Source organism: Sceloporus occidentalis, unplaced genomic scaffold, assembly GCF_023333645.1.
Source record: "Sceloporus occidentalis isolate IW3139 unplaced genomic scaffold, rSceOcc1.0.p SCAF_412, whole genome shotgun sequence".
Classification (NCBI taxonomy): domain Eukaryota; kingdom Metazoa; phylum Chordata; class Lepidosauria; order Squamata; family Phrynosomatidae; genus Sceloporus; species Sceloporus occidentalis.
The window spans coordinates 63721-352078 of NW_028317392.1; the positions used below are offsets into that span (position 1 = coordinate 63721).

Sequence of the window (288358 nt, forward strand, 5' to 3'; positions counted from 1 at the left end):
ACAGTGCTTCATTTTACAGATGGACAGTCATACTGCGAAAACAACCCAGGAGTTGGAATATTCTACGATGGCCAAGTCAATAACCTGACCTCAAGCAATAGCATGCATTTCTCTTGCTGAAGACAAAACTTAAGGCAGAAAGACCCACAAACAAATAAAAACTAAAGACAGCTGCAGTAATGGCCTGGTAAAGCATCAAAAAGGAGAAAACTATCGTCATACTAAAATGACCCAACTAACACAACACTAAAAAAAATAAAAACATGTCGAATGATGTTTGGACAGCTTTACCACATATTGCTACACTGTACGCTGTGACCTGCATTCATGAATATAATTTCTCTATGTACAACATTCAGCATCACCTACCGTAGCTGTTATTACATGCTATGAATGTTTTTATCACACTGTGCCTATACTGGTTGTACAATTGTCTCATTATCTATTCTATGTGCAAATGTCGACATCAATAAACAGATTTACAAAAAAAAAAGAAGAGAAAACACAGCGTTTGGTGATATCCATTGTGTTCCAATTACATTTGCTCCTGTAATAAGGGGACTATGTATGGAAATAGTTGCAATTCCTAAATGTTTTATGCAATATTTTTGTTCAACCCCCAAATTAAAGCTGAAAGTCTGCACTTCAATTGCATCTCAGTTGTATGATTTTAAGTCCATTGTGGCGGCATACAGAGCCAAAATTATGAAAATTGTGTCAGTGTCCAAACATTTCGGGACCTAACTGCATATTCCTTCAACTTCAGCTATGCATGTTTTGCACCCTCATATGCAAATCTGTACAGGAATGTTTGGGAGGAACATTGTTTGTTTAATTCTGATAATCCATTTTTCAAATATATATTGGACAAATTATAGATGATTTACTTTTTGTGTGGAAAGGTGACTAATTTATAAAATTATTTATTATGTTAATCTCATGTTTACTTATGATACACACCCAGATATTATCTCTTCTTTTTAGATCTTGAGTTGATAGTTGTGGAATGCAAAATGACTACTAAAACATATCGTGAAAAGGTGGCAGGTAATACCATTTTGCATGCCAGCAGCTGTCATCCACACAATACTTTTAAAGGAATCCCTGTGGAACAGTTTATCTGGTTGAGGAGAAAATGTAGTGATACATTAAGTTTTGAAGAAGAAGCACATGACTTGGTGGAAATTGAGAGGTTATAAAAAAAAAAAAAAATAGTGATACGTGAAATTACTCATCGCTACTATTTTGTAACTCTCGTAATATCACCATTTTTGTTCTTTCACATATACACTTATAAACATGGTGCAACTGCAAAGTGGATGTGAATGGTTAAATAAAAAGTGTTAAAATGCTCCTAGTAAAATACTTTGGGGTGCTATTTTGCCCCAGCATACCACATTTTTAAAAAGTGTTGTAGTTTTGTTTAGAAACAGTGATGCCCGTCATTTAAAGACATAGCATAAACACAAAACACTGCTCTGGTCATTTAGAGCAAACATGGTAAAAAAATACAACAATCCTGGTCCTAAAGGGGTTAATTAAAATGAGGTGTACTGGATCTTTAATTTGGCCACTAGAAAACTCCTTGGTTTAAACTCAGAGTATGATGTATCTTTTTTTTTACATTTTTTATTTACCCAGATTAATATCAGATGTGTTTATCCCATTAGGATTTCTTTGTTTCTTTATATTTTTTATATTGTTTAATTTGATGTGTTTAGATGACTCTCCTTCAGATAAGTAGTTTCCTCTACCTTATGATCGGTCATGGGAAGCCTATTAGTGAATGCATCATGTGATTATATTTATTTTAATTGGTGGGTATATTTAACCATGTACCACAATGAGAAAGCTAGCTTTTGATAAAGCACCTTTCAGTGTAAAGTTCGTTAAGCAGGTTCCCTTTATTGTGGCTATAGTGGGTTATTTCCCTGTCTCCCTTCTATGCCCCTCGGTTTTCTCTTCCTTGATGGCGGCCATCTTGGGGAGGAACTTTTGTCTCACATGATCGCGCCGCCATTTTTGTTGGGCTGGCTTCGTGGCAGCCATCCTGCTAGGTTGCCTAACTGGCTTCACGTTAGTCTGGCGGCCATCTTGCTTAAGCTGATAACGGCCGGCCATCTTGTTTTTTCAATTCAATTCAATTTTTTAACTTTTTCAGTTACTTTGGAGCAGTTTATGCTCCTCTTCATCAATGGGTGATCCCCCTGTCTAATTGGGATCCTTTGCCCACTCAGCTAGGTGCCCGCTGCCACCTCTGGCTGTTGTCCTTTGTGGAGGAGCCCCATATACTGGCCCTTTGGCCTCTGTGTGGCCTGCAGGCCCTAGGATGAGCTCCAATCTGATTCCTGGCCCTCTGGTATTCTGCTGCCCCTGGGTGATCCTCTTCCTGGGACCTCTTTCACCAGCTCCTGCTTTATTATTTCTAAGTGTCAGGGTAGTCCCCTGCAGCCTAGGTCCTCCTCGGAGACCTGTTTTCTCAGGGTGCCCCTCTACTGAACCCTATAGTACTCAGTACTCGTGCCATAATACACAGTGAGCCCATGCATAGAGCATGATGTCCCAAGCAAGTGAGAACTTCCAGGATGTGTTCCTGGTCTGGCTGGAGACCAAGCTATAGGCAGTCTTTACTGAATAAAGTGTGAGCCAGCATTCCGTCTGGTACTCCTGAGCAGGTGTCCCCCCCCGCTCCTTCAAAGCCAACGAAGGTCCACTCAGATTCAGAATCTGACAGGTCAGAGGGTGAGCCCCCGCCAGCAAAACACCTGTGCCTCTGCAGGTAAAGGCAAAAGCCCCTGGCAAGCACCCTAAACCAGCTGCAGCCTTAGCGACCCCCAGGGGCCCCACCCATTCCTTGGTTGAGGAAGAGTTATCAGAGGGGCCTTTAATCATTTGGACGATGGACGGCATCTTTCTGTGGAGGAACCTACTGACGGCAAGCGATTGGTTTGCAAAACTAGACCTGAAAGATGCCAACCCATGGTCCCCATCCATCAAGACTGTTGCAGATTCCTCCAGTTTCACTGGCAAGGTCATGTCTGTCTATTCAAGCCCCTTTTCAAGTTCCCCATCGTGCTTCACAAAGCTCCTCAAGCCAATCATGGCTGTCTCCTGTTTGCCCAGCAGAAGGCCATTCTTCTGGACCAAACAGACGCTGTACCAACTGGGTTTCGTAGTTAAGTCCACCAAGTCAGAACTGACCCCTTGTCAGAAGATCTTCCTGGACTTTGAAATCGACTCTGTGGCATCTCTGCTGCTTCTTCCTACTTCCAAGATATCTGCCATTAAGAAACAGATACTGTCATTGCTCAGGCAGCAGGTCTGTCCCTTCCGGAAGCTCGCTCAGATAGTGGGCCTCCTCTCGTTCATCCAGGCTATTTTGTCAGGCCCGCTGCATTACCGTGCCCAGCAATGCCTCAAAGCTCAACACCTCAGGAGGGCTCCATCATACGATCAGCCAGTATGTCTGATGAAGGAAGCTTTTCAAGAGCTTCAATGGTGGCTTTGCTACATGAAAGCGTGAAACAGCCTGCATGATCTATCTGCCAAAGGAAGTCCTATTGGTCTACCAAGCAATTCTAGTCGGCAATTTCTAGGGCTTACGCAAGTTTGTCAGGGGAACCAGCAAGCAAGGATAAGTTGGTTTGTTGCTTGCTCAGAGGCGTTCAGTTGGCCAGATCCCGTTGTCATGATTCCCTTTGGGATGTTTCCATCATGTTGGATTTCCTTTGCACATGGCCAGACAATGACCAGCTGTCACCGAGGCAGCTCTTGGCTAAACTCACCCTGATTTTGTGCCTTTTCTTGTTTTGTCGGGTTTCCGACATCCAGGCTTTCGAACGAAATGTCCTTTTCGCCCGAAGGCATTACCTTTGCAGTGTGTATTAGCGTCAGTCTCGTACTCCTATCTTAAGGAGTTAGGAGCTGTCTGTAAGAAATAATTTTTATACTTTTTATTTTGTTCTGCACATTTTAGGCCTGAATGCAACTTGAGTGCTAGGAACGTATGGTATCAATTATGTGACATAGCTTAGAGGGTCTTCTGTTGAATGCAGGTGTATCATATGACTGCTCCAACAGGATTCCTTAACATATACCCAAACCAAATGTAAAAGGGTCTAAATAGGCATGATTATCTCCTCTTCATCTCATCAAGAATACTGAGCCTATAGTACCTTTTATCACCATTTGTTCCAGCATCGGTACTGTATGTATTGATAATTTGTTATCGAATAAACCTGCTTAATAAGACATAGAAGCTGTAGTCTTGGTTGCTGTTTGGTCACTGGAGAAGTTTAGATATTCAAGACAAAGAATATTCTAACAAATTGACGAGCCAGCGAGCCTTTACTGCACGTTTGTTTTTGACTTTTCCTCTTCCGACAAAGGGGGGATAGTGTGCAGTTGTCTGAAGAGATCAAAGAGATCCTCTGACTAAAAAAAAACCAAAAAAACCTAGCAGTGTGATCAGAAGAAAGTGTAATTTGACACTTCCAGACCATTACCAGACCACGTGGTGAGAAGGAAAGAGCATTCCAGAACCGTGTATCGTACTGAGAGCAGATTGAGCAAGCAACTGATCTATGGTAAGTATGGATTTTATTAATAGTTTGTCTTCTGCAAGTAAACTTGAATATACCTTTGTTCCTTATACGGCTAGTGATTCAACTTTGTGGCATGATTTATGGCGTCGGTGTGAAGATGTAAATAATAAGATAGACAAAAAGACATTTTCTGGGAATAAGGATAAACACAAGTTGAGAAATGTAATGAAAATGATAAAGATTTTCAATACATTACTTGCTGGTGGTGATGATCTGACTAATAATGTTAGTCAAAGTAACTCTCAAAGAGTAATGACATTGTTACAAATGAGATACACAATGTGTGTGCAATAGAAAAAGAATGTCTTAAATGTGAGTTATTAACAGAAGAGATTTCTGATTTTTCGGATTGTTTAGAAATTAAGAATTTGTTAATTACAAAGTTGCAGAAGGACTTGAAACATGTTTGTGTTACTACAAGGAAAGATAAGCAAAGACATAGCTTAATACCAAAAACTGTAGAGGATCAGGGGCGTAACTAGAAGCCTCAGGGCCCCGGTGCGAGAATCTGTTAAGGGCCCCCCCAACCCAATCTACCCCCCTCTCACACCATCTACCCCCCTTCTCACTATCTACATTTTTGTTTTTATTTCCTTTTATTTGCCAACCTGCCCCCCCCCAGTTATGCACATCAGCCCCAGGCTTGCCACTCTGCCCCCTGATATGCCTTTTAACCCCCTATATGCCCCTCTGCCTCCAGAAATGCCTTATACCCCTATACGCCACTCTGCCATATAGGGGGTTAAATGGCATATCATGAGACAGAGTGGCATATAGGGGGTATAAGGCATTTATAGAGACAGAGTGGTATATAGGGGGTTGTGACAGAATGACCTGTCATACAGGAGCCCAAGGTACTCAGAGATGGCTCCAGCCTGGCTGCCAAACAGGCAGGAACTCCATTGTGTAAAGTAATCCCATTAACAGGATGGCTACCAGGGGGATATTCAGTAGCTAAAGGGGATTAAAGGTTGGGTTGAATACATGTATCTGTTAATTTATGTTAATGAAGTTCTGTGGCTATATCAGTCTATGTTTTACAACAATAAACTGTTCATTCCTGCTGTACTCAATTCAAGGTAGTTGTGTCTACTTATTGGGTACACATAGCAGGGTTCCAAGGTGCGCATGCTGACTGGTGCTGGAAGTGATTCCGGGGACAACAGGAGGATACATGTGGGTGATCTCTGGGAGTTACTACAGCTCTCTTGGTGAACCCGTTACAGGGGTTAAAACGCATTTATAGAGGCAGAGTGGCATAAAGGGGGTTAAAAGGCATATCATGTGACACTCTGCCTCCTGAATGGGGACAGATGTGACACTGGGGAGCTGAATGGGGACAGGGGCTGATTGGGGACAGAGATTACATGGGGGCTGAATTGGGACAGCAATGACATGGGGGGGCTGAAAGGGGACAGAGGTGGCACTGGGGAGCTGAACAGTTTGTACAAAAAAATAAATTTGTTTACCGACCTTCTACTTCTTCCACTTTGGGGCTTTTTCATACTGTCCTCCGTCCTCTGGTAGCTGCAGACTGCCGTTCGCGACACGACATCCGGTGCTCCAGCATCTGAGTGCAAGGGGGCGGAGCTTTCACCCCTCACGCTGCTCTCAGTCTCATCATCACTAGGCGGCCATCAGATTGCTGGAAATGTAAATCTAAATGGCCGATGCGTGCTGATGCCGCCGGCCAGTGCTACTTTAATCCTTTTTTTAAATTTATTTAATATGCCGGATCGGCTTGCCATATTATAAATAAATAAAGTATTAAAGTAGCGTCGGCCGCAGCATCAGCACGCAGCGGCCGTTTAGATTAGATTTCCAACAATCTGATGGCCGCGTAGTGATGGGAGCAGCGTGAGGGGTGAAAGGTCTGTGCGAGGGGGCGGAGCTTTCACCACTCACGCTGCTCCCATCACAAGGCGGCCATCGCACACGGCCATTGAGTGCTGATGTGGCCGGCGCTACTTTAATACTTTCTTTTTTAAAATGTAATATGGCTTGCCATATTAAATAAATAAAAAAAAGAATTAAAGAATTAAAGCCCACCCCTGGCGCCGGAGGCGGCTTCCAATCCCGCTGTTTTCAACATTAGTTTGCCGGCCGCCGGGCCCGCGAATCTGCCGGCCCACTGGGAAATTTCCTAGTATCCCGGTGGGCCAGTCCAGTCCTGCTTGGGCCCCCCTGAGTGGCAGAACTCCAGGGTCCAGTCTCAGTCGTGACCCCTGCGACCCCGGTAGTTACGCCACTGTAGAGGATGAACCAGAGGTCAGTTACCACCGTATAAATCTAATTTGGATGCATTTGGTAATGCAGATGTATTTGAATCCAATACAAACAAACATAACTTGTCTGGTTACCAACATACATGAGCAGAAGACTGATAGCTCCAATAAGTTCTCCTATAGTGGAGAATGATGAAATAATTCATGGAACAGATAAGGATAGACTCCAGCAGATGATTAAGCTTACAACTGGAAATACCAATCCAACAATTGATATACTAGAAAATCTGAAACCTACAATTTCAGAGGATCCATTTCCTTTCTTGTTAAGATTTGAGCAGGCTTACAGATTAGTTTTTAACATTTCTGATGATGAATGTCCTGCCTTTATGATTCAAGTTTTTGTTAAAAAGTTTAACTACCTGGATCCTACTAGCATAGCAATTGCTTCGGGTATGCAAACACTTGAGGATGCTGCTGCATTTATTGATAAAATCAGGAGAGAATGCAGACATGAAGGGGTTAAAATGAATGTGTCTGTAGTTAACATGGTTAATAGCAAGGATATAGGTAGAAAGGAGAGATCACATTTCATTCACCCCCTTCTCCCTCTAAACAAAAGCAAATGCAGAATCCCAGGGGACACAGGTTTTGGATCCTGTAATGTGATATGTTGTATATGTTAAACTGCAACGACATCATGTCCATCATTTGCAGAAGTACAAGTTAGGGATATTTCCTTTCTTGCTTCTCAGGTTGTATCAAAACCTTAATTTAGTTCATGAGAACAGGGTTTTGCGTCATGACTAAAAAGGATTACTATGTATTGATCAAATATGTTTTTTCGTAATCAATTGAAGTATTATTTATTATTGTCCATATTCTTAAATTCACCTCATGATCCAGATTCATGTGTTATAATTTGCTATTTGGTTATTTGATAAAATGATGCAGTCTTTAATATTAACTAATCATTTTAAAGAATTTCTTAAGAATCATATTAGAACATTACATTATGTTTTATAGTGAGGTGCTACAATAATAAAGGTGTTATATCAGCTAAGATTTTGAAGCTGCATATCTGTTGTGTTTTTTAGGCTGTATGTAAGAGTCGAATGGACAATGCAAATCATTAAAAAGTCCAACACGGCAAGGACATCTGACATTCAAGAAGAGACAATCCTTTTTGTTTCTAGCAGTCAAGCAGTTCTGGTGGTGATAATACTAATGGTTGACTGTTTTAACCCCTTCGCGACCTTTGCCGGTTCAGGATCGTCATGACATGAAGGTCACTAAATGACCTTTGACGGTCCTGAACCGTCAAAAAGTAAAATAAGCTTAGAAAGTGATCAACGATCACTTTCTTCGCTTAAACGGCGTTACTGTAATGCCTCGATGTCGAGGCATTCAGTAACGCCGAGATCGGCATCGGGGGCCATGTCTGGCCCCTCCCCGAGGCGTCAACAGCCGCCATACATTGTATGGCGGCCGACACCCGTTTTAAAAGCGTTTAGGAGGCGATCAACGATCGCCTCCTAAACTTAAATGGTGTCGCTGGAATGCCTCGATCAGGAGGCATCCAGCGACACCAAACACTTACCTCTGGGTGGGCTGTGACCGCTCCGGAGAGCGGTCACAGCCGCAGCTGCCGGTGTTCTTCGCCATCAACAAGATGGCGGCCGCCCTGTAAAAGAAACAAACAAGTTTTTAAAGTTCGCTAGATGGTCTAGAGAACTCTGGCTCCACTTGCAGGTTGAATACAGGTACTGCATTCAACCATGCAAGTCAATGGAGCCCAGCTTTCTAATCACAATGTGATTAGTAAAATATTCAAAAAAAAAAAAAAATATGGAAAAAAAAAAATATGGAAAAAATTTAAAGTGCTAACATTTAAAAATAATTATGCAGTGATGTCACTAGATGAACCATCCAGCAAAATGTGTAAAAAATATATATAAAAAAAAAAAAGTATTAAAAAAATAAAATAAAAAAATAAAGTTTATTATTTTGAGCAAGTGCTAAAATTTCTCAAAAATCTCAACAAAGAGTTCAAAAAGCACTTCAAATACCCAAGGGGTGTCTAATATAAAAAAAAATGGCTGATGGGGTAAATTGGAGTGGCTGAGCTCAAAGATAGGGCATAGGTACAGACTTTCCAAAATGGACAAAAAAAGCGCACTTCCCAAATGTGGCATTTTAAATCTCAAACAACACGACAAATCCATGCATGTCGGGTATCACTGCACTCAGGAGATGTTCCTGAACACACATTGGGGTGTTGTTTGACAGTGGCATATACCAGGACCTGTATATCTATAACTAAAGTACAATTTGTGTGAAAAAAAATAAAAAAAAATTACTATTACAAAGTTTGACAAAGTGTAGTTGTATAATTGGTGCATGGAAAGGGTTAAAATAACAGCATTTGGAATACCCTGGGGTGTCTAGTTTTCAAAAATATATGGTTTGAATGGGTTAAATTGAGTTAACCGGCTTCAAAGATGTTCCAAAGAGGAGATGGAGGCAGACTGACCAGATTTGTTAAAAAAGATTTGGAAATCATAAAACGCTGCTTGTACTTATTGCCCTATAACTTACAAAAAACAGCAAAAAAACAAAAACATTGGGTATTTCTAAACTCAGGACAAGTAGTAGAATCTATTTAGCTAGTTTTTTTACTTGCTTTTTTAGGTGAGTAAAAGATTTTTCAAATAAAAGTCATAAAATGTGTTTTTTTTCAATTTTTCACCATGTTTTTTTTTTTTTTATAGTAAATAAGATGATACGATCAAAATAATGGTATCTGAAGAAAGCCCATCTTGTCCTGAAAAAACAATATATAACTTATGTGGGTACACTAAATGGGTGAGGAGAAAATTACAGCTGAACACAAGCACCACAAAAGTATTAAAACAGCCTCGGTCCCACAGGGTACAAAACGAAAAATGAGCCCGGTCCTTAAGGGGTTAAGGAAGATCTACAGAGCCAAAAAGATCTACAGATTTGACAACCAATTTATAGCCAAATTAACAATACTCAAGTGTTCCCAGACATTATTAGAAAGAAGAGAGAAATGGATCATTTTAATGGTCGTGTGTGTTTTGGTGTAATGAAAGGGTACTTATCAGTTTGTAACATTAGAATCAACTTTACTAGACAAAGTAATGTGAGGTTAAATGTTACGAAAGGGCCTAAACATTTATTTAGTTGGACTAAAGGGACCTACACACAAGATGATGATACATTTAGGTCTTGGGATCACGTTATAAATTAAGTAGCGTACTTGAGTGTAGTTATACATGGTGATGTGATAGTAAATTGGTCTGGAGATCTAGCACCAAATACTCCAGGCTTGACAGTAACTAAAGATGGAGAAACTAGAACAAAGGTATTATACACGGAACAAGTATGGTATACATTTCTGCAACCAGGAACAATACTACAAAATAACATATCAAATACACCTATAATATGGAAAATACAAGCATTTAGGGATTCAAAGTTTGTAAATGTGGAAATGGCAATAACCGTAACAGATTTGATTATTCCTAATATAGAAGTATTTCCTAATTCTATAGAGATCCTAGAAGGAAGGGATCAATTAGTGTTAACATGTAGTACGATGTTATCTCCTGAGTCTTTAATGACATGGACTAAGGGTGATGAGTTCCTGGGAAGTTTTTCCAATGCAAATCCGAGTATGATACATAGAGGTCTAGTAGGTAGAGTAGAATGGTCTGAGAAGAGAGTTACATATCATCTAGACCGGCCTACTCTCAATGACAATGGGAATTATCAGTGTTGTTTAAGATTGAAAAATTCTGAAAGGAAATGTTAGATGTAAATGTTACTGTCATCTCACCAACAATATCTGTGTGTGAAAACAAAATCTTTAAAGAATCAAGTCCATTTCAGGTAAACTATCTCCATTCCAAACCTCTCCTTTTAGATGGTAAATTTACAACAATAATTTGGAATTTTAATATATCAGAGTGGAAAATTTTATCTAGATTTCCAAAATGCAAAAATATTTATTAAATATGGAAAGAGGTGTTGATGAATGGTTTGGTAGAAATAATACAAATTTGAATAGGAAAAAGAGATGTAATACAAAATTTTTTAACAAGTGTAAATACAGTAGAAAGTGTACTTAATACTATGGATATTAACCCCTTAAGGACAATAGGGGTTATTACTCGTAGTATATTGTGGGACAATGGCTATTTTAACATTTTTCAGTGTTGCTGTTTAGCTGTGATTTTCTTCTCTCTCATTTCAGGCTCCCACACTTATTATATATTGTTTTTTTCAGGACAAACAGGGCTTTCTTTAGAGACCATTATTTTTATCATATCATCCAATTTACTATAAAAAATGATAAAATATGGGGATTTTTTGTTAAAAAATGACTTTTTCCTCACTTTTTTTGTAAAGTAATTTTTATTTTGTCAATAGAAAAGATGACTTCCAGAGAAACGCAAATACAGACAAAACACGACATTGTGAGTACAGTGTACATATCAGGACAACTCAGATAATCACATTGCAGGGGATGATGTAAATAGGCTGTACCACAATAATAGACCTGTGCAACGACGCCCAAGTGACGAGGGCCCATAAAGGCGCACATTGAGCGCTCATAATGCCAGCTCTGGTGAGTCTGGAGCAGGTGTAAGCATCGAAAATCATCTCCAGAAAGAAATACATAGAAAAGAAGAGAGATAAAGCCAGGAACCCAAAGAGAAGGACTGAAAAAAGGAGAGGGGGAGAGAAGAGAAGAAAGAAAAAAAAAAAAAAAGGGGGGAAGGAGACAGAACCTCAGAGCCTCAGCTAGCCGAACAACAGGCAGGAGCCATAGGTCAGATCCACAAAACTGTTGCAGGTGACATCCCAAATTTCTCCATCCACGGCCCCCAGGTGAGAAGAAAAACATGGGACTTGTCATGCAGGTAAGCCGTGATTTTCTCCATCTTCAGCATATGCCAAATTTTAGCTTCAACGACGTGCAGCTCAGGAGTGCCCGATTTCCACACTTGGGCAATAGCAAGACGGACCGCCGTGCAGACTTGAAATATAAGACGATGTGCCGGTTTAGACAGAGTATCCGAGGGATAGCATCTACAGAGAAGAGCCGACCAAGGCTCGGGTCGGAGGGGTTCCCCAAGTGCATTGCTCAGCAAACTGAAGAAATGGGCCCATATCGGCACAAGCTTGGGACAGGTCCACCAAATGTGTAGCGGGGTCCCTGCCTCGTCACAGCCACGAAAACAGAGGGTCGGGAACATACGGTGCAGGAGTGAAGGGGTAAGATGCCAGCGCGACAACACCTTAAAGCAGTTCTCCTGGGCAAGGGTGCAAGCGGTGACTTTCCAAATGTTCTCATAAATTTCCCACCAATCGGAGGAGTCGAGGGTTTGATCCAAGTCGGTCTCCCATTGGCTTTCAAAAGAGGGTGAGGACGGGTATTTCACCCCCAAGGTATGGTTGTATAGAAGAGAGATCGCCCCACTGATTTTATGGGAACGTACGCATACATGTTCATAAAAGGTAGGAACATAATCCGGGAAGCGCTTGAGAAACAAAAGGAGAAAATGAGAAATTTGGTGGTATTGAAAAGTTTCAGACGTAGGGATGTTGTGCAATGATGCTAGTTGCTGGAAGGAGTAGGGTCGATTGTTCAGGAGCAGATCTCCCACTGTAACTAGTCCCTTGTCAACCCACCACTGGAACGGACGAATCTGAAGACCTGCTGGGAAATCTTGGTTCTGGAACACCGGTGTCAATCTAGAAGCAGTGTCCATAAGCTTATATTTGCGACGAACCCGATACCAGAGAGAAAATGAATGTAGAAGGGTAGGGCTGTCGGAGAGCCTGCTTTTATCCAGGGTAGGGAGCCACATAAGCCATCGGAGATTCGCCCCAGAGGAGAGATCAGACTCCAGCTGAACCCAGCGCGCAGGTGAGGGGCGCACCGAGAGGGATAAAAGCATAGCCAACTGAGCCGCAACATAGTATTCATAAAGGAGGGGAGCGGATAGCCCTCCAGCCTTCTTCGACCTATAAAGGGTCGATCTAGCTAACCTACTCCTTCGGCCCTGCCAAACAAACCTCTCAATAGCCCCCTGAAGGCCCGCAATATCTTTCCGATGGATCGGCAAGGAGATGGAACGAAAAAGATATAACAACCTGGGCAACAAATTCATTTTCACTGCGTAAATTCTCCCCATAAGTGATAAAGCGTAGGCGGACCAAGTGGTGAGATTGCGCTTCAGAGTCTGGATTAGCGGCAGATAGTTGGCCGCATACATCTGCTGATGAGAGGGGGTGATATTAATGCCCAGAGACCGCAGGGAGAAGGGCCGCCATTTAAAATCAAAATTAAGGGAGAGGAGCTTCACCGTAGGGGAGGGAAGGCTAATATTTAAGGCTTCGCATTTGTCTGAATTGATTTTATATCCTTAAAACTTCCCGAACTGTCCTAGCAATTGATACAAATTAGGCAGGGACGTGAGTGGAGATGTCAAAGAGAGCAGAACGTCGTCTGCAAACAAGCTAAGTTTGTAGTCCCGGCCACCCACTGTAAGACCCTTAATATCCGGGTGCAGACGAATGGCCTGAGCTAATGGCTCAATGGCCAATGCAAATAGTAGCGGCGAGAGGGGACAACCCTGGCGGGTCCCTCCCTTAATTGCAATAGACCGGGAGCGGAACGTGCCAATATCCACCACGGCAGAAGGGAGCGTATACAAAGCCTGCGCACCTTGCAAAAAAGCCCCGGAAAAGCCAAAGGCCCGCATGGCAGACCACAAATACCCCCAGGCCACCCGGTCGAAGGCCATTTCTGCGTCCAGGGACAGAAGCATCATTGGTGACCCGATCCTCCAACACGAGTGGACCAGGTTCAGAGAGCGCCTAATATTATCCGGGGCCTCCCTCCCCGGAACAAAGCCCACCTGGTCAGGATGGACCAGAGCGGGCAGGACCCCGTTTAACCGGAGGGCGAGCACCTTGGCAAAAAGTTTCAAATCAATATTAATAAGGGAGATGGGTCTATAACTGGAACAAAGCGAAGGGTCCTTGCCCTCCTTGGGAATCATAACTATCTTGGCCCTCTACATGTCCACAGAAGGACATGCCTCCCCCTTGAGGAACGTGTTAAATAATGTGGCCAGATGCGGGAGAAGGCATGCAGCAAAAGATTTATAATATTTATCGGTGAAGCCGTCGGGACCCGGGGCCTTCGAATTCTTAAAACACTTAAGGGCAGCAGAGACCTCGTCCACCGTAATGAGGGCATTCAGGTTAGCTAGGGCCGAAGGAGCAAGCGAAGGCAACTTACACTCAGAGAGAAACTGTTGCAGGAAACCTCGGGGGAAGCTTTCTTGCCGTCGTATAAATGAGAGTAGTACTCCGCAAACCGATTCGCAATGGCTCCAGGGTCAGAGGTCAAGCAGCCCGATGTTGTCTTTATATGACGTATAGTCCGGGAGCGAATGAGGTTCTGTAGCCTCCTTGCCAACATAGTGTCCGATTTATTCGCTTTCTCAAAAAACCGTTGCTTAGTGCGGAGAAGCGCTTTGGTGGTGTCAGATGAAAGTAATAAATTAAGCTGGCCCCTGGTGGAAACTATCTCCCGAAGAAGACGAGAGTCACCGGAGCGTTTGTGATCCGCTTGAAGTCTGGATAAGGTGGCCCCAAGGTCCTCTATCTGAGAGAGATGGTGCTTCCGCTTGGCCGAGTTCAGAGCCAAGCACAATGTGCAGGTAGCAGCTAGAGGAGATGTACAGTCTCGCGGCACAGCAGCTATACCGCAATCACCGTCAACAAGGGGAGAGCAATGAGAATTGCCCAATGTAGAAAAAAAAATAAAAAAAAATGGAAAGTGTGCGTACATATGCAGGACACCATATGCATGAAGTGAAATGACAGCTAGCATGGAGCTAGCTAGTATGGAGCTAGCAGTGTGGAAATATGTGAATATGTATATATGTAGATATGCAGATATGGAGAGATACGTCCTGGAAAACAGTGGATGATACCCGCAGGTAGTACGGCAGCATGATATCCAGGACATGACATGCATATATACATACAGTTGAAGCACACCGAAGCGTTGTAAAAATAGCAGGTATGCGTCAGAATGCAAAACTGCAACCCTCGTACCAGTGAGGGGCAAACAAGCACATCACGACGACGGCGAGAAAAAATAAATAAAATTAAAAAAAAAACAAAAAAAAAAACAAAACAAAACAAAAAAACATGGAAAGTGCGCGTACATATGCAGGACACCATATGCATGAAGTGAAATGACAGCTAGTATGGAGCTAGCTAGTATGGAGCTAGCAGTGTGGGGATATGTGAACACGGATATATGTAGATATGCAGATATGGAGAGATACGTCCTGGCAAACATTGGATGATACCCGCAGTTAGTACGGCAGCATGATATCCAGGACATGACATGCATATATACATACAGTTGAAGCACACCGGAAAAAACAAAAAAAAACAAAACAAAAAAAACGCGTAGTCCGACAGAAGTCCCACGAAAACAATAACCGACCGGCGCAATAAAGAAGGCAAAATAAACTCATATAAACGCGAATCGAACACTTAGCTATCCTCCGCGATGAGAGCAGGGACGATAGGTTCCCCCAAACGCGCGTTGAGAGAGCCGCAAGGGTCAGCAGGATCTAAGCCATTCCCGAAGGCGCTTCAGGGCCATCAGCCGGACGAGGTGGCGAATGGTGTGACTCCAAAGCCCGTGGGGAGCGTCCCTCCGATCGAGGCGAAGCTGCCATCTCGGGAGGTGGCCTGTCCAGGCTAGCCGGCGGCCGAAGTCCCAGGCGGCGCAGGAACGGCCCAGCGTCGGCAAGCTCCTGTAGTTGTAGAAGTAGACTGCCTTTCTGGACCAGGAGCTTGAAAGGGAAGCCCCATCTATAGGGGACCCCACGCTCCCTCAGGAAATCTGTGAGCGGTTTCAGGGCCCGGCGCTTACGAAGTCTCGAAGGGGCAATGTCCGCATACCACACCGGGGCAACGCCATCCAGCTATGGTGAAACATTCCGTGTCGCGCGGAGAACGGCTTCTTTTGTCGTAAGATAGTGGCATTTGAGGACGATGTCCCTGGGAGGCTCGTCATGTCCAGGCTTGGGACGCAAAGCTCTGTGGATCCGCTCCAGGCGCAGCTCCTCGTCCGGCACATCTGGCAGGAGTTGCCGTAGGTAGCGGTGAATGTATGAACGAATGTCCGTCAGGGTCTCCGGAACCCCCCTCACCCGCAGGTTAGAGCGCCTAGAACGATTATCCATGTCTTCCACAGCGTCCTGGAGATCCGCGCACGTGGCCTCCAGGCGAGCAATGGCGTCATCCCGGTCCTGTTGAGCCGAGGTAAGGTGATCAACCGCCGCTTCAAGGTGGACGGTCCTGGAGGCTAGAGCAGTGAGATCTGCTGAAATAGCTCCTGCTTGACAGATAACATGCAGGCTTTGAGGTCCGCGATGTCGCTGCGTGTGCTCAGGCCGGCTGCATCCGCGCCCTCTAGGCCTTCACCCCGCCCATCTCAGAAGAGGCCCCCGGTTTTCCGCCCCTACGGGTGGACATCTCGGTGCAAGACGACAGGGCAGCAAAAAACGATCGGGTAAGGCTACTTTTAAGGGCTGTAGAAGCTATCGTTGCTGGGTGAGAGCAGGAGCTCAGTCAATGTGCGTCCATCTCCCTCGAGCACCAGGACACGCCCCACTTTTTCTCACTTTTTAAACAAAAAACTTTTACTCATCTGCAAAAACGAATGAAAAAACTTGCTAAATAGATTCTACTATTTGTCCTGAGTTTAGAAATATCGAATGTTTTTATGGTTTTTTTGCTTTTTTCTGCACGTTATGGGGCAATAAGTACAGGTAGTGTTTTGCTATTTCAAAACCTTTTTTTCCAAATCTGGTAATTCTTCCCCCCATGTGCTATTTCGGGTATCTTTGAAGCCGGCCAATGCAATTTACCCCATCAAGTCATATATTTTTAAAATGCTGGTATTTTAATCCTTTCCATGCACTAATTTTTCACACATGTAGTACTTCAGGTATAAATGTATCGCTCCTGGTATATGTCCATGTCAAACAACACCCCAATATGTGTTCAGTAACATCTCCTGAGCGCAGTGATACCCCCCATGCATGGGTTTGTAGGGTTATTTGGGAGGTAAAAGGCCACCTTTGTGAGGTGTGTATTTTTATGCCATTTAGACATCTGATCCTACTGCCCCCATGTCCCATATTTGGGACATCTTTGAACCCGGCCAATTCAATTTACCCCATCCACTCATGCATTTTTTATCACGAGACACCCTATGAGCATTTGTAATGCCAATATTTTAACTCTTTCCATGCTGGAATTTTTGTAAAGATAAAGAATTTTAGGACTTGCTTATTAAATTAAACGGCAACGTCATTTACAGGATGGCACTTGTGGTTGCTCCTCAGAGCAATCACAAGGCGATCGGGGTAGGTGTTGCCGACATGCCTCGATATCGAGGCATGTCAGCAACACTGTTTATGCTTAGGAAGCGATTCTGATCGCTTCCTAAGCTGTCTTTGATGATTGGTGCGGCGGCGGCCATTTTTCTTCAGGGGAGGGCTTTCCTCCCCGGATCCACGGTCAGCCTCACTTGTGAGGCTTCCGTAGATGCTGCAAAGCTGCCGATCGCGGCGATGCAGCTATTTAACGGCAGCCCGTACATGTACGGGCATTGTCGTTATCTCGTTGCACGGCAACCCTGTACATGGACGTGGATTGTCGTTAAGGGGTTAAGACACTAAAGTCTGATTTGGAAACTGCAGGGTTAATAAGAATTTTAGGACTTGCTTATTAAATTAAACGGCAACGTCATTTACAGGATGGCACTTGTGGTTGCTCCTCGGAGCAATCACAAGGCGATCGGGGTAGGTGTTGCTGACATGCCTCGATATCGAGGCATGTCAGCAACACTGTTTATGCTTAGGAAGCGATTCTGATCGCTTCCTAAGCTGTCTTTGATGATTGGTGCGGCGGCGGCCATTTTTCTTCAGGGGAGGGCTTTCCTCCCCGGATCCACGGTCAGCCTCACTTGTGAGGCTTCCGTAGATGCTGCAAAGCTGCCGATCGCGGCGATGCAGCTATTTAACGGCAGCCCGTACATGTACGGGCATTGTCGTTATCTCGTTGCACGGCAACCCCGTACATGTACGTGGATTGTCGTTAAGGGGTTAAGACACTAAAGTCTGATTTGGAAACTGCAGGTTTAATAAGAAGTAAAGAAACACATATTCAACAAGGTTTAAACAAAATCTTGGAGAATATGATAATAAAAACCGCTTCTGTGACAGGACCTGCAGTGCAACATCTCCAAGAAGCAACCATGGCTTTAATGACTACTGCTGATTTATCAGAAGTAGCCAGAGCTTGCTTGGAAATCCGAATTGAATATTCTACTGTTTTCAAAGTAATGGCACAATCATTCCAAGGTGGTATTACTCCTCTAGGAATCCTACGTAGTTTATTTGAAGAATTTACATTTGCTCGAAATCATAATGATTTATGGGTAAATACATGGTTAGGATGTAGTAATGATGTGTGTAAAGGTACATCTGTCATGCCACGGCATGAGTAACTGGAGCTTGGCACTGAATGGGTTAAGGGATTTGAGGCTAAGTCCAGTAACATTTGTTCACATCTTTCCTTTTGGAGCCAGAACCCAAAATAAAACTTGATTACCCCATGCTGTGTATTGTCACCTTGGACAGGAATGGATTCCTGTGGAAGAGTGAAGGGCCAGACATCCTGACTACATCTCCCTGGGGTGTGGAGACAGGGTATCAATAGACACAGGGTAAAATTATTAAATGTATAATGTCCAAAATATGATGGGTACATAACTTTTGGGCCCCATCGTACATTGCATCCTTATGCCTGCGATGTGCTGGTTTCAGGGAGACCAAACACGCCATGCAGGCATGACCATAACAAGTGTTATGCGAACGTGCCCTTGTGCCAACTGATACAGGTGTGGAGTTTGGTATGAAAATGATCACTAGGACTGGAGAATTATGATGATCCTGGTGTCATAATTATGCCAAGCTCGGCCGGCGTCATATTACATATTTTGTGATCCCAGACCAAAGTTGAGAAGATATAACCCCGCCTTCAGAAGGTCATAGTTCTGAACCCCCTACTCCCATCCCCTTGCTCAGGTAACAGGAAAAGGGCGGTCCTGGGGGGGGGGATAAAAAGGTGGGCAATTGGTAATGGAGAGAGAGCCTGTTTTTACCATCACAGAGACAACATCAAGGCTCCAAGGAAGTATGGTATGATACTCTGTTTTATCCCTTTTATTTTACACTGTTTTGTACTATTTAAGTCTATGTCTCTTTTTATATGCATTTTTGTATAACAGCACTGTGACCCATTTTATACTCAGATTAAACATTTTTAATCAGTTCTGTCTTTGTTCTCTAATCGAATTCAGCCTAGAGATAGCCTTTTGTATACATATAGATATGTCACATTACTAAGTGGTTAACTATATAGATATCAGCTTGGGGATTGTGTAGTTATCGCAGTCTGATTGTTTTTGGGTAACCTAAGACGCCTGTTTTTTAAAGTTCTTGGTGGTGGCAGCGTGTTTTACACTGGGAGTTTTGGGGTGACTGGTTGGGGTTGGTGGTGGTTGCTTGGTGCCCTGCGGGGAAAGTGACCAAACGCGCCGGAAGTCTGGTTGGCGTTTGACCCTTGTTACGCCCGTACTCCCACGTCACGGCTCGGCCGATAGCCCTGTCCGTGACAACATCTTTAATACCAATGGCAGGTAAAGAAGAAACATTATTCCCTATGAGAGTATTGGGAGTACATGTCAGTAGTACACAATTATTATTTTATAAATTAGAGTATCCTAATTTTGTTTTCTCCATAGATATGTCAGAACCTGAACAGTTGGTTTGCATGTTTACATTTTGTGTCAAAAATTGTTTGCCTCATCAAGCTGAAACTATATATCATTCATGTTTTCATAACCAGAGCTCATGTTCAGGTACAATTCAGAGTGTGAAAACATCTAATTATCTTGTTACGTCTATAGAGAAAGGTAGAGTTTGTGTACAGGTAATGTCTAATGGGGAATTGATTAAAGCGATGTTTCCTAAATGTACGTATACAGAAATATCAAAAGGTCTGCATTGTATTGATGGCGATCCAATAACAATCTATATATATGGAACTCAGATTAATGTTTCTCAAATTAATTCTCAAAAATTAAATGTTTTGCCATTACAGTTTAATTTATCACAAGTGAATTTCCATGGCAAAAGTGGGCAAATGAGATTAGGAAAGATGTAGGATTTTTTAATATCTTACAAAAACAATTAAAAGAAGCACAGATTGTATTTCAGCATGAGCAAGGTAAACTCAAAAACATAGAACATGAATGGTCAATAGTTTCAGGTACATCTTGGTGGAAAAACTTTGAAAAAGTCAACAGAAATTATGGCAAAATCATCTGTTGGCTCCGCTGTCACCAATGTTTTGTTTACACCCATTTATTATTGTCTTATTTGTATCTTTTATATGTATTATTTTTACAATATGTTTATTATGTAGAATAAGAAAATCGTATTTAGCTATTCAAGAAAAGGTAAAGCAGGGAGAGATCATATTAAGGGAAACTTTAAGACGTAGGATGCATCAGTCTTCCACATATCCTTTTTTATAATATTATCGTCTACATATCTTCCTTCACTCACTGAATGTGATACGAATGTGATACGAATGTTGTATGAATGGACAGCAAGCATTTATTTTTGGTACATAACCATAAACAGGGGGAAATGTAAGAAATAATTTTTATACTTTTTATTTTGTTCTGCACATTTTAGGCCTGAATGCAACTTGAGTGCTAGGAACATATGGTATCAATTATGTGACGTAGCTTCGAGGGTCTTCTGTGGAATGCCGGTGTATCATATGACTGCTCCAATAGGATTCCATAACATATACCCTAACCAAATGTAAAGGGCTATAAATATGCATGGTTACAAGGGCAAGGTATCTTTCCACGCTCACATCTTCATCTCATCAAGAATACTGAGCCTATAGTACCTTTTATCACCATTTGTTCCAGCATCGGTACTGTATGTATTGATAATTTGTTATCGAATAAACCTGCTTAATAAGACATAGAAGCTATGGTCTTGGTTGCTGTTTGGTCACTGGAGAAGTTTAGATATTCAAGACAAAGACAAACATTGAGGGATTCTTTGGGGCACATTCGGTCAGGGGTGCAGCCTGGCAGACATTTTGAGGGCGGCTAACTGGTCTTGTGTTTCCACGTTCCATACCTTTTTTTGCCCCTTATCTTCTGCAGCTTTGGCATTGGTGTCAGAGCATTAAAACTGCAAATATGAGCCTGCCTTAAAATTGGAAATTATTCTAGCCTTGGTGTCAGAATGAATGAATTTATTTTTTTTTGAATTTAAAAGGTTTTATTCGTCAGAGTCATGGTACAAATGGGGAGACACGTCACAAATGGCAAATAACAGCCGTCACGCAGGACGGAAATGTCATCACATGAGCAGCATAATGAATGGTAACAAAAAGAAAAAAGGAAAAAATAATGAAAAAGATGACCTCCCTCAGCAGATCTATGCATACGTCAGAGACGAGACTGACGACGGATTTTATATTTTTTCTAAACATATCCAGCAACAATAACGCAACTGATGCGTGAACACATGTAATACAATGTAGAATAAACATCGTGTGGTGTATGGAGATGCAGAAAACAAATGCTCACGAAAGCAAAAATAAAAGTAACAGTAACAAAAAAGAACTAGAACAGATCAGTGATATATCATGTGGTTGAAACCGCGGGGCAGCAAAAATGATGAATGTATGAGACGTCCTGCAGACAGGGAGTACAGTAGAGCTCCTGCACAGTGCGGAGCAGAGGACGATATATATGAGAACGGCAAAATATCAATATGTCAAGGTACTGCTCGGGTGTGGTCAAGATCAAATAGTCAACAATATTCAGAGAGAACCTGACTAGAGAGCCAGGGGGTCCAGATTTTTGTGTATAAGTGTGAGGTGCAGGACGAGTCGTGAGACATTTTCTCCAAAACCCTGTGTCTTTCAACAGTGGTAACTATTTCGGCGGGGGCAGGAGGGAGAGGCGCCTTCCATCGTTTAGCAATACAAAGTTTAGTGGCTATGAGAACGTGTATAAGAAGTTTACGTGTCGAGGGAGGGATAGGTTCGGGAAATAAATGGAGTAACGCAAACTCCGGGAGAAAATCAAAAGGGCAGTGAAAAATGTGGCGTAACAGGGTGAATATTTCCGTCCAAAGCGGCTTCAGGACTGGACAGCTCCACCATATATGAAGCATGGACCCCGAGTGTCCACAACCTCTCCAGCAAAGTTTGGATTGGGTAGGCCACATGTGTGAGAGACGGACCGGGGTGAGATACCAGCGGCAGCTGAGCTTCTTTTGAAGCTCCAGGTGGTTGGTGCAGTGGGTGACCCCCCGCATCGCCTCCTTCGCCTCCAGCCAGGCTTCCAATGGAAATTCCGTGCGCAGCTCCCTTTCCCAGGCAAGCATACGAGGCAATTTACGGGCAGAGAAAAAGCGAATACCAGATGGAGATGGCCCCTTGAAACCTGGGAGCTGAGTCACGTAGGGAGACCAATTGATGTAGAAACGGGGTAGAGTGGCACACGGGGGAAGGCAGAGAGCCCAGCGTATGACGGAGCTGGAGGTAACGGAAGAAGTCTTGCCGAGGGACGCCGTGTGTAGAAGTGAAGTGTGAGAAGGGGAGCAATACCCCGTCTGTGTATATGTCCCCTAACGTGGAACGACCAGGGCGGACCACCCAATGGGAGATTGTAAAATCAGGGATGAGCAGCTCTAGAATCCATAAAGGAGTGATACGTGTGAGGCGATGCAGAGTAGGAAAACGCTTGGCCACCTTGTCCCATGTGTCAATAGTGTGCCTAGTTGTCGGGGGCAGAGGCAGAAGGCGCGGGCGCTTAGAGCGGGGTAGCCACAATAGTTGGTCAATAGTGAGAGGAGAGATGACACTATTTTCCTGAACGGTCCAAATTGGAGGGCGGGTGGAGGAAAGAAAGGGAAGTGTCTGAGCAAGAATGCAAGCCTCATGGTAAGATTCTATGTGGGGGACGCCAAGACCACCTTGAAGGTAACGGGTATGATTCGCTACTCTGGACCTACTCCTGACATACGTGAAGGAAACAAAAAACTTCTGAATAGAGTGTAGGAGCCCCCTTGGGGGTTTAACCGGAACTGTCCGAAGCACATAAAGTAATTTCGGGAGGGCTGTCATTTTTAAGGCATTTACCCTGCCCAGCCAAGAGAGCTCATAGCCACGCCACCTAACAATGTCCCTCCTCACAGAGTCCCAAACCTTCACTAAATTAAGAGTGTTTAAGTCGTGAAGTGACTTGGGTAAGCGAATACCCAGATAGGAGAGGTGGGAGGACCTCCACTCGAACTTGTAAGCGGAGGAGAGATGAGCCTTGCTACCCGGGTCCAGATGGAGACACATCGCCTGCATCTTAGAAATGTTGATAGAGTGATAGGAGACTTTAGAGAAGTGGGAGAATTGAGAGAAAAGAGCGGGGAGGGATCGCTCCGGGGAGGTGACCGATGCCAGAATGTCATCCGCGAACAGTCCGAGCTTGCTAGTATCGCCATTAGGTAACGGAAATCCACAGATCCGGGGGTCCGAGTGTATGTTGGCCGCTAAGGGTTCGAGTGCGAGCGTATAAAGTAAGGGGGATAGGGGGCATCCCTGACGGGTACCATTCGTAATGGAAAACGGGGAGGAGAGGAAACCCATCATCGAGATGCAAGCGGTGGGAGCTGTGTAGAGTGCTAGGGCCGCTTGAATAAATGGAGGGGGAAAATTAAATTTGTGCAGAACACGCGACAGAAATTGCCAATGGAGTCTATCGAACGCCTTTTCGGCGTCGAAAGAAATAACAAGGCTGGGGCGTTTGTGTTTGGCTGCATCCCAAAGGGAATTCAGGAACTTGCGGGTATTGTCGGAAGGCTGGCGACCCAAAACAAAGCCGACCTGATCAGGGTGCAGAAGGGAGGGCAGTAGAGGGGCCAGTCTATTTGCTAGAATTTTCGCGTAAATCTTGAGGTCGGTGTTGAGGAGAGAAATGGAACGGAAATTAGGGCATACTGTGGGTGGCTTACCGGGTTTAGGCAAAGTAACTACATGTGCTCTAAGGTTCTCAGAAAGAATAGTGCCAGACGACATAAAGGAACGGAAAAGAGAAAGTAAATGAGGCCCTAAAGTAGGTAAGAAAGAGCGATAATACGCGGCAGTGAATCCATCTGGACCCGGGGCTGAACCCTTTTTAAGCTGGCACACAGCTCTTTCGATCTCCCTCAACTCAATAGGCGTGGCAAGAGGCTCAGAAATCTCAGGTGTGAGGATGGGTAAGTGTGTAGAATCTAAATAAGCATTAATGTCCGCTAGTGAGGGTTGAGAGAGGGTAGTGTCATGTTGTAGGTTCTATAATTTGGAGTAGTAGGTGGCGAAAGTCTCAACCATTTGAGAAGGGTTGCGAATCTCGCGACCCGTAGCGTCAAGGATGTGAGAAGGGCGGGATAAAGAAATAGTGTGCCTAAGTTTTCTAGCCAAAAGAGAGTCAGCTTTATTGCCTTTCGCATAAAACTTCTGTTTAAGCTTCATCAGCATTTATGCCGTGGAGCGGGCGTTAATCTCCGACAATTGGGATTTAATGTGTTTGATATTGCGCATTAGGGAATCAGTCGGGCGGCATTTGTGAAGAGTCTCAGAATCGTGAAGTTGCATGAGAAGGGAAGTTTTATCAGCAAGATATTTTTTCTTAAGGTGGGAGGCTAAACTGATCAGCCGGCCGCGCATGACTGCTTTATGAGCATTCCAGACCGTCTCCACAGAGGAGTCAGGGGAGGCGTTGTCAAGAAAGTAATTAGTGAGATGCGTCTGAATTTGTTCCTTATGCGCCGGATGTGACAGCAGGCTGTCATAAAGGCGCCAACTGCCCGAGATGGGATAAGAAAGCGCAAGGGTAAGTATAAGCGGGGCATGGTCAGACCAGGATATGGACCCTATGGAGCACGACTTGGCCGATTGGAGAGTAAATTTATCTAGAAAAATGTAATCTATACGGGAATACGATGAGTGTGGCACTCAATACGTGTAATCGCGTTCAGAGGGGTGTAGGACCCTCCAGGCGTCAAATAGTTGGTTGAAGTGTAATAAAGAGGACATAGCGGAGCCAAGCGCATGTGTGCGGGAGGTGTGTGTGGAGTGTCTGAAGGTGGAGCTGTCCAGTTGGGGATGAAGAGCCGCATTCAAGTCGCCACATAGGATGACCTGACCCTGTTTTAAAGCATCTAGTGTAGATAAAAACGAACTGAAGAATGTTCAGGTGTTAGGGGCATAAAAAGAGGCTATAGTGTATCGGACGGAATTAATGTCGCACACCAAGATGAGGTAGCGTCCCTGCGGGTCAGGGCATTTACGTATCAAGGAAAATGAGAAGGTGTTTGAGAAAAGGAGCGAGACTCCCGCCTTTTTAGAGGTGGCCATGGAATGGTATTGCCAGGGAAAGAGTTTGGAAAATAAATTAACCGTACTAGACTTTTTAAAGTGAGTTTCTTGGACACATACGATATTGGCTTTATGTAACTTGACTTCAGACCACAGGGAGTTCCTCTTCTTATGGAGAGTAAGATCAATTCAGCCATAGGTATAAAGTGTAAAAAAAAAAAAACAATTGTCGTGTGAAAGAAGACCCGCAGGGGAGACAATCCCTCAGAATGGAGCATGTGATAGCGACATATGGGTGACCACACCCGACCAGACAGAACGAAACGGTGTGGAGATGAAAGAATAGTCAAAGGAGAAGCATCACTGATTACAAACAAAAAGATAACATATGATAAACAATAAAATGTATAACCAGGGCAGCGAGCCCAAACATGATATGGAAAAGGTGTGCTAAAGAGGTAAATAGCACTAGGGGGGTGGAGAGGTGCAAGTGAGATAGGCACATCCAGCGGGAGGCCGCGTAGCCAAAAACTGTGTGACGCAACGTGGCCGTATGTAGGAACCCGAGGAAGATGTGCATGTATATATATATAAAAAAAGGAAAAAGTTGTGTATGCAAAAACGGTATATATATATATATATATATATATATATATATATATATATAAAAGAAAAAGGTGTAATGAAGTGTACAGTGCTGGTAAACAGCTTCCCAGAGGGGGAGATCAACTAGGGCCCACGGATGGGGCGATAAAGGTCACAGACTCGAGCAAGTCAGAGCCGGGACGTATAGATGGGAATTGCCCAAATGAATCCGGAGTAGCCGGGGGCAAGCGAGAAAATGGAAAGTATGTGTGTAGCGCGCGTGTATGAAAAACAAAAACAGTAAAACGTGTAGAAAAATCAGCTAAACATGAACACAAAACGAAAAAAAACCCAAAAAACCCTCACATAGGGGAAACATCGTGGTCGACCCGCTCAAGACCCTGGTGGCAGCGGGAGGCACAACATGGAGAAATCAAGAGGTTACCGTCCCGGAGAGTAGCGTAGGGCTTCAAGTTTTCGTGGACCAGTCCCTCTTCAACTGTTTCTGCGGGGAGATCTTTTCTTTCGCGGCATCAGGTGGCGGTGGAACAGGATCAGCAGCCGGGTCGATTCCTCATGTATGCAGAAGAGCCAAGCCGTCCTCCGGGGTGTGGATGGAAGACGCGGAGCCATCTCTAACAACGATGAGACGGATGGGGTAACCCCATCTGTAGGAGATTTGATGAGATCTCAAGAGGCTCGTCACTGGAGCGAAGGAGCGGCGACGCTGAAGGGTAAGTTGAGAGAGGTCTGTTAAAAGCATGATGTTCTGAAAGCGAGGAGGGAGATCAGGTTTACGTCTGGCCGCCTGCATTATCTTTTCCTTTACATCATAAAAATGCACCCTAGTCAGAACGTCCCTAGGGTATTTCAGGGATAGTGCTTTGGGCCTCGCGGCACGGTGCAGTCTGTCTAGGCGTATGTCAGCGTTATTACCTTCTCCCAGGAGATGTTTGAAGAGGTCCACTACAAAATCTTGCAAGGCCTCTTGGCCTATGTCCTCTGGAATGCCCCGTAGGCGTATGTTGTTCCTCCGGGAGCGGTCCTCCAGATCCATCACTTTCGTCTGGAGATGTGCTATCTCCGATTTAAGTGCTGTGTGGTCATCCGCAAGGGTGTTGTGAGTGTCGGCGAATTCCTCCATGCGCCTCTCCAGTTGATCTGTGCAGTCTCCCAGGCCATCCAGGTCGCGGCAGATGGAATTAGCGATGTCCTGGATGTCCTGACGGAGTTGTTCCCGCATCTCGCGTAGAAGCGACTTCATAGTGTGTGAGGTGAGTGCGTGTGTGTCTTGAACCAAATCGGCATGTTGGGGATCCGATGGTGAGGGAGGTCTGGAGCGAGAAGACAAGGTAGGGCCTGTAGTCCTCCTCTTGATCACGAGGTAGGCCCGACAAACGAGATGCATGCTTTTTCCGGATTTTCGGCTCAAAAAAGTTTGACATTTTCGTGGATTTTTTCGTGCGGTGACCCGACATGTACGTGGGACAACCAGGATGAAGTAACAAGGTGAAAATAGCCACCGATGGATGCAGATGGAATGCTGAAAAGCTGGCTAAACACGGAGCTCCCGCACGCACCTTGCATCCATTCAGTTCGCCATCCAGACCACGCCAGAATGAATGAAATTTTAATAAATTACTTTTTTTCTTGGGGTTTTTGTATGGGTTCAGTCTTTAGGAGGGCCTCTTGGGGCCTTCGGTCTATAACCTATGGTTATTTTATGTTTTCAGTCACGTTATGTATGTTATGTTTGCCTCCTCAGTGGAAGTACTGTTTGTTGTCAAGGAGGTCATCCGGATACATGTAGAATAGGTTTGAGGCATCATGCCAACTCTACTTGTATTTGTAAACATTTTTGGAGACAAGTGGAGTTTGAATGATACCTTTATTGGCTAACTGAGTAAATATAGATTGCAAGCTTTCAAGACCTCTCAGGTCCCTCCATCAGGCATGTTATAAAGGTATCATTCAAACTCCACTTGTCTCCTGTAATTCTACAGCTAACACGGTACCAACTCTCATCTTTTATAAACATTTTTGGATAACTTAGTCAACTTGGTCCTGAGTAACATCTGCAAAACACATTTCTGTTTGTTTCCAAGCGTAAAATGTGAGACTCCCTGAATTGTTTTATATAGCTCAATACCACGTCACTTTCCAATGTCCTTCCCAATTCGCTTTCCTATCATACCAGGAAGGTTACTTCAGAGTGCGTATCCGGGGTTAGTAAGCATGGCATAGGATGTTGAGATGTACCCAGGAAGGTAAAAAGTCTGAGCGCCTAATTCTATGAGTGCAGGAGATTAAATAAAAAAAAAAAAATGGGCATTGACCCTAATGATGCATATTGTAAAAACAAAGAAACACCATATGTCGGGGGTTGGCAAATTTGGTTTGTAGGAGCCAGTTTTGTTTTGCAATAACAATGATCAAATAACCCAGCACCATCTCCATTGTCTTTGAGAGATCTGTCTCGATTTGGGGGCTTTGTACTGAGATTATGCAGATAAATAGGAAAAATCAATATGGCAAAAACGCTAAATGGATGTTCATAATATTCATCGACACTACATATCCTTAACTGTAAAGAAACATCAGACCAATAGGTAGCTGAAGAGTCCCCAAAATAGTACATATATGGAAAGGCAGACTAAAACAGTGACCTACTAAGGGGCCTTAGCGGGATAAGTTTTCAGCATCAGAGGGATATTTAAAAAAAACAATGAAAGTCTATGTTAGGAGTACATCATACTTTTTGTTTATTTGTTTTAGGTCAAGATTCTAACTTTGCAGTTATGACTACCTTTTAATCATACACAAACTTTGTAATTCAATGACTCCAATGATAGCATTTTTGAACTGTGGAATATATGCAGGGCAAAATGTCATGATGTTATGTGCTGTGAAAGTCTTGCCTACAGAAACCAAGGAAGCTATCTTTCCCTAAATTTTCTTATGATCAAGATCAAGCACCTAGGGCCCCAAAAAGATAGACTTCAGATGTTTCAGAGCCACAAGACATTGTTACAAAATTGTTTATAAATATTAAGAAATAAATGTACATATTATAAATTATTCATATGTACAGTGACGTACTTCAGTTGAAGGGGTAGTCAGTCCTGGGTGCCACTCATCAGGTAGGTACCAAAATTGCCCTCTGGGCTGTTCCAAAATTGTTCATAAATGGCTGATTGGAGGAATTGCTCTGGGACTTCAGGTACCAAACACCCCTGGGATTGAAGGGGTTAATAATGCTGAAATACACACTGAAGCCATATTTTTTTTTCGGTATGGTTATTCTAAGTTTGGTTGACTTTCAGTATGCAAATTAGTATGTTTTGCTTCTAGGATTGCATACTGCTGCTAAGTTATTTTTATATACTGTAAAAATGTGGTGTCCTACGTTATAATAACTTACATAATACATACAGGACGTTTAGGAGAAAATATGCAGCAATCACCGGGACAATTCATTTGGTTTCTAAAACAATTGCTCCATCTTTTTCAACTTAGCCACTTTATTTGCTCTATTAAAAGATGTCCCACTGAAGAGAAGGCTGGCTACAGTGGTAAAAACTTCAAATCTAGTAAAGCAACAATGGGTCAAAACTGCAAAGCAAGACTTATTGTTTTAATTTTGTAAGAAAATATCCTCACATACTATGAAATGTTTAACAAAGGCTATCACGGTAGCCTTTCTAGCTTGAGTTGCGCTGAAGCTTTCCAAATATTAGTATTAAACACTACTATGATATTAAGTGCTTCATAGCTGTATTGCACTTCTTTGGTGGATTAAATAAAATCAAGGACAAAGTTTCGAATCACATTGAGTGCTGCAGTATCAAAACCACAGATATCTAGCATCCCTCTATCATCTGGATCAGCGATTGTAAATCCATTGGATGTCAATCCACAGACTATCAGTTTAGCGTGAATGCCAGTTTTCTAAGAAAGGAACAAAAACAGATATATAAGTTCAATGCTAGTCAACAGAAACTTTTAAAAGTTGGTCCAAATACAAACGGAAGCTATATCACTATAGCATAGAACATTATTTACCTCTCTGTATTGCCTCAAAGCTGTCGCTGGGTGAACATTCTCAATGTTGGTTTCACAATCAGTGAATACTATAAAGACATCCACCAAAGTGTTGGTATTCAGTGCCCAAATCATTGGAAGGGCACAATCGGTGCAACCCATTGGAATCTAAAAAAGAAAAAAAAAAGAAAAAAACATACATTTTAAGTACATTAAGAAATAATTGGACAGAATCTACCTTCCTAATCCCTTAGTGAGTGGATTGTGACTGTTTTTGAAATTTTGCACTCTTTGTGACAATGGCTGTTGTAACATTTCTGCTGTGTTTTTCTTTTTCATTTACTGTACCCACACAAGTTATATTTTCTTTTCAGGACAATATGGGCTTTCTTCAGATACAATTACTGCATTTGCTCGATTATAAGACCACCCCACAAAATTTGAATATAATTTAGGAAAAAAAGAAAAAGCCTGAATATAAGACTACCCTATAAGAAAACTGTTTTATTAGTAAATATTAATTCAAAGACTTGCCCCCTGTGCTCCAGACTCCCTGGTGTCTCTTGGGGGCAGCTAGCAGACATCTGCGCGATGCACCTAGACCTGCTGCCTGGCACTTCCGCCATGGCTTCTATGTAGGAGCGCCGAAAGGTCATGTCACGTTGGCACTCCGTCATAGATTCCCCGGAAGTGCAGAGCAACAGCAGAGGTTGTCTGTGTGCATCACGCAGACATTCATCTTCTGCCAGAGAGGAGGATCCAGGTTCCCTTCAGCGCTGCGGGGATCTGGATCTTAGTCTTATAGACCTCTATTTGAGGTTGGATGAACAGCAAACTTGTTTACTTTTTTCTTTAAGCAACGGCTTATATTCTGGCCACTCTTCTGTAAAAGGGACACTAGGGGGCGCTCGTGTACACCGGTTTGGGGAATCGAAAAAATAAAACAGAAAGAAATGATTGCGTGGTATTGTATACAAAGGTGGCGCTGTACGACTAAATAATACACTCACACTTTGCGTAAACTTTCAGGCATCATAAAACATCCAGTCCTCCAGGTAGATATATAATTGGAATATGCAAGGAAACAGAAGACACGTGGAAACCACAATGGTGTTGTACCAAGCAATAGTGTGACCCGCAAATATGGAGAGGCACTTACACTTACTACAGGGGTATCTCGCCCTTCCGATATGTATTCCTTGTATTCCTTCTCCGTGCTGTTGGATACTTTTCGTATTCCCCGGATGTGAGCTGGTGCTTTGGGATGGAATAGAGGTAAGACCACACTATATTCCAATCAAAAAAAAATTTATTTGTAGGCTATAAGCCAAAACGATAAAAAGGTATAACAAATATCCCCTCAGGGATGTTTAAAAGACCATAGATAAATAAAAAATCCGAATAAAAGAGCTCTATAAAATCCTTAAATCCTCTACGCGTTTCGTCAAATAGACTTCATCAGGAGTATTCATTGCTTGCTGTGTGTTTCTTTTTAAATGTTCCGGGCGTCATCCTAATCTGCTGGCGTCTGACGTCAGTCCGTGCGTCGTCATCGACGTGCCGTCTAGCCCTCTGACCCTCCGTGTATGCCATGGAGATGCGTGCCATAGAAAAAACATCGGTAAGTAAAAAAACTTTATTACTGCACGTTCATGCACATCAGAACATGCAGACATATCCTCTTATATTGTCCAGCAGTACCGGAGACCGGGGACACCCAGGGCCGCAACCAGGGCACACTGGGACCATCGGGCACCGCGGATAGCAATACCAGTGTCTCTTTGTATTATTTGAAGTGTATGGGATGGTACTGGATGCCGAGACTTAAAGCAAGGACAGGGGGGAGAGATTACATCCACGAAGGAAGGTATTACTCACATTTATGTTATCTCCGGTACATGAAGATTGTATTATTAAATGAATATTCTAAATTATATACTGAACAGTATATTTTTTCTTTTCCTTCCATAGGTACTTTATTGGGTTCAAAGATCTGCATATTTTGTATGGTACTAGAGACATAAAGGGATGAATATATAAAGGAATGTGGAAGAATATATATATAGTGCTGAATATATTCCGTATATCTAAGTGATAGGGTGTATGGTACTAAAGACATAAAAAAATATAAATATATGAAAAAATATGAAAACAAATAATGTGTATATATAATGCTGAATATGTTCCATCCCTATTGTCCTATGTATGTGTGAAAATTGAGAATAAATGTATACGTTACTTAATAAATGAAAATAATGATGTGATGTATGAATTTAGAAGAGAATCTAAGTGTATGTGTTATTGAATCAATGAATAAAAAAAAAATAAATAAATAAAAAAAAATGATGATGAAGGAAAAAATGATAAGAAATGAAAAATAGTAATGAAAAATAGTAAAAAATGAATAATGAATAAAGATGGGTGTAAAAAATTTGTCAGTAAACCCACGGACAGAAATGGGTATATAAATTATAATAGTTGCCACCACCCCCAGTGGCTCAATAACATCCCAAAGGGCCAACTTCTGAGGGTAAAAAGAAACACACCAATTCTAAAGAATCCTTCCTCAGATCCCGTCTGTTTGACTAACTACCGCCCTATCTCTCTGCTTCCTTTTATCTCTAAGCTGCTTGAACGGATTGTGTACAACCGCCTCATTAACTTCCTCTCCTCTAATTCCCTCCTTGACCCTCTACAGTCTGGTTTCAAACCCCTTCACTCTACTGAAACAGCTCTAACAAAAGTCTCCAATGACTTGCTCTCTGCCAAAGCAAAAGGTCACTTCTCTATTCTAATTCTACTGGATCTCTCTGCTGCTTTCGATACTGTTGATCACCACCTTCTTCTACACTCACTTACTTCTATAGGCATTCGAGATACAGCTCTCTCCTGGATCTCCTCATATCTGTCTAACCGTTCCTTCTCTGTCAACTTCTCTGGCAAGACATCATCACCCCTTCCACTTTCGGTTGGTGTCCCCCAAGGTTCAGTCCTTGGCCCTCTGCTGTTCTCTCTTTATACTTCCTCTCTTGGCACACTAATCAACTCATTTGGCCTCCAGTATCACCTATATGCAGATGATACCCAAATCTACCTGTCTTCTCCTGATCTCTCTCCATCTCTCCTGTCCCGTATTACCAATTGCTTGTCTGCTATTTCTTCATGGATGTCACAACACTACCTGAAACTTAATCTTTCTAAAACTGAACTCATTATCTTCCCTCCCTCCATCTCCACTCCACTACCTGAATTCTCTATCACCATTAACAACACGACTATCTCTCCTACTAACCAGGCCCGATGCCTTGGGGTCATCCTTGACTCAAACCTCTCCTTCATCCCTCACATTCAGTCCCTCGCCAAATCCTGCCGCTTGCACCTAAAAAACATCTCTCGTATCCGCCCATTCCTCACCCAAGAATCCACAAAAACACTCGTTCAATCCCTTATCATTTCCCGTCTTGACTACTGCAACACTCTTCTGGTTGGCACTCCACTGTCTCGACTCTCTCCTTTACAGTCTATCCTAAATGCCGCTGCTAGGCTCATCTTCCTTGCACGTCGCTCCTCTTCTGCTTCCCCCCTCTGTGAAACCCTCCACTGGCTCCCAATTACCTTTAGAATTAAATTTAAGATCCTGGTACTGACATATAAAGCCATCCATAATACTGCTCCTCCGTACATTTCTGACCTCATTAGCAAATACTCTCCTACTCGATCCCTACGTTCCTCCCATGGGCTAAGGCTCTCCTCCTCACTCATCACCTCTTCCTTTTCCCGTCTACAAGATTTCACTCGAGCTGCCCCATATCTCTGGAATCTACTCCCAAGGAACCTTCAGCATTGTCCCTCCCTCCCAACTTTCAAGAAACATCTAAAAACCCACTTCTTCAGAGAAGCATACCATCTTAGCTGCTAGAACTTCCTTGTCATCGATACAACCCCCACAATACCTCTCACCCTTTCTCTATGCCTTATGTTTGTCACCCCATTTCCCTCTAGATTGTAAGCTTGCGAGCAGGGCTCTCTCCACCAAATGTATCGGTTTGTCTTAGTCTGTCAATTCTTGTCTTGTCATATCCCTTGAATTTATGTATTGTATTAAGCGCTGCGTAAACTGTTGGCGCTATATAAATAAAGGATAATAATAATAATAATAATAATAACTGTACAAAGAGAGAGGATTTTGAACTAAAAGCTAAAGAGATTAAACAAAAATTTCTAGAGAAGAACTATCCGGAAGATAAGCTAGAGAGTAGCCTCCGTGAAGTAGAGGTAGTGGATAGACAAAAATTACTGGGGAACAAAAACAAGTCTTTCAATACATCAAAGGGGAGGGACTTCAGTTTCTCGTTCTTTACACAATACAATACCCAAGCCAACAAAATCAAGCAAATTATCAATAAACATTGGCACATACTAAAAAACGATTAAATTTTAGGCATGACAATACCAGATAGACCACAAATAATCTTTAAAAAGACAGGATCGTTAAAAACAGTATTGGCCCCAAGTGTCCTTCCAAAGCAAATAACGGTACAAAATTCCAATATGTTTATAGGTAGGAAACCAAATGGGTTTCATAAATGCGGCCATTGTAAAATGTGTATATCACTCCCCAGAAAAACAAATCAGTTTGTAGGTACATCTACTGGTCAAATATATACCATTAAACACTTTATAAATTGTGTGACTAAGAACATAGTGTATCTATTAGAATGTGGGTGCGGGCTACAATATGTAGGAAGAACGATAAGGCCGATGAAAGAACGAGTACTAGAACATCTCGGGAACATAAAAAATAAGGATATCAAACATAGTGTTCCCCGACACTGCAATATGTGCCCAAAATTCTCTTTAGATACCCTAAAGATCATAGGGATAGATTGGGTCCCCCCCAATTGGAGAGGGGGTAGTACGGTTGACAATCTATCAAGACGGGAAACCGAATGGATTTTTAAATTAAAAACTTTTAAGAAGGGAGGTTTGAATATGGAGCTAGATATACTGACATATATGTAATTGGCCTCTCACTATTTAATGGAAATAGAAGAAATAATAAGAACACCAATGACAAATTTTTTACACCCATCTTTATTCATTATTCATTTTTTACTATTTTTCATTACTATTTTTCATTTCTTATCATTTTTTCCATCATCATTTTTTTTTTTATTCATTGATTCAATAACACATACACTTAGATTCTCTTCTAAATTCATACATCACATCATTATTTTCATTTATTAAGTAACGTATACATTTATTCTCAATTTTCACACATACATAGGACAATAGGGATGGAACATATTCAGCATTATATATACACATTATTTGTTTTCATATTTTTTCATATATTTATATTTTTTTATGTCTTTAGTACCATACACCCTATCACTTAGATATACGGAATATATTCAGCACTATATATATATTCTTCCACATTCCTTTATATATTCATCCCTTTATGTCTCTAGTACCATACAAAATATGCAGATCTTTGAACCCAATAAAGTACCTATGGAAGGAAAAGAAAAAATATACTGTTCAGTATATAATTTAGAATATTCATTTAATAATACAATCTTCATGTACCGGAGATAACATAAATGTGAGTAATACCTTCCTTCGTGGATGTAATCTCTCCCCCCTGTCCTTGCTTTAAGTCTCGGCATCCAGTACCATCCCATACACTTCAAATAATACAAAGAGACACTGGTATTGCTATCCGCGGTGCCCGATGGTCCCAGTGTGCCCTGGTTGCGGCCCTGGGTGTCCCCGGTCTCCGGTACTGCTGGACAATATAAGAGGATATGTCTGCATGTTCTGATGTGCATGAACGTGCAGTAATAAAGTTTTTTTACTTACCGATGTTTTTTCTATGGCACGCATCTCCATGGCATACACGGAGGGTCAGAGGGCTAGACGGCACGTCGATGACGACGCACGGACTGACGTCAGACGCCAGCAGATTAGGATGACGCCCGGAACATTTAAAAAGAAACACACAGCAAGCAATGAATACTCCTGATGACGTCTATTTGACGAAACGCGTAGAGGATTTAAGGATTTTATAGAGCTCTTTTATTCGGATTTTTTATTTATCTATGGTCTTTTAAACATCCCTGAGGGGATATTTGTTATACCTTTTTATCGTTTTGGCTTATAGCCTACAAATAAATTTTTTTTTGATTGGAATATAGTGTGGTCTTACCTCTATTCCATCCCAAAGCACCAGCTCACATCCGGGGAATACGAAAAGTATCCAACAGCACGGAGAAGGAATACAAGGAATACATATCGGAAGGGCGAGATACCCCTGTAGTAAGTGTAAGTGCCTCTCCATATTTGCGGGTCACACTATTGCTTGGTACAACACCATTGTGGTTTCCACGTGTCTTCTGTTTCCTTGCATATTCCAATTATATATCTACCTGGAGGACTGGATGTTTTATGATGCCTGAAAGTTTACGCAAAGTGTGAGTGTATTATTTAGTCGTACAGCGCCACCTTTGTATACAATACCACGCAATCATTTCTTTCTGTTTTATTTTTTCGATTCCCCAAACCGGTGTACACGAGCGCCCCCTAGTGTCCCTTTTTCTGTTATAAAAACACTTGGAGATTGTTTTGTACGGGCTGCAGCTGGGTACCCGGAACCAGTGACAAGAAAGAAGGGAAGTATATTGGTCACTGTTTCTCTCCATATATACCTTTCTCAGACTGTCCTTCATCACTTTGTTTTTGCACACTCTTCTGTAAAGCCTAGCTCTGTGGCGTGTACGGCTTAAAGTAGTCCTATGGAGAGATACTCCAAACTCGGCTGCGGAGCTTTAGAGCTCCTTCAGAATTTGGAGAGCTCCTTGCTCTGTAGTGTTGCAGACTCTGGGGCCTTTCAGAACAGGTGTATATATACAGAGATCATGTGGCACTTATATTGCACACAGGTGGACTTTATTTAACCTCGTAAGGACAAAGCTGTTTTTTACCTTTTGTACCCTTTGGGACAGAGGCGGTTTTAACACTTTTGCGGTGCTTGTGTTTAGATTAGAATTTTCTCCTAACGCATTTAGCCACACAAGTCACATATGTTTTTTTCCATGACAAGCAGGGCTTTCTTCAGATACCATTTTTGATCATATTATCTAATTTCTTATAAAAAATACAAATATGATGGAAAAAATGAACCTTCCCCCACAATTTCTCACTTTTATTTGAAAAATCTTTTACTCATGCAAAAAAGCTAATGAAAAAAAACTGCTAAATAGATTCTACTATTTGTCCTGAGTTTAGAAATACCCAATGTTTTTATGTTTGTTTTGCTTTTTTCTGCAAGCTATTGGGCAATAAGTACAAATAGGGTTTTGCTATTTCATTTTTCCCCCCCAAAACTGGTCATTCTGCCCAGTGTGCTACTTCAGGTATCTTTGAAGCTGGCCAATGCAATTTACCCCATCAAACCATATATTTTTGAAAACTAGACATCCCAATATATTTCAAATGCTAATATTTGAACCCTTTCCATGCATGAGATTCTATCACCAGCCTTTGCCAAAGCTTGTGGTAGTTTGGGGGATAAAAGGCCACATTTCAGATGTGCGCAGCCCCGCCCCCCCCACTTTGGTCAGTCTGTGCCTATGCCCTATCTTTGAGCCCAGCCACTCCAATTTTCCCATTGATTTTTTTTTTTTTTAAATTAAACACCCCTTCTGTATTTGAAATGCTTTTACTTTAACTCTTTCCATGTCAAGATTTTTGGGAAGATACAAAGATTCCATATTTTTTTTTTGTATTTTTTAAATATTTTCCTAATCACATTGTGATTAGAAAGCTGGGCTCCATTGACTTGCATGGTTGAATGCAACATGAAATGTAAAAAAATGAATGATTCGTTGAATGAGCTAATTTGAACAACCGTGGATAGAACCCCAGAAACTACTCTACTCACAATGCTTGACTGGACCAGCTATAATAAAGAAGGTTTTTCTTTATTAATTCATACCATTTTAGCAGCCAAAATATCAATTGGAAGAAAATGGAAATCACCTTTATGCCCTTCAAAGCCCGCTGTTATAAATAAATTAACAGCCATAAAGCGTATGGCAGATGTTGACGCCCCCCTGATTCCGATCTCAGTGTTATTGAATGCCTCGACATCGTCAATGGACGTTAAGAGATTAATTTATTACGTGACTTCTGAAGATAATTGGTTACACCAGATATTATTTAGGGGCTTCCTACCAAAGGGGGGGGGGATGTATGCATGCACCACTTTTAAGTTTTTTATTTTTCTTCATTTCAGTTCAACAATTTGAACTATTTTGTGTGTGTCCATTACATGAAATCAAAGTAGAAATCCATTTTAAATCCAGGTTGTAATGCAACAAAATAGGAAAAATGCCAAGAGGGTGGATCATTTTGGCACTGTAAGTAGTATATTGCTATTTTATAAGGGCATAGCATATTTTTGTACTTTGGGAGCAAAAAAGGGTTTTATGTATATTTCAAGCAGGAGGGGCATATGCTGTTGAGCCTATATATTTTTTTAACATTATTTTTTATACTCTTGAAACTGGATGGATCTCATTATGCTGTGATGTGACATCACAGCATAATGAGATCCATTATGCTGTGATGTGACATCACAGCATAATGAGATCCATTATTATTATGCTGTGATATGACATCACATTAAGTCTGTTTTTACATTTTATAAATTTTTACTGATTCTTTCACAATTTTTTTTCCATTTTGATGCAGTCAGAGTTCATACTATTTTGTGTATATACTGCTGGGTAGTTTCATCATTTAGCACATAAACATTTAGCTGATAAACAAAATATTTTAATTTATTATAATATGCAAAGATGAATGTAAATTATCACATCTCTATCTGGTTAAAATGTTGGTTCTTACAGATTTTACAAATAATAAAGAAAAAAGAAAGAACTTCAACAAGGACAATAAAAACTGCTTTGTTTTGGGATGAGAGGTAGGGGTAGGATGGTTTCTTTTTCCATTTCTATCTTAAATTTGTATTGATTTATAACAGCGGGCTATGAAGGGCATAAAGGTGATTTCTATTTTCTTGCAATTGATATTTTGGCTGCTAAAACAGTAGGAATTAATAAAGTAAAACCCTTTTTATTATAGCTGGTCCAGTCAAGCATTGTGAGTAGAGTAGTTTCTGGGGTTCTATCCACGGGTGTTCGAATTAGCTCATCCAACCAGAGATGGTTTTCCATATTTTTTTAAATTTCATTGCAACCCTACCAAATGTGTAAATATGTACCTAATGTTTTAGTGCATCGACAACACGGTGAGGCGTTAGTCCCAACTAGAAAAATGTATCCTAAGTACCATCTGTTTATTAACTTGAACCGAGCTTCGTTCAGATTTAAACAATGGGCAACTTGGTTGGTTTTTTGGAGTGACCTACACCACTCATCGGTTGTTATTGTAGGGCCAAGCTCTTTTTCCAGATTTTCATAGCTAGAAAGTCTTATTCTTTGAAATGCGTATTGCATCTGTTGTGTAAATTTTCTTTTTTTAACAGGATTATTATTGAATATTTTGGAGAGCAAGTTTTTGGATCTTCTTCAAATTACCGTATTTGCTCGATTATAAGACGACCCCCAAAATCAAGACAACGCTATAGGAAAAAAGTTTTACTAGTACATATTAATTCATGTAAACAATTTTTTCATATTTAATAAAAGCTATGATTGAGAAAAAAAAAATTTTTGGTTTTTATTTCCTTTTGCCAACCTGCCCCCCAGTTATGGACATATGCCCCCCATATATGCCTTATACCCTCCTATATGCCACTCTGCCTCCAGAAATGCCTTATACCCCTTTATGCCACTCTGGCATATAGGGGGTTAAAATGCATATCATGGGGCAGAGTGGCATATAGGGGGTATAAGGCATTTCTGGAGGCAGAGTGGCATATAGGGGGTATAAGGCATTTCTGTAGGTAGAGTGGCATTAAGGGAGTTAAAAGGTATATTATGGGGCACCTACAGAAATGCCTTATGCCCCCCATTTAACACTCCCCCCCCGACATACCAGTGCTTCTGACTCCCTGGTGTCTAGTGGGGGCAGCGTGTGGACGTCTGTGCAATTCGCATAGGCAACTTCTGCTGCAGCTTCTATGACCCGGAAAGTCATGTGACGCCGGTCCTCTATCTTAGAAGCACCGGCGAAAGTACCGGTAGCAGACGGAGCTGTCTACACGCATCGCACAGACCTTCCCCGGCTGCCAGAGAGAATTCCTCGCAGCGCACTTCTGCCAGCGCTCAGTGATAAACGCCCGGGGAAAGTGCCGGCAGCAGCGGAGGTTACCAGACAGGATCCGGGTCCCCTGCAGCGCTGCGGGGGATCTGGATCATAGTCAGACCTCTACCATTTGCTCTGAAAAGACCTTATCTAAATACGATTTAATTCTTAAGTATGTAAATCTATTGTTATTGGGAAGATTAAATTCTTTTTTAAGCTCATCAAATTCCTTCAGGGTTTGCTGCTTTATTAATTGATTTATGGTTTTAATACCTGTTTGTTTACAATTAGCTACCCTTAAATCTTGGATGTTGATCTACATAAAAAAATCAGGATCTTGTTCTCTAATCCTATTTCTTTCTTAATTTGAGTCCAAGATCTGTGTTTGTTATAAGGCCATATTAGTTGGTCTGGGGAGATTGATCCCATGTATTGTTCCTCCAGTTTGTAGTAGTAGTTTTTGTTTTGCTTTATTTAATTATTGCATTGTTTTCTTGCGATGTGGATGACAATGTTGGCTTGATAAATAATTTTAATATCAGGGAAATGTATGCCACCGTTCTTGATTTTACATAATAGCATATCTTGACTTAACCCCATCATGACAATGACTGATTTAACATTTCTGCTGTGATCAAATGTTTAGCTGTAATTTTCTTCGTTCTCGTTTACTAAACCCACATAAGTTATGCATTGTTTTTTCAGGAAAAGAAGTGCTTTCTTTAGATTGCATTATTTTGGACATTTACTTTTAAAAAAAAAAGTATAAAGTATGGTGAAAAACTGAGAAAAAAAGGACTTTTCTGACTTTTACTTGAAAAATATTTTACTCATCTATATAAGCTAATGAAAAAACCTAGATTCTACTATTTGTCCTGAGTTTAGAATTACCCAATGTTTTTATGTTTTTTTGCTTACTTTATGGGGAAATAAGTACAAGTAGCGTTTTGCTATTTCGAAACCATTTTTTCCAAATCTGGTAATTCTTCCCCCATGTGCTGTTTTGGGTATCTTTAAAGCTGGCCAATGCAAGTTTTTTTCAGGACAAGAAGGGCTTTCTTCAGATATCATAGTTTTGATCATATTATCTAATTTCCCATAAATAAAAAACATTTTACTTTTACCCAAAAAATCTAATGAAAAACCTACTAATTAGATTCTACTATTTGTCCTGAGTTTAGAAATACCCAATGTTTTAACGTTTTTTTTGCTTTTTTCTGCACGCTATGGAGCAATAAGTACAAGTAGCGTTTTGCTATTTCAAAACCATTTTTTCCAAATCTGGTAATTCTTCCCCCCATGTGCCATTTCGGGTATCTTTGAAGATGGCCAATGCAAGTTACCCCATCAAACCATATTTTTTTGAAGACTAGACACCACAGGATATTTCAAATGCTAGAATTTTAACGCTTTTGAAGAACTTATTCTACCACCAGTCTTTGTCAAACTTTTTGGTAGTCTTTTTTTGCGGTTTTTTTCCCATACACATTTTATTCAAGGATAAGTTAAGAAGTCCTGGTATATATCACTGTCACTATGTGATTAGTAACATCTCCTGAGTACGGTGATACTACCCATGCATGGGTTTCCCTCGCTGTTGGAGGGCAAAAGGGCCACATTTGGGGCATGCACATTTTTCAATGTTGAACTTTGACATTTGGTGATCCACTGCCCATGCCCTATTTGGTACAGCCTAGCCAATTCAATGTGCCCAATAAAACCATATATTTTTGAAAACGAGACACCCCAAGGTATTTAAAATGCTGGTATTTTAACTCTTTCCATGCACTCATTCTACCACCAGCCTTTATGAAAGTTTACAATAGTATTTTTTGTGTGTATTTTTCCCCACACATGTTGTACTTTAGGTATACATTTATAGCTCCTTGTATATGTCACACAACAGTCACCGAAATGAAAATTCTGGAACAAAACGGAAAATTCAGCATACACTTGGCCAAAACTGATTTTTTTTTTTTAAAAACAAACAAAAAAAACCTTATTTTTAATAAAAGTGTGATTAACACACCAAAATTGGACAAACAATATTAATATATATATATATATATATATATATATATATATATATATATATATATATATATATATATATAATTGCTAACAGCAATCACACTCATATCGTGTCAAGGTAGCCAGTACATGCTGGAACCTGGGCATGATAGGAGTGTGATTATAGCCTCCCTATGCCATGCTATCACACATCCATGCTATCACACACACTCATTCATAAACATTCATCCATGCATACTTGCTCACCCTCCCCCACCCCTTACCTGAACTGCAGGTCTCACACTTGCAGACTTCTGCAGGGGCCCGCCTTCTTCCCTCTGCAACTTCTCTTGCCCTGCCCCTAGGGGAAGGAGGAACAGAGCAAAGCCATGCGACGTGCATTCAGGTGACTCTGCTGGGTTCTTGTTCTCCTGGCCAGTACAAGAGATGCTGCTTGCACACTGTGCGACCAATGCACAGGTAAGCAGCCGATAATGCCCTTTTCAGCAGATATATTTCGGCCACCGATATATTGGTGCATTCCTACACAACACCCCAATATGTGTTCAGACACATCTCACAAATACAGTGAAACCGGGGGCGTTGCTACGCACCAGCGGCAGATGGTTGTGTGTTGACGGAGCTCCTCACACACTATACCGCTAACTAAAGCATTTGAACCCCGAGAGAGAACATGGGCAATAAAAAGAAGGAGCCAGACCACAAGGGCACCCCAAAGGTGCCGCAGGGACTCAAATCGGCCGCTTTGACGACTTAATTCCGTGACCACACTTCAACGAGGGCCGAGGTTTCAGGATTCAATATGGCGCCGGCAGCATGCTCAGCTTCATCCCGTGTGAGCAGCCCGGTTTCAGATTGCTCACAGGCTACCCAAGAGCAAGACATACGCGAAATACCTTCTAAAGCTGACATGGAGACTATAATGTCCAAGCTTGAAACCACCTTTCACTCCAAGCTGTCTAAACTCACGGCAGACATTACACAGATAGAACGAGTAGCGGACTTGGAATCTGACAAGGACCAGGTGTATGTCCAGATGCAGACCATAAATCATCGAATGGATCATCTTACTGAACAGGTACATGCTCAATATAAACATTTAGAAGATCTAGACAATCGAAACAGGGGATACCCGGAAGCGGAGACTGAAGACCTTCCTAAACTCATTGCTGATTATTTCAATGCTATAATGGGACGTGACCCCTCTACACCGCTGCTGTTCGACAGGATTCATAGGGCTCTGCGCCCGAGACCTAGTGGCCAGTCATCACCCAGGGACATAATCTGCATTATTTTACAGACAAAGAGGCGATCCTTAGAGTCTCCCGTAATGCTGGCATCCAAGCACTCACAGGAGTTGATGCACGTATCTATCAGGATTTGTCCTGGATCACACTTCAAACGTGTAGACACCTTAAAGCCTTAACGGATGAGCTGAGGGAACGCAACCTTAAATATGGTTGGGGCTTTCCATTCTCACTCACGGTGCTCCACCACCAACGCACTTATGTGGTTACTAAGGCACAAGATGTTCCGGCTTTTACTGAAGCACTTGGCCTCCCAGATATACCTATAACGGATTGGACAGATCTCCCACAACGACCACCTTTCCAGCCGCAGCCCCAGAGACACCACTGGCAGACGACACAACGCAAGCGAAAATCGCCTCTTCACCTGCACGTCCCTCACAGACCAAGAACACTTGAAGATCGTAAGTTTCCACACCTGTGAGGACAAGGCTATGCACCATGCCAACTGGACGTCGGCTCTACCACCCGGCTGCATGTGTACAGTAATATGACTTTACGATATATCAGAGAGAGTCATCTATTCCACATTTAAGCTATAACGCGTTACTTTATAACATAGAATGACTCCTCTGGTCCTACGCACTAAGGGTTTCTATACCTATGCACTCATCAATCTCAGGTCCTTTTTAAATGTGTGATTTTTGAGGATGAGATGTTTACAGATACGCCTGTTAGATCACCCCCTCAGCAGTGTATGCACTCCACTACCTGCTGCTGCTTGGGATTATACGTTGATTCCGGCAGCCGCCACTGCGATTTCTTTGCATATAGTTTGTTTTCTTTTATGTTTTCTGTTTCGGTTCATATGCTTATCTCCTGTGACGCACCATGGTATGGTTTTTCACCGAGCGGTATTATATGCCACCATTACACAACTCCTTTCCACAAATGGCCAACTTTAAATCAATGTCTCTTAATGTGCGGGGACTCAACATCCTGAGAGGCGGACTATGGCCCTACAGGAAGCGCACCACCAAAAAGCGGACATTATATTTTTTCAAGTAACTCACTTCAAAGAAGGAAGTGCCCCATCACTTCGTTATCGTTACTACCCTGTAGGGTACTTTGCCAACTTTGCCGCAAGTAAGTCTCGTGGGGTGGCTATTTTGCTACGGGCGGCTCTCCCATTTACGATATATCTTTTTGAAGGGGAAAATCTGGGACACTTTATTCACATTTATTAATGTATACTTACCCAATCGCTCACAATGTTATGCACTGGCTAAAATACTTAGGATTTGCGATACCTTCGCATAGGGTCACTTAATATTTGGCGGTGATTGCAACTTTACATTAGACACACACTATACTGCCGCTCGGGCCTTGACATGCCAACCATCCTCCCTTACTATCTGAGCAACGGACCTCCTACATAAAGCACAGTTAACTGATTGTTGGCGCATCTTGCACCCGACGGATACCGACTACATCTTTTTCTCAGTCTCCCGACATACCTATTCACACATAGATATGTTATTCCTTTCACATTATGCTCTACCTATGCTGGCCAGGGCTGAGATTGGCAGTATCACATGGTCAGACCACACCCCTATATTCATTACTGTAAATATGTCCGCACTACCTCGGCCTCCGAGACATTGGAGACTTGACAACAAATTATTGAATGACGCTAATGTTGTAACTAAAGTATCTGAGGAATTAGGCTATTACTTCCACACTAACGAAAATGATGAAGTCACCCTCATGACCTGTTGGGAAGCCCATAAGGCCATTGTGCGCGGGCCTTTGATTCAACTTACCTTGCAATTCATGAAACATAGGACGAAGCAACTCAAAGAATTGGCTGAACGAGTTGCTGCACTTGAACGCGACCACAAACATTCTCACTCTATTGATCACTACAAATTACTGACGGATGCACACACTGACTTAAATATTGCTCTCTGACCGAGCTAAGCGCAACATGTTACTTACTAAACACACTTACTACTTACATGGCAACAAGAGTGGTAAACTATTGGCCAAGGCTCTTAAGGCGCAACGGCAATCATCATACATAGCGAAGATCAGGGCCCATGATGGCTCTCTTAAGCATTCTACGCCTGACATTGCTCGGGTCTTCTATAAGTATTATCAGAACCTCTATAATATATGGCCCTCCCCAACTCCGCCGCAACACATGCACGATATCAAATTATATTTAGAGAGACACATACACTCCACATACAAATCCACCCCACTGGGGAAGAGCGCAGGACTTGGCCCCACACTTCCTGTTGGCTTATAACTCCATACGCCTCCACCCCACTACACCACAATCTCTTACCGAGGCCGCAATTACGGTCATCCCCAAACCTGGCAGGGACCCACTACTATGCGAAAACTATCGGCCCATATCGCTGATTAATGTAGATCTAAAAATATTCACCAAGATCCTGGCCCTGCGCCTTCGGCCTCTTCTGGGGGACTGGTCCACCCTGATCAATCAGGTTTTGTTCCTGCTAGGGAAGCCAAAGATACCACCACTAAAATCATTAACCTCATCCATGCTTCCCACTCTTTGAAAGACCCGTCTCTGTTGATGGCTGTTGACGCTGAAAAGGCGTTCGACAGGGTGGGCTGGTCCTTCCTATTCGGAGTTATGGGGGCCATGGGCTTCGGGTCATGCTGGCAGACATGGATACAGGCACTCTACTCGATAGGATAGTGGTTAATGGAGAACGTTCTCAATCCTTTCCCATTAGAAATGGAACACGCCAGGGGTGCCCCCTTTCCCCTTTGCTTTGACACTCGAACCTATACTTCAAGCTATCCGCACCAATGATTCCATTATGGGATTTAAATTGCGACACTCCGAATATAAGACGTCTGCCTTTGCTGACGACCTTTTATTCTGAATATCTCGACCACTTCAATCTTTACCTCATCTCATGCAGGAACTCCATGATTATGCTCTCTCGGGTTTTAAGGTCAACCTGGAGAAAACAGAGCTTCTTAATTTGTCGGTGTCAGGGGGTGAGGTGTCCCAGATCCAATCCCTATACCCATTTGCCTGGGCCCACACTTCGGTGAAATACTTGGGTATCAAACTATCTGCCACTACACAATCCCTCTTTGATCTAAACTTTCCTCCCTTACTTTCTTCAATTAAGGCCGATGTCAAGAAATGGAACCTGCCACATTTTATTTTGATTGGCAGAATACATATCATCAAAATGAATATACGCCCACGTTTACTTTATCTACTGCAGACACTACCTATACATATTGCCCCTGCCTTCTTTGACGATGTTCGTACAGCCTTTATGAAATTCATATGGGCTCATAAATGCCCAAGGGTCCGTTATGATCTGTTGACCCGTCCTCTGTGAATGGGGTGTTTAAACCTACATGACTTGTGGTGTTACCATATGGCCAATATGCTTACTAGATTGTACCACTGGACTAGGTCTGATGTTTGTAAACAATGGCTAGATATAGAGGATTCCTTTTCCACAGTTCCCAGGCAGTCCCTCCCTTGGCAATCTGCCTCGCTGGCTACTCTGGGGTTAGCCGATCATCCCACTATTACACCAACACTGCTGCTGTGGAGAAAACACAAACTAGACATGAATTGGTCCACGGACACGTCCCCACTCACCCCAATCTCCCACAACCCCCTCTTTCCTCCCGGTATTAAGGGCCTGGGCCCCCTCTGAGATCCCCAGGCTGCCTATGTTTCCTTGAATATAGTAATGGACAATAAGGGCATGAAATCACTGCCCTCCCTGTTAGGAGACAGAGAGAGCTCAGGTAATATAGATTTTCTATATCGCCAGATTCACCACTTTGTCACACCTATGCTCCAATACGCTACCACTGGTCTCCGTTACACATCTTTTGAAAGGCTATGTACAAAACACAAAAGGGTCATTAGGCCATTTTCCACCTTCCATGCCTTGATACGTAAAGCCTTATATCACTCTCTCCCCTTTTATATGAGGGCTTGGGAACGGGACCTTAGCTGTGACATTCCTGCTCAGAAATGGTACAGGGCGGCATCTATGATGGCATCTTCCTCTCCTGACTCTAACATTCGCCTTCTGAACTTTAAGATACTCTGTAGATGGCACCTGACACCTGATACACTCCATAAAATGATCCCGGTACAGTCGGCTAAATGTTGGCGCTGTGGTTTCTCACCCGCTACTCCTGCCCACATATGGTGGTCATGTCTGAAAATTGAGACCTTCTGGTCTAATATAACACAGATGGTTAAAGTGATTGCCTCTATCGATGTACCTTACACTCCTGAAACCGTCCTGTTTCACCTTACACCACTACCATTCCGAAAATACAAATTTTCATTACTACCTCACCTCCTCAACGCAGCTAAGATACTTATCCCCAGACACTGGAGACATCCTGAGCCTCCTACTGTCAAGGAATGGATAGTGGAGGCTGAACGTCTCCGAAGTCTGGAGGAACTCACCTTCAGCTTGGGCAAAAAGTACCATTTATACCGCGAAATTTGGGCCCCTTGGATACATTACACTCACCTTCATGCATAGTTCATGTCACCCCCACTGAGACACACTTATAACCGTGTATACCAGCCAGCGATTGCTGTGGCATTTAGTTCTTTTTTGTTATCTTTTTTCTTACCGCTTTTTACTTTCTTGACAACCATACCTGTGGAGCTGTATGACTTCATAACTATGCACCACGTTATATTACAAGTGACATCACAGGACTATATATCCCTTTCCGGTTTATTAAGGTTCGGGAATCGTCCTATGGTTCCCTTCTGTTCCCCTCCCCCCCTTTTCCTTCTCCTAACACGCCCACCCCACTGCTGAAGATAAATTGACAAAAAAAAAAAGATGCTAGTGCTCACATACAGGGAATAGGAATGCAGTGATGAATATAGGGATGGGAATGTATATGTCTACACATGTTGTCATATATACAGATACATATAGTACATATATACAGGTATATATACAGTGCTAAACCCCCCCTCAAAATTCCCTACTCAGAACATTTATGACCCTCTGGAGGGACACATACTTTTACAACATCTCACCCTCCCTTATCAGATCTGGGTAGTAAGCCTCCCCCTCCCCTGCCACACAACATTGAATTCTATGTGTCGTTTTTGAAAATGACAGAAATGTTTTAGAAGAGCTCCCGAAAGCTTGTCATTCCAAAATTCTGTTAGTCCAATAAAAAAGGTATTATCACAAGATACTTATTCCATCTGTTATTTGATACTGACACCGCTGGACTAATACGGCTACAACCTCTACTCATAATATATATATATATATATATATATATATATATGTTATAGATTTTTTGTCCAGTTTTGGTGTGTTAACCACACTTTTATTAAAAGTAAGTAACACACCAAAATTCAATAACAGTAATGCATTTATTGTTTTTATTTGCGTTTATTTGCCAACCTGCTCCCAGTTATGCACATCTGCTCCCAGAAATACCTTATACCCTCATATATACCACTCTGCCTCCCTGATATGCCACTTTGCCACCATATATGCCTTATACCCCCTATATGCCACTCTGTGTCACTCCTTCTGTCCCGGAAAGGTGCGGACGGTCGTCATGGGTACGAGTCACTTCTCCGTTTCCGGACGAGTGCGGGCAGACGTCTGCTCACACCCGCTGGTCTCACCTACCTTATGTCCCTGGTGTGGGCGGTCAAATCCAAGTAAGACCTCTATTTGAGGTCTGATTAGAAGACGACCTCTAATATAAGACGATGGTTATTTTTCAGAGCATTTGTTAGCTCCTGTTAGCAATTACACAAGTGTGTGTGGCTTTTTTTTTTTTTTTTAAATAAAGGTGAGGGGATAATTTTCAGTTTCGGCCAAGTGAATGCTGAATTTTGGTCCAGGGTTTTCATTCCGGTGCATCCCTATTTTATAAACACCAAAAAAATTGTTACCTGCGCACTATCCCAAATGCCTATGCTTATTTAGACAAATGGAGGTTTTTAGTTTCACTCCATTGGCCATTAAAATGGAAGCTTGCCTGCTACGTCATGGCGAGTCCTACACTGAACAATTCACCTTGCTGCTTTGAGGTAAAGGTGAAAAATTCTAATGAGACAGAAAGGGGTATTCAATTTTGTATTTCACAGCCAGGTTACAATTGCTGCCGCCCATCCCATGTGGTCCCTATTAAGGTAAAGACAAATAAGTCGATGGGACATGATGGGATACACCCCAAGTTATTAAAAGAGCTTGGTGGTGTACTAGCAAAACCGATACCCAATTCATTTAACGACTCATTGGTAATGGGGGGTCGTCCCAGGGGATTGGAAATTAGTGAATGCTGTGCCCATTCACAAAAAAGGCAATAAGGAGGAGTCTGGCAACTACAGGCCAGTTAGTCTTACATCTGTAGTGGGGAAACTAATGGAAATAATGTTCCCCAATGTGAACATCTGAAGTCACATGGGTTTACCTCAGGAAGATCATGCCAAACGAATCTTATTGATATTTTTTGATTGGGTGACTAAAGTAATTGATCAAGTTGGTACAGTAGACATTGCATATCTGGATTTCAATAAGGCCTTTGACACTGTGCCACATAGAAGACTTATAAATAAACTGCAATCTCTGGGTTTAGATCCCAATGTCGTTGAATGGATTAAGGAGTGGCTGAGTGACAGACAACAGAGGTTGTAGTCAATGGCGTATATTCAGAACAAGATCTTGTTACCAGTGGGATACCTCAGGGATCTGTACTTGGACCCATTCTCTTTAATATTTTTATTAGCGATATTGCAGATGGTCTTGATGGAAAGGTATGTCTATTTGCTGAAGACACAAAAATTTCCAACAGGGTTGATGTTCCTGGAGGGAGAAGCCAAATGGCAAATGATTTAGGTAAACTGGAAAAATGGTCAGAGCTGTGGCAACTGGCATTTAATGTGGATAAATGGAAAGTAATGCATCTAGGGCATAAAAACCCAAGAACAGAGTATAGATTATTTGATACTGTCCTAACATCAATTTGCTAGGAAAGGGATGTAGGGTTAATTATTTCTGAATTAAAAAAGGTAGGTAAACAATGCAGTAGAGCAGCAGGTAATGCTAGCAGAATGCTTGGTTGTATAGAGAGCGGTATTAGCAGTAGAAAGAGGGAAGTGCTCCTGCCGTTGTACAGATCCCTGGTGAGACATCACTTGGAGTATTGTGTACAGTACTGGAGACCGTATCTCCAGAAGGATATAGATATGTTGGAGAAAGTTCAGAGAAGGACTACCAAAATGGTTCATGAATTACAGGATAAACTTTACCAGGACAGATTAAAGAATTTTAACATATATAGCCTGGAAGAAAGATGTGACGGGGGGATATGATAGAAACATTTAAATACTTAAAGGGAATTTTTTTAATTTCAAGCCTGTAATATCAGGATTATGGCTTATTTTAGCTGCTAGCAGCTAATATTCTAATATATAATATTCTAATATACAATATATATTTTTATATTTATTTATTTAATATATATTGTATTTATTATATATCTAATAATATATAATAATGGTTCAATAGCAGTGGCGTCTCCAGCTTTCATATTTAGGGGGGCACATGGGGGGGCCAGGGACCAAAGTAGGGGGGGCCAATTATAAAACTGTACATATACACTATATATATATATATATATATATATATATATATATATATACACACACACACACGTTAGACGTGCATTTTTAACTACATAATATGCACTTATCTCTTTGAAGTAAAGACCGTGATTGAAATATGATTTCAAAATAACAGCTAAAGTGACAGTTATTTTTCATTCTTTAATATTAGCCCCTGCTGACAATATATATAAATATTACACCCTGCTTCTGATATATATTAATATTAACCCCTGCTGTGGATATATATTAATATTAGCCCCTGCTGCGGATACATACTTATATTATACCCTGCTGCCAACATATATTAATATTAGCCCCTACTGCCGATATATATTATTAGTCCCTGCAGCCAATATATATAAATATTAGCCCCTGCAGACAGTATTTATTGATAATAGGCCCTGCAGCCAATATATATAAATATTAGACCATGCTGCCAATATGAATATAAATACTAGACCCTGCTGCCAATAAATATTAATATTACCTCCTGCTGCCAATATATATATATATATATATATATATATATATACACACACAATGTCCAAAATTAACAATTGCACACCAATCACCACCTTTTTAGCCCGGTGCCAAGTAGCTGCAACAGCAAATCATAAAACATCCAAAAATAGTTACCGGCACTCCAGGGACTTCTTTAAATAATCACTCCAGAAACTGCAGTTTTGCAATCAACGTTTCAGTCTTTTTATTAGACTTTCATCAGGACATCGATGAAAGTCTAATAAATAGACTGAAACGTTGATTGGAAAACTGCAGTTTCTGGAGTGATTATTTAAAGAAGTCCCTGGAGTGCCGGTAACTATTTTTGGATGTTTTATTTTTTTATATATATATATATATATATATATATATATATATATAAATAAATATTAGCCCCTGCTTCCGATATATATTAATATTAGCTCCTGCTGCTGATATATATTAATATTAGACCCTGCTGCCGGTATATATTATTAGTCCCGGCTTCTGATATATATTAATATTAGCCCCTGCAGCCAATATATATAAATATTAAACCTTGCTGTCAATATATAAATATTAGACCCTGCTGCCAATATATAAATAAATATTAGCCCCTGCTGCCAAAACATATATAGATATTTGCCCCTGCTGCCAATATATTTTATAGTGAAAAAATTGGACCCTACCCAAGCATTTCCTTGGGCCCTGCTCAACGCTCCCTTACATGCAATCACTCCCTCCGCTACCACACCGAAAAAAATATATTTGCCACACTGACTGCAGATCCTTAAAAAAACTTTTGAGAATCCAACAGCAAGAACTAATGACATCTGTTAAAATTGGTTCCCTTTAAGAAACTAAGGATGCCCATTATCTCCTATATATAATTTCTATTGAACAGTGGCGTCGCCAGAGGGGGCCATGGCCCCACCTACATTATGCTGTTCCCCCCAGTGTGCCCCCCCCCAATTGAAACGCTATACCATTGACCCGGCCCACCGACGGGAAACCGGGACATTTCCCGGTGTGCCGGCACACTAAGCTCCAATTGCAGCCGATGCGGCTGACAGTTTTAAAGCGGCTGTAAAACCGCCTCCGATGGCCGCTTAATGGCTTGCCAGCATGCCGATCACTGACTGAGGCTCTTCGTCCCGCCCCTTTGAAGGGGGCGGGCTCTTGCGGAACAGTTGCTTGTCACTGCAGCACGAGGGAGAAGAGCAGTCTGTGGTGTTATGGTGGAAGAACGAAGGCCAGCAAAAAAAAGTATTTTATTTTAAATAAATAGTGGAAGTGACAGAAGGAGGGACATTAACAAGGGGGGGCTGCCTTGGCAAAATTAAATAATACACAAAGATGGTGGCTGGGGACATAATTACACATCAGGGCGGTTAGAAGGATGTCACATATATCAATACACAAACGGGGGGGGGTTTAATACACATGGGTATGGGGGCCATTATATTAACCATTACAAGGGGTTGGTGCATCAATACACAAGGGAGGGGGGCTGGCTGGGGGCATCAAATAAATCAATACACAAGGGAGGGGGGCTGGCTGGGGGCATCAAATGTGGGGGTCCATGTGGCAGCAGAACCTGTCCTGGTGTATGTATTTGGGTGTCAGTGTGGCAGACCCTGTCCTGATATGTGTTTGGTCATCTGTTTCCTGGCACTTTACTTGCTGTAGGGTTAAATAGAACTTTGTAATTTTTATTTATCCAGATTTTGTGGTCATTTCAGAGGACAAAACTTTCTAGGCCCAGAAATCAGTGAGAGGAAAAGTAAAGGTATTGTGTTATTTACTGTTTCAATCTGAATATATTATTAAAAAGGAAACTTAGATGTTGGTTCAGACTTTGTGAAACTCAATTCTTGATTACAGTATACAGGACACTATTCCCCTTTGGTTTCACAGTCCTTCCCTGTTAAGGGAGAACAAGTGGTATTCAGCTTAGTTATATGCAACTGTATGCATTTTGTTATCTGTGATGAGGTGTTCATTTGGTGATGCAGTGCTAAGATGGTTGTGTTGCATTAATGGCTAAAAGTTTTGTTGAAGTTTCATATTTCGTTTTCAAGAATATTGTTAAGAATAATGCTATCACTGTTTTGTTGCGCTGAATAAAACTGGACTTTTTCATCTAAAAATGTTTGCAGTAGCAAATGTTTGATTCCATTATGTATAATCTTAATTTATTTGGGCCTTGTAACTTTTTTGATTTCTGGGATTTTAATAATGTGATAAAAAAGAATGATTTATAGTTGTTTGGATGTCAAATAGTGTGTAAAATTCTGTTGATTTGTATTGGCTAAGTTTCCATACATTATTTATGTATACTTGCAAATACAGGTTTGTTTTTTTGTCTAATTCAGTTGCATGTGCTGTTTCCATGTGTTGTTTATTTGATCTATACCTGAACTACAGGGTGTAAGTAAAAGCGGTATGGTTTAGTGAATGAGGGGACAAAGGGACTCTGGGGATGATTACAGGTGAGAGGACTTCTCAATGTCACGGTGCAGTCAGAAGGAAGGAAGACTGTAGTGACTCTCAGTCTTCCCCTGATCTGCAGTCAGTGTGGCAAATATATTTTTTTCACCGACAAAAAAAAAGGTACAAATGTTACTGGAGGATATCAAGGGGGAAACATTTTATAAGTTTATTTAAAATATTATATGGTAAGTATATATTAAACTGTATACTTATCTTAGTTGATGTTGCTGTTTGTTATCCTCCACCTTGCTCTTTTGTGTTATAGAAGGTTAGTGTTTCAAAGGCTCGGTTTTTTCCTTTTTGTTTTTTTTTTCCTTCTTCATTTGGCGATTTGCTGGTTTCTCCCCTCCTATGTGAGTCTTGTGTATGACACGTCCTTGCAGCGGTGCAGGATCTCTGGCTCAAATAAGCCACTTCTCTGGGGTCTTCTCCAAAGCGTTGGGTCAGGTTATTCACCACAGCGGGGGATTGCTTAGTCTTGAACCGGACATGAAAGCTCAGGTCGTCAGCGTCTATTCAGCACTTCTCCTCTGACGTTCACGCATTCACGTCAAAATTACGTTTTTGACGTGGGGGGGCGACTGATCAGAGAGATTAGTAAGCAGGACTCACTTCCTGATTTCAGTATCTGATCAGAGGCCTTGTGAAAGGCATGGTGCTTTTTAATATGGCCAATGTGATTGCTCTAGACAGTGGTCACAGGGAACCCTGTTATTTTTTTTTTGGTGTTGCCGAATGCCTTGATATTCTTTCCTAGTTGTTTACTAAGCTCTCTCCAGCAGCAGGGTGGCACCATATTTAAAAGGCATGCTGCGGGTCAATTGTCACAAAGGGGTTAAATAAAAGTTTTGGAAGCCATTTAAAAAAATTTAATGTACCCCATCAAACAATACATTTTTTAAACTAGACACACAATGGGTATGTCAAATGCTAGTATTTAACCCCTTGACGACAACTGACGGTCCAGGCACATCACGTAAAAACAGACAGTTAATTATAATTGACGTGCCAGGACCATCATGACTTTAAACGGGTGTAGAAAGTGATCTACGGGTGCGTTATTCACCTAAACGTTGTTGCTGTAATGCATCAATATCGAGGCATTCAGCAACACAGAGCATGTCTGGCTCCTACCGAGGGGCGGCAGACGCCCATTTTAAAAGAGTTTAGGAGGCGATCCACAGCGAGGCATTCAGCGACACCGAACACCCACCACATGACGCACTGTGACCCCTGCCGAAAACGGTCACAAACACTACTAGGAGAGATTTTGCCAGATAGCAGCACGTCCTTTAAAAGAATTTAAAGAGTTTCCAAGAGGGTCTCTCCAAGTACTGCATTCGATCATGCAAGTCAATGGAGCCCAGCTTTCTAATCACAATGTGATTTGTAAAATAAAATAAAACAATAACAAATATTAAATTTTTTTTTTTTTTTAAATGGTAAAATGTAAAAACAATTCTCCACTGATGTCTCCATCGGGGGAACCTTTCAGGGTTCCACCCTACCAGCCTGGACTATGTGATAATCATAACATTGTCACGTCTACCTGCAGCCACTAGTGGCCACCCTTCCGTCTCAGCAGCACCCCTTTCTAATTACTTGGGACAGCTGAGCCACGTTACCTGAGTTTAGCCCTGCCCTTTATATACCTGCTCTGCCCTTCAGTGTGGGTCTTTGCATTGTTTGGCTTGGGTCCCTGTTTAGTGTGCTTGTAGCTACAGATCCCTTGCTTTGCATTGCAGTGTGTTTGGGCCCTGATTGTGTTAAAACAGTCATGAGTAATGTATTGCTCTGGTGAAAGGAAAATGCCTGCAACCATCAAGTTTGCATCTGTTAGGGACGGGAGATTTAGAAATTCAATCAAGATTGAAGTTCCTGAGAGAGAGAAAAATGAGAAAGGAACAAAATATGTTGTAGAGGAGGTGCTAATGAAAACACCTGGACTGGATCTTCAAAACATCTACTGCCTGCAAGACCAAGTTAGAGGTACATGTAACATTACTGAACATCGGTGTGTGTCACAACATCTATAAGAATCTCACAGAAAAGAAAGATGACCCTCAATTGGATGGACTATGCTTTACATTGCTGTATGGCAGTGAGGAAATCCCTCTTACTGTCCATATGTATAACCCATATGTGTCTGATGAAGCTGTCATAGCTTGGTTATATCGATATTGTAACAAAGTATCTAACCCACATAAGGTACGGAATGAGATGGGCATTTGGAATGGTAAGAGGAGGTTCCTTGTGCAGTTAAAAGAGCACAAGAAAGGGGTCGGTGGAATAGTGCACCCCCCCAGAGTTTCTCCATCGGTAGCAACAGAGGATACTGGTTCTAACCTGGGATGCCATTCCTGTGCCACCTCCAAGTTATGCAACGGATGTGGTAAGCTAGACCATGTATATAAGGACTGTCCCAGCAAGTCCCTGAGGTCCTGGGCAGATATGGCTGCTGGATGGCCTGGCAAACTAGATGCAGGTCCAGGTAAGGCCTCCTCCACAGCTGACCTGAAGGAGCCTGTAATGGTGATGCCGCCACTGGATGATCCTGCCGTGTTGGTTGCAGTGGCATCAGTAATCTCAAGTGATCAGATGAAGGTGAGATCAAGTCTGGAACAAGCATTAACTACAGCTGTTGTAGAGGAGACCGTCCAATCCCTACTATCCATTAACCCTACGCATACGATTGCTCTGATGGAAGCAGATGTGGAGTATCCAGCTGGTCCTATGCCTGAGAGGGGGAGGTCTGACAGTGAATGCTGTTTGGCACCCATTCCAGGGGCTGAAGTGGAGGTCCTGGGAGACAACACGGAGGAGGAATCCAAAGTAGAGTTTTCCGGGAGCCCTGGAGATGACGCAGTCTAATCAACAAAGCGGAAGTAAGAGCAAAGAGACCTTCCGGATTCATCTGTCTGGAAGGTGGCTCGGAACATAGAGAGCTGTGCAGGTGTTGCTGGGATGGGACTTTCTCTGTCTGATCCTTCTTTCATCATGGATTACAGCAGCGTATCAGAAATTTAGGACTTTGAAGGTGAGAGAGACATTGATAAAATACACTAATGCTCTCACTGGATCTCACTGTTGCCTCACTTAATGTGAGGCATCTGAGGAGCTCTGTCAGAAGAGTTTGCATATTTACCGACTCTAAACGTGGACATAATTTTCTTACAGGAATGTGCAATAGATCATGGACTGTTTTATGGACATTTAAAGAAGGACTGGACCGGGTCAAATGATAATAAAGCCGCTGAGGTTGGGATCCTTTTTAAGAACAAATGTGGTTTTAAATTCTATGATTGAAATTTCTCCCGGGAGAGCAATTTTTAATTGATGTTGTTTTTAAAGGTTTTAATGTGCGTCTTATGAATGTATATGCTTCACCAGTTAAGAATTAAATAATAGAAATTTGACAGCGCATCACCTTCTTTGCCACAGGTTCTTCCCCTCTAACAGTTGGAGTGGAGGGGTGAGAACCAGAAGGTAGATAAAACTTCTCGCCAGGTTAGAAATGTTATCATTGATTTTAAATTGAAAGATGCGGGGAGGCATTTAAAACCCACTGACCCTGGATATACATGGTCTAATGGTCAGCTCCCGCATAGATTCTATGTTGTCCTCTACTGGTTTTAATCTCCAGGACATGTTTTTAGAAGAGAATATATTCTCAGACCAGAAGCTTTTAAAAACTAGCTTTTTAATTCATAATGAATCCAAAACTAGGAATGGTCTGTGGAAACTTAATGTATTATTACTAGAGGACGAACAAATGCGGAATAATTTTAAGGTCTCATATGGGCGATGGCGGCGCCAGAAAGACCCAAGTCTGAATTTTTTGGACTGGTGGGAAGAACTTTCTATTGCTGCTGGCAAGAAGAAGAAAAAAAAGAGAGCAAACAAGTTTTTAAAGATCTTAATGTACATTTGCAAACACTTCTTAAGTTGAAAGAGGCTGGTGTAAGCAATGCTGCTGAACTGATTTTTAATTTAAAGAAGGAGATTAAAAGTTTTAGATTTTAAAAGGTAGAGAAATTATTTTTAATGCCCGGGTAAAACACTTGAAGGTTCTATTTTAAACAAATATCTCAAGAGTGACCTGATTTTAGAAATGGAAGGCCAGTCCTCCATTGCGGGCATTTTAAACGTGTCACAAGAGTTTTACCAAAACCTTTTTAATGAGAAAGTCATAGATCGTTCCTTTTTAACAGATACTCTGGGGGCCATAACTAATGTTTTAAAATCTGATGATCAAGCGTGTTTAAGCAGAATGCTGTCGTTAACCAAATGCATGATGCAATTAAAAGCTTTTCTGTTGGTAAGTCCCCAGGAGCAGATGAGTTCCCTATTGAATTTTATACATGTTTTTGGGAACTTCTACAGGGCGATCTTTTTAATATTTTTATAGAAGTTTTTTTTTTTTTTTTTTTTTACATTAAAAAGTTTTTATTCATCGGATCCTAGGTACATTACAGGAAGAGTGTCATCATTGCACATAAAAAAATGTCGCGCAGGGTGGTACAATAGTATTACAAGCAGTGTAAAGAAACATGAGTCAGAGACACAGGAAATTGAGGCCGTAAAAGCGTGAGAATGCAGAGAAGAAATGGAAGGTCAAAATCAGCCCGTAGGTGAGACCCGGCCAGTGAAATCTGATCCGATGATGTCTTCCTTTTTAAGTACAGTGAGATCAAATGTCGCAAATCATATTCACAAATGTTGAAAAAACAAAACAAGTGGCAACAGGAGCCAAACAAAAAATAAAGGTACAGTATAGCGATGTATCAGGAAGTCGTGTCTGCGCGTTTATCGGTCTGCAAGGACCGAGAGAGGGCATGTGATCAACAAGGACGCAATAGAACCGTCGCAAGCCTAAGCCGTGGTCGCCATGGAAGGAGTACTGGTCGGGTGTGGTCGGGTCCAAACAAGAATCATGTAAAGGGAGGCATGGGTCATAGAATCAGCAGTAGTCAGAAAGGATCTGGCTAGTAAGCCAAGGGGTCCAAGTTTTCAAGTATGAGTGTGTGGTGCTTTTCAATAGTTGAGACAATGTCGGTGGAGGTGGGGGGGACAGTCTATTTCCATTGTCTGGCTGTGCACAATTTAGTGGCTAAGAGAATGTGTATGAGGAGTTTGCGAGTTGGGTGTGGAATGGAGTCAGGAAACATATGTAGCAGGGCCAATTCCGGAAGAAAGTCAAAGTGGCAGTAAAAAATGCGGTGCAGCAGAGCGAATATTTCCCTCCAGAGTTGCTTCAGCACTGGACAGCTCCACCATATGTGAAGCATGGAGCCTATTTGACCGCAACCCTCCAGCAAAGCTTGGATTGATTGTCCCGCATGTGTGAGAGACGGACCGGGGTGAGATACCAGCGGCAACTACGTTTTTTCTGGAGCTCTGTGTGATTGGTGCAGTGGGTGACCCCCCGCATTGCCTCCAGGGGGATCTCTGTGTGCAGTTCCCTCTCCCAGGCGAGCATATGAGGTAGTTTACAGGCAGAGAAGCGGGCGATTAAAAGGGAATACCATGTGGAAATGGCCTTTGGGAACCTGGGGGCTGATTCGCGCAGGGAAAATAGCTGGTGGAGGACCAGAGAAGAGTGACACACAGGAGAGGGCAGCAAGCCGAGCAGATGGCGGATTTGGAGATATTTAAAAAAGTCATGTCGTGGAATGTTGTGCGTGGAAGTAAGATGCGAGAAGGGGGACAGCACTCTGTTCACGTATAGGTCGCCTATCGTGCAAAAATCGGGGTGAACCCAGTGGGAGATCTGTAGATCCAGAATGAATAATTCCAGAGTCCGCAGGGGGGTGATTCGGTGAGTCGATGTAGGGAGGTGAAACACTTGGCTGCCCTGTCCCATGTGTCAATGGTGTGTCTAGTTGTTGGGGGCAGAGAAGGGAGTCGTGGGCGCTTGTTCCGATGTAGCCATAAGAGTTGGTCTATCGTGAATGGGGAAATAATTTTATTTTCCTGGGATGTCCAGGTTGGTGAGTGGATGTGTGAAAGGAATGGGAGTGTCTGCGATAGTATGCAAGCTTCGTGGTAGGATTCTGTATGAGGGACACCCAGACCGTCCTGTAGACGAGATATGAAGCGGGTTCGGTTTGCTATTCTGGATCTGCTTTTTACACGTGTGAAAGCGACAAAGAATTTTTGAATAGAGTGTAAGAGACCTTGGGGGGGTTTAACTGGAATTGTCCGAAGCACATATAGTAATTTAGGGAGAGCTGTCATTTTCAAGGCATTCACCCTACCCAGCCAAGACAGCTCAAAGCTACGCCACCTGATGATGTCACGTTTTACAGAGTCCCATATTTTCAGGATATTGAGGTTGTTGAGGTCATGTAAAGATTTAGGCAACTTAACGCCTAGGTATGAGAGGTAAGAGGACCTCCACTCGAATTTATAAGTGGAAGAGAGGTGGGTCTTGCGACCGGTGTCCAGATGGAGACACATTGCCTGCGTTTTGGAGACATTGATTGTGTGATAGGAGACCTTGGAGTAGAGGGACAATTGAGAAAAGAGGGAGGGAGCGTTCCGGGGAAGTGACGGAGGCCAGAATGTCATCAGCGAATAATCCGAGTTTGCTAGTACTACCGTTGGGCAAGGGGAATCCTGATATTAGGGAGTCTGAATGGATGTTGGCCGCGAGCGGTTCCAGCGCGAGTGTGTACAGCAAAGGGGATAAGGGGCAGCCCTGACGTGTGCCGTTGGTGATCGGTGAGGATAAGAAGCCCATCATCGATATGCAGGCCGTGGGAGATGTGTAGAGTGCCATGATTCCCTGTATGAATAATGGGGGAAAGTTGAATTTATGAAGAGTGTGTGTCAAAAAATGCCAGTGGAGCCTATCGAACCCTTTTCAGCGTCAAAGGAAATGAATAGACTGGGGCGTTTGTGTTTGGCTGCGTCCCAAAGGGAGTTTATAAATTTGCGGGTATTATCGGAGGGTTGGCGGCCCAAAACAAATCCCACCTGGTCTGGATGAAGAAGAGAAGGGAGTAGGGGGGCTAGCCTGTTTGCTAAAATCGTTGCGTAAATTTTGATGTCGGTGTTGAGGAGTGAGATGGGTCAAAAATTGGGGCATATAGTAGCCGGTTTACCAGGTTTTGGCAAGGTGACGACATGAGCCCTTATATTTTCGGGGGGAATGATGCCCGATGACATGAAGGAGCGGAAGAGTGTTAAAAGATGGGGACCTAAAATGGGTAAGAAGGCACGGTAGTATGCAGCTGTGAATCCATCTGGACCCGGGGCCGAGCCCCTCTTAAGTTGGCAAACAGCTCTCTCAATCTTGCGTAGTTCTATGGGTGAGGCAAGGGATTCAGAAAGATCAGGTGTAAGGGAGGGCAAGTGTGTGGAGTCGAGATAAGTGTGGATTTCCTCATGCGATGACTGGGAGATAGAGGCGTCGTGTTTAAGATTGTATAGTTTTGAGTAGTAGGCAGCAAAGGTCTCCACCATTTGGGAAGGATTTTGAATATCTTGGCCAGTGTGGTCTATGATGTGAGAGGGGCAGGATAATGAGAGAATATGTCTTAGTTTCTTAGCCAGGAGGGAGTCGGCTTTGTTGCCTTTCGCGTAGAATTTTTGTTTGAGCTTCAGCAGCATATAAGCCGCGGAGCAGGCATTAATTTCTGATAGTTGGAATTTGATGTGATTGATTTTACGTAGGAGAGAGTCAGTTGGGTGGCGTTTATGGAGGGTTTCACAGTCGTGAAGCTGAAGAAGTAGGGAGGTTTTTGTAATGTTAGATTGTTTTTTGAGATGGGAAGCTAGACTGATGAATCTTCCACGTATAACCGCCTTATGAGCGTTCCATAATATGTCCACAGGGGATTCAGGGGTGAGGTTGTCCTGGAAGTAGTGTGTGAGGTGCGTCTGTATTTGTTCTTTATGTGCTTGGTTGAGCAGCAGGCTGTCATTGAGGCGCCAGCTGCTTTTTCCAGATATGGGATGGGAAAGTTTAAGGGAAAGTAGTAGTGGGGCATGATCAGACTAAGATATCGAACCTATGGAGCACGACCTGGCTGATTGCAGGGTGAATCTGTCAAGGAGGATGTAGTCTATGCGGGAGTATGACATGTGAGGGGCTTAAAAGTACGTGTAGTCCCGTTCGGAGGGGTGTAGGACCCTCCAAGCATCGAATAATTGGTGAGAGTGTAGCAGAGAGGGCATGGCGGAGCCGAGTGTGTGGGTGCGGGAGGTCTGTCTGTGGGTGGAGCTGTCCAGTTGAGGTTGTAGGGCGGTATTCAAATCCCCGCATAGGATAACCTGACCTTGTTTTAGGGTATCTAATTTTGTCAAAAACGAGCTGAAAAATTGTGTTTGGGAGGTGTTGGGAGCATAGAAGGAGGCTATGGTATAACAAATTGAGTTAATGTCGCACACCGATATGAGGTAGCGTCCCTGCGGGTCGGGGCATTTACGTAACAAAGAAAATCACAGAATATTTGAAAAGAGGATCGAGACACCCGCCCGTTTAGTGGCAACCATGGAGTGATATTGCCATGTGAAGCGTTTGGAAAACAAAGTAATCTTGCTTGACTTTTTGAAATGCGTTTCTTGAACACAGATGATATTGGCCTTATGGGCCTTGGCCCATAGGGAGTGTCTCTTCTGGGGTGAGTTAAGACCCTTAGCGTTGATAGAAAGTATAATTAAGTCAGCCATAGGCAGGTGGTGTGGAGGATGGTAAGAAAGAAAGGACCCGCAGGGGACCTGAGTCCCAAACATGGAATATGGAGGAAAACCGTTCAGCTGACCACACCCGACCAGTCAAGACACGGCAACACAACATAAAACATTCCAGGACATTAAGATCGCATATTGAAATCATAAATAAAAGGTGTATAAAACAATAAAAATGCAAAACTAGGACGTAACCAAACATGGTGAAGGGAAAGTGTGCTAAAGCTGTAGATAGCACCAGGGGGTGGAAGGGTGTATTTGTTAGAGACTCGATTAGTAAGAGTCCGCACAGCCAGAAATGTACGAAGCCGTGTGTGGAGTGTGAGATGAGAGAGTGTGTGGTTGGCTGGCATATGAAGGGAAAAGTGTGTATTGATGTATGAGGTGCGGGTGAGCAATGCCCTGTAGTAGGGACCGGTAAGTATCCTGATGGTTGAGCGAGGAAGGTCATGGGCCTATGTGGGCCAGGCCCTGAGCGTGAGGGCACCTGGCGCGCAAAAGAGGAGAGTCAAAAACTGGGAGCGATCGAGTAGGTTGAAATTATGTGTATGATGTAAATAAAATAAACACGTAAAAGTCCAAACAGACAAAGAAACATAATTATGGGCGCAGTGGCTCTAAACCAAGGGTTCAACAGGGGGCCCAACATGTGTATAAAATGTCACATGTTACCGTCCTGGATAGCGTTGCTTCAGGTTTTCGTGGACCAGGTCTGTTTCAATTTTTTCTGTGGGGAGATCTTCTCCGCCGGGGCGTCTGGAGGTGGTGGAGAGGAGTCAATCCCCCATTTGTGTAGAAGAGCCATGCCGTCCTCTGGGGTGTGCAGAATCGTCGTGGTGCCATCTTTTACGACAATGAGGTGGATGGGGTAACCCCATCTGTAGGAGATCTGCCTGGATCGCAAGAGGCTCGTCACCGGGGCAAAGGAACGGCGTCGCTGGAGGGTAAGTTGTGAGAGGTCAGTGAGCAGCATGATATTCTGAAAACGGGAAGGTAGGTCTGGTTTGCGTCTGGCTGCTTGCATACTCCTGTCCTTGGTGTCATAAAAGTGTACCCTGGTTAAGACATCCCGAGGAAATTTCGGTGAGAGTGATCGGAATCGCTTCCTAAGCATAAACGGTGTTGCTGACATGCCTTGATATCGACGGATGTAGCAACACAACCCCCCTACTCCGATAGCCTTGTGATTGCTCCGAAGAGCAACCACAAGTGCCATCATGTAAATGACGTTGCGGCCATACACAAGATGGCGTCAACAATAGAAAACTGAGTTCACAGAGGGTCTATCTCGAGCTCAGGTACTGCATTCAACCATGAAAGGTCAATGGAGCCCAGCTCACTAATCCCAAAAAAAAATTAAACAATAAAAAAATATATATATATGGTAACATGTAAAAATTCCCCACTGTCACCAAAAAAATAAACAAAATATAATTTTTTTGTGAGCAAGTCCTACAGTTCTATATCTTCACAAAAATTCCCGCATGGAAAGAGTTCAAATATTGGCATTATAAATGCCCATAGGATGCCTAGTTTTAAAAAATGTATGATTTGATGGGGTAAATTGAATTGGCCGGCTTCAAAGATGCCCCAAATATGGGACGTGGGCACAGACTGACCAGATGTCTAAATGGCAAAAAAATACACACATCTCACAAAGGTGGCCTTTTACCTCCCAAATAACCCAACAAACCCATGCATGCGGGGTATCACTGTGCTCAGGAGATGTTGCAGAACACATATTGGGGTGTTGTTTGGCAGTGACATATACCAGGTGCGGTAAATTTATACCTGGAATACAACGTGTGTGAAAAAAATATAAACTTTTTTTACTACCATAAAGTTTGACAAAGGCTGATGGTAGAACTAGTGCATGGAAATGGTTAAAATACCAGCATTTGAAATACCTTGGGGTGTCTAGTTTTTAAAAATATATGGTTTGATGGGGTAAATTGCATTGGCCGGCTTCAAAGATACCCGAAATAGCACATGGGGCAGAATGACCAGCTCTGGGGGGAAAATGGTTTTGAAATAGCAAAATGCTACTGGTACTTATTGCCCCATAACATGCAGAAAAAAGCAAAAAACATAACATTGGGTATTTCTAAACTCAGGACAAATAGTAGAATCTATTTAGCAGGTTTTTTCATTGGTTTTTGCAGATAAGTAAAACGTTTTTTTTTTTGTTGTTTGTTTTTTTTTAACAAAAGATCATTTTATCTTTTTTTTTTTATAGTAAATTAGATGATATGATAAAAATGGTATCTAAAGAAAGCCCTGTTTGTCCTGAACAAAACAACATATAATATGTGTGGGAGCACAAAACAAGAGAGAAGAAAATCACAGCTAAACAGCAACACTGAAAAATGTTAAAAAAGCCATTGTACTACAAGTAAGAAACATTGTCATTAAGGGGTTAAATTATATCCTTTAACCTGGTTTAAATTATTTATTGTACTGTTGCATATAGTTAATAAAATCTGCAGCTAAAGCTCCGTGTACTTCATTCTGATCTCTTGTATCTGACCTTGGCTACGTTCACGATCCAGATTTATGTCCCAGACTTACCTACCTGTCCGGCCGTTTCCAAGCCCTGTGCCCTGCCATTCTAAGTTCCCCTGTCCTCGCTACAGTTATTGTACAGTACAGTTAACTCATTGACATGTTCAAGAAACCAGTTTGAGATGACGTGAGCTTTGTGACATTGTGCAGTATCTGCGGAAAGTATCCATCAGAAGACGTGTACAGTGTGGACACAAAGGGATGACATGGTCAGCAACAATACTCAGGTAGGCCGTCGCGTTTAAACAATGCTGAATTGGTACTAAGGGGCCCAAAGTGTGCCAAGAAAATGTCCCCTACACCATTGCACCACAACCACCAGCCTGAACTGTTGATACAAGGCAGGATGGATCCATGCTTTCATGTTGTTTACACCAAAATCTGACCCTGCCATCTGAATGTCGCAGCTGAAATCGAGACTCGCGAGACCAGGCAACGTTCTTCCAGTCTTACATTGTCAAATTTTGGTGAGCCTGTGTGGACTGTAGCCTCAGTTTCCTGCTCTTTGCTGACATAAGTGGCACACGGTGTGGTCTTCTGCTGCTGTAGCCCATCTGCTTCAAGGTTCGACGTGTTGTTCAGAGATGGTTTTCTGCATACCTTGGTTGTAACGAGTGGTTATTTGAGTTACTGTTGCCATTCTGTCATCTCGAACCAGTCTGTCCATTCTTCTCTGACCTCTGACATTAACAAGGCATTTTGTCCACACGACTGGCGCTCACTGGATATTTTCAAAATAACGACATCTAAAAAATGACGTCCTGAAAAAACATATAGCTTTTGTGGGTTCAGTTAATGGGAAAGAAGAAAATTACTGCTAAACACGAGCACCAAAAATGTTTAAAACAGCCATTGTCACGAAGGGTACAAAACAAAAAAATCATCCATTGTCCTTAAGGGGTTAAACTCTTTCCATTACATGATTTATGTACAGATATAGCACTCATTTTATCACTTGCTCGTAAATTATTATTTTTTTTATATATTTTTTGTTGGAACTGAATGGTTTCCCTGATGGTGACTAAGCACATTGTGATTACAAAGCTAGACTCCACTGACTTCCTTGGTTGAATGCAGTACCTGTATTCAACCTGCAGGGGGTCTCAGAGTTCCCAGAAGGGTGTGGAAAATTGTTTATTTTTTAATGGGCACTGCCATCTTGCTTGAGGCAAAATCTCTCGCAGTGGCGCTTGTGACTGCTGTCTGGAGTGTCACAGCGCATCTTGGGGTGGGTTTTTCGGTGTGGTTGAATACCTCACTATCGAGGCAATACAGCGACACGTTTAGGCTAAGGAGCAGTGGCGGCTCCAGCTTTCATATTGGGGGGGCACATGGGAAGACAGGGACCAAGGTAGGGGAGGCAATTATAAAATGCTACATATACACTATGTGTGTATATATATATATATATATATATATATATATATATATATATATATATATATATACACACACACACAATGTAAAAAAATAGAGTATTACAGAGTATGTGGCGATACCTTTTTTATTGGACTAACATAATATTAAAAAGACAAGCTTTCGAGAGTTATCCTCCCTTCATCAGGTCCGAAGCAATACTAATCAACATGATAGAGGTTACAACTTAAAACAAGTTATGATATAAAAGAAGGGTGCGGGGGGTTGAGTGGGGTGGATAATATTTGCTCTGACACTCAGGACCGAGACAAACACCTGGGCGCGCTGGCAGAGTCATTTCAGAAGAAGGGCTACAAGGAAAAAACTATCCAAAAAAATTTAATCTGCTGTAAGAACACCACGGGAAAGGCTTCTAGAATACAAAAAAAGGATAACACAAGCAGGATCCCTCTGGTAGTTACCTACAACCCAACTCTTGAGGAAATCCGCAAAATTATTAAAGACCTACAGCCGATACTCTCAGAAGACCCTATAGTGAAAAAAATATTCCCTCAGCCCCCAATACTGGCATTCAAGAAACCACCAAACCTGAGGAAAAGATTAGTGCGCAGCAAACTGGCCCCAGAACAGGAGCATACACAGAATGGCACTGTACCATGCAACAAATCCCGCTGCAAACTTTGCCAACATATATAAGACAGTAACACAGCCAGTCACAACAACAAAACATACATCAGATTCTTACTCATGTACATCGACAAACGTGGTGTACATGATACAATGTTCTGCATGTGACAAAGGGTGCTACATTGGAGAAACGGGGCTTAAGCTGAACCTTAGAATGAACCTGCACCGAAGCTCCCTCAAAAACCATGAGGAAGAAAAATATTGCACCCCGGTAGGACATCATTTCACACAGAACAATCACTCCATCCAAAACCTGAAAATTAAAGTACTCAAAGGAAATTTCAGAGACTCTCAGGAAAGAAAAACATTTGAGATGAAAATGATTACACATTTTAACACCATAAAAGAGGGACTTAATGTGGCTTCTGGTTTCCTTACACACTACCAGAACTTCATATGAACTTCATCTAAACATCCAATGTGTGTCTAATTGCTGTTATTATCTTTGATGTTTTACTGTGGTTATTGGTTTCCCTATGTTTATTTGTTCTGTCCCTTGGTTATCTCTCTACCTCTCTGCATTTCTCACCTCCAGACAGGCCCGGACTGGGACAAAAAATAGGCCCGGGGCATTTAAGCCTGAGCAGCCCATTTTTTATTTATTTATTGTTAAAGCCCACCCTTCATGTACCATCTTTGCATTTACTCACTCATTCACACAAATCATTAACACATTCATTAATGCAGTCTCACAAATCATTTAAGCAATGCATCCACACCTGAATTCATTAATTGTCATACGCATTCACACAATTCATCCACACATTTATTCATTCATTCTCATACGCATTCACACTACCCCCTCTCCCCATCTTATCTGCCCCTTATCATTATGTTCCTCATTTTCACTATGTACCCCCTCTCACTATCTATCCCCTCTCCCCATTTCTCACTATATAACCCCCCTCTGCCCCTTCTCACTGCACCCCCTCCCTCACCCTACTTACCTTGTTGCCGGAGCAAGCAGCAACTGCGACCGGGCCCGCGGAAGGGCCGGATTGACTTAGGGGCTGATGGAGCTGCAGCTCTAGGCCCCTACCTTAAAATAGGACCAGTCAGGACCGGACTGACTGGGCCTATGCCGCCTCTACGGCCGCATTAACGCAGGGCCCCTTAAGCCCGCCGCAACTGTGACCGGGTCCGCCACTCTAAGGGGCTGGCCTTAGGGGTCTGCGGCTGCACAGGGCTTAAAATAAAACATTGGGGGTTTTTTTTAACATCCTCCATGTTAAATAAAGTTAACAAAAACTTTATTTAACATGGAGGATGTTAAATAAAATAAAAAAAAACCCAACAAAAAACCCCCCGATGTTTTAATTTAAATCCTGTGCAGCCACACACCCGTAAGGCCAGCCCTGGTGGGGGCATCCCAGCTCCTTAGAGTGGCGGACCCGGTCGCAGTTGCGGCGGGCTTAAGGGGCAGGTGCCGTAGAGGTATTTTAAGGTAGGGGCCTGGAGCTGGAGCTCCATCAGCCCCTAAGTCAATCCAGCCCTGTCACTGCCCAGCCCACCGGGCAAATGCCTCCAGACCTACCCTTCTTTTATACCATCACTTGTTTTAAGTTGTAACCTCTATCATGTTAGTATTGCTTCAGACCTGATGAAGGGAGGATAACTCTCGAAAGCTTGTATTTTATGTTAGTACAATAAAAAAGGTATCACCGCATACTCTGCAATACTCTATTTTTTTACATCGTGTCTACTGGACTAATACGGCTTCACCCTTTTACACATACACATATATATATATATATATATATATATATATATATGCATTAGACATGCATTTTTAACTACATAATATGTACTTATCTCTTAGAAGTAAAGACTGATTGAAATATGATTTCAAAATAACAGCTGAATTTTTCATTCTTTAATATTAGACCCTGCTGCCAATATATATTAATATTAGCCCGTTGCCAATACAGTGGATATAAAAAGTCTACACACCCCTGTTAAAATGCCAGGTTCTTGTGATGTTAAAGAATGAGACAAAGATAAATTACCATATTGGCTCGAATATAGGCCGCACTTCCCCCCCCCCACTTTAAGTCTTTAACCCCTTAACGACCTTTGCCGGTTCAGGACCGTCATGGAAAAACGGTCGCTTAACGACCTTTGATGGTCCTGAACCGTCAAAAAATTAAATAATACAGTAACGCTTAAACGGCGTTACTGTAATGCCTCGATGTCGAGGCATTCAGCAAGGCCGAGATTGGCATCGGGGGCCATGTCTGGCCCCTCCCCGGGGCGTCAACAGCCGCCATACATTGTATGGCGGCGGACGCCCGTTTTAAAAGCGTTTAGGAGGCGATCAACGATCGCCTCCTAAACTTAAATGGTGTCGCTGGAATGCCTCAATCAGGAGGCATCCAGCGACACGAAACACTTACCTCTGGATGGGAAAAAAACCAATAAAGATGAAAGAGTTCGCTAGACGGTCTCCTGACCCTCTAGAGAACTCTGGCTCCACTTGCAGGTTGAATACAGGTACTGCACTCAACCATGCAAGTCAATGGAGCCCAGCTTTCTAATCACAATGTGATTAGTAAAATATTAAAAAAATAATAAAAAATAAAAAAAAAAAAATGGGAAAAAAAATGTGCTAACATTTAAAAATAATTATGCAGTGATGTCACTAGATGAACCATCCAGTACCAGCAAAATGTGTAAAAAAAATATAAAAAAAAGTATTAAAAAAATAAAATAAAATAAAAAAATTAAGTTTATTATTTTGAGCAAGTGCTAAGATTTCTCAAAAATATCAACAAAGAGTTAAAATAAAAGCACTTCAAATACCCAAGGGGTGTCTAATATAAAAAAAAATGGCTGATGGGGTAAATTGGAGTGGCCGAGCTCAAAGATAGGGCATAGGTACAGACTTTCCAAAATGGAGAAAAAAAGCGCACTTCCCAAATGTGGCATTTTAAATCTCAAACAACACGACAAACCCATGCATGTCGGGTATCACTGCACTCAGGAGATGTTCCTGAACACACATTGGGGTGTTGTTTGACAGTGACATATACCAGAACCTGTATATCTATAACTAAAGTACAATTTGTGTGAAAAAAATAAATAAAACAAATTACTATTACAAAGTTTGACAAAGTGTAGTTGTATAATTGGTGCATGGAAAGGGTTAAAATAACAGCAATTTAAATACCCTGGGGTGTCTAGTTTTCAAAAATATATGGTTTGACGGGGTTAAATTGAGTTAACCGGCTTCAAAGATATTCCAAAGAGGAGATGGAGGCAGAATGACCAAATGACTACCTGAATTACGCATGCCCCAAAAGTAGCCCTTTACCAGCCAAACAATCTGACAAACCCATGCATGTGGGGTATCGCTGTACTCAGGAGATGTTCCTGAACACACATTGGGGTGTTGTTTGACAGTGGCATATACCAGGACCTGTATATCTATAACTAAAGTACAATTTGTGTGAAAAAAAATAAAAAATAATTACTATTACAAAGTTTGACAAAGTGTAGTTGTAATTGGTGCATGGAAAGGGTTAAAATAACAGCATTTGGAATACCCTGGGGTGTCTAGTTTTCAAAAATATATGGTTTGAATGGGTTAAATTGAGTTAACCAGCTTCAAAGATGTTCCAAAGAGGAGATGGAGGCAGACTGACCAGATTTGTTAAAAAAGATTTGGAAATCATAAAACGCTGCTTGTACTTATTGCCCTATAACTTACAAAAAACAGCAAAAAAACATAAAAACATTGGGTATTTCTAAACTCAGGACAAGTAGTAGAATCTATTTAGCTATTTTTTTTACTTGCTTTTTTAGGTGAGTAAAAGATTTTTCAAATAAAAGTCATAAAATGTGTTTTTTTTTCAATTTTTCACCATGTTTTTTTTTATTTTTTTTATAGTAAATAAGATGATATCTGAAGAAAGCCCATCTTGTCCTGAAAAAAACAATATATAACTTATGTGGGTACACTAAATGGGTGAGGAGAAAATTACAGCTGAACACAAGCACCACAAAAGTATTAAAACAGCATTGGTCCCACAGGGTACAAAAAGAAAAAACGAGCCCGGTCCTTAAGGGGTTAAAGTGGGGGTGCGGCCTATATTCGGGGTCTAGCGCCCGACGCCCGGAACATGCAGTCCCGGGAGCCGGGCAGGCAGCGGGGTTAGGATACAGATCCCCCGCAGCGGTGCAGGGGACCTGTATCCTACTCTCTGATACGCTCAGCCTCCCCTGCCAGCACTTCCCATGGGGGGAGTGCCGGCACGGGAGATTGTCCAAGCGCATCGCGCAGACGTTCACCAGCAGCGGCGATGAGCGTGAACCACCTCCGCTGCCGGCACGTCTGCTCGATGTGCTTTAACAAGCTCCCTTGTTTTTTTAAAGCACATCGTGCAGACATGCCGGCAGCGGAGGTTGTTTCTGCTCGCATCGCCGCTGCCGGTGAACGTCTGCGTGAACAATCTTCCTTGCCGGTACTTCCCACGGCGGAAGTGCCGGCACTGGAAGTTGAAGTGTTATGTGTAGATGTCTCCCGCCGGCCCCGCAAGACCCCGTGGAGTCTGCACCAGTAAGTCTGGTGTGGGGGGGGGGACATCTTGGGGACAGAGTGGCAGCATATCTCGGGGGGGATAGAGTGGCAGCATATCTCGGGGGGGTACATCTTCGGGACAGAGTGGCAGTATATCTCGGGGGGGGGCAGAAACCTTTTTCATTAAAAAAGCACCTAACTTTTAGGGTGTGGCCTATATGCGGGTGCGGCCTATTTCCGAGCCAATACGTCAATACGCCAGTATGTCAGTACTTTTTCCACCTTTAATGTGACCTATAACGTGAACAATTCAATTGCAAAACAAACTGAAATCTTTGGGGGGGGGGGAACTCACGATAACCTGGTTCCATAAGTGTGCACACCCTTAAACTAATGCTTTGTTGAAGCACCTTTTGATTTTATTACAGCAATCATTCTTTTGGGTAGGAGCATGGCACATCTTGACATGGCAATATTTGCCCACTCTTCTTTGCAAAAGCACGATGACATCTCCTGTGCACAGCCCTCTTCATAACACCCCACAGATGTTCAATTGCATTCAGGTCTGGGCTCTGGCTGGGCCATTGCAAAATGTTACTCTTCTTCTGGTTCAAGACAAAGAATAATCTAATAGCACCAAACATAACTTTTGGAATTATGGCCAAAAAGTTCAACCTTGGTTTCATCAGATCATAACACATTTCCCCACGTGCTTTTGGGGGACTTGATGTTTGTTATTGCAAACTTCAGCCGGGCTTGGATGTTTTTCATTGTAAGAAAAGGCTTCCGTCTTGCCACCCTACCCCATAGCCCAATCGTATGAAGAATACAGGAGATTGTTGTCACATGTAGCACACAGCCAGTACTTGCCAGAAGTTTCTGCAGTTCTTTTAATGTTACAGTAGGCCTCTTGTAAGCCCCCCTGACCTTCTTTTCTTCTTGTCTTTTCAACAGTTTTCATCAGTTTCTTAGTAATGTCTCTGCTGTGCCATATATTCTCCACTTGATGGTGACTGTCTTCACTGTGTTCCATGGTATATCTAATGCTTTGGAAATTTGTACCCTTCTCCTGACTGATATCTTTCAACAATGAGATCCCTCTGATGCTTTGGAAGCTCTCTGCGGACAGTGGTGTCGCTACAGGGGGGGTAACCACATGTCCCCAATCCCGGGCAGCGTGAATAGAAATGCTCTATTTTTTTTTTGACGTGGAGGAAACAGAGGGGCAACCGCTTGGTGCCACTCAGTCTCCTCTACGAGGCCTCTACCTCCGTTGTGGTGCCGGCATTTCATGCTGAGCACTGGAATATGAAGTCATATTCCAGCGCTCAGCAGTGAAGCAGCGAGCACCGTAGCAAAGCAGGGTGACGGAGGCCTTGCACTCCCACCGCAGGACTTAAAAGGTAAGTGAACTACAAAGGGGGGGGGGGAGATGGTGGGTGGGGGGTAGATAGTGGGTAGGGGGAGAGGGGGTAAAAAGTGATAAGGGGAAGGAGAGGGGGTAGATAGGGAGAAGGGGGGTAGATAGAAAGAAAGAGGGTAGTAAGAATATTGAAATAAGTAAAGAGTGTGAATGAGTGAGTAAGAATTAATGTGTGGCTGAATTGTCTGAAGGAGGGAGAGAATTAATTAATTTGTCCGAATGTATTAATGAATATGTGTAAATGGTTTGTGTGAATGTGTCAGAGAATAAATGATTGTGTGAATGAATTATGTGAATGAAAGTGTGAATTAGTAAGTGACTGTGAAAGTGTTTGTGTGTATCAGGTGTATAATTGTGGAAAGGCAAAAATGGCACAAGCAGGGTGTTGGAGCCATGGGGACCAAGATGGCACAGGCAGGGTGTTTACGGGACAAAGATGGCACAGGCCGGGCTGTTTGGGGCCAAAGTTGACTGGTGCTGGGCTGTTTGGGGCAAGTCCTATGTATAATTTGGGTTGGGTTTGGGGTGTGCAGCCTGTGATCTATGCCTGTAATATAAGGATTTTATCTATACCTTTAATGCTGAGTTTTTATGTGAATTCCAATTGATCTATATCTGCAAAGCCGGGTTTTTGTGTTATTCTATAGATCCATATCTGCTATGCTATGTTTCCATACATTATTATTGTATACCTGCAAATACAGGATTTGTATGTCTGATTCTGTTTATTTGATCTATACCTACAGTGCGGTGTTCAAGTGAATTTCAGATCTATACATGCTAAAATGGGTTTGTGTGTTAATGTGTTGATCTATAGCTGATATCGGCATCAGGGTCTAATATTTATATATATAATCGGCGGCAGGGGCTAATGATATATATGGGCAGCAGGGTCTAATACTACCTGTTCAGCTGTTATTTTGAAATCATATTTCAATTTCAAGAGATAAACACTGTAATTGCAGAGTGATTTCAAGAGATAAATACTGTAGGCAGAGTGCTCTATGAAATGCCTTTTAACCCCCTTAATGCCACTCTGCCTCCAGAAATGCCTTTTAACCCTCTGTACACCACTCTGCCTCCTGAAATGCCTTATACTTCCCTATATGCCACTCTGCCCCATAATATGCCTTTTAACCCCTTAAATGCCAGAGTGGCATATAGGGGTATAAGGCAATTCTGGAGGCAGAGTGCCACATAGGGGGTTAAAAGGCATATCATGGGGCACAATGGTATATAGGGGGTATAAGGCATTTCTGGGGCAGAGTGGCAAGCCAGGGCAAAGATGTGCATAACTGGGGGGGGGGGCAGGTTGAAAAAAAAAGGAAATAAAAACAAAATATTTTTCTCAATCATAGCTTTTATTAAACAATTGTTCACAGTTTACATGAATTAACATTTACTGGTAAAACCTTTTTCCTATAGAGTCACCTTATATTCAGGCTTTTTCTTTTTTTCGTTAATATTCAGATTTTGGGGGGGGTCGTCTTATAATCAGGGTCGTCTTATAATCAAGCAAATACGGTACTATTTTCCTATAATGTGTCTCATTTACCCATTCTAATCCTTTTTCCATTTTTAACTGGAAAAGTATTTGATTTTTCAATTGATTCCATTGGAATAATTTATTATCTTTCCAGTGCCTAGCAATCAGAATTTTTGCTGCTGCCAGGGAATGTATTAATATAATTTTTTTTTATCTATAGTAATATTTATTGGAAGTATATGAAGGAGAGCTACTTCCGGTGTCTTATTAATCTTAATATCAGCAAGTTTTGTAAATATATCCCAAGCCATATCCCATATTTGAGTAACCACAGGACATGACCACCATATATGCATATAGTCTCCTTTTTCTATGTTACATCTCCAACACAAGTCTGATACCCATGAAAACATTGATCTTAACTTGACCGGAATCCAGTACCATTGGTTTGCAAGTTTAAAATAATTTTCTCTAATTGTTATCGATTGTATAATGTTATGAGTCACAGTTAATGCCTTTTGCCAATCATTTTTCATAATCTGAATCCCCAACTCATCAGACCATCTGATTAAAGTTTTTGAAAAATCTATTTCTGATTTTATTATTACACCCTGTATTTTTGTTAAGATTTTCTTTGTTTCTGTCCTGTTAAATATATTTCTGAGTTTTGATTGAATGTCTGTATCAACTTTATATAGTACATACGTTAGAAAGTTTTTTTATTCTCAAATAAGAAAATATCTTTGTAGACGGTAAATTAAATTGATGTAATAGTTGGTCATATGATTTTACAGTATTATCTATCAAGATGTCCTTAAGTTTTTCTATTCCATGGGTTCTCCATTTATTCAGGCAGATGTCATGCAGGTTGAGTTATATGATATCTAAACCCCCTGTGTCTAATATTTTATCTTTGAGCCTAAGTTTTTTCTTAATCTTCAACCATTCACTTATAGTATCTTTAATTATAATACTACTACCTGCATTAATCTTTGCCTGTATTTTGGATTGAAATTCCCACATACATATTGGTAATTTTTAAATTTTTCAATGAGATATTTTTCTATTTTATACCAGGGTTGGGTAACTAACTTCTAGTTGTAAATTATATATATGTGTTATCATACATGCCTAGTATGCGTGCCCTGGGGAAACTTAAGCCCCTTCTATTCATTTTTTGTGATAATAAATTGATTCCAACTCTCATCTTCTTACAATTATCTGGGCCTGTTAATTTCAGGCCGAGATAATTAAGCTCATGTAGTTACCCTTTAAATTTAAAATCATGTTGTATTTTTTGATTAATCTGCGTGGGAACATTCAGAAATAGAATTTCTGATTTTTCTATGTTTAATTTATAGTTTGAAATATCTGAATATGTATTTATAATTATCATTAATTCTCTAATTGACATTTCTGGGTCTTCAACAGTAAGGAGAACATCATCTGCGTATAGACATATTGTAAATTTCTCTTGGTCCACTATGGTACCTTTGATCTAATATCTATTGCCAAAATCTCCATGGTCACAATATATAGCAATGGGGAGAGTGGACAACCCTGTCGTGTACCATTTTTAATTTGGAACCACTGATTTAATATCCTTGAAACATTGAAAAATAAAATCTCAGTTAATGCGGTCGAACACTTTCTCTGAGTCTAGAGTTATTAAACATGTCGATCTTCAAAGTCTAGACCAGGGGTAGGCAACCTTTTGGTAGTGGTGTACCTTCAGGTCCCTTGGTGTGCCGGCAATAATATCAAAGAGGAGTGAATGGTTGAGAAAGTAAATATTTGAAAAAAAATTATATCCCTTAAACAAAAAGGAACATCATGAAAACTGCTTTTCTTTCTCAGAAAACCACTACACTGCAGAGTTGGAAATTTTGGGTGCATTTTTTGGGGCTTCAAGAGGGTAAAAAGGCACAAAGATCCTTTTTCCATTTTATTATTGTTATATTTATATAGTCACACAATAAGGAACACTGTAGGAACCATAGCCACTTCAACATAGTTAAGTGGTTATGTTGCTGGGAGTCGTGGGTGCCAGGATCCACTTCAATACTAAGTGCTCACCATTTAGCAGAGAAGCTTGGTCCCTGGCAGCCCGGCCTCCAATGATGATGTGTGGGAGACTGAGCTTCCACCTGTCGCCATATCAGTTCATTCCAGAGATTACGACAGTGATTGACTGAGAGCACTCAGTTGACACTCTTAGCCTCCCACTGCCTGCTACTCCTGTTTTGGTGTAACTTATGTAATGGTCATTCACACAATGTATCCACACATTAATTCATTCTCTCACTCATTCTGACTCTTTATTTCAATGTTTTTACTACCCTCCTTTCTTACTATCTATTCTGTCCCCCCATCTACCCCCTCCATTATCTACACCCTCTTCTCACTATCCATCCTCTCCTCCTTTGTAGTTCACTTACCTTACAGAAGTCCTGTGGGTGGAGCGTAAAGGCCTCTGTCTCGCTACTGTGTTGCAGTACGCGCTGCTTCACTGCTGAGTGCCGGAATATGATGTCATATTCCGGCACTCAGCATGAAATGCCGGCACCCCGACCAAGACATAGGCCTCACGGAGGACAGTGAGGCGCCAAGCTTGTTGCCCCTCTCCGTCAATCAGTGCTTCCTTGCGGCTGCAAAATAACAAAACATGGTGGGGCACAGCATGATGTACTGCCGAAACCACTCAAAAATCACCTCCTGAGCTCTGTTTAAATCAGGCATCCAACTCCATACAGTATAGGTGGACATTGATGCCCACGGCGAAAGGGCCTCCGTATTGCTGAATGTCTCAACATTGAAGCATTACAGCAACACTGTAGAGCAGTCAAGCATCACTGCCTCTTAGCCTCCCACTGCCCGCAACTCCTGTTTTGGTGTAAAGCCGCATAGTAATTTACAGAATTTAAGTCTAATACAGGACTCATACTTATGTACAGAGCAAATGAGCTGCTCAGAGATACCACTCACATTAAAGTACATCAAAGTGAGTGCATCAATTCACCACAGAGCCCCATAGCAATAAAACATTCATGTATGTACGGAGTGTATGAATGTATCACAGAGCTCAACAGTAATAAAATACAGTAATATGCAGTGTATGAACATATCACAGAGTTCCTCAGAGATAGAACTCACATTAAAGTACATCCAAGTGAGTGCATAATTTCATCACAGAGCTCTACAGCCATTAAACTCAGTATTGTGGTGCAGAGTGCATTACAGAGCTCTACTACTGTAAAAGTGACTGTGTGTGAAGTTATGTGGAATGGCTGTGTATTGTGTGGCTGATTGTGATGTGTGTTTGGGGGTGATAGCTGTTGTGTGTGGGTGGTTGACATAGTGAATTCTGTGTTTTTGCTGAGTGTGATGTGGGGGGGGGTCGGTTCAGTGTGTAGTCTACTGGTTACATCATATCTAATCTCTACTGGTCTCTCACAGATTTCAATCACTGCAGAAATGGCTCCAAGAGCTTGCAATCTAACTCAAGCTAGCATTTTTCAGTTGCTTTTCAAGCGGCTTTTGCAGTTGCATTTAGCTTGGACACACAAGCGAATCCTGAGCTGGGGCGAATCTCCTAAGTGACATCTCTAAGTGAGGAGTTACAAGCAAAGAAGGAGTTAAAAAGCAAAAAGGAGTTAAAAAGCAAGAAGGAGGGTAAAGTATAAATCCTTGTGATTGCATATAATATATTTATATATATTTTGCGCCTTACTGTCTGTTTTTGCCAGTTATTGGAGCTATCCCCATTGCCAAGATGTCCTCCATGTTTGACAATGCGGTCAGGTGTACATCTTGCTCAATGTATGCAATCCTTGAGCAGCGCTTCGAGGGTGCATATTGCTGTGCGAGATGTGTGCGGGTTGCTCATTTGGAAGCACAAATCCTGAGTCTAGAGGAGCAACTGGCAACACTGAGATCTATTGACAACTTGGAGAGGAGTCTGCTGCTCACTGAGCAAGCTCTCTCGCAGGTAGAGGTGGGGGAGGATAGTGGGATGGAGGTACAGGACAGTCAGGCAGCTAGCTGGGTTACAGTTAGAAGGCGGGGTAGGGGGAAAAGCGCCAGGGAGGCTAGTCCTGATCTAGCACACCCCAACAAGTTTGCCCGGTTGGCAGATGAGGGGGATGTTAGTTCAGAGTTAGCAGTACTGCAGCAAGTCACTGCCTCTGACCACCAGAGGGGTGTCTGCTCCAGTAAGGAGGGAAGGAGGAGCGCAGGGCAGGCCAGACAGGTGCTGGTAGTGGGGGACTCAATTATTAGGGGGACAGACAGGGCGATCTGTCACAAAGACCGGGATCGCCGAACAGTGTGTTGTCTGCCTGGCGCTCGAGTTCGGCACATCGCGGATCGGGTTGACAGATTACTGGGAGGGGCTGGAGAAGACCCAGCAGTCATGGTGCACATTGGCACCAATGACAAAGTGAGAGGGAGGCGGAGTGTCCTTAAAAATGATTTCAGGGACTTAGGTAGCAAGCTTAAGGCAAGGACCTCCAAGGTAGTATTTTCTGAAATATTACCTGTACCACGTGCCACACCAGAGAGGCAGCGGGAGATTAGGGAGCTAAACAAGTGGCTCAGAAGCTGGTGTAGGAAGGAGGGGTTTGGGTTCATGGAGAACTGGGCCGACTTCTCTGTCGGATACAGGCTCTACGGTAGGGACGGGCTGCACCTCAATGGGGAGGGTGCAGCTGTGCTTGGGGAGAAGATGGTCAGAAGGGTGGAGGAGTGTTTAAACTAGGGAAGGGGGGGAGGGAAACTACAATATAGAAGGGGAAGATAGTGTAGATAGAGAGCTGGGGCTTATAAATGTACCTGGGGGTGGAGCAGAGGGAGGGGTTAGAATAGTTAATAGGGATAGGCTTCATAGGGAAAAAAACCATACACCTCTAAATTGTATGCTTACTAATGCCAGTAGTCTGACCAATAAAACTGACGAACTGGAGTTAATAATGTCTGAAGAAAATTATGACATAGTGGGTATAACAGAGACATGGTTGGATGATAGCTATGACTGGGCGGTTAACATACAGGGGTATAGTCTATTCAGGAAGGATCGGAAAAAACGAAAAGGGGGAGGAGTTTGCCTTTATGTAAAGTCCAGCCTAAAGGCCACACTGCGGGAGAATATATGTGAGGGAAATGATAATGTGGAGTCATTATGGGTAGAAATATATGGAAAGAAAAATAATAAAATACTGATCGGGGTTTGCTATAAGCCACCAAATATAATGGAAGCAGCAGAAGATCAATTATTAAAGCAAATAAACAAGGCAGCTAATCACAATGAGGTGGTTATTATGGGGGACTTTAACTATCCCGACATAAACTGGGAAACCGAGACCTGTGAATCTCATAAAGGAAACCGGTTTCTGACTATAAGTAAGGATAATTATCTGTCCCAAATGGTACAGGACCCGACCAGAGGGGGCGCCCTACTGGACTTAATATTAACCAACAGACCTGACAGAGTAACTAATGTGCAGGTCAGGGGACATCTAGGAAATAGTGATCACAATATGATGCATTATAACTTGTCCTTCAATAAGGGAACTCTTAGAGGAGCCACAAGAACTATGCACTTTAGGAGGGCAAAGTTTGATCAACTAAGAGAAGCCCTTAACACTGTAAATTGGGAAAATGTCCTCAAAAACAAGAGTACAGACGCTCAATGGGAGATTTTTAAGAATATCTTAAATTCTCACTGTGAAAGGTACATACCATATGGGAATAAAAGAGTCAGGAACAAGAGAAAACCAATGTGGATAAATAAAAATGTAAAGGGGGCAATAAATGGCAAAAAAAAGGCATTTAAGCTACTAAAACAGGAAGGCAGTGAGGAAGCACTAAAAAGCTATCGGGAAAAAAATAAAATATGTAAAAATCAGATAAAAGCAGCAAAATTGGAGACAGAAAGACTCATTGCCAAAGAGAGTAAAACAAATCCCAAAATGTTCTTTAACTATATAAATAGTAAAAAGGTTAACAATGAAAGCGTTGGCCTCTTAAAAAGTAACGAGGGAGAAGTTATAGACGGGGATCAGGAAAAAGCTAATCTATTAAATATATTCTTCTCTGCTGTATTCACAGAGGAAAATGAAATGCCAGGTAATATACAGCAGGATGAGATAAATGCCCCAGTACATGTCGCCTGTCTAACGCAGGAAGAAGTGCAGTGCCGCCTAAAAAAAATCAAAATAGACAAATCACCAGGTTCAGATGGCATTCACCCCCGCGTTCTAAGGGAGTTAAGTAATGTAATAGACAGACCCCTATTTCTAATATTCAAGGACTCTATAGTGACAGGGTCTGTTCCCCAGGACTGGCGCATAGCAAATGTTGTGCCAATATTCAAAAAGGGGACAAAAAGTGACCCGGGGAATTATAGGCCTGTTAGTTTAACTTCTGTTGTGTGTAAACTGTTTGAGGGTTTCCTAAGAGATGCTATTTTGGAGTATCTCAATGAAAATAAGTGTATGACTCCATATCAGCATGGGTTTACAAGGGATCGGTCCTGTCAAACTAACCTGATCAGCTTTTATGAGGAGGTGAGCTCAAGACTGGATCGGGGTGAATCGCTGGATGTCGTATATCTTGATTTTTCCAAAGCATTTGATACGGTGCCACATAAAAGGCTCGTACATAAAATGAGAATGCTTGGGCTGGGGGAGAATGTGTGTATGTGGGTAAGTAACTGGCTCAGTGATAGGAAACAGAGGGTGGTTATTAATGGTACATACTCTGAGTGGGTGACTGTTGCTAGTGGGGTACCACAGGGGTCAGTTTTGGGTCCTATTCTTTTTAATATATTTATTAATGACCTTGTAGAGGGATTGCATAGTAAAGTATCAATCTTTGCAGACGATACTAAGCTCTGTAACGTGGTTAACACAATAGAGGACAGCGCACGATTACAAATGGATCTGCATAGGTTGGAGGCTTGGGCTGGGATGTGGCAGATGAGGTTCAACACAGATAAATGTAAGGTTATGCACATGGGGAAGAAAAATCCAGGCTGGGAATATGTATTAAATGGGAAAACACTGGGGACGACTGACATGGAAAAGGACTTAGGAGTTTTAGTTAACAGTAAATTTACCTGTAGCGACCAGTGTCAGGCAGCTGCTGCTAAGGCAAATAAAATCATGGGGTGCATCAAAAGGGGCATAGATGCCCACGACAAGGAAATAATTCTACCCCTGTACAAGTCACTAGTCAGACCACACATGGAATACTGTGTACAGTACTGGGCACCAGTGTACAAGAAAGATATAGTGGAGCTGGAGAGGGTTCAAAGACGGGCAACCAGAGTAATAAGGGGAATGGGAGGACTACAGTACCCAGAAAGATTATCAGAATTGGGGTTATTTAGTTTGGAAAAAAGACGGCTTAGGGGGGACTTAATAACTATGTATAAATATATAAGGGGACAGTACAGAGATCACTCCCAGGACCTATTTATACCCAGGACTGTATCTATAACAAGGGGACATCCTCTACGGCTGCAGGAAAGAAGGTTTCTACACCAGCACAGACGGGGGTTCTTTACAGTAAGAGCGGTGAGATTATGGAACTCTCTGCCAGAGGAAGTGGTGATGGTAAACTCAATAAAAGAGTTCAAAAGGAGCCTGGACGTGTTTCTTGAAAGCAATAATATTACAAGTTATGGATATTAGATTAATAGGGACAGAACGTTGATCCAGGGATTTATTCTGATTGCCATATTTGGAGTCGGGAAGGAATTTTCCCCCTGGTATGGGGCAATTGGCATCTGCTTCATAAGGGTTTTTTGCCTTCCTCTGGATCAACACAGTAGGGACACAATATGTATATAGGTTGAACTTGATGGACTTTGGTCTTTTTTCAACCTTATGAACTATGTTACTATGTTACTATTTGTTTATAATCTTTACTTAAATTATTTAGGAAATGCAAACTTGAATTATATTTCAAGCTCTTGGGGACAATCCCTATTAACAACACGACTATCTCTCCTACTAACCAGACCCGATGCCTTGGGGTCATCCTTGACTCAAACCTCTCCTTCATCCCTCACATTCAGTCCCTCGCCAGATCCTGCCGCTTGCACCTAAAAAACATCTCTCGTATCCGCCCATTCCTCACCCAAGAATCCACAAAAACCCTGGTTCATTCCCTTATCATTTCCCGTCTTGACTACTGCAACACTCTTCTGGTTGGCACTCCACTGTCTCGACTCTCTCCTCTACAGTCTATCCTTAATGCGGCTGCTAGGCTCATCTTCCTTGCACGTCGCTCCTCTTCTGCTTCCCCCCTCTGTGAAACCCTCCACTGGCTCCCAATTACCTTTAGAATTAAATTTAAGATCCTGGTACTGACATATAAGGCCATCCATAATACTGCTCCTCCGTACATTTCTGACCTCATTAGCAAATACTCTCCTACTCGATCCCTACGTTCCTCCCATGGGCTAAGGCTCTCCTCCTCACTCATCACCTCTTCCTTTTCCCGTCTACAAGATTTCACTCGAGCTGCCCCATATCTCTGGAATCTTCTCCCAAGGAACCTTCAGCATTCTCCCTCCCTCCCAACATTCAAGAAACATCTAAAAACCCACTTCTTCAGAGAAGCATACCATCTTAGCTGCTAGAACATCCTTGTCATCGATACAACCCCCACAATACTCACCCTTTCTCTATGCCTTATGTTTGTCACCCCATTTCCCTCTAGATTGTAAGCTTGCGAGCAGGGCTCTCTCCACCAAATGTATCGGTTTGTCTTAGTCTGTCAATTCTTGTCTTGTCATATCCCTTGAATTTATGTATTGTATTAAGCGCTGCGTAAACTGTTGGCACTATATAAATAAAGGATAATAATAATAATAATAATATGTCCTGATGAGCAGGTCTATGTGACTAGAATAGTGGCACTAGCTGCAGGTAAATAAATGTAAGTTATAATTTTGAATTAAAAGTAATGTAATGTAATTAAAGTAATGTACCTGACACAGAAGTAGTGGCACACAGAGGTAATCACCAATCTTGTGAGACAGCCAGCAGTGACCCCTTATTCACACTGCAGTTTCTGATTGGCTCACACAAAGAAGAAGCCTCACACAGATTTGCTCTGCCCCTCTGTGACCTCCAAATATTTCAGCCAGGCAGAGGAATGCGGCTGGCAGAGTGCGAGGGCTGGAGCAAGAGCACTCGGGAGCCGAAGTGAGAGCAGAGCTGCAGGCTGATAGGCAGAACTCCAGGTCGCATTTGCGATCTATGCAATGTTGGCTGAAAGCCATAGAGATTCTAACCTCGGCTTTCCATTTCAGGATGAGCAGTCGGCAGCCCCTCGTGCCGCTCATTGGCACCCCACGTGCCATGAGTGGCATGCGTGCCAAGGGCTGCTGACCCCTGCACTAGACCCTGTTGCCAATATATTTTATATTGCAAAAATTGGACCCTAGGCAGGCATTTCCTTGGGCCCCTGCTCCACGCTCCCTAGCATGCAACCACTCCCCCCGCTCCCGCACCAAATATTTTCCCACACTGACTGCAGATTAGGAGAAGACTGTGAGAGTCAGTACAGTCTTCCCTATTTCTGACCTTTCTGTGACATTGAGAGGTCCTCTCCCCCTAATCATCCCCAGAGTCCCTTTGTCCCCTCATTCACTAAACTATACCTCTCTTTTACTTACTCCCTGAAGCTCAGGTATAGATCAAATAAACACATGTAAACAGCACATGCATGTATAGATCAACTGAAAAAGACATAAGAACTCTGTATTTACAGGTATACAGAAATAATGTACGGAAACAGAGCATTGCAGGTATAGGTCAACAGAATAACACACAAACCCAGCATTGCAAGTATAGATCAACTGGAAATCCCATGTAAACTCAGCACTGAAGGTATAGCTAAAACAAGCAACACATGGAAACAGCACTGTGGGTATTGATCAACTGAATTAGACATTCAAACCCTGTATTTGCAGGTGTACATACATAATGTATGGAAACATAGCATAACAGATATAGATCAACATAATAATACACAAACCCAGCAGGTAAAGATCAATTGGAGAAGTAATAATCACCAAAAACGAACAAACTACCAATAATGGTAGAGGTATGTGCACTGTACATATATATATAAACACCAAAACCTATTGCAAGGAGAGCACGTAAGGAAAAAAGGTATATACAAAGTAAATCTTTAATAAACAATATGATTTAAATACATATAAAAAATATATATAATATAAAAGCATCTCGGCACCAAGACACATATAGGAAGGTACATATGAACAGAGGCACAAGACTACAGGAACTAGGATGGAAATACGTATGTATATGAAGGCACAAATAAGAAACACAAGGATGACCACAGCGATAAAGGGAAAAGGAACAAATTAAATAACATACAGCAATGGTACATCGGTGCTCAAAAGTAACTAACCAAACCTAGAAGCAAGGCTGAAAACAGCAAAAAGCCTGGTAATGAATGGTGCCAAGTCCAAACGTACCAACCCCAACATACGTTTCACTGCAATGAGCTTCGTCAGGGGGCTTATTTGTGCCTTCATATACATAGGTATTTCCATCCTAGTTCCTGTAGTCTGGTGCCTCTGTTCATATGTACCTTCCTATATGTGTCTTGGTGCCAAGCACAGCTCAGTGCTGAGTTTTAAACTTGCCGCTCGGAAGATGTCCCGCCCCCGGGCGTGACGTCAACCGAGTGTGCACTCTGCTGTATCCGTCTGGAGATGGGTAAAGTGGCTAGGGGACGCGCTCTTAGAAGCAGTTTGGCTGCAGCTGGATGAAGATGCAGGAGGAACAGCGCTTGATCCGGTACCCGCGTGTAGCGGGTACTCGGGTGAGTTACTCCATCGGGGTCCGGTACACAGATCCTGACACATGTCTGTTGTCTGTGGATGAGTGTTTAATAATGCTTCTACATACCCCTAAAACTTTAGTGGAAGGGTTTTCCCATCACCTTTACCCACCATAACTCATGTAATGGTCATTCACACAATGTATCCACACATTAATTCATTCTCTCACTCATTCTGACTCTTTATTTCAATGTTTTTACTACCCTCCTTTCTATCTATCCTGTCCCCCCATCTACCCCCTCCACTATCTACACCCTCTTCTCACTATCCATCCTCTCCTCCTTTGTAGTTCACTTACCTTACAGAAGTCCTGTGGTGGGAGCGTAAAGGCCTCTGTCTCGCTACTGTGTTGCAGTACGCGCTGCTTCACTGCTGAGTGCCGGAATATGATGTCATATTCCGGCACTCAGCATGAAATGCCGGCACCCCGACCAAGACATAGGCCTCACGGAGGACAGTGAGGCGCAAGCTTGGTGCCCCTCTCCGTCAATCAGTGCTTCCTTGCGGCTGCAAAACAACAAAACATGGTGGGGCACAGCATGATGTACTGCCGAAACCACTCAAAAATCACCTCCTGAGCTCGGTTTAAATCAGGCATCCAACTCCATACAGTATAGGTGGACATTGATGCCCGCGGGGAAAGGACCTCTGTATTGCTGAATGTCTCAACATTGAAGCATTACAGCAACACTGTAGAGCAGTCAAGCATCACTGCAAGAGATTTTGCCTCTCCAGAGCCATAATGTTTTTAATAAAAGAATTGAACAAAACAAAAATGGTTAAAAAAATTAAATAAAAATGTGGTAGCATTTAAAAATTACTATGCAGTGATGACACCATCAGGGGAACCAGAAAGTCCCAACAAAAAAAAATAAATAATAAAGTTTATTTTTATGAGCAAGTGCTAAAATAAACACCGTATCTTCCCAAAGATCCTGGCATGGAATAACTTAAAATACTATCATTTCAAATACCCCTGGGATGTATGGTTTGATGGTGAAAATTAAATAGCCCTGGTTCAAAGATGTCCCAATTAGGACATAGGCACCGAGTGACCAGATGTCAAAATGAAAAGAAAAAAATTCTTACCTCTCAAATGTGGCCTTTTATCCTCCAAACAACCTGACAAATCTATGCATGGCTGGTATTACTGAACTCAGGGAAATATGAACACATACAGGGGCGTGGTTTGGCTGTGACATATCAGGAGCTATAAATTCATACCTAAAGTACGACAACAAAACGACTGCCACAAACCACAAAGAATGGTGGTAGAATTAGGGCATGTAAAGTGTTAAAACACCACTATTTGAAATATCCTGGGGTGTTTAGTTTTTAAAAATATATGGTTTGATTGGGGTAAATTCTATCGGCTGGCATTAAATATGCCCTAAATAGGACATGGGGACAGGATTACCAGATTTGAAAAAAATGGTTTTGGATTAGCAAAAAAGCAAAAATCATTGGGGATTTCTAAACTCAGGACAAATCGTAGAATCAGGTTTTAGCAGGTTTTTTCATTGGCTTTTACAGAAAGTAACATTTTCAAATTAAAGTGAGCAAAAGTGCTTTTTTCAAAATGTTACCATATTTTACTATTTTTTCATAGACAATTACATGATAGAATCAAACAGAACAATTAATAATAATAATAATAATATACTCGAGTCTGCTAGGCCTTAGACACCTATGGCTACATACAGGTACAGTATTTTCAAGCTCATCCCCTTAATCTGCTAAACAAGCTTAATGCGATATCAGAAAGAAGAAGCAGCAAACTGTTCTTCACAGTGTGGGAAGAGAGATTTATAGACCTAAATTAAAATGTCAAAACTTGACATTCTTTAAAAAAAAAAAAAAAAAAAAAAAAAGAAGAGCAGCTTTTTAAATTTGCCTTAGCTGTTTCAGAAAATGTGCATTTCCCTTCTGTTACTTACATCACTCATTTTCTCTGATACTTCAGTTAAATTCATATCTGCAGTTACTTGACACAGAACTATTTCATCAGAAAAGGCAACCATGTGAGAGTTTTTCTCAGTGCGTGCAACAAGCTGCAGAATAAAAATAACAGAAAAGTAGACATTTTTATATTCTGTTATGTTTATCTCAAGTCATTATTGTGGCAATAAACTTGAAAAACAGGAGATGAGACAGTATGTGGTTTAAATATTAATATTTTAAAGGATTTAACAGATCCTTTTGATTGAAAAGGATGAAAAATGTGAACACACGATGTCATAATATAAAACTAGAGGGACGGAGGTTTAACTGTATTTTAAGGAAGTTTTACTTTACCGGGAGGGTAATGGAACCACCGTCCATCAGACGTGATAGAGGCTAATACACTGAATGAATTAAAACATTTGTGGGATTGGCATAAAGCTTTACTGAATCTAAGACAATACACCAAGGACTGATAAGGTTCTGAGTCTCCTACATAAGGAAAATGGGCAGAGTAGACAGGCCGAATGGTCCTTATCTGCTGTCAAATTCTATGTGTCTATGGATATTAGCCAGAGTAAGTTATATTTCTTTTTTAAGAAAAAAGATGGCATATTGCTAAAAACTCACACTTTACAGGTGTAAGTTTCTAACTGCATTTTCAAGGACAGGTTTGCTGTTAAATAAATGTAAAATGTGAGGCAAATTGTGCATCAGATAACATTCTGCGAAATTGAGTATTTCTAATATTTTTCACTTCAGAAATAAACCTGAACTCAGAGCTCATTTTCTAAAGCAAAATGTCACATGAGTTGAGGTTATCATTTAGCTCTGTAAAAGCTACGGTGGACAACTACATGTCTCAAGGGTGACAAACAGGCGACAATTTTTAAATCTGGAAGAACAAGTATGGATCTAGATGGATCTGCTTACTGTACAAGATATCATAATCATATGAAAATACATAAACTAAACGATTACTTCAAAATCATGCCTCATTTTGTTCCTAATGCTGGAAAAGGTAAGTCTGAATGAATATTATCTTTGTTTCAAAAGAGCTCTGATTGAGAAAAACGACCCTATACATTTACTTACGTTACATAAGCCATGCTTGGAACATATTTAAAACAAGAACATATCGGACAATAACAACTCACAAGCCACTAATTAATGAAAACAGTAGTAATCCAGTAACAATAGATTACATTTACTCACCATACACATTGCTGCAGCTACAGTACTGGCGTTGATGGTACTGCCCAAAACTAGCTGATCCATGGATGCACTGACATCTATAGCAAGAAGGAAACGTTTTCCTGTTGGTTCTACCATCTAAAGATAATAAAGATGTACAATTGTTTGACATTTACTATGAATTCATATGACTATAATGTCAATACAGGTGTAGTTTTTCTACTTTTATTCTGTTCTACACATTTTAGGCCTGAATGCAACTTGAGTGTTAAGAACATATTGTCACGAACGCACTCTACTCCAAGCGTGCGCGTGACTTGGTTCTGGTGGTAAAAGGGTTAAAATTCACTATCTGTCTGCCCTAGACCGGAAATAGTGATAAACATAAAAATATCCACCCTTAATACCACTCGCAATTAACTATAATGATATAACAAATATCAAAATAACGCTGCCACCACCAAGACAATTTAGAAATGGGGTGCCTTGGTACCCCAAGCGAATCAGACTAAAAACCCACAGAATATTTAACACAATAATTACGTGATTTAAAATTACTAATAAAATGGTCTAATCAGGTAACGTAAGTCTTTACCAGACAAAGGCAGAACTTAATAAAGGAATATTTATTCTGAACAAAAAAATCACAGTGCATACACAAAAAGATGATAAACACCAACAGATAAAAATAAAAAGGAGAAAATTACAGAAAACCTAACTACTCACTGAATGGTCAAGTAACAGTGTTTCTGTCCGTAGGGCTCCGGCAAGGAAATATGGCGACTTACTCAAAATTAGATCTTGGCCCCTAGTAAGCACACTGACCAATCTTTTCTCATTAACTTTATACTCTTTCCCAGTTCATCTTGAGTTTCCAAGCCGGCCCAGAGGTGGTATAAGCGTATGGAAGGTGTACCATAAGTGACCTCCCCCTTGTGTGGTGGAAACATATCAGTCCAAATAACTTATTTTCATTTTATCGTCCCTCCTGTGCTCGCCACAGCCATAATTCATGCACTTATGAATTTCATGTAAATTGTGAAGTCCATAGATATGTCACACTTGCTACTTATGACTAGACATCATAGACTTCACAATTCCTTCCAAACTGGTTAAGTGGCGCTGCCATGTTTGTACTCACCCTACGTGCGCTTTCCCCGTTCTAGGTATGCACACAAGGAGGTATGATAATGAATATATGAGTTATTATTGATATGTGTTGGATATGACCTGGATATGAAATGGTTTTCCTGACTGCTAGTGGTCACTTAGCATATCAAAAAATTCATTATATATGAGGGGATACAGGCATATGGTGAATGACTCGGCTAGCAGACTTAAAGGCACCGCCTCCCCGTGAAATTTCACACCTTGCAGAGGGCCTTGGTTGGAGTCCCAGCTTCAAAAGACCAATTTATCTAAAAAGACCTTTTGGCACCATATGCCTATACAATCGAATTAACCCCTCACATACTGAAATTGGCTGTGCCATCTCTACCGGGTAGCCAGTCCACGTACGTACTACACCGGTTGGTGTGACACCTCCCCCAAATAAGAGACGCAGTGGGAGGAGGCTCACATGCCTCTACCTTGCGTATTAGGTGGGATCCTCCCCTTGGCGTGACAGACCATCGGCGTTGCCATGTGTACTCCCCTTTTTGTGCTGTATTGTAAGCTCATATTGCTGGAGAACTAGACTCCATCTGAGAAGTGTCCCATTTGTCCCAGCCACCCTGTGTAACCAGTGTAGGGGGTTATGATCAGTAATCACAGTAAACTGGCGTCCATATAGGTATGGCTGTAGTTTTTGCAAGGCCCAAACGATAGCAAGACACTCCTTTTCTACGGTGGCATAGGCCACTTCCCTTGGCAGCAGCTTCCTACTGAGATATACCACAGGGTGCTCATCCCCCTTCTCATCCACCTGACTCAACACAGCTCCCAGCCCATAATTAGAGGCATCGGTCTGTACTAGGAACCGTCTGTGAAAATTAGGGGCCTGTAGTACAGGGGAGTCGGTAAGGACCTGTTTTAAGGCATTGAAGGCCCCTTCACACTCCGGGGTGCCTTCTTAGTGAGATCGGTTAGGGGTTTGGCCAGGGTACTATAATGTGGTACGAATTTCCTGTAATATCCTGCAGTACCCAGGAATGACATCACCTGCTTTTTAGTCTGTGGGACAGGCCAGGCCATTATAGCCTCTATTTTACTGGGCTCTGGGCGTAGGGTCCCTCCTCCTACTCTGTGCCCCAGGTACTGAACTTCTGCCATGCCCAGCTGGCACTTATCTGGTTTTATAGTGAGCCCAGCCACTGCTATGCGGTCTAGAACCTTTGTTAAATGAATCAAATGTTCCTCCCAAGTATCACTGAACACCGCAATATCATCCAGATATGCTACCGCATGCCCCTCCTGCCCCTCTAGCAGGTGATTAACGAGTCGCTGAAATGTGGCAGGGGCATTTTTCATCCCAAAGGGCATCACCTGGAACTCATATAACCCGAAAGGGGTGATAAAGGCAGACCTCTCTTTGGCTTCAGGGGTCAGCGGGATCTGCCAGTACCCGCGGCTGAGATCCATAATACTCAGGAATTTGGCCCCAGCTAGTTGGTCTAATAACGCATCAATGCGAGGCATAGGATAAGCATCAAATGCAGTTACCAGATTCAACCGCCGGTAGTCCACACAGAATCTTGTGGTCTTATCCTTCTTGGGGACTAATACTACTGGGGAGGCCCAGGGGCTGTGAGGCTTCCGAATTACACCCAGCTCCAGCATTTCCTCGATCTCCCTCCTAATGTCAGCCTTCACCTCCAAGGATACTCTGTAGGCAGCCTGTCTGAGGGGGTTGAGATCCCCAGTGTCAACATGATGTGTCACTAGGTGTCTCCTGCCAGGCTTCCCCGTGAAGACCTTATGGTAAGGTCTAAGTGCCTCATGTAGCTGACCTCTCTGAGTCTCTGTTAGGTGGGTATTAACCTTGGCTATCTCAATGCCCTCTAAATCCCTGGTTGAAGCCAACAAATCCACAAGGGGGTCAGGTTCTTGCTCATCCGCAGGCAAACTACATACAGTTAACACAGTAGGCTCCCGGTCATAATATGCTTTCATCATGTTTACGTGGTATACCTTTTTCCTTTTCCCCCTCTCATCCAAAGACACCACATAGTTTACATCATTGACCCGCTGTAGCACAGTAAACGGACCTTCCCATGCCGCCTGCAACTTGTTCTGCCTCGTGGGTATCAACACAAGCACCTTTTGCCCCACTTCATACACTCTTTCTTTGGCATTACGATCATACCAGTGCTTCTGCTTGGATTGGGCAACCCTCAGATTCTCACACACCTCCCCCATTAAGGTCTGCATTTTTCCCCTAAACCGCATTACGTAGTCCACAACAGACGTCGTTGGGGCCCCCAAGTCTCCTTCCCATCCCTCGCGAATCAGAGCTAGGGGACCGCGCACTCTACGTCCATAGAGGAGCTCAAATGGGGAAAAGTCTGTGGATTCCTGCGGCACCTCCCTATAAGCAAACAGGAGATGTGGAAGGTATCGCTCCCAATCCCTCCCCTGTGACTCTACAAATGTCCTCAGCATCTGTTTTAGGGTCCCATTAAACCTTTCACACAAGCCATTCGTCTGGGGGTGGTAGGGGCTGGTCATTAAATGCTCTACTTGCACCCTCTTACAGACAGACTGCATCAGATCAGAGGTGAACTGGGGGCCCTGATCGGTCAATATTTCTCTGGGAAATCCCACACGGGAGAATATGCCTAACAGAGCATCGGCCACCTTGTCAGCCCTGATAGACGACAGCGCTACAGCCTCTGGGTAGCGAGTGGCATAATCTACTACGGTTAGAATATACTGCTTGCCTGAACTACTGGGAATAGCAAGGGGTCCCACAATATCAACAGCTATCCTCTCAAACGGTTCCCCAACTATGGGAAGAGGAATTAAGGGAGCCTTACCCACCTCCCCAGGCTTTCCTACCCTCTGACACTCAGGGCAGGAGCGGCAGTAATTTGCCACATCCGTGCCCATACTAGGCCAATAAAAATGATGAGACAAGCGGGACATAGTCCGCAGCACACCCAGGTGCCCAGCCATGGGGATGGCATGAGCCACCTTCAGCAGCTGGTCCCTATACCTCTGGGGCCCCACCAGCTGTCTTTCTGTTTCCAAGGGCTCTTGCCCTTCTGCGGGAATAGTTTCCCTATATAACCTCCCTTTATCCCAGTACACCCGCTCCTTATCAAGGTCTGTGGGCGGCTGCATAGCACGGTCCCTCAGTTTCTCTAATGTGGGATCTGTCTGCTGGGCCTGCTGGAATTCCAGCGTCTGTCCCTCAGAGCCAATAATGGGCTACGATTCAGACTCCGGCTCCGGAGCTACTAGGGAGGAGTGTAAAGAGGGGTGAGGCGCCCCTGCGGACATCCCTTCTGGTTCCGCAGGCTGAGTCAGCTCCTCTCCTTTATTTTGGGCAGACTGTTGACGGGTTACCACGGCTACAGTTACTCCATCTGTCGCACTTCCACTCTTTGCCCACAAACATGCTGGATTCTGCCCACTCTCCCCATGAGGTTGCCCTGCTACATTGTTACACACTGCCCTTTCTATGGTAGGGCTCCTAGAAGATCTGGATAAATCACAAGTATCATCCTCCGGCATATATTTTGACAACAGCCTACCCAAATCAGTACCCAGTAACACATTAGTAGGAATGTTATCTGATACCCCCACATCCCTTACACCCTTCCCTGCTCCCCAATCCAAAAATACTCGTGCCATTGGCACCGCAGGACGTACTCCCCCAATTCCCCGCACTGTTAAGGTCTTGCCAGAAATAAAGTCCTGGGAGCTCACTAGCTCTGGACGCACAAGAGTCAACTCTGCCCCCGTGTCTCTGAGCCCCACAGTTACCTTGTTTCCCACAGTGACAGGTTGCAAATTCACATTGGAGATGTTCTCAGTGCTGGAGACGAACAATACCGAAGGTGGTGACCCCGAGGGGCGACTCCCTCCAGATGGGGGTGCAGGCTTCCTCTTATCAGGACACGTATTACTAAGGTGCCCCACTTTGTTACAAATGAAACATCTGCGGATATCCCCACGCGTAGAAGTGACATTAGCTCCCCCTCTCCCTGAGGTAGAAGCCGGCGCAGAAGTGGGTATTGTAGACTGGGTGGTGGGAAGCCGTGGTGTAGTGGTCTTCCAGCTGGATGCTCCCGTAGTAAAACCTCTGCTCCGGTCCGATTGTGCTCGGTTGGCGGTGTGGAAATCAGCCAGCTCACCCGCTTCCAATGCTGTTTTGGGCTCCCGGTCCAGCAGCCATTCTTGTACATTGGCTGGGCACAGCTGCAAAAACTGTTCCTTGATGATCAGATCTTCCAAGCTTTCTAAGGTTGTAATCTCCAGCCCTCTAATCCACTGCCGGAATGCCGTCGTCAGGTGTCCCACAACTGCAGTGTAGCTCTCGGTGGAACGCTTTTGCCGGAATTTCTTTCGGTACACCTCAGGGGTAAGGTTGTACCGTCTCTGCAGTGCAGCCTTAATTGCCTCATAGTCCTGGTCAGATTCTGCTGGTAGCTCTGCAAATGCTTCCAGTGCAGGACCTCTGAGACCAGGGGTGAGGTACTTTGCCCACTGGTCTTTTGGTAATTGGTACTGCCTGCAAACCTTTTCAAAACTGCGCAGAAAAACATCCACATCCCCATCTTTGTCCAAAGTGGGAAAATTCTCTGCACGTGGTTTGGGTGCAGAAGAGTCTCTTGAAACCACACTGATAGGTGAGGCACTTAACCTCTCCAACTCTGCCAGCTTTAGTTCATGCTCTCTTGCCGCCTGGCGCTCTGCAGCTTCTCTCTCTCTCTCGGCCAGGCGCTCTGCAGTCTCTCTCTCAGCCAGGCGCTCTGCAGCTTCCCTCTCTCTCTCGGCCTGGCGCTCTGCAGCTTCCCTCTCTTGATATTTAAGGATAAGCTGCAGTCTGAGGTTTGCATCTGTTGAGTCCACGTATTTGAAAACAGTTTGTAGATAAGAGTCCAAGGGATCTCCAGATCTTGGCACGTCACCGACATCAGCTGCAGGTATCTCCCGTGTGACCATGCCTCCCTCAGAAGTGTTTGCAGCATCACTTTGCGCTGCTTGTTGCATATCATAGTCCACAAGCGCTTGAATAAATTCATCCTTTAATTTTCCCCGGATGGGAATACATTGTTCACGGCAACGTTGCTCCAGAGCACTCTTGGATTGTGTTTGGTATTCCATTTATCACACCGGCCCAAACAAATGATAGCAAAAGAAAAGAAAACAAAGAGGGGGGGGGGACTGTTGAGGTGTAAATATACTAAATATGCACTGAGTTCAGCCTTTGGAAATTGAGAAACAATTTCTTTTTAGTGTCTGGATTAGCAAATCCAGCAACACTGAAATCTGGTACCGAAAAAGATGGAAAAAATATTTTTAACTATCCCACCGCTATGCCACCAATTTGTCACGAACGCACTCTACTCCAAGCGTGCGCGTGACTTGGTTCTGGTGGTAAAAGGGTTAAAATTCACTATCTGTCTGCCCTAGACCGGAAATAGTGATAAACATAAAAATATCCACCCTTAATACCACCCGCAATTAACTATAATGATATAACAAATATCAAAATAACGCTGCTACCACCAAGACAATTTAGAAATGGGGTGCCTTGGTACCCCAAGCGAATCAGACTAAAAACCCACAGAATATTTAACACAATAATTACGTGATTTAAAATTACTAATAAAATGGTCTAATCAGGTAACGTGAGTCTTTACCAGACAAAGGCAGAACTTAATAAAGGAATATTTATTCTGAACAAAAAAAAAATCACAGTGCATACACAAAAAGATGATAAACGGGGGGCGTGGCCAACTGTTGGAGAAGATGGCTGCTTGAGACCTGAGCTCCGTCGGTATTATTAGCACTGAATCGCTATCATTTGCACTTATGGTGCGTAACAGGCGACAGTCCTCCACCCCGTCGGGGACTGGGGAGGGTGCCATGTCCTCGGCGGCATCCCTTCGGGAGTATTTTCGCACCCCAGCGGTGGTGGCCTCGCAGGCCCCTGACGACCACGAGGCGCCTTCGTCCGTGGGTTCCCGCGATTCCGAGGATAGGCAGGAGGATATAGCTACGGGAGTGCCTGATGTACCTACCTGTTGCGCGGATGTTCGCCAGCTTTTTTCATCGGCTCCATGGCGTGAGTACTTTAGCAAGTTGCTGTCAGAACTGTAACAGACCGTGACCGACGCCGTGGCGAGCATTCGGGCCGACCTGGATGGGCTGGACCGTCGCCTTGCGCTCCGGGAGGCTGATTCTGCTCACCAGGCTCAGAGAACATCTGCCCTGGAGTCCTCTTCTGCCCACCATGCCTTTTATCTGGCCGAATATCGGAGGAGGTTGGAGGACCTCGACAACAGGGGCCGAAGCCACAATGCGCATTCGGGGTCTTCCAGAGGAGACTACCCATACACCTGAGGATGTTGGGGGTCTTGTGGCCCGCCTGTTTAACAGCCTCTTGGGGAGACCTCCCGAGGCTGTGGTCTCTGGATGGGGCTCACAGAGCTCTGAGACCTAGGGGTCCCTCGACAGCGCCACCGAGGGACATCATTTGTTGTGTTACCGACTTCCAGCTTAAAGAGCAGATTATGCAGCGTGCGCGGGAGGTGGGCTCCTGGACTTTCAATGGCTCTGCGGTCACCCTATTCCAGGATCTCTCCGATATCACGCTCCACGGCTGAGCTCAAGAGTCGTGGCATTCCGTACCATTGGGGTTACCCCTTCAGCCTTAATGTGCGCTCTGGAGGATCTACTTATTCGCTCCGCTTCCATCGCGAGTTGTCGGCGTTCCTCCGAGACCTCCACCTACCTGCACTTCGCATCCCGGATTGGAATATGCCTGCTGTCCCGGCGGAACGTGGTTCTGGCAGCGGAGAAGCGGGTTCTTCACGTCGAGGGGTGAGGATGCTTGGCCGTGCTCCCCGCACCGAGCGTCTGAGTGCTAGGGCTCCAGAGGCAACGGATCCTGAGGAGTGAGCACCCTGTGATGTGTCCCTGCTGTTCTGTCAGGTGGCGGCCGCCTCCGCGGCTCCGTTGGCATACCTCCTGGTTGCCTACTCCTGGAACATTTCTCCCCTTGCCATTGCCTTTGGACCTGGGCTCCTGCCTTGCCCCCCCCTTTTTTGGGCCCTGCTTCGTGACTTTGGTCGGGGCGTCCTGCTCCCTCCTGCCTCCCTTGTCGACGCTACCCTGCGTCAAGATGTCTGCACCCCCTGTTTATGTTTTGGGGGGGTTTTGTTTGTTTTCTTTTTCTCTACGGCTCGGTGTCGGGGGGGGGGTTGCTCAGGTTTACATTGCCTACATTATATTTGCTACTGTTGGGCTTTTCCACTTGTGGATACCCAGGGCCTTGTGAAGTTGTGTGGAGTGTCTATGGGCTGGTTATGGGCAATTATCGCTGGGGTGCGGGGGAGGAGGGTCTCGGCACTTTTGGGTGGGGGGCGGCTTGGGTTTTCTGTTCTTGTTTATTTTCCTTTGCGCTAACTTCTTAGTATTGGCCTTTGCCCACTGATGTGCTGCCTTTATGGGAGTGTAGCGTTCTGCGATTGCTCACTTTTCGGTCATTACGGGTTATGCATATACTTGTGTACTGGGGGAAACATAAACAATATTTTCTTTTACATCGACCTTCTCCTGTCGGCTGTTCCCCTTCGTTAGCGTCTATGTGGCGATTAACATTCCGCAACCATGCCGTGATTTCATCTCATTTCGTGCATTTGGTGACATGCCCCCTTGATCGCTGACTGTGCCTTCTTTTAGTTTTGGGGGTGGGGGGTGGGGCTGCTCTGGGGGGGGGGGATTTGCGTTGATACTGCGATGCGTTACCTTGTATACCGGGGACCGATGGTGGGTCTCCTGTTCTCTTTGGTTACTTTTGTAGTTTTTGTTTTGTTTTTTGCCGGATTCTTTTTTCGGTTGTCACTCTGCCTCTTACCGTAGGCGGCGTGCGGTGCTGGTGGAACGCTGTGGTCCTGCTGTTTCTGGGCCTTCCAGTGTACCCTCTTTGTTTTTGTCTTCCTCTCCTGGTGTCTGTTTCCCCCTCCACCCTCCCCCCCCCTTTTTTTGTTGCTGTGTTTCTCTCTTTTTCCTCTTCCTTTTCCCTTCTTCCTTTACCTGGGAGATCCTGACTCGCGCTTTGGGGGACGATTTACCTCCCATTGATTTCATCCTGCGCTATGATTTCTCGACCTGCTGATCTTGTTGTGCTCTTGATCAATGCCAAGGGGCTTAATGTCCCTGAGAAACGTTCAATTCTGCTTAGGGATTTAAAGCGTCAACGTGCTTCTATAGCGTTTATTCAGGAGACTCATTTTTGAGAGGGGGCTCATCCTCACCTGAGGTCACGCGATTACCCTGTTGCCTATTTCAGTAGCAATCCGCACTCTAAGTCGAAAGGGGTTGTTATTTTGTTTTCTAACCATGTCCCGCTTACTAATGTCACTCATTTAGCAGACCCGGAGGGTAGATTCCTCTTTGTGAAGGGTAAGCTTGCGGATGCCTGGTACACGTTTGCAAATGTCTATGTCCCTAATACTGGGCAGCACTTGTGGCTTTCTAAAACATTTCGAGCCTTGCGCCGATTTCAGGAAGGGCTGTTAATTTTCGGTGGGGATCTCAATGTAGCTCTGTCTCCTCGTTTGGATACGTCCGCGGGGGTGTCTCAGACCCCCTCTCATGTCTTAAAACGTATCAACTCTTTGCTCACGTCTGAGCAATTGGTGGATTGTTGGAGGGCCCTTCATCCTTCTGACAAAGATTTTAGTTTTTATTCTATTCCGCACAACAGGTATTCTCGCATTGACTGTCTGTTTATTACTCACTATAATCTCCCTCTCCTGCTTGCTGCTCGCTATGGAGCCATTACGTGGTCTGACCATGCTCCCCTGTCCTTGACACTTAAATCCCCCCTGTCTCGACCAACCCAGAGCTCTTGGAGGCTGAACGAGTCTCTGCTTAATGATGCCCTTGCCTCGGAGCTGCCGAGAGCTTACGCAACAATTTTTTGTCCAATGTGACTCCAGATCTGCCTCTTCCTACTATTTGGGAAGCACATAAATGTGTTGTCCGTGGTCAGCTTATTAGATTGGGGGCTGCTAAGAAGAGAGCCCATGCTCAAAAGCTTAGCGCATTATATCTGCAGATAGAGAGGTTGGAGAGGGTTCATAAGGACACGATGGTGGCTGCTGACTTTACGCGTTTACTTGCGCTTCGTACGGAACTCGCTGTTTTAAGGCCCTATTTTATGAACACGGGAACAAGCCGGGGAAATATTTAGCCCGCGCTTTACGCAAGAGGAGACAACTTTCCTATATACCTAGAATTCTTTCCGCTGGGGGTGTCTTGCGATACCTTCCGTCGTCTGCCCACTTCGGACTCTGCGCAGTTGGGGGTTCCGATTTCTCTGGACGAATTGTCTAGGGCGATTAAGCTTTCTAAATCTGGTAAGTGTCCAGGTCCAGACGGTCTCTCTCTGGCCTATTATAAAAAGTTTTTTGATATTTTGGGTCCCCAATTGGTCTCTGTGTTTAATTCTATTTTGAAGGGGGAATGCTTCCATCCCCATACTTTGGCGGCTACGATAGCTGTGATACCGAAGGAGGGGAGAGATGCTGATCTCTGCGGTATCTACAGGCCTATCTCCCTGTTGAACGTAGATATAAAGTTATTCTCCAAAATTTTGGCTTTGCGTTTGGGTCGATTTCTCCCGGCTCTGATTCATCCTGATCAGTTGGGCTTTGTGCCTGGTAGGGAATGCAGGGATGGGACTATCCGTGCATTGAATCTTATCCACTTAGCTGGGCGTTCAGGTCTATATTGCTTTCTACAGATGCCGAGAAGGCTTTTGACCGGCTTGACTGGACGTTTATGCTCGCTGTGCTTCGGGAGGTGGGTCTTGGTCCTCATATGATGGGCTGGGTGTCGGCTTTATACTCTAGGCCCTCTGCCAGGGTTCGCATTAATGGTGTTCTCTCCCCCTCGTTCCCTATCTCCAACGGCACTAGGCAGGGCTGTCCGCTCTCCCCGCTACTCTTTGTCCTTTCCCTTGAACCCTTTTTGGAGGCGGTGCGTACTAACCCGGATATTTCAGGGGTGATATGTGAAGGTTTACAGCACAAAACGGTGGCTTTTGCGGATGATATGCTATTTGCACTTACGACTCCCCACGTTTCGCTACCCGTGCTCCTCGAGGAATTTCGGCTTTATGGTTGTCTCTCTAATTTAAAAATTAATTTCGCAAAATCTGAGATATTAAATATTTCCTTGCCTAGGGCGGAGGTGGCCTCCTTGACCTCCTCCTTTCCCTTCCGTTGGTGCGCTCAAGCATTGTGTCATCTGGGGATCTGGTTGACTGCAGACTTATCTCTTTTGTATCGGTTTAATTTCCCCCCGCTGCTTGATGAGATTCGCAGGGACCTTCGCACATGGAGGTCCTTGGTTGTCTCTTGGGTTGGTAGGGTTAATGCCCTTAAAATGAACGTTCTTCCCCGCATGTTTCTTTTGCAGGCCTTACCTATAGTTCTGCCAAGGGCCTTTTTCTCGATGGTGCGTTCGATGTTCCTCTCCTTTATCTGGGCCAAGAAATCCCCTAGATTGGCCATGGCGTTATTGCAGAGACCTAAGGTGACGGGTGGTCGGGGGTTGCCTTGTCCCCGTACTTATTATTTTGCTTGTCATCTCTTGCGGTCTTTGGAGTGGACATATCGCCCTTCTCATAAGTTGTGGGTGCATTTGGAGGCGTTTGCTTGTTTGGTACAGATTCAGGTACTTACCTGGTTGGCTCCGTCGGTGGCCCGGAGGCAGGTGGAGGGTAATCCTTTTGTACTAGCCACCTTGCGGGTGCTACACTCTGTTTCTCGCAAGTGCCGGCTGCTGACTTACCCTTCGCCCAAGACTCCACTTCGCGATAATCCGGACATTCCCCCGGGTGTGTCTGGGGGTGCCTTCTTGGGGTCGCCATCGCATGATTCTCCCACGCTGAGTTCCTTTATGCAGGGTCATACGCTCCGGCCCATTTCTAGCCTTTTCCCTGAGGTTGCCCCTACCTCTCTTCAGGTTCTCCAGTACCTGCAGTTGCGAGATTATGTTGCTTCTATTCCACAGAAACATCATCTTATTAGAGACCTTACCCCCTTTGAGGCTTTGCACTCTAGGGATGCCTTGCCTCCCCACGGTGTTTCTTTGTTGTATCAGCTACTATTGTGCGTCGATGATGTTCCTCTACCAGCGTATGTGGGTAAATGGGAAACAGAGCTTGCTGTTTCGCTGACTGCGGCGCAGTGGGGTAAGATTTTTACTTTGACTCATGGCTGTTCCCTAAACTCTAGGTCGCAGGAGATGTCCTTCAAATTTTTGTCGCGTTGGTACCGCACGCCGGTCAGATTGCATGCTATGTTCCCAGAGAGCTCGTATATGTGTTGGCGGTGTGGACAGTCGGTGGGAACAGTGCTTCACATCTGGTGGGATTGTCCTCTGATTATCCCTTTTTGGAAAACCATCCATGGTATCCTTCCTCGTTTCACCGATTCCCCGCCTCCTTTCGCCCCTGTTAACTATTTGCTAAATCTTACCTCCCGACCCGTCTCTGTGTATCGGCGCTCGGTGGTTCGGCACCTGCTGAATGAAGCTAAAGCTCTGATTCCCCTTCATTGGGGTGGGTCGTCTCCGCCCTCTATACGGGAATGGGTGTTGCGGGTTGAACATGTTCGGGAAATGGAGGAGCTGGTGGCCAGGTCTGATAGTCTTAGCGAGCGGCATTGTCGTACCTGGTTCTACTGGTCCCAGTTCCTGGTGGATCCCTCTTCTCAACTTCTATTTGGCTGATGTTCTCTTTATTATTTGTTTTTTGTTCTCCCCTACACGCTGCAGGTGCCGAGTCGTCTATGCACCTTATTAGAGATACCCGGTACCTTCTCCCCGTGTTCAGCACTTTACGGTGCAAACCGTTTTAGTTCCGGCGCTCTGACGCTATGGCCAGAATAGGCTGAGGGGTGTGGGTATTGCTTATTGTTTCTGTCTATCAGAGTTGTTGTCTATTTTGTCATCCTTGTGTGCAACGCTGTCATAATTACTGTCATTGTTATATGCACATTCCTGCTGTGTCAGGATTTTGAGATTTCTTGCTAGTATCCCCCCCCCCTCCTGTTCACTCCTATTCCCCTCCTGTCTTGTATAGTCTTTATTTTGTTTATTAAAGTTTATTATTTTGTCTTGCAAAATAATAAACTTTGATTTACAAAAAAAAAAAAGTGCATACAAAAAAAGATGATAAACAGATTTACACCAACAGATAAAAATAAAAAGGAGAAAATTACAGAAAACCTAACTACTCACTGAATGGTCAAGTAACAGTGTTTGTCCGTAGGGCTCCGGCAAGGAAAGATGGCGACTTACTCAAAATTAGATCTTGGCCCCTAGTAAGCACACTGACCAATCTTTTCTCATTAACTTTATACTCTTTCCCAGTTCATCTCGAGTTTCCAAGCCGGCCCAGAGGTGGTATAAGCGGAGGGAAGGTGTACCATAAGTGACCTCCCCCTTGTGTGGTGGAAACATATCAGTCCAAATAACTTATTTTCATTTTATCGTCCCTCCTGTGCTCGCCACAGCCATAATTCATGCACTTATGAATTTCCTGTAAATTGTGAAGTCCATAGATATGTCACACTTGCTACTTATGACTAGACATCATAGGCTTCACAATTCCTTCCAAACTGGTTAAGTGGCGCCGCCATGTTTGTACTCACCCTACGTGCGCTTTCCCCGTTCTAGGTATGCACACAAGGAGGTATGATAATGAATATATGAGTTATTATTGATATGTGTTGGATATGACCTGGATATGAAACGGTTTTCCTTACTGCTAGTGGTCACTTAGCATATCAAAAAATCCATTATATATGAGGGGATACAGGCATATGGTGAATGACTCGGCTAGCAGACTTAAAGGCCTCCCCGTGAAATTTCACACCTTGCAGAGGGCCTTGGTTGGAGTCCCAGCTTCAAAAGACCAATTTATCTAAAAAGACCTTTTGGCGCCATATGCCTATACAATCGAATTAACCCCTCACATACTGAAATTGGCTGTGCCATCTCTACCGGGTAGCCAGTCCATGTACGTACTACACCGGTTGGTGTGACACATATGTTATCAATTATGTGACGTAGCTTAGAGGGTCTTCTGTGGAATGCCAGTGTATCCTATGACTGCTCCAATAGGATTCCTTAAATTCAAATATTGCCCATATATAGTAACAACGTATATCCTAACTGGGGGTAAAGGGGGATAATATGCATGGTTAGAAGGGCAAGGTCTTTTTTACCTTCATCTCACCGAGAATACTGAGCCTACAGTACCTGTTACCACTATTTTTTCCACCAACCAGTACTTTGTTATTCAATAAACCTGCTTAAGAAGACTTTGAAGCTGTGGTCTTGATTGCTGTTTGGTCACTGGAGAAGCTTAGATATTCAAGACAAAGAATAATCTAACAACAGGTGTATTTTAAAAATGCTTCGAACTTTTAACCACTATAACCTTCATAACAAAAAGTTTACTGCTAGTAAAATTGTTAGGTCTTTTTTCCTATACGTGCAATTTAGGATGCCAATCATAAACGGTCACAAGGATCCAAGATGATGTATAAACCAGCTAAAACAGTTATGAATTGAGGGTTGATGCTGACAGTAGTTGGGACCCATTAGTTCAAGTGGTCGCTCATGAATACGTTTTCAGCAACCGCCCAGCGCCCCCCAGTCTCCTCAGCGAGGCCTCTGTCTTCTCCATCTGGATATTTTCTTTTTCAGACCATTCTATGTAATCGCTGAGATGGTTGTGCAAGAAAATCCCAGTAGATCAGCAGTTTCTGAAAAACTCAGACCAGCCCGTCTGGCACTTTTTCATATTTAATAAAAGCTATGATTGAGAAAAATGTTTTTTGTTGTTTTTATTTCCTTTTATTTGCCACTATGCCACAGTTATGCACATCTACCCCCCAGATACGCCTTATACCCCCTCATATGCCACTCTTACCCCCCAAACTTACCCTAGACTTGTCCCCCATGCTTCAGAATCCCTGGTGTCTCCTCCGCTGCTGCTGGCCGGTACTTCCGCCTGGGCTTCTATGACTGAACACTGGAAGGTCATGTCACGCCGGTGCTCTGTTACAGAAGCCCCAGTGGAAGTGCCGGCAGCAGCGGATGTTTAAATAATGATATAATAATGATAATGAATAATGACGTCCTCTGGGGCTTCTATGACGGAGCACATAGAATCACATAACCTTCCGGTGCTCCACCATAGAAGCCCTGGTGGAAGTGCTGGCAGCAGTGGAGGTTGTCTACACACAACCTCTATTTGAGGTCTGATTATAAGACGACCTTGAACATAAGATGATGGGTATTTTTCAGGGCATTTGGGAGAAATATCGCAATCCATGCCAAGGCAAATATTTACCCATTTTCTGTTAAGAATATGCTTATCATTATTTTTCTACATGGGGATTATGGGTGGAATATCATGGTTGCACATGCCAGGTAACAAATTTATCTTGTTTCTGATTATGGGGGCGTGGCTTGCAACGACCCAAGATGGACATACAGTTAACCTTCTCCTCCACAAAGCCCCTGAAAAAGCAGTGAAAATAGCAATCTACACTACCTGAAAACGTACTTACCTGCCAGTAACATACACAGCATGACTGGTGGCACTCAAAAGTCAACTAAAAAGAAAACGGTACCAGACCTTTTTATTAATAAAACTACCAGCACTAGAGCTTCCCGCGCATTCTCCGATGGATAGCTCGGGCCCTACTACAGATATGGCGCTGATGGCCTGTACCAGACGTGATATTGACAATATCAAAGAGCTAGTCCTCTCAGCCAAACATGACCTGATGGATAACAAATATCCGTGGAAGGGACGTATACAGCGTTGAGGCCTAAGCCCACAGACAAGCCAAGGGACATAATAGTGAAGCTCAGAGAATACACAATAAAGGATGGCCGCGAGATCTCTAATGTCTAGAATTGACTAGGGCTGCAACAACGAATCGATAAATATCGATGACAACGATTTTCATTATCTATTAGTTGAATCGATTTTTATCGATTTATAAAAATAGAGATCGGATTATAACACTAGAATCCAGATCCCCCGCAAAGCTGCAGGAGACCTGGATCCTCTCTGCCACCCGGTGAGGGTCTGTGCAAAACGCGCAGACATCCTCCGCTTCTGCCCTCCCCTCCACTTCCGCTGGGTCTTCTATTACTGAACCCGGCATCACGTGACCTTCCGGTGCGGCTTCCATCATGGAAGCCCCAACGGAAGTGGAGGGGAGAAGCGGCTGTCTGCGCCTTACCGGCTGCCAGAGAGGATCCAGGTCCCCGCAGCGCTGCAGGGGATTTGGATTTTAGTGCGCGATGTGCACAACCTCCACTACTTCCCTTCACTGCCACCTGCCCCACCAGGGGTTAATATATCAACAGAAGAAAAACGGGACAAGTAAGCAGCACTGGGTAAGCTAAGCCTGGACTATTATCTTTATTTTTATGCTCTTTTGCCCCGTGTTTCTTCTGTTGATATGTTAACCCCTGGTGGGGCAGGTAGAATTTTGTCCTGGCGCCTAGGTGTTTGTCAGCCTGTGATCGCGGGGGGCGCTCCCACGGAGTGATTCTGTAGGCTGAAAACGCGGTTGCTGGAAAACCAGCAATCGCATTTTCAGCTGCCACAGGCAGCTTCAGGAAAGGGGGTTGAGTGTTGATTGGGTCCCCACACAAGTGTGGGGACCTGACACAACATCCCCCTGCTGCCTGATCGCTCCAGGAGAGCGAAAGTGCAGCTTTAACCCCTTCAATGCTGCGATCGTGGCATTTAGGGGTTAATTCCCGTTTTGTAAGGGGCTCTGCTGCTGGTGGTCTGCTTGGAAGCCCAGGCAGACCAGCAACAGCAAAAACGAGCCCCCACAAGCCCTTTGATGATTCCTGTAGGCATGGAAGCCTACAGCAGTCATCAGAGACTCCCCCCTGCAATGGCTGGTCTATAGACCAGCAATTGCGTCCCAGCTGCCAGGGGCAGCTTCAGGGACAGGGGGAGAGGGTTCTTCGGTCTCCACATGAGTGTGGAGACCAGCCCCAACACCCCCCTGCTGCCTGATCGCTCCATGTGCAGCGTTAACCCCTTCAATGCCACAATTGTGTATGACACATTCGTGGCATTGCAGGGGTTAACATTTGTCCCCACAAGCTTATGGGGACTTAATATCAGTCAATTCTGTGCTCCAATGGAACATCAGCACTGAAAGCGTAAAAAAAAAAAAACCAACAAAAACCAGCACTGACCTGAAAGTCCAGGGTGCTTCCAGGTCAAACGCTGTGAGTTTAGTAAGAGGGCTGATGATGATCAGATCACTCCTGACCAACTGTCAGTTTAAAAAAAAATCCTGGCTCCTAACTTTTTTAGCTGGCGCCTAGATTCACAACAAATTTGTCGAGCCCTGCACTATGGCATATCACGGGGGTATACGGCATACCTGGGGGGGACGGAGTGACATATCTGGGGGTATAAGGCATATAGGGTATATAAGGCATATGTGGGGAGGGTGGAGTGGCATGTCTGGGAGGCAGCATGGCATATTTGGGAGGTAGTGTGGCATATCTGGGAGGCAGTGTGGCAAGCCTGGGCTCAAATGGGGGGCAGGTTGGAAATAAAAACAAAAAATCAATTTTTATCAAAGTTTTTTTTATTCTGCCATTTGTTTTTAACATCCTACGTTACTTTATTAAATTATTTTAAATGAATGAAAAATAAAAAAAAATTTTCTCCGATTAATCGAAAAAATAAATCGGCCAACTAATCGATTATGAAAATAATCGTTAGTTGCAGCCCTACAGTGGAGTGCATAATTGTAAAAAACCATATGTAATTATTGGTATAGGCAATAGTCAAAGATATGTAACCACTGGTCATAAATAAATGACCATTAAGATATATTAATAGGCTTCAGGGTTTTACCTTAAGTATGGAATGAAGGATTTGCTGAACAGGCAGTCTATAGATAGGATAGTAACTTGTTAATGCATGGTATAATTGTAACTGTAAAAGGGCATTACAGTATGCTTACAGTGACCACCTAAAATAGGGTTTAGACTTGTAAAGACCTTAGTAAGCATGTTTGAACACCCAATTAGGTGAAGACCAATAGACTGAAATCATTATGCAAACCACATATAAGCAAGGCATTGGAGAGGCATGGGAGGAGAGGTTGAGGGGAGATGTACTTGCCATCCACGGACTCTTCACGTCCCGAACACTCCCTCCCTCCATCCTCAGGAATGCATAGGACAGATGCCATGAACTAAATTCCTCTCCAAGGTTTTGTAAGACTTATTTTGTATTATTTTTGTTATCTACTTTTTATATTCTTCTTCCATTTTTGTTTGTATTAAATGTTTTACATTTGTTTGCATCTAAGTGACTCTGCTTATTTTTGACACATACTCATTTTTATGTGTTGTTCCCTATACGACGTTTGTATTGGCCCTATATTTTTATTACAATAATAAAGCCCTTTTTATAAGGCTTCCTCTCAAGGCAGTGGCGACTGGATTAATTCTTGCTGACAGGGCCAGCAGTGGTTGAAGAAATCAGCAGGGACCTTGAAGTATTCTTCCAATTTAACAGTACACAGGACACCCACCCTCACCTGTTGTGGCAGACCCATAAAGCCTTTATTAGGGGCTCGTTTATTAGGTTAGCAGCCAGGCATAAGAAATTAAGGCAAGCAAGCATCACTTCACTCAACGACAAGCTAAACTGGAGGCACAACATAAGACGTCCTTGGATAAACACACCCTTCATGATATAATACAAGAGGGGAGCTCAATTTACTACTCAGCAGGGAGATGCTACACTCTCTCAATCTCACCATCTCTCAAATTCTTTGAAAAGTCCAACAAACCTGACACATTGTTGGCAAGGCAATTAAGAAAAAATCTAAGAGCATAACCAAAATCATAGATAATGACAAACGATCCTGGGTCAACCCGTTGACATAGCATAGCAATTCGCTACATACTATTAAAACCTATATGACGGAAAAAAGCACCTAATAATCAACAGGGTTTGAAACATGTCCAACACTTCCTTACTTCCTTGTGGATGCCAATTAGACTCACTAAACCAACCATTTCTTGAGGAAAAACTCCTAGCGGCGATCAAAACACAAAAAATTCCAAAGCCCCTGGTCCAGATGGCCTACCAGGGTGATGCTACAAAAAAATTAAACAGACATTAACTCCGCGATTGCTGGAAATTTTCAACCGATTTACAGAAGGAGAGCCCCCCCGGCTAAAATGTTGAGAGCCAAAATTATAGTCATGCATAAGGAGGGAAAAGACCTGACCCATATTCCTAATCAATGCGGACATTGTACTCTAAACTCCTGGCAATGCGTCTGGGTGATGTCGTCTCCTCCCTAATACATCTCTACCAAGTGGGATTCATACCCCAAAGAGAAGCGCCTGACAATGTCAGGCGAACAGTTAATTTAATTGAGAATTAGGGCTGCAACTAATGATTATTTTCATAATCGATTAGTTAGCCGATTAGTTTTTCGATTAATCGGATAAAAAAATATAAATTTTTCATTTAAAATAATTTAATAAAGTAACGTAGGATGTTAAAAACAAATGGCAGAAAAAAAAAACTGATAAAAATGGATTTCTTGTTTTTATTTCCCAACCTGCCCCCCAGTTGTCGACATTTGAGCCCAGGCTTGCCACACTGCCTCCGAGATATGCCACATACCCGCAGATATGCCACACTGCCCTCCCCACATATGCCTTATATACCCTATACCCCCTGATATGTCACTCCGTCCTCCCCAGGTATGCCGTATACCCCCCTTATATGCCAGAGTGCACTCATAGATTTGCAGACTCGTTCACAGACACGATACTTTTATAAACAAATACAGGGTTAATCTTCACTGCCCCCAAGATATTGATTCCCCTCAGTTTGTCCCCCCCCTTTACCTCTAACTGCACCTTAAGTTAAACTTATTAAATTAATTAAATTAACCTCAGCATTAAATTAATCCTGGAGAAGACCCCATTAACCCTAACTGCCCCTAAATTAACCCTGAAGACCCCATCAACCACAACTGCCCCTAAATTAACCCTAAATACCCCACCAACCACAACTGACCCTAAATTAACCCTAAACACCCCATCAACCACAACGGCCCCTAAATTAACCCTAAACACCCCATCAACCACAACTGCCCCTAAATTAACCCATTAACTATAACTGCCCCTAAATTAACCCTAAACACCCCATCAACTATAACTGCCCCTAAATTAACCCTAAACACAACTGCCCCTAAACTAACCCTAAACACCCCCCCATCAACCACAACTGCCCCTAAATTAACCCTAAACACCCCATTAACTATAACTGCCCCTAAATTAACTCCCAGTGTTTGCTCTGAAAAAACTCTCATTTTATAATCGATAAAAATCGATTCAACTAATCGATAATGAAATTCGTTGGCAACGATTTAAATTATCGATTATTAATTGAGATGGCCAAACTAACAGACCAGCATGCCATATTATTGGCCTTATAAGCTTGAAATGCATTGAAGTGTGAGTCGCAATGGATCCAAATTCGATATAGAACGAGGCAGGGATGCCTGCTATCCCCTCTTTTGTTCGCATTATGCGTTAAACCACTGGCCGCAGCCATCAGAGCACACCCGGATATTATGGGGATCAATGTAGGTGATCAGCAATATAAAGTGGGACTCTTTGCCGACAATATCCTGCTTAAGCTGACCAGAACCTTGATATCCCTCCCAAACCTATACCGCACGCTCCATGATTTCTCCCAGATCTCGGGCTATAAAATTAATACTCTAAGCATGAAGCCCTAAACGTAAACCTTCTAGAGCCACTTCGGGAAACCAGTGAAGCTAACTTTATCTTTATATGGAGGAAAGCGCATTTTAGATACTTAGGAATTAACATCACTAATGACCCTAGCACATTATATCGATCAAATTAGTTTCCACTATTGGCCACCCTTTGAAAAGAAATGAGGCAGTGGTCTCAATAGCCCATATCTTGGATTGAACAAATATATGCGATAAAGATGAATACGTTGTCAAGGATGCTCTACCTTTTTCGAGCCATACCCATCCCAATACGAAAGGAAGATACTGACACATTTCAAAATGCTGAAAGCAGCGTCTCACCCCAAAAGCACATTACCATGGGTAGATATTGAGTGCAGTCACATCTCCCATCATCAATTACAGCTGGTTCTCTGGACGAAACTCCCAGGACTACCTGGAGACACCATCCTAACAACCATGAAATCCTCTTACTCCCTCTGGGGGAGAGTGAAACGAAGCCTAAACCTCATGAGAGAGGTCGCCGTTGAAGATGTCCTATGTAGCCATGGGTACAGGTGATCGCTGTTTCCAAGATTGTGGGATAAGAGGTACCTACCTGCACGTTTGGTGGTCTTTTGGGTCTGTCTTTCCCATATGGACAGAATTCTTCAAAAAAAGATTTCTAGAGCTTTGGGGACAGTCATGAAACCCTCACCAGAAGTGGCATTACTATTGATGGGAGTCGAAAAAATAAAATTGTCTGCATCTAACAATAAAACGTATTCACATTATATGTGCAGCTGTTAAGCAGACCATAGCTAGAAGATGGAAGGGCACCCTCCCGCCATCTATGGAAGAGATTCAGTCCAACATTTGGAACCTCATTACTTTAGAGAAGATCACAGCTATACTACATGATGAAACCCATAAATTTGAAGCCATTTGGGACCCATGGGTCACAACATACGGTAATGTAGAGGAAGTTACCCCCTTGATACATCTTTGAGACAGATATATCTATTGAAGAGCACTCGTGTCTTCCCATTTCCCACTTTCTTCTTAGTACTTGTTTTTTTCTCTTACATTAACAGAAAAAAAAGATTAGCGTTTGCTGCATGGTACAATTTTGACTTGCTAGCAGATACTGTACACACGGGACTCTCTTGTTCTGTGAAGTTCTTGTTAAACAGTAATTTTGGTCAAGAGCTTGTTTGACAGTCACCTTTTGTACGCATGTATTATGCAATTCTGTATCTGTTCGTTATCTCTGAATGAACACGAATACCATATTTGCTCTATTATAAGACAGGGTGTGAGGGACTGGGTCCATACAGACGACTGTTATGACCCAGAGCACCCAAAGATGGTGTTCAGGAGATATTGCACAGTAGAGGAGTTGGACAGGGCCTGGTGCAGGGCACTGCATTCTCCCGGGTGTTGCGTATCTGAGGTTACGCGACCACAACCAGGGCCCTGACATAGCAGCGGTTCAAAAAAAACTTGGTGATATCCTGCAGGCACCCTGGAGCAGGCATGAGACATACCTCTACAGAGAAATGAGCAAGATGCTGCAGGCTGAGAGTAGAGAAGCCAAGCAGAGTAACAGCAGAAACATAGCGAGCAAGGGGGACAGAGCAAGGAACGGGGAGACCGAGCAAGAAACATAGCCAGACAAGACATACATGGTGCAGCACACAACAAAGGACAGGGAACAAGGCAAGGAACACAGGGGATGGAGTGAGGAGCTGAAATAGCCAGACAATTCTCCTTAAAGCCAGGATAGGAAATCTTAAACAGGGACATGGGGAGAGAAGAGAGGAAGCAAAATCCTCAGTTGATTAAGGGAAAAGAGGGCAAAGGCACATAAAAGACTGACAAACATAAATACAGGACTAGCCTAGGACTATAAGATAACAATTGGAGATTTAGTCACATCTTATGGCCATACTATGCTTAGCCCACCACTATACCAAAGTACTCCAATATTCGGTGGGTCCTAGCGCTAAACCCTACCTACTGAATCACTGAAACTAAACATTAAATCTAAACACAGAACAGAGATAAAACATACCTATAGACTGCAGAATGAGACAAACATAACAAACGGGTGGGGCACAACTTATAAAGGAAACAGAAGCTGAAGCTATTAGCAGGACCGAAATTCAAGAATCAGAAGTTAAGGACAGAGCATAAGGAAATCCAGGAATGAATTACAGCAAAGGGGAAATGTAGCAAGACACGGGAATTCTAGCGAAAAAGGAAAAACCAAGAGATATGCAGCTCCGCAGCCTGGATGGGGCCTGACACAAGGTTTTTTTCAGAGCAAATGCTTATATTCAAGGACATCTTATAATAAGACCTCAAATAGAGGTCTGACTATAAGCCTAGGATCCAGATCCGGTGCTCACTCATAGAAGCCCCGGCGGAAGTCCTGGGTAGGAGCTGAGGTTCTCTACGCGCATCATGCAGACGTCCACCAGCTGCCCAGGGAGTCTGGAGCATGGGGGACAAGTCTAGGGTAGCATCAGTAAGTCAGGGCGCATACAGGAAAATAGGGGGGGAATATGGCATATTAAGGAGGCAGGGTTGCATTGAGGAGGTATAGGGCATATCTGGGGGCAAAGTGGCATATGGGGGGTTTAAGGCATATCTGGGGGGCAGTGTAGCAAGCCATGGGGTGAGATGTGCATAACTGTGGGACAGTGCTCCTAATCTCATCTTGTTACCTGTATAAAAGACACCTGGGAGCCAGACATCTTGCTGATTGATAATACAGCAAATACTTATTTCACCGAGTAAAATGCAAATTAATTTATAACTTATTTGAAATGCGTTATTCTGGATTTTATTTTTTTTTATTACTTATTCTGTCTCTCACCATTCGAATAAACCTACCATTAAAATTATAGACTGATAACGTACAAAATCAGCAAGGGATTAAATGGTTGGCTGTTAAAAAAACTTTATTCATTAAAAAAAAAAAAAAAAAATAATAAAAATAATTATGTGAGCTAAGTGATGTCATTGTGACATCACTGGCATGTTCAGGAGGTCCCTAAGAGGACCTCTAACCATTTTTGTGTAAAAAAAAATAAATATAAAAAATAAATAAAATTAAAAAATATAAAAAAGATAAAAATCATAAAAAATTAAAAAGCCTTACATACCATTGCCCTAGCATAACATCTAGCCAGTATAACCCTCCTTCTCCCATTCACATCCCCCAAACCCGTTAAGCCATAGGTGCTGGGTAAGTATGGAAAATCTATATAAATTAGGTATTTCTGAAATCAGGACACCTGAATTGATAAACTTGGAGGGGATTTTCCATCACTTTACCTAATTTTGTGAGGATAATAAGAAATATTAGGTTTTTTTTCTAATTGTCGCTAGATTTTACTAAATTTCTCATTCTAAATTTTCAGCTAATCATCCAACTATGGTATCAAAAGAAAGCTATATCTCTCCTTGAAAAAAACAATATATAGTTTACATGGGTACACTATTCACAGGAAAGGAGAATAATCGCTAAACCGACATACCGCAAAAATTGCAAAATTGCTCTGGGACTTGAGGTACCAAAAACCCCTGGGATTGAAGGGGTTAAACCAAAACAAAGGTGGTCACTCTCTGGTTGTATATCCTGGCTGTTTGCCAGAGATATTCCCCTCAGCAAATGATGAGATATACTTCTGGGGGTAGACACAGAAGTCTTTACAAAGCCGGGGCCCATAGTTGGTAGGGACTGGCTGTCAGGCCTCTCCAGTGGCCCCAGTGATGGAGGGTTCCGTCACAGCGCTTTTAGGTAATACTGTATTTCCCTGAATATAGGCCACACATTTAATTCTCCCCACTTTAAGTCTTTAAAGTAGGGGTCCGGCCTATATTCGGGGTTTAGCGCAGGGATGTGCAATTCGTTTTGTCCGACGCCCGGTACATGCCCGCCATGCCGGGAGGGTGTTTTTTTCTCTTTTTTCATTTAGCCCTGCTACGGGCAAAAAGCAAGGTTAGGATCCAGATCCCCCGCAGCGCTGCAGGAGACCTGGATCCTACTCTCCGGCAGCCAGTGGACATCCGCACGATGCAAGTAGACAACCTCCGCTGACGGAACTTCCCCCGGGACTATCAGGTGCTCTACCATAGAAGCCCCGGCGGAAGCGGCGACAGCTGAGGTTCTCTAAGCGCGTTGTGCAGAAAATCAGCGACCGGCCCTGCTAGACACCAGGGAGTCTGGGGGTGCATTGATAAGTCAAGGGGGGTGGCATATCTAGGGAGCAGAGTGGCGTATCAGGGGGGCAGAGTGGCAAATCCGGGGGGGGCAGAGTGGCATATCAGGGGAGCAGAGGGGAATATCTATAAGTAAGGTGCATTATGAATTAAGAGGGGGACCTTAAAATGGCTATTGGTTTTCCAAGTTTCTGTTTATATATAACATATGCTGACTAACTGCATAATAGTTACCAAAAATGTTAAAATACATGTATTCCTGCGTATTAGGTAGAATACTGTTTTACCATTCCACTGTGTATTTTTAAAAATACATTTTTGTTTAACCCCTTGACTGCTAACGACGGCACCAGGCCGTCGCTAGCACTACCTTACCTTGATGGAGGTCTGTGGACCCCCATCACCACCTACCCCGGCGATCTGCCCCTCATATTGAAGGGCATCACTGGGACCACCCGATCCGGACGGTAATGACGCGATGACGTCACCGCGCAACTTTATTGAAAACTGACAATTGTCAGTTAAAGCGGTATGGGGGCATGCTGCTAAGCAGCTACAAACCCCCAACATATACCATTCCAAACGGTATAATGCTTGTGACAAAATAATAAAAAATATTAAGTAAAAAAAATAAAAATGTACAAAAAAAGTAAAAAAAAAAAAGAAATGATTTGGGGGTCTCTAAAGGCAGATAAATAAAGATCAAAATTGCCCAAATTAAATTATCTAAACATAAACTACCATCTCATCCCTGGAGCGCCTTGCATTTTTACTGCAAAACTTATTTTTGCTGTAAAAGTGATTTTTTTTTTCTCCCTTTACCATCATTTCTTTGTGATTGTAAGGGGAAAGAATGGTGTGTGCTTCTGTGAGTGAATGTATGGAAAGTATGGTGTGTGCTTCTGCGACTGAATGGAGATATGAAAGGCGTGTGAATGGTCAGTAATTAGGGTTGAAGCCTTGACGTGGCATTACTGCTCACGTAAGAAGTTAAATTATGGCACAAAAAGTACATATTTGCAAAAACTACACCCCTTGGCGCATCAAATGAGGGGCTGCATGTGTTTCTAGTACAAACCTGGAGTGCGCAAGACACAAATGAACATGTCGCTATGGTTAGAAAAAACATATTTTCTAGCCAAAGCAACATATTCCATCATTATTTGTGCACTCAACTTTTGTCCTAGAAATACATGTAACCCCTCATTTGACGCTCCAAGGGGTGTAGTTTCTTGAAATGTGTACTTTATGTACCCTAATTTAACTTCCCAGATGTCTAGACCACTTTAACTTGTGATACAAATACAACTAAGACCTAATTTGCTGCAGCTAGGGGTGTAGTTTCTAAAAAATATATAGTTTTGTTGGCATATTTTAACATCCCGGGCAGCTAGAGCTGTTTAATTGACGGCAGCCATGCATTACATTTAAAGATGTCTTTTGTGATAGTCTAATAAATGTAACTTTTAGCAATAAAATATTAGAAAAACACAGTCTACTGTTCTCAATTTCTGTTTATTTTAGACCGGTTACCTACTACAAATATTTAGCAACACAGCTTTTGATATTAGAGTTTAGAAAAATAACATTACGAACTAGTTTTTATTGAGTCGGAAGTGAAAAATGACACTTTTTTCCCATTTTTGGCTTTATTTTGCAAACCTTGTGAGACATACACATATAAAAATTGTATATTTGGAATCTGCTGGGTGTGCTGAAAAAAACAAAATATGGTTTGTATAGTTTATTCCCAAGAAATTTACTTCTAAACGCGTTTAAACGTGAGATGCACCAAAATGCCGAAAAACAGCTTAGCACCAGGGTGGGCAATGGCTAAGCAGCCAAGGGGTTAAAATAGTACCAAAGTTTTAGGGTGTAGCCTATAATCGGGTACGGCCTATATCTGAGCCAATACGGTATATAGTTTTATGGGGTTAAATTGAAATGTGGGAGCTCTACTGTGTCATAGGCCTAGTAATGTTTGATAATTGAAATGCATACGTTCCAATTTTGAGCCCACATCTGAGAAACATGACTTGCTCATATATGTAAGGTTATGCTGAATACAAGTCAAAAAGTATTTTACAATATCCACTCAGAAAAATAAAAAACATGGCGACATTGCAAAGTGGAAGTGACCTAATGAGACAGGGGACTAGCAAAGCGATCTGTAAAAACTGAAATGTGCATGTTCCAGGTTTGACCCAACATCTGAGCAACATACCATAACCATGCATGTGGAGTACTGCTGTACCCAGGGGTGTTGCTGAATACAAATCATAAGTTGTTTCAGTAACTGCATGCACCCATAAATACTGCATACAATGTGTTTGTTACAGATTGAAAAAACTAAATTTTACTGTAATGTTTGGAACACATTGGGTATTACAATGGTTAAATAAAAACTGTTAAAATGCACCTTGTGAACTACAGTTTTGCTTCTTCTAGCTGCTATTGGGGTCCAAATCCCAGCATGCCCTATTTTTTAAAAAAAAATCTAGTTTGGAAACAGCAATGGGCATCATTCATATTTAGCCTCTTAACTACCAAAGCAGATGAAAAGTGCAAGCATCCCAATATAGTTGATATTTGCTAGAAAACCCAACAGGATAAGCCTGGTTGTAGAACTAGCTCAGGACTGTTTGTAGCTATCATTTTACAGAAATGGTATGTGTATCTACTGCCAAACTTTATGCAAAAAAAATAATAAATCTTGAATTACCTTAAATGTTTTATAAAATGAGTTGTCAAGGGCTTCTACAACAGCTCTATCCGGAGTCCACTTGAGCTTTCCTCGAATTCCATGTCCTTTTTTGTAAGTTTCCAAAGCAACTAGGATATGCAATGGATGAATACGTGCCTGGGAGATAAAGAAAAAAAGGAAAATATACGTTAAAAAAATGTGTTAATTAGTGTAGGTGCGCTCTCAAATTACAGACAACTAATTGAATGCAGGAATACAAATGGGAAAATTGTATTAAACCATTAAGGGCATGCATAGATGACCCTAAACTTATGTCTTTTGAAGAGAAAAGAGCTTATGTGGTACAATTCTTCCTGATATAGGAAACGAGAGCACATACATAGTTTAAATATATTGCAGAATCCTCTATAACTCCTTAAGGACAGAGCTGAGTTTTTTTTTCCTTTCTACCTTGTGTAACAATGGCTGTTTTTACATTTCTGCAGTGCTCGTGATTACCTGTAACTTTCTTCTGTCTCATCAAGTGTACTCACACAAATTATATATTGTAAAAGGCCCCATTTGGGACATGCACAATTCAATTTTTCAACTCTGAATTTTGGCATGTGGTCTTTCTGCCTGCATGTCCTTTTTGGGACATATTTGAAGCCGCTCACCCCACTGTATTTCATATGCTAGTATTTTTTTTCCCATATTGTCATATACAAATATAAATAAATAACAAATATCAGACTCAGCTAACAAAAGTCATCTAATAAACAAATACAAAATATCCAAAAAACAAGGAGGGTTGTAGTTAGAGAACTTACATACATAATATATTATCTGCAAAAGTATCTCAAATGTTTTAGCCCAGTGAACCCAGATTTTATATTGTTTTTGATTAATACAATCTAGTAACCTATTTTTGAAGATTTCCAATTTTGGCAATTGAGATTTTAAAGGCCAGCAATGCTTACTCAGGCTAACTTAGGCAGACTCAAAAGTAATAGGGTCATAGCAGGTGCCCAGGTTTGATTTATTACTATTATATTGTTGATATTTGCCAATATATTTTCCCATGCTATTCTAATCAGAGGACAACCCCACCATATCTGTTTTACGTCTTCATTATTAGCCCCACATCACCAACATAAAAAGGGTTCTTGAGGGTACAATTTAAAGTTAATATGGGTTTAAATGCGACCTACTTAAAAGTTTGTAGTGGCCTTCCATTAGATTTAAGCAATGGAGGGAAAAATAAACCGTCTGAAGCGCCATATTCTATTCCCGGCGGTTAATATTCAACAAAGAAATCCTAGTATCGAAATAGTAGCAAGCCGTATAACTTCAACACAATTTGCCAGTAGTTTTAATTGTTTTCTGTTTGGCAAAAATTACATTCAATTTAGAGATAGAGAGTTTCTTCCAAAATAGACTGGAAAAAAATTCCTGACTCTGCCATAGTTAAACCGTTTCACTTGAGAGTAGATTAAATTCTATTTACAGAGTTTTGAAATATTTAAATTAAAATTAATTTAGTTGGAAATTCTCATGATCCCACTCTGTTGCCTCAATCTTAAATCTAGATTGTCTATAATGCACAACAGTATCAAACTGTGAATCTTTACCACCCTGTCTTCTATTAATTTCTGTAGTCCATAGAAGCTTTATGAAATTGTTTCGGGATTTTTTCAAACCAGCCTAAGATTCCCTGCAGTTGAGAGTGCATATTAATTACGCGCATCAGAAGCGCTGCATGTGAAAATAGGAAAATTTGTTTTTCCAGACATTATTTCTAAACGACTTATGTATTATTTCTAATCAGGGAGACAGAACTTTTCTCTAATAATCTCCATTTCTCTAATAAAAAATGTTGCCCCAAAAATTTTATTGGGGTGGGAAGTAATTAGAATATAGGTATAAATACTTATGAATTATAATTACTTTCTAGCCCAATAACATTTTTGGAGCAAATTATTTTATTTTGTTTTCCAGTGGAAGCCATATTTGCTATGGAGAAGAGTAATATTGTCCTTATTTGTATATAGTGGAAATGCAACTGTTTTCTCTACGTATAATTAGACATCCAACTCTATTCCTGAATCCGGGGCATCGGTTCATCAATAAAGGCTGTCAGGTCTCTGCGTATTGGCTGATCTTAAAGTCTGACCCCCCTTATCTTTAAAACCTTTTATCTTTGATTTTACAACATGACAGGAGGCTTCATATTTTGCTATCCCCTCTTTACTGACTTCCAACAGCAGCAAGCAAACAGTTAATAAAACAACAAATCAGGAACAAACAGTTAAAGTCTATAAATGCTCCTGCCTCCCAAACCACTTCCTCTTTCTTTGCTGCTTCTGACAGCTTTAGGTCAGAGTTTTAATTTCTGTGGATTATCTATTTGAGTTGCCACCTTAAACTGTGCCCCCCCCCCCCTTTCTTCCCTGATTTTGGCTTGCTGACACATTTTTTCTTTTATATTATGTTAGGTTTCAGTTTTGTTTGTCACCCTGTCCTGCTTTTACTTTTGTTTCGGCAGTCCTACCTTGCTTCCTGTAATCTTCTCTGTGGCTAGTTTGGTCTCTGTAGCATTATGGTTAAGGTGTTGTACATGGCGTCTTGAAGTTCTGGGTTACAATTCTCTGAAGCTTCTTCTTCACCTTTAGCTGGATCTGTTCTGTTTAAAACCTTCTTTCTCCTTCTAGGTGACGTTTTTTGAATAGTTTTCTGTTGCAACTTAGTGGTGCAGCGATTTTTTCTTTAACTTTTTTTTGTGACGGGAAAGCTCCTGTTCACGATCTTAGGTTAGGTTTGACTTTTTTCTCCTGTTCCAAATACGTTTTGGCCACTTTGCCGTTTGGTGCTCTAGCCCCAATACTAACCAATTCTGGTTACTGTGATCCTGATTTTCTATCAATGTGTTAGGTTAAGTTTTTTGTCTTTGCTACTCCCTGGATATTCCTCCGTATTGCTTTTCCTTCGGGATTAGTCGTATGTGCTGCTACCTTAGGGTGGCCGGCGTCAGACTCCATGTGAGGGGCATTTCCATTGCACTATAAATTACTAGGGCCTTTACATTTACACTAAACGTTATTGGGCCGCTGCATAGCTTCTTTCTCCTCTGGGTGGGTGTGTGGTTGGAGGAGGTATCCTTCTATAGCTACTGATATTTTTAGATTATTTCCCCCTCTGATTTTATGTATATTTCTCATTGATCAGGTATTTTCAATCTCTCAGCTGCAATGGAGAATTTCTCTAGGCAACCCCAGGACCTACAAGAGATAATTAATGCCACGGTAGCGACATCAGTAGAGAGGGCCTTGGCCAAATTGATCCCGCAGACCGACAGAGCGACTTGCTTAGGCGACCTCAGGCCAGTCAGGCTTTAGGGGTCACGGCGAGTCAGGTAAATCGGGTGACGAATGCCCCACACATCCAAAAGTACTGGAAGGGAAACAATGGCGCTACCTTCAAGCCTAAGAGCCTAAGAGAGCAAAGTGTAAAAACCTGTAGTCCCAGATAAGGCTACTCCAACCTTTGATAAAACTGTGGGCGTATTTATGGCCCGCTCTGGAAGAGATCCCCATAAGGGTACTGAAAATGGTTTAAAGGCGGCCCAGAACAAACTCCTAGATGTGTTTGGCCCTTTGTCCCGTATACTAATGTTGGCGGACTAGGCCTTGACTCAAGGTTTCCAATTGGATCCATCTGCTGTGAGAGAACGGGCCCTTCGTTCCGTCTGTTTAATGGGGAACGCGAACACGGCTTTATCTTCAGAGAGGCGCAAGGCGGCCCTGCTCAGGGTGGATCCGAAGCTTACAGACCTAGCTTCCAAGGATCTGGGTCCCCTGGCTGATGAGGCTTTGTTCAGAGAACACTCAACAAAGCTCAAGTGTTGTTTTGTCAACCCGCCACGAAGGGAGTTTTTGGCAGGCCTGGCCGACAGGGGTCGTGTCGCCAGCCGGTTTTGGCCCTCAGACACTCACCCCAGAATTTCTTCCATTTCTCCAAGTGCCTTTAGAGGTAGAGGAGCCCGTGGACGGGGTAGGTCAAGATACTCTACAGGTAGGCCCTTCTTATACTTATCGTTGCCTTCGTTTTACTGCCGTCATCTTGCTTTTTTCCCTCAGGCTTGGGCCAGCCTCACCGCAGATGCCTAGGTTCTGCAGACGGTCCAGGGTTACCGGATAGATTTTACTATGGTTCTGCTGCAGAAGTCAAGACCCCATCCGATGGTGGTGTCTTTCAATCAGCAGAGGCTTATCGACGCAGAAATTTTTCGTCAAGGGCGCTGTCCAGTGGGCACCGCGGGACGAGGGTTTCTTCAGCAACATCTTTCTGGTTCAAAAGAAGTCTGGGGAGTTCCAGCCGGTCATCGATCTGCGACAACTCAACGCGTTCGTGGTATACAGACACTTCAAGATGGAAGGTATCCATCTGTTGTGAGACTGTCTCCGAAAGGACGATTGGTTTTCAAGACTGGATCTGAAGGATGCTTACCTGTCGGTTCCCATAGCTCAAGAATGTCGACAGTTCCTCCGGTTTTTCTGGAAAAATCGACCATGCCAATTCACCTGTCTTCCTTTCGGCCTGAGCTCTGCCTCTTGGTGCTTCACCAAGCTACTGAAACCAGTCATGGCCCACCTAAGAGGAAGAGGGTACAGATGCATAGTGTACCTGGACAATATACTTTTTTGTGAAGGAGACTACAGTTACAGACGAGATATGTGGTGCGCTTGTTCAAATCCTTGGGCTTCATGGTAAATCGTGACAAGTCGCCCTGAAGCCCTCCCGTTTGATCCAGTTCTTGGGTTCGAGATAGACTCTACCCAGTGCACTCTTCGCTTACCTCAAACAAAGATTGTCTCCATTGGGAAGGAGCTGAGGAGGACATTACGTCGAGAGCAGATCCCTCTTCGTCAATTGGCCAGGCTAGTGGGTGTGCTGTGATCCTCCATTCAAGCGATCTTTCCGGGTCCACTCCATTATCGGGCCATGCAGCGCTTGAAGGCTTCCTTCCTCAGACAACATCCGTTTTACAACCAGCTGATTCCTCTGACGGAGGAGGTGAGGATGGAGATCCGTTGGTGGATCAGGTATATGGAAGCATGGAACGGCACAGCCATTTTCAGACCAGAGCCAGACTTCCCCTTTGGGGTTGGGGTGCATCGCTACGGGAGCCCCATGGTCAGGAATCGAGGAAGGCTTGCACCTCAGTTGTTTAGAACTAATTGCTGGTTCCTTCGCGATTCGGAGTCTGGCGAAGGGCATGTCTAATTGTTGTATATTGCTGAGCATGGACAATATCTCAGCGGTTCAATACATAAATCAACTGGGGGGAGCGCGCTCTCGAGTTCTGTCCAAGGTTACCAAGGACATTTTCCAATTTTGTTTTCGCCGCAACATCTCCCTCAAGGCGGCCTATCTTCCTGGGGAGACCAATCTCACGGCGGATTGGTTCTCCCATAATTGGTCGGATGCCAGCGACTGGATGATTCAATTTTCCTCACGCTGCAGGACCAACACGATCCGTTGGATTTGGATCTCATCACTTCCAGGACGAACTGCAGGGTCTCTCAGTTCTTCAGTTGGCTTCCGGATCCAGAGGCACTGGCGGTGGATGCTTTTCTGCAACAGTGGCCTCCTCAGGGGGCTTATGCTTTCCCGCCATTCACGATGTTGCTACGTGTTCTTCACCAGACGATCCTGTTGATCGCTCCGTTCTGGCAGAGCCAGGTTTGGTTCGCCGTCCTTTTGGACCTGTCATTCCGGGATCCCCTGGTACTTCCTTCATTTCCACTTCCAGATCCCAACGGTTAACCGCACCAGCTTCTGGTAGAAGATCGCAGGATGCTCAGAACCTCCTTTGGGATTCGTGGGCCCCAGGTACTCGCAGGTGCTATGTCGCCACCCGGAGTTGTTGGAGTGGCTGATGTTTGGAAAGGAATATCGATCCCTTTACGGCTCCTATATCAGCCATAGTTAATTTTCTTTCTTTCCATTTTTCTCAAGGCAAGTCTTTCCGCACGTTGAACGTTATGCGCTCTGCTATTTCAGCTGCCCACGTTCCGGTTCAGGGTGTGTCGGTTGGACAGCACCCTTTGGTGTGTAAGCGTCTGAGGGGCATTAAGTTAGTGAGACCGCCGGGCCCCAAATATACCAGGCTTTGGGATGTCAACGTGGTCCTTTTGTTTCTCAGGAACTGGCCGGACAAATGATGTTTTGTCTCTCCGGTAGCTTTCGGCTAAGTTGACCTTACTTTTATGTTTGGTGTCTTTTAGGAGAGTTGCTGACGTTAAGGCTTTTGATGTTGATCGTTTCGTTTTTACTCCCGAGGGTGTTACTTTTTCTATTTCTTATCGTACTAAATGCAATTCTACGACTGCCTCTTATCCTTTTTTCCAAGATTGTCTTAGGCTGTGTGTGGCTTCCGCTTTACGCAGCTATGTGGACAGGACATCGTCTTTAAGATTTTCCAGGTCCGGGCAGTTGTTGGTATCTTATGTTAAGCTCCACAAGCCGGTGTCTACTACGACTCTGGCCAGATGGGTCCGATGGATCCTATCTTTGACGGGGGTGGAGGATTCATTCGGCGCTCATTCAGTAAGAGGCGCTGCAGCCTCTTGGGCTTTTTTAGCTGGTGCGCCTCTGTCGGACGTTTTACATGCGGCTGATTGGTCGAGAGAGGAAACGTTTTGTACGTTTTATTTTATAGCGTTGAAACAGCAAAATATGAAGTCTCCTGTCATGTTCTAAAATTGAAGATTATGTTATCTTTAGTGTACTTATAATCTTAGTTTTAATGACAGGAGGTGAATATTTTCCCTCTCGTTCCCATCCCCGGGTTTGACGGTGTTTTTTCTGTTTCGGTACAGTTCTTGCTATTTCCTTTTATTCTTTAATTATTATTGTTGTTATTATGGTTATTTATTATTATTGTTATTATTTATTGTTATCTGGTGGGATCTGTGTCTATTAGTTATGTTCACTCTTCATTAGTGACTATGTTGTTCTTGGAGATACCTTTCACGATTTATTTTATTTTTCAGCATAATCGCATCTGGTTGCTGTCCTCCTGTTCGGGGAGTTGAAGTTTCTTCATTTAGAAGACCATTCGTATTTTCCGGATGTTTCGGACTGCTGTTCCCTGTGGGTTTTGGATCGACTCCTGTGATTATCGCTCGCTGCAAAGAAAGAGGAAGTGGCTTGGGAGGCAGGAGCATTTATAGACTTTCACTGTTTTTTCCTGATTGGTCGTTATTAACTGTTTGTTTGCTGCTATTGGGAGTCAGTAAAGAGAGAATAGCAAAATATTCGCCTACTGTCATTAAAAATAACTGATATCCTATCATTCCGATGATGTACTGATCATGGACACAGTGATCCCTGATGCAAGTCTATGGAGACTTGCATGGAGATGACAGCGTGATCAGTGCAGGGGGATTGCATGGAGGAGAGTAAGAAACTTCTCACAAGCTGAAAAGATACAAACTATAAAAATGAAAAGTCACTGAAATGCAATAAAAAAAACAATAATATGAAAAAAGGGATATCATTGTGACATCACTGGCATTAATAACATGTTCAAGAGGTCCCTAAGAGGACCCCTAACCAAACTGCACTGATAACAGTGCAAAATGTTTTTTAAAAAAATAACAAAAAAAAAAGATAAAAAAATAAAAAAACCCTTACATCCCATTGTCCTAGCACAACATCTAAAAGGTATAAACTCCCTGCCCCCGTTCACAACCCTCAAACCCGTTAAGCTATAAATATGAAAAATACTACCCTATAGGTTACTTTATGTAAGGGATGGATATGGCCCTCTAGAAGAAGAAACTAAGGATGTGGAGTATTTCCGAAATCAGGAGATGCAGATAAACAATTTTGGCTGGGTTTCTGTGCCATAACACATACCCTGTGCAAAAAAAAAAATCCAAGCAACACAGAAGTGTTGGCGAAAAAAAGCACAGGTGGCCAAAGGTGGCCAAATAACTGCATCAAGAGTGCCCAAATACTCCTGATAGGATAGTCCGGGTTGTCGGCTCTACAGAAGTATATACTTTTTGTGTGTATGGTTGGTTTATTTGTTAAAAATTAGAGTTGCAATCATACCTAATGTAAAAATTCTACAACTATGAACAATTGCTGAACCGACATACGACAAAAATGGCAAAATTGCTCTGGGACTTGAGGTATCAAAAACCCCTGGAACTGAAGGGGTTAATTCTATGGATACCACATTATGATTAGACAGACGGACAGTTATTATTTTGGACAACTTCAATCTGCCAACAATATTTATATCTCCAACAATCAAATCTACTCAAATAAGGACAGTGAGATTTAGGGAAGCATGTGTAATCAAGTTCTGTAATATGTAAGATCCTCCAGGGATTCATCAAAGATGTTTCTGTCAGTTATCATTTAAATCTAGAAGCTTGATTTATAACAGTCTTATCCAATATGTAATCTATCATTTTTTTTTTTATCTAAGTATGGATCTACCACACAGTTGAAGTCACCTGCAACAATAAATGACCCTTGTTTATGTCTGTATCTTACAGTGGAATGATTCGAGGTATATATATATCCGCCAAAGTTTAAATGATCCCTTGGATCTCACAAATCAAAATGATCCAACAACCTTCCTTATCAGTTTCTTGATATTTAACCCCTTAAGGGACAGGCTGTGTTTTACCTTTTGTACCATTGGGACCGAGGCTGTTTTTACACTTTTGCGGCGCTCGTGTTTAGATGTAATTTTCTCCTCACTCATTTAGTGAACCCACACAAAAACCATTTAGTGAACCATTTCAAAACCATTTTTTCCAAATCTGGTAATTCTTCCCCCCATGTGCCATTTCGGGTATCTTTAAAGACGGCCAATGCAATTTACCACATCAAATCATATATATTTGAAAACTAGACACCCCAGGGTATTTCAAATGCTTGAATTTTAACTCTTTCCATGCACTAATTCTACCACCAGTCTTTGTCAAACTTTGTGGTAGTAATTTATTTTGTGTTTTGTATCACTAAAATTGAGCTTCAGGTATGGATTTACAGGTCTTGGTATACGTCACTATGAAACAACACCCCAATATGTGGTCAGCAACATCTACCGAGTACAGTGATACCCCCCATGCGTGGGTTTGTCGGATTGTTTGGGATGTAAAAAGCCACATTTAGGAAGTGCACATTTTTTTTACTTTGAACTTTTACATCTGGTCCTACTGCCCCCATGTCCATCTTTGAAGCCGGCTAATTCAATATACCCCATCAACCCATATATTTTTGAACACTAGACACCCCAAGGTATTTCAAATGCTAGTATTTTAACCCTTTCCCTGCATGAGATGCATGAGATTCTACCACCAGCCTTTACCACACTTTGTGGTAGTATTTTTTTCTTTTTTTTTTGTAAATATATGATTTATTGAATTTTTCTTTTTTGCCAAACAAGAAAACAAAGATCGGCGGGGGAAGGGAACAGGGGAGGGGGGTACAATGCATATCACTCCACAAACAGGCAGACAAAAAGCCCAGCGCAGTGGGCGGATACAGTAGCATAGAGATCACATACAGAGCCACTAAAATGCTGGAACATAAAGCACATTCCCCACCACAACAACACTCGAGATGTAAGGTGCCTGAGCATAGTAGTAACAGACTCTCGTCCAGACAAACACTGTACGGACGTGAGACCCTAGGGGCCAATGGAAGTAGACAATGGTGGGGGAAATTGTGGAGGTGCGAAAATCACAGCCCAACGGGTACAACAAGGGAAGGACAAAGAGGGGAAAAAGGGGTGGGAAAAAGAAAAAAAAAAAAGGGGGGGGGAGGAGCGCTCCCATACCTCCACGGATCGGCACAGCGCCCCACACGCCAAGTGACTGCTCACGACGCCAAGAGAGCCTGAACATCGGGGCTTGCAATGTATTCCATCCAATAATACCACATCTCCCTGTACCTCTCACTTTGATCATCAGAGAACATGGCCAGTTCCTCCAGAGACCTAATCTGTTCCACTTTCAAGATCCACTCCCTAAAAGAAGGGGGCAAAGGGTCTTTCCAGTGAAGCGGTACTAAGGCTTTTGCGGCGTTCAGAAGATGAGGTACTATCGATTTCTTATAACTAGTGACCGATTGGTCAGTATGATGTAAAAGGAACAAAGCAGGTGAGAATGGTATTTGACGGTCCGTGAACCGGGGCATGAGCGAGTGGATCTGACGCCAAAATGGAACAATCCTCGGGCACTCCCACCATAGGTGCAAAAGTGAACCCACCCCCGAGCCACATCCAACACGCATCCGGCAAAATCTGGGAAGGCAGCATGAAGTATATCGGGGGACCTATACCAACGGGTCAAAGGTTTGTAAGAGGTTTCCTGCAGCTTTGTACTACGTGAGCTTTTATGGGTGAGGAGAAATTTTTTTTCCCAATCCTTGGGACCTAAAGAGATCTGTAGCGCCTGTTCCTAGAAGCCTTGGAAGTGTAAAGGGATAGCGTTGTGCTCCCGTAGAAGTAGTTGATATAATATCGAAATGCCATGGGGAGGGAGGGACGGCCTCGTACACAAGAGCTCAAAATTAGTAAGGGCACGCGTCATGGCATGTTTTCGTAAGGACTTAGAGAAAAAAACTCAGCAGTTGATGATAGTGAAAATTGTCTAGGGCAGTAGGAGGCCTGTCTGGTAGAATCGAGGTCAAGGGGCGTAGTCCGTTGTCAATAAGGAAGCCAGAAATCGGAGCCCTGTCCGCCAGCACGGTTGACAAAAAAGGACCAGCAACCTGTCCTTGTGGAAAGGTCGGGATTATTTCTGATAGGCGTTAGGGGTGAGGGATACGTCATCAGGGAGTGCGTCAGATGCAACGAGTGGAGCGTGAGCAGGGTAGCCTTCACAAACGGATGATGTCGGCCTAAAGCTCAGGAGTGATGTCGAGGAGCCACAAAAGGTGGAACAGCGGTACAGAAGTCACCTGGGCCTCAACACTAACCCACGACTTATGTGCAGGTCGATGGGACCACTCCAGGGCCCGCAAGAGCTGACATGCCTGGTAGTACAGATGGGGATCCGGGAGGCCCGCCACTCCATCTAATTTAGGTCTGCACAACGTAGTGAACTTAATCCTGGGACGTCCCCAGGACCACAAGAATCGAAAAAACAAAGTCTGCACCGAAGTAAAAGAGATAAAACAGAAATAAAAGCTTGGGTAAAACCACCATTTTGAGCGTGTTAATTCTCCCAAACCATGATATATGTTGGTGGGACCACTTATTTAGATCTCTCTAAATAGGAAATAGGGCGGAAGCTACTGCATTGTTCCAGATCTTTGCCTTCTTTGGGGATCAGAGAAATGTTAGCCATCAGAGTATGTGGGTGTATGTCTCTACCTTCCAGAATAGAGTTGAAAGAGGCCACCATCTGGGGACCCAGGACCCCTAACAGTTTCTTATAATAAAGCAAAGGAAGCCCGTTGGGACCAGGGCACTTCCCAAGTTTCGACGCTTTGATCGCCGCCTCTAGCTCAGAGAAAGAGATAGGAGTCTCCATACAGTTCGCATCCTCCATAGATAGCCTCCTCCGTATAGTCCTGGAAAGGTAATCACGCACCCTAAAGGACCAAGAAGCCTGCGCAGCAGGGGAAGGGGCACCGAACAGGTTATAAAGATTAGAGTAATAGTCCGTAAAAGCCGACATAATCTCGTGGGGAAGTCTGAAATGGGAACCAGTCGAGGAACGTATTTTAGGGATATAATATTGCCTGCTGCGGGTTCCCAGAGCCCTAGCCAAATATTTACCGGGTTTGTCCCCGTGTTCATAATATAGGGCCCTCAGCCGCAGGAAAGAACGCCTCGCTTTAGTCACCAACAACGAAGAGAGATCTCTATGTAAGAGGACCAATTGTTGGAAGGCAGCATCAGTAAGAGTATCTTATATCGCTATGTCTTGGTACAGTTTCCAAAGGGTGGACGCAGCTTCCTTCTTCCGTTCAGACCCGACTTTGATGAAATGGCTGCGGACCACACACTTATGTGCCTCCCAGACAGTCAGGGGGGAGACATCTGGGGTGGTATTATCAGCAAAATAGGTAAGCAAGAGTGATTGCATGTCAGCCTGAACTACTGGATCCGTAAAGAGTGATTCGTTAAGCCGCCAGGTCGGCAGCAGCGGTCGGGTCAGTGTCGAGGTCAGAGACAATGTCAACGGGGCGTGATCCGACCAGGTAATCAGACCGTAACGCGCAGACAACAGTTTGGGGAGATGGTAATCTTGGCAGTGGAGAAAAAACTGTAGTCCCTATCGCAGGGGTGAAGCGGCCTCCAGCAATCTACCAGCTGAAGATCATAGAGTAAAGCTTTAATTTTTTGGGAGACATGCGGGGGAGTGCAGGAGTGCCCTAAGGAGGTATCCACTCTGGGTTCAAAAGCCACATTGAAATCTCCGCCCAGGATCAAGAGACCCTCTTGGAAGGAGCTTAATAATCGAAGTATCTTAGAGAGGCAACGATGCTGCTGTCTATTGATTAAGTATACACTGGCAAAAGTATATAGTGCCCTTCACAAAAAGAAACCGACCATTCGGGTCAGTCATATGAGCTTTCTCGAGGAATGGCGTGTGCTTATCAAACCTCTTATCCACACCTCTGGATTTAGACCTTACGTTATCGCTAAAAAACCCCATCGGGTAATGGGCATTGAGCAATGTAGGTGGACTGGGCGCCCTAAAATGCGTCTCTTGAAGATAGACAACAGATGGTATCTCAGATCTCTCAGTAAATGAGAGCGTTTTTCAGGGATATTGAGGCCTTTCACGTTATAGGAGACGACAGTGAGGGTGCGACGTGTACAAGGAGGGAGCTGCGCCCACCCCGGAGCCATAGCGCAGAGCAAAGGAGAGGAAAAGAGGAAAAAAAAAAAAAAAAGGAAAAGGGGGGGAGGAGGGCAAAAGACAACACTTGGAGTGACTACTGGGTAGGGGAACGAGCCGCCTCGAAAAATGGAGGACAACAACCACGACCACCCCAATAGCAGGAAACATTCCCCCCTCCAGCTGCAGGGGGAAGCACCACCGGTCCGAAAGAGGGCCGAAAAAAAATTAAAAAAATACTAATTTGTGGGGGAACCCGCCGCCACCCAAGACCTGTAGAGCGCTAGACAGATCTCGTATGGGGGGACCGGTACAGAAGACAATATAATACAAACGCAGTATGTCATGGCACCGTTTACTTGCAAGGGCAAACACAAAGGCAGTACATAACAGGAGGTAAAACCTCACGACAAACCTTCGATCAAACATTCGACCTGAAACGCAGAGCCCGTGTGTGTAAGGGTGGGGGGGTTGGGAGGAGAGGCAAAAAAAAAAAAAAAAAAAAAAAAGGGGGGTAATCTCATGGTGCTCTCTCCCCCGTCGTCCTCCCCCCGGTGAGAAGGAGGTAGTCAATCATATGAAACAATATATGCAGGAAGACAGAAATCTGCGGCTTCCCCGCATGGAGCTGCATGGAGCTCAGAGCCCTGACAGGGCCTCAGAGGGGGAACCAGAGGTCCCAAACAAAAGAAAAACACAAAACAGAGAACATAGTGCCTGAGTGTGTGTGTGAGTGTAATATCATGGGCAGTGTAGACGAATGTGTATGTACGTTGAAGCAAAGGGAGAAGTATAAGTGGGACAGAACCGAAACAATGGACCAAAAAAAAAAAGTATGTAATATATTTACAGTCAGTGTAAGGAATGTAAAGCGTGTAGTGCAATATCACAAAGCACCACCGAGGGCGTCATGAAGCAGGCTCAGACGTCAAGTGCAGTGGGGCACACTGGGTAACTCAAAATAGAAACAATGCTATGGCGTAGCCAACAGTATGCATAGTGCAATATTGGAGCGAAGCCCAGTGGGAGGCGTAGAAATGGCAACAGAGAACGTATGTCGGAACATAGCACAGGAAAATTACCGAGCCGGGTGTCGTAGCCCCGGCAATCCATATGGGGAGAAAAAAATAAATAAATAAAAATAAATAAATAAAAAAGTATGTACTATATTGACAGTCAGTGTAAGGAATGTAAAGTGTGTAGTGCAATACCTCATAGTACCCCAGAGGGTGCCGGGCATACTGGGCAGCCCAAAACAGGGAACATGAGACGGCAAAGGAAGCAGCAAGTATAGTGCAATACTGTAACAAGGCCCAGCAGGGGACACAATGTCAGGCCACAGAAGCACAGTGTATAACCTGTAGAGTATGTCAAGTGCAACGGAGCAAACATCAGTAGACGGCATAAGAAACAGGGTGCGACACCGTAGCATAACGATATGTACATGTGAACATAAAACACAGCACAGCATTCAATATGATATACAGAGGTATAAGCTGACAACAGCAGGGTCCCGGAATATCAGACAACAGAGGCTGACGGTGTCACCGAGGCCACCCATCTGGGGGGGAGGGGGGATAGAAAAAAAAATTAATGTAATATATGGACAGACAATGTAAGGAATGAAAAGCGTGTAGTGCAATACCTCGAAGTACCTCAGAGGGTGCCGGGCAGCAGTCTAGCGCAGTACTGCACACTGGGCAACTCAAAACAAAGCCCAGCAGGGGCCACAGTATCAAGCTACAAAAGCACAGTATATAATGTGTAGTGCACGTCATGTGTAGTGGTGCAGAGGTGCAAACAGCAGTAGACGGTAGAAGAAACAGGGTGCGATACCACAACGCACATACACGTTAACATAAAACACAGCACAGCTTGCAATACGGTAAACCGAGGTATAAGTTGAGCAGAAGAGTCCCGGACTCCACAGAGGCTGAGGATGTCACCGAGGCTGTCCGTATGGAAAAAAGAAAAAAAAAAAAAGAATCCACTGTGTCTTCACCGATTAACCCCTTCGTCCCCACCGTAAGGCACAGTGTAAGGGCACACTGCGGGGACCGCAAAAAAGTAAAGAACAGTAAACAGAACACCAAACTGCGAGGCCAAGGAAAGCAAACGAGGCCCGAGACACTGTCCCAGGGGTTACTCACTGCACCGGACAGCCGTTACTCTTCTCTCACAAAAGCTCTCGGAGGGGCATCAGGCCCGAAGGAACAGAGGACAAGTGCCCCTGGAATCTAACGACCTGCGGCGTCATTTGACCTCTTAATCAGGATATCCAGAGGACGTTTCTTCGCACTCGTTCTCTCTTTTATGAGCATGGTAACAAGAGCGCGCGGTTGCTGGCTCGGGCGTTGCGGGCCAAACGACAGACACTGTACAAGGGTCTCACTCGAACCCATTTTAGAGGAAATCAGGAACAAGCACAGCATACACGGTCTGACCTGCTCCGGCCGCAAACACAAGGTCTCTGCATTCGTGGACGACTTGCTCTTCGTGATCTCTCAGCCTGTCGTTTCCCTTCTACATATACACGCCGCGCTGAGGACCTATGGGTCCCTCTCCCACTTTAAGATTAATGCTGACAAGTCTGAGGATGTGTCCCTGTCTGCGGCTGAATCACGCACAGTGGGCGCCTCATTCCCCTACAGATGGTGCCAGGATCATATCAAGTATCTGGGGATGCAGCTTCCTAGGGATCTTATGTCCACCTACAGAGTGAACTTCCCCCGACTTTTACAACAACTACGTGATGATCTTACTCGCTGGAACTTGCCACATATCTCCTGGCACGGGTGTGTTAGCGTGATCAAAATTAACGTCCTCCCAAGAGTCTTGTATCTTTTTTAAACCTTGCCGATTCCCATCCCGAAATCTTTCTTCTTGGACCACTAGTCAGACGGGATTGCCTCCCCAGGGGCGGGATCTCTATGATTCACTGCATGCTTCTGGAAGTGGATTCTTTGATCCCCCGGCGTACATGGGGAAATGGGAAGCTGAGCTCGGGGAAGTGCTTACAGAACAAGAGTGGGAGAAGGTCTGCTCTATTGCCTCGAGGTACCAAGAAACTGCCTATAAACTGAAGACTAGGTGGTATAGGACTCCGGTTGCTATCTGTAGACTTTTACCGGGGAGCGATCTGTCCCGTTGGAGATGTGGGGTGGAGCGGGGTACCTACCTGCATGTCTGGTGGGACTGCGCTCGACTTCAGCACTACTGGGCAGGGATATTTCGCTGTTTGGAGGAGGTTTCGGGTGAGCCAATCCGGCCTTCTCCGAGCTTTGGCCTCCTTCTTCACTCTCTTTGGGGCTGATGAAACGCTCGGTCCTCCATCACCTTCTCAATGCAGCTCACTACCTCATCCCGCTTTATTGGAAACGATCGGAGGTCCCCTCCTTGCGCCAATGGGTTACCAGTGTGGAGGAGATACGGGGTTGGGAACTGGTTCATTTGGCCTCTGACAGGATGGAGGCATATACTGGGCATGGGCTTGCTGGCTGTCCTTCTAATCTTCTCCTGTTCCGGCCTCCTTGCTCCGGCAGTGATCGCTCAATGAGCGGTTGGGTGCCTCTTCCTCACTTATGCCTTTATGCCCTTACTTCTTACTATTGCTTCCCGCCCTACCGGTTCTTCTCCTCTTCCGGCCTTTGCTTTCCCCTCCTTCCCTTTCCTCCCTTACCCCCTTTTTTTTTTTTTTTTTTTTTTTATTTGGCATGGTATCCCAATAACAATAGTTGTCACATATACTGATTATCCCCCCAAAAATATATGTTTATGAACAGTAGATAAGTCAAGGTGTTCAACTAGGGTCATTTTGACACTTTTCAAGCAAGTATTTTTTCACCAATTGCTGCCACATTTTGAGGTATTTTTTATTGTTTGAGGGTTTTTTTTTTTGCATATGTTGCTTTAGATTTCATATTAGATTTTGTATAGAATATGTGCAACTACAGAAAAAGAACAACATTTTGTTTACCAACATCCCCTGATTCCAACATGGCCTCACATGCATGGTTCATGCATTTTTTGAGGAAGCTATGAGGCCAAAACTGGAACATGCGCATTTAACTTTTTAAATATTTTTTTTTATCAGATTACTTTTTAGTATTTAGGCCGCTGACATTGATCAGGGAGACCGATCAATGATCAGTGACTTAAAATGTCACCGTCATGTGATCAGGTAATAATTATGTATTTTTTTATTAATATTTTTTCCCCCCACAATTAGAAAGAGAGAGGGGTCATCTAGGGTAAGGCAGAGTCATCTAGGGGCTGCCATAATAATCATCATCAGCCCACTTACTAAACTCACAGCATTTGACCTGGAAGCACCCTGGACTTTCAGGTCAGTGCTGTTATTTTTATTTTTATTTTTTAACTCGTTCAATGCTGATGCTCCATTGGAGCACAGAATTGACTGATATTTAGTCCCCACAAGCTTCTGGGGACAAATGTTAACCCCTGCAATGCCGCGATTGTGTCATACACATTGCGGCATTGAAGGAGTTACCACTGCACTGATGCACTCATGGAGCGATCAGGCAGCAGGGAAGGGTTAGGCTGGTCTCCACACTCATGTGGAGACCAAAGAACCCTCTCCCTCTGTCCTGAAGCTGCCTCTGGCAGCTGGGACGCAATTGCTGGCCTATAGACCAGTGATTGCAGGGAGGAGTCTCTGATCACCCCTGTAGGCTTCCATGCCTACAGGAGTGATCAAAGGGCTTGTGGAGGCTCGTTTTTGCTGTTGCTTGTCTACCTGGGCTTCCAGGCAGACCACCAGCAGCAGAGCCCCGGGCTGGCTTTGGGTTGTGCAACCTGTGATCTATGCCTGTAATTTAGGGGTTTTTATCTATACCTTTATTGCGGAGTGGCTAATATTAAAGAAACTGCACAGTCCAGCTGTTATTTTGAAGTCATATTTCAATCATAGTCTTTAAAGTAAAGAGATAAGTACATATTATGTAGTTAAAATGCATGTCTAAATATATTATATATATACACACATATACATACACATATATACATATACATACCGTATTGGCCCGAATATAGGCCGCACTTTTTATATCCGGGGTCTATCGGCCGACGTCCGGGACATGCAGTTCCGGGCACCGGGCAGGCAGCAGGGTTAGGATACAGATCCCCCGCAGCAGTGCAGGGGACCTGCATCCTACTCTCCGATACGCTCAGACAGCCTACCCTGCCGGCACTTTCCATGGGGGGAGTCCCGGCACGGGAGATTTTGAAGCACATCTTGCAGACGCACCGGCAGTGGAGGTTGTTTATGCTCGCATCGCCGCTGCCGGTGAACGTCTGCGCGAACAATCTTCCTTGCCGGTACTTCCCACGGCGGAAGTGCCGGCACCGGAAGTTGAATACCCGTTATGCGTAGATGTCCCCCGCCGGCCCTGCAAGACCCTTTGGAGTCTGCACCGGTAAGTCTGCACCCAGCATATCTCGGGGGGGGGGGGATAGAGTGGCAGCATATCTCGGGGGGGTACATCTTCGGGACAGAGTGGCAGCATATCTCGGGGGGGGGCCAGAAACTGTTTTCTTTAAAAAAAGCACCTAACTTTTAGGGTGCAGCCTATATTCGCGCCAATACGGTATATACATACACACATACACCCCCACACACACCCAAACAGTCTTAAATAATTATCATTTCAAGTTTTAAGTTAGACCAGATATGGGCCAAAGATCCCAATTCCGAGTTACATATCCAACATTTATTAGCGGTAGAGCTAAACATTTTATGTAGGGAAGTTGGAACATAATACTATCTGTGGAAAAGTTTGAAATACTGCTCATGAAGGTTTATGCAATGAATAGCTTTCCTTAAATTACTCCAGGCAGCATACCAAACTTCGAATGAATAAGAGATTCCTTGAGTGAACTCCTGTTCCAACATTTTTCCAGCTTTAATAAAGCTTTTAATTCTTAAATATGAAAAATATTCCTTACTTGGGAGAGTAAATTTGGCTTGCAATTCACTGAAACAATATAGCTCCAAAGTGGACCAAATGTCTGCTATTTTAGTAATCCCATAGGAGTGACAGGACTTTAAACCAATATGTTTAATCAGCAATTGTAACATTACTACAGGGGTGTGTAATGACCACGATTCATTAGAACCAAATTTTTTCTTATAGCTGAACATATTATTCAAGTTGTTTAATATCAATGGGTTAGATATCTCTAACTCACTAATACCTTTTGGATTAAACCAATAAAAATGAAATGGATCAAAATTATATTTCCATCTCTCATAATTGTACCAGTCTAGGTCTCGTTTAACATCCCATGCTAAAAAGTGCCCAAACATAAAAATTTTACATAATTTTTGAAAATTAAGTCCATCCCGAGAGAGGTTTTTAGTTAATATGGAACAGGAGATTCTTGGTTTCTTACTCAACCATACAAATGAAGAGAACATTTTGTCAAATTGATTTAGAAACTTTAAAAGAAATGAAAGTGTAATAGTTCTAAAAAAGTAAATTAGTTTGGGGAGAACATATGCTTTTAATGTATTTAGCCTGCCAAGCCATGAAATCTCCAATTGTTTCCATTCTACATATTGAGTTTTCAGAGAGTCAAGGAGGAGCATATCATTTTTATTGATTATATCTTTGAAGTTCTGGTAGATTTTAATAACTAAATAATCAATAAAGTTCTGCCCCCAAGGGAATTCAACCTTAGCTTTAATTTCTTCTATGTGGGAGATATCCAGCGGGTTTGTCTAAATTTAATTTATAGTTAGAATATAATCCATATTCGCTAATACGTTCTATAGTTTCAGGGAAAGATGTTTCAGGTGAAGTTAGCGTAAGAAGAATATCGTCTGCCTACAGTGAAATTTTGTGTTCATATGGACCAGTTGTTATCCCTTTAATTTTAGTAGATTGGCGTATTATAGCCGCGAGGGGTTCAATTTAAAGGGTGTACAACAAGGGAGCCAGTGGGCACAGTGGAGCAGCAGATGAGGAGCGGCGGCAGAGAAAGATTAATCTAGCTACAGTGTTGAGGATGGATTGAAGCGGTGAAAGGCAGGAGAGGAGGAGACCAGTTAGCAGGCAGTTGCAATAATCCAGGAGGGGATATCACAAGGGATTGGATTAGTAACTTGGTGGTATCTTGCGTGAGGGAAGGGCAGATTCGGGAGATGTTTTTCAGGTGGAGGCAGGATTTGGTGAGGGACTGGATGTGAGGGATGAAGGACAGAGCAGAGTCAAGGGTGACACCAAGGTAGCAAACCTGGTCTGTTGGTTGGATAGTGGAGTTATCAACAATAATAGAGATGTCAGGAAAAGTGGACATAGCAGATGGCGGGATTACCATGAATTCGGTTTTAGAGACGTTGAGCTTTAGGTAACGGGACGCCATCCTTGATGAGAGAAAGTTTGTCAGTTGATTGTAGGTTAATCATTCCAGCTGTTTGGAAGCTAGCGGGACAAGTGAAAATGGACTGTAGTTTGATGGGGATGTGGGATCGAGTGAAGGTTTCTTTAGGATGGGGGAGATGATGGCATGTTTGAATGAGGATGGGAATACACCAGAGGACAAGGAGAGATTAAAGATGTGGGTTAGGCTTGGGGTAAGGACACTAGAGAGGGGTGTCAGGAGATGTGAAGGTGCAGGGTCGAGGGGACAGGTGGTGGTGGGAAGACAACAGGACCTTGAGTGGTGTAACGGGGCTGAAGCAGGTGAGGATGGATTGAGGTGAGGAGGGAGGCAAGCTCTTGGGCAGAGAAGTTGGAGGGCAAGGGAGGTGCTGTGGGTCTGAGAAGGGTGTGTGGTGAATAGACGTTTAGGGTTATGGGAAAGAAAGGTGATTAATGAAATGAAATATGTTTGTTTAGAGAGATGGAGGGCCCATGTATAGGAGCGGAGCAGGAATTTGTAGTGAATGAAGTCTTCAGGTGAACGAGACTTCCTCCACAGGCGTGAACACCTTTGAAGGAGGCGTGTCTGTTTGGAATGCCATGGCTGAGGTGGACGGCGTGGGTGATTGCGTACAGTTACAGTGGGCAACCATATCTAGGGCTGAGGCTAGTGTATGGTTATACTGAGCTGTAGCTGTGTCAGGACAGGACGAGGAGGATATACTTGAGGAGTGGCCGTAGTGTATCTGAAAGCTGTGGAGTGTTGAGGTTGCTGATGTTACGGTAGGTTTGGGGTGGATTCTTGGGTAGGGAGGGTGTGTGTGGTATGTCGAGATTAAATGTCAGCAGGCTGTGATCAGACAGACAGATGGGAGAGTTGGAGAACTGAGATGTGGAACAAAGGTGGGAGAACACAAGATCGATTTGATGACCGCCACGGTGCGTTGGGGAGTTAGTCCATTGTGAGAGTCCGAGGGAGGGGGAGAGTGAAAGTAGTTTGGAAGCAGCAGGTGAGAATGCGTCATCAATAGGTATATTGAAGTCCCCTAGGATTAGTGTAGGGATGGTGGAGGAAAGAAAGTGGGAAAGCCAAGCAGCAAAGTGATCAAAGAAATGTGAGGTAGGGCCAGAAGGCCGGTAGATCACTGCAACGCGAAGAGCAATCGCAGAGAAAATGCGGACAGAGTGTACTTCGATAGACGAGAAAGAGAGGGAATTGGTGGTAGGTGCAGCGAGGAGAGAGGAGAATACCAACACCACCTAACTGTTTGTCTCCAGGTCTGGGAGTGTGGCTGAAGTGAAGGCCACCGAGATGAGAAGGTCATGGACAGCAGTTAGTTTATTGCAAACAGAGCGTGCTTTCCAGAGGGCACAGGAGAAAGGGGTGCCGGGGTTGCAGTGGACCGGTTTAAGATTGGAGGGATTGGGGTAGTTTGTGTTAGATCGGCAGGTGCGGGGACGGAAGAAGGTGGGGATGGTGGGGCCAGGGTTACGTTCAATGTCACCTGAGCACAGAAGGAGTAGGAAGGAGACAGAAAACAAATGGGAATGTGAATTTTACTTGTGGGTGTTTAGTGGTGTTGGGGTATGAAGAAAACAAAGGGTGGGGTCATAGATGGGATGGAGTTATGAGGACTGTAGAGGGTTTGTCAAGGGGTGTAGAGGCTGCAGTGATTGTGCGATTTGTGGGTAGAGGACATAGAAAAATGTATGGGTTCATAGTAGGGAAAGAGGGCAGCAAGCAAGTGCCTATGTGGGTTACCTGCTTTTTGCAATGTACTCGGTACGTAGTTTGTCATTTCCCTCCCGGCTAACTCCAGTGTAACTTATCTGTCCACTTATGAAGAGTCCACTAGGGGAGAGGCCACAGCAGGTACATTTCCAAGCAAGCTTGTTTCCAAGTGGGATCTAGAGCTATATAGGGCTGCCTCACAAGTGGTCAGATAAGGTGATTGCATACAGGAGGCAGATGTTTCACACCTTGGCTAACAATTGCAATTAGGCTAGACTAGAGTGCACCAATTTTAACCCTTTGATAGCAGCATGGTATGGAGATAGGCAGGAAAAAGACATACCAGGTGAAAAACAGGGGTATTACAGCAGAAGATGAGGGGTTCAGGGGTGGATCAGAAGTTATGAAATAACCATACCAGGTGAAAAACAGGGGTGTTACAGCAGAAGATGAGGGGTTCAGGGGTGGATCATAAGTTATGAAATAACCATACCAGGTGAAAAACAGGGGTATTCCAGCAGAAGATGAGGGGTTCAGGGGTGGATCAGAAGTTATGAAATAACTATACCTGTGAGAGAGGGAAATGCATGAGATTAATACAGATTGCCGGGGGAGTAGTCAGATGAAAGCATGAAAACCAGGATGGGCGTCTGGATAGTCCAGTGTAACTCTTATCTGTCCACTTATGAAGAGTCCACTTGGGGAAAGGCCACAATAGCTACAGTTCTCTCAATATAGACTATTTCCTAGTATTCCGCCTCTGGTGTCTTCCTTTGCGCCTGCCTGTATCATCCCTCAGCTATGAGGCATCGTGGGGTACAGACAGACCCCTAAGTATCCCCTGCTACTGGGCTCCTATCCGACCTGTTGTCCAGTTCCTGACATGGGCATCTATTGGTCTTCTCTATTAGTTTTTCTTTAATCCTAAATTGAATTGCTTTTATCTCTCTATATATCGAAGTTAGTGGTCTTAACCTCTTTATTTTTCATTTTTAAAAGACTGGAGCATGATCAGACCATGTCAAATTTCAAATGGTTGCAGAATTGCAAATTTCTCTAGACATGCTATTTGACAGGAACATGTCAATTCTGGAATAGGATTGACGTGCAGAAGAGTAATAAGTGAAGTCTTTCACAAATGGATTGTGCGTTCTCCAGATATCATAAATTGTTACATGCAAGGCAGAGGGAGAATGATTTGGCTAGAGACTTCATTTTTGTATCCGGATGCAATCCATGCGTCATAGTTTTATCCAATTTAACATCCTGAATACAATTCATATCTCCCCCACTCACAAGGAAACCTTTTGAAATTTATTGAACCCTATCAAAGATGTTCCTTAGATATTTGACTGTGGACACATTTGGGCATTTTTAACACCCTTCTGTGACACCTGTGTCCCACAGCACCTCCCTTGCCCCCAAATTTCTCTGCCCTAGAGCTTGCTTGGGCCTGCTTCAAAAACAAAATTGACACAATCAGGGATAACACCCCCCCATAGTGTTAATCATATGGTACCTTATCCTCACCTGCTTCCGCCCAGTCACACCCGTTAAAAGTTTCTGAGATCCTGTTGTCCTCCCACCTCACCACCTGTCCCCTCTACCCAGCACATTTACATCTCCTACTATCCCTCTCTAGTGTCCTTGCCCCAACCCTAATCAACATCTTTAATTTCTCCTTTTCATCTGGTGTATTCTAATTCAAACATGCCATCATCTCCCTCATCCTAAAGAAACCTTCTCTTGATCCCACATCCCCATCAAACTATCAGACTCCTCTGAGCTTAGTTCTTGGGCCTCTGCTATTCTCCCTCTACACTTCTTCGCTTGGACAACTCATTTTTCTTTTGGCTTCCAGAACCACCTATATGCAGGTGAGGCACCCTAAGCTATATTTCTGCTCCTGACCTTTCACCCCCTCTTCTAACTAATCAGGAATTGCATCGTGGATGGCATCCCATTTCCTAAAGGTCAACATCTCTAAAACTGAACTCATGGTAATCCCATCATCTGCTCTGTCCACAATTCCCGCCACCTCTATCACTGTTGACAACAAATAGACCAGGTTTGCTGCCTTGGTGTCACACTAGACTCTACTCTCTCCTTCCTCCTTCACATCCAGTCCCTCACCAAATCCTGCCGCCTACACCTGAAAAACACCTCCCGAATCCAAGAAACCACCAAGTCGCTAATCCGCTTGTGGTATACCGCCTGGATTATTGCAACTCCCTACTAACTGGTCTTCCCCTCCCCCCGTTTCAAACAAAGGAACTGCAGCTAGATTAATTTTTCTCTGCCGCTGCTCCACTATGCCAATCACGTCATTGGCTCCCCATACCCTTCAGAATCAAATTTGCACTTCTGACCTACAAAGCCCTTAACAACTCTGCACCCCCATATATCTCTATCCTCCTATCCAAATACACCCCTAACCATCCTCTTTGTTCCTCTCACGACTTGCGGCTGTCTTCTACTGTTATTACCTCTTCCCACTCCCATATTCAGGATTTCATCCGCGCTGCACCCCTTCTGTGGAATTCCCATCCCCGTTCCGTCAGACTTCCTTCCTCGTCTGCAACTTTCAAAAGCTCTCTGAAAACCCACCTCTTCCGGGAAGCGTACAGCATTTCTTCCCAATACTCTCCGCCATCATCATAATCAAGCTATCTAAAAAAACAGCTTCAACATATCATCGGGACTCATCCCCATCCAAGCTGTCCTCTCCTATTGTTTCACTTCCCCGTCAACCACCGACTAGATTGTAAGCTTGCAAGAGCAGGGCCCTTTTCTCCTTTGTATCAGTTTGTTTTTGTGTGTGATTTTAAACGATTCTACTGATTGTAACAGCGTTTGCCAGCACTTTATAAATAAATGTAATGTAATGTATTTGGTTGGAGACAGTATAAGATTAGCAGAATACCAGGGAGGGACCCTAATGCTGCCATGGAAAATAGCCAGGAAAAGAAAATTATGGTAAGTAGGAAACAATTTTGCTATTTCCTTGCTAACCATGGCAGCATTAGAATGGGTAATACCCAGGCTGAACAGAAGCACATGGGAGGGAAATACTGCAAAAAGTATACATTTTATGATAAGACTTGACTGCCTCCAAAACTTTAGTGCCAGACTCGATACCCCCCTGGGAAGGGATCTGGACCTGGTAATGGTTCAGGAAAGTCCTCACAGAAGACCAGGAAACTGCTTGACAGATGCTCTCAAGTGGTGCACTGACATGGACCGCCCAGGAGGTAGACAGATCTAGTAGAATGAGTTGAGTCCAGTAGGAGTCTTGCCTTGGTAATGAGCCACAATCCAACTATGAAGTGTAGAGGTGGAAGCTGCCAGGCCCTTTCTTGAGCCCACAGGAATCAGAAGAAATATTAGGAGATTTTCTCCATTCCTGAGTCCTCTGCAAGTAAGCACACACCGTACCACACCCAGGTTATGCCACTCAGATTCAGCTTGTGAAGATGGACCTTGATAGGAGGACGGGTTGGTCCTTCTATAAGTTGGTTTAAATGAAACTCTGGAACTAGAAAAAGTGCGAAGGAGGGCTACAAAATTAATAAGGGGATTGGAAGATATTAATTATGAAAAGAGACTGAAAAAGTTAAAATGATAAACACTAGAAAAACTGTCTTAGAGGGCATAAATATATGCAGAGTCAATATAACGAGCTCTTCAGTGACCTGTTCATTAACAGAAATGTACGAAAAACAAGGTCACCCTCTGAGACTGGAAAAGTGGAGATTTCATAGACAACAAAGGAAGAAACTCTTAATAGTAAGGACAATAAAGGTATGGAATTCACTGCCAAGGGAGGTAGTGTTATCAAATACATTAGATGCCTTGTTAGAAAGGCATGGCATAGAGGGCTACACATAGAATAACGTTAATATTTAAAGCTTCTTGATCCAAGGAACAATCTGCTTTTTGGCAGTCAAGAAGGAATTTTTCCCCCAGAATTTGAATTTAAGTAGCCCCATCTCCCTGAAATCTGAGGTAAAGTTCTTCTCAGGACAAAGCCTCTAGTTCACACTTTCCACATACTGGTGCGATGGCCATTAGGAACAGAGCTTTGTAGGCTAACAGCTGAGGTGAGACTCTTTAGAACCAGGGGCATGTCCCATGAAGGCGCATACCACTTGAGTGCGCAGGACCGCTCAAAATAATAGATTGTTCGTGGGATCCAGAGCCCATCTGACACTGGTAAGTGCAGACAGGGCAGAGACGTGTACCTTCAGAGTGTTCAACCCCAGACCAAGATAGAGTCCCATTTGCAGAAAATCAACAATTTGAGCTAAACTTGAGTGGTAAAGAAGAAACCCTTATCTGAAGCAATCTCTGCAAATGCCTTCTAGATCCTGAAATAGGTCGAGGATGAGGACATCTTTCTGGCTTTCAAAAGAGCACTAATCACTGAGGAAGACAAACCCTTGTTCCTCAATGCTTGCTTCTCAAAAGCCAAGCTGGTAGCCTGAGGCTCTTTGTTAATGGATACAGGACCGGACCTTGAGATAGAAGGTCCCTGGAGATTGGAATTTCCTATGGTTCTTCCAGAGCCACTTGTTGAAAAAGTGGAAACCATGGTCTGCAGGACCAGAAGGGAATGATAGCAATGACTGTTATCCTCTCTTTCTTACCTTCTGTAATGTTCACAGGATCAGACGAATAGGAGGGAAAACACAAGCCAATTGGAGGCTCCAATGGGATGTTAGATCATACGTCCCTGCTGCTCCCGGATGAAAGTAGGGACTTGACAGTTGAACGCAGAGGCCATTAGGTCCACCTGAAGTCATCCCCAGTTCTCTGCAGACCCTCCTTGAGAGAGACCATTCTTCCGGATATAGTAATTCTCCAGGCCTGGAAGATAGACTGCACAAAGACCCTGTAGATTCTTCTGCACCCATTGCATCATTGGTCTGATTTCCTTGGTCAGGAATGCACTTTGGGTTCCACTTTGCTTGTTGATACATTCAACAGTGGCCTGGTTGTCTGTTCGAACTGACTCAGTTCCCTTTAGGATGCCTTGGAAATGCAGAAGGGCCCTGCAGACAGCCCTGAGTTCCAGTAGGTTGGCTGATATGTCTTTACCTTTGGCTACTAGGTGACCACAAGGAGCTCTCCAGCCCCCAGAGCTCAAATCTGACTAGACCTATGGTTTCCCCAGGAAACTGTCAAACACTCTAACAGACCGAACCTTGTCCAATTGTTGTGCTCTGGAGATCACCTTCTGCATCCTCTCTTCCGATAGGGAGACTGAGGCCGCCACCGTATTTATTTGGGCTCCCAGAAAGACGATTCATTGAGCTGGAGTAAGGTGGCTTTTCTGGAGGTTGATAATCCAACCGAACTTTCTCAAGGTCCCTGTGCCTTATTTCTGTGTTGATTTCTGGGACTATCAGCAGCACATCGTCAAGATAATGGAATACGGAGACCCAGAGCCTTCTAATGTATGCAATGAGAACAACCAGTATCTTGGTGAATGTTATCTGGGCTGTGCTCAACCCGAATGATAGGCATGTAATTGAAAAAAAAGATCTTGAAATCACGAATCTTACAACCCTTTGATTATCTGGGGCTATAGGGATAATATAGTAAGCATCCCAGAGGTCTATTGAGACCATCCAGTCTCCTCTTGCCCAATGATTCCATTTTGAACTTCTGAACGTTGAGAAACCTGTTTAGGGAACTGAGGATGGGTCTCCATTTGCCCTGAGGCTTTCTTGCCAAAAAGAGAGGGGAATAAATCCCCAGAAACTTTTGATTTCAAGAGACCAGAGAGATTACCTTGTCTACCAGAAGCTGTTGGATATATCTGGTTCAATAAGAGTTGGGTCAAGTCCTTCCTTTCCAGAGGTTACCAAGTGTCTGTTATATCTGTCCCGAGGTGTACAAAGTACCCCAATTTTGGACCTACTGGGTTCATCTGGGCCGGGACACCTTTAGACAATTTTGGGATTTCCTCTGGAAGAGATCCCCCGCTGTTTGGCCTGTCTTCCAAGATGAACCTCTGGAGAACTCATATCCCGGCCTGTAAGATCTTGTGACCCCAAAGGCCGAGGTAACACAGAGAACATGTTGATGTGATGGTTGCCATCGCGACAACGCTATTTCGCATGCGTCTGTCGTGATGACGTCATCTGTACCGTCATTGGTCTGTTCCCTGGTCTCCCACCCTAGAGTCCTATTTAAACGTCCCTGTACTTTTCTATAGTGCCCGTTCTACGAGTCTATATTAGTAGTCTGGGTAGTTGTTCCTACTTTGTTCCTGTCTCCATTTTTGCTTGAGTTACGTGTACCAGACCTCGGCTTTGTATCCTGACTCTGCACCTGTGCTGCCTGACCTGACCTCGGCTTTGTATCCTGACTCTGCACCTGCGCTGCCTACCCCGACCACGGCTTGTCTACGTTTACGCTTCTCTGCCTCTTGCCCCGATCTGCCTACCTGCTGCAATACTACCTTGTGAGTACGTCACCATTCCTGCTTAGTGGGTCAAAACCTGCATTGCCTGCTCCAGCATAACACTCTTCTGTCACCCCATCTGGTTGCTCTTCTTTTAGGAGTTCTTTCTCAGGGTAAAAATGACTTTCTGCCTTCCGCTACCTTTTTGACTGCCTCGTCCAGGTCTCTACCAAAAAAGAGGATCGCCTTGAAATGGAATCTGGTGGAAACTTTAAAAATATCTATAGAAGCCTCTGACAAAAACTCTGCAGTGATTCTGAACATTTTCATAGAGTGCAAAAGATGGGACTTGCTAACCCCTTTGCCAATGTCTTCTTCGAGGTCACGTACGTAAACCCTAAAGTCTCTAGACCGAGACATCAAGGCGTTCACCCTGTTCCTGATATTTTTTTTTTCAGGTTTAGACCACTCCGAAATCATCAAGCCATTTTCCAGTTCATGCAAAGGAAAATAAATCTCTCTGGATTAGAGATCCCCCAAATATTTGTCAGACTCAGCATGTCCTGTTTCAGATTCCTGGATGTTGAGGGTAGATCTGATAAGAGAAATAAGCTTCTCAATAGCCCATCCAAAGTATCCAGAATAGGGGCAGCATCGTCATCTGATGACCTATAGGACCCCTCCTCAAACATCAGGTCCTGCAAGGCCTGTGAGTCTGACGCCTCATTCTCTTGAACCAGGGGACTTATAAAAAATGGGAATGTCCTCATAAATCGCTTCCTTGACCCAATTCCTGAGGTCCGAAGATGTAGATGGCCCCTCTGCTGCTATAATCAAGCAGTCCTTCCATAGGGTTTTACATTCTAGAGCCCTGCTGCGGCAGGCAGTACAGGAGGCAGACTTCTCTCTTCTTTTCCTTGGCAGAGAAGAGTGAGAGGCATGGCTACAACAAATCACGAAACTATGTCAGAAAGGCTCTCTTTTTGGTAAAAAAAATTTACAAAAGAAATTGCTAATAATTTTGGCCCACATTGACCTGGAAATTGATTTGTGGGATTCAGATGAGTGATCCATGAGAGCTGACACAGTGAAACGGAAGAAACAAAAAATATTTTTAATAATACTTCCCCTTTAAGACCTAGGCTAGTCCTGTATTTATGTGTGTCAGTCTTTTATGTACCTTTGCCCTCTTTTCCCTGAATCATCTGGGGGTCTTAGTTCCTTCCTTCTCTCCTCTCCCCATGTCCCAGTTTAAGATATCCTATCCTTGCTTAAAGAAGCGTCTGAGGATCTTGGCTTCTCACTCCATCCCTTGTGTTCCTTGCCTTGTTCCCTGTCCTTTTTTGTGTCCTGTACCATGTATGTCTTGTCTGGCTATGTTTCTTCCTCTGTCTCCCTGTTCCTTGCTCGCTCTGCCCCCCTTGCTTTCTATGTTTCTGCTGTTACTCTTCTTAGCTTCCCTACTCCCAGCCTGCAGCATCCTGGTCATTTCTCTGTAGAGCTATGTCTCATGTCTGCTCCAGGGTGCCTGCAAGATATCACTTTGTTTTGTTCTGGACAACATCTGGTGCTATGTCAGGGCCCTGGTATGTGGCCGCACAACCCTAGGCGCTATACACTCGGGGAGTGTAGTTGCCCTGCACCAGGCCCTGTCCGACTTTGCTACTGCGCCTTAACTCCTGAATACCATCATTGGACGCTCTGGGTCTTTAAAAGTTGTCTGTATGGACCCAGTCTTTGACCGTAACCTTATACTATCTCAAACCAATTGGATGATGTCCTTACGGATGAAAGGGAGGAGCTGCCATGGTTAGCCAGGAAACATGCTTTTTACATGGGAGATGGCTAGACATGGCAGTGAGCTATTCAATTTCTCTCTTGGAGTAGTAGTCTACTACGATCCCGAATTTCTTCCCACTCATCTCACATAGGTCAGCAGCAATCCTTTGCCATTGGCCCCCATGCAGCAGGGATGTTATCGAGGCTCCTTCTCTGAGGCTGATTATCATGACAGAATGCACACTTTAAGATCAGTTCTGCGATATCTACATTCATGCCACGGCGCCAAACTGACAGAGCAGCCCTTTCTCTGCACTTTGTGATGCCCTGGTGGCCATTACCTGGTTCTGTTCTAGGACAGGAATACGATCCAAGCAAGCTTAAGAACGCAGAGAGTTTAAGAGAAGGCATTCATGCAGAGTTAGGGCCGCTCTGTCAGTTTGGGCTTGTTCTTTTCAGGACAGGAATGTCATCCCAGCAAGCTTAAAGTGAGAAGTGCTACAACAGGTATACAGCCACAGTGCGGCTTAGGATGTTGTTGCCATGCTGACCTCTTATCACTTAGATCCAGAAGGTGAAATGCCTTGACTTATATACACTACGGGTGAGGAATCTGCCCACACAGTCTACACTGCCTCCTGTGCTGCAAAGACATGCTCAGCTAGCTTTAATGGGGCAATGTGGTAATATTTTAAAGGTCATAACAGAGAAATCTGCCCCTGTATCAATCTTAAATTTGATGCGTGCCCCATCACAGGGAGTTCTGAATTCCAACAGTGTCCAGCCACTGCAACACTAATCCAAAGAATAGTTCACCTTCACATCCAGATTCCCATCTAAATTCAATTTCTTTTACTATCTTTAGGTAACCAGACTTTAGGTAAAGATGAAATATATTTGTCCCAACCTGTATTTCGCCATGGACAACCATATGTAAGTTTTTCTAGTGCTATAGCTGAAAAGGAGAAAATTTGGCATATTCTCACTCAGGGTTGCTTGGTATACTCAAGAAATGTTTGACATATAATTTTCATTCCATCTACTGTGTCTGTGGTACCACAGGCTGAATTATCTAGAAACGCAATAAAATGTTTAGTTGTGCTAGTAAGGACAGTATTAAGTCATACCTTTTTCAGCAGTTTTTCATTATTCAGCTGCTCACATACCATGGTGACCTCTGGACATCCTGGTGTAAGAATGGAGTCAGCTGTCATCTTTCCCAAGTGTCTCAACAAAGCAGTTAGTGGCATCTCTTGTAGAAGTGCCTTCCATACCTGATGATAAACATTTTTCAATGTATTTTGAAAAATAATCAATGACATTTTTCCATTCATGCATAAGAATAAAATTGTTAAACATTTTCCCCGAGAGAGGAAATGACTATTCATCTTTACCTCCTTCAGGATTGGGCTGTTTTAACATTTCTGCGATGCTCATATTTAGCTGTACTTTTCTTCTCATTTACTGTAACCACACAACTTATATATTGCTTTTTGAGTTTAGACTTTATAAATACCCAATGGTTTTATGTTATTGTAGGGCAATAAGTAAAAAGTGTTTTGCTATTTTAGAAAAAAAAATTCCGAATCTGGTAATCATGCCCCATGTCCTATTCGGGACATCTTTGAAGCTAGCCAGTTTAACTTACCCAGATCAAACCATACATTTCTGAAAACTAGACACACAGGGGTATTTCAAATGGTGGTAATTTTACCTCTCACTTTTCTGTGGGGTTGGCACTTCAGGTATGAATGTATAGCTGCTGACATATGTCACAGCCAAATATCACTGTGTTCAGCAGTATCTCTTTTGTAATGTATTTCTACCTACATTTTTGGGGGCTAAAACGGCACATTTGGGAGGTGCACATTTTCTTTTCAATTTGACAAATTTTTAGCCTGCACCAATGTCATAATTGGGACATCTTTAAACCTGACCAATTTAATTTACCCAATCAAACCATACTTTATTTATTAAACTGGACACCCCATGGGTATTTCAAATGCTAGTATGTTAACTCTTTCCATGCCAGGATTTTTGGGAAGGTACAGAGCTAATTTTAGCACTTTTTATCATTTTATTACATAGTACATCTGTATTTTTATTTATCTTGTCTAATCAATTTTTACAGGTATTCATTTTTTTTATATTGCCTAAGGTGTTTTTCCCCAAAATAAATGTACTTTAATTTTTTTTATTAATTCCTTCTTCTATAATTTGCACATCAGTATTTGCACTGATTGCAATTTTCAGCAGCCCTTTTGATCCAAGGGTGAGTCTCTTTGGTTCATAAGCACCATTTTTTGGCATTTTTCCACAACGAAGCACTACAGCACTTTGAGAACAGGCACTATAAAGATCTGAAAACTTTGAAGATCATCATTCAAATCGAGACAGATCAGAACTGCGGGAGAACACGATCATAAGACGTATCAGCACATATTTGGATGTGCTCATTTGCTTTTAAGTGCAACCCACTTCTATCTTTTTCATATTTGTGTGAGATGCTGCCAAATTTTGTTCCTGTTTTCTCTCTTCATTTACACCTCTAGACGTAAAGATTGTGAGAAAAGCACAAATATCACAGATATATTGTGCAATACTTACCACTGAGATATTGTATATCTTTTTTTCTTCTCTCTTTTTTCTAAGTTCATCCGGGTGATGTAAAACAAAATGTGATTCATCAGACCAAGCCACCTTCTTCCATTGTTCTGTGGAATGCTCATGTGCGCATTATAGGCACTTTCAGCAGTGGACATGGGTCAGTACGGGCACCCTGACTGGCCTGCGATTACGCAGCCCCATAGGCAATAAACTGCAGTGCACTGTGTTCTGAAATTTTCAGTTTAGTGTATTCGACCACACGAGCCAGCCATCACCCCCAACATGAATCAATAAGTCTTGGCCACCCATGAACATGCCGCCAGTTCACCGCTTTTCCTTCCTTAGACCACTGCAGACCGGGAACACCCAAGAGCTGCAGTTTTGGAGATGCTTTGACCCATCTAGCCATCAAAATGTCTCCCTTGTCAAAGTCACTCAAATCCTTACGCTTGCCCATTACTCCTGCTTCTAACACATCAATTTTTAGGACAAAATGTTTACTTGTTGCCTAATATATCCCACCTACTTACAGGTGCCATGATAATCAGTGTTATTCACATTACCTGTCAGTTATGTTATGGCTGGAGTTGTGACGGAACTCTCCATCACTGGCGCCCCTGGAGAGGCCTGAGAGCCAGCCTCCTCCCTATTGACTATGGGCCCTGGCCTTGTAAAGACTTCTGTGTGTAGGTACAGGGAGTCAGTTACTGATTTTCCCACGGTACAGGTTTAACCATATTTCTTTAATATTAGAGACTCTGAGGCCTGTGGAGCGCCGATATTGATTTAGGGTTGGTCCTGTACTTTGCCAACACAGATGATGTTTTGCAATTATTTATTGTATATTATAACTTGTGTCTCCCTATGTTTTCTGCTACCCCCAGAAGTATATTGTGTTATCACTTGCTGGGGGGGAGGGAGATATGTCTGGCAGACAGGCAGGATGCAACCAATCAGTGGCTAACTATTGTTTCAGTTAATCTGTTTAATGTCTGCTCCCCAATGGTGCACTAAGATGTTGTTTAAATTGGTCTTTCCCCATCCCTCCCCCCATTGTATTCCACTATGTTGAAAATTAATTTATGTCCTTATTAAAAAACCTGGTGTACTTCACCTTCGGCTAGTGATCTGGGTGACTGGAGAGTCGGTGCTTTTGGAGTGTGCCCGTATACAGTTCTTGTAAGAGCTATGAAGCAGCTATTGATGGAGCTACCCAGTCGGGGTACAGGGCATCCCGTCACAGGTGCAAAAAGAAATATGGTAAAAAATAGGGGGGGGGGGCTTCTCTGAATTTTTCTTCAAATAACCTTTTACTTATCTACAAAAGCTAATGGAAAAAAAACCAGCTAAATAGGTTATAATATTTGTCCTGAGTTTAGAAATGCCCAATGTTTTTTTTCCAATAAGGAGAATCTTGCTATTTCAAAACCATTGTTTTTCAAATATAGTCATACTGCTCCCATGTCTTATTTGGGACATCTTTGAAATGAGCCACTTCAATTTACCCCCATTAAACCATATATTTCAAATACTAGTATTTTAATTCTTTCCATGCACTAATTCTACCATCAGTTGTGAAAGTTTGTGATAGTGTAAGAAATTATGACCCTCTTACAGGGTTATTCTTTTAGGGAATGTGTGACGAATAAAGCACAAATACAAGCGTATAGAAAAATGTATATTGATATTGAATTAGGATACTGTTACAGGTTGTAAAACATCTAACATAGGGAAACTTAAGCACATTCTTGGGAAACCTCTCTCAGCTCACATGCTTCTCCCGAACGCCATCTTGCGCAGCTTCGTTCTGAGTCTCCTGACCCAGCACTTCTCTTACACTCTACTGACTATTACAGCCCCTAACTAGTTATTCCAGAATTCCTTGTACCTCCCAGAATGTGGTTCACCCGACCCCTCTTTCCAGATATTTCCTGTACGACTCAATTATGGAGGGGATAAACAATCCATGTGATAATACACACATCTATGTTAAAATACATCTCCTGCTTCAGGTGTCTGACCCCCTGGGGGGTATTGCATCTCTGTTGGAGCTTTTGTTCCAAACCCTTTGAAGTGAAAATTACCTTACATTGTAAAACCAGATATCTCACCTTACAAAAACCCAAATATTCCCAAAAACATTATGCATAAAATGCAATGTTCCATTTTAATCACACCCTTCATTTCTTACAATACTATTTTGTTTTTCACAAACATTTGAATTCAGGTATACATTTACAGCTCTTGGTTTATGTCACTGTCAAACAACACCCAAATAAGTGTTCACCAAGATCTTCTAAATACAGAGATACTACCCATGCATGGGTTTGTTGGGTTATTTGGGAGGTAAAAGGCCACCTTTGTGAGGTGTGCATTTTTTGGGAATTTTGACATCTGGTCAATCTGTGCCCATATGCTATTTTTGCGGACATTTTTGAACCAGATTTGATTTACTAGACACTCCATGGGCATTTAAAATGCCAGCATTAACTCTTTCCATGCAATAATTTAAGGACTTGCTAAAAAACAAACAAACAAAAAAAAAACTTCACTGTATATTATATATATAAATATATAAAATCACATACCATTACATACGTTATGGTGGGTAAAGGTGATGGAAAACCCTTCCACTAAAAATAATATATGTGCAAAACAAAAACAGTAGTTGCGCAAATTGACAAAATAAAGCAGGCTCAGAGTTTAAAGGTCCATTGAGCATGCTATAAAGTGCAATACTGAATACATGCTCCCCACAGACTACAATAGCGACCCCCGAGGCTGAGTGGATTTTAGGATAATGGTCACACTGTAGCCAAGCGTCAGCTAACCACAGTGCCACGCAGCTACGGTGCAGCAGCATCCCCACTTCTCTCTACAATGCTGGTTCTATCTGGCGCTGAAGTGGTTAATCTCTGGTGTCCTGGCAGGAGGAAGCAAAGTTTGGCAGGAGTACCCAGTCAGGGTACAGGGTGTTTCGTCACAATATCCTTCTATTTTCTCAAGATCCAACTACCCTTTCGCGCTCAGACCTTATTTGTAGTACAAGCCTAACACCCATTCAAATTTGGTTCTTCGTTTTCAACATCGACTCAGTGTCGCCTCTTCTTTGTCTGCCAACTTCATAAATGGGCGCTATCAAGAAAGACATCCGTGCTTTGCACATGCAGTATTGTCTGTTAAGGACGCTCATATGAATCGTAGGTCTATTGTCTTCTTCCATCCAAGCGATTTTTCGGGGATCATGGTGTTAAAGCGACTCATACGAGACGAACACCATCGTACGATCAGCCGGTCCAACTCACTGGAGAAGTACAGGCTTGGAAAGGCCGAGCCATCTTCGGACCACATCAGAATTTCATCTTGGAATCCGGTGCAAGCATGTTAGGATGGGGAGCGGCGTCTCTCACGGAGGTCGCAGGAGGAACGCACTTTACATATCAATTTGGAGCTCATCGTCGGTTCCTTCGCTATCCGCAGTCTTGCAAAAGATTGTTCAGATTGCTGTCTTCTTTTGAAGATGGACAATTTCTCCAGTTTGCTTTATCAAGTTCCTGGGTGGGACCAAGTCCAAAAGTCCAACGAAATTGACAAAACCGATATACCAGTTCTGTCTTAAACAAAAATTTTCCCTTCTCGTCCCTGGAGTAGAGAATCAGAGAGCCAATTGGTTCTTCAGACGCTGGAGGGACGCCAGCAATTAGACTGGTTTTCCGTGATCTAAAATCGCAGGGGTCCGTTGACTTTGGACCACTTTACGTCCCAGACAAACCATCAGACCCCAAATTTCTTCAGCTGGCTACGAGACCCAGAAACTCTGGCAACGGATGCCTTTCAAACATGGCCGATGTCGGGAGCTTTTCCTTTCCTTCCATTCGCTCTTCCCAGGGTTATCCAACATCTTCTGACTTTGCAGGTTACTTTGCTTCTGGTGACTCCATTGCGGTGATCTCAACCCTGGATTTCAGCACGGAATTTTCCGTTCAGGATCCCCTGGCACTTCCAATATTCCTGTCTCTTCTACTAGGCCCAAAAGGTCAGTTCCATTCTCTTATACTCGTCGGCAGTCTCTCCTTGACCTTACTCGACTTATCGCAGGACGCTAGAGATTTGCCCAGAGATTCATGGGCTCAAAGTACCCACAAGTCTTATAAGGCAGCATGGAGAACCTGGTCTTCTTGGTGTATGGGACGACAGGTTAATCTTCAACTTCTCAGTATTTGCTCTCTTACACTAAACTTTTTCATCCTGTGTCGTCTTCCTACCCTAGCACGATGGATCTGGTGGTTACTTACCTAGGCAGGTATTGATCAACAGTTTGGGGCCCATTTCGTCCGAGGGGCGACAGCTTCAAGTGCATTCTCAGCAGGCGGCTCCCTCTCAGATGTATTCTCCAGGCGGCTGATTGGTCTTGAACTTCTACATTTTGCGCATTTTATTTTCGGCTGTGTTACAGTTATTATCTAGCTGTTAAAATTGCAAATATGAAGCCTCCTGTGTTGCCTTAAATTGTAGCAATTATTCTAGTCTTGATGAACAAATAATTGGAATTTTAATTAAGACAGGAGGTCTATATTTCCCTTCCGCCCTTCCCTTTATTATGAGTTTCCTCTCTCACTACATACTTTTTACGTATTAACCATGAGGGTCTACTTTGTGAGATAATTATTGTGACTCAGACTATATTTTTCTTCAACTACTTGCAGTTTGCTGTTGTGTATCTCTTTTTGCTTCCAGTTTAAAGCCCTTTGGGATTCACTTCATCGGCTACCTTCCTTGTTTACGGCTGTTGGACCGTTCGATATCCATTAGACAGTTCACATCCGCATTTCATGGTTCGCATGCTTCAGAAAGAGGAAGAAGGAGAGGCTGCATTCAACTATGTTCGGTTATATCTTTTTTATTGATTGGTTATGATCCTTCGGTCTTTATTGTGTTCTAATTGAGGAAAGGAAGACAGGTTGTAGTGTGCTACCTGCCAACACATGCTGAAGCCTTGTAGCACCTTCCAGTAAGTAAGCTGCAAAAGCGGAGGGAAGTCCCTATTATGCGTCAATGGAGTCAAAGGTAAGGGTGAGTTAGGGACCTGGAATGGCTCGATAGTCGCCAGAATTGTATTTATTTACAGTATATTGTGCCATTGGTTGCTGTCTAAAATAATAAGGAGCCACAGTATCCAGTTACTCTATTGAAGAGCTATATTACCATCTTCCTTTGTGAGTGCACAACTATACTTTTTAATTTGTTTTATACAGTTACACTAGATTTGCATATTTTTTTCTTCCTACATGCTCTTCTAACTTACCTCAAAGCATCTGTCTATAAATGAATGGGATCCTATTATCTGATATTCAATATATCTAACACTGAAGTTAAGAGTTATTTCCCTGTACCAATTACAGATATCCCTATACTTGTCGAGTGTTGCACAATCCACTAAGTAGCCCATTTTTGGTATCATGACATTACACGGTCACAACTCTACACTCTCCCTCATGCCTTATTGTAAGGTGCCAAAGGGAAGGCGCTTTATATAATGTAGGTGGAGACCGGTATACAGGTAGAAGTCACGATAAAGGATACCCGGGTCTGGTACACAGAGAGCAGCAACGTAAATAAGGATAGCCAGGTCTGGTGTCACAACTTACCTCTCCGGAGAAGCCTTGTCCCGACGCCGTTCCTTGCATCTGCGGCAAGGCAGCACACCTAGTGTAGCTGCTTCTCGCAACATGTCTCCAAGCAACCTGCGTGTGAGTCATAGGAGGGGGCGCGGCCAGGCTGGGAGATTACTGGGGGCGTTCCTGCTTGGGCAATCTTCAGTGCAGTTCTGGGGCGTGGCTTGGTGTGGCACCAAATTTAAAAGTCCTGCTGGTCTGCTGCACTTTACCCTTGTGTGGTCTTTGTGTCTGACGTGCTGCTAGTAGCTCCTACTCTGATTACTCCTCCGTGTACTGAATCCTGGCTTGATTTCTACACTCCGTTTTGCAGTTCTGGTGCTACCTTCACCGTCTATGCTACTCCTCAGAGACTGCCTATATTTATTGCCTATATCCTGCCTTCTGGCTGCGTAATATCTCTTCTGCCCTTGGTGTTCCCTTTGGGCCTTCCCATTCGGTATCACTCGGGGTGAAGTTGCGGCTTTTTCAACTTTCGGGGTATAGGTACATAACATCTGGTACACAGAGAGCGGCAAAACGATTAAGGATAGCCGAGTCTGGTAAACGGGGAGCAGCAACACAATTAATGATAGCCGGGTCTGGTATACGGGGAGCAGCAACTACAAACATAGGAGGTAAGGCACTAAAGGTCCAAACGGCACAATAACTGAGCACTGAGTGAATCTCAGTGCTAAGTTTTTAAATCGCCCGCTAGCGGACGCCACGCCTACGTGCGTGATGTCAGTCAGACGCGCTCCACGCCGTCTTTGACGGGGAACGCATACAGTTGATTGGAGAGGCGTGCCGCGTGTGGAGGAGGAAACGCCAGACGCGGCATGGCACCTGCCGCTACGGACGAGCGGGCATCCCGGTAAGGTGTGTGAACCGGGACCCTGACACTTATATTAAATCCTGATGTTAATTCAAACTGAATTTTTGCACGTCCCTACTATTTACCCCTCACCCCCGCTCTCCAGTCCTTTTTGTATTTTATCCAATTGTTTTTCATCTGCTGTGGCCACTGTGCCAGTTTTGTCACTATCTTCCTATGCCCTCAATAATTAAATTTAAACTCCTGAACCTTACCTACAGAACCATTAACAACACTTTAACGGGTTATATCTTTAATCGTACCGCCAAATACTCCTATGAATTAGCTTTGTTCCCCATTATCACTTCTTTACACTCACATATTCAGGATGTTGCCCATGTGGAACCTAATTATATCTCACAAAAAATCCTGCTGCTCAGAGAAGCATACAATCTATACTTCTAATATCTGAACCCACATTCTGAAACAAACCATCCATGCCCAAACCATCCCTCCCATTCTGCCTCATTTCCCCCTTAACTACCTAACAAACATTAAACTCAGGGTCCACGAAGAACCCCCAGCACAGCAACTACCGGAGTACCAGCTCCCACGCCGCCACTTTAACCGCCATCTCCACTCCTGCTACAATGCCTGCTCTCACAACAAACCCAGAGAGCTCACATGTGCCCCCACCTGAATTCCTAAATGGAGAAGGCATGACGACCTCTAGCGGTGGACTTAAAAAAACAAGCACTGAGTGCTCAGTTATTGTGCTCTACAGAGCTATACTTTTCTGTTCTACCTGTTATTGACACTTGGCTATCTATTAAACGTTTACGCTGCTGTCTCCAATCCTGATTTTTGGCTATTGTTATACGACTACGCTGCTGTCTTCAATCCTGATTTCTGGCTATTGTTATATGACTAGGCTGCTGTCGCCAATTCTGACCCTTCGGCTTTTGATTTCGAACTTCGCTGTGCTGTGTATCCTGCATTCTCACCCTAAACCCGACAATAGCTTCAATACCAGTATGCCTCAATCTGTGTTAATCTTATATTCAGTTTTGTATCTTGTCAATTTAAATGTTAGTGTTAACACTGCCCTATGGAGAGTACTACGGCATACTATACATAAAAAGGTAATGTACAAAATAACAATTTGTACAGCACTTATATTATTGTTGTTGTCTAACCAAAAAGTAAGCATTCCATACATTAGTGACATTTTGTTACCTTTTCCTTCAGATACATTTCTAACTAGATGTAATCAGCAGTGTGTTCTGGACTAAGACAGCAGATTCGGGCATGGAAGCCTCTTGGCAGTAAAAAGTGGCCAACTAAAGGCTGATGTTAGGAGGTCTTCAGAAAACTACATTTCATTATTTGTAGAACAGTATATTTTCCAAAAGTAGGTTATCAATATAAATGATATATGTTATACTCATTAATGGATTACTACTTCTATGTACATATATTCTTTAATTGTTCTAAATTATCATTTCTTTCCAAAAAACAGGTTTTTTTTGCGTACCATTATCATATATGAATGTCCTTCGGATTCCCACGTATGTTCCTTTTGGGACATTTAAAGAGCAATAAAGGAACACAACAAGTAGCATACAAATCACATCTACATGTACAAAAGTAAAACTTACAAAGTACTTTGATATGTATTTATGTTTGGTGAGACTTTTTGGAGAAGTAGACCATCGTGTTGATATCTTTTGTTAAAAAAAACCCAAAAACAGACTTTAGAACACACTCACCTCTTTAGATTTCAAGTGCCAAGTAAGAAGGTGCTCTCTTACTAAATGATATTCTTCTATTATATGAATGACCTCTAATTCATCTTTTGTATGCTTTACTCTCTCAATGGCCTCCAGGTACTTAAATACCTTCTCTGTCTCTGGGGACAATTCCTTATCTTTGTAAGTCTCATCAATTTCCTTCCAACCTTTGGAGATGTATTTGGTCACCAAAGTTATACCTGTTAAAAAAATGTGCACATTTTAAATATATTTAAGTAGCCTTAAAAAGAGTCAATAAGAACATGATTAAATATAATGTAAAATACCCAGAGGTTAATTCCCTTAATAATCCCAAATTAAGAAAATTAGTATACATTCCTAATGCTTTACATATAATTGTTAAACAGATAAAATTGTTGAACTAAATGCAAAATGCCCTGTATCCACACTAATCGGTCACACAATGCAGAATGCATACAAAGTGTACACTGGCATCTACAGAGTGTTGTTCTGGTGCTGTAGAGCCAGCAACCAAATGCTTCGAATTTGTCAATCTCTTTTACTATACTGTCAAGTTATGCTTCCAACGGCTGATCTCTCACGATTTGCCCGTTTTATAGTATATGAACCTGTTCCGCCATCCCTGACTTTTGACTAGGGCTGAAACAACTAATCGATAAAATCACTAATCGATAATGAAAATCGTTGTCACCGATTTTCATAATCATATAGTAACATAGTAACATAGTTCATAAGGTTGAAAAAAGACCAAAGTCCATCAAGTTCAACCTATATACATATTGTGTCCCTACTGTGTTGATCCAGAGGAAGGCAAAAAAACCCTTATGAAGCAGATGCCAATTGCCCCATACCAGGGGGAAAATTCCTTCCCGACTCCAAATATGGCAATCAGAATAAATCCCTGGATCAACGTTCTGTCCCTATTAATCTAATATCCATAACTTGTAATATTATTGCTTTCAAGAAACACGTCCAGGCTCCTTTTGAACTCTTTTATTGAGTTTACCATTACCACTTCCTCTGGCAGAGAGTTCCATAATCTCACCGCTTTTACTGTAAAGAACCCCCGTCTGTGCTGGTGTAGAAACCTTCTTTCCTCCAACCGTAGAGGATGTCCCCTTGTTATAGATACAGTCCTGGGTATAAATAGGTCCTGGGAGTGATCTCTGTACTGTCCCCTTATATATTTATACATAGTTATTAAATCCCCCCTAAGCCGTCTTTTTTCCAAACTAAATAACCCTAATTCTGATAATCTTTCTGGGTACTGTAGTCCTCCCATTCCCCTTATTACTCTGGTTGCCCGTCTTTGAACCCTCTCCAGCTCCACTATATCTTTCTTGTACACTGGTGCCCAGTACTGTACACAGTATTCCATGTGTGGTCTGACTAGTGACTTGTCGTGGGCATCTATGCCCCTTTTGATGCACCCCATGATTTTATTTGCCTTAGCAGCAGCTGCCTGACACTGGTCGCTACAGGTAAATTTACTGTTAACTAAAACTCCTAAGTCCTTTTCCATGTCAGTCGTCCCCAGTGTTTTCCCATTTAATACATATTCCCAGCCTGGATTTTTCTTCCCCGTGTGCATAACCTTACATTTATCTGTGTTGAACCTCATCTGCCACATCCCAGCCCAAGCCTCCAACCTATGCAGATCCATTTGTAATCGTGCACTGTCCTCTATTGTGTTAACCACGTTACAGAGCTTAGTATCGTCTGCAAAGATTGATACTTTACTATACAATCCCTCTACAAGGTCATTAATAAATATATTAAAAAGAATAGGACCCAAAACTGACCCCTGTGGTACCCCACTAGCAACAGTAACCCACTCAGAGTATGTACCATTAATAACCACCCTCTGTTTCCTATCACTGAGCCAGTTACTTACCCACATACACACATTCTCCCCCAGCCCAAGCATTCTCATTTTATGTACCAGCCTTTTATGTGGCACCGTATCAAATGCTTTGGAAAAATCAAGATATACGACATCCAGCGATTCACCCCGATCCAGTCTTGAGCTCACCTCCTCATAAAAGCTGATCAGGTTAGTTTGACAGGACCGATCCCTTGTAAACCCATGCTGATATGGAGTCATACACTTATTTTCATTGAGATACTCCAAAATAGCATCTCTTAGGAAACCCTCAAACAGTTTACACACAACAGAAGTTAAACTAACAGGCCTATAATTCCCCGGGTCACTTTTTGTCCCCTTTTTGAATATTGGCACAACATTTGCTATGCGCCAGTCCTGGGGAACAGACCCTGTCACTATAGAGTCCTTGAATATTAGAAATAGGGGTCTGTCTATTACATTACTTAACTCCCTTAGAACGCGGGGGTGAATGCCATCTGGACCTGGTGATTTGTCTATTTTGATTTTTTTTAGGCGGCACTGCACTTCTTCCTGGGTTAGACAGGCGACATGTACTGGGGCATTTATCTCATCCTGCTGTATATTACCTGGCATTTCATTTTCCTCTGTGAATACAGCATAGAAGAATATATTTAATAGATTAGCTTTTTCCTGATCCCCGTCTATAACTTCTCCCTCATTACTTTTTAAGGGGCCAACGCTTTCATTTTTAACCTTTTTACTATTTATATAGTTAAAGAACATTTTGGGGTTTGTCTTACTCTCTTTGGCAATGAGTCTTTCTGTCTCCACTTTTGCTGCTTTTATCTGATTTTTACATATTTTATTTTTTTTCCGATAGCTTTTTAGTGCTTCCTCACTGCCTTCCTGTTTTAGTAGCTTAAATGCCTTTTTTTGCCATTTATTACCCCCTTTACATTTTTATTTATCCACATTGGTTTTCTCTTGTTCCTGACTCTTTTATTCCCATACGGTATGTACCTTTCACAGTGAGAATGTAAGATATCCTTAAAAATCTCCCATTGAGTGTCTGTACTCAATGTTTTTGAGGACATTTTCCCAATTTACAGTGTTAAGGGCTTCTCTTAGTTGATCAAACTTTGCCTTCCTAAAGTTCACAGTTCTTGTGGCTCCTCTAAGAGTTCCCTTATTGAAGGACAAGTTATTATGTATCATATTGTGATCACTATTTCCTAGATGCCCCCTGACCTGCACATTAGTTACTCTGTCAGGTCTGTTGGTTAATATTAAGTCCAGTAGGGCGCCCCCTCTGGTCGGGTCCTGTACCATTTGGGACAGATAATTATCCTTACTTATAGTCAGAAACCGGTTTCCTTTATGAGATTCACAGGTCTCTGTTTCCCAGTTTATGTCGGGATAGTTAAAGTCCCCCATAATAACCACCTCATTGTGATTTGCTGCCTTGTTTATTTGCTTTAATAATTGATCTTCTGCTGCTTCCATTATATTTGGTGGCTTATAGCAAACCCCGATCAGTATTTTATTATTTTTCTTTCCATATATTTCTACCCATAATAACTCCACATTATCATTTCCCTCACATATATTCTCCCGCAGTGTGGCCTTTAGGCTGGACTTTACATAAAGGCAAACTCCTCCCCCTTTTCGTTTTTTTCCATCCTTCCTGAATAGACTATAACCCTGTATGTTAACCGCCCAGTCATAGCTATCATCCAACCATGTCTCTGTTATACCCACTATGTCATAGTTTTCTTCAGACATTATTAACTCCAGTTCGTCAGTTTTATTGGTCAGACTTCTGGCATTAGTAAGCATACAATTTAGAGGTGTATGTTTTTTTCCCCTATGAAGCCTATCCCTATTGACTATTCTAACCCCTCCCTCCGCTCCACCCCCAGGTACATTTATAAGCCCCAGCTTTCTATCTACACTATCTTCCCCTTCTATATTGTAGTTTCCCTCCCCCCCTTTACCTAGTTTAAACACTCCTCCACCCTTCTGGCCATCTTCTCCCCGAGCACAGCTGCACCCTCCCCATTGAGGTGCAGCCCGTCCCTACCGTAGAGCCTGTATCCGACAGAGAAGTCGGCCCAGTTCTCCATGAACCCAAACCCCTCCTTCCTACACCAGCTTCTGAGCCACTTGTTTAGCTCCCTAATCTCCCGCTGCCTCTCTGGTGTGGCACGTGGTACAGGTAATATTTCAGAAAATACTACCTTGGAGGTCTTTGCCTTAAGCTTGCTACCTAAGTCATTGGTGCCAATGTGCACCATGACTGCTGGGTCTTCTCCAGCCCCTCCCAGTAATCTGTCAACCCGATCCGCGATGTGCCGAACTCGAGCGCCAGGCAGACAACACACTGTTCGGCGATCCCGGTCTTTGTGACAGATCGCCCTGTCTGTCCCCCTAATAATTGAGTCCCCCACTACCAGCACCTGTCTGGCCTGCCCTGCGCTCCTCCTTCCCTCCTTACTGGAGCAGACACCCCTCTGGTGGTCAGAGGCAGTGACTTGCTGCAGTACTGCTAACTCTGAACTAACATCCCCCTCATCTGCCAACCGGGCAAACTTGTTGGGGTGTGCTAGATCAGGACTAGCCTCCCTGGCGCTTTTCCCCCTACCCCGCCTTCTAACTGTAACCCAGCTAGCTGCCTGACTGTCCTGTACCTCCATCCCGCTATCCTCCTCCACCTCTACCCCCGAGAGAGCTTGCTCAGTGAGCAGCAGACTCCTCTCCAAGTTGTCAATAGATCTCAGTGTTGCCAGTTGCTCCTCTAGACTCAGGATTTGTGCTTCCAAATGAGCAACCCGCACACATCTCGCACAGCAATATGCACCCTCGAAGCGCTGATCAAGGATTGCATACATTGAGCAAGATGTACACCTGACCGCATTGTCAAACATGGAGGACATCTTGGCAATGGGGATAGCTCAAATAATCGATTAGTCGAATCGATTTTTATCGATTATAAAAAGAGGTTTTTTCAGAGCAAATGCTCTGAGAAACTCCTCTCCTTATATAATCCGACCTCAGAGATCGGATTATAACACTAGAATCCAGATCCCCCGCAACGCTGCAGGGGACCTGGATTCCCCTCACTGTCGGCTGGTCTCTCACTTTCGTCTCTCTCCCCCCTCCCATACACCCCTCTGACTCCTCCCCCCTCCCATACACTGCTCTGCCTCTCTCCCGACTCCCTGGTGTTTTGTGAACCTCCGTTGCTGACAGGCACTTTCACTGCAGCTTCATAGAAGCCTCAGCGTAAGTGAAGGTGAGTAACTGAGGCTGTCTGCGCGCATCGTGCAGACCCCCACCGGCTGACAGAGAATCGAGGTCTCCTGCAGAGGATCATCCTCTCTGTCAGCTGGTGGGGGTCTGAGCGATGCGCAGAGACAGCCTCCGTCACTGCCCTTCACTTACGCTGAGGCTTCTATGAAGCTGCAGTGAAAGTGCCTGTCAGCAACGGAGGTTCACAAAACACCAGGGAGTCGGGAGAGGAAGGCAGAGGGGTGTATGGGAGGGGGGGGAGGAGTCAGAGGGGTGTATGGGAGCCACCCTCCCATACACCACTGGCTCCTCCCCCTCCCATACGCCACTCTGCCTCTCTACCCGGCTCCCTGGTGTCTTGTGAACCTCCGTTGCGGACAGGAGGCAGAGTGGAGTACGGGAGGGGAGAGGAGGCAGAGTGGTGTATGGGAGGGGGGAGGAGGCAGAGTGGAGTATGGGAGGGGGAGGAGGCAGAGTGGAGTATGGGAGGGGGGAGGAGGCAGAGTGGAGTATGGGAGGGGGAGGAGGCAGAGTGGAGTATGGGAGGGGGGAGGAGGCAGAGTGGAGTATGGGAGGGGGAGGAGGCAGAGTGGAGTATGGGAGGGGGAGGAGGCAGAGTGGTGTATGGGAGGGGGGAGGAGGCAGAGTGGTGTATGGGTGAGTTATAGTGGTGTATGGGGGGTATAATGAATTTCAGGGTAGCAGAGTGGTGTATGGGGGTGTAAAGAATTCCACCTTTATTGTAAAAAATAATTACTTATGCCATATGAATTTGCATAATTATATATGCATAACATCACAGATGATGTAATGGATACAATGCAGTTCTATTAGACACATTTTTTAAAATATATACGGTATCTGTGGGTGGCTGCACATGCTTCCACTGTCCCTAAATAAGCCAATATTAAAAAGGTACATGATTGTATTATAGTCACCTACCTTGCAAGTTTTCTCCCAAATTCTCAATCCAGGCCTTGCTCAGCCGAGCAGACAGACAGCATAGGACATAAGGCTTTCCTCTGCTTGGTTGCAAACGTGCGCAGGCCGGGCCGTGGATGCTGCCAGAATGCTGGCAAGTGACGTCATGAAATGAAACATCACTTCTCCCAGCGCTCAGCCTCAGCCACGCACGTAGCACTAAAGATGGCGCGGCTGGAGGGGAGCGCTCTAATGGGCACTCCCCCTCCTGCCAATCACCGGCAGGGTGCTCTAAATAAACTGTGCTGGTGAAATACCGGCCAGGTGGCAATCCTAGGACCAATATTTCATTTTAACCCCTTAAAACTATATTTTTCCAAAAACTAGACAGCTCAGGGAATCTAGTTAGGGGCATTTGGGCCTGTCCCATGCAGCCGATTCCACACCAGCGCCTACCAAACTTAGTCTAACAAAAAAAAAAAAAAAATGTTCACATCCACCATGTTTATTTTTCTGAGGGGATACGTGAAAGAACAAAATAAGTTACATATTTTTTTTTTTTATCAGATCACTTCCGCTGGGGCTTCTATGACGGAGCACTGGCGGAAGTGATCTGATAAAAAATAATTGTTGCCGGCAGCATTGGAAGTTGTCTGCGCACATCACACAGAGGTTCACTGGCTGCCAGATAGGAGGATCCAGGTTTCCTGCAGCGCTGCAAGGATCCTCCTCTCTGGCAGCCGGTGAACATCTGCACGATGCGCTCAGACAACCTCCGCTGCTGCCGGCCGGTACTTCCGATGGGGATTCTGTGGTGGAGCACCAGAAGGTCAGGTAACGCCGGCGCTCCTTCATAGAAGCCCCAGCATTGGTGCTGGCAGAGGGGGCCGTCTGCGTCGCACAGACGTCTACTGGCTGAAAGTGGCGTCCCCAGCTTTCATATTATGGGGGGGGCACAGGGACCAATTATAAAAAGTAGGGGGCCAATTATAAAACAACACTACATATACACTATATACATACACACACACACATATATCGTATTTGCTCGATTATAAGACAACCCCGATTATAAGACGACCCCCCAAAATCAAAATATTAATTTAGGAAAAGAACAAAAAGCCTGAATATAAGACTACCCTATAGGAAAAAAAGTGTTACTAGTAAATATTAATTCATGTAAACTAATTTTCATATTTAATAAAAGCTATGATTGAGAAAAATATATTTTTTATTTCCTTTTATTTGCCAACCTGCCCCCCAGTTATGCACATCTGCCCCCAGGCTTGCCACTCTGCCCCCAGAAATGCCTTATACCCCACTAATTGCCACTCTGCCCCATGATGTGCCTTTTAACCCTCTATATCCCACTCTGCCTCCAGAAATGTCTTATACCCTCCTATATGCCACTGTGCCCCCCTATATGCCCCTCTGCCCCATGATATGCCTTATACCCCTATATGCCACTCTGGCATATAGGGGTTAAAAGGCATATCATGGGGCAGAGGGGCATATAGGGGGTTAAAAGGCATATCAGAAATGTCTTATACCCTCCTATATTCCACTGTGCCCCATGATATGTCTTTTAACTCCCTATATGCCCCCCTGCCCCATGATATGCCTTATACCCCTATATGCCACTCTGGCATATAGGGGGTTAAAAGGCATATCATGGGGCTGAGTGGCATATAGGGGGTTAAAATGCATTTCTGGAGATATATATATATACTGCTAACAGCAATCACACTCCTATCAAGCCAAGGCAGCCAGTCATGCTGGAACCTGGGGATGATAGTAGTGTGATTACAGCCTCCCTATGCCATGCTACCACCCCCACCCCCCTTACACATCCATGCTATCACACACACACACTCATTCACAAACATTTAAATACTCATTCATTCCATTAATCACACATACACACACACGCTCAAACCCCCCACCCCCTTACCTGAACTGCAGATCTCCCACTCGCAGACTTCTGCAGGAGCCCGGCTGTGCGAGCAACTTCTCTGGCCCCGCCCCCAGAAAAAGGCGGGGGGAGGTAGATTATGTGAGGACTGTGCTAGCTTCCTGTTCTCCTGCTGCTAATAGCAGAGACGCTGCTCGCGATCAAAGCCCGGTTAGCAGCACGGCCCCAGCAGAATGAGGTCTGATTAGAAGACGACCTCGATTATAAGACGAGGGGTATTTTTCAGAAAAAACCTTGTCTTATAATTGAGCAAATACAGTATATATATATATATATATATATATATATATATATATATATATATACATATATACACACACACACTAATATATCTATATATATATATATCTATATATATATATATATATATATATATATATATATAAAATTGTCAGCAGGGTCTAATATATATATATATCATCAGCAGGGTCTAATAATTAATGAAAACTACCTGCCAGTTCAGCTGTTATTTTGAGATTGTATTTCAATCACAGTCTATACTTCACAGAGTACATATTAAAGTACATATCATGTCGTTAAAATGCATGTCTAACGCATACGAATCGCGTAGAGCTCTACATGCTGCCCGGACTAAGCACCGGGGACTCAGATGCAGGGGACCTGGATCCTCCTGTGTTATGCCCCCCCCCACACTTACCGGTGCTTCTGAGTCCCCGGTGCTTAGTCCGGGCAGCATGTAGAGCTCTACGCAATTCGCATAGACAACGTCCGCTGTAGCGCGGTATTGCGCGTTCCACCTGTAACATTCTCTTATAACCTCGGGTGATCTCTACAATTAAGGAAACGCCTCCATCTCTATTTAAATCTGGGATTTCCACTTCTGGGTCACCCTTGGTTGGTGTATTCTCCTAGTTTGCCTGTGCGTGTTTTCTGTGACTGATTTCTTCGTTTTGACCTGGCTTGTTGACTTCGCTCCTGTTTTGCTGATTTGGCTCCTATTATCTGAACGTCTGGTATCGACTCGGCTAGTTGACTACGCTCCTGGATTACGATTTGGCTTGTCCTGCTTTTCTGGTTTGACCCGGCTTGTTCCCTGACCTGCTTCTCGGTAGCCTGTTCTCCTGGCATGCTCCGCTCTCCGGGGCCCAACCTCACTATCCTTTACACATAGAACCTGACCAGCACCCAAACTATACACATAGGACTTGCCATCTTTGTCCCCAAACAGTCCAGCATGAATCAACTTTGTCCACAAACAGCCTGCCGTGTGCCATCTTTGTCCCTGCACAAATCAATTATACATCTATGATACACACACACTTTTACAGTCACTCACTTTCACTAATTTACACAATTTATTCTCTCACTCTCACACATTATTTACACATATCCATTAATGCACTCTCACAATTTAATTAATTCTCTCACTCATTCACACAATTCATACACATTAATTTATTCATTCTCTCACTCATTTTCACTCTTAAACTATATTGAAATAAATAAATATATGTATTAGTACCCTCCTTTCTCATTATTTACCCTCTCCCTCTCCACCCCTTCTCACTGTCTACCCTTTCCCTCTACCCCCTTCTCACCATTGGTGCCTCTCTCTCTCCTCCGTGTCAATCAGTGCTTCCTTGCAGAGGGTGGACCTGGATCCTAATCCTACTGCAGGGCTAAATGAAAAAGAAAATAAAAAAAAAACAAAACAAAAAAAAACCAACTGGCCGGCACCCGGAACTGCATGTCCCGGGCATCGGGCGATAGGAATTGCGCTTCCCTGCGCTAAACCCTGATTATAGGCCGCACCCCCACCTTAAAGACTTAAAGTGGGGGAAAGAAGTGCAGTCTATAATCAGGCAAATATGGTATATTATAAGCCAATAGACAAGCAAATTTCAATTTGTTCCCTGTTATGTCCACAAAAACTGTTGTGCTGTTTTATACTATTTATACTTTTTATTCTGTAAAGTATAAACAAATAACCTTTTTACATCGCTCCTGACAACACCTGACTACCACACCATTGCTGCTATTTCATCCTTAGGCGGGGATTGTATCGCCCATGCGCGCAGGATAGCTCCAAAAAAAATTGTGAGTACCACCTTTTTATCTCTTTATATATACCTGGAATACAAACATACTACACCATTGCGCTGCTTTTCTTTTTTTCTATTTTATATTGTTGAAGTGCAACCACTACCCCTTTTGTGAATTTCTACTATCAATCAAGTCAAGAAGAGGAAACCTTGGCAAGAGGGCTGCTGCTCTGTTTTATGAGCTTTTAAGGACTTTTAAGAATCTCTCTAATACGTATTGATATGTCAACATCCCCAAATCCATCATGTCATATAACATAGCAGTAAGAAAGGAGAAGAAAAAAAAATTGCAAACATTTGAGTTATAGAGCTATGTTCAACTTATATCCATATATTATCCAAAGTGACCATTATTTTGATTTATGAGATATTATAGAGTTCAATTATCAGTCATACATATTGATATGTCTGCCACCCAAATTAATCATTCCATATTGGATTAAAGACCTTTAGTGAATCCTAAATTCCAGTAGTGAATTTACAGTGGTAAGAAGAAAAAAAAAATTGCATACATTTGAGTTATGAAGCTACATGTTCAACTTATATTCATATAGTACAAAAAGTGACCATTATTATAGATTTCAATTTATTAATCATACATATTAATGTGTCTATCACTCAAATTAATCATTCCATATCATTCCATCCGGATGAAAGTCTGAAAATAAAAGACTGAAACGTTGACTTGTAAAACAGAGCTTTTTGAGATTTATTGAAATCAAGTCCCACGAGTGCCGGCAGCTATTCTTGGAACACACTATATATATATATATATATATATATATATATATATATATATATATATATATATATATATATACCGTATTGGCTCGAATATAGGCCGCACTTTTTTCCCCCACTTTACGTGCGGCCTATATTCAGGGGTCTAGCACCCGACGCCCGGGACATGCAGTCCCGGGCGCCGGGCAAGCAGCGGGGTTAGCCTCCGTTACTCACCTTCACTTACGCTGAGGCTTCTATGAAGCTGCAGTGAAAGTTCCTGTCAGTAACGGAGCCGGGTAGAGAGGCAGAGCGATGTATGGGAGGGGGGAGGAGGCAGAGTGGAGTATGGGAAGGGGAGGAGCCAAAGTGATGTATGGGAGGAGGCAGTGGTGTATGGGAGGGGGGAGGAGCCAGAGTGGAGTATGGGAGGGGGCAAAGTGGTATATGGGAGGGGGAGGAGGCAGAGTGGTCTATGAGAGGGGGAGGAGGCAGAGTGGAGTATGGGAGGGGGAGGAGGCAGTGGTGTATGGGAGGGGGGAGGAGCCAGAGTGGAGTATGGGAGGAGGCAAAGTGATGTATGGGAGGGGGAGGAGGCAGAGTGGTCTATGAGAGGGGGAGGAGGCAGAGTGGAGTATGGGAGGGGGAGGAGCCAAAGTGATGTATGGGAGGGGGAGGAGGCAGAGTGGTCTATGAGAGGGGGAGGAGGCAGAGTGGTGTATGGGAGGGGGGGAGCTAGAGTGGTGTATGGGAGGGGGGGAGCTAGAGTGGTGTATGGGAGGGGGGAGGAGCCAGAGTGGTGTATGGGAGGGGGGAGGAGCCAGAGTGGTGTATGGGAGGGGGAGGAGCCAGAGTGGTGTATGGGTGAGTTATAGTGGTGTATGGGGGGTATTATGAATTTCAGGGCATATAGGGGGTATAAGGCATATCGATATTAGGCATATCTGGGGGTAAAAGGTATATCAGGGGGCTCAGTGGCATATAGGGGGTATAAGGCATATCGATATTAGGCATATCAGGGGGGCATAAAACATATCTGGGGGTAAAAGGTATATCAGGGGGCTCAGTTGCATATCACTGGCATATAAGAGGTATGGGAGGGGGAAGGAGGCAGAGTGGAGTATGGGAGGGGGGGAGGAGGCAGAGTGATGTATGGGAGGGGGAGGAGGCAGAGTGGTGTATGGGGGAGGTAGAGTGCTGTATGGGGGGTATAATGAATTTCAGAGTGGCATATCTGGGGGAGGCAGAGTGGTGAATCGGGGAGTATAATGAATTTCAGGGTGGTGCAGGGCATTTATGGGGAGCGGAGTGGCATATCAGGGTACACAGTGGCATATAGGGAGGTATAAGTCATAAATGGGGGCGAGTGGCATATAGGGAGTATAAGGCATATCGATATTAGACATATCTGGGAGTAAAAGGTATATCAGGGGGCTCAGTTGCATATCACTGGCATATAAGGAGTATAAGGCATATCAGGGGCACAGTGGCATATCAGGGGGCACAGTGGAATCTCTGGCATATAGGAGGTATTAGGCATATCTGGGGGCAGAGTGGCAAACTGGGGGTCAGATGTGCATAACTGGGGGCAGTTTGGTAAATAAAAGAAAATATAAACAAGTCTTTTTTCTCATAGCTTTTATTAAATATGAAAAATAGTTAACATATGAATTAATATTTACTAATAACTTTGTATTAAAACCTAGTTTGAGAAACAGTGTTTGGGTTCTTGTAGCCTTTATTATTATGTAAGTAAAATAAGAAGGTAAATAGAGAGAGGCCATTGTGATAAAGAGATGAAAGTGTAAATTGTACGTTTTTTATTACATTATTTTAAATTGAAAAAAAATTAAATTTTTTATCCGATTAATCGAAAAAATAATCGGCCAACTAATCGATTATTAAAATAATCGTTAGTTGCAGCCCTATTTATATGAATTAAAAAAATAAGAGAAAATCATATCCCTCTCAGCGACCTGCAAACATTCACCAGATCAGAAACATAGTGGGTTTTAAGGGTGACGTCCAAACGTATTCCCTTACTTTCTCCTTTTTTTTTTTAGTTTCTTCTTCAGATAAACTATGTAAATATATTTGTAAGTAGTTAAATAAATAAAAAGCCTTAACTTTGTACAATTGTTCTTAAACAATTCAATAAGCTTTCTCTTAGTGTCTCTGTTTTCTTAACCTTATTTGTGATTTTAAGAGCCTTCAAATCAGGACTTCCACATAGGAGGCCTCCATGGACAATACTGGAGCATCCTTGACCCCCTGATGACCTCCCAGAGGAACAAGCTCTATAAATGGGTAAACAGGAGAACTAACCCAATCCTATGGAAAACTCCCTGTGTTGTGGGGATCCTCTGTGGGTTTGCAACTGCACTAGCACAGATAGCGTATAGACTGGTTCTTTTGAATAGGCTGGTGGTCCTGTAAGGGTGAAGGAGTCTTGTATCTACATAGCACTCTCCAATTTAAAGATCAATAACTTCAAATCGGAAATCTTAAACATTAGTCTACCTTTATCTGAGAGCAAACACCTAGCAGACACTTTCCTCTTTACCTGCTGCGGGCCACATTAAAATACCTGGGAATATAGCTCAACAGCAACCACTCCCAACTATACCAACTTAATTACCTATGTATATATGAAGACAAGAAAAGTGGTGACCTCACACCTGAGCATACAACATAAAACAGAACATAAACCAAAAAAATATTTTTACATACCTTCATTAAATGATTTTATATGAGACAACCTCAAAAGGTCCTTGTGGGACCAACCATTCCTTTGTTTATACTTAGTAACAGCCATAGCCAGAGTTAAGCTGTCCTTAGCGTTATACCAGTCAGAGATAGCTTTTCTAGAAGCTCTTCCCCATATGCCACACTTCATGTATTCTTTTAGGTTTTTCTTGAACTGGACAAACATAAAAAGGTGTGTTGGGATACGGCAAACTTCAGACAAAGATTTAAAAGCTTCTTGTTTGGTCTTGGTGTCAGAGGACTGGGAGCAGACAGCCAAAGCAAAAATGGCAGGTTCCTGTTTTGCAGCTCTACCTTCTTCACTGAATGATTTTATCTCCTGAACTACTTCACAACCTTTTCCATCTTCTATAAGTCGAACAAGGGTCTCTGTATTCTCATATCCCAGTTTCTTCTCTTCAATATAATAAGTGCCACCCTCTGAGCCAAAGCACAAAAAACGTCTTAATCTATTCATGTCTGATACTTGCCACACATAACACCCTTCAGAGTTGTGTTTTTGCTTCACATTTAAGGGCTGTGTTTGGTATACTGAAGTCTCCATCATGAATGATTAATAATAACCTGGTAAGGATAAGAAACACAAAATATTCAGTAAAATAGTAAATACTATTTGCGTACATAGTTGCATGGCTTCTACTTCTGAGATATCTAATAACACTTGCTTACACATAATAACTTACACATTCCACCACATTTAATTGCATCGGCATTGTATAATTATATTGTTTTAGGTGGTTGGATGGTATGAAAAAACCATCAAGCAACTTTTTTTCTGTACAAGCAAAAAAAGTTGTGCCAGGATGTCCCATTGTTTGTACAGCAGAAAGGTACAGTGACACACTCTGATGCATGACGTAACCAGTAAGTGCTTGGTTCAGGGGACTGTCTCACAACTAAGGCCATACAATAAAACCCAATCAGTGGCTGGTAGAGTAATGTAAACCTGCAATACCCACCTTCATGTTCCCCACAATCAACTGAAGCCCAAGCAAACCTGCATACTTTGCTACAAGCCCTCACAACCTGCAATACCCACCTTCATGTTCCCCACAATCAACTGAAGCCCAAGCAAACCTGCATACTTTGCTACAAGCCCTCACAACCTGCAATACCCACCTTCATGTTCCCCACAATCAACTGAAGCCCAAGCAAACCTGCATACTTTGCTACAAGCCCTCACAACCTGCAATACCCACCTTCATGTTCCCCACAATCAACTGAAGCCCAAGCAAACCTGCATACTTTGCTACAAGCCCTCACAACCTGCAATACCCACCTTCATGTTCCCCACAATCAACTGAAGCCCAAGCAAACCTGCATACTTTGCTACAAGCCCTCACAACCTGCAATACCCACCTTCATGTTCCCCACAATCAACTGAAGCCCAAGCAAACCTGCATACTTTGCTACAAGCCCTCACAACCTGCAATACCCACCTTCATGTTCCCCACAATCAACTGAAGCCCAAGCAAACCTGCCTACTTTGCTACAAGCCCTCACAACCTGCAATACCCACCTTCATGTTCCCCACAATCAACTGAAGCCCAAGCAAACCTGCATACTTTGCTACAAGGTATACAGAGTGGACCAAGAGATCTCCTTTATTATCTGTTATTGTTTTCTGTATTGTTATTATAATTTTCCTGTTTCTGTGCCTGAATTGTCTATTACCCTTTTCTCTGTCTATCTATGCTTTATGGCCTAGGAATGCCCTTACTGGGAGTTGCAGCATTTTTCCACTGATTGTTTTATTTGTTTTTATTTGGTAAAATTTATGTCATGCCTGTCACTACTTAAGTGTGTTATATTTTACTTTCTATCTTTCTGCTCCACTAACCCCTTATCTCCTATATCTGCCCTCTTACTGCCCCCGTCCACTTTAACACTATTTAACACTCTCTATTACAGCCCTCACAACCTGCAATACCCACCTTCATGTTCCCCACAATCAACTGAAGCCCAAGCAAACCTGCATACTTTGCTACAAGGTATACAGAGTGGACCAAGAGATCTCCTTTATTATCTGTTATTGTTTTCTGTATTGTTATTATCATTTTCCTGTTTCTGTGCCTGAATTGTCTATTACCCTTTTCTCTGTCTATCTATGCTTTATGGCCTAGGAATGCCCTTACTGGGAGTTGCAGCATTTTTCCACGGATTGTTTTATTTGTTTTTATTTGGTAAAATTTATGTCATGCCTGTCACTACTTAAGTGTGTTATATTTTACTTTCTATCTTTCTGCTCCACTAACCCCTTATCTCCTATATCTGCCCTCTTACTGCCCCCGTCCACTTTAACACTATTTAACACTCTCTATTACAGCCCTCACAACCTGCAATACCCACCTTCATGTTCCCCACAATCAACTGAAGCCCAAGCAAACCTGCATACTTTGCTACAAGGTATACAGAGTGGACCAAGAGATCTCCTTTATTATCTGTTATTGTTTTCTGTATTGTTATTATCATTTTCCTGTTTCTGTGCCTGAATTGTCTATTACCCTTTTCTCTGTCTATCTATGCTTTATGGCCTAGGAATGCCCTTACTGGGAGTTGCAGCATTTTTCCACTGATTGTTTTATTTGTTTTTATTTGGTAAAATTTATGTCATGCCTGTCACTACTTAAGTGTGTTATATTTTACTTTCTATCTTTCTGCTCCACTAACCCCTTATCTCCTATATCTGCCCTCTTACTGCCCCCGTCCACTTTAACACTATTTAACACTCTCTATTACAGCCCTCACAACCTGCAATACCCACCTTCATGTTCCCCACAATCAACTGAAGCCCAAGCAAACCTGCATACTTTGCTACAAGGTATACAGAGTGGACCAAGAGATCTCCTTTATTATCTGTTATTGTTTTCTGTATTGTTATTATCATTTTCCTGTTTCTGTGCCTGAATTGTCTATTACCCTTTTCTCTGTCTATCTATGCTTTATGGCCTAGGAATGCCCTTACTGGGAGTTGCAGCATTTTTCCACGGATTGTTTTATTTGTTTTTATTTGGTAAAATTTATGTCATGCCTGTCACTACTTAAGTGTGTTATATTTTACTTTCTATCTTTCTGCTCCACTAACCCCTTATCTCCTATATCTGCCCTCTTACTGCCCCCGTCCACTTTAACACTATTTAACACTCTCTATTACAGCCCTCACAACCTGCAATACCCACCTTCATGTTCCCCACAATCAACTGAAGCCCAAGCAAACCTGCATACTTTGCTACAAGGTATACAGAGTGGACCAAGAGATCTCCTTTATTATCTGTTATTGTTTTCTGTATTGTTATTATCATTTTCCTGTTTCTGTGCCTGAATTGTCTATTACCCTTTTCTCTGTCTATCTATGCTTTATGGCCTAGGAATGCCCTTACTGGGAGTTGCAGCATTTTTCCACGGATTGTTTTATTTGTTTTTATTTGGTAAAATTTATGTCATGCCTGTCACTACTTAAGTGTGTTATATTTTACTTTCTATCTTTCTGCTCCACTAACCCCTTATCTCCTATATCTGCCCTCTTACTGCCCCCGTCCACTTTAACACTATTTAACACTCTCTATTACAGCCCTCACAACCTGCAATACCCACCTTCATGTTCCCCACAATCAACTGAAGCCCAAGCAAACCTGCATACTTTGCTACAAGGTATACAGAGTGGACCAAGAGATCTCCTTTATTATCTGTTATTGTTTTCTGTATTGTTATTATCATTTTCCTGTTTCTGTGCCTGAATTGTCTATTACCCTTTTCTCTGTCTATCTATGCTTTATGGCCTAGGAATGCCCTTACTGGGAGTTGCAGCATTTTTCCACTGATTGTTTTATTTGTTTTTATTTGGTAAAATTTATGTCATGCCTGTCACTACTTAAGTGTGTTATATTTTACTTTCTATCTTTCTGCTCCACTAACCCCTTATCTCCTATATCTGCCCTCTTACTGCCCCCGTCCACTTTAACACTATTTAACACTCTCTATTACAGCCCTCACAACCTGCAATACCCACCTTCATGTTCCCCACAATCAACTGAAGCCCAAGCAAACCTGCATACTTTGCTACAAGGTATACAGAGTGGACCAAGAGATCTCCTTTATTATCTGTTATTGTTTTCTGTATTGTTATTATCATTTTCCTGTTTCTGTGCCTGAATTGTCTATTACCCTTTTCTCTGTCTATCTATGCTTTATGGCCTAGGAATGCCCTTACTGGGAGTTGCAGCATTTTTCCACGGATTGTTTTATTTGTTTTTATTTGGTAAAATTTATGTCATGCCTGTCACTACTTAAGTGTGTTATATTTTACTTTCTATCTTTCTGCTCCACTAACCCCTTATCTCCTATATCTGCCCTCTTACTGCCCCCGTCCACTTTAACACTATTTAACACTCTCTATTACAGCCCTCACAACCTGCAATACCCACCTTCATGTTCCCCACAATCAACTGAAGCCCAAGCAAACCTGCATACTTTGCTACAAGGTATACAGAGTGGACCAAGAGATCTCCTTTATTATCTGTTATTGTTTTCTGTATTGTTATTATCATTTTCCTGTTTCTGTGCCTGAATTGTCTATTACCCTTTTCTCTGTCTATCTATGCTTTATGGCCTAGGAATGCCCTTACTGGGAGTTGCAGCATTTTTCCACGGATTGTTTTATTTGTTTTTATTTGGTAAAATTTATGTCATGCCTGTCACTACTTAAGTGTGTTATATTTTACTTTCTATCTTTCTGCTCCACTAACCCCTTATCTCCTATATCTGCCCTCTTACTGCCCCCGTCCACTTTAACACTATTTAACACTCTCTATTACAGCCCTCACAACCTGCAATACCCACCTTCATGTTCCCCACAATCAACTGAAGCCCAAGCAAACCTGCATACTTTGCTACAAGGTATACAGAGTGGACCAAGAGATCTCCTTTATTATCTGTTATTGTTTTCTGTATTGTTATTATCATTTTCCTGTTTCTGTGCCTGAATTGTCTATTACCCTTTTCTCTGTCTATCTATGCTTTATGGCCTAGGAATGCCCTTACTGGGAGTTGCAGCATTTTTCCACGGATTGTTTTATTTGTTTTTATTTGGTAAAATTTATGTCATGCCTGTCACTACTTAAGTGTGTTATATTTTACTTTCTATCTTTCTGCTCCACTAACCCCTTATCTCCTATATCTGCCCTCTTACTGCCCCCGTCCACTTTAACACTATTTAACACTCTCTATTACAGCCCTCACAACCTGCAATACCCACCTTCATGTTCCCCACAATCAACTGAAGCCCAAGCGCCCGCCCTCCCTGCCCCTCTCACACCCGCCCCAGTGGTGTTCTAATATATAGACAGTTAAGTACCAGCTCTATTGGAACACGCCAGTAGAGGGCACCAAACTGTAGATCCCTTTACTAACCACTACTCCCCATTAAAGCATTCCAGATCCTATCCCTCCCCATCTCTCTGCCGTCAAAGCTATCCCAGTACCTCTACACTAAACCTTTTTATGTGAAACCTACCTATACCTGCTCTACTACTCCTGTCCCCCACATAGTCTTCCCTATTCCCATCACTCTTAACCAGCAAACTCAATCAACATGCGCAACCTAACCAATCTTATTCCTATCATCTCCAACCTTAAGCTACCTCCCGTCTTTAACTGTGCCCTATGGAATGCCCGCTCGGTATGCAACAAACTTGCTTGTATACATGACCTTTTTCTATGCTTTTAACCTCCTAGCTCTTACTGAAACCTGGATCCCCTCCCATGACACTACTGCTTCTGCTGCACTCTCCTTCGGAGGACTACACTTCAGCCACACTCCTAGGCCTGATGGCAGAAAGGGTGGTGGTGTAGGCATCCTTCTCTCACCTCACTGCACCTTCCAGAATATACCAAGCCCTCCCTCCCTCTCATTCTGTTCCTTTGAAGCTCACACAATCCGTCTTTTCTCTCCACTCTCTCTTCAAATTGCTGTCATATATCGCCCTCCAGGTCCTACCTCGCAGTTCTTTGACCACCTTTCTGCCTGGCTCCCTTTCTTCCTCTCTCCTAATATCCCCTGTCTTATTCTGGGTGACTTTAACATTCCTTTAGATATATCTAAGAACTCTGCTAGCTCCAAACTCCTCTCCCTAACATCCTCCTCTGGTCTCTCTCAATGGACTAATTCCCCTACGCACACCGAGGGACACTCACTTGACCTGGTTTTCTCCAGATCATGCTCCCTTTCAGACTTCTCCATCTACCCGTTCCCTCTGTCTGACCACCACCGTCTATCCTTTTCTCCAGTGCTAACCCCTAACAAGACATACTTACAGCGCTCAGCTCATACTTGTAGGCCATTACCAGACAATACCATTACCCAACTGTCAGCCTCACTTGAACCTCTCTTACCTTCCATGTTAACCCTTTCCTGCCCAGACACAGCAGCCTCTTTTTATAACAACACACTTGCTTCATCCCTCGACACCATAGCTCCAATTACTACAAGTTACCCCCGACAAGTTAAACGCCAACCATGGCATACCAAAACCACACGGTTTCTTCAGAAGTGCTGCCGCACGGCTGAGCGTTACTTCAGAAAATCCAAATCCAGCGAAGACTTTAATCACTATAAATTCATGCTCCACACCTACAACTCTGCCCTCTCTCTCACCAAACAGCTCTACTTCTCCACTCTCATATCCTCTCTTTCTTCCAACCCACGACGCCTTTTTTCTACTTTCAACTCCCTTCTCTGTCCCTCCACACCCACACCACAAACCTCTCTCACTGCCCAAGATCTTGCTACCCACTTCAAAGAGAAGATCGAGACTATTAGAAAAGACCTCTCTTCCTTACAACTCCCTCCTACACCACTCAACACCACTCTCTCCACTCCTACTATACTAACTGCCTTTTCCCCTACAACCGAAGAAGAGATAGCCACTCTTCTTTCTTCCTCTCACCCAACAACCTGTCCCCTCGACCCCATCCCTTCACACCTCACAAAGTCTCTATATCCATCCCTTGGTACATCACTTACCCACCTATTTAATCTTTCTCTATCATCTGGAACTGTACCATCTGCCTTCAAGCATGCGCTAATCACACCAATTCTAAAGAATCCTTCCTCAGATCCCGTCTGTTTGACTAACTACCGCCCTATCTCTCTGCTTCCTTTTATCTCTAAGCTGCTTGAACGGATTGTGTACAACCGCCTCATTAACTTCCTCTCCTCTAATTCCCTCCTTGACCCTCTACAGTCTGGTTTCAAACCCCTTCACTCTACTGAAACAGCTCTAACAAAAGTCTCCAATGACTTGCTCTCTGCCAAAGCAAAAGGTCACTTCTCTATTCTAATTCTACTGGATCTCTCTGCTGCTTTCGATACTGTTGATCACCACCTTCTTCTACACTCACTTGCTTCTATAGGCATTCGAGATACAGCTCTCTCCTGGATCTCCTCATATCTGTCTAACCGTTCCTTCTCTGTCAACTTCTCTGGCAAGACATCATCACCCCTTCCACTTTCGGTTGGTGTCCCCCAAGGTTCAGTCCTTGGCCCTCTGCTGTTCTCTCTTTATACTTCCTCTCTTGGCACACTAATCAACTCATTTGGCCTCCAGTATCACCTATATGCAGATGATACCCAAATCTACCTGTCTTCTCCTGATCTCTCTCCATCTCTCCTGTCCCGTATTACCAATTGCTTATCTGCTATTTCTTCATGGATGTCACAACACTACCTGAAACTTAATCTTTCTAAAACTGAACTCATTATCTTCCCTCCCTCCATCTCCACTCCACTACCTGAATTCTCTATCACCATTAACAACACGACTATCTCTCCTACTAACCAGGCCCAATGCCTTGGGGTCATCCTTGACTCAAACCTCTCCTTCATCCCTCACATTCAGTCCCTCGCCAAATCCTGCCGCTTGCACCTAAAAAACATCTCTCGTATCCGCCCGTTCCTCACCCAAGAATCCACAAAAACACTCGTTCATTCCCTTATCATTTCCCGTCTTGACTACTGCAACACTCTTCTGGTTGGCACTCCACTGTCTCGACTCTCTCCTTTACAGTCTATCCTAAATGCCGCTGCTAGGCTCATCTTCCTTGCACGTCGCTCCTCTTCTGCTTCCCCCCTCTGTGAAACCCTCCACTGGCTCCCAATTACCTTTAGAATTAAATTTAAGATCCTGGTACTGACATATAAGGCCATCCATAATACTGCTCCTCCGTACATTTCTGACCTCATTAGCAAATACTCTCCTACTCGATCCCTACGTTCCTCCCATGGGCTAAGGCTCTCCTCCTCACTCATCACCTCTTCCTTTTCCCGTCTACAAGATTTCACTCGAGCTGCCCCATATCTCTGGAATCTACTCCCAAGGAACCTTCAGCATTCTCCCTCCCTCCCAACTTTCAAGAAACATCTAAAAACCCACTTCTTCAGAGAAGCATACCATCTTAGCTGCTAGAACTTCCTTGTCATCGATACAACCCCCACAATACCTCTCACCCTTTCTCTATGCCTTATGTTTGTCACCCCATTTCCCTCTAGATTGTAAGCTTGCGAGCAGGGCTCTCTCCACCAAATGTATCGGTTTGTCTTAGTCTGTCAATTCTTGTCTTGTCATATCCCTTTAATTTATGTATTGTATTAAGCGCTGCGTAAACTGTTGGCGCTATATAAATAAAGGATAATAATAATAATAATAATAATGTAAACACTGACCAGTCACAGATTTCACATGGCTTTTCATATTACTGACTCCACCTCCCTCCTCCATTATTGTGATCTGGAGGAGAGTGAGAAGGATGTGTGTGTGGTACATTGAACTTCAGCTCATGGTGGACTGCTTCCAGGGCTTGTTGGAGTTTCCTCATTTTTTTTGGTAAATCAAATAAAAAAAATGTGTCCCTGACGGTGCAAGAAGGGCTGGACATACTGGTACGTCTATAGGGAATTCTTAGGATGCGTTTTTTGGATGTACCGGTACGTCCATAGGGGATTGAAGGGGTTAAGACCTTCTCAAAGGACAACCCAGACTCACATTTGCGACTACTTTTAGTAAACAATCTTGCTCCATTAAAAAAAAAGTTATTTATAAACACTGGCATATCCTCTGAGACTTTCCCAAATATCCCAGAATTTAGTAATTCCCCCGATGATGGCATATAAAAGATGCCCGTCATTGCGTAACAAACTTGTAGAGGCTGACATCTCCACTACCAAATCCATAGACACACGAACAAAGGCAATGTACCCTGCAACAACATGTGTCTCTTGCCACTCTATCCCTGGAAAGCACTTCATGATGGTAAAAAACATCATGTCACTTGTAATTCTACCTTTGTAATTTACATTTTAAAATGTCCTTGTGGCTTAGTATACGTTGGACACACAGTGTTTAACCCCTTCCCAGGGGTTTTTGGTACCTGAAGTCCCAGAGCAATTTTGCCATTTTTGCCCTATGTCAGTTCAGCGATTATTCTCTTTCCCTGTGAATAGTGTACCCATGTAAACTATATTATTTTTCCAAGGAGAGACAGAGCTTTCTTTTGATACCATAGTTGGATGATTAGCTGAAAATTTAGAATGAGAAATTTAGTAAAAACTATCGAAAATTAGAAGAAAATAAACCACCTAATTGTTTTTCAATATCCCCTCTGAATCCTCACAAAATTAGATAAAGTCATGGCAAATCCCCTCCAGGTTAATCAATTCAGGTGTCCTAATTTCAGAAATACTTAATTTATATAGATTTTCCATACTTTCCCAGCACTTACAGGGAACATACTATACGGGTTACATTTTCACAAATATATCACAACTAAAATTTCAAATCATTTTTACGGTGCCAGAATCCATCAGAAGGGGAGATAGGGTAAAAAAATTATTATATAGAGAGGCGTTTTGGACTAAAGAATTGGATACCATCTTTTTTAGGGGTCTCAATTATGATTTTAATAAATAAAGGCTCCAAGCACTCAAGGGTTCCAGCTCAGGCAGATTTATTGAAGGACAATAACGTCTGGACCTCACAATGAGGTCTTTCTCAACTTGATAAAGACCACATTGTGAGGTCGAAACGTTGTTGCTGTCGTCCTTCAATAAATCTGCCTAAGCTGGAACCCTTGAGTACCTGGAGCCTTTATTTATTTTGATCTACTGGGGAGCTGGCCCTTCCTGGCACAGATAAGCACCTGAGTTCCTTTGGTGTGTGTGCAGATTCCTCATTCTGGTGACTCAATTATGATTTTGACTTGATGCCTCTTATTTGAATTTGTTTTTATTTTAAATTATATGTTGATTGTTTTATTTTTCATATCTTTATGATTAATTTTTATTCTTTTATCTTTCAGATGAAATTTTTTTTTTTTTTTAATTTCTGCTCTACATGTGCTGATGTCGATGTCCACTAGTTTTAGACCCTTATATTTCACATGATCTTATCAACACTTTCATAGCACTGTATCACTTTAAAGTATTTTGTGGGGAAAAAAATCTGAATGTATTTAACTGTTTTCACTAAAATTCATTATTTAATTTGTTGTACCTTTAATACTTTTTCAGTGATCTTTATTATTATGTACTTTACTACCTCTTTAAGAATTTGGTTGTTTTGACACCTATTTTGCACTTTACTCAATTGTTTCACACTATGATATATATACAGCCTTACTCTCCTTTTTTGTATTTTATCATCATCATTTCTAGTTTCAGTTGTTTTTTTCTTCTTCACTGTTCTTTTTATTCATTGATATTTTTTTATATTTTCTTAGCTTTTTTTTTTATATTAATCCTTGGAGTTTAAATTGTTTTTCATATGTGTTGCACTTACCACATGTTTATCTTTAGTCACTTGTCTTATTTTTTGACACTTTCATATTTTATATATTTATTTTATTGTATTTATTTTTATATTTTGTTTCTCTTATTTTTCTAGTTTCTTTTTTCCTTTTTATTTTAATTATTTTTTCTGTTTTTCCTTTGTATCCTTCCTTTTTGTCTTTAATCTCTTGCATTATATATTTTCACAATTTATGATGACCTTTCCACTTTTGGTCTCCGTAAATATTTGAGTCCTTTATCCATAATATTAGAATCAGTGAACAGTCTATTAGTTTTATTCAGCTCCAATCACGGTATATACATCATCCAGCTATGTATTCACTCACATTACATATTGTCTATTATTTTTAGGGCTGCAACTAACGATTATTTTTTTTAATTTAAAATAATGTAATAAAAAACGTACAATTTACACTTTCATCTCTTTATCACAATGGCCTCTCTCTATTCACCTTATTTTACTGACATAATAATAAAAGCTACAAGAACCCAAACACAGTGTTTCTCAAACTAGGTTTTAATACAAAGTTATTAGTAAATATTAATTCATATGTTAACTATTTTTCATATTTAATAAAAGCTATGAGAAAAAAGACTTGTTTATATTTTCTTTTATTTACCAAACTGCCCCCAGTTATGCACATCTGACCCCCAGTTTGCCACTCTGCCCCCAGATATGCCTAATACCTCCTATATGCCAGAGATTCCACTGTGCCCCTGATATGCCACTGTGCCCCTGATATGCCTTATACTCCTTATATGCCAGTGATATGCAACTGAGCCCCCTGATATACCTTTTACTCCCAGATATGTCTAATATCGATATGCCTTATACTCCCTATATGCCACTCGCCCCCATTTATGACTTATACCTCCCTATATGCCACTGTGTACCCTGATATGCCACTCCGCTCCCCATAAATGCCCTGCACCACCCTGAAATTCATTATACTCCCCGATTCACCACTCTGCCTCCCCCAGATATGCCACTCTGAAATTCATTATACCCCCCATACAGCACTCTACCTCCCCCTCCCATACACCACTCTGCCTCCTCCCCCCTCCCATACTCCACTCTGCCTCCTTCCCCCTCCCATACTCCACTCTGCCTCCTCCCCCCTCCCATACACCACTCTGCCTCCTCCCCCCTCCCATACACCACTCTGCCTCCTCCCCCCTCCCATACACCACTCTGCCTCCTCCCCCCTCCCATACCACTCTGCCTCCTTCCCCCTCCCATACTCCACTCTGCCTCCTTCCCCCTCCCATACTCCACTCTGCCTCCTCCCCCCTCCCATACACCACTCTGCCTCCTCCCCCCTCCCATACACCACTCTGCCTCCGCCCCCTCCCATACACCACTCTGCCCCCCTTCCCCCTCCCATACTCCACTCTGCCTCCTCCCCCTCCCATACTCCACTCTGCCTCCTCCCCCCTCCCATACACCACTCTGCCTCCTCCCCCTCCCATACACCACTCTGCCTCCTCCCCCCTCCCATACACCACTCTGCCTCCTCCCCCCTCCCATACACCACTCTGCCTCCTCCGCCCTCCCATACACCACTCTGCCTCCTCCGCCCTCCCATTCACCACTCTGCCTCCTCCGCCCTCCCATTCACCACTCTACCCGGCAGAAACAGGTCAAATATGTTACTTAGCATGTGTAACTATAATATTCCACCCATAAGCCCCAAGTAAAAAAATAATGTTCCCATATTCCTATCAGAAAAAGGTCAAATATTTTCCTTAGCATGTGACACTATAATATTTCACCCATGTAAAAATAATAATATTCCCATATTCTTATCAGAAACAGGTCAAATGTGTTCTTTGGCATCTGTAACTATGATATTCTGCCCATAATCCCCATGTAAAAAAATATTTATAGCCATATTCTTATCAGAAATAGATCAAATGTGTTACTTAGCATGTTAAACCATGTTTAAAAAATATATTCCCTTATTGTGCCAATCAAAACAGGTAAAATGTTTTCACATACATGTACCATATTTAATCGATATTTTGATTACATAACATTTTTCTATTATTTCTATAGAATTTACTATGATTCCGTTATAAAACTGTATATATTTCAGCAAGTAAATAGTTACATTTACAGCTTCTTTTTGCAATTTAGTATCAAGAACTACCTAAAAGAAAATACTTTGATTTACCATGAGTGTAAAAAGTGTACTGACACCTAGTGCTGAGCATTGCAGCCAATCATCCCAATATGATGTTTAGTATGTCCCCATACACAGGGGTCGTTATGGTTAATGGGGTTTTTAGGGTTCACTTAGGGGCAGTTATGGTTGTTGGGGCTTTTAGGGTGGTTCATTTAATAAAGTTAACTTAAGGTGCAGGTAAAGGGGGGGCAAACTAAGGGGAATCAAAATCCTGGGGCAGTGAAGATTATTAATGTATTTATTTATAAAAGTATGGTATCAGTGATATTCTCTCAGTGATCCCTGTAAGATTCGAATCTTTGAATCATTTGAATCTTTGAACGACTCTGAGTCATCATTCCTCTGTGAATTAATTAGCTGTAACCTGATCCCAGAGTCTGTGTCTGAGTACTCTGCTGATGACTCACTCTAGGATCAGGTTACAACTGCATGATTCACAGACTGAACTGTTACAAATAAATCGTTCAGTCTCCTGAACCGATTCATCCGGATCACTGAAAAGAATCGGATCAAATGAACGATTCGTTCATGATCCGGACATCACTACTTGTATAGAGATCACAGTGTCTGTGATCAGTGCCTCATCGGAGCGATCAGATATTCCAGCAGGGTCTAGACCAGGGGTGTCGCAAGTTTTTTCTGCAGTGGGCCACTTCATCAGAATTGTATACGTGCGCGGGCCGCACTCATTTTTCACTGTGGGAAAATATGGCCTTTAATAAAATATGCAGATTAAAATAAAGTAAATGACACAAAACCTTTACTTTTCCTCTCACTGATTTCTGGGCCTAGAAAGTTTTGTGACTACAAATTCAGGATAATTAAAAATGAAATAGTTCTATTTATTCTAGGGATGCACCAAAATGAAAATTCTGGACCAAAACCAAAAATTCAGGGTTCACTTAGCCGAAAACGACCCCCCACCTTTAAAAATAATAAAAAAAACCCCCCCACACTTTTAGTAAAAGTAAGTAACACACCACAATTGCACAAAGGAATTCAACAATATGACTTGGCATGATAGGAGTGTGATTGCTAACAGTAATCACACTGCTATCATACCAAGGCAACCAGTAAATGCTGGAACCTAGGCATGATGGGACTGTGATTGCTGTTAGCAATCACACTCCTATCATGCCAAGTCAGCCAGTACATGCTGGTACAGGGTGGCTGTAAGTGATGTGCAGACCCCTTACTGCTGGCAGCATCAATACACAAGGGGGGGGCAGCTGGCCAGGTTTCATCATGTACTGGCTGACTTGGTATGATAGGAGTGTGATTGCTAACAGCAATCACAGTCCCATCATGCCTAGGTCCCAGCACTTACACATCCATGCTATCACACACACACACTAATTCATTCACAGATTCATTCCCTCAATCACACACATTTATTCAAACAACCTCCCTCACCTGCACTGCAGCTCTCTTGACACGGCTCACAAACTTCAGCAGGGGGCGCGGCCTCCCTCTGCGTGCTCTGGTACTGCACAGAGGAAGCAGGACTGGAGCAGAGTCATGTGATATCACGTACATTCACGTGACTCTGCTGGGTTCCGCTTCCTCTGTTCAGTACAAAAGACCCTCCCACAGGTAAGCAGCATGGCTCTTGTAATCGTGGTTGCCGATCTCACGTGGGCCGCACCTCAAAGTCTTGCGGGACGCGTTTGGCCCGCGGGCGGCATGTTGGACGCCCCTGGTCTAGACAGACCCTGCAGGGAATATCCTGTCCTCCAATGACCTTCCGGGTGAAGCCAGCAGTGACGCGACTCGGAAGGGAATGCCAGATCGCGCGTTTAAAACCGTTCGCTGCCGGAAGCTGTTACAGGAGATCGGGCAGCAGAAAGCCAGCGATGCTGGCTTCTGCTGACAGGGGGAGTCCAGGCTGTCAAACAGCCGTGTAGCGGCAGGATGTACCGGTGCGTCCATATGCGTTTCTTTAGATGCGTTTTATGGAGGTACCGGTAAGTCTATAGGGGACTGACGGGGTTAATATGATTACATGAGTATTCATGTTTACCGCCTACTTCCTCTCTGCTGGCTTGGAGGGGAAATCCGGAACTTAAACTTAAAGTACACTTACCACCTTTAAGCAGAGTCTTCGCAAATATACTGGCACTAATGTATAAGGATAGGAATACCAAATCTTTGGAGATAACTGTTGCTACAGCAAGAGGTCTCAGTTCTGAACACATGATTAACTGTTGGTACTCTATATTTAGCCTTCCAGAAATTGTTTTATACACCTATTTTTAAAGTTTATGTACCGATTCAGATCACTCTAGTAGGGTGGGTTTGGTTTGCTAGTAAGTTGGTATAAGATGCATTTTGTATATTCCTGACTTAAAACCAAACTTGTTGGAGGTGCAATTTGACTGTTCATACTTTGGTTGCCCAGTCACAAAAGCATTCTGGAATCAAATGGCAAAGATGACATTTTGGATTCTGGGAAACGCCCAAGCCCTTGACCCCGCCACATTTCTCATTCAAACTTTCAAATTAAAATGTAAATATACAGTGCCAACAATTTACACGTCACTTCTTACAGTAAACACATTTAAACAGTATGATAAAACTAGAACTGATAGACTGAGACATTAGGTAAATAAGGTCCTACACGCAAGCTTACAATCTAGAGGATAGAAGAAGTTATTTATACATCTACTAAACATTGCTAGGAGCCACATTCCGTTTTACTTACGAAAAACAAACTACTCCCTGAACGAGGGACTGGAAAAAACAGAGTAGAGTGCATTATGGGGTCAATCTGAAATCTATTTCATTACGTCGTAGGCTTGGCTAGTTCTTATGGGAGCAAAACCACCTGGAGGTAAGGACAAGTGTCCTTTACAGCGATCGGTATCCTAACCCCCCCACCCCTACAAAAAACTCTCCATTCTACCCCGCCCCGCTGTCTCTGGATTAGAGACTTCAAATTGTTATGGTGTTTTGACATTGCATCTCTTTTTCGTCTTACATTGTAGTGAGTAGGTGCTCCGAATATCTGTTTGTTTCTTATTTCCCTACATTTAACTTTTTTCTTTGCAGAGCATCACAGAGAGGACTGAACTAATGGTTGTAGCCCTGCTTCTAAAGAACGAGTCGGATAGTGCGAAAGTTATAAAGAAGGGCATTACCACGAAAAGAGAGCTATAAAGTGCATGTCATAACGATGGGCATGTTTAATAAACTGGTCTTGATTGAGAATTTATTTTCCTCGCAGAAAGATTACGAGTGACACAAAATAGCTCGAACTATACTAACGTACTCCTGACCTGTTTAGATCAGGATTCACCTGTTAGATTTATTTATAGGTAAAATGTAAAGATTATGTCATAATCGATGGGCATGTACCCTCGTTTAATAAACTGGTCTTGATTGAGAATTTATTTTCCTCGCAGAAAGATTACGAGTGACACAAAATAGCTCGAACTATACTAACGTACTCCTGACCTGTTTAGATCAGGATTGACCTGTTAGATTTATTTATAGGTAAAATGTAAAGATTACTGTTTTTTTTCTTCTTACCTCCAAGGCAAAGAACGCTGCTTACATCACAAACAAGTCACAGAAATTTAACGCCAACTCTTTATGTCCTTTTACTATTTCTGAAGGGGGAGGGATCTTTGCATCAGAAGCGGCCATTTTGGAAAGAAGAAAAAACACACCTCATGCCCCTTAATTATTTATTGTTATAGAAATAGAGTGATTTCTTGTGTGTGGGCGGGCTAAGCGCGCTAGGGAAAAGTTAAGATATCTTTAAAAAGGGAAACATTTGAATATAGTTAGCATAAAGGTTATGTCTTAAATAATTCTCAATTTGGCGTATAGGCATTCAAAATAAACATACCCATATCAATTATGGCGAAAACAGCCTTAGTGCGCGAGTTCATGAACGTAGGGAAACTGAAGGCGCATACCATTCTACGTAATTGCAACAGTTGTGGAAATATGGCGGGCAGTGCTGGAGAGTGGTGTTTAATGGAGAGTGATCCTGGCGTCTTCACCGAGCTTATCAAAGGATTTGGTGCGTCTTCCCCCTTGCTGTCACCAGCTTTTCTGTCGTTTGTTCTATAAACGCATTGTTCCTTCTGTAAATATTGCTGTCCTAATTAACTGTTGAAATTTAACCGCATCGTGACAATGGCTGTTTCAACATTTCTGCGGTGTTTGCGATGTTTAGCTCTTATTTTCTTCTTCACCGTTTACTAAACCCACGCGAGTTATATCTTGTTTATTTCAGGACAAGAAATGCTTTCTTAAGACTTCGTTATTCTCATTATATCATATCATATCATTTACTATAAAAAAAAGTATAAATTATGGTGAAAAATTGAGACAAAACGACCTTTTCTGACTTTTACTTGAAAAAGCTTTTACCCACCTATACAAACTAATGGAAAAAAAACCCTGCTAAATAGATTCTATTTGTTCTGATTTTAGAAATACCCATGGTATGGGTATTTCTAAACTCATGGTTTTTTTCTGCACATTATGGGGCAACAAGTACAAGTAACATTTTCTATTTAAAAACCATTTTTTCATATCTGGTAATTTTGCCCCATGTGCTATTTTGGTTATTTTTGAAGTCGGCCAATGCAATTTAACCCATCAAACCATATCGTTTTGATGACTAGACACCCCAGGGTATTTCAAATGCTAGTATTTTAACTCTTTCCATGCACCGGTCTTTGTCAAACTTTGATACCACCCTTGCATGGGTTTGCCTGGGTGCAAAAGGGCCATATTTGGGGCATGCACATTTTTCAATGTTGGACTTTTACATTTGGTGATGCACTGCCCATGCCCTATTTGGTACATCTTTGAGCCTGGCTGTGACGGAACCCTCCATCACTGGGGCCACTGGAGAGGCCTGCCAGCCTCCTCCCTATTGACTATGGGCCCTGACTTTGTAAAGACTTCTGTGGCTACCCCCACCAGGATATCATCTCATCACTTGATGAGGGGATTATCCCTGGCAGAAAGCCAGGATCTGCAACCACAGAGTGACCACTGTTGTTTTACTTTAATATCAGACCAACCCCACGTTCCACCCCTACAGACATTTACCCCGGCCAAACCTTAAAACTGATCTCGGCCAGTAATAGATAGTGGAGGTTGGGATCCCTATTGTATTGTTAATCCCTTTACTGTCCCTGTTGTCTCTGGAAAGCAGATTAAGGGGGCGGTTTGTGTCCCAATATCTTGTTTTATGTTGATGTATGTTTTGCTGGATATATCCAGCCCTGTGTGTGAGAATCGGTCTCCGTTTGGTTTTACCTTACACTGAGTCTTGGCTAGTGACTGGGGAACCGGGGAAAGTGTGTTGTCCCAGGCTAAGGGAGCACATGTAAGCGGAGGCAGTCGGTCGGACTAGCCAGCTCCGTGACTAACGATATACCGTATTGGCTCGAATATAGGCCGCACTTTTCCCCCCCACTTTAAGTCTTTAAAGTAGGGGTGCGGCCTATATTTGGGGTCTAGCGACCTGGGAGTCTGCTCTGGTAAGTCGGGGGGGGGAGGACAGTGGCAGCATATCTCGGGGGGGGGGGAGGACAGTGGCAGCATATCGGGGGGGGGAGGAGGACAGTGGCAGCATATCTCGGGGGGGAGGACAGTGGCAGCATATCTCGGGGGGGGGAGGACAGTGGCAGCATATCTCGGGGGGGGGGACAGTGGCAGCATATCTCGGGGGGGGGGGAGGAGGACAGTGGCAGCATATCTCGGGGCGGGGAGGACAGTGGCAGCATATCTCGGGGGGGGGGGAGGACAGTGGCAGCATATCTCGGGGGGGGGAGAGTGGCAGCATGTTTTTTGGGTGCTTTTTTTAAACAAAAAAAACTTTTTCTTTAAAAAAGCACCAAACTTTTAGGGTGCGGCCTATATACGGGGGCGGCCTATATCCGAGCCAATACGGTATGTGTATAATATAATATATAATATGTGTATATACGTGTGTGTATATATAATACCGTATTGGCCCGAATATAGGCCGCACTTCCCCCCCCCCCACTTTAAGTCTTTAAAGTGGGGGTGCGGCTTATATTCGGGGTCTAGCGCCCGGGATATGCAGTTCCGGGCGCCGGGCAGGCAGCAGAGTTAGGATACAGATCCCCCGCAGCGGTGCAGGGGACCTGCATCCTACTCTCTGATACGCTCAGACAGCCTCCCCTGCCAGCACTTCCCACGGGGGGAGTGCTGGCACGGGAGATTGTCTAAGCGCATTGTGCAGATGCTCACCGGCAGCAGCGATGCGCGTTAACAGCCTCCGAATATAGGCCACACTCCCCCGCCCCACACTTTAAGTCTGCACGATGTGCTTTAACAATCTCCCTTGCCGGGAATTCCCACGGGGGTGTCCCGGAAAAGGGAGATTGTTAAAGCACATCGTGCAGACGTGCTGGCAGCGGAGGTTGTTTACGTGCATCGCCGCAGCCGGTGAGCGTCCGCACGATGCGTTTTACCTCTGCCCCCAAGACTTACCAGAGCAGACTACCGGGTGTCTTGCGGGGCCGGCGGGGGACATCTACGCAATACGCGTATAGAACTTCCGGAGGAAGGGGGGGGGGAGGACAGTGGCAGCATATCTCGGGGGGGGGGGGGGACAGAGTGGCAGCATGTCTATTAAAAAAAAAAAAAATTTTCTTTAAAAAAACACCAAACTTTTAGGGTGCGGCCTATATCCGAGCCAATACGGTATATATTAGGGCTGAAACAACTAATCAATTAAATCGATAATTAAAACTCCTCTCCTTATATAATCCGACCTCAAACAGCGAGATGTCTGTGCGATGCAGACCCCCACCAGCTGACAGAGAGAATGATCCTCTGCAGGAGACCTCGATTTTCTGTCAGCTGGTGGGGGTCTGCATCGCACAGACAGCCTCCGTTACTGCCCTTCACTTACGCTGAGGCTTCTATGAAGCTGCAGTGAAAGTGCCTGTCAGCAACGGAGGTTCACAAAACACCAGGGAGTCGGGAGAGAGACGGAAGTGAGAGACCGGCCGACAGTGAGGGGAATCCAGGTCCCCTGCAGCGTTGCGGGGGATCTGGATTTTAGTGTTATAATCCGATTTCTGTTTGAGGTTGGATTATATAAGGATAAAATCGATTTGACTAATCGATAATGAAAATCATCGATTTTCATTATCAATTAGTTGTTTCAGCCCTAAATTAATCATCCTGTATCTTTGCTTATTAATATGAACTCACTCTTCTGCAGAATACGTTACCAAAGGGTTAACTCAGGGCTCGACAAATCCCAGGTCGTCATGGCGACTGAGAATTTTGTCCTGGCACCTAGGTGTTTGTCAGGCTGTTACATCCCCCCCAAAAATGTCGCCACGCTGCTGCTGTCTGCCCAGGTGTCTGGGCAGACCAGCACAGCCACTCTGAGCTCGCCCCCGAGCCTGTGATCACTCCCACGGAGTGATTCTGTAGGCTGAAAACGCGATTGCAGGAAAACCAGCAATCGCGTTTTCAGCTGCTATAGGCAGCTTCAGGGAAGGTGGTTGAGTGTTGATCCTGACACAACATCCCCCTGCTGCCTGATCGCTCCATGAGAGCGAAAGTGCAGCGTTAACCCCTTCAATGCCGTGATCGCTGCTGGTTGTCTGCCTGGAAGACCAGCAACAGCAAAAACGAGCCCCCACAAGCCCTTTGATTCCTGTAGGCATGGAAGCCTACAGCAGTCATCAGAGACTCCCCCTGCAATGGCTGGTCTATAGACCAGCAATTGCGTCCCAGCTGCCAGAGGCAGCTTCAGGGACAGGGGGAGAGGGTTCTTCGGTCTCCACATGAGTGTGGAGACCAGTCCCAACTCTCCCCTGCTGCCTGATCGCTCCATTCGTGGCATTGCAGGGGTTAACATTTGTCCCCACAAGCTTGTGGGGACTAAATATCAGTCAATGCTGTGCTCCAATGGAACATCAGCATTGAAAGAGTTAAAAAAAAAAACAAACAAAAAAAACAGCACTGACCTGAAAGTCCAGGGTGCTTCCAGGTCAAATGCTGTGAGTTTAGTAAGTTGGCTGATGATGATCAGATCACTCCTGACCAACTGTTGGTTTTAAAAAAAATCCTGGCTCCTAACTTTTTTAGCTGGTGTCTAGATTCACAACAAATTTGTCAAGCCCTGATATAGGATAAGGCCAGATACTAAGGAAAGTATTCAGAATTTGGGCAGACTGGATGGGCCGGATTGTTCTTAGCTGCCGTCACTTTCTATGTTTCTAAATATCACTCTGCCCCCCCCCCCCCGACTTGTACCCCATGCTGTATACTCCCTGGTATAGTCTAGTTGGGGCAGCTGCTGAACTACAACCTCTGCTGATACACTTTCGCTGGATGTTAATCGTTGACAACGATTTTCATAATCGATTATCGATTTTATCAATTCGTTGTTGCAGCCCTAGTCATATCCTCGCCTGATTTTATCTCTGTTCATATAAACGTTTTTTTAATTTCCTACATGTCTGCCACAAGGGGACTCCAAAAGGTGAATAACGTGTAGAATTACAAGTAAAATGTTTTTGGATTAGAAAATTAGATTTATTCACTGAACTCTTAAAATTAACTATTTTTTAGGGCACACAATGCAATGGTTATAACTACAGCCCTTAATTGAAGTAAAAAAAACTATTTGGGTTTAAGTATAAGGCACTTCTGGGGCAGATGTGCATAACTGGGGGGCAGGTTGGAAAATAGAAGGAAATAAAACCAAAATATTTTTCTCAATCATAGCTTTTATTAAAAAAAATTGTTTAAATGAATTAACATTTACTAGTAAAACTTTTTTCCTATAGGGTCGTCTTATATTCAGGCTTTTTCTTTTTTTCCCTAAATTAATATTAAGATTTGGGGGTTGTCTTATAATCGAGCAAATACGGTATTTTTCGTATTTAATAAAAACTGAGAAAAAAAGCCTTGTTTATTTTTTTATTTACCAAACTGCCCCCAGTTATGCACATCTGACCCCCAGCTTGCCACTCTGCCCCCATTTATGTCTTATACCTCCCTATATGCCACTGTGTATCCTGATATGCAACTCCGCCTCCCATAAATGCCCTGTACCACCCTGAAATTCATTATACTCCCTGATTCACCACTCTGCCTCCCCCAGATATACCACTCTGAAATTCATTATACCCCCCATACACCACTCTACCTCCCCCTTTACACCACTCTAACTCCCATACGCAACTCAGCCTCCTCCCCCCTCCCATACAACGCTCTGCCTCTCTCCCGAGTCCCTGGTGTCTTGTGAACCTCCGTTGCTGACAGGCACTTTCACTGCAGCTTCATAGAAGCCTCGGCTTAAGTGAAGGGCAGTAACGGAGGCTGTCTGTGCACATCGTGCAGACCCCCACCAGCTGACATAGAGGATGATCCTCTGCAGGAGACCTCGATTCTCTGTCAGCCGGTGGGGGTCTGCACGATGGGCACAGACAGCCTCCGATACTCACCTTCACTTCCGCTGGGGCTTCTACATCATGTGATGCTGCCACTGCATCGTAGGAGCGGAAGTGGAGGGGAGAGGCGGAAGTTGTCTGTGCGCATCTCATGGACACCCACCGGCTGACAGTGAGGGGAATCCAGGTCCCCTGCAGCGTTGCAGGGGATCTGGATTCTAGTGTTATAATCTGATCTCTGAGGTCGGATTATATAAGGAGAGGCGTTTTTCAGAGCATTTGCTCTGAAAAAAAACCTTTTTATCATCGATAAAAGTCTATTCGACTAATCGATAATGAAAATCGTTGTCATTGATTTTTATTATCGATTTTATCGATTAGTTGTTTCAGCCCTACAATGTTTATCTAGAATGTTTCTAATGTCGGCTATATGATTTGAAAAAGTGGTAATAAACCTCAAGTTAAAGATGTCGTTAGATAATTGTGTAAGAGTAGCATCATTGACTTTATCGATCTTAAATGTTTATTATTTGATTAATTTATGTCTATCTATTCATCACTAGATGTTTATTATACCCTTTTTCCAAGAACCTATCTTTGATGACTCCTGCTTGTATACCTTAATTCTCTATTCTATAACAGTTTTTCCTTATTCTTATAAATTGGCCCCTAGGTATGTTGGGATCTTTTCTAATATACCAATAAGTTCTGTACTATCTCTCTAGTATGAGGGCATAAGAGGTACAATAATTTGAAGAAAAGGATCAACAGACGAAGAAAGATTTAATGTCAATGACCCAATACCGGAAACAATTGGACGACTGGGAGGATTTTCTAAGGATTTATGAATGATAAATAAGATCCTGGGTATAGACAACCTTGCCAAAATCCCTTAATGGGACTTGTGGATTTATCAAGGACAGTTGTTAGCATCAATATGCTCTCTTTTTAGAAAAAATCTCTTTATGGCAAACTTCTGATAAATTTATTAAAATCTGCCACCTTACAGACTTTCGCCTCATTCCTCATGTCTCGTGCACGTGGCAACTCAACGGCGCTTCGGTCACTTTGTTCCACGATATCTCAGATCTCACCCTGCAGGCCCACCGTGCTCTAAAACCCCTGAATCCAGACATCTGGGGTTTGAGGGTGGGGGGAGGGTAGGGTACACCACAAGGTCCTGGTGTATGCAGATGATCTCCTGTTCGCCATCACCCGCCCGCGTCTGTCCTTGCTGGTCATCTTAAAGGAGGTCTCTGACTACGGTATGCTGTCTAACTTTAAAGTAAATATGTCTAAGTCTTAGATCCTTAATGTCAACTTGCCCTCGACTGATAGTGGCCAGCTAGCAGCCTCCTTTCCCTTTGCTTGGTGCCGTTCCAAACAAATACCTGGGCATATGGTTGTCGGAGAACTTCTCCCGCCTCTCTGGTTTTAATTTCCCTCCCTTGCTGGCGTTGCTCCAATCTGACCTGCTCAGATGGTTGAGATTAATGTCTCCTGGCTGGGTAGGATAAACACCATTAAGATGAATGTCATGCCTCGCCTTATATATTTTGTTTCAAATCTTACCGATCCTTATCCCGCCCTCTTTCTTCACCTCCGTCCGCTCGGCTTTCCTTTGGTTCCTGTGGGGTCCTCAGCCGCGAAGGCCTTGATATCCTTACACTGGGGCGACCGGTTCCCCCCCCTCTTTTCGGGAATGCTTCCTACGGGTGAGGAATTAGCCCTGTCAGCCTCCAGTGCTGTCAGGTGGTACCAAAAGACCTGGCTTACATATGCCTCTGGCCCCCAGGTCCGCCCCTTTCTGTCTCCTACATCTGTTGTTTAACCCACAGTTGCTCCCCCATATGCCTTTTCCTATGATACTCTGTTCTACCCTCCCCCCTCATTTTTTTTTTTAAATCCACTCCCCCCCATTATTCCCTCTGTCTATTCTTCTTCCATTCCCTGTCTTTCCATACCACTCCCCTCCCAATCATCTCCCATTGTTCGTGCTCCTTTTTCCTGGACCCCATCCCTGAGCTCTCCTGATCCACATATTGCATCTTTGGAGTGCTCGCTGCCACTATTGTCAATGAGCCATCTTTATTTTTGTGTAAGTACTGGAACCACTGTTACACCTTGTAGCCTCGTCCCAATGGCGGGCTGGATTTTGTGTTTTCCTTTAGACTTGACTCATAGGTTCCCCTTCCTCCCCTCCCCATCATGTTATTTTACAATCCTTCCTGTCTGAAACCAATAAACTTTGATTTACCCTAGAAAGGTTGTAGATTCCTAGAGATCTATTGTAAAATTCTGAGTATTTTGATTGTCTCTGGATGCGAACTCTACTCATTTCTCTAGGAGCTAGAATTGTTTTCAGATTGCCACCTTTGCTACATATTTATTCGACTTTTACCAGGTAGAATATTTCAATATTTAAGAGTTTTTGATTGGTTTTTAGAGTCATAAAGGGGGGATGATGATGTTGCTCCAAATTCATTCTCGCTAATCATCCTAGAGTTACTTTTCTTTATACCTCTGAAGTTTGATAAATTATCCTTTGGTCTCCCTTTTGCATCACTGACAGGAATCTGGTTAGGTAACCCAAAGGACACCTTATTCCTTTTTGTATTGTCCATAGTAACTCTCTCTCCAAAAGTAGACCTCCCAGAATCCTTATTCTTTTTTGTATTATCAATGGAAATGTTCCTTACTTCTGGGTTTCAATTTACGCCACACGCCACAAGCCAAGAACCACTTAATTGTGATTAAAAAAAAACAATTAATTGTTAAAAAATGGTTATTAGATAGCTGCTGTAATGAACAAAAACTTTTGAAGAACCTATGGTTGGTAACGATGATTGAAAATATTTTTTTTTTCCACATAGATTAATAAACTTTTGGTGGTTTTTTTTTTTGTTCACATTTTATCATAATACAATCAGGAACCTGATGTCCCTCCTGGGCATAATGACCTCAGTTACATGGACACTAACACATATAAAACTCCCTCAAGCTTTCATCTTGGAACACTGCGACAGTTCAAAGCTTACTCGCCAAAAGAGTCTGCGTCAGCCCTCTAGTAACCTCGTCCTTCACTTGGACGATCCTGGAAGTTCCAGACATGGACAGTGCTTTATACAGATGCCAATCAACTTCCTAGAGCTTTTACCAGTATGGAAAGCATTAGACCACTGGGGGCCTGCTTGTTGCAAAGCAATGCATATCCTCTCAGACAACATCACGGTAGTGATAGCCGAAACCGAAAATGACTCCCCTTCCACCTTAAAAAAAAAAAAAAAAAGACACCATGTATATGAAACGTTTTATATATAGATACAATAGTAATATATATATATAATTGCTAATGGCAATCACACGCCTATCATGCCAAGTCAACCAGTACCTGCTGGAATCTGGGTATGTTTGGGCCTGATAGGCGTGTGATTGCTGTTGGCAATCATATATATATATTTAATATAGCAATCACACTCCTATCATGCACAAGCAGCCAATACATGCTGAAACCTGGCTAGCTGTCCCCCTTGTGTATTGATGCTGCCTGCACTGATAAAATGCTGCTCTGCAGGATTGGGTCTGCATATCACTTACAGCCTCCCTGTGCCATTATTTACCCACTTACACATTAATGCTGTTTCACACATTCAATCATTTACTCATTCACAGATACTCATGCATTTCCTCAATCACACATACTCATTTATATACCCTCCCCTACCACCTGATCTGCAGATTTCCTGGTGCTGCTCGCAGACTTCCGCAGGAACCCAGCAGAGTAATGTGACGTAAATTCACGTCACTCTGCTGGGTTCCTGCTTTCCCCTGGGCGAAACAAGAGACGTTGCTTGCACAGTGTGTGTGTGAGCAATCCACAGGTAAGCAGCAGCAATTGACCCCCTGCCCAGCCCGCCCCAGGATGGAGGTTGAATATTTTTGGCCGTACTTCCAGACGAATGGAGCTTACACAGGGACGTGTTTCGGATGATTACAGACATATAGGGGTCTCCCGAAAAAGACCTGATGGCATCAAGCAGGTCGACAACCTCTCACTTTCACCCAGGGGACATCCAAGAGGGCTGGAGGGTTCTGAAGAATATAAGGGAAAATTCTCATCCAGTCATCCTTGTCACCCCATACTGGCCAAAGAGAGCTTGGTTTACCGACCTTATCCATCTTCTCACTTGGCTGGACTTGCTTCTTCAAGGACCTGTCTGTCACCCAAACCCGGATCATCTAAAACTTACGGCATGGATTCTGAAGGGAGATCATGCAATCCGAAGGCCTGCCCTTGGCAGTCATAGAAACCCTGATCACCAGCAGAAAGGCTTCTACTTCTGCTAAATACAAGAAGATTTGGAAAACCTTCCTCTCTTGGTGTAAGGTCCACTTATCCTCCCCTTCTGACATCCACTTCATTCTTAATTTCCTGCCAATTGGGTTTAATGGTGGCCTCCAACCAGCCACTTTGAAGGTACAGATAGCTGCACTCTGCAACCTTCTAGATCTTCGCCTGGCCGAACATCTCTGGATCAAGAGGTTTTCCAAAGGAATCTCTAGATTACGACCACATCGCCATCCTATGATTCCCACGTGGGACCTTAATCTAGTATTAGAACAGGTATTATAGGAAGATGTTTCTCTCAGGCTACTCACCCTTTAGATCGTCCTAGTGGCCGTCACTTCCGTGGGGGAACTTCAAGCAATGTCAGGGGACTAATTGTTGGGCTTAATTTAAAAAGGCTTCCGGGGGCGTCCTCACATGGTTCCGTTCTGACGTAATCACGTCCGTACCATTCCTGACGTTCTTCTGTGTTTCTGTGTCGGCTTTTGTCTCCCTGAAATATATCTAAACAATTGGGGTTTATTAAAACGAAGCTCCCGCCACAAATATAAAGATTTAAAGATCTATAACTATTTTTTTTTGGTGATAAGCATTAATGATTCTGGTATTTAAGTTTGTATGTATTACGATGTAAAGACACAATACAAACACAGGAGGAATATTTATGGTAAAGGATCATTGACGCTCAATTTTTTTTATGGACTATGGACCCAATGTTCACTAATGTGAAGACGAAGGATTTAAACACAGCTATTCATTTGAACCCCACTTAAACTTTGGAATGCTTATAGTACTATAGTTCAACAGTTATAAATAAGTTAATCTTCCTATTGTTTTTAACATAGTTTAAATGCACAATATCTATATATATAATTATGATAAAGCACATTGAGGTTCACTAATAATTAACTCTTAACGATTTATAGCCCTTTTAAATAATGGTGTAAATAACGATCATTATATATGAAAGATCTTAAACACCGGTTTCTCACTAGTAGAACGCTATAAATCCTTTTATGGGGATGACACTACAATTAGAAGCAGGATACCTCATATAGTCACTAATATCGTATGATATGTTTCCTTTCTTCTTAATGGTTTATAGTCCCTTTAAATGTTTTAAACAACGATCACTAATATTAAAATGGAAATTTTTCACTTATATGAAGGATCCTAAACACTGGTTACTCACTTGTGGAACGCTACAAATTCTCCTATGCTGATAGTATCATAATCATAAGGGGGTTACCTCATTCAGCCAAGAATATCTAATGATATGCTACTTTTTTTTCCCTAATGGTTCATAGTCCCTTTAAATGATGTCGTAAATAATGATCACTAATAGAAATTCCTCACCCATATGAAGGATGATACAAATACTCTTATGGTGATGGTATTACAATTATATGGGGGACACTTTATATAGCTATGAATATCTTAATTATCTTATATCAATTTTTTTTTTCTTCTCTCCTTGAATATTAGCCCTGTGTACGCTCCCATCAATGATCCCAGATGGTACAGGGATTTTTTTCTCCACAATTATAGGTCGGCTAACGACCTTTTTCTGAATGTTGGGGATAGTATGAATGTTTTAATATATGTCTGTATGGTAATTATTAGTCTAATTCTTGATTTTGTTTTTGTTTTGTGTTAAGCCATATGGACCTTTTTTTGAGACCTATTGGAACCTTTATTGGGATGACTGTTTAGTTTTGCTAAGTGTAGGGATCTATTGGATACAAGTTTTTGAACAGTCTTACTGTTAATTATTTGACAATAGAGTGGTCTCTCATACTCCTCCAGAATTCGTACCTAAAGCTTTCCCTTTGTTCCATCTTCAGAAGCATATAATTTTGCTAGTCTTTTGCCTGAAGCCAAAGAATGACAATGATGTCAGTTACACTTCATTACCTCCACAGATGCCTACAGATCTATCTGGAAAGAATGGCTCTTTGGAGAAGCTACTTAACAGGCTTCCAGACTTAACATTTTGGGCAGAGGCAGCCTATATGTATTCTATATATATCAGGTCTGTCGAGCAGCAGTTTAGAAGTGTGTTCATGCCTTTTGTGAAACATTTTCAGCTAAAGACCTCATTTACTGAAGATGCAACACTCTTCTACCAAAGTTGGCAAGCTGTGATTTCCGAGCCCCTCAAGTAGCTTTGTTGTATTTTCTGTCTGCCAACGGGTGTGACATGGAAACATTGAATTATTTTTATAGAATGTATTTTCATTGTCGCTTCCCGTTAGCAATTTTGTTTTGTGCGTCCCTAATAATACATTTAATTTAGCCTTTTCTGTTCTCGTATGCGCTGAAGGGCAGCTTCTGGGGGGGGTTTATTTCCTGCCCTACCTGAATAGGCTGAGCTGTCTCCTAATGTCTGCTACTGGAGAGTTTCCTTGTTTCACACCTGCCTGAAAGTTTTGCACAGTGTGTGTGTATACACACATACAGTGGTCAAGAATTTTCACTTCACAGACATCAGAAATCACTAAATTGTCTTTTTCATAGTGAGAAATGCCTACCAATATTAGCAATATTCATGTTTAGGTGTGTGTATAAGATTAGGGCTGAAACAACTAATCGATAAAATCGATAATAATCGATAATGAAAATCGTCAACGATTTTCATTATCGATTAATCGAATCGATTTTTATCGATTTATAAAAATTATAATCCGACCTCAAACAGAGATCGGATTATAACACTAGAATCCAGATCCCCCGCAACGCTGCAGGGGACCTGGATTCCCCTCACTGTCGGCCGGTCTCTCACTTCCGTCTCTCTCCCCCCTCCGCCTCTCTCCCGACTCCCTGGTGTTTTGTGAACCTCCGTTGCTGACAGGCACTTTCACTGCAGCTTCATAGAAGCCTCAGCGTAAGTGAAGGGCAGTAACGGAGGCTGTCTGTGCGATGCAGACCCCCACCAGCTGACAGAAAATCGAGGTCTCCTGCAGAGGATCATTCTCTCTGTCAGCTGGTGGGGGTCTGCATCGCACAGACATCTTGCTGTTTGAGGTCGGGGGCAGTTTGGTAAATAAAAAAAATAAAAAAATTAAACAAGGCTTTTTTTCTCATAGTTTTTATTAAATATGAAAAATAGTTAGCATATGAATTAATATTTACTAATAACTTTGTATTTAAACCTAGTTTGAGAAACACTGTGTTTGGATTCTTGTAGCTTTTATTATTATGTCAGTAAAATAAGAAGGTGAATAGAGAGAGAGAGAGAGGCCATTGCAATAAAGAGATGAAAGTGTAAATTGTACGTTTTTTATTACATTATTTTAAATTGAAAAAAAATAAAAAAATTTTTATCCGATTAATGGAAAAAATAATCGGCCAACTAATCGATTATTAAAATAATCGTTAGTTGCAGCCCTATATAAGATATATATATATATATATATATATATATATATATATATATATATATATATATATATATTACATTGTATTCCAATTTCAGCATTTTTTTCATAGCTGTAGATTTGACCACAAGTTATGACAATACATTTTTTGGTTGCTTCCCAGGTTGTCAGGGAGTTCAAGTGGAAGAAATTTGGAGTTTGGAACAAGAACATTTTGAAGATTTGCAGTAAGCATTGAATATGTATTTGAGTCTTTGTTATCAATTCACTGTAGTATACAAGAGCTTAAGAGAATAGCGTTTATGAAGAAATATGCTGTATTGTAGTAATTTTATTTTACAAAGCAACAGTTTTAAAAGGGTCATACCTTGGGGAATTTTTTTTTTTTTTTATCTCCTTTTGTTACACTTCATTCATAGGCAGATTAAGGAGGTTTTTCCTCGCTTCCTAGATAATTAGTCAGTGTATCTTGCTGGGTGACTAAGGCTGTTTCTATATACTTAACTCATTCAGTCCCCTACGGACTTACATGATCTTCTTAAAAAGCTCTGCTTAGAAGCGCTTCAGGACGTAGAGGATTCCTCTGCAGTGGCAGCTGTCTCTATTTTGGCAACCCAAAGTATTTTTTTCTGCCAAGCATTACAGTATTCAATTAGATTTATTTCCTGGGTTATGTGCAAGTACAGAAACCACTCTTCTCTTGTATGCAGCAATACCCCACATGCATTCCTTGCACTATATCCCAGCAATGTATCCAGAGCGCCAGGGTATGCTGTCTTATGACTATGGTGCTCAGCATTAGATGCACGTACCGCTCTGAAACAGAGGTCTGTTGGGACAGACCTAGTGCTTCTATCATGAGACCCCCCATAAGGAGAAATCAGAGAGATTGGGAGAAAGGAGGGGTAATAGGAGAAAAGGGAGTGAAGAGATGATAAAAAAAATAAGAGATAAAGAAAGGAGTTAATGAGAGAGACAGAGAGAGTGTATGTTTGTCATTGTACGGTCTTGTGTGCGTGAGGGTATTGCCAGTGTACGTGCCACAGTGTTCATGTGTGTGTTAGGGTACAATGCTAGATTGTGGTGTCAGAGGTGTGGACGTTTAAAAAAAAAAAAAAAAAAAAAAAAAAAAAAATCTACTTGAGACTAAAATGGTAGACCAATCTGTTTGTCCTGATACAAAAAAAATTATCTCCTCATGAGTGTTCCCTCACATCCGCCAAAATGCAGAAGATCTGGTCCCTGGCCTATTCCTCTTCCAATCTCTGGTGCATGCAGCCAGAAACAAACAGGGCTGTGTGAGGGCTTGGACATCGCAGCAAAGCGTGTGGGAAGAGACTTCAGTGGCAACCTGCCGCTAATTGGAGGATACAGGTCTAGGACTACAACTAACAATTATTTTCATAATCGATTAGTTGGCCTATTTTTTCGATTCATCGAATGAAAAAATATGCAAATGTTTTGTTTGAAATAATTTAATGCGCAAACTGGGTATTAAAAACAAACGGCAGAATAAAAAGCTTAAAATTTACATTAACATGTATTATAGGTTTTTATCTCTATCACAATGGCATTTCTCTAATCGCCTTCTTATTTTACTATGCCATAATAATAAAAGCTAGATTTTAAAGGTACAAGAACCCAAACACACTATTTCTCAAACTAGGTTTTAATACCTAAACAAGTTTTACTAGTAAATATTCATATCTAAACAATTTTTTTTTCATATTTCATAAACTATGATTGAGAAAAATGTGTTTCTTGTTTTAAATTCCTTGTATTTGCCAATCTGACCCCAGGCTTGCCACTCTGCCTTCCCGATTTGCCACCCAGACTTACCAATGCATCCTCCCCTGTGCTCCAGGCTCCTTGGTCTCTAGTGGGGGCACCCAGTGGAAGTCTGCTTGATGTGCGCAGACAACCTTTGCTGCTGCCTGGCACTTCCACTGGAGCTTCTATGACTGGGCACCGGAAGATCATGTCACGCCGGCACTTAGTGATAGAAGCCCCAGCGGAAGTGCATGGCAGAGATGTTCTCCGGCTGCCAGAGAGGAGGATCCAGGTGCAATGCGGGGGATCTGAATCTTGGTCTTATAGCCAGACTAATTCAACTAATTGATAATGAAAATCATTGTCGATTATGATCGATTCTATCAATTATTGGTGGCAGCCCTGCGGGGGACCTGGATCCTAGCCTTGCTGCTTGCTAGCTTTGATATGTATTATTCATTTACCACCTTGAAAGTATGACTAATACTGTACCTGAACATTCTTTGTGTTCACTGTATAAATAAGCCTACTCGATTGTTTTTTTTGTTTAAATTTTGTGTTCACACAGTGTGTGTGTGTGTGTGTGTGTCTGTGTGTGTATACACGCATATAGTGGTTAAGAATGTTCACTTCACCGACATCACTAATTTGTCTTTCGTAGTGAGGTTACACTGATATTTGTGTTCACTGTATAATAAGCCTACTCGATGGTTTGTTTTTTTGTTTTAATTTATGCGCTCACATTGTACTTTGATGCATTTATACATTGTATTTTCAATAAATGGATAATTAAGGGATAGTGTAAGGGTCAGCACTGAGGTAGCAGCAGGGATCATCAGATTAGGTCACTGGCTATCAGTCAGATTTTAGGGCTGCAACAACTAATCGATAATGAAAATTGTCAACGATTTTCATTATTGATTAGTTGAATAGATTTCATCGAATATAAGAGTAGGTTTTTTTCCGTGGAAATGGTCTGAAAAATACCCCTTGTTTTTATATTCCGACCTCAAATAGAGGTCGGACTATAAGACTCCTCTCTGGCAGCCGATCGGCATCTGTGCGATGCACGCAAACAACCTCTACTACTGCCCTCCACTTCTATGAAGAAATGCTGGCGTGTTGTGACCTTCTGGTACTCAGTCATAGAAGCCTCTGTGGAAGTGCCGGCCAGCAGCAGGAGGGAGTCTTGAGGGTGGAGGGGGGGGGCAAGTCTGGGGGAGCAGAGTGGCATGTTAGGCTATACAAGGCATATCTAGGGGACAGAGTGGCAAGCCTGGGGGCAAATGTGCATAACTGGGGGGCAGGTTGGCAAATAAAAGGAAATAAAAACAAGAAATGCATTTTTCTCAATCATAGTTTTTATTAAATATGAAAAAACCAGTTTAGATGTGAATTAATATTAACTAGTAAAACAATTTTAGATATTAAAACCTAGCTTGAGAAATATTGTGTTCAGGTTCTTGTACCTAAAATATAAAATATAGCTTTTAATATGTCATAGTAAAATAAGAAGGCGGTTAGAGAAATGCTATTGTGATAGAGATAAGTGTTGTGTGTACAGAGTGCAATGACGCATGTTAATGTAAATTGTTTTATTCTGCACCCAGTTTATTAAATTATTTTTAATTATTATTATGAAAATAGTTTGTTGCCTTATACTGATTGTAGCTGCTCTCAGTATCCTTGCTGGATATACCTGCTTTAGTCGATTCCCCTGCCAACCACCGACTATTGAGCCTCTTGCTGTTTCCTGGTTAATACCAGAATATTATCCACTGAAGTTAATATAGCTATGCTTATGTGTGTGCATAATTATTGGGCAGCTTCATTTTCTCTGGCAAAACGGGCAGAAAAGGAGATTTAGATGACACAGAATTTGTAAAAAGTCTTTCAGAGGGATGCAGCACTCTTGAAATTGCTAAGATATTGGGGCGTGATCACAGAACCATTAAACGTTCTGTTGAAATAGTCAACAGGGTCGCAAAAAACGTGTTGAGAATAAGACGCAAATTTACCGCCAGAAATTTATGAAGAATCAAACATGAAGCTACTAGCAACCCATTGTCCTCCAGTGCTGTCATATTCCAGAAATGCAACCTACCTGGAGTGTCCAGAAGTACAAGGCATTCAATGCTCAGAGACATGGCCACGGTGTGAAACTCGACCACCACTGAACAAGACACATAAGTGGAAACGTCAAGACTGGGCCAAGAAATATCTAAAGACAGGTTTTATGGACTGATGGCTGGATCGTTTAACGGTCACAGAGCTCGACTTTGACTCGGATAGCAGCAAGGTGGAGGAGGTATACTGGTATGGCTGGTTTGAGTTAGTTGGGCCTTTTTCAGGTTGAAGATGGACTCAAACTCGACTCCCAAACCTACTGCCAGAAGAACATGATTTTTATGCAGGACAATGCTCCATCGCATACATCAAAGTATTCCACTGGGTGGCTAGCCAGTAAAGGCCTTACAGATGAAATATAATGACATGGACCCCTTCCTCACCTGACCTAAACCCTATTGAGGACTTGTGGGTCCTTCTTAAACAGCAGATTTATGCTAAATGGAAACTACACCTCTCTGAACAGTGTCTGTGAGGCTGTGGTTGCTGCTGCACAAAAAAACTGACAGACTCCATTAATGGAAGGCTTATGGTGTAAATGGTAAGAACTAATTAAACATGTTTCTGATACTGGACTCTTCTTTAGGGAACGTTTTTCTTCTTACCATGAAGATAGAAAACTTTATTTCTCACATGAATCAGGTTAAGAAGGAGTTTTATAAGAAGTTGTATGTCCCTCATGGGGAAAATTTCAGTGGTGAGATACACTGTTCCCTGGGCTCTAGCGCACATAATTGCTGAATTCTGCAACAGTTTGCTCTGCAGTGTTGAGACAGAAGCCTTTCTTCTGTAGACCATCATTTCCATCTTACCACCTATATCAGGACACTTCTTCACTGGTGGCTTCAGGGCAACTTACACTCAGCTGGCGAATGTTTGATCTCTACTAACCATAGATTGTAACGATGGAAGCAAGCACCACAGTCTACTGAGAAAAATATGCTCAAGGCTACTGGTTACTGATTGAATTCATGCTTCCCTTTGTCTAGAGAGGTTGCCTGTCATCATTGGCTGATAACTCTAGCTGGCAAGATGGTCCTAATATGACTGGACAGTCTGTCATTGGTGGCTTATATTAAGTAGGGTGGTATGAGGAGTCCCCTTCTCCTAATTGTCCATAGAGGGAGTATGCTGAAATATATATTATCACCTCCCCATTTAATACTTGTTGGGTATTTTTGATCCTCTATCTTCCAATGAATCCTTCCAGAAAGCTGAAAATAAGTTTTTGTTTTTTTTAAAAAAACCATTCTTTTCTGCTCCTGGTATCTTTTTTATGTTTTAAACACGCAAGTTTATATCCTTGGTGGGGATCATTCCACCTACGCAGGTGTGAGCAATCCATTTATTGCTCACCATATTGTGAGTATATAGTGAACTGTTTTTATTTGTTTTATTCATTTTATTTTACAGAAAGCACTATGCCTATTTCTGTTTAACTTTTTATGTGCACCTTATCCTGAGAACCAAAAAAAAAAACTACACAGGACTGCTGCTAAAGACATCCCCAGGCGAGGATTGTATCGCCCATGCAAGTTTTGTGGGACTAATTGCTTATGTCCCCCAAAAATGTGAGTATCCATTCCTTAACTCCTTACCACACGGTGCCAGCCACATATTATATTACTGTGACTTTCTTCTCCTCTATGCACAACTAACCAAGTTATTTACCAAGCCAAGAAGAGGAAACCTTGGCGAGTGGGCTGCTGCTATTTATAGGACTATTTATTTTATTGCTGTTTTTATTGCTCTTAGCACTTTTACCTTCCTATTTTTTGCTGCATCTTATTTTTGTTTCCTTTGGTTTTAGCTGCTTTTTAGTCCTCCTTTAATTTATACTATTTTTAGTCTTTGTTTTATCTCATACATATTACCCAATACATTGTATACACCATGTGGGTCTTTGAATACAGAAGAAAACATAAAATAGACATGGAAATTTTTAACGACCCAAATGAGAATGAGACCCCCACGCCTATAAAAAGCAAAGACTCTCAAAGGGAATTATTCTTTCAAATGGAAAAGTGTATTACAAAAGAAATAAAACTTAAGTGGGAAATTGCTACACTTAAAAAATACACAGAAGAGAGAATCACCCCACGAGGCCTAAGGATGTTTAAATTACCCACAACATACAGAGATGACACTGAGTTTTTGAATGACTGGTATAACCAACTGGAAAACTGCACCTTTGGCCTCATGGATCTCTTAGTCCAAAAGAAAAAACACCATCTGATTACTTTGGATAAAGAGATCAATGAACCAAAGGAAAGGTTGATTAACTTCGAAGAAACTCATGGATACAAGCAAAACTCTGTTCTAATACAAAGTAAAATAGAAAAGGTAGAAACTGAAACCAAACATATCAAAATAAAAAAATATATACGAGACAAGCAGGATTATGCAAAAAATGAAGTAAGAACTTATAACCAAAAATCCAAACATTTTCAACCTAGAGGGAGAACCCCAATAAAACATGCAATCCACTACTCAAAAAAACCCTACTTCAAAGATACATCTCCACGACCCACACATAGACGTAATGATCGCTCACCCCCACAAATATCACCAAAAAGATTCCCACAGCGAATAGATCAGACCAAATATCACAATCAAAGACAACACACTACAGAGAATCACATACAACACAAAAGAAGAATTGGATGGTCACCTGTACCATTTAAAACACAAAGCAATAGAGACCAATCACCCCCTTGGCAAACAATACACCACAAAAAAGAATTTAAAACATCACAACCCAACCCAACATTCAACAAGAGCACCCTCAATATACAACACACCACAACAGTCACCAAAGATCAGAAACACTGCGGTACACAAACTAAGAAGTAGGTCACCTTTGAGAAAGAGACTGACAATGCCCTATAGTGAAGTCTTAAAAAGCAATAAATTTTACCCACTATCCTCAGATTGCGAATGATTATGAGGAGCGTTTTTTAGAGATTCGCACAGATACGAAAAGAAAGAAATGCGAAAGCCCATTAGAGGATGTAGAGGGGGAAGAAGAAAACAAAAAAGGAGGGATAGAATCATCTCCCCAATAAAAGAAAATAAGACAGAAAAAGAACTAGGCATTTTTAATCTAACAGATAACTCTTTTAACCACACTCAGATATCTGTTTTAAGTAAGGGGTTAAAATATGCTCCCACTTCCAATTTTAATCTTTTTAGGGTAAATCAGTTTTTCTTTATTTTTCAATTATATTTCACAGAGAGGGATACAGAAGGAAAAATAAGGGGGGGGGGAAATCATGGTAACAACACAAGGCGCCGGACAAAAAGGGGCACCAGACATAATTGCGGTAACAAAGTGAGAAATCTCACGGCAGTAGTGCAAATGCGTATGAACAGCCACAGACGAGCTACATAAGGAGACACCGCAAAATATACAGCACCCTCAAATAAAGTCGCTGCAAACCCAGGCGTGGAGAGGAGGGAGATCAACACGCCCAGAATAGCGTGGGGAGCTGTAATAGTAGCCCGGGAAGCCAACAAGGAGACACCAGTCAGCAGCGCAACAGGAAAACGAGCGCCACCATGACAGTGGTAGTGGTGAGTATGGGAAGTCATATGCGGGCTGCATAGCAAGACATGGTATAATAGACGTCCGCCACTGAAAAACGCAATACAAGCCCAATATGAGGGAGGAGGGGAGGCAGACTGGAGGGGAAAAGACATGAGGGAGACAAACAACGGAGAAACAAGAGGGGAGTGAGAGAAGGAAGGGGGGAAGAGAGAAAAAAAAAAAAAAAGGGGGGGAGGTTGAGTGGGAAAGGGGGAGAAACTGTGAAGGACAGCATAGAGCAAAAAGAGAAGAGGAAGGAAAAAAGGGGGGAAGAAAACCCAGTGGCCACCCACCGAAACCAGGGAGGGGACGGAGAACCACCCAGGTGGCTAGTCCAATAGAGGACGACCATCAGGCCCCGACACAAATTCCAGCCAGTGGAACCAAGTGGACCGATATCGCTCGAGGGACTCATCGGACAGGAGGTGCAATTCGTCAAAAACGCGGATTTGTTCCACCCGAAGAACCCATTCTTTAATGGTGGGAGGGCTGCCCCAGTGCAGGGGGATTAGCGCCTTGGCTGCCGACAAAAGGTGACGAATCACCGACCTCTTGAACCAGCGCACAGGATAAGGCATATGATGGAGGAGGAAGAACTCCGGCGTAAAAGGAATGGCCCGATCCGTGAGGCGCTGCATGTGCTGATGGATCGAGGTCCAAAAAGGAGCGAGCCGAGGGCAGTGCCACCAAAGGTGAAGAAGAGAGCCAGGGGTGGCGTCGCAGCGCCAGCATCTGTTGGGTACATCTGGGCGGTAAGCAGAAGTCAAGGCCGGGGGCCGGTACCAACGGGCCAACAATTTATACGCCATTTCCCGATCCCTATTACTCCTAGAGCAGCAGTAAGTAACGACACAGATCTTCTCCCATTGCGTCGCGGAGAAGGTGACCTGCAGCTCAGATTCCCAACCCCCCATGAACGGCGGCGGCGGCACCTGATGAAAGGCCTCGAGCAAAAGGCCATACAATCCAGAAATGCCATGGGGCGGAAGCATAGAGGACACACAGAGCTCTTCAAATCGCGTGTGATCCCTCAACATAGCGTGTGGCCGAGGCAAGGACCGGAAGAAACTACACAATTGCGCGTAACGGAAAGAATCCAAGAAGGAGGGAGGGGAGCGGGAGGACAGCACAGCCAAGGGCTTAAGACCCCCAGAGGACAGAAAGGAACCAATCCCCGGTCCCGCGTCAGCAGGGGAAGTCAGAAAGAGATCGCGGCCCACCCCAGGAGGAAAAACAGGATTATCCCTGACCGGGGTCAATGGGGAGGGTATAGAAGAAATCTGCGTCTTCCGTATTACCTGAAGCCAAGTCAAGTAAGTGGCACGAATAAAAGGGTGGGGCAGAGTGAGCGTGCGAGCCGTCGCAATCGACAGCCAGGGTAAGACCTTCACAGGGAGGTCGAGCAAGACCGCCTCGATGCCCACCCATTGCTAATGGGGCGGACTATGCGCCTACTCCATAACACGCAGTAAATGACACGGCCTATAGTAAGAGCGGGGACAGGGTAAAGCAAGACCACCCTTCGATTTGGGGAGTATCAGCTTAGTAAATCGAATGCGGGGAGCACGAGCACCCCACACAAATCGCAAGAAAGTGGACCGAAGCGAGTCAAAAAAGGAGGGGGGGATGGAGATGGGGAGAGTCTGGAACAAATAAAGGACACGAGGCATAACATTCATCTTGAGGGTATTGATGCGACCGACCCAGGAGAGCGTCAGCTTCCTCCAAGAAACCAGATCAGCCTGGAGAGCGGCCAGCAGGGGCGTAAAATTATAATGATAAAGTTGGGAGAAGTCAGCTGACAGCCAAATCCCCCGGTACTGGATTTTGGGGCTACGCCACGCAAAGGGAAAAGAGGCCTGTAGCGGGAGGGCAGCAGCTTGGGACAAATTCACGTTCATAATCTCCGACTTAGAGGAATTGATTTTAAAATTGGTGAGGGCACCGAACCGGGAAAGCTCCTTGAGGATATTCGGAAGAGAAATCTCAGGGCGAGTAACAGCGAACAAGAGGTCGTCGGCGTAGCCCAGGATTTTATGGTGCGTAGAACCGTTGATCCGGCCACGGGGTGTGGGCGTGGAGTATAAAGACCTGATCCAGGCGAGGAAACCCGGCCCAAAACCCATGTGAGTCAGAGTGGAGAGCATAAAAGCCCAGTCCACCCTGTCAAAAGCCTTTTCGGCGCCAGTAGAGAGGAGCAATGTTGGGACGGACGTGTGTTTCGCGAAATGCATGAGTGAAAGAGCTCTAATAGTGCTGTCCCTGGCCTCCCGGCCTGGAACAAAGCCCGTCTGGTCAGGGTGCACAAGGAAGGGCAGAAAGGGTTTGACCCTATTGGCAAGGATCTTGGCGAACAACTTCAGGTCGGTGTTCAACAAAGATATGGGACGGTAGCTACCGCAGTGCTCAGGGTCCTTGCCCTCCTTAGGAATCAGGGTGATAGAGGCCGACAAAGTACGGGAATGGATACGTCCGCCCTCCAAGATAGAATTAAAGGCATCTACAAAGCGGGGGGCCAAAAGATCCCGGAACACAGAATAATAACGTAAAGGCAACCCATCAGGTCCGGGGCATTTTCCAGAAGGGGAGGACTTCAGGGCCATCAGAAATTCTGACAAAGTAACTGGGGAATTAAGGAGGGCTGCCTCATCTGTCGTGAGGGATCGGCGAATCGTCTGGGTCAGATACGTCTCTACACCGGCAGCCTTACTGGGGGGGAGGGGCCAAGCGGGCTCGGATGGAGGTTGTAAAGCGCTTCATAGTAGTCCTGAAAGCAACGGGAAACATCAGGGGGGTGTGAAGAAATGCGACCCCCAGAGGAGCGCACCCTGGGGACGTACGTGGGTTTCCGCGTCGCACGAAGAGCCCTGGCCAAGTACCTGCCGGGCTTCTCACCGCCGTGCTCATAGAACAGCGCCTTAGTCTTCAAAAAGGAGCACTGCATCTTGGCATTAAGAATGGAGGCTAATTCACCCCGTAAAGTCAAGAGGAGCTGCAGGTCACCTCCCGATAGAGAAGTCTTGTGGGCCTGTTCTGCTGAAACTATCTGGGTATAAAGCCGGTCTACCTGCTCAGCCTCAAGCCGTTTACGCTTGGAACAAACACTAATAAAGTGGCCCCTAATCACACATTTGTGAGCCTCCCATGCCGTCAGCACCGGAGTCTCAGAGTCAAGATTTTCATCAAAATAACATTGGAGGACCTGGGACGCCTCCACGCAAGACACCTCATCAGACAACAAAGACTCATTAAGTCTCCAGGATCCCCCCGAGGGGCGAGGCAAAGGGGAGGCAAGGGAGACAGAGATGGGGGCATGATCAGACCAGGTGGCCGACCCAATGGCAGAACCAGTCAGGAGCGTGGCAAAGCGGCAAGGAAGGAAAAAATAGTCTATGCGGGAATAAGAGCTGTGCGCCGTGGAATAAAAGGTATAATCCCGATCAGTGGGGTACAGGGCCCTCCAACAATCAACTAACCTATGGGACGCAAGAAGGGAGGTGAGCTTGCGGAGGACATGGCGGGGGGTCCGCGTAGTACCAGACGAGGTGTCAAACTCAGGGTACAGGGCAACATTAAAGTCGCCGCCCAATACCAGCACACCCTCCTGGAAGCCAGCAAGTTCACAGAGAACGGCACGGAGGGTAACATGCTGGCCCCGATTGGGCAGATAGACCACGTCTATACTTTTGCAAATGTCTAAGAGCTTCCCCTTTACCAACAAAAACCTCCCCTCTGGGTCTACCCGCGTATCCATAACCTGGAAAGGCAACCTAGCGGAAAAAAGGATGGCCACCCCCTTAGTCTTAGCCAGCGGGTTGTTACTGAAGAAGCCAGTGGGGTACGAGCGGCAGGACAGCTTAGGAGCCCTGTCCCCACAGAAATGGGTCTCCTGTAGGAAGGCAACATCAACACGGCCCCTCCGCAATTCTCGGAAAAGGGTGGAGCGTTTCTCCGGGATATTCAAACCCTGGGCATTGATAGAAAGCAAGTTCATCCTGGCCTGAGCAGGGGAGGTCATCTGGCGAAAGAAAAAAAAAAAAAGGTAGGACGAGGGGGAACAACTAGCGAGCAAGAGAAAAGGAGAGAGAGAGAGAGAGAAAGAAAAGGAAGAGAGGGAAAGAAGGGGAAAAAAAAAAGCGGGGGGGGGCCAGGGAAGAAGGCCGGTAGGGAGGAAAGCCGAGCGGAAGAGGGGTGGGACGGGGAGAGGGATAATAAGAACAGACACTAACTAACTACGCCAAACGGGTTCGATCAACCCGATTACACCAAGGCGTCACAGTGTAAGGGGCGAGTCTGCCACAACAGCAAGGGCAGAACACACAAGGAAACAGGGCCAATAAAGCCGAGAACAAGTGAGTAACAGAAGTCAAAACGCCATACGGAAAGAAGAGAGTACTAGGGAGACAGGAAATAAGCATATATTTGAAATCTAGACATGGAGAAGACATCAGAGGGCAGAGGCACACCTCAAGGGAAGGAGCAGAGGTGGCACGGGCAGGAAACACGACCATGTAAGGAGGGGGGGAAACCCCTACACCGTAAGTATGAGAAACACCGCAATAATAATGTGACAGCATAAGTAGAAGAAACATCCAAATAGGAGTGTGACACCATAAACATGAGAAACAACTGGGCGGAAATGTGACAAAAATTGGAGTGCAGTGTGTGCAACAAGCGCCCGGAGAGCACGGTATGAACTGTGTGCAATGTGTGCCAAACAGGATCGTAGCCCGAAAAGCCCACAGCAGGATCATAATAATGACAAAAAAAAACCACAACCCCAATAATAAATAATTATAATAATGAGAAACACCTCGATAGTAATGCGACAGCAGATGTATGAGGAGCCACTCAGTGGAAGTGCGTGACGGATGTGTGAGCAGAGCGTGCAAGAAGCGCCCCGCCCCGGGGACGCGTGACGGAACAAGATATACACGCCCAGGAAAAACCAGTATGAAAAAGCAACGTGGCATCATAAGTACGAGGGGCAACCAAGCAAAAATGTGACACCATAGGCATGAGAAACAACTTAGCGGAAGTGTGACATGGATATGAGTGCAGTGAACACAGTGCATGCAACAAGCGCCCAGATAGCGCGGTAGCAACTTTGTACAATTCGTGTCAGACACGCAACAACGGGTACCGTAACTCGCGAAACAAGGCCCTAGCAAGCAGGAGAACAATAATAATATTAAAACACACAAAAAAAAACACCCCTAACCCCCCCCCCCGCAGGAGAAACTCCCTAGGATATGTGTGACAATATAAGCATACGTAACATCCTGAGAGAAGTGTGACCGAAATACCGAGCCGGCGAGAGGAGCAAGAGTCCCGGACACACAGCGGCATGACGGAGTCCACGGAGGTGGGTGGAGCCGTAGAGGAGCCCCAACGGAAGTGGCAGGCGGAGCCGTGAGCTCGAGGGTGATGATCCCAGCCACCATAGGGAGGCCCAACTCCAAGCCGGCCGAAGTCCCCGCGTCATAAAGTCAGGAAGGAGCTGAGCACAACCGCGTGGAGGGCCAGAGCGATGAGTCATGGAGACCGAGCCGGAGAGAGAGACAAGGAGCCCAGGAGACATAGCCGCGTGATGTAATCCGCAGGGGCGGAGGAAAAAAAAACAAAAAAACATTTATATATAGAAACAGAAGCGGAGGAGAGGAACACACCAAACTCCTCATTCCTCTATATCTCCCAGGCGGCAAGAAACCAGGGCACCTGACAGGTGGGCAGTGGGGGTGCGGCGTCGGGAGGACGCAGGTTGGTCGCGCCTGCGGGGCAGAGGAGCCGGGGCAACCTCCAAATCCGCCCAATCCGAAACCTGGATACCCGGGAGGCCAAGAAGGCGTAAGACATCGGCGACATCATGATGGTGCTGGATGGTAAGAGACCGGTTATTGTGTCTAATCACCAGCGCGAAGGGATGACCCCAGCGGTAGGAGATGTGCAGCCTCTGTAACTCCAGCGTCAGGGGGCGAAGAGCCCGTCTCGCTTGTAGGGTCAGGTCGGACAGGTCGTGAAAGAGCGACACCCTGCAGTCCTGTAGCGGCCAGGTGCCCACCTCCCTCGCACGGGCCATGATGGCTTCTTTCAGACGGAAATCTGATAAGTGGCAGATAATGTCCCTCGGGGGGGTCCCTGGGCCACCACGCGGGCGGAGAGCCCTATGGGCACGATCAATGGGCATAGAGGCATCAGGGGCACGGCCCAGGAGGCCATTAAACAGACCAGTCAGGAGCGCTGAGACCTCTTCAGGTCTGTCAGATTCAGGTACCCCTCTCACCCGGATATTCTGTCTCCGGCACCGATTATCTAAGTCCTCAATCCGGCGGCGCAGTTCCTTCAAATAACTGGCATGACGATCAGTCGTATGCTGCAAAGCAGTGGTGGTAGTGTGCTGCTGTGTCTTTACCTCCTCCAGGGCCTGCACTCTCTGTTCCAGGCCGGATAAATCACTGCGGAGTGCCGACACCTCATCCCGGACCACCTGCTTGAGTTCGGTGATAAGCAGCGAGAAGTCCGCCTTCCAGGGAGCCGAGGAGAAAAGTTGCAGAACCTCAGGCGGATGCGGCACCGAGGGCAAGTGTGGTAAAGCCGCCGGATCCTCCGCAGAGGATGAGACGGCCTCGTGGTCTTCTGAGGCCTGGGAGGCCAGATCCGCCGGCGTACGGAAATACTCCCGGAGGGAGGAAGGGGACGACCGGGAACGATCCCCTGGAGTGGAGGGGTCAGCAGCCGACTTCTTGGAGTGTCTCATGGCGGAAAAGCTGTAGGTAAGCTATAAAAACGTGCAAGCGGCGGAGCAACTAGCTCATGCGGCCATCTTACTCGGCGGCTAGACACGCCCCCCTTTAATCTTTTTAAAGCTTTTATCGATCTTAACAAATTCACTAGACATGTGACTTTAAAAAGATTTTATAAAATGAAGGAAGAAGTCTTTAGCTTAAACAGAGTGAAACCAACGAGAATATCTCTAACACAAACCTCAAACCTAAATCAATATTTTACCCTCAACATTATAGATCCAGCGCGATAGAGACTTTCGAAAAACGTGTCATTAACGATTTAGAAAAAATAAGAAAAAGTAAATACGACTATAACATAAAAGAGAAAAAAATCCTAAGAGAACTATACAATAAGGACATTGTCATTAAGCCCGCTGATAAAGGTGGGGGGTTGGTAATTTTAAATAAAATACAATACGAAAAAGAAGCTTACAGACAACTGAACGATTTTAAAGTTTATAAAAAACTGAAAAGCAACCCAGTTGAACAAATAAAATTAAAGAACCTTTTAGAAACTGGATTAGAAAATGGTTTTATTTCTGAAAAAAAGAAATAAGCTACATAACCAACCTCAACCCTATAACCCCCTGTAATCTATTTTTTACCCAAAATCCATAAAGATGAGAAAAACCCCCAAGGGCGCCCCATTGTATCAGGAGTAAATTCTATCCTTTCAAACCTATCAGAATTCATAGATATTATTCTCCAACCAGTCGTAAAAAAGACAAAAGCATATCTGAAAGACACGATTAATTTACTGCAAATATTAGACAATTTTATGTGGGAACCCCATTTTATTTTGGTTACGTGTGACGTACAATCTTTATACACTATTATCCGTCACGATTTAGGTTGTCAAGCTGTAAAAAACATACTTGAAGCAAATGAGGATTTTTCTGCTAATTTTATAGATTTTATTAATGAAGCTATTTTATTAATTTTAGAAAATATTATACATACCATTCCCACCTGCACAACAGTTACACGCGCATTGACACTTTTTTTATTTCACACCATCATCTTCCTATGTTGCACTCCTCGTCGATTGGGCCTTCTACATTTAGCGACCATTCCCCGGTCTTTATGTCTTTGAAGCTCTCTTCCTTCCCGGTTCGGCCCTGGATATGGCATCTTAATGAAAATATCCTATCTAATCCTACCTATGCTTCGGACGTCACGGAACTTCTGGACAATTATTTTCAAGACAATTATACCCCAGACGTCCCTGTTCCTACGGTTTGGGAGGCCCATAAGGCGGTGGTCCGGGGGAAATTTATTCAAATTGGCTTCCATATTAAAAACCTTGCGCTGGCAGAAACGCTGGATCTGATTAAACGAATTTCGGATCTTGAGCGTTCGCATAAACTCACTAGGGATCCGGCGGTGTTGACCCAATTGGAAGTTCTTCGTGCCTCCTTAGCGTCCCTAACAAATACGCGACTTAAACGCCACTTCCTCCTTACGAGGAAGCGGTTCTTTGAGTTTGGTGACAAACCGGGGAGATTGCTCGCTAGGGCTCTTCGGTCTCAGAAGGCGACTAACTTTATCCCCCGTATTGTTTCTGATAGGGGCAAACCCTTGTGCTCCACTCCTCAGATTGCGGAATGTTTCCGTTCTTTTTATCAAAAGCTTTATGCCCTGCCCTCTTGGATGCCTACCTAGCCAAGTATTTCCCGAAATCTCTGACTGTACCTGAAATTGACTCTTTGAATTCCCCTATCTCTTTGGACGAGGTTGTCGATGCGGTTAAGTCTACTAAACAGGGGAAATGCCCGGGACCGGATGGTCTCACGATCGCTTATTACAAGAAATGTATTCCCATATTAGGTCCGCACTTGGTTAAAACATTCAACGCTTTGGCGTCTGGGGAGCATTTCCCTCTGCAAACCAATACGGCTCATATCTCTGTAATTTTGAAGCCCGGGAAAGACCCTGATTCCTGTGGCAGTTATCGTCCCATTTCCCTCTTAAATTCGGACGTTAAGTTATTAGCGAAAATTCTGGCGAACAGGCTGAAGCCCCTAATTCCCCGTCTTGTACATCCTGACCAGGTGGGCTTCGTCCCGGGCAGAGAGGCTAGGGATAATACTATCAGGGTCCTTGATCTTTTGGATTTTGCTGCCCATTCCTCCCTGCCGCTTGCGTTGGTCTCCTTAGATGCGGAAAAGGCGTTTGACAGGGTGGCCTGGCCCTATTTGTTCCGTCTGTTAGAGAAATTGGGTCTTGGACGTTGTTTTTGGACATGGATTAAGGCAATGTACCATGAACCGAAGGCTCATATTAAGGTTAACGGTCTTTTGTCGGGCCCGGTCACCCTGTCGAATGGAACGCGGCAGGGCTGCCCTCTGTCTCCACTTTTGTTTATTTTGGGGCTGGAGCCTCTGGCGGCTGCGCTCCGCGCTAACCCCCAGGTGTCTGGGATTTCTGTAGCGGGTGTTCAACACAAGGTGGCCTTGTATGCTGATGACATGTTATGCTTTGTCACACGGCCTAGGTCCTCCCTGCCCCATCTACTTTCGGAGCTGGACTTATTTGGACGCCTATCCAATTATAAAATTAATGTTCAGAAGTCGGAGCTCCTCTGTACTGGCATTCCTCCCTCCGATGTGCAACTGCTCGGCCGTAAGTTCTCCTTTCGTATCTGCGACGGTTCCTTGACTTACCTGGGTCTTAAAATATCCACTGATTCCACTCGGTTGCTCTCCCTTAACCTAATGCCGCTCCTCGACGCTGTTTCTGCAGACCTCCGCAGGTGGGCTTCTTCGCATATTTCATGGTTTGGCAGGATTGCCGTCCTCAAGATGAATATCCTTCCCAGATTTTTATATATATTCCAATCCTTGCCGATTTTTGTGCCAAGGACTTTTTTCAAGAAGTGTGCTCGGATTTTTACCTCCTACATTTGGTCGGCTAGGTCACCTAGGCTGGCTCGTTCCCATTTAATTCGCCCTAAACTTAAGGGGGGCATGGGGGTCCCTGATCTAGAGCTTTATTGGAGAGCCGCCCACCTGCGGAGGATCGTGGAGTGGACTATCGGTGTTCCCAAACAGTGGTTGGCGGTAGAGGAGGCCCTCTTGTCTTTCCCCCTAAATGTGCTCCCATGGCTCTCTGGCCCGAATCCCTGCTCAGATATGGGTCGCTTCACGACGTTATTGCCTACGTTTCGGGTGATCAGGCACACTATGAGGGGTGGTGTGATATCGTCTATGCCTTGTCCCATGCTCCCACTGGTCCCTAACCCGGAGTTTTTGCCGGGTTGGAGGTTGTGCCGTTCGCTGCCCCCTGCGCTCTTTCGCTCGGTTGCCCCTACGCTACCACCATGTCTGCTTAGGGACCCTTGCTGTTACCGCGGAGGTGGTTTTTGCCTCCTCTGCTTCGACTCAGGCTCAGCGGTTTTTTTTTACACCAGTTGCGCCATTATATCTCCTCTTTTCCCCGGACCACCCTTTTGTCCAGACCGCTCTCCAACTTTGAGTCTCTCTGCACCCACCAGACGGAGCCACAGCATCTCCTTTCGGCGCTATATGCTATACTGTTGGACTCCGTTTCGGTTACTAAACCCTTTTTCCTCAGCCTATGGGAGAGTGATCTGGGTATTTCCCCCTCTCCACAGAGTGGGATAAGGCGCTGCTGGCAATTCATAAGGGATCACTCTCTAGCAAATTGCAGGAGTGCTCCTACAAAGTTCTGACGCGGTGGTACAAGGTCCCTGCGGACTTACACAGGTTTATCCCTTCGGTTCCGGATGTACGCTGCTCCACCTATGGTGGTCGTGCCCTCCGATCCGATCCTTTTGGGACACGGTTTGGAGGGTCATTGACTTGGTGTGTGCACCTGACATTCACTACGACCCAGCTTCCGTGCTACTGCACTTAAACCCCCTTCCCCACGCCGCGTATAAACGCTCGTTGACAATACATTTACTTAACACCACTAAGTCAATTGTGCCGCGGTTTTGGAAGTCTCCCAATCCACCTCTGTTACAGGCATGGCTTAAAAAAGTTATGTTTGTGGCTCAAATGGAGGATCTCATTTGGTCCGCTAGGGGTAAGGGCCATCAGAATGACCTCAAGTGGTTCTGGTGGCATTCGTTTGTTTCGTCGCCTGATTTTCGCACTATTTTTGGCCCTCATTGTGCCTCCTCATAAATGTCTCCACCCTTTTGTGGTGCTCTGGTACGCTATTTGGATACCCCTGATACGTGGTACATTATTCTCTCTCAATCTCTCACACATACACATTTACACGATTTTGATGGCATGGTATGACTATATATATTTTTATTTTCTTTATTTTTAGTTTCTTATTGTTATTATGTACACTGCACATGTACTCCCTGCGGAGCATTCTTTCTTGGTTCCTATTATCGTCCGAAGCGTCTTTTTGGTTCCTTGACGCTTTTTGTGTCCTCGTTGAATACCGTTTGCCCTGCACAGCTGATGATATGCACAATGTATTCGGATGATATTACATTTCGTTTACCTCGTTTTTTGTGTCGCTGCTGCCCTTTTGTTTTCCACTGATGCCTGTACTACCGCTTTTTATTGATGCCTCTGAAAGCCGGTTTTGTACTTTCATTGTATCTTTGCACTGTGTATATCACTGTTCAAACCTTTTTCTGCTTACTGTTTGAATAAACGGTGAATTGATAAAAAAAAAAATTAGATGTTTTGGATATTCACCTTAAAAACATTGACACCAAACGGTTTAAATGTAGATTTTGACCTAGATCTTTTCCTTTAAGTTTTTATCAGGTTTCACTATTTTATTGCCTTCTGTCACTTTAAGTACTAACCACCTGTCTCTTATATACAGAGTTATCATAATACTATTTTTACTTTTATTTTTCAATCCCCCCCCCCAAAAAAAAATAAAAAAAATAATAATAAATAAATATATTTTAAAAAATGGCGGAAACTACATTTCCCAAGATCCTTTGCTTTGTTTACAAAAAACGGCAGTTTTAGTGAATTTGCTTAATTTTGCAAGTTTTGGGCATTATTTATTAGATTTGAGTTTGTTTTGGGTCTTGCTTGTCTGTAAAATTAAAAAATCATATTTTTATGTTGTTTGTTAACATTGAGAGCTATCTTTGAAAATGTAAATGGTTCGTTTTTTGCTGACTATTCAAAATTAAGTTTTTTGCCATGGGCATCATATATTAGATGTGTATATACTTTGTAAATTACTTTATTTCCTGTTATTTTTATTGTGCATTATGTTTTTAAACGTGGATTGTTGCTGATGATGCCATCAGCCACACCCCTTAATTATGATGTCATTTTGGCGCAATTTCACACTGTGAATTTATTATATAAGGATTTCAGTGCCAGGAGCTCTTTTAGACACTCTGGTGAAAAGCGTTTGTGCTATTTTTATTGACTTTTTAATGGTTTTTAACCAGAAAGCTGAAAATAAGTTTTTTTTTAAAAAAACATTCTTTTCTGCTCCTGGTATCCTTTTATTGTTTTAAACACGCAAGTTTATATCCTTGGTGGTGATCATTCCACCTACGCCAGAAGGTGTGAGCAATCCATTTATTGCTCACCATATTGTGAGTATATAGTGAACTGTTTTTATTTGTTTTATTCATTTTATTATACAGAAAGCACTACGCCTATTTCTGTTTAACTTTTTATGTGCACCTTATCCTGAGAACCAAAAAAAAAACTACACAGGACTGCTGCTAAAGATATCCCCTGGCGAGGATTGTATCGCCCATGCAAGTTTTGTGGGACTAATTGCTTAAGTCCCCCAAAAATGTGAGTATCCATTCCTTAACTCCTTACCACACGGTGCCAGCCACATATTATATTACTGTGACTTTCTTCTCCTCTATGCGCAACCACTATCTCCTAACCATACAATCTGCCTGTTAGCAGAAAATCCAATATACAGAGAGAGAGAGAGAGAGAGAGAGACCAGATGGATTTAAATTTGTGATTATATACGCCTACAATACTAAAGTCCCTAACTTATCTCTGAAGATCAACTTCTAGCTGTGTATGCCTTTTTTCAGACATGGAATTTCCATCTTGCATACATGTCTCCTCCCTTACCTCCTCCTCTCCAGATTAAGAAAAATTATGGATACCAAAGTCAAAGTGAACAAGCATCAGTTATCCTTGTAGTTCCACATTGGCCAGATTGCAGATTTGTTCCACCTTGGTCAACCAGTGCAGAAAAATCTCCTTTGCCAATGTCACAATCCTGGTATATTTCATCTGACTGGAGTCTGAATGGCAGCTTTGGTTTGACCTCCAGTCACTGAGACTAGTCTTCTCGGCAGAGAGAAGAGACTTCTTACAGGTATTTGAAGATCTGAAGAAAGATCTGTTCCTGGAATGAGTCTAAATGTTGTGCTGCGTCCACCTGGACTTTCACTAGGAGAACTTTGTGGACTACAACACGCTATAGTTAAAGTTATTCATGCTCTTAGAATTTTAAAACTGGTTTCTCATATCTTCAGGCATTTTTCATAAGCCGTTGTCAAAATAAAACATCACTTACTGGTCGAAATGGTCCATTGGATCTCAATTTTGTGATCTCACATCCGTGACATATGTGAATTCTGCCAAATGTTTTGCTATGGACCCAGAAAAGCTTTTTTGCAGTTCTACAATGGCTTCGTCCCTCAGGCTTTAAGGCTATACAACGTTTCTTGGGTTTCGCTAACTACTGTAGGAAATGCATTAAGAATTTTGCCTCTATTGTCCCTCCCATTACGGACATGAACTGTGAAGAATACAATCCCACTGTCTGGTCTTGATAAGGCTCCCCTTGCTGTGCCTTTTGTGTTGGCGTTAGATGCTTCTGAGACAGGGGTAAGCGTCCTGCTGTCTCAATGTCCTACTCTGGAGAGTTCTTCTACACCCATGTGAATTTTTTTTCTAAAAAAAATAAATAAATTAGCTGAGTTTTGAAAGTTACTGGCTGTAATCCTAGTGAATTTACTGCACTTCTTGTCACCCTCTGATCTGACCCATGGGACCCCGGCAGCACTGTGCCGTCCCAAAGTCATCGGTGGATCCAGTAGACTTACCTCTTTAAATTTCTAGAGAAGGTAGGCCTAGCGGGGTCACACAGTGTCATTGCGTGGGAGCTGCAGTAAGCTCCTGCTGAGGCATCGCAGTGAGTGAAGTGCCTTAGTGGCTTGAGTCGGTGTCTTCGTTTGGAAGTGTGTCTGAGTGGGTATGTTAGTGTCAAAGTGTGTAGGTTAGTGGGTATATTAGTGTCTGGGTATGTTAGTATCTGCTTGTGTAAGTGTCCCCCTATATGCCACTCTGTCCCACGATATGCCCTTTAACCCCCTATATGCCAGAGTGGCATACAGTGGGGTATGATGCATTTTGGGGAGCAGATGTGCATAACTGGGGGGGGCAGGTTGGCAAATAAAAGGAAATATAAACAAAAAAATGTTTTCTCAATCATAGCTTTTATTAGATATGAAAAAATAGTTTACATGAATATTTACTGGTAAAACTTTTTATCTATAGGGTCGTCTTATATTAGGGCTTATATATATATATTTTTTTTCCCCTAAATTAATATTCAGATTTTTTGGGGGGGGGGGTTGTCTTATAATCGAGCAAATACGGTAATTGCTAACAGCAATCACACTCCTATCATGCCCAGGCAACCAGTACATGCTAGAATCTGGGCATGATAGGGGTGTGATTACAGGCTCCCTATGCCATGCTATCACACACACTCATTCACAAACATTAATTCACTCAGTCATTCCCTTAATCACGCATACTTGCTCATACACCCTCCCCCACCCCCTAACCTGAACTGCAGATCTCTCATTCACAGACTTCTGCAGGGCCCGGCTGTCCGAGCAACTTCTCTTTTCCCGCCCCCAGGGGAAGAAGGAAGGGAGCAGATTAATGTGACTCTGCTGAGTTCCTGCTTTTCCTGTCCGGTACAAGAGACGCTGCTCGCACAGCCTGGCTCTTGCGGACAAATATTTTTGGGCGTTTCTACATTTTGCCGGTAAAGGCCTTTTCGGACGATATATTTCGGCCACCGATATATCGGCCCATCCCTACATAGCTCCACAGTCTTGATTTATCTCTGGTACTTGGGGAAATGTGGCACTCTGTACCAGGTGTAAGAAGTAGTGCTGATGGACCCCCCTGTACCCACCTCCCCAAAAACAGAACCCATTCCAAGGCCAGGGCCCATAGTCAATCACATTCTTGTGATTCCTGTGGGGTTTTTTTTGTCCTTTTTTTTATTAGTTTGCATAGATCTTATTAGTACACACACGCGCATATATATATATATTATATATGCACGCACAAACACACACCGATCAGCCATAACATTATGGCCACCTGCCTAATATTGCATAGGTCCCCCTTTTGCCGCCAAACTGTCGAGGCATGGACTCCACTAGACCTCTGATGGTGCTCCGTGGCATCTTGCCCCAAGATGTTAGCAGCAGATCATTTAAGTCCTGTAAGTTGCAAGGTGGGATTCATGGATGCATCCTGGTGCCATATGTTCTCTAGGTAAGTGACCCACGCGCACCCAGCTATCCACGTGATTTAAAAAAAAAAAATGTGATTCATCAGACCAGGCCACTTTCTTCAATTGCTCCATGGTTCAGTTCTTATGATCGTGTACCCATTGTAAGTGCTTTTAGCGGTGGACAGGGGTCACCATGGGCACCCGTGACCCTGTCGCTGTTTCACAGCTTTTCTTTCCTTGGACCACTTACCAATAAAACTGGTATGTAACATTGGAAATAACCAGATCTGAGATTTTTCAGTTTTATTTCAAGGAGTGAGCAGCGGTAGAGAAAAGGCTGACTGAGGTTTGCGTATGCAGCCAATGGTGTAATTGAGCCACTCACAGAAGAAAAAGAAAAAATAACAAAGTTAAAACAGTCGGGCAAACAATGTGAACAGAAACTACGGAACATATCGTTGTGTGGTATGTGACAAGTAGGATTGGAGGTCAGGGGACCTGAACCTGGTCCAGAGAACGTGCAATCATAAATGACACAGCAAGAGGAGGAGGGTCCCTCGTATGTGTGAAAGGTGATAAGACTCAGCAGGTGGAGAGTTGGCGGCTGGTCAGGCGCGGCTGGTGTGTGCGCGATTGGTGAGTTGAGGTATGGTGTGGGCATAGAGAAGCTAGAGAATAGGCGGTATTCCGCTATCATATTGGAGCCAAGGTGCCCAAACCTGGTGAAAGCGGAGAGGTGTATGTGAGGCGGTATGAGACGTCTTTTCCAGAATGCTATGACGATCAAGAGGTTAGCAGCTAGGAATATGTGGATGAGCAATTTTCATTTGGGGGAGGGTCTGGAAACAAATGAAGAGCAGTTTCAGGTAAAGGTTCTAGACGAATGTGGAGAATGGAGCGTACGGCAGAGAATATTTGCTGCCAAAGAGGAGTCAGGAGTGGGGACCACCGATTTTAACCCATGCTTCTTACTCCAAAATTCTTCAGACCCTCTGATCTGACAGACTTTTGATCATCGTGAACTTTTCCTTCAGCAGAATTTAGGTCTTCTGATGAACAGATTCAAAGAAAATCTTACCAACTGCTACTTTTAATAGGCCACTGACTTTGCATCCATGGGCAAGATGCATTTTGAAGACAGTAGGCAGAATTTGACCATGAGGAAGTATTTTTCTGGTAGCCTGGGATTTGTAACCAGACTTTACCCAATCGATAATTAAATCATTTAATGACTGTTCTGCTGGTGGCTCTCATTTTAGCTAGAAGAGTGGTCGAGTTTCAGGGCACACTCTATGATGGATATGTTGTAAAAGTTCTTTGAGGATGGGGTTTCATTATCCTTACTTGGCATTTTGTTACATCTGATGCTACTAGATATGGAAAAAGAATATTCTTATCTGAGAATTTATTTTCCATGTCATTTCCAGATAGCACATTGCCCACATGCTAAATGTTTTTTCCTTGCCATTCCAGGTGGCACAGGTGAAGAAGGCTTCTATATAAAAAGGAGACTTCCCCCTTCCTCCCCAGTGTGGTTAAAAAGATAGACTCAGATTTATACCTTTTGTGTTTTTTTGTTTTCCCTCAGACATGTCAGAAAAAAATCCAGACAACCCTCCTGAGAGTTTAGTCTGTGGGGAAGACTAAACATAAAGCCTGCTCGTCTTGCAAAAAGACCCTGCATGACCCATCGGCCAAAATGTGCAGCTCCTGCTCTCGGCCTAAAGAGGCACCCACATCTGAATTTACTTCCTGGTTGAAAGGGGAACTTCAGTCTACCTTTGACTGTTTTCAGGCCATGGTAAACTCTGCTCACGGGTCTGTGCCTCGGCAAAAACCTTACCAACAGGGTCCACCTAATTTCCTCCCAGATGCTCCGGAGGATTATTCGGTTCCATTTTCCGAGTTTGATTTCCATTCGAACGACCCCCAGTCTTCGGACGAGGAAGGGGAAATTAAAGAGGAAAGATTTTTCTTCCCAGTAGAAGAAACAGGAAAACTCATCAATGCAGTCAGATCTACCTTGAACTTACAGGATGAAGTACCAGATTCGAAACCAGATCCTTCTCAGGGTCATTCCAGGAAACCTCAGACCTTTCCAGTGCATGATTCCCTTTCAGCTATTATCGTGGATCAGTGGAAATACCCAGGCAGGAGATTTCTCACTTCCACTAGAATTAAAAAGCTTTTATCCATTCGATAAAAAGGCCTCAGATGCCTGGGAACTTCCACAGGTGGATGCTGCGGTAGCCAAGGCCAAAAAGAAAACGTCCCATTTCAAGGATCCCATGGACAGGAGGGCTGAAAATGCCACTAAAAGTTCATTTGAAGCCGCTGCAGCGAACTTTCGAATCTGTTCGTATTTCTGCTAAAGCCACAGCGTTGTCGGCTGTTTCTAGACGAGCTCTCTGGCTCAAATCGTGGGCGGCAGATAATGCCTCAAAACATAAGCTTTGCAGCATTTCATTTCAGGGGAACCATCTCTTCGGAAGCAATCTTGACACAATCCTGGAATCCACTACGGGGGACAAGTACTAGTTTCAGGTCAAACTACTTCAGAGCTCCAAGAGAGAGTCCTACAGGCCCACGTCCTCAAGACAAGACTACCAGTCCTTTCGGGGTAAACCCTACGTAAGAGGTAGATTCCAGAGAGGTAGGGGAAGAGGCAAGGACAATAAGGCAGGGAGATTCTGACGCCAGTCGTCTTCAGGTGGGAGTCAGGTTAACCTTCTTTATTCGCGCCTGGGAAGAGATAACTTCAGACCCCTGGGTCCTACGCATCATCAAGCAAGGCTATGCATTGGAGCTTACTCACCTGCCTACCCAGAATTTTTTCTGTCCACGCCCCCTGCAGACCCTTGGAAAAGATCAGGTTTTTTTCTCCACACTCAAAGACTTCATTCACAAGAGGGCTCTGGTTCCAGTTCCTCATCACGAAATAGGGGAAGGATCCTACTCTCACTTTTTCGTTGTGCCAAAGCCATCAAGGACGTTCAGGCTGATTATCAACCTACAGTCAGTCAACGCCTGCATAAGATACAACAGGTTTCGTATGGACTCCCTGACATCCGCCACAGAGATTATTTCTCCAGGGGACTTCCTGGTCACTATAGACATTCGTGATGCCTACTTACACGTTCCCATCAGAAGAGACCATCAAAGATTCTTCCGACTGGCTGTACCATTTCCTCAGGGAATTAGTCACTACCAATTTCAGGCCCTTCCATTTGGAATTGCTTCAGCATCACGAATTTTCACGAAGCTCATGTCTGTTGTCGTGGCCTTCCTGAGGCAGAAGGGCATAAAAGTAGTCCCATACCTGGACGTTTGGCTCCTCATAGCGGCCTCGGTAAGCTTACTCCAGTCCCATCTAGCGGTATCTCTTTGGATCCTCCAGAGTCTGGGATGGCTAGTCAACTTTCAAAAGTCTCAGTTGCTTCCAAACAGACGGCTTACCTTCCTGGGGATGATTCTCGACTCACACGGACAGAAGACGTTTTTCCCTGGGGGCAAGATCGGAAGATTGAGGGAATTCACACGCACGATCCTAAAAAAACAAGGTGTCCATCAGATCCATCATGTCATTAATCGGCCTTATGATTTTTGCTAGACCACTGGGACTGCTCCGTGACGTCTTTACACAAGAAGGTCCTTCTCTCCCCTTTCGTCCTAGCATCACTCTGATGGTGGCTGGTGGCCAGGAATCTCTCGCAGGGACTCCCTTGGCAGGCGAGAGGCTGGGGAGCAGTTATGGGAAACAAAATCACCCAGGGGACATGGTCTCCACAAGAATCAAAGCTGCACATCAATCACCTAGAACTGCTGGCGGTCTGGAGGGCTCTCAGGTTCTATCAGGGTCCTTTCGGATAATGTCACCGTCGTGGCCTACCTCTCCAAACAAGGCAGCACAAGAAGCAGGGGCCTGCAGACCCTGACCGCTCGAATCTGCGGATGGGCAGAGTTCAGTCACTGCGCCCTCTCTGCGGTTCATGTCAAAGTTCCTCGAATCAGGAAGCAGACTACCTTAGCAGACAATCGGTGCTTCCGGGAGAATGGTCCTTAAACAAGGGGGTCTTTACCTTTATCACAAGGAAATGGGGCACTCCTCAGATAGACCTGATGGCCACATATCTGAACAAACAGGTAGAGGAGTTTTTTTCTTTCACCAGTCGGTCGACCTCGAGCCCTGGAAGCACTCTCGCAGACTTGGGACTTCGATCTAGCGTATATTTCAGGAATCGGGAAAATTCAGGGAAGCCCTCTGAAAATCATTTTGTTCCTTTCTGGCCCCGGAGAATCTGGTTCTACAGGCTTCATCTCTCTAAGGAGTCTCAATTTGGTCATTGTGTCCTTCAGACTGAAATCCTTCCCTCCCTATCTTGCTAAATCTTCACCTGTGCCACCTGGAATGGCAAGGAATGTAAGAATTCTTACCTGGGAATTCCTTTTCCTTGTCCATTTCCAAGGTGGTACACTTTTGCTCCCACCCATTAAATGTATCTTTTGCTGACTATTTTGCGTCTGAGTCTATCTTTTTAACCACACTGGGTAGGAAGGGGGAGGTCTCCTTTTTTTTATAGAGATTCCTGCCCTACCTGGTAGGCGGAGCCTTCTTCACCTGTGCCACCTTGGAAATGGACAAGGAAAAGGAATTCCCAGGTAAGAATTCTTACTTTTTTTTGTTTGTTTTTTTTGTCTGGTGTTAAACACTGAGGGTAGGTGGGAGGTCCAAACAGTTTATAACAGTTTATTTTCTTGCAACTCTTTTTATGCTACTGAACTGTAAAATTTAGAATTTAGCTTTAAGTATAATTGATTTGATGTTGCTCGGTTTTAGTGTATCATTGCAACTATCCCTGTGCACAAAAATTAATGAATACGTAACTGGTTATGTTAGTCCACATGATGAACACAAATGTGCTGCTATAAGTCAGAAGTCTCCCTTTGACATCCCAAAAATAAATATTGGAAGGTTTGTGCCTTTATCAGGACTGACCTGCATGCTTTGTTGAGGTTGTCTTGTATTTTTATAGATTAAAATGTATTAAAATTTGTTTTTATGAATTCTGCCTTTTCCACCCACTTTGTCTCATTTCAGACCGGTCCAAGGCTTAATATTCCTCTTCAAGTGGCAGCCAGGTGAAGAACCGGCAGGTTCTGTGGTTTGTGATTCCAGACTGGATACAATTTTTTTTGCTAAACAGGTATTAAAAATAATGGTGCATAAAGTTTTAAGATGTGAGTTATACCTTCGTCTGAAGTTTTTTTTTGTTTTACCACTTAAGTTGCTGTCTGTGCCTAAACAATTAAACTACTGTATTTGCTCGATTATAAGATGAGGGTTTTTTCAAGAGAAAATGCTCTGAAAAACACCCCTCGTCTTTATACTCGAGGCCATCAAATAGAAATCTGACTACAAGACTTGCAGGGAACCTGGATCCCCTCTACGTGCAGACAACCTCCGCTGCTGGTGTGACATGACCTTCCAGTGCTCCACCATAGAAGCTCCTGTGGCAGTACTGATGCGGAGGTTGTGTACACGCATCGCGCAGACGTTCACCGGCTACCAGGAGGATCCCCTGCAGCTCTGCAGGAGACCTGGAACCTCCTCTCTGGCAGCTGGTAAACGTCTGCGCGATGTGCTGCTACCCAACACTTCCGCCGGAGCTCTGTCATAGAAGCTCCCAGCACAGATGTCCGCCGGCTGCCCCAATTCGACACCAGGGAGTCTGGAGCACGGGGGAGAGGTCTAGGGATGCATCGGAAAGTCGGGGGAGGGGGCATATAGGGGGGAAAAAGGCATATCTGGGGGCAGAGTGGCAAATGGAAATAGAGAAAAATGCATTTTTCTCTATCATAGATTTGATTAAATATGAAAAAATAGTTTACATGTGAATTCATAGTATAGTCTTATATTCAGGCTTTTTTTCTAAATTAATATTCATATTCTGGGGGAGTCGTTTTATGTTCAGGGTTGTCCTTTAATCAAGCAAATACGGTAATTAAATATAATTTAATCGGTAGTTATAAATTCAAGCTCTGCGTAAATTGTCGGCACTATATGAAAAATAAACTGAAAACAGAATAGCACAATTTAATCATTCATTTGAGATGTGCCACGAACACAGTCTTGCGGTATGGTAGAGACTTCTGTTTGTATTATTTGGCTTACTTTAGTGTTCATTCTTGATAGAGGAGTCAACTGTACAAATGCATGCTAGCTTGATTGTGAGGTTGCAGCTGCAAATAAATGCAGCAATAAATGCAGAAAGTTCTTTCACCCATATAATAATTAACTTATACAGCATAGATATAGTTAGGTATCAGATCAGGGCTTGACAAATTGGTTTGGCCAGCAAAACAATGTACATGCATGATTCAAATTTTAAAAAGCAAAAATATTTTTTGCATAAAATGTAATACTTTATATTCTTACATGTATGTCTCTCATAATGGCATTAATAGGCCAAGTTATAAATTGTCCCTGTTTTGTTGATACTGGCTGATTAAATTATGTGGACGTGGGAGCAAGCACCAGAGAGAGATGTATTCATAGTATCCAGGGGTTTGTACAGACCAATACCAAACGTTCTTTTTCGGTGGTGGCTTAACCTACCTCCTGGTCAAGGAGTTTCCAAATTTTGCATGCCGCATAGTGCTCATCTGCCTAGCTGTCCACCGTTTGTAGGCCCACTCATAATGAGAACATCAAAACATTTCTGTGGACCAAAAAGCCTTTAGTAAATTCTGTAGTCGTCAGTTCAATGGAGCTCCCTAACGTGTCTGAACTGTCTGAAATCCTTATTACACCAAGAGACCAGGCAATGTTGCGTTCGAGGTCTTTTCTAGTTAGGTCCTTAAAGGGTTTAGCAGTGTCACTATATTATTTATTGCTTTTTATAATGCCATCACATTCTGTAGTGCTATATAAAGGGGAGACATAAAAATGGTGGGGCATAACAAGTAGTATGTAACGTAATAATTTGATCTACAGAATCGGGTAGGGAGAGCCCTGCTCAAATTAACAATCTAGAGGATCTGTAGTTGACAAACTTTCTGTAGTATTAGGTGGTCCCGAAAAAAAATAAAAAATGTTTTAGACACTGGCCGCTCCAGGATGATGGCAACCTTCGCTAGATTAATAATGTATAATCAAAGGAAGGACTTGTAATTCAAATGGCTTAAACGTAAACAAGCAATTTGATAAGAAAACACAAAAAGCAAGCAGGGACTTCCCCTTGCACTCAGATTACACGCAGACACAGGAAATGGCGACTCTAGGAACAATATATAGGGGGGCACTTAAGATACAACAGTCAAGACTGGGGGGGCACTAATAATCATGCCACTGAAAAAAAAAAAATTAAAATTATGGTAGGAGATGATTAATCAGTAAAGCTCCCTTTCCCTGATATGTCTTTTGCGACGTTTGTCACCCTTGGAACATCTGCAATTTTCACCATTGTTTTCAACAACCAAACACCAAGACTGTGTTTCACGGTCTCGGCTCCCGGCATTGGCGGGCAGACTGCCTCCCTCAGATGTTGGGTATCCGATGCAATGTTGGGTGGATTGCTGCTCGCGGACGCCGGGTTCCCGATGTCTCGGCTCTCTGCACCGGCGAGCGGACTGCGTCCCGGGGCTCCGTCGCCATCAGGAACTCAAGGGGTTAAGTCTGGGGATTCCCCAGACAGAGGACTTATCTCTTCTCCCTGCTTCAGCTGCAGGAACATTGGGGGCGCGGCTGGAGTGGGGGTGGTGATGGACGGCTGGAGGCTCGGCCGTGACGTCTTCATGGAGGTGGGGTTTTAGACTGGCAACGGTTTTAAAAAGCCGGAAATCCGTTTCTCCTGCACCCTGTTGTGGTCCTTATCGTTGTATTGCTGCTGTGTATCTCTTCTTTGTTGCCATTGACCCTTTGCCTGCCTGACTACTCTCTGGATTGTGATTCTGTACCTCTGCCTGGATTCCCGTGTACCAGTTCGGCTTTTCTGACTTCCCGCTTCGTGTCTCGACCCTCTGGCTTGTACGACTACCTGATCCGTGTACCGGTTCGGCTTTCCTGACCATCCATCCTTCCGTGTTAACCCCTTCTGTTCTGGCCTGCCTGTGGGGTTCGTCTGGAGATTCCTTCACCTTCATTCACTCAGTACCTATATCTGCCTGCACTTGGCCTCCTTGCTTTTGGGATCCTCTAAGTCCTGGTTGTCTGCTACTAAGGGAAGAACTTCCGCACTGAGTGCCGTTGTGCGGGTGGTCATGACGCCGTGAATAGACCAGTGAACAGACCCTGAGTGTTTGTGTGTGTAACTAAGTACCAATTTTACACAGCCAGCCACTTCAAAATGAAAATATCATTTTTAAACAAAACTTTATTTTCAAAATATGATTGCCAAGTTGCATTTATAATATATAACATGATGAATATTAATATTATTTGTAGAGCACCAGCTCATTCAACAGTGATAAATAAAATAGAACATTAAATTAACAAAGAACTGAGCTAAAAGTTTTAACATACAATAAGTGCAGCATCTAACAAAAGTAACAGGTTCACTGACACTTTTAACACCAAAACTGCTTCATTTAGCTAAAGTTGTTTTGATGCCTACAGTATCCTTTAACCCAGGGGTTCTCAAACTGCAGCCCTCCAGTTTGAGAACCCCTGCTTTAACCCCTTCAATCCCCTATGGACGTACCGGGACGTCCAAAAAACGGCTATTAAGGAACCCCTATGGACGTACTGGTACGACCAGGCCTTAGGGCAGTGTGAGGGACGCATCCCTGCCGCTGCACGGGAGATCAGCCTGGACTCCCCACTGACAGCAGAAGCTGGCATTGCTGTCCGATCTGATGTAACCACCACCGGCATGAAAGCCGGAAGGCTGTTACATTTCAAACTGCCCGATCGGGCATTCCCTTCCGGAAGTTCATGGGAGGGCAGGATATCCCCTACAGGGGATATCCTGTCCTCCGATGAGGCACAGACGCTGCAATCTCTATGCACGTCTGTGAGGACCTGCATAGAGATAACAGGGTGATCGGGGAGGGGAGTGAGAAACCATGTCTCACCCCCTCCCGTCCTGAAACAGAAAAGCAGAAAAAAAAGTTTATTCATTTAAAAAATAATAATAAAAAAATCATTAAAATATAAATAATAAAAAAAAAAAGTGAGCTGTGATGTCATTGTGACATCACTGGCATGTTCAAGAGGACCTCTAACCCTTTTTGTGTAAAAAAAAATAAAAATATATATATATAAATATAAAAAATACAAAAAAATAAAATATAAAAAAGATAATTAAAAAAAAATTAAAAAAACTCACATCCCATTGCCCTAGCATAACATCTAGCCAGTATAACTCTCCTGCCCCCGTTCACAACCCCCAAACCCGTTAAGCCATAGGCATAAAAATTATACAAAAAATGTACACCTTATAATATGCTCCCTGGTGCTGGTTCTGAAATCAGGACACGTGAATTGATAAACTTGGAGGGGATTTTCCATCACTTTACCTAATTTTGTGAGGATTCGGAGGGAAAATTTTTACAAAATTTGTTGTTTTTTTCAAATTTTCGCTAGTTTTTACTAAATTTCTCATTCTAAATTTTCAGCTAATCATCCAACTATGGTATCAAAAGGAAAGCTCTATCTCTTTTTAAAATATTTTGGCTTTATTTCCTTCTATTTTCCAACCTGCCCCCCAGTTATGCACATCTGCCCCAGAAATGCCTTATACCCCCTATATGCCACTGTGCCCCATGATATGCCTTTTAACCCGCTAAATGCCACTGTGCCCCATGATATGCCTTTTAACCCTATATGCCACTGTGCCCCATGATATGCCTTTTGACCCCCTATGTGCCTCTCTGCCTCCAGAAATGCCTTATACCCCTATATGCCACATCTACACGCTGCCCCAGCTACACACCGGGGACTCAGAAGTACCGGTAAGTGGGGAGGGGGAGAGACAGGAGGATCCAGGTCCCCTGCAGCTGCGGGGGATCTGGATCTTAGTCGTCTCATAGTCAGACCTATTTGAGCATTTGCTCTGGAAAAAACCTAGTCTTATAATCGAGCAAATATGGTATTTATGATCATAGTTTCATGTGAAATAAAATGATACCTTAACTCTGCTCTCTCCTTCATCCCCTACATCCAGTCCCTCACCAAATCCTGCCGCCTACACCTGAAAAACATCTCCCGAATCCGCCCGTTCCTCACACAAGAAACAACCAAATTACTAATCCACTCCCTTGTGATATCCCGCCTGGATTATTGCAACTCCCTACTAACCGGTCTCCCCCTCTCCCGCCTTTCATTGCTTCAGTCCATCCTCAATACTGCAGCTAGATTAATTTTTCTCTGCCACCATTTCTCATCCGCTGCTCCACTATGTTAATCACTTCATTGGCTCCCCATACCCTTCAGAATAAAATATAAACTTCTGACCCTGACCTATAGAGCTCTTAACAACTCTGCACCCCCTTATATCTTCTGCTGTTATTACCTCTTCGCACTCCCGTATTCAGGATTTCACTCGCACCACACCCATCCTGTGGAATTCCCTTCACTGTTCCTTCAGACTTTCTACCTCGTATGCAACTTTCAAAACCTTTCTGAAAACCCACCCTTTCCGGGAAGCGTACAGCATTCCTTCCCAATACTCTCATCCGTCTGAATAATCAACAGCTTCAACATATCATCGGAACCAGATCAACTCATCCCCATCCAAGCAGTCGTCTCCTATTGTCTCCCTCTCAACCACCGACTAGATTGTAAGCTCGCAAGAGCAGGGCTCTCTTCTCCTTTGTACCAGCTTTTTGTTGTGTGTGATTTTAAATTGTTCTACTGATTGTCACAGTGCTGCAGAATCTGCCGGCGATTTTATAAATAAATGTCATGTAAGATCAGGCACCAGTCTTCCATTGTCCAATTTTAGTGAGCCGGTGCAAATTGTAGTCTCAGTTTCCTGTTCTTAGCTGACAGGAGTGGCACCTGGTGTCTGTCATCTCGAACCAGTCTGGCCCATTCTCCTCGGACCTCTGACATCAACAAGGCAATTTTGTTCACACAACTGCTGCTCACAATTTTTTTTTGGACCATTCTCTGTAAACCCTAGAGATGGTGGTGTGTGAAAATCCCAGTAGATCAGCAGTTTCTGAAATACTCAGACTAGCCTGTCTGGCACCAACAACCATGCCACGTTCAAAGTCACTTAAATGCCTTTTCTTCCCCATTCTGATTCTCTGTTTGAACTTCAGCAAGTTGTCTTGACCATGTCTACATGCCTAAATGTATTGAGTTGCTGCCATGTGGTTGGCTGGTTAGCTATTTGTGTTAATAAGAAATTGAACAGGTGTACTAATAAAGTACAAATTGTACTTCAGGTATGAATTCATAGCTCCTGGTATATGTCACTGTCAAACACTCCAATATGTGTTCAGCAACATCTCCTCCGGAGTACAGTGATACCATTGTTTGAGGGCGAGGGCCACATTTGGGAAGTTAGCCCCCCCCCCCCATTTTGGCCAGTCTGTTCCTATGCCCCTTTGTGGGGGCATTTTTAGATGTGCCTCCAAGTAGGTTGCAGTGGGTGAACCTTAAGGATAACGGGAACATCTGCTTTTTTAGTCAGTCCATGAGATCCACTCCTTTCGCGAGGGGTGGGCGGTTCCTCCTTCGGCGCTTACTGAGAATGCACCAGCTCAATAGGAGGGGTCCGGGGCTCTGTTAAGACGCGTTGTTCCCCTTCGTAAGCGCATGACGTTTTTCACACATAATTCATCATCACGTAAAGCCTTCAGCATGGATGGCCCAATAGTGAAGGGGACCCAGAAAAATCACCTGAATGGACGATGATAGAAGCCCTACCAGGGTGGAGAGATGCCTTAGGAGAACATGATCCATGCGACTTGTCCACTTTTGTGTAGCTGCAACCTTTGCCCGAGGTACACTAAGTGTGCAAGTCGAAGAGTCTATTTTGAATCCTAGAAATTGCACTATCCTGGCTGGAGAAATAGATTGTAGTAGATGAATGGTGTATCGTATCTGATCTTGTAGTCTGGAGATTCCATCGCAAAAGAGAAGAAGATTGTATAGATAGATGATATGATGACATTTGGTTCTTGGGTGGGCCATAACTAGCTTCATCAACTTGGTGAAACACAGAGGGCCTAAACTTAGGCCGAATGAAAGGCACGTAAATTGACATTGTGACAGAACCCTCCATCACTGGGGCCCCTGAAGAGCCAACCTCCTGCCTACAGACTATGGGCCCTGGCCTTGTAAAGACTTCTGTGTGTAGGTATAGGGCAGGGCTCGACAAATCCCAGGTCGCCATGGCGACAGAATTCTGTCCTGGCGCCTAGGTGTTTGTCAGCCTGTTACATCCACAAAAAATTACCCCCGTGTCACCACACGGGGGCGCTGCTGCTGTCTGCCCAGGAGTCTGGGCAGACAGCACAGCAACTCGGAGCCCGCCCCCGAGCCTGAGATCACTCCCACGGAGTGATCCTGTAAGCTGAAAACGCGGTTGCAGGAAAACCAGCAATCGCGTGAAGGTGGTTGTGTGTTGATTAGGTCCCCACACAAGTGTGGGGAGCTGACACAACATCCCCCCTGCTGCCTGACCGCTCCATGAGAGGGAAAGTGCAGCGTTAACCCCTTCAATGCTGCGGCATTTTAGAGGTTAATTCCCGTTTTGTACGGGGCTCTGCTGCTGGTGGTCTGCCTGGAAGCAGACCAGGCAGACCAGAAATGGCAAAAACGAGCCCCCACAAGTCCTTTGATTCCTGTAGGCATGGAAGCCTACAGCAGTCATGAAAGAGACTTCCCCTGCAATGGCTGATCTATATACCAGCAATTGCGTCCCAGCTGCCAGGGAAGAGGGTTCTTTGGTCTCCACATGAGTGGGGAGACCAGCCCCAACCCTCCCCTGCTGCCCGATCGCTCCATGAGAGCGTCAGTGCAGCGTTAACCCCTTCAATTCCACAATTGTGTATAACACATTCGTGGCATTGCAGGGGTTAACATTTGTCCCCACAAGCTTGTAGGGGCTAAATCAGGCAATGCTGTGCTCCAATGGAACATCAGCATTGAAAGAGTTAAAAAAAAAAAAACCAAAAAAAAAAACCAGCACTGACCTGAAAGTCCAGGGTGCTTCCAGGTGAAATGCTGTGAGTTTAGTAAGTGGGCTGATGATGATCAGATCACTCCTAACCAACTGTTAGTTTTAAAAAAATCCTGGCTCCTAACTTTTTTTAGCTGGCGCCTAGATTCACAACAAATTTGTCAAGCCCTGGTATAGGGGTCAGTTTCTATTGATTTTCCCCCTGGTACAGGGGACTTCTTTAAATCAGTCTTTCCCTGTCCTTCCTCCATTGTATTCCACTATGTTGTTATTATTTGTTTTATATAGCGCCATCAAATTCCATAGCGCTGTACAATGAGTAGACAGGACATAACAAGTAGTATGTAACATAACAAATTGACCTACAGAGGCAACGGTGGAGGAGGGCCATGTTCAAACAAGCTTACAATCTAGTTGATAATTGATATAGTTTCTCACCCTGCATAATGCTTTGGCTAGTGATTTGGTGACTAGAGAGTCGATGCTTTGGAGTGTGCCCCTACACAGTTCTTGTGTGAGTTAGGAAGAAGATATTAACGGAGGTACCCATTCGGGGGACCAGGGGGTTCCGGCACAGACCTGTCTGGCCCTTCCACCTGAAATGTAGGTATTGGTGACATTCGTCTGCGATGGGGACTGAAAGGTACACATCCTTGAGGTCCAGGCAGGTCAACGAATTATCTTTATGGATGCAATTTCTCAGTAAATGGATATCCTCCATATTGAAGTGCCGAATTACCACAGATTAATTGAGCTGATGAAGATTGATGACTGGTTTGAACTCGCCTTCTTTTTCCTTTTGAAACTCCTTGAAGAAAGGTTTGCTATACAAGACTGTCTGCTCTAGCACCCAATTCCTTGGTAACTAAGTTGCTTAATTTGGGATCCCGAGATATCTAGGAGCTTATCCTGGGTAGACAGCAAACCTTTTTCGATACCTTTCCGATGATCCCTTCCAGAATGGGACATGAACACACCCACTGCGTTGTCAAAAACTGGAGTCGCCATTACTTTATCCGGAAGAGACGGTCTGGGGCATTCTGCCTGAATGCGGTTGGGGAAACATCCTTGTCCAGAGGTTTTCTCGCCCAGCAGTGCACATACTGAGCAGGGTCATCTGGCAGGGACCACTCGGAGAACCGTGTTGTTCCTTGGTTTTTATAACTGTGACCCACTGGACAATACCTTCTGTTTATTCTCTTCCACCCTTGAAAAAGTGGTCAGAATTAAATTAGGCTGCACTGAGGAAAGTAAAGAGAAAATATCAAAATATGAAGCCTCTTGTCATGTTATAAAAATTTTTTCTTCCCAAATGATTTTTTTTTTAATTACAAGTGCTGGAGTATATCAATAATATGTGATACAGAGAATGTGTGACCTAGAAAATTCGTCATAATGTTGTATTTTAAGTAGTTAATACTTACCTAATTTGATTTAGTTTAAAAATGTTTTATTGGTTGAGATCACTTATCTGCGTATTCTTAGCCATACCCATATATAAATTCATATTATTCACACATCAGTAGTAACAGTTAATAATAAAAACTTATCATTAATCAAAAAGCCACTCATTATCTGTAAATGAAGTAGACCCCTCATTTTTTTCTTTTATTTTTTTTTTTTATGAACTGTAAAATGTTTTATATGCCATTAATAGTCATCTAAAACTACCTAACGTGATGATAGCTATACTTTGATGCATGCAATTTACATTTGAGTATCTAAAATAAAAGGACCATCGCATTATAAATGCATAACTTTCTTAAACTTTTTATTAATCATTTTATGAGGTTCGTGCTACATGATGGCCATACGTGGGACCTTCTGGGCTCCGGCTACCTGGAGCCTTCCCTTGCGGGACACGGTCAGGACTGCCCACCGACGCCGGCGGGAGGTGTCGTTCCCCCCCCCCCCCCGATGCTGGCAGGAAACACACCCATTTAAATGGAAGATGGGCAGGGAGCGGGGTGTGTCAAGATCCTGCTACCGCGACCCAGAGGATTCGGGTCTTGAACCGGAGAAGCAGTGCTTCACCTGGCAATCTCTGGGCAAACCTGGAGATTTCCCAGGTATGATGATGGCTGATATGCAGAGTGCTTTGGTGAGGCTTCCGGAGACGTTAACCCAGGGTTCGACAAATCCCAGGTCGCCATGGCGACTGAGAATTTTGTCCTGGTGCCTAGGTGTTTGTCAGCTTGTTAAATCCCCCAAAAATGCCCCCATGTCACCACAATCGGTGGTGGTGATCGCGGGGGTGCTGCTGCTGTCTGTCTGCCCAGGTGTCTGGGCAGTCTAGCACAGCCTCCCCGAGCCTGTGATCACTCCCACGGAGTGATTCTGTAGACTGAATACACAATTGCTGGTTTGCCTAGGTGTTTGTCAGCCTGTGATCGCGGGGGGCGCTCCCACGGAGTGATTCTGTAGGCTGAAAACGCGGTTGCTGGAATACCAGCAATCGCATTTTCTGCTGCCACAGGCAGCTTCAGGAAAGGGGGATGAGTGTTGATTGGGTCCCCACGCAAGTGTGGGGACCTGACACAACATCCCCCTGCTGCCTGTTCGCTCCATGAGAGCGAGAGTGCAGCGTTAACCCCTTCAGTGCCGCGATCGTGGGATTTTAGGGGTTAATTTAAAAAAACAAAACACAGCACTGACCTGGAAGTCCAGGGTGCTTCCAGGTCAAATGCTGTGAGTTTAGTAAGTGGGCTGATGATGATCAGATCACTCCTGACCAACTGTTAGTTTAAAAAAAAAAAAAATCCTGGCTCCTAACTTTTTTAGCTGGCACCTAGATTCACAACAAATTTGTCAAGCCCTGCGTTAACCAGTCCCTTTAAATGTTGTGATATTTAAAATACAATTTTTCTTTTTCATAGTGACAATAGTTATGCAAAATGATAGGCCCATGTTGTAATGTGAGTGTAACAAAGTTGAAAAAGTCCAGACCCTCTAGAGAACTCTGACTCTACTTGCAGGTTTAATACAGGTACTGCATTCAACCATGCAAGTCAATGGACCCCGGCCAGCCCGGTAAATTGGACTGACCGCGCTCAAAGATAGGGCAAACGGGGGGGGGGGACAGTGGCGACGACAGCATGCTGTGCCCCCCCAATTGAAACGCCGTCGTTTTTTTTTTTATTATAGACGCGGGCCGCCCTGAATCTACATTAAACGGCCGCCCATTTAAGTGGCCACTCCAGGGCTGTCTTTAATGCCCGCAGCACTGAGATGCCATTGCAGCCGATGTGGCTGTGAGTCCTTAAGCGGCGGTAAGACATGCTGGCCGCTTTAAAATCATTAAGCGGCCAACGTGCCTGCACAGTGCCGCCCAGTGTCCTGTTCCATGTGACTCCGCCCCCTTGAGCAGCACGTCACATCGTCAATGTGATGGGCTGATCAAGGGGGCGGGGTCACACGGAACAGTTCCTCGTGACAGGTAGAAGAGCACGTTGGAGGACAGCAGCAGTGAAGGATGGCAGCAAAAACATAAGTATTAAAAAAAATTAAAAAGTTGAGGAAGGGGAGGCATATTCAAAGGGGGGGCTGCATTGGGACAACAATTAAATACAAAATGGGGGTGGCTAGGGGTTATAAGTACACAACAGGGTGCTTGGGGCACCACATAAATCAATACACAAAGGTGGGGGTGGGTGGCTGGGTTCAATATACAATAGTAATTAACAATGCAAAGGGAGGCATCAATACACAAGGGAGGGGGACGTCACATAAATCAATACACAAGGGTGTTGGGGCATAATTTACAAAGGGGGCTGGCTGGGGGCACAAATCGACATGGGGCAATACACAAGGGTGTGGGGGGAAATACATTAAAACCAAAGGGGGGCTGGCTGGGGCATCAATACACAAGGGGGAAGGACAAACAAACAGCAAACCAGTGTGGAAAGCGTTTTGGATGCGGGTGTGGCAGAGCCTGTCCTGGTGTATGTGTGTGTTTGGGGGTAGGTGTGGCAGAGCCTGTCCTGGTGGGTGTGGGTGTTGATGTGGCAGGGCCTGTCCTGGTGTGTGTGTGTTTGGGTGTCAGTGTGGCAGGGCCTGTCCTGGTGTGTGTGTGTTTGGGTGTCAGTGTGGCAGAGCCTGTCCTGGTGTGTGTGTCTGCGTGTCGATGTGGCAGGGCCTGTCCTGGTGTGTGTTTGGGTGTTGGTGTGGCAGAGCCTGTCCTGCTGTGTGTGTTTGGGTGTCGGTGTGGCAGGGCCTGTCCTGGTGTGTGTGTCTGGGTGTCGGTGTGGCAGGGCCTGTCCTGGTGTGTGTGGGTTTGGGTGTCGGTGTGGCAGGGCCTGTGTTGGTGTGTGTGTTTGGGTGTTGGTGTGGCAGAGCCTGTACTGGTGTCAGGGCGGGCTGTTTGGGGACAAAGTTGGCTCACTCTCGACTGTAATTTGTTAATAAAGAGTCAGAGAGAGAGAATGAATGGATTAATGTATGGATGCATTAATGAATATGTGTAAATATTTTGTGTGAAAGAATAAATGATTGTGTGAATGAAAGTGATTGACTGTAAAAGTGTTTGTGTGAATCATAGGTCTATTATTGTATTTGTCAAAAAAGCAAAGATGGCACAGGTAGCCTGTTTAGGGGACAAAGATGGCGTACGCTCAGCTGTTTGGGGACAAAGTTGACTCATGCTGGTCCTATGTGTGTGTAATTTGGGTGCTGGTCGGGTTCTATGTGGGCAATGTGGACGCCAGAGTTGGCTTTGGGGTGTGCGACCTGTGATCTATGCCTGTAATTTAGGGGGTTTTATCTATACCTTTAATGCAGAGTTTTTATGTGAATTCCAATTCATATATACCTGCAAAGCTGGGTTTTGTGTCATTCTGTGGATCTGTATCTGCTATGTTTTCATACATTATTTATGTTTACCTGCAAATATAGGATTTGTATGTCTTATTCAATTGATCAATACCTGGAGTGCTGTTTCCATTGTGTTGTTTATTTGATCTTTACCTTCAGTGCTGAGTTTATATGTGATTTCCAGTTGATCTATATCTGCAATGCTGGGTTTATGTGTTCTGTTGGTTTATACTTGCAATGCTATGTTTCCATACATTATTTATGTATGCCTGCAAATACAAGGTTTTTTTTGTCTTATTCAGTTGCATGTGCTGTTTCCATGTGTTGTTTATTTGATCTATACCTGAACCACAGGGTGTAAGTAAAAGAGCTGTATGGTTTACTGAATGAGGGGACAAAGGGATGATTACAGGGGAGAGGACCTCTCAATGTCACGGTGCAGTCAGAAGGACTTCCCCTGATCTGCAGTCAGTGTGGCAAATGTATTTTTTTGGTGTGGTAGCGGAGGGAGTGATTGCATGCGGGGCCCAAGGAAATGCTTGGGTAGGGTCCAATTTTTTCACTTATAAAATATATTGGCAACAGGGGCAAATATTTATATATATGTTTTGGCAGCAGGGGCAAATATTTATATATGTTGGCAGCAGGGGCAAATATTTATATATATTGGCAGCAGGGTCTAATATTAACCCCTTAAGGACCGGGCTCGTTTTTTCTTTTTGTACCCTGTGGGACCGAGGCTGTTTTAATACTTTTGTGGTGCTTGTGTTCAGCTGTAATTTTCTCCTCACCCATTTAGTGTACCCACATAAGTTATATATTGTTTTTTTCAGGGTAAGATGGGCTTTCTTCAGATACCATTATTTTGATCGTATCATCTTATTTACTATAAAAAAAAAATAAAAAAAACATGGTGAAAAATTTAAAAAAACCCACATTTTATTACTTTTATTTGAAAAATATTTTACTCACCTAAAAAAGCAAGTAAAAAACCTAGCTAAATAGATTCTACTACTTGTCCTGAGTTTAGAAATACCCAATGTTTTTATGTTTTTTTGCTGTTTTTTGTAAGTTATAGGGCAATAAGTACAAGCAGCGTTTTATGATTTCCAAATCTTTTTTAACAAATCTGGTCAGTCTGCCTCCATCTCCTCTTTGGAACATCTTTGAAGCCGGTTAACTCAATTTAACACCGTCAAACCATATATTTTTGAAAACTAGACACCCCAGGGTATTCCAAATGCTGTTATTTTATCCCTTTCCATGCACCAATTATACAACTACACTTTGTCAAACTTTGTAATAGTAATTTTTTTATTTTTTTTTCACACAAATTGCACTTTAGTTATAGATATACAGGTTCTGGTATATGTCACTGTCAAACACCCCAATGTGTGTTCAGGAACATCTCCTGAGTGCAGTGATACCCGACATGCATGGGTTTGTCATGTTGTTTGAGATGCCACATTTGGGAAGTGCGCTTTTTTTCTCCATTTTGGTCAGTCTGTACCTATCTTTGAGCTCGGCCACTCCAATCAGCCATTTTTTTTATATTAGACACCCCTTGGGTATTTGAAGTGCTTTTATTTTAACTCTTTGTTGAGATTTTTGATAAATTTTAGCACTTGCTCAAAATAATAAACTTTATTTTTTTATTTTATTTTTTTAATACTTTTTGTTACTCACCTGCCCTCGGCTCCCATGTTGCCGCAGCCTCCACGCGGGAGAGGGAGACCCCCCTCCCACGCACGGCCATCTCCGCAGCAGCCACCACGAAGGAGAGGGAGACCTCCCTCCACCGCAAGGCCGCTTCCACGGTCTTCCTCTGAAGTGCCGCGCAGGAGAGGCAGACCTCCTGGTACACGGTGTCCTGCTGCGCGCGCGCCCTCTAGTGGCGAACTCGCATACTGCGGGAATTTATGAAGGGAGATTACGCCATCCACAAGATGGCCGCGATTCACAGACACCGGAAGTGATGTCATGAGGGGCTGATGGGAGATTCAGACTTCCTCTGCGGTTCTCCATTTAAACCCCTCAGACCAGTTTCACCTTGCCTTCTGATGGTCGTCTATGCCTTGTGCTAGCACCCAGATAGCATTTACCTTCTTGATTCCTGTGTTTGACCTCGGCTTGCCTGACTACGTTGTTATCCTGTATCCTGACCTCGGCTTGTTTATCGTTTATCCTGACCTCGGCTACGTATACGGGCTATACTGTTCTCTGGAATCCTAACCTCGGCTTGTCTGAACTGTTCTGTCCTGGAGTCCTACCTGACCACGGTGTCTCCAAACTACTTGTATGTGACACTTTTTTTATATTTTTTTTTACACATTTTGCTGGTACTAGATGGTTCATCTAGTGACATCACTGCATAATTATTTTTAAATGTTAGCGCATTTTTTTTTTTTTTTAATTTTTTGAATATTTTACTAATCACATTGTGATTAGAAAGCTGGGCTCCATTGACTTGCATGGTTGAATGCAGTACCTGTATTCAACCTGCAAGCAGAGCCAGAGTTCTCTAGAGGGTCTGGAGACCAACTAGCCAACTTTTCAACTTTATTGGGTTTTTTTCCCGGGCCGCAGCCATCTTGCTGATGGCGAAGATCACCGGCAGCTGCGGCTGTGACCGCTCTCCGGAGCGGTCACAGCCCATCCAGAGGTAAGTGTTTGGTGTCGCTGGATGCCTCCTGATCGAGGCATTCCAGCGACACCATTTAAGTTTTTAAACGCCATACAATGTATGGTGGCTGTTGATGCCCCGGGGAGGGGCCAGACATGGCCCCCGATGCCAATCTCGGCCTTGCTGAATGCCTCGACATCAAGGCATTACAGTAACGCCGTTTAAGCGAAGAAAGTGATCGTTGATCACTTTCTAAGCTTATTTAATTTTTTGACGGTTCGACTGAACCGGCAAAGGTCGTTAAGGGGTTAATATATATCGGCAGCAGGGTATAATATAAGTATATATCCGCAGCAGTTGCCAATATTAATATATATCGGAAGCAGGGTGTAATGTTTCTATATATTGGCAGCAGGGTCTATTATTTATATGTATATTGGCAGCAGGGGCTAATATTAAAGAATGAAAAATAACTGCCAGTTCAGCTTTTATTTTGAAATCATATTTCAATCACTTCAGAAATAAGTACATATGTAGTTAAAAATGCATGTCTGACGCATATATATATATATATATATATCGTTTTATAATTGGTCCCCCCACTTTGGTCCCTGGCCCCCTAAATATGAAAGCTGTGGCCTTTTAACCACAAACACCAGACAAACCCATGCATGTGTGGTATCACTGTACTCAGGAGATTTTGCTGAACACATATTGGGGTCTTGTTTGAAAGTGACGTATACCAGGAGCTGTAAATACATACCTGAAGCACAATTTTAGTGATAACACAAAATAAATTACTACCACAAAGTTTGTCAAAGGGTGGTAGTAGAATTAGTGCAAATACCAGCATTTGAAATACCTTGAGGTGTCTAGTTTTCAAAAATATATGGTTTAATGGGTAAATTGCATTGCCTAGCTTCAAAGATACCCAAAATAGCACATGGGGCAGAATGCCCAGTTTTGGGGAAAACAATGGTTTTGAAATAGCAAAACGCTACTTATAATTATTGCATAAACACATTGGGTATTTCTAAACGCAGGACAAATAGTAGAAACTATTTAGCAGGTTTTTTATTAGCTTTTTTGGATGAGCAAAGGACTTTTCGGGTAAAAGTTGGAAAATGTTTTTTATGTGAAATTAAATATGATCAAAAATTATGATCTAAAGAAAGCCCTTCTTTTCCTGAAATAAAAAACATATAACTTGTGTGGGTGCACTAAATGAGTGAGGAGAAAATTGCATCTAAACACAAGCACTGCAAAAGTGTTAAAACATGGTACCAAAGGGTACAAAAGGTCCTTAAGGTGTTAAGTAAAATTCTATACCCCAAGTTCACCAATTGATATGTTGCATTGCATTCCTTTCATCACAGACCTACCAGGGTAGCCACCATGAATCTGTTTTTCCTTTTTATACAGTTCACACTTCTCAGTGCTCTCTCTCGCTCCCTCTTTCCTCACTCTACCTGTTTGGGAATTTTCCACTGGCAACTATTCCATCTGCCTTCAAAGTACATTTCTTGTTTCAATACTGCATTTGAATATCAAGTTAAGTGCCCCAAAGTCAGAAATATAATACTATTATTTCCATTTCTTCTTTAGTTTCTCTTTAGCCATGTTTTAATATGTAATTTAGTATACTTTTTGTATCATACCAACTAGGTAATAAATAACGCATGTGCCACGCAAGCGATCATCAGTATTCTACTGAACACCATACATCCTGATGTCTGTTTAGGGGAGACACTCTCTGAATTTAAAGAATTCACTCAAAGCTTTGATGCAGCCGTAAGTATTATGTCTAGAGTCTGTATTCATTTATTTTTATTATTGATATAATTATCTGGTCATTAGTGTTTTGTTTACATTTTTTTCTTAAATGCAGTTATATTTTGCCAAAAAAATGTAAAATAGAATACAGTGTTTATACTACACAATATTTAGATGAATATTGTGACTGACTAGTCCCTTCAGGTACAGCGCTGTGGATATTATACCGGCCCAACCACCCGTTTGCCTGGAACCAATTTCGGCCTGACAGACGGTTAATACCGGTGAACTAAGTCGAAAAGGGAAAATATTACTGAACATTTGTAGTTTTCCCAAGTGTTAGAACCATCTGTTGTCCGTGGACCCCCAGTTTTTATGTTGTTCCCCTTTTTCATATTGCCCCGACCCCGAAGCTGCCCCTCTACCGCCCCCACCTCCAGGTCCAGTACCAGGACATTAGGGCTGCAACTAACGATTATTTTCATAATCGATTAGTTGGCCGATTATTTTTTCGATTAATCGGATAAAAAAATGAATGTACATTTTTCATTTATTTAAATGCATTTCTTGTCTTTATTTCCCAACCAGCCCCCCCAATTTATGCACATTTGAGCACAGGCTTGCCACGCTGCCTCCCAGACATGCCACTCCACGCTGCCTCCCACATATACCACTCCACGCTGCCTCCCACATATACCACTCCACGCTGCCTCCCACATATACCACTCCACGCTGCCTCCCACATATACCACTCCACGCTGCCTCCCACATATGCCACTCCACGCTGCCTCCCACATATGCCACTCCACGCTGCCTCCCACATATGCCACTCCACGCTGCCTCCCACATATGCCACGCTGCCTCCCACATGCACATTTGAGCCCAGGCTTGCCACGCTGCCTCCCAGACATGCCACGCTGCCTCCCAGACATGCCACTCCACGCTGCCTCCCACATGTGCCACGCTGCCTCCCACATGTGCCACGCTGCCTCCCACATGTGCCACGCTGCCTCCCACATGTGCCACGCTGCCTCCCACATGTGCCACGCTGCCTCCCACATGTGCCACGCTGCCTCCCACATGTGCCACGCTGCCTCCCACATGTGCCACGCTGCCTCCCACATGTGCCACGCTGCCTCCCACATGTGCCACGCTGCCTCCCACATGTGCCACGCTGCCTCCCACATGTGCCACGCTGCCTCCCACATGTGCCACGCTGCCTCCCACATGTGCCACGCTGCCTCCCACATGTGCCACGCTGCCTCCCACATGTGCCACGCTGCCTCCCACATGTGCCACGCTGCCTCCCACATGTGCCACTGTGCCTGATACGCCTTATACCCCCTGATACACCACTCCATCCTCTCCAGACATGCCACGCTGCCCTCCCCACATATGCCTTATATATTGTATATGCCTTATAGCCCCAGATATGTCACTCCATCCTCCCCAGATATGCCTTATACCCCCAGATATCTCATAGTCCCCTCAGAGTCACAGACCTGTTCGCATCACACTGACACCATACTTTTATAAATAAGTACTGGGTTAATCTTCACTGCCCCCAGGATTTAGATTCCCCTTAGTCTGCCCTCCTTTACCTCTAACTGCGCCTTAAGTTAACTTTATTAAATTAACCCTCAGTCCTCATCATTAAATTAACACTAAACACCCCATTAACCATAACTACCCCTAAATTAACTCTAAATACCCCATCAAACACAACTACCCTAAATTAACTCTAAACACCCCATTAACCACAGCATCCCCTAAATTAACCCTAAAGACCCCCATCAACCACAACAGCCCCTAAATTAACCCCAAACACCCCATTAACCACAACTGCCTCAAATTAACCCCAAACACCCCATTAACCACAGCTGCTCCTATATTAACCCTAAACACCCCCTTAACCATAACTGCCCCTAAATTAATCCTAAACACCCCATTAACCATAGCTGCCCCTAAATTAACCCTAAACACCCCATTAACCATAGCTGCCCCTAAACACCCCATTAACCATAACTTCCCCTAAATTAACCCTAAACACCCCATTAACCATAACTGCCCCTAAATTAACCCCCACCTCCCCTAACCTTCAGCAGCCCAAATATTAATTTTATACTTAGTTAGATGAGTGTCACAGCCATGTGGTTCTGGCCTTCTGGGAGAAGGAAGGGGGCGGGGCCAGTTGTCACAGTGATTACAGGGAGGGGCTGGTAAGTAGGAGCTGCTGCTGTGAGTCACTGAAACGGTTTATATAATGAGGGGTATTTTTCAGAGCGTTTGCTCTGAAAAAACCCTCATTTTATAATCGATAAAAATCGATTCAACTAATCGATAATGAAATTCGTTGGCAACGATTTTCATTATCGATTTTATCGATTAGTTGTTGCAGCCCTACAGGACATACAGGTTTTCCTTCTGAAACTATTGGGTGGCCAGAATAGCCTCCTACCCCACTATGCCCTCTGCGAACCAGACAGCATTATTTCTAAAGGGTGCCCAGCCAGGGCTCTTGCCTGGCGATCGGAGGAAGGTATCAGAGGTTCCTGAGAGACCTGAATCCCCAGCTAAAGGGTGTGGTTATATTACTCAGATTTCTCATTGTGTGTGTTGATATGTGGATATATCTGTCTGTACCTGTGTACAATAAAGCGTTCTTAACATTATACCCTACACTGAGTCTCGCCTAGTGACTGGGAAACCGGGGAAAGAGTGTGTTGTCCCTGGCTAAGGGAGCACAAGTCAGCGGAGATAGTGGGCGGACTATCCAGATCCGTGACAAATATTGTAACTGTGAAATTACATTCTATATTTACAAGAAAATAAGAGTATGTGTAACGAAAAATGGACGTGAAGTAGGACTTCAGACAGCTTATATGGCTACGCTAGATTGTATTGTAATAAATAACACGCAAACTATAACTAAACTTATTTTCTCTCTTTCAGATGAAAGGTCTAGCACTAAGCAACTCTGAAGTGATACGACAAGTACACAACAGTTTTGCCAGGTAGTGTATGCTAGCCAATGTCATGTGAATATGATAATGAGAAAACGTGTGCACATGGGATTTTTTTTTTATTATTTGCTAAACTTATTTACAACTTATTTACAAACCGTACAATTAGGTAGTACAGTAGATTTCAGTTACCCGCCTCAAGCCAGCAGAGGCAGTGTGATGATTTTGGCAGTTTTCTGCTGGGTAACCTTGGGTCCTGCAATTCATGTGGATGTTACTTTGACACTTACCCCCTACCTAAGCATTGTTGCAGACCATGTATACCCTTTCATGGATACGGTATTCAATGATGGCATTGACCTCGTTCAGCAGGATAATGTGCCCTGCTACAAAGCAAAAATGTTCAGGAATTTGTTTGAGGAATGGAACAACAAGTTCAAGGTGTTGACCTGGCCTCCAACTTCCCCAGACCTCAATCCAATGAGGCCCCACCTTGCAAATTACAGAACTTAACCCCTTAATGACAATTGACGGTTCGGACACGTCCCCTAAAAACAAAGGGTTAACGACAATTGACATGCCAGGACCGTCATGAATCTACATTCGCTTTCTGCACCCAAACGGTGTTGCTGTAGTGCCTTGACGTCGAGGCATTCAGCAACATTGCAAACGGCATCAGGGGCCATGTCTGGCGGTGGATGCCCATCTTAAGAGTTTAGGAGGCGATCATTAAACTTCAATGGTGGCGCTGAAATGCCTCGATCACGAGGCATTCAGTGACACCGAACTCCCACCTCAGGACGCGCCGTGACCACTCCGGAGATCGGTCACAACTGCCACTGCAAGAGATTTTCCCAAAGGAGTTGAAAAGAGTTCTCAGGAGGCTCCACTTGCAGGTTGAATACAGGTACTGCATTCAACCATGTAAGTAAATGGAGCCCAGCTTTCTAATCACAATGTGATTAGTAAGATAAATTAAAAAAAAAAAAAAAAAAAGTAAAAAAAAAATAGTAAAATGTACAAATTTCCCACTTCAAGTTCCAAGAAATGTAAAAAAAAAATTAAAAAATAAAGGCAAAAAAAAATATTTTTATGAGCAAGTCCTAAAATTAGCGCTTTAGCTTAAAACAATTCTTGCATGGAAAGAGCTAAAATACTGGCATGTTAAATGCCCATGGGGTGTCTTCTTTTATGATTTGACGGGGTAAATTGAACTGGCCAGGTTCAACAATGTCCCAATTAACATTGACCACACACCCCAAATGTGTCCTGTAAGCCCCCAAAAACACGACAAACCCATGCATGTGGGGTAGCACTGTACTCAGGAGATGTTGCTGAATACATATTGGGGTGTTGTGTGACAGCGTCATATACCAGGAGCTGTAAATTCATACCTAAAGTACGTGTTGGGGGGGTGGTAGAATACACACAAAAAATACTACTGCAAACTCAGGAAAAAATGCTGGTGGTAAAATGTGTGCATGGAAAGAGTTAACATACCAGCATTTGAAATACCCTGGGGTGTCTAGTTTTCTAAGATATATGGTTTTATAGGGCACACTGAAATGGCCAAGCTCAAAGATGTACCAAATAGAGCATGTGGCCCTTTTGCCCCCAAACAGCCAGGGAAACACATTCATGTGGGGTGTCACTGTACTCAGGAGATTTTGCTGAACACATATTGGGATGTTTTATGTGAAATGTGTGTGAAAAAAACATGCAATAAAGTTTGACAAAGACTCGTGGTAGAATTAGTGCATGGAAAGAGTTAAAATAATAGTATTTAAATACCCTTGGCTGTCTAGTTTTCAAAAATATATGGTTTAATTGCTGGCTTCAAAGATACCCGAAATAGCACATGGGGGAAGAATTACTAGGGCTGGAAAAAAATGCTACCTGTACTTATTGCCCGAGAAAAAACTTAAAAACATTGGGTATTTCTAAACTCAGGATGAATAGTAGAATCTATTTATCAGTTCTTTTAGTAAAAGCTGAACACGAGCAGCGCGGAAATATTAAATGTGCCAGATACCGCAACACACCTTCAGAAGTAGAGTCCATGCCTCGACGGGTCAGGGGTCTTTTGGTGGGAAATTAGGCGGGTGGTCATAATGTTATGGCTGATCAGTGTGTGTATGTATGATATATGTATGTGTATTTGTATGTATGTGTGTGTGTGTATATGTGTGACAGAACCCTCCCTCACTAGGGCCACTGGAGTGGCCTGACAGCCAGCCTCCTCCCTACCGACTATGGGCCCTGGCTTTGTAAAAACTTGTGTGTCTACCCCAGCAGTATATCATCTCATCACTTGCTGAGGGGATTATGTCTGGCAGATAGTCAGGATCTGCAACCAGGGAGTGACCACCATTGTTTCAGTTTAATGTTGTATAAGTCAGTCTCCCCCAATTCCACCATTACAGACATTTACCCCAGCAAGTCCCTGGAACTGATTTTGGCCAGCAATAGATAGTGGAGGTTGGGACCCTATTGTACTGTTAATCCTTTTACTGCCTCTGTTGTCTGTGGGAGGCAGATTAAGGGGGCGGTTTGTATCCCAATATCTTATGTTAATATGTGTTTTGCTGAATATATCCAGCCATGTGTGTATAAAATAAAGTAGTCCTTGTTTTGGTTATACCCTACACTGAGTCTCTGCTAGTGACTGGGAAACCGTGGAAAGAGTGTGTTGTCCCAGCCTAAGGGAGCACAAGTCAGCGGAGGTAGTCGGTCAGACTATTCAGCTCCGTGACAGTGGTGGCAGCAGCGGGATTGTACCCATCTGAAACTCTCTGGAGGAGGGTTCTACAGTTGGAAATTAAGTTGAATGGAAAAAGCCTCCCAACCTTCGAGGAAAGGTTCTGGCTCCAGCGGAAGTTGCTGATTTAATTGATTTTACATCTGAGGATGTTGGTCCTGGAGGGCTTGCAATTGGCTTCCCTTCCCAGCGAAAGGAAGAAACTTTTCTGGGTGTAGTGGATGGGACTGCGGTCTCCACTAGCACCCACCCAGCAGAAGAGCTGCCAATGGGGCAGAGATTTGCTGGCCTCTGCTTGCTGACTTCCCTGTTTCCTGAGCCTGACCACAGCAACCTTGTAAGGTCCAATCAGGCAGCCCCAGAGACTGTGGTAGTGGATGGGACTGTGGTCTCCACACCTTAATTCCTTTTATTTTTCAACCTGCCCCCCAGGTTATGCACATCTGCCCCCAGGCTTGTCACTCTGCCCCATAAATGCCTTAAACCCCCTATATGCCACTGTGCCCCATGATATGCCTTTTGACCCCCTATATGCCACTCTGCCTTCAGAAATGCCTTATACCCCTCTTGCCACTCTGGCATTTAGGGGGTTAAAGGGCATATTATGGGGCAGAGTGGCATATAGGGAGGTATAAGGCATTTCAGGAGGCAGAGTGGAATATAGAGGGTTAAAAGGCATTTCTGGAGGCAGAGTGGCATTAAGGGGGTTAAAAGGCATATCATAGAGCACTCTGCCTACAGAAATGCCTTATGCCCCCCATTTGACAGCCCCCCCCCAAAACAAAAAAACTTACCGGTGCTTCTGACTCCCGGTGTGTTGTCCGGGCAGCATATAGACATCTACGCAATTCGCTTGGACAACTTCTGCTGCAGCCGGAAGGAGATGCGGTTAGCTTCAAAACCAGTGTCGATTTGTCTCAAGAAGCTGATGTAGCTTCTTGTTATCAGCATTACGGATAGCATGGCGATCTATTACATGGCCATAAAATTCTGGTTTGTAGTGCATGAAAGCACACTTCTCTAAGTTGACCTTCAAACCGTAGGTCATTAGTCTCTTCAGTACTCTCTCTAAATTGTGTCGGTGTTCTTCCTCTGTGTTGTCCGTGATTAACATGTCATCTAAAAGGCATTGAACATGGGGCAAGGTAAGCATTCTTCAAATTGAGTTTTATGAAATGTTCCCCAGCTAAGTTAGCAAAAATCTCTTCTGTTCTTGGTAAAGAATACTTATCCACTGCTAATTGTTCCTTCAGCACCATCCTAAAGTCTCCATATATTCAAATCCGTACATCTTTCATCCCTACTAATACAACAGGAGAGGCCTGGTGAAATAATCTTTAACACTTCTTACTTTCTCAGTTCGGTATCAACCCCTTCCTTTAAAGGAAATGGTATTGTCCGAGCTTTGGAAAACTTTGGCCTAGCTCCAGGTTTTAATTGTTACCAAAACCTTTTGTTAACTTTTCCCAGAACATCTTAAAACACAGTGGCATATTTGATTTTAATGCTCCTTGGGTGTGTGTGTGTAGATGTGCATGGATAAGCTAGGTAATAGCACTGAAACCACATAGATCAGTGTATGTATGTAACACAATATAATGTGCTACTGACAAGGCTCCATCATATTTGGAATTTTATGTTACGTACCTAGCAAAGCCCAATGTTAAATTGTGGAACCTTTATGCTTGTTGTCACGAGAGCCTCCGTGCGAGTTCCTGGAGGAGCCTAAGGGCCAGCCTCCTCCTCACTGACTATGGGCCCTGGCCTTGTTCTGTTTTTGGGGAGGTGGGTACACAGTGTCCATTGGGACTACTTCTTACCCTGGAACAGAGTGCCATGTTTCCCCAAGTACCCAAATTGTACACACATGTTTTTCTTGCTTTTGTTGGCTCATTAGCAAATTTATTTTTTCCTCTTAATTTCTATATAGATTGGAGAATCTGACTTATTGTCAACCTTTTTACTTTGCTTTAATTCATATACATATTGCTTGTAAAAGATTCATTATGATACCATAAAAATGAGATAACCATCTTGCATTAGCTGCATACACAAATATTATGTGGGTTGCAGACTGAAGAGAGGCATTGGTATGTAAAAGAGCATTTCGTATAAAAAAAAAAAATTAGAAAAGTATGTTTTGTGAGCTAAAATCCTCAGATTTTTAAGTTGCTTTCAGTCATTATGTGTAGAACTCTGAGATTTTATTTTCTGTTTTTTCTTTTTTCCACATAACTCTGCCAGGCAGCAGATGTTTGAATTTGATGCAAAGTCTACATCAAAAGAGGATGATGCATTTCACTTTGTAAGTTATGTTCCAGTCAATGGAAGATTGTACGAGTTGGATGGCTTACGGGATGGACCCATTGATTTAGGTATTTAGGTATCGATTTTTTGACTTAACAAATATGATTTTTACATCTGAATCCAGGAGCCACATTGATGTTTGTTGGATGAGAGGTCATATTGTGACATGGACATTTATTGTGTTTGTATTTCAGATATGTTGGTTTCATCTTGTGTCTTAGATGACAACACTGTGTTTATTAGACCGAGAGTGATTGAATGTGTTTGATGTGTTTGGACCTGTGTGACAAAGCATGGTCTGTCTTAAGAGACTGTGGGATATAATGGCAAACATAATGCATGTATAAAGCTAGCGCCCCTCAAATATAGTACCATAATTATGTAGTACATGACACTTGCAGATTCCGTATCAAGTATAACATTCCTGGGAAGCAGAATTTACAAAAAGAGGAAAATGTTTGAATGCCCGAGTATGTTTGGAAGGTAACACACCGGGCCCTTACTGGCAAAAACTTAAATGTTTCAGATCACAGTAGGGTTGAGAGTTTCTCATCAACAGATCTATTCTGGAGATGCTTAGATTTGCATGCAAAAGTGACCATGATGCAGTATTTATAGAAAGTGAACGGGACATAGTCAGATGGTGAACAGGTATCGTTACTCAGGTTACGTATGAACAAGTAGAAAAGCAAGAGATGGTCCTGGATGAGCCTCTGAGTTTCCCAGATGGATTAGTTTAGCTAAAAAATAACCACAGCTCTTCTATGCATGTTTTCGGATCTGCATACAGTCTTGTAAAAGGTATTTGCTCCTTCCTGATTTATTCTATTTTTGTTTATAGCATTTAAATGTTTCAGATCATCCAACTATTTTTCATATAAGACAAAGACAATGTGATTAAACACAAATGATCTTATAAAACAGCTTTTAAATGATCATTTCATTTATTGAAGGTAAAGAGTTTATCAAAACCTAATAACTGTTTGTGCCACCCTTGGCAACAACAACTGCAATCAAACATTTGTGATTACTGGCAATGAGTCTCCTACGTAGCTGTGGAGGAATTTAACTCCAAATGTATAAGTTCCACTTTTGACTGATCAGTCCACAGAATATTCCAAAAGAATTGGGGGTCATAGTGTTTTTGGTGAGCAGTGGTTTTCACCTCGCAACTCCCCTATTGGTGTAATTTTTGCACAGTTTCGAGAGCCCTGTTACTCTTTCTAACACTCTAAAATCTTGTCATTTTAACCGAATCAACCTTGGAACTATTTTTTAGACCGTACTAATAAAACATTCCTAAAAATGGAAAAAATACTTCTTTACAGCAAACCAAAAGATTAATAGGTTTAACTCTCCCTATATCAGTACCCCCACAGTGTAAGAACATCAGGCCATGGAAGAACATTAACAAAACCTAATAAACTGTCTCTCAACTAAAAAATACTCATGCCTAACCAGCAGATCAAAACCTAGATTCTCTACGTAAGTTTATTTTACCTGCAATTTATCCAAATATTATGATTATTATAAGTACAGGAATACTAACTGCCTAAGTAAAATAATCTGTGGTAATGACTTTGCCCTTAATGTATTTAACACCCAAACCACACTTATAGAGAACATACTATAAGGTGTACATTATTCGTCAAATTTTTATGCTTATGGTTTAACGGGTTTGGGGGCTGTGAACCAAGTGTTTTTTTATTATCTTCTTTTTTTATATTTTTATTTATAAATAAAAAAATTTTTTTAATGGTTAGAGGTCCTCTTACGGACCTCTTGAACATGTTATTAATGCCAGTGATTATTTATTGTATTATTTTGGTGATTTATTTATGTATTTTTTTTTTTTAAAATCACTAACCTTTTTTTCCCCCTTCGTTTTCTGTTTCAGCATGGGAGAATGGTGAGAAACATTCTCACTCTCCTCCCTGCAATCCCCCCTGCACCGATCACACTGTGATCTCTATGCAAGTCCCCACCCTGCAGGGTCTATCCTGTCCTCCGATGACCTTCCGGGTGACTTCAGCAGTGACGCGACCCGGAAGGGAATGCCCGATCGCACGGTCGGTGTTTAAAAATTTCAGTTTTCGTGCCGGAAGCTGTAACATCAGATCGGACAGCAGAAAGCGGGCGATGCTGGCTCCTGCTGTCAAGGGGGGAGTCCCTGCCGCTGCAAGAAGGGCAGGACGTATCGGTACGTCCATAGGGGATTCTTGGGATGCGTTTTTGGGGGGTTAAGATTCTGTAGAAGTTTCTAAGCCTTCAAATCTTCATTTTGATGGAGTAAATTGCATTGGCCGCATCAAGGATGTTCTAAATAGCACATGGGGAAGAATTACCAGATTTGGGAAAAATGGTTTTGAAATAGCAAATCACTACTTGTAATTATTGCCCCATAACATGCAAAAAGTACATTTAATGGGAAAGAAGAAAATTACAGCTAAACACAAGCACCACAGAAATGTTAACAGCCATTGTCACAAAGGGTACAAAAAATAAAACCACCTGTTGTCACGAAGGGGTTAAGTGACCATTCAAAATAATAGGATACCACACAACCCACTGGCAAGTATTTGTCAAAATAAAATTCACCTTTAAATTGGTAACCCAGTGATTGAAAGCATTCTGAATGTATAGGCAACGTATGCTGCCTCGATATGTACTTTAGCCAATAAAGAACCCTTGCGTAAAACCAGACTCGTTCTATTGCATCATCAAAAGACACATTTTAACCAGAAATTATTTAACTATTTAATGATTTAGTGATTCACACTTTGGGAAGGACAAATGTTGAATTAAACTGCTGAATGAAGCAAGACCCAAAGCTTTAAAAAAGAGGCCCTCCACCCTACCCTACAAAACCTCCTTAGTTTTATCCCCAACTACCTCCTTATTCTCTTTCACCGACTTTGTTATTAACCCAAATAACATCATCATAACTATACAATGGAACACTGAAGGTTTTTATGAAAGTTTCAAATAATAGCTTAGAATTTTCTAATTCAAACTACAATTTATGCTGGAGATGTGGTTATGAGGAGGGGACTCAATTCCATATCTGGCGGGCATGTTGTAAATTGGCAAATATTAAGGTAGAAACTTTTAGGTTTCTTTCTTATATACTTAAATTTAATGTCCTCCGTACAATCCCGTATTTGGCTTTTTCATCTGCCCTACCCTCACACAAAATATTGGCAATTAACATTTTATTATCTACAAAAATGTTTGGCCAGAGCTTGGAGGAAACCGAAGCTCCTACATGGAAAGAGATAACGTATCAAGCAAATATGGACAAATGATTACTCGTTGAATCAAAATCTCTCTAATTATGATATATGGTCTCCTTGGTCTAATTATATTCAAGGCACTCAAGCATATACCGTATTTGCTCGATTATAAGACGACCCTGATTCCTAATTTAGGAAAAAAGAGAGCCTGAATATAATACGACCCTATAGGAAAAAAGTTTTACCAGTAAATGTTAATTCATGTAAACTATTACATTTTTTAATAAAAGCTATGATTGAGAAAAATATTTTTTTGTTTTTATTTCCTTGTGTTTTCCAACCTGCCCCCCAGTTACGCACATCTGCCCCCAGGCTTGCCACACACCAATATGGCACTGTGGCCCATGATATGCCTTTTAACCCTCTATGTGCCACTCTGCCTCCCGAAATGCCTTATACCCCTATATCCCATTCTGGCATTTAGGGGGTTAAAAGGCATATTATGGGGCAGAGTGGCATATAGGGAGGTGTAAGGCATTTCAGGAGGCAGAGTGGCGTATAGAGAGTTACAAGGCATTTCTGGAAGCAGAGTGGCATTTAGGGGGTTAAAAGGCATTGTATAGAGCACTCTGCCTCCAGAAATGCCTTATACCCCTATATGCCACTCTGGCTTTTAGGGGGTTAAAAGGCATATTATGGGGCAGAGTGGCATATAGGGAGGTATAAGGCATTTCAGGAGGCAGAGTGGCATTAAGGGGGTTAAAAGGCATTTCACAGAGCACTCTGCCCACACACACACACTTACTTACTGGTGCTTCCAATTTCCTGTTGTATTGCCGGGGCAGCGGGTTGACGTCTACGCGATTCGCTGCAGCCGGAAGGAGGTGGAGTTGGCAGCGGGGGTTTGTCTGCGTCCATCGCGCAGACCTTCCCCGGCTGTCAGAGATCAGAGTTCCCCGCACCGGTGCGGGGAACTCTGATCTCTGACAGTCGGGGAAGGTCTGCGCGATGGACGCAGACAACCCCTGCTGCTAGCCACACCTCCTTCTGGCTGCAGCGTAAGTTGTCTACGCGGATCGCAATACAGCAGGAAATTGGAAGCACCGGTAAGTGTGTGGGGGGCGGGGTGGGGGGGGGAGTGTTAAATGGGGGGGGGACAGAAGGATCCAGGTCCCCTGCAGCGGTGCGGGGGATCTGGATCTTAGTCTCATAGGCAGACCTCTATTTGAGGTCTGATTATAAGACGACCCCGATTAGAAGACGAGGGGTATTTTTCAGAGCATTTGCTCTGAAAAAAACCTCGTCTTATAATCGAGCAAATACGGTAATTCCAACTCTATCTCTATTTTTGGATTTATAATTTATTTTCCTTGAGTCTCCTTTTTGCCATTTCCTCCTACCGCCACCTTTGAATGTATGCTTCATGTATGAAAGATGGTGTGTTAGTAAGTATGATAAATAAGTTAAGTAAGTAAACCAGCTACGATCCATTTTGGATCTTGGTCCGCTTGGTGCCTTTTATGGTTCATGCTTAAATTTATCGTATGAGCAGTTAACATCCTTTTGCTCTACAATGTTATAAATTTGAAGCTGAAATTGAAATCTGATTTTTGGTCCTGTAATGGACTGTAACTGATGTATATATTTTTCATACTTTTTTATCCTGTACATTTGTATTACCGTATTGGCTCGGATATAGGCCGCCCCCGTATATAGGCCGCACCCTAAAAGTTTGGTGCTTTTTTAAAGAAAGTTTTTTTCTTTAAAAAAGCACCAAAAAAACATGCTGCCACTCTGTCCCCCTCCCCGAGATATGCCACCACTGTCCTCCCCCCCCGAGATATGCCACCACTGTCCCCCCCCCCCCCCGACTTACCGGAGCAGACTCCCGGGTGTCTTGCGGGGCCGGCGGGGGACATCTACGCAATACGCGTATACACTGGATGTGCCGGCACCGGAAGTTGTATACGCGTATTGCGTAGATGTCCCCCGCCGGCCCCGCAAGACACCCGGGAGTCTGCTCCGGTAAGTCGGGGGGGGGGGGGGCAGAGGTAAAACGCATCGTGCGGACGGTCCGCACGATGCGCTGAGACAACCTCCCGTGCCGGCACACCCCCCCCACGTGGGAAGTGCTGGCAGGGGAGGCTGTCTGAGCGTATCGGGGAGTAGGATGCAGGTCCCCTGCAGCGCTGCGGGGGATCTGTATCCTAACCCCGCTGCCTGCCCGGCGCTAGACCCCGAATATAGGCCGCACCCCCACTTTAAAGACTTAAAGTGGGGGGAAAAAGTGCGGCCTATATTCGAGCCAATACGGTATATATATGATTATATATGAATAAAATATTTAAAATAGTTATAAGAGCTTAGCCATCTGTCTGTTTGGATAATTGCTTAAAAAGGGTGTGCTTAAACTTGCCGTTTACCTGCTTGACCTTATCCGTTTTTACGAAAACACCTGAAACCTGGGTGACAGAATGTACATTCCTGTTTAAGTTTGCATGTATTTAACCACTGACACTGAGATTCATTAAAGCACATCCCTTGTTCGTACCTGTTAAACATTCCCTTCTTGTATCCTTCCACTAGACATGTATCTCTAAGGTAATATGCTTATCCAGGTTCCCACATCTTTGATTCCTCAATTTAAATTAGGTAAAATGATGGAAAATGCCCTCCAAATATATCAATTTAGGTGTCCTAAAATACCTTATTTATATGCCAGTGATGTCACAATGATCGGGCAGCGATGCTGGCTTCTGCTGACAGGGGGAGTCCAGGCTGTCAAACGACAGAAAGTCAGGACATACCTGATATCACCGGAAACTCTTCAGTTTCTTGCAATGCTTTTCTCAGTTCCCAGAGGACTTGCCTGTCATAAGACATCGATGAGCCAATTTCCCCACTGTTGACGACTCCTCCTCCGCTAAATCTCCTACTCTGACCACCTCCCAGCTATCTTCCAACTTGTCTGCAGAAGAGGTGGACATCAGACAAAGCACAGGCAAACTATGCAGTACTCTATCTGCCCTCTTGCTTACCCTCAACATTTAACCTTACCCTATCCCCACTGTCATGATTAACTCATGTAGTGGATGCATGGAAGGGAAATCCAGCAGAGGTGGTTCGTTTCTTTGTGTAAGCATTGAATGGGTTAATCTAATGTTGATTTAAATGTTTTCTTGTACATGCCCTCTGTATCTGTTCTGGCTGGAAGTGTCATCTTCCCAGAGGACCCCTGTGGTGATTCATGGCCCAACTGATAAGGATCCTGTCACTATCCGGAAGTGAGCTGGTAAGTGAAAGGTTCCTAATAGCAAAAAACTCCAATACACACAGGACACAAATCCAGGCGAGGTACAATAGGGCACGAGCGGAGGCAGAGTCAAAAAAACAAGCAGGGGGTCAGAGGCAGGCAGCAAATAGATAATGGTCAGTAAGCGAGAATAGGGTCTGGTACACAAAGGGTCAAAACACAGAGAACGCTTCGGTATAGGAATCCAACTTCAACTGATACTTCAGCAAAGGATACTGGGACTGAAGCGTCTAAATACGTTCGAATTTGGCGCCAAAATGACGTCAGTATTTGAAACGTGTTGCTATGGCAACGGTGGAGCGTGTCCTGCGTCTCACTGGATTCTGCCGGCAGCTAGAGAGAGACGCGTCTCCCTGGCAACGGAGCGAGCGCCCCCTCCCTCCTGTTAACCTCCGGCTGCAGCTGCGTGGGAGTGTAGCTGGAGAGGCCCTGCTTGCTGCTGTGTCAGTAAGCCGGGAAGGAGCAGAGATGTCAGCGTGGGAACGATGGCTGGGGTAAGTACTTGCTTTATGACAGATCCTGAGTAATAGGAATTCCATTCCTAGCTGAAGTGGAGGGGTTTTCCATCACATTTACCCCACCATAATTTATTGGCAGATCAAAGATGGGAACCAGTTCTTGGAACAGGTGTCATATAATTGGTCATATGGCCAGAGGGGTTTTCTTTGCAAAATAGTCTGATTTAGGAGCAATACAGTGACCTCAAAGAGGAACTCCGCAATATAATCTGATCGGAACAACATCATAAGAAACCATCTCGATTTAAGGAGTTTGCACAGGCCTGCTTATTGAAGAAGCTTGTGAGTGAGGGTGTTGTGTTTTGGTTTTCTATTGTATGTCTTGTTTTTGGGAATTCTGGCAGTGTGTAACATTTTGTCTTTTTGTTATTACAATATTCATAATCCAAATCTGTCTTTGTATTGATAAGGGAGAATAACACGTTACCAAATCCTTGCCTAATTTCTAGAGGATATATATATATATATATATATATATATATATATATATATATATATATATATATATATATATATATATATATATATATATATATATATATATATATATATATATATATATTAGTTTGCCCGGGGTGGGTTGATATAAATAGATCATTTTAATTCGGGTGATTTACAAATCTGGTATCAAAATCATGACTGGTGGCAGACTACCTGGGGGGGGGGGGTACAGGCAGGATTTGGGGGTTAATTTGGAATAACTGATGCCATGTTAAGGGGTGAAGTTAGTAAATCCAGAGGCCTGGCTATTAACTCCTTCATGCCTAAACCCTCCGCACCGTTACGGCTTGGCAAGTAGACCTGACCGTGACACCCACAACCACGTGTCGCCCTGCGGGATAGTAGCTGGGCTTCTCTTTTTGTGTTAACTAGGCTTATTCTTGTCTAATATTAAATTAGTCTTATCTGAAACATTTATGTGTAACAAGTATGCAAAAATCAGGAAGAGAGAAAATACTTTTAAATAGCATTGTATATGTTTTTTTCTTACGGTTCAGTCTCTTCTGGGATCTCTGATTACTTCCGTTGTAGCTAATTGAAAAACCCCTCTGGAACAAATTGGGCTACAGAGAAATGCAGCCAGAGTTGTCAGAGTGTAACTGTTTTTATGTATTTATATATTTATCCTGTTGATGTATGCCATTCAGCCCTCACAGAAAGACTTAAAGATAATTCCTAGCTATTTTTCATATTTAACTTATGTTTAATGTTTATTATTCATCTGTTTTGCTTGCCTTTTCTCATAGGTGTATGTAATCAAGATGAATGGATCAGTTCAGTGAGACCTGTTATAGAGAAGCGAATGCAAAAGTAATTTCTTTCATTACTATAGCCTCTGCTTATTGTTTTTACTGACAGCGTCCATGGAAGGAGACCTTTAACTTCCCTTAACATCCCATTTAACATGTGAATAGAAACTTTCCATTATGTAAACATAAACCCAAAGGTGAAAGATAAACACCAGTACGAATGTGGAAAAAACTGAAAAATGTATGAGAAAATACTTCCCACAATACTGCAGCAGCCCAATAACACTCCTCTCAGTGTTCCGCAACAAATACAACAGACGTAGACGCGCATGTACATGTGGAAAAAAAATATATAATAGTGTAATAACGTAGAGAAATTATAATGAAATGTGATAAGAGTGCACTCACAAACACAGATGGTATCAGAGGCTCTTCAGAATAAAAATATTTTCTTTATTTCTTCCATTAGTCTAAAATGAATAAAATAGAAAAAAAAACCAAAAGTGCAGTATCTTCTTAAGGTGTTTGATAAAAATCAGAATGCACTCACAGGATCGTAGAATTGATCAAACTCTTCAAAATAGAAAGTCCGGTGGTAGAGGGAAAAAAGACAGGAAAAACTGCTCCTCCTCTCTACTTCTCTCAACGCGTTTCGCAATCTATGGCTTCCTCAGGAGAAAAGTATTTTCAAATTTCAGTCTGTGGTAGGTTTCGTAACCTACCACGGACTGAAATTTGAAAATACTTTTTTCCCTCTACCACCGGACTTTCTATTTTGAAGAGTTTGATCAATTCTACGATCCTGTAAGTGCAAACATATTCCAAGGAGAATTGGACAGAGCAGAAGACCGGTAGAAAAGATCTTGACACACCAGTTTAGGAACATTTTCATTTATTACGCCACATTGCTGCTTTAAATTTTCTAACACTGCTTAAGCAAAGAAAGCGATTTTAAGATTGCTTTCTAAACTTATTTAATTTCATGACGTGACAAGCATGCCATCAATTGTTAAAGGGTTTAACTATTACAAGTTATGGATATTAGATTAATAGGGACAGAACGTTGATCCAGGGATTTATTCTGATTGCCATATTTGGAGTCGGGAAGGAATTTTCCCCCTGGTATGGGGCAATTGGCATCTGCTTCATAAGGGTTTTTTTTGCCTTCCTCTGGATCAACACAGTAGGGACACAATATGTATATAGGTTGAACTTGATGGACTTTGGTCTTTTTTCAACCTTATTAACTATGTTACTATGTTACTAACATAGGTGCAGAAGCCAGATTACCACTCGCAAAGCTGTTTTGTCCTTGAATTGTCATTATCATGAGGTTAGATACTGGTTTACTGCTTAAGGCAACCTATTTTGCACATGTCTACCCAGTAGGCCTTGCAGCGGTGGTAGCACTACAAGATTTATATGGGAAATATAAGCCTCCTGCCCCCTTAATTTTAAGGGGAGACGTTTTCGCTTTTACCTCCTCCCTAAAACTTATATTGTGTGTGCTTTAATATTTTTAATTAAAAAAAAAACAAACTTTCTTTACCTACACCAAGTTCCTTCCTTACAGATACTGTGAAGGTGAGATACGGTTTAATTTGATGGCAATTGTATCTGATCGGAGAAAGATTTATGAACGCAAAATTATGGACTTACAGAACAAGCTTGCAGAGGTGAGGTTGGAAAGCAATCATGATAGCTCTTGTCAGGTACAGATATGTAGGGAATTTACATGGGTAGAACTCTGCAGATAATAAGAGACATCACTTGGTAGTGATTGTGTGTTGGGTGGATGGGTTTTTACTAAAGGTAGGAACCAACATTAATCATGGTGAACATTTACTGGGGTCTCTGGTGGACAATTTAATGGTATTCTGTGGACCTTAATAAACCTTGCCACTGACACTGGTGTGTGTCCTTGTAAGGGTGCTTTGCTTATCCCTGATTTCTGGTAGTGTTAGTGTTCTTCACGTTTAAAAGGACACTCCAGCAATCAAATGCACTTTAATGCATATGATTGCTGAGCGGTCCCTTAAATTTTTATGTGGTTTCTCTTGCAAATGCACGTAGGGTTTCGCAGAGATGTGTTTGGTTAAGTGCAAACAATATCGCCAAAGCCTGTCTTTCAGTTTGTACAATAACCTTTTCACGTGGAATCACATGCTTTAGGAAAACTTAAACAATCACATCCACGCCATTATTTATATTTTTACTTGCCGCTGTATGGAATGCAATTTATTCTGACATGTTCTATCCTTCATCAAGTAATAGTCACTCCTAACACAAAATGTATTCCTGAATATTATCCCTTAATAATCCTATGTTTTCTGTATGCTATCTTATTCTGTCTATGTCCTGCTGTCTAAACAGGGTGTTTTAGTTTTTATCTCATAGATATTATATCTTGTGTTTAAGGGGACTACTACATTTCGTTACATTTTGTGGGATGTCCTCAGACGTGACAGAACTATCTGAAAAGTATAAGTTCAAGCACCCAAATTGGCATTGTTTTCTAAACATTTTTTATCTTCTGTGTCAGTGGAAGTGTGCTCTCTTCCCGGTGGAGTCCTTAAGATCCACCTTAGAATCCACCTTAGCGATCTTGTCCTCAAGAGACTTTCAAGCAACACTGGATCTTTAAGATCCATGCCTCTAAGGAAAACACTCCTGAGATTTTTGCGAGTGGCAATTCCTTGCACTTCAGGAACTCAGTATCTCCGTTTTCAGACACTACCACTCCACCTTGCCTCAGCGACAGTTGTCTTTGCAAATCTTCAGGCATTCCAGCAGTGTTAAGGAAGGATGGCATAAAAATTGTGCAGTATCTGGATGACTGATTACTGGTAGCGGTGTCTGAGAATTTTCTACACGCTTGCATTTAGGAAACTATTACTTTTTAAAGAGGTGGGATTGAATCTAAATTTGGAGAATTCCAAATAGGCACTCAGGCACAGCCCTTACATAGAAATTAATTTTTATGACCTCTCCATCAGGCCAAACACTTTGGCTTGGAGGAAAGCCATCTTGTGTAAGTCAGCCCCTCTCCTCTGCCTTTACATCCATACATTTGGGGTGGCCTCCCAACAAATGCAAATTGATTGCAGCCCTGGTAAACCTAAATCAGGCGGATGAAAGCCCGATTAGCCCCTTGCACTAGGGTATGATATCCAGCTTCTCGACAGGTCATATGCCTCCCCTTCTCGAGGAACATGATGTGGTCGACCAGAGGGTGAAAAGGAGGCTAGCCAACTATGGGGCTAACCCTCCCTTCGAGGTGGTGGATCGCATCACGCAAGCAGCAGAAAGGGAAAGAGCAGAAGAATTGCGGGTCCAACTCAGCAGGAGCAGTTGTGGTGATGCTCCATCAGTTCGGAGCACAAGCACCAAGAACAGACTAAAGGTCACCCATCAGTCCTTCAAGACATTAGACGACCTGAAGTGCGACATCGATGGCTTCCTGCAGGACTTCGAACATCGGTGCAAGCTCCATGACATAGAGGACCGAGATTGGGTACCTTCCCTAGTAGGAAGCTCACAGGGAGAGCTGCTGAGGCGTATCATGCCATACCCGAATAGTGCAGTAAGGACTACTTTGAAGTCAAAAGATGACTCCTGGCATGGTATGCGATCACTCCCAAGACTTACCGCCAGAGGTTCATTGCGTGAGCCACCCCCCTGTGGTCACTGGGGACCTGATGTCTTTTGACCCTGTTGATAACCCCGTCTCAACAGAGCATTGTACCCATGTTTGGGGCTATACCCAGGATGTATCCCTCATACAACAGCGTAACATGGATAATAGAGGGCACCACTATCAGCCGGTCCTTGTAAACGGGAGACAGGCCGAGGGTCTGAGGGACACCGGGGCTACCCTCACCCTCGTACAACTGGAAAACATCGAGCCCCTGGATTTCAAAATCGATGTTCGAGTAGCAGGGGGACAAGTTCATGAAACTCCCATGGCATGGGTCCACTTGGACTGGGGTGCTGAAAATGGATACCTGCCTCAATCCAGAAGTGTTCAAGCAGGCACTCCTGTCTGACTCCACGCTACAAAGGTACCGTACTAGGGCTGACACAGGGGAAATAAGGACCGCATTGAATGGAAAGATTGGCTTGTGTACCGGTCCCCCTTAGAAGACGCCTCTGATCCCCACACGGCTACACCCCTACAGTTAGTCGTCCCAGCTCTTTACAGAGCTCCCCTCCTCACCCTAGCTCACACTGCTCCCCTAGCCGGTCACTTAGGTAGTAGCAAGACCTGTCACCGTCTAGCGAAAGGATTTTTATGGCCAAAATTGCCTCAGGATGCTGCCCAATATTGCCGCACCTATGATCTATGCCAACATGTAGGCAAACGAGGAGATTCTTCTTGGGTGCCCCTAAATCCCCTACCCCTGATCAGCGAACCCTTTCAGAGGGTGGCAATTGACCTTATAGGACCACTAGCCAAACCAAGCAGGTCTGGGAAGAGATATATCCTCACAGTGGTCGACTATGCTACCCCGAGGCAGTAGCTCTTCCCAACATCACTACTGAAACGGTGGCTGATGCCTTGATAGGAATCTTCACCTGGCACCCAGTTCCTCTCAGAATTGCTACAGCAGGTGTGGACCCTCTGCAGCGTTAAAGCCTTCCACACCACCCCATATCATCCCCAGGGTAATGGACTCTGTAAGCTGTCACGGATCTGGCTAGTCCGACCGACTACCTCCGCTGTCTTATGCTCCCTTAGCCCGGATAACACACACTTTCCCCGGTTTCCCAGTCACTAGCCGAGACTCAGTGTAGGGTATAACATTACGAACGCTTTATTGTACGCAGACACAGGTATATATATATCCACATAATCACATCAACACACAGAATGAGAAGTCTGAGTAACATAACCGCCCCCTTTAGCTGGGGGATTCAGGTCTCCCAGGAACAATAGGGGAGATAAAGGGATTAGCCTCTGATATCTTCCACCGATAATAATAATAATCCTGTCTGGTACACATAGTGGGGCAGGAGGCTATTCTAGCCGCCCAGCAGTTCCAGAAGTAAAACTTGTATGTCCTGGTACTGGGCCTGGCAGTCTGGGCGGCAGATGCAGCTTCTGGGTCGGGCAATAGGAAAAAGGGGTATAACATAGAAACTGGGTTCCAGGGGGACGGATGGTTGGGCTGTATAATATCCACAGCGGTGTGCCTGAAGGGACGAGTCCGTCATATAAGCGCTTTAATGGGACGCTCAAACAGATGATCAGAGTCTTCATAGCCCAACACACCAATTGGGAAAGGTTTCTTCCCCATCTCTTTTTTGCCTACCGCGAAGTTCCACAGGAATCAACAGGGTTCTCACCACTTGAGTTACTGTATGGTAGACCCATACGCGGACCCCTGGAGATTCTGCGAGAATTTGGGGAAGGAAAGGGGGATCCCAAGGAGACCCCGGTGGTCACTTACATGGTAGAACTTAGGGACAAGCTGGCCAAGCTCATGGATCTAGGACAGGGGCATCTCAGAACAGAAAAGACAGAGTACTATGATTACCACGCTACCCCCCGGGAACTACAGCTAGGGCAGAAGGTACTCCTACATCGCCCCATCTGACAGAATAAACTGCAGACAGCTTGGCAGGGACCATACCAGGTAGTTGCCAAGAAAGGGACCACCACGTACGTGGTAGCAAAAGGGGCACACCTTGAGGTGAAACGTGTGTCCCATATCAATGTCCTCAAGCTGTACCACGAAAGACCTAGCCCCTAGCTCCCTTGTTCAGGTCCAAATCGGACCGGCCCTACAACCCCAGGAAGTCACTCTATTACGAAAGATGCTCCAAGCCCATAGCCCCCTATTGTCAGCCCTTCCTAGCATAAAACACTTAGCCACCCATCCTGTAGGGACCCCCGGCCAGAGACCACTAGGTCAACCCTCTTTCCAGGTACCTGAAGCAGTTAAGGGACACATTCACAAAGAGCTAGAGGAAATGAAGGTACTGGGAGTCGTGGAGCCCTCATGCACCCCTTTGGGCTTCCTCTGTAGTCCTCGTCCCCTAAAAGGATGGTTCCACCCGGTTCTGTGTGGACTACAGACGACTTACCGAAAAGACTGTCACGGATGCTTACCCGATGCCCTGAGTAGATGACCTCCTTGACAAACTGTCCGGGGCCAAATGGGTATCTACCCTCGACCTAAGCCGGGGGTCCTGACAAATTCCTCTGACCAAAGACGCTGCCCCTAAGTCAGCGTTCATCATTCCGTTCGGACTGTACCAGTTTAAGGTCAGAACTGGATGTATAATTTTTACACTGAATGTTCCCTTCTTGTTGAATACCTGTTTAAGTTGTAAGCCACCCCCGAACTTACACGTGTGAATAACCCCGCAAAATGGGAAGTGATGTGACAGAATGACCTGTCATACAGGGCCCCATGGTAGTCAAAGATGGCTCCAGCCTGGCTGCCAAACAAAGATAGCACAGGCAGGAACTCCATTGTGTAAACAAATCCCATTAACAGGATTGCTGCCAGGGGGAGATTCAGTAGCTAAAAGGGGATTAAAGGTTGGGTTGTCTACATATACCTGTTTATCAATGCAATTATGTGGATATATAAGGCTATGTTTTACAACACTAAAAACTAGGGCTGCAACAACTAATCGATAAAATCGATAATAATCGATAATGAAAATCGTTGCCATCGAATTTCATTATCGATTAGTTGAATCGATTTTTATCGATTATTAAATGAGGGTTTAATACCCCTCATTATATAAACCGTTTCAGTGACTCACAGCAGCAGCTCCTACTTACCAGTCCCTCCCTGTAATCACTGTGACAACTGGCCCCGCCCCTTCTTTCTCCCAGAAGGCCAGAACCACATGGCTGTGACACTCATCTAACTAAGTATAAAATTAATATTTGGGCTACTGAAAGTTAGGGGAGGTGGGAGTTAATTTTGGGGCAGTTATGGTTAATGGGGTTTTTAGGGTTAATTTAGGGGCAGTTATGGTTAATGGGGTTTTTAGGGTTAATTTAGGGGCAGTTATGGTTAATGGGGTTTTTAGGGTTAATTTAGGGACAGTTATGGTTAATAGGGTGTTTAGGGTTAATTTAGGGGCAGCTATGGTTAATAGGGTGTTTAGGGTTAATTTAGGGGCAGCTATGGTTAATGGTGTGTTTAGGGTTAATTTAGTGTTTGGGGTTAATTTGAGGCAGTTTTGGTTAATGGTATGTTTAGGGTTAATTTAGGGGCTGTTGTGGTTCATGGGGTCTTTAGGGTTAATTTAGGGGTTGATGGGGTCTTTAGGGTTAATTTAGGGGCAGTTATGGTTAATGGGGTGTTTAGGGTTAATTTAATGAGGACTGAGGGTTAATTTTATTAATTTATTAAAGTTAACTTAAGGTGCAGTTAGAGATAAAGGGGGGCAAACTAAGGGAAATCTAAATCCTGGGGGCAGTGAAGATTAACCCAGCACTTATTTATAAAAGTATGGTCTGTGACTCTATGAGGGGACTATGAGATATCTGGGGGGTATAAGGCATATCTGGGGAGGACGGAGTGACATATGTGGGGGTATAAGGCATATAGGGTATATAAGGCATATGTGGGGAGGGCAGTGTGGCATGTCTGGGGAGGACAGAGTGGTGTATCAGGGTGTATAAGGCAGATCTGGGGCCACAGTGGCTTATCTGGGGGTAGAGTGGAGTGGCGTATCTGGGGGTAGAGTGGAGTGGCGTATCTGGGGGTAGAGTGGAGTGGCATATGTGGGGAGGGCAGTGTGGCATGTCTGGGAGGCAGTGTGGCATGTCTGGGGAGGATGGAGTGGTGTATCGGGGTATAAGGTGTATCAGGCACAGTGGCATATGTGGGGGTAGAGTGGAGTGACATATGTGGGAGGCAGCGTGGAGTGGCATATGTGGGAGGCAGCGTGGAGTGGCATATGTGGGAGGCAGCGTGGAGTGGCATATGTGGGAGGCAGCGTGGAGTGGCATATGTGGGAGGCAGCGTGGAGTGGCATATGTGGGAGGCAGCGTGGAGTGGTATATGTGGGAGGCAGCGTGGAGTGGCATATGTGGGAGGCAGAGTGGCATATGTGGGAGGCAGAGTGGCATATGTGGGAGGCAGAGTGGCATATGTGGGAGGCAGAGTGGCATATGTGGGAGGCAGAGTGGCATATGTGGGAGGCAGAGTGGAGTGGCATATGTGGGAGGCAGCGTGGAGTGGCATATGTGGGAGGCAGCGTGGAGTGGCATATGTGGGGGGCAGCGTGGAGTGGCATATGTGGGAGGCAGCGTGGAGTGGCATATGTGGGGGGCAGCGTGGCATGTCTGGGAGGCAGCGTGGCAAGCCTGGGCTCAAACGTGCATAAATTGGGGGGGGCTGGTTGCGAAATAAAGGCAAGAAATGCATTTTATCAAAGTTTTTTTTATTATGCTGTTTGTATTTAATATAATTTGTTTATTACATTATTTTAAATAAATGAAAAATTTACATTCATTTTTTTTATCCGATTAATCGATTAATCGAAAAAATAATCGGCCAACTAATCGATTATGAAAATAATCGTTAGTTGCAGCCCTACTAAAAACTAATTCATATACACATTCATTTACAGATACTAGTTCAGCCTCAGGGCCCCGGTGCAAGAATCTGTTAAGGCCCCCCCCTCCCAAAAAAAACATTATCTTTACACAATTGTTTTTCAACAAATTACATATTGAATCTTTTTCAACTTACTTTATCTTCAACAATGCAGCATTCAGGATAGGAAAAAGTCACACGTCACAGCCATTGGTGGTGTGGTTCTGCAAATATAAAGGATGCGCATTAACCAACATTGTTTATTAAGCATCCCTCCCTTAAATAAAAAAAAAAATCATGATTTATAAACAACTATTTTTGGGGGTTAGCTATAAATAACACACAATTCATCCACATATTAATTACTTACACTTCTCCCCCCAACTTACCGGTGCTTCGGACTCCACGGTGTGTTGTCCGGGCAGCGGGTACACGTCTACGCGATTCACGTAGGCAACTTCCGCTGCAGGCGAAAGGAGGTGCGGTTAGCAGCGGGGGTTGTCTGCGTCCATCGTGCAGACCTTCCCCAACTGTCAGAGAGGAGAGTTCCCCGCACCGGTGCTGGGAATTCTCTCTGACAGTTGGAGGGTGTATGCGCGATGGACGCAGACAACCCCCGCTGCTAAGGCATTTCTGGAGGCAGGGTGGCACATAGGGGGTCAAAAGGCATATCATGGGGCACAGTGGCATTTAGAGGGTTAAAAGGCATTTCTAGGGCAGAGTGGCAAGCCTGGGGTTGGATGTGCATAACTGGGGGGCAGGTTGGAAAATAAAAGGAAATAAAAACAAAAAAAAACATCTCAATCATAGCTTTTATTTAAAAAAAAAATAGTTTACATAGTTTACATGAATTAACATTTACTAGTAAAACTTTTTTTCTATAGGGTCGTCTTATATTCAGGCTTTCTTCTTTTTTTCCTAAATTAATATTCAGATTTGGGGGATCGTCTTATAATCGAGCAAATGCGGTATTTAGCTATCTTTACACTTTTGTTTTCTAATGTTTTTTAAATTTTACTTCACTGATCACATAGTGATTAGTGAGCTGGGCTCCATTGACCTGCATGGAAAGACCATCTTGTTAACTTTTATTTTGAATGGGTGCTTCAAAAGGCAGCATGTCTCTTATCAGGTGGCAGTTTGAAACGTTCCTAGGAGCAATCAAATGGGGCCCCTGACTTTTTTGGCAGAGCTTATGTGGCAATTGTTAATTGCCTCATAAGTACTTTTGTTTTTGTTTTTTTTTATCCCCCGGGTGCCACCATCATTGAAAGGCACATACGGCCTTATAATATGGTTAACACAACCTCTCCAATGAGCCATCGCACAGGGCCCTTACATTCATTTGGTAATGAGAGCTGCTGGCTTCAGGAAATGTAAACCAAAAAAATAGAAATTATAACAGTGATGCATGGAGTTGGTTGCCTGCTACCATGCTATCAAAAAAAGTGTGCAAATAGGTTGCCAGCTGATTTTGGTGGCTGCCCTCATTGTGCTGGCTGGATCAAACTTATCTCTGCTGTCATGCAGGGGATCAGATATCCTAAAAGAGTTTAGGAGGCGATCAGTGGCGACTCTAGGAACAAAATATAGGGGGGGCACATAAGATACAACAGTCAAAACTGGGGGGCACTAATATTTTCCACCATTAAATCATGCCACTGGTACAAAACCCTAATAATTCAAATGATGGCAGGAGATGATTCATCAGTAAAGCTCCCCTTCCCTGATATGTCTTTTGTGAAGTTTGTCGCCCTTGGAACAACTGCAATTTTCACCATTGAATATTCACCTACTTTAAATACGTCACTAATGAAGACCAATGAACAGACCCTGAGTCTTTGTGTGTGTTACTAATCTAATACTAAGTACTATGTACCAATTTTACACAGCCAGCCACTTCCTACTTCAAAATGAAAATGAGATATCTTTTTTAAACAAAACTTTATTTTCAAAATATAATTGCCAAGTGGTATTTATAATAAATAACATAAAAATATTAATAAATATTATTTATAGAGCACAAGCTCATTGAACAGTGATAAACAAAATAGAACATTAAATTTAACAAAGAACTGGATTAAAAGTTGTAACATACAATAAGTGCAGCATCTAACAAAAGTAGCATGTTCACACATGCTTTTTAACACCAAAACTGCTTCATTTAGCTAAAGTTGCTTTGATGCCAATAGTATCCTTTAGAAAGTAGACTGAAAATATTTTGGTGTTGACAAAAGCATATACAGTAGCCTAATACAGACTTATACGTGAATTTTTATGCATTGATGCAAACCTGTCAACAACTTGATCCATGTTTATTTTGTCTGCGAGCCTAAACTCAATTGCCAGTGTGGCAAGATCTGACAGCCTTTCCTCGGTCATTGTCGTACGCAAATAGGATTTTATTAATTTCAGTGCTGAAAAACTTCTCTCACAAGATGCACTGCTAACTGGCAAAACACATGCAATTTTGCACAGTCTGTACAGTTCAAAGAAAGGGACAGCATAGGGTTGCCATCAGATTCCTCTTTCCTCTTCAAGGTCACAAGAGCCTGCTTGAGTTCTGTTTCTAAATACTCTAGATTACAGCCATAGAATTTTGCCATTGAGGTCAAGTTTTGAAAATTTAAGAAACAATCCGCTTTTGGGTTAAGTGCCTGAATGCCTTCCATTACCAGCAAGGAATCCCTTGAAAAACACAATTTTAAGTCTGATATTATTTTGTCAAGAACAACATAGATAAAATGATGTATAAAATCATCCTTTTTGCTGAGTTGTGTTCGTTGACCCACTGTTTCCATTATAACGCTGTCCCTTAACTTCAAAAGTGGTCTGCGATCTCTTCTCTTGCGAGGTGGTTCATCTCCTTCAGAGTCAGGAGTTTCTATTCCGCATTTAACGCACAAGTCAATTGCAGCCACCCAAACTTTTCCTATTGCAGGAGAGTGCAAAGATTCTATACTGGGGCCTTTGTCTTCATTTCGTACTTCTTCAAGTTCTTGAATGACAGTCTGGACAAGAAGCACTGCTGATGCCAAATCAAGATTTTTTGCTTGTAGCATATTGGATAACATCTGTGTCCTTTTTAATATGTTTTCAAAAAGCACGAGTGAAAGAATGAAATTGAAGTCAATGAAAATACTGATGGAATTTGCTTCAATTCTTCTTTCTGTATGTTTCCCATCAGCTATTAACTTAAGGGTTTCCAAAAGAGGCTCAAGTGTTTGAAGAACAGCTTTGCACGCGGCATATTGGCATGTCCACCTTGTATCACTTAATTGTTTTAGCTTCATAATAGGTTTTGTTGACATTTTGTTTTTGAACACTTTCAAACACTGAGTGAACCACGGATGTGCTGGAAAAAACGTAAAGCTTCTCCAATTTAGCAAAAAATTCAGATGCTTCAGCTACATTTTTAACAGTGTCAACAATAGCTAAATTAAGACGGTGATTCATGCAATGAACATATAGGGCAGTAGGCACCTCTTTTTGAATCCTTGCTTGAACACCATTTACCCTACCACTCATTACTGCAGCCCCATCATAAGCTTGACCAACACATCCATTTTTATCAATCCCTAGTGAGGAGAGGACATTGAATATATAATCTGTCAATGATGCGGCATCAAGGCAATCAGCTTTGTAAAATTTTAAAAACCTCTCATGCACAGCTTGATCAAAAAAATATCTGACAACAACAGACAGCTGTTCGGTTTTGTTACAATCTTTTGTCTCATCTGCCAGGATAGAAAAAGGACTGTCTTTTAGGCTCTCTGCAATGTCTTCTCTAACGACTGAAGCCATAACTCCTAAAAGTTCATTTTGAATAGATGGATGTAAGTACCGAGCATTTCTTGGCCCATGAAGTTTCTTTTCTACAACGCGATCTTTTTTAGCAATTAAGTATAAGATCTCTCTCACGTTTCCATGCTTTAATTCATCAGAGTTGTAGCGGTGTTCTCTTTGAGCAATTTTGTTTTTTGCTGTTAAAAGAAGGACTTCAGCAATTGTCTTAATGTAATGCCGGTTTTCTTCCACCTCTCTGGCATGTGCTTTACTTAGGCCTTTCATAACGGATGTATCCTTTTCTTTGTTTATTTTGAAATCCTGCCAGCTTACACAGGATTCTTTGTGGGCAGTAGACTTTTCATGTTGTGGCATCCCTTTTTCATTTTCCATGGCATTTTTCCAGTTGGAGAAACCAACATTAATAAATGGTATTTTTTTCATTTCTCCGTGAGTATACTTGGACACAGAAAAAAATCTACATGAAAAGCAGTATGCTGCATCTTGTGAAATTGAGTATTCCAGCCAAGTAAATGACTGGAACCATTGAGGTCGGAAAGAACGAAATCTTGCTCCCAATTTTGTCTGTGGGTATTTTTTTAGTATTGGTTGTTTTGGCCCTTCAGTAGCACACTGACTGATGTCATGGGGCCCTGGTGGCTTGCTCTTGATGCCACCAGTGGGTCTATGTACCAAAGACAGATTATAATCACAGGATTGGGAGGATTCGCCATGGGCACTATATTGGTGCGAGCTTGTTGATGGCAAGCTTGATTCGTCAAACTCTGATAGTACCTCAGGGACCTCCTCTTCTTCTTCCGCAACATAAAAATCACTTTCTGGTGAATCAATCTCAACATATTCAATCTCTAAATCCGGATGGTTAGATTGCTGACTTTCATCCTGTTGCTGCTCCTTTGCAGCAGAATCTGATTGCTGCTTTTTTGTAAGAGACGAATAATAAGATCGTATGTCCATTTTCTGGTGTTATTTTCACGTTCTGCAGGTTCTAAAATACAAAAGAAAATGTTCCATTCTGTCAATTCAGCCACACTGCCTGACACACACAGACCCACTGCCTGACACACACAGACCCACTGCCTGACACACACAGACCCACTGCCTGACACACACAGACCCACTGCCTGACACACACAGACCCACTGCCTGACACACACAGACCCACTGCCTGACACACACAGACCCACTGCCTGACACACACAGACCCACTGCCTGACACACACAGACCCACTGCCTGACACACACAGACCCACTGCCTGACACACACAGACCCACTGCCTGACACACACAGACCCACTGCCTGACACAGATACATAGACATAGATACATAGATATTTTTATTGGAGGAGGCATGAAATACAACACATTTATTATTTATTGTTTTATATAGCACCATCAAATTCCATAGCGCTGTACAATGGGTGGACAGGACATAACAAGTAGTATGTAACATAACAATGTGACTTACAGAGACAACAGGTGAGGAGGGCCCTGCTCAAACAAGCTAACAAATTGACATACAAAAATAGACATAAAAAAAATACTATGCCTTTTATGGAGCCTGCTGCATTACTCTACACAGGTTTGTTTTGAGAATGAAAAGCAGACCTGGAAATATTGGGACACCAGCCCCATATATGTTAGCACATGCCACTACCCTTACACATACCCTGTTTGAAGTCACACTAATTGCCATTCAAATAACTATGAATAATTATTTCTCAAATATATATTAAATAGTTTCTTAATGATAACAGAATACCACATTGAGATTAAAATCCTTAGGAAACAAAAGTGTTAAAATACTGAGGAACAGACAGAATCTTAACTCAATGGCATCCATGTGTACTGGATAAAGATGAGATCAGTGCGAGGCAGATAGTATGAGGTGGGATTGGGAGTAATCAGTCCACTAAAAACAACAGTCAATCAACATGGGAAGCCTGAAACAACAATTTAGTACGACTTATCCTTGAAATAAATATTATAGAGTAAATAACACAATACCTTAACTTTTCCTCTCACTGATTTCTGGGCCTAGGTTTTGTCTCTGGATAAGTAAAAATGAAATAGTTCCTACTGTAAGTTAAGTGCCAGGAAACATGCGCAAATGCACATATCAGGACAGGCTCTGCCACACCGACACCCAAAAACACACACCCGGACAGGCTGTGCCACACTGACATACACACACACACAACAGGACAGGCTTTGTCACACAGACACCTACAACAGAATGGATTTTCCACACTGCTTTTTCATTGATCCCCACTTCTGTGTTTTTGCCCCTTTAGTATTGATTAATGTGGTGCCCCCAAACCCTTGTATAAAGGTCAAAGGCCTCCAGCCAGTGCTATATGTATTTATGCCCCCGGCCTGCCCCTCCCTTTGGGCCTTTAGTATTGATTTATGTGATAGCCCCAGTTGCCCACTTGTGTATTGATGTTCCTGCCAGACACCCTTTAGTATTGATTATGCGATGCCACCAGCCAGCCCCTACTTGTTTACTGATGCCCACACTGTCACATCCCCTTGTATTTGTGCCATCCAGCCAGCCCCACATTGTTTATTTATGCCCCAATTATGTATTGATTTATGTGATCCCAAACCCCCATTATGTTTTAATACTCCCACACACTTGTATGTTGCCTCTATTGTGTAGTTATGCCCCCACACAATTATGCCCCTAGCCAGGAACCCCTTTAGTATTCCTTTATATATGATGCCCAGCCCACCCAGCCCTCTCTTGTTTACAGTTACCCCGGCCCTACTGCCTTGTGCACTTATGCCCCCCCAGCCAGCCCCCTTTAGTACGTTATTTAGATTTCAAATATGTCCACACCACATTAGAGTCCCACAGAGCAACAATTTTATTAATACCGTAGAATCCGTAATTCCGTATTTATTCTTGCTTTTCCGGCGAACTTCTCTGCTCAGCCTCCTCTCTGCTCTGCACTCGGAACTCACTGGACACGAGGAGCTCCGATGACTGTGTGAGCCCGCCCCCGCAAGCGTCACGTCTCGTCTTCAAGGGGGCGTGATGAAGAGCCTCAGCGTTGCAGCTGTCAGAGGCGTCGCAGCGCGGCATCGCGATCCACCGGTCCCCAGATCAGCCGGTCCACTGGGAAATCTCCCAGCTTCCCGGTAGGGAGTCGGCAGTTGCAAATTCGGCGGGGGGGCAACTTTGCAAAGCTCGATGTTGTCAGCTTCAGCCCTGGCACTCAAGGCAGACACGCTATTTACGAAAATGCTCCCGCACTGCTGAGCGTGACTTCAGGAAATCTCACTCCGAAGCTGACTACAACCAGTACGAGTTCATCCTCCACGCTTACACATCTGCCCTTCAGCTAGCTAAACAAACATACTTTTCTTCCCTCATTTCTTCTCTCCTACAACCCCAAACAACTTTTCTCCACCTTCCACTCTCTCCTCGCCCCACACCACCTCCCTCAGCTGCCTTTAGTGCCCAAGATCTTGCAGACTATTTCCAAAAAAACCACAATCCATACGCAACAACATTGCAGTGCATGGTCTCCACATTCCTCCTAATTCAACCCCTCTGCCTCTCAGCTTCTTCCCCCTCAACTACATGCCCTTCTTGGCCCCATCCCTTCATACCTAATTGCATCACTTTCCTCTAGCCTTATTCCTGCCATCTTCAACTCCTCACTCTCTACTGGCATATTCCCATCCCCAAAGAAACAACGTCTTGACCCAAATTCCCCTAACTACCGCCCCATATCACTACTTCAATAACATCTAAACTCTTAGAAAAACTAATCTACGACCGTCTAACCCACTTTCTGTCCTCAAACTCCCTGCTTGACCCCCTGCAATCTGGTTTCCGCCCACAGCACTCGACTGAAACTGCTCTCATCAAGGTCACAAATAACTTTCTATCTGCTAGAAACAATGGCCACTACTCTATCCTAATCTTACTCGACCTCTCTGCTGCTCTCGACACAGTCGACCACCCCCTCCTCCTACAGACTCTCAGCTCTCTTGGTCTCTGTGACACTGCTCTATCCTGGATTAACTCGTATCTTTCCAACAGATCCTTCTCTGTGTCTTTTGCTCACGACGACTCCCCTTCAATGCCTCTGTCTGTTGGAGTACCTCAGGGTTCTGTCCTGGGTCCTCTACTATTTTCCATCTATACTTCCTCACTTGGAAAACTTATCAACAGCTTTGGCTTCAAATACCACCTCTATGCAGACGACACACAAATCCATCTTTAGACCCCCAATCTCTCTGCGTCTGTCCTCTCTCAGATCAGCAGCTGCTTATCTGGCATCTCCCTCTAACTATTCCCCTTTCTGACCTTTCTATCACTGTCGACGGTACCACTATCTCTCCTTCACCACAAGTCCGCTTCCTCGGAGTGACCCTAGACTCAAACCTATCTTTTATCCTTCACATCAAATCACTCTCTAAATCCTGCCACAATCAACTACGCAACATTTCCAAAATTCGGCCATTCCTGACTGCCAGCACAGCAAAACAACTAATCTACTCCCTCGTAATCTCCCGTCTAGACCACTGCAACAACCTACTTACCGGCCTCTCTCCCGACTATCCCTCCTCCAGTCTGTCCTCATGATGACATTGATGGGAATATCCTCAGACACCCCCATCATTTACTTGCATCTCAATCGAGGTACACATGTGCCATTGGCATTGCAATGCATACACCTCCAGTTCCTTGAGGTGATGATTGCCATGTGTTTTTTTTTTTTGTTTGTTTTTTTAGGATCATATCCTCAGAGCTCACGACTTCTGGATGTACCAGGATAGAAGCAGCTGCAGTATCCCTGAATCCTACAGTGACCTGGGGTCTGCTTTCCCTTTTCCAGCCCTCCAACAAATAAAACTGCTGGGTGACCCCTATTTGCATTTCCATCCCATTGTACGTTGAAGATATCAATGGCCTGATCTGACGCCAGCTTGTTTGGCTGCTTGAAGAAAATTTCCCTCCTGCTTTTTGTTGGATGGCTGGTATGCTGGTCCCTTCCTTGCTTGCACGTATCCATGCATGGCACCAGATGCAATGTTGATACAGTGCTTTTCACTAATATTGGCACCCTTGGAAACAATGCTGTAAAATAGCGTTTGATCTTTTCTTAAAAAACTACACAGTACTCTCCTCTTTATACTTCCTCTTCTAATGTCTCCCTGTCAGCTTGTGCTGCCTGGAGAATGAGCTGGGGCCTGAGACTTGGATCAACAGGGGGCAAAAGATTTAGTTTATCTGACAAACTAGAGTCCGTTCTAATATGGGGATTAGGGTTATTATGTGCCCAAAAGGTAGCAAATCTTGTTTCTCAGATCCACTTATGTGAGTATTATAATCCACAAATGCAGCAATCCGAGCATCCTTGCTTTTCCTCCAAGAGGGTATTTGCCCCTACTGGCACAGCCACCAGTCTGTGACAGGAACCCCTGAAACCCATAGCAACAGGAGCAGCTAACCACTACCCACTTCCCTGCCGACTCTCACTGTGGTGTTAATGGTAAAAACCTGCCTCTACTAAGCAACTACTGTACACCTTAACCCCACACCTATTCACCCCACAACCTCAAAACTTTGTTCTCCCACCACCAAGTTCTGTTTAAGGTCTTTAAAAATACTTAAGAGGCTTTGGTAACCCCCTGCACTGTTCAAACTCTTAACTCCAGCTATGTCTGAAAGCAAGGTATTTGAAATTTAGAGCACAAAGACCCAGCTGATTACTTTATATTTAAATATAATAATGGTAAGATAAGGATAAAACACAGAAAACTTACACTTCTAAAAAAGTAAAATAATCTCCAGGAATCTCCAGATGTTAAATCCCCTGTCAGGGAAATTAAACATTTTATTCTCGGGTTCTAATTCTTATAGGAATCTTTTACCTTCGTCTCTGTGAGACCACCCATGTGGTGTCACGAGAGGAGTATGTATCCCAGGCACCTTTCAACACTCTGAGCTAGGTCGCAAAGAAAACCTGGCTGCAAACTCCTTCCTGATATTTTAATACATCATATTTTGTTATGGTACCTTGTACGTTAAGAACTCTGGGTGATCACGTCCCCCATGTTACTACAAGCATACAGGTACCAAACACCCCCCCCATGTTCCTGATAGCCAGGTGACCTTTTTTTTTTTTACTTAGCAGGCCCTTTTGAAACACTTCCTGTCTTGTTTCATATTTCTCTGGAGGATATGAAAAAGAAAATAAGGGAAAACAGGGACCAGGAAGGATAAAAATTGTTTCAGTTTTTGTGCTGAGCTGAGCCTTATGAATATGCATAAGGGTCAGACAACAGGAAGTGACATCATGCCTCAGCAAGAGCCAGAACTGCAGACACCCAGAGTAGAGTGCAATGCAAGCACCTAATGTGGCATGATACAGAACTGGAATAAATAAATGTTGACTTAACAGAACCTTTGTGGATCATTCTTCATACCAAAAAGGGTGAACAACACATGGTACCAGAAGTGGGGTTCTCCAGGTAAAAGCAACAAACAAATAAAGAAGCATGGATCTGCAACAAAGAGCAGAAATGAGCCTCACACCTCATGGCCAGCAAACCTCACAGAGTTTACCAGTGAGAACAGATAGTCTGAAGCCACCTCCTGAAATCAGGTTTGTGGGTAATCTGGAAGAAGTGTGGAGATCATTCCAGCAAAGATTTAGCCTGTATATGAAAGCAACAAACACAAGTGATCAGAAAGTAGCATTGCTTTTAACTGTTGCTGGTGCAGAAGCTTTGGACATATATAACAGTTTTCAATTATCTGAAACTGATAGTGAGAACTATGAAATAGTTATGGAAAGATTTTCTGCATATTGTACACCTAAGAAAAATGAGACATATGAACGTTTTGTGTTTAACTCCAGGGTTCAGCAACCACACGAGACAGTGGAGGAGTTTCTCACTGACCTCAAATTAAAAAGCAGGTCTTGTAACTATGGCACTCTGCAAGAATCTTTAATCAGAGATAGGCTTGTGATAGGCTGCTACAGTAATAAAACACGTGAGAGGCTACTAAGGGATTGTGATTTGACTCTGCAAAAAGCTGTGTTCATTTGTCAGTCTGCAGAGCAGTCCCGACAACAACTAGGTGTCTTATGTAAGCAAGATAGTCAGGACGTGGTTAATGATGTAAGAACACACAGACCTACATATTCAAGAGGATTGTCCACTCGACACCTGTCAGAGAGGAGACGGAGGAATAAAGTGGATATACAAGATGCAAAGCACAGAGATATGTCATGTGGGAAATGTGGCAAAGATCATGAGCTTCACAAATGTCCAGCATATGGACAGAAATGTAGGATCTGCAAAAAATATAATCACTTTGCCTCACAGTGTAAGCAAGCTACACAGCTACATGCTGTTAAAACATATACGTCTGACTCTAGTGATGAAGATCTTTTTGTGGACATGGTCAAACAACTGCCTATGCCAGCTAAAGAATAGATTATAGAGGTGGAAGCACATGGTACACTGATACCATTTAAAGTAGATACTGGAGCAGATCCCAATGTTATTCCAGAGGCTCTATGGAAAAAACTACAACCTAAACTTCAGAAACAAACTAAAGTACTGAAGGCATATAATGGACTTGACATTCCAACTGTGGGTCAATGCATACTTACCCTAAAGCATAACTCTACAGTCACAAAACACCAGTTTGTTGTGGTTCCTGGAGAAAAGGTTCCTTTGCTTGGATTACAGTCTATACAACAGTTAGGACTGCTCACCAAGCTCTTTGAGATTACAGAACTGAAACACAAGAGCATCGCTACCTTACTTGTAAAGTATAAGGATGTTTTCAGTGGACTTGGAAAACTTCCCATTAAATATAAAATTGCCTTAAAGACTGGAGCAATGCCGGTGATTCATGCTCCTCGCAAAGTACCAGTAGCCCTACGAGACAAACTTAAAAAAGAGCTACAGCGCTTGATAAAGATGGATGTCCAGGTACATGAACCAACGGAATGGGTTCATTCTTTGGTTATTGTGGCAAAAAAGGATGGTTCCCTAAGGTTGTGTCTGGACCCCAAAGAGTTAAATGCCAGTATTAAAAGGGAGCATTACCAAATTCCCACAAGAAATGAAATCCTAGGGGAGATGGCAGGTGCCCAGCTGTTTACAGTTCTCGATGCCTCCAATGGATTTTGGCAGGTCCCTCTGGAGAAAGGAAGCAGGCGCATATGTACTTTCAATACACCTTTTGGAAGGCACTGTTTCAAGCGTCTTCCGTTTGGTCTGTGTTCAGCGCCCGAAATATTTCACCGAACCATTCAACAACTGTTTGATGGGGTAGAAGGTGTCAAAGTATACATTGATGACATTCTGATTTGGGGTACTAATGAAGCTGAGCATAATGAAGGACTTGAGAAAGTACTACAGATTGCACATGAAAAGGGATTAAAGTTAAACCAAACAAAGTGTAGATTTCTTCAATCAGAGATTCTTTACCTGGGAGAGATCATCTCAAATTCTGGAGTGAAGCCTGACCCTACCAAGGTCAAGGCTATTGAAAACATGCCAAGTCCTTTAAACAAGAAAGATTTACAAAGATTCCTGGGAATGGTAACCTACTTGGGCAAGTTCATTGCCAATCTATCAGACAAAACTAAACACATGAGAGGTTTACTAGTAAAAGCTGCTGGGTGGCACTGGGGAAAAGAGCATGAGGCTGAATTTGTATTATTAAAGGAATTGCTAATGACAGCTCCTACTCTACAGTTTTTTGATGCCTGACTTAAAACAAAAATCTCCACAGATGCATCGAAAGATGGACTTGGTGCTGTTCTGTTACAAAATGATGGCACAGGGTGGAGGCCTATTGCATACACTGCCAGGGCTTTCACAGAAACAGAATACAAGTATGCCCAGATAGAAAAGGAGACGCTTGGCATAGCGTTTGACTGTGAAGCATTTCACAATTTTGTTTATGGCACTTCCTTTACAATTGAAACGGATCATAAACCATTAATCACAATTTCTCACAAGGAATTATGGAAAGCTCCACCTAGAATTCAGAGACTGCTGCTCAAGCTGCAAAAATATGACTATACATTGGAGTTCTCTCCTGGCAGACATCTTTTAATCGCAGATACCCTGTCTAGGATTTGGTCTGAACGAACCAGGTCTCCTGATGATGGAATTGATACTGATGTGGATGTTCATATTAATAGCGTTGTAATGTCTGGAGTGTTTTCACCAGTAATGTGGAAAAAAACTGCAACAGGCAACTGCAGAGGATGAAACACTTCAAAATGTGATACAAGCCATACATTCGACAAATAAGAAAATATACATGCCTAAACAATACTTGGCACACAGGGATGAACTATCAGTGCTTGACAATGTACTCTTGAAAGGCAGGAGATTGGTAATTCCAGTTTCTCTCAGGCGTGACCTGCTACAAAAAATACATGAAGGACATTTAGGGATACAAAAATGCAAGAGGAGAGCAAGGGAAGTTCTTTTCTGGCCTTCAATGATGAGTGATATAGCAGCCCTAGTCTCTTCATGTCACACTTGTCAGTCATTTCAGCCTGCCAGTCCTAAAGAACCTCTACTGCAAGAAGATATGGTGAAGGTTCCATGGCATACGGTGGGAGTGGATTTGTTTTCACTCGATGGACACGATTACCTAGCTATGCTGGACTCCTACTCATCGTACCCAGAGGTTGCCGAACTCAGGAATACATCATCAGAGCATGTATGCAGGAAATTACGAGCTATATTTTCACGGTTTGGCATCCCTACAATTATAAAAACAGACAACGGACCACAGTTCTCATGCAGGTACTTTAAGGCATTTTCTGAGGAGTTTGGATTTCTTCACAAAACATCAAGTCCCAAATATCCTCAAGGTAATGGATTAGCTGAGTGCGGTGTCAAAATCCTTAAAAGATTACTTAAAAAGGCTAGTCACTCCGGTGAAGAACCACAAGTAGCTTTGCTTAATTATCGAGCTACACCTTTGGGGGGGGCAAATCTCCTGCGGAATTGTTTTTTGGGCGTCAGATAAAGACAAAGCTACCACAATTGAATTTGACTCAGTATCATTCTAACAGACACTTGCCCACTTCCTACATAGCAAAGAAGGAAGAAATAAGGGAACGTCGGAAAAGGAACTATGACAAAAGTGCAAAGAATGTACAAATGCTGCACATTGGGGACACTGTAAAGATCTGGACAAGTCAACGTTGGATGAATAAAGCTGTAGTACTGCGTCAAGTCTCAGACAGGTCCTTTGAAGTAAAGACAAATAACGGAGTGATTTTGAGACGTAATCGGAAACATTTATTGAAGATACCAAATCTTTCTCTGGACCAAACACAGTCACTGGATATGGATTTGTTAAGCAATACCGAGGATTCAGAAAAGGATTGTCCTGAAATACAACATGAGCAGAATGTAATTGACCGTGATCCAATTTTTGGTGATGAGTCATCTTTTGACGATAATGACAATGCAGAGGGCATTCATGCCCCAGAACATTATACAGGTGGAACTCTACCGCAGTCTTCACAGGGGAACCAACATACATCAAGTGGCAGAGCGATCAGAAGGCCACAAAGACTCATTGAAGAATGTTAACTGCAAACTAACCCTAAACTCATTTCTACTTCATTTTGTGTTATACTCAATTTATGTGTTATATGTTGATTGACGTGTCAGAAAATGTAGACATCTTGTTTTGCAACAATAGTTCAATTATTATGTTTTTGTTGTTGTTTTGTTTAGAAAAGGAAGGATGTGCTGAGCTGAGCCTTATGAATATGCATAAGGGTCAGATAACAGGAAGTGACATCATGCCTCAGCAAGAGCCAGAACTGCAGACACCCAGAGTAGAATGCAAAGCAAGCACCTAATGTGTCATGATACAGAACTGGAATAAATAAATGTTGACTTAACAGAACCTTTGTGGATCATTCTTCATACCAAAAAGGGTGAACAACACAGTTTTCTTTCAAGTAGATGGAAAATCCAATGTCTCGGAAGGCTTGTTGAAAAATCTGGAATCCTCTATAATCCAAACAAACCTGCATAATACAAAATCGGAATTAGGTGGTTCTCTGAATCTTAACCCCTTAACGTCCATTGCCGGGTCAGGCACGTCATGCAAAACGGTCACTTAACGACCTATGACGTGCCTGACACGTCATCAGACTTAAACAAGCTTAGAAAGTGATCAATGATCACTTTCTAAGCTTAAACGGTGTTGCTGTAATGCCTCGATGTCGAGGCATTCAGCAACACCGAGATCGGCATGATGGGCCATGTCTGGCCCCTCCCCGGGGCGTCAACAGCCGCCATACATTGTATGGCGGCGGACGCCCGTTTTAAAAGCGTTTAGGAGGCGATCAACGATCACCTCCTAAACTTCAATGGTGTCGCTGGAATGCCTCGATCAGGAGGCATCCAGCGACACCAAACACTTACCTCTTGATGGACTGTGACCGCTCCGGAGAGCGGTCACAGCCGCAGCTGCACGCAGTCTTCACCATCCGCAAGATGGCGGCGGTCCGGGAAAAAAATAATAAAGTTGAAAAAGTTCGCTAGACAGTCTCCTGACCTTCTAGAGAACTCTGGCTCCACTTGCTGGTTGAATACAGGTACTGCATTCAACCATACAAGTCAATGGAGGCCAGCTTTCTAATCACTATGTGATTAGTAAAATATTTAAAAAAAAAATAAAAAAAAGAAAAAAAGAAAAAAATAAAAAAAGAAAAAGCTTAAAAAAAACATGGTAACATTTAAAAATTATTATGCTTTAGAGGAACTATCCAGTTCCAGCAAAATGTAAAAAAAAAGTCCAAAAAGAGTAAAATAAATAAAATAAAAAAATAAAGTTTATTATTATGAGCAAGTGCTAAAATTAGCGCTGTATCTTCCCAAAAATCCTGACGTGGAAAAATTTAAATAAAAGCATTTCAAATACCCAAGGGGTGTCTAATTTAAAAAAATGAATGGTTTGATGGGGTAAATTGGAGTGGCCGGGCTCAAAGATAGGGCATAGGCACAGACTGACCGAAATGGGGGGGAAAAAAAAGCGCACTTCCAAAATGTGGCATTTTAACCTCAAACACCAGACAAACGCATACATGTGGGGTATGAATGAACTCGGGAGATGTTCCTGAACACATATTAGGGTGTTGTTTGATAGTGACGTATACCTAGAGCTATAAATTTATACCCAAAGTACAATTTGTGTGAAAAAAATAATAAAAAAAAATACTACCACAAAGTGTGGCAAAGGCTGGTGGTAGAATCTGATGCATGGAAAGGGTTAAATACTACCATTTTAAGTACCTTGGGGTGTCTAGTTTTCAAAAATATATGGTTTTATGAGGTAAATTGTAGTGGCCAGGCTCAAAGATAGGGCATAGGCACAGACTGACCAAAATAGGGGAAAAAAAGCGCACTTCCCAAATGTGGCCTTTTAACCCCAAACAGCAGTCAAACCCATGCATGGGTGGTATCACTGTACTCGAGAGATGTTATTGAACACATATTAGGGTGTTGTTTGATAGTGACGTATACCTGGAGCTATAAATGTATACCCAAAGTACAATTTGTGTAAAAAAAAATACCAAAAAAATACTAACACAAAGTGTGGCAAAGGCTGGTGGTAGAATCTTATGCATGGAAAGGGTTAAAATACTAGCATTTGAAATACCTTGGGGTGTCTAGTTTTCAAAAATATATGATTTGATGGGGTAAATTGCATTGGCCGGCTTCAAAGATACACGAAATGGCACATGGGGGGAAGAATTACCAGATTTGGAAAAAATGGTTTTGAAATAGCAAAACGCTACCTGTACTTAATGCTCCATAACGTGCAGAAAAAAGCAAAAAAACATA

The 288358-nt window shown here is 43.3% G+C and overlaps 3 protein-coding genes across 3 annotated transcripts in view; 1 reads left to right on the forward strand and 2 right to left on the reverse strand.

The window, feature by feature from the left end:
* Nucleotides 1-29803: 29803 nt before the first annotated feature.
* On the reverse strand, nucleotides 29804-172071 carry LOC149272836 (RNA-binding protein RO60-like). The gene is made up of 8 exons (XM_089506679.1): nucleotides 171492-172071; nucleotides 157949-158169; nucleotides 148232-148378; nucleotides 116961-117098; nucleotides 89049-89165; nucleotides 87830-87943; nucleotides 30071-30217; nucleotides 29804-29956 (listed from the first exon to the last, which is right to left on the reverse strand). Exons 1-8 carry the CDS (start codon nucleotides 172069-172071, stop codon nucleotides 29804-29806), a joined length of 1617 nt encoding a protein of 538 aa, XP_089362805.1.
* LOC149272837 (uncharacterized) lies at nucleotides 93396-95135 on the reverse strand. Its single transcript, XM_089506680.1, has 2 exons — nucleotides 94968-95135; nucleotides 93396-94901 (listed from the first exon to the last, which is right to left on the reverse strand). Exons 1-2 carry the CDS (start codon nucleotides 95133-95135, stop codon nucleotides 93396-93398), a joined length of 1674 nt encoding a protein of 557 aa, XP_089362806.1.
* A 16433-nt stretch (nucleotides 172072-188504) lies between the features above and the next one.
* The window catches only part of LOC149272838 (ubiquitin carboxyl-terminal hydrolase isozyme L5-like), a gene marked incomplete at its 3' end in the record, with an annotated part of 113781 nt that continues 13927 nt past the window's right edge, over nucleotides 188505-288358 (forward strand). The window contains exons 1-8 of the mRNA XM_089506678.1: nucleotides 188505-188580; nucleotides 201852-201915; nucleotides 229530-229635; nucleotides 246662-246787; nucleotides 249722-249783; nucleotides 254735-254865; nucleotides 263109-263172; nucleotides 264685-264787. Coding sequence (XP_089362804.1) covers nucleotides 188505-188580; nucleotides 201852-201915; nucleotides 229530-229635; nucleotides 246662-246787; nucleotides 249722-249783; nucleotides 254735-254865; nucleotides 263109-263172; nucleotides 264685-264787 — 732 coding nt within the window. The remainder of the gene's footprint in view (nucleotides 188581-201851; nucleotides 201916-229529; nucleotides 229636-246661; nucleotides 246788-249721; nucleotides 249784-254734; nucleotides 254866-263108; nucleotides 263173-264684; nucleotides 264788-288358) is intronic.

Coding starts and splice junctions, on each gene's coding strand:
- LOC149272837 (XM_089506680.1), bottom strand. CDS start 95,135: ATGGTCACACGGGAGATACCTGCAGCTGATGTCGGTGACGTGCCAAGA. Junction 94,902..94,967: donor GGGAAGCTGCAGAGCGCCAG/GCCGAGAGAGAG, acceptor CGCCTGGCCGAG/AGAGAGAGAGAAGCTGCAGA.
- LOC149272836 (XM_089506679.1), bottom strand. CDS start 172,071: ATGGAGACTTCAGTATACCAAACACAGCCCTTAAATGTGAAGCAAAAA. Junction 30,218..87,829: donor TATCAGAGAAAATGAGTGAT/GTAAGTAACAGA, acceptor TTTCTTTTTTAG/ATTCCAATGGGTTGCACCGA. Junction 29,957..30,070: donor CTTTGAGGCAATACAGAGAG/GTAAATAATGTT, acceptor TTCCTTTCTTAG/AAAACTGGCATTCACGCTAA.